The 288358-nt window shown below is 47.7% G+C and overlaps 2 protein-coding genes across 2 annotated transcripts; both read left to right on the forward strand.

The window, feature by feature from the left end:
- The first annotated feature begins 71916 nt into the window (after positions 1-71916).
- IGSF21 (immunoglobin superfamily member 21) lies at positions 71917-215917 on the forward strand. Its single transcript, XM_084822353.1, has 9 exons — positions 71917-72042; positions 124594-124715; positions 157709-157827; positions 188404-188519; positions 190819-191290; positions 208090-208175; positions 213294-213486; positions 214834-214872; positions 215631-215917. The coding sequence occupies exons 1-9, from the start codon at positions 72019-72021 to the stop codon at positions 215702-215704; spliced, it is 1245 nt and encodes a 414-aa protein (XP_084678479.1). The 5' UTR covers positions 71917-72018; the 3' UTR covers positions 215705-215917.
- A 43630-nt stretch (positions 215918-259547) lies between these two features.
- KLHDC7A (kelch domain containing 7A) lies at positions 259548-263423 on the forward strand. The gene has a single exon (XM_084822183.1). The coding sequence runs from the start codon at positions 260542-260544 to the stop codon at positions 263203-263205; it is 2664 nt and encodes an 887-aa protein (XP_084678309.1). The 5' UTR covers positions 259548-260541; the 3' UTR covers positions 263206-263423.
- Positions 263424-288358: the final 24935 nt, after the last annotated feature.

A 288358-nucleotide genomic window follows, 5' to 3' on the forward strand; every position in this document is an offset into this window, starting at 1 on the left:
ATGTATAGTTGCACTTTGCTGTATTGAATGTGGTGGTGCAGAAGTGGAATTAAAGTGCTGTTTGAGTTTGAGGATGCGCAGATCCTTGCCACACAGCAGCAAAACACCAGCAACACCTAACACATTGATTGTACGAACAGACATACCAGATTCTGACCATGTTCTTTCCTCTGTTGAGGATGGTATGAACTAGGGATTTCAGATGAAGCCTGAGCAGAATCAAGACACTTTGGTCCATATCTACTGCTTCCTGAGTTGAACTGGGTTCCCCCAGTGTACACTTGCTTGTTTTCTTGTTATTGTAAAACCTCTCAAAGGGAATCCCCAGCAGCTTCTTCTCTCCCAGGGTCCAATTCCTAGAGTAGGATGTGAATTGAAACTGTGAGGTCCACTTACGACTGCTGGTTGCCACCTATGAAATGGGAGCATTCAAGTTGCTTCCCTAGGAGGTCCCTTGCATGGGTGTCCATCCAAGATGGCACCACCCACACAGGGGACTTTCTTTGGAACCACTTGACTGCTTCATGCCCTTGTGGATATCTGCCAGATAAGTAGAGCTGCCATCTTGAATGTGCATCCCAGAAGAGGGTAGTCCTTCTAGCTAGCAAATCAGCTGCTCCCTACTTGCAAAGGATGAAATTATTTGCGAGTGTTCATGTTAGGAAGGGAGCAGTCCCATGGCCGCCTAGAACATCTCCTGTTTGTGCTTGCATCCATGAGGGTGGCTGTCTTGCAGCAGACCTTAAAAAGAGCCATTTTCAGTGTTCTCTGCCTGAGTGGAATGCAGTTATCCAGCAGAATTCAGTTAGATCTGTGAAAATGTGAAATGGCTTCATACATAGGAATGCTTCTTTCCCCCCTCTCTGCTCGGTCATGTCCCCCTCCAATGTTAGCACATGAACCAGGGAATATTCAGAGGCTGCTGTAGTGATTTTTGTGACTGCAGCATTTGGCAGAAAGTACATCTACAATCATGGAAAATGGTTGTTGATCATCTCCTTGTCATGTCCGCTTGTCAAAATGTTCACCTCCTGTAGTAGTGAATGTTTGAGAGGTTCTCAGACAACACATATTGAGGGGAGGCCAGGAGTTTGAATCCTCGTGTAATCTCTCTCTCTCTCTCTCTCTCCCCCCGCCCCGGGTGTGTGTGTGTGTGTGTGTGTGTGTGTGATGCATCCTTCACCTACATTTTCTCCCAAACAATAGATTTACGATGCAAATAAATGAAGGTTGAATTGATCGATCAGTCTGCTAAATGTCATGCAATTAATGGACTTGAAATGAGCAGCACAGGAGTATCAGATAAGTCTTGCAAGAACTTTTGGATCTACTCGCAGCAAGCATTATGTTGTAATGATGAGGGATGGTTTAAGGGTTGACCTTTGCATCCCTTTTTACTGCTTGAAGGGATGTCTGTCTCCATGTGTGCTTACCCAGCAGTACATTAAGATCTTCTGCAAGGGGACATCTGTGAGTGCTCCTGCAATCTGAGTCAAAGTGGTTCTCTAAAAGGGAAAGTGCCTTCTCAGTGGTGGCCCCCAGTCGATCAAATGCTTTCTCCAGAGGGGTCTGCCTGGCACCTTATTATCATTTCAGCAGGAGGCAAATACCTTTTCTCCCCTCCAGGCCATTGAGAATGGATTTTACTTCTGCCAATTAGTTTTATCAGGCATATTTGATCTTGCTACCTTTTGGTCTTCAAGTGTTCTGCTTATTTCGATTTCTACTCTCGGCATTTTATCTGGGGTTATCTTGTTTGCATTTTCTTTTTTAGGTCAACCACCTATGAATTTCTAAGTATAGAAATTTCTATAATAAATCAAATGAGCAAATATATTGAGTTGAACCAAACTAGGGATGTCAGACAAATCTGAAACAGATTCAAATGGCCTCTTTTGAGCTGTACCGATCCCATGGACTTTTGCACCATTTTTTTAACCTCCTGTAACTGTTAGCTAATTTAGTCATGCAGAAATACAGAAGTTACTGGGAAATATGCTAATATATAAGCCTTAACCACCCCCCACAATGTTTTATATATTTCTGATCTCTCTTCAGCCTCCATTGTGTAGAAATGTTTTTGTGTGTGCTCTGCTCACTGACTTTACACTAAGCTAAGAAAAAAAAATGCAAAATATTATATGCCAGTGAAAGTTATTTAAATTGTGGTAGAATTTTTGCACAGTTTTCCAAAGGGGGAAGACGATCTGATTCCATCCAGGAGCAGAGAACAGAATGAAAGTTAACTGACAGTCTGCGAAACACATACAGAATGGGTTAAACAAAAGTCAAGCACCCCTAAACCAAACACTGGTGTTTTCCATCTCCCACTAAAACATGGGTGTGGGAGGGTATCACCATATTGCAGAAATGGAGTACTTGGGAATGGGTACCCGTGGTGGTTACTGCAAATCAGGCATGAGGGCTACATTTGTTCCATCCATATTTTAATGGAAACTTACCTAGTTTTATACCATCGAACCAATCCACAAACCAATATTCAGTTATCCTTTGGAAATGGCACTTCTCTGAATTAAGTTCTCTGATCAAAAACAGCTGTGCAAATTATTGGAAGGGAAAGTGAACACAAAAATGTTTTTGTTAGACAAAATAATGTGCAAAGAGGCATTATTTTCATATATAAAGAAAGAGACATTTGCTGACTTGGGTGTCATTTTCTTGGTAGAAAGCTGGGGTACAAATCAAATCACATAAATAAATATTAGGGGAAATGGCATGCAAAAAAAAAAAAGGCATAGATGAGGCAAAATGATGTGTTGTTGTTCAGTCGTTCAGTCGTGTCCGACTCTTCGTGACCCCATGGACCATAGCACGCCAGGCCTTCCTGTCCTGCACTCTCTCCCGGAGTGTGCTCAAGTCCATATTCATTGCATCCGTGATGCTATCTAGCCATCTCATTCTCTGCCGTCCCCTTCTCCTTTTGCCTTCAGTCTTTCCCAGCATCAGGGTCTTTTCCAGGGAGTTTTCTCTTCGCATTAGGTGGCCAAAATATTGGAGCTTCAGCTTCATTATCTGTCCTTCCAATGAGCACTCAGGGTTGATTTCCTTTAGGATGGACTGATTTGACCTCCTTGCAGTCCAGGGGACTCGTAAGAGTCTTCTCCAGCACCACAGTTCGAAAGCATCAATTCTTTGACGCTCAGCCTTCCTTATGGTCCAGCTCTCACAGCCATACATTACTACTGGGAAAACCATAGCTTTGATTAGACGGACCTTTGTCGGCAAGGTGATGTCTCTGCTTCTTACTATGCTGTCTAGGTTGGCCATAGCTTTCCTCCCAAGGAGCAAGCGTCTTTTAATTCCATGGCTACAGTCACCGTCTGCGGTGATCTTGGAGCCCAAGAAAGTAAAATCTGTCACTGCTTCCATTTCTTCCCCTTCGATATGCCAGGAAGTGATGGGGCCAGATGCCATGATCTTAGTTTTTTTAATGTTGAGTTTCAAACCAGCTTTTGCACTCTCCTCTTTCACCCTCAACGAGAGGCTCTTGAGATCCTCTTCGCTTTCTGCCATTAGGCTGGTATCATCTGCATATCGGAGGTTGTTGATAATTCTCCCAGCAATCTTAATTCCGACCTCTGATTCATCCAACCCGGCATTTCTCATGATGTACTCTGCATAGAAGTTAAATAAGCAGGGTGACAATATGCAGCCTTGTCGTACTCCTTTCCCAATTTGGAACCAATCGGTTGTTCCATGTCTGGTTCTTACTGTTGCTTCTTGACCCTCGTACAGGTTTCTCAGGAGACAGGTAAGGTGGTCTGGTACTCCCATCACTTTAAGAATTTGCCACAGTTTGTTGTGATCCACACAATCAAAGGCTTTAGCGTAGTCAATGAAGCAGAAATAGACGTTTTTCTGGAATTCTCTTGCTTTCTCCATGATGCAGCGAATGTTGGCGATTTGATCTCTAGTTCCTCTGCCTCTTCTAAACCCAGCTAGTACTTCTGGTAGTTCTCGGTTCGCATACTGCTGAAGCCTAGCTTGTAGGATTTTGAGCATCACCTTGCTGACATGTGAAATGAGCGCAATTGTGCTGTAGTTTGAACACTCTTTGGCGTTGCCCTTCTTTGGAATTGGAATGTAAACTGACCTTTTCCAGTCTTGCGGCCACTGTTGAGTGTTCCAGATTTGTTGGCATATTGAATGCAGCACTTTAACAGCATCATCTTTTAGGATTTTAAATAGCTCGGCTGGAATACTGTCATCTCCGCTAGCTTTGTTGTTACTAATGCTTCCTAAGGCCCACTTGACTTCACTCTCTAGGATGTCCGGCTCAAGTTCAGTGACCGCACTATCATGGCTATCAGGGACATTCAGATCTTTCCTGTATAGTTCTTCTGTGTATTCTTTCCACCTCTTCTTAATCTCATCTGCTTCTGTTAGGTCCCTGCCTTCTTTGTCCTTTATCATGCCTGTCTTTGCACAAAACGTTCCCTTGAGATCTCCAATTTTCTTGAAGAGATCTCTAGTCTTTCCCATTCTGTTGTTTTCCTCAATTTCTTTGCATTGTTCATTTAAGAAGGCCTTCTTGTCTCAGTTGGATATATCTTCCCCTTTCTCCCTTGCTTTTCGCTTCCCTTCTTTCGTGAGCTACTTGTAAAGCCTCATCAGACAGCCACTTGGCTTTCTTGCATTTCTTTTTCTTTGGGATGGATTTCGTTGCTGCCTCCTGAACAATGTTACGGACCTCCGTCCATAGTTCCTCAGGCACTCTGTCTATCAGGTCTAATCCCTGAAATCTATTCCTCACCTCCACTGTATATTCATCAGGGATATGATTGAGGTCATACCTGAACGGTTTAGTGGTTTTCCCGACGTTCTTCAATTTAAGCCAAAATTTTGCAAGAAGCAGCTCATGATCTGAGCCACAGTCAGCTCCAGGTCTTGTTTTGACTGACTGTATGGAGCTTCTCCATCTTTGGCTGCAAAGGAGATAATCAATCTGATTTCGATATTGACCATCTGGTGACGTCCATGTGTAGAGTCGCCTCTTGTGCTGTTGGAAAAGAGTGTTTGCTATGATCAGCATGTTCTCTTGGCAAAACTCTATTAGCTTTTGTCCTGCTTCATTTTGTACACCAAGGCCATGCCTGCCTGTTATCCCGGTGATTTCTTGACTTCCTACTTTAGCATTCCAATCCCCTATGATGAAGAGGACATCTTTTTTTGGTGTTAGTTCTAGAAGGTGTTGTAGGTCTTCATAGAACCGATCAACCTCAGCTTCTTCGGCCTCAGTGGTTGGGGCATAGACTTGAATTACTGTGATGCTGAATGGTTTGCCTTGGATTCGTACTGAGATCATTCTATCATTTTTAAGATTGTACCCCAGTACTGCTTTTCCCACCCTTTTGTTGACTATGAGTGCTACTCCATTTCTTCTAAGGGATTCTTGCCCACAATAGTAGATATGATGGTCACCTGAATTAAATTCGCCCACGCCTGTCCATTTTAGTTCGCTGATTCCCAAGATGTCGATGTTCAATCTTGCCATCTCATGTTTGACCACCTCCAACTTACCGTGATTCATTGATCTGACATTCCAGGTTCCTAAACAATATTGTTCTTTACAGCATCAGATTTTCTTTTCACCACCAGACACATCCACAGCTGAGTGTCCTTTCGGCTTTGGCCCAGCCGCTTCACTCTTTCTGGCGCTACTTGGAAATACCCTCTGCTCTTCCCCAGTAGCATATTGGACACCTTCCGACCTGAGGGGCTCATCTTCCGGTGTCATCTCTTTTAGCCTTGTGTTACGTTCCATGGGGTTTTCTTGGCAAGAATACTGGAGTGGGTTGCCATTTCCTTCTCCAGTGGACCACATTTTGTCAGAACTCTCTGCCATGACCTGTCCGTCTTGGGTGGCCCTGCACGGCATAGCTTATGGCTTCACTGAGTTACGCAAGCCCCTTCGCCACAACAAGGCAGTGAGAAATGTGCATAAGAATGTATATTATTTTTCATGTTAACATGAAAAAAAAAAGAAGCCAAAATGGGACAAACCAAATTTGGAATTGAAAAAATAAGTAACGGAGAGAAATGGAAATGCCCAGATTCATCATTAGAAGAGCTCAGTCTCTAAAAATTGGCTGGGGGCACTTGTGACCCTCCAGATGTTATTGCATGCCAAATTCCATCAGCCCCAGACAGCATGGCCAGGGATGATGGGATTTGTAGTCCAACAACATCCAGAGTACCACAGATCTCCCCCTTCTCTAAAAAGGTAGGTAGCATTTTCTTGTCTCTCCCCAATATAGCACGCTGTTTGTGCACTTTTGCCAACAGCTTGCAAGCTTGCACATTTATTGTGGAGTGTGGTGATCGTGGTGGATTTTTTTTCCCCGCAGGAAGCTTTATTTCTCTTCTGTTCTTCCACCTCCCTCCTCCATACCATCTCCTCTCTCTCTCTCTCTCCCCCCCCCCCGCCCCAGTTGAAAGCTTCCTGCAGAGGGAAAAATAACCCAACTCTTTAAACATTTAAAGGGCTTATTTAAACAATGTTATCTCCCTCGGAAAAAGAAGAAGGAAGCATATTTAATGGTTATATTTAGCACATCGTGTAGAACAAAGCAGATGCGGCAGGATTTCAGACACAGGGACACAGGGAATATTAATTGCTTACACCTTCCTTTTCTCTGGGATGTGGAGAGCCATAAGTGTAATAAAACTCCAGGAGTGCAGGGTGGGTGGGGGATTTGGGAAAAGATTAGCGTACAGTTTGGGGGCTGCTATATAATCTGGATACTATATTCTGCAATTCCAAAGCAATGCTGGATGCAGATTTCAGCAGACAGAGAATCTTTCATTCCTTGTTTAAAAAGGAAAGAGGTTTCTAGTCCTTAAGCTTACAAAGAGAAGCTTGGCCCTGTGGGGGTGGCAATGCCTGCCAAAATCTAAGAAGTCTGAGGAGGAGATGAGCCAGCGGCTTGCGGAGTTATCAAAATAAATTATGTGAGATTTCTCCCTCTCTCTTTGGATTGCAGCACCCCACTTCCTCAACACAGGGTTTGTTTTACCTTTGGGGCAGAAAGTCAATGTTCAGAGGAATGGCCCCAAGCTTAGCCTTAATACTTTGCAAGCTTAGCATTAATTAGCAAATCCCCGCTCATCTCGCTGGGTGACTTCTTTGGCCCAGTCTCTCTCACTCAGGTGCCTTGGGGCTGTGAGTCATCATTCTCTGTCTACACTGGGCTGTTTTTAGATCTCTTCCCCCACCCCTTAGGGTTCCCCCCTAAATATTTTTTTCTACTCCTACAAACAGTCAGGGGGTTCCTCAAATTCTGATACCTCCCTGTTGTGCACAGGTGGCGCTGTTTGACGATGCAAGGATCGGCACTCACCCCTGAACTTTGGAACTAGAAGGAATGATTGTGGCAGATAGGAGAGGGACTGAGACTCGGTCTCATTCAGTTTCTTAGGCTCACTGTATCCATGCAGGGTACAAAGCCCTTAAAAATGCCTGCTGGAAAACCAGTAAAAGAAATTCCTAAAGGTGATAAAAGTACTTCCGATGGTGATGATTGCACTGCGGGAAAGAGAAAGGGGTGAGGCCAGATTTGAGGTCAGTCCATTCATCATCATAATTATCACTACTACTACTATGATTATTAGGTTGGATCCAGGATCTGCCTTCCATGAGAGGAAGGGACTCTCCATGAGAGAAACAGTTCCACTCATGGAAGCTGCTTCTCCGAGATGTTTTGGGATACCCCATTTTCCCCATACTACAGCTCACCCCATCCAACAAGGTCTCTGGACTCTCCGTGTAGCATTTCCAGGGGGCCGGAGAGGCTACTGAGGAAAGGAAGGGGCAGGGAAGTTCACTTCCATTAGTGCAGTTGATCCACTGTAAATCCAGATCCTATTACTGTTAATATTAATAATAATAACAACAATAATGAGCATAATACTTTTAATTTTGCTAAAACTAACAGCATGTTTCTCTCAAGAGAAAAGAGCGGAGTTGATGGGGAAGCGAGTACTGCCCCCTACAGAGCCTTCTGGAAGACTTCACCCTTAAAACACACGCACACACTTCTCACGCAGCAAACAACCTTCTCCATCTTTCCCAGCCAAAACGGCTGAGTGCATTACGAAAGCTGCTATTACCCTTCCTCACGGGAGCACTGAATTAAAGGAAATATTTTACGATGCCACGCTTCATTATGTTTTATTAAAAGCAGTGTGTCAGCTTTCCCCTGCCACATTCATCAGATGGGTTGGCTCCCCCCTCCCCTGCATCCCCCTTGGCATGGTTTTTAAAGCAGCAGTGGTTTGCAAGCACTTGCTTTGAGGTGGGGCCAAGGTAGGGATGTCAAATCCATTCTGCCAGTGTTTTGCAGATTGCTAGGTATCTTTTGTTCCATCATCCACTCATTCACAGAATCCTCTCTCTTTTTTTTTTTTAAGGGATGTATGGGATTTTGTTCCATTCGCACAGGTGTGCATTTGTGCAACTGCACATTAGCACCAGTGTGAATTTCCACAATCTCCCCCCGCCCCGAATACAAAACTGGTCTCCAAGTCTGCAGAATGTGTGCAACTCAGAAAAAGCTGGTCTACTGCAGAATCCACAGGTCAGTTTCATAGAAATCTGACCTCATTTGAATCCATTCCAGACTTCGCCAACATCGGTAGGCCAAGCCCCAGACTTTGAGCTGAGTGCCCAGGGTTCAAGCCTGCAATTCCTGAACATCTTCATGATCACCACCACCGTCATCATATCATGATGGTGGTTATGAAGATGGTGGTTAGGAAGAATGACGCTCACCACTCAGTCACTCAGATTGAACTCTGGCATCTGCTCCGAACCGTTCAGACCAACATGCCTCCCAGAAACATCAGTCCTCAGACCACCCTGCCAACCAGGAATAGAGATGTATGAGAATTTTGTTCCTCTCCACAAATCCCGCAAACATTAGGGATGGCAGAGAATTCCGCCACGGATCTCGGTGAGGCCAAATGCCAGTGCATTCGACCCCCCGAAATCTGTGTCGGAATGGCCTGCCCCCCCCCCGCCCCCCCGTGGATCCCCCCCTGGGAGGAGACTTACCTGGGGTGGACCTTCCGGGCGGTGGCGACTCCGGCGGCGGTGGCTGGTCTTCTGACTGGCTGCCGCCACCGCCATTTCCAGTCTTGGTAAAAAAAAAAAAAAAGATGTGATAGGCTACGTAAAGATTTACGTAATCTATCATGGCTGAGTGGGTTTAAAAAAACCCAAAAAGACATGATAGGCTACGTAAATCTTTACGTAGCCTATCATGGCTGGGTGGGTTTAAAAAAAACCCCAAAAACCCGCGTACGCAAACGTAGCCGCCGCCGCCATTTACGTTCCTTCTTTTTGGCCGTCTTAGTCTACGTAAATATTTACGTAGACTATGACGGCGAAAATAAAGGGGAACGCAAATAGCGTAGCGGGCGCTATTTGCGTCCCCTTTTGATTCGCCGTTTTAGCCTACATAAAGATTTACGTAGGCTAAAACAGTGAATCAAAAAGGGACGCAAATAGTGCCCTCTACGCTATTTGTGTTCCCCTTTATTTTCGCTGTCATAGTCTACGTAAATATTTACGTCGACTAAGACTGCCAAAAAGAAGGAACGCAAATGGCGGCGGCCGTAGCCGCTGCGATTTGGGTACATGTTTCCCCCCCCCCTCCAGAGCCCTCTGCGGCCGGAAATCCGGCTGCGGACGGCTCTGGCCTGGCCGGCTGCTCCGCGGAGCTGCGGCGGAGCACAGCTGGCCGTTCGAGGATTCTGGGGGGGAGGAACGGAGCACCTCCCACCCCTGTTGAGGATTCCGGGGGGAGGGACAGAATGCCTCCCCCCCCATAAACATAATCCGCGAACAGGTAAGTCACTTTCGTACATCCCTAGCAAACATGTCCTGTTTGCAACCCCAAATGCAAATGTGAGCAGGAATGCAATTCTTGGGAAATATCCACCTATTCCTGAACTTGCATTCGCCTTCCAAAGTGCCCATTTTCCCAAGTGCATTCTTCTGAAAATATGCGTCCGTGCACTTGTGCATTTGCAAGTATGCACAACCCCCCAAATCTGTATTTTCATGATTTAGCTGATGGACATTTTTTCCAATTGGAGGAAAAAAGTGCATTCCTGATCAAAATGTGCATTTTCTTGATTGAGAAAAGAAAAAGTAAAAGAAAAGACAAAAAAAGGTTTGAGGGAGAGTTCAGAGAACCTCAAGAAGCTCAAATCCCATGTTCACTAATCTCTGTCCAGGAATCCCCTGCTCCCTTCTCTAATCCAATGTCTTGCTGAAGGATCCTAACATCCTATACTCTTACCTGGAAATTTTTCAAATTTCAAAGGCAGGGGACCAGAAACAAAGAGAACACCCCCCCCCAGACCCATTTCCAGGGCATCCTAGGAAACACCACCATCATGGGTTCCATTGTCGTATTGCTCCAACAGTCAGGAAGTTTTTCCTGATGTTCAGCCGGAATCTGGCTTCCTGTCACTTGAGCCCATGATTCCGTGTCCTGCACTCTGGGAGGATCGAGAAGAGATCCCGGCCTTCCTCTCTGTGACAACCTTTCAAGGACTTGAAGAGCGCTATCAGATCTCCCCTCAGTCTTCTCAAGGCTAAATATGCCCAGTTCTTTCAGTCTCTCTTCATAGGGCTTTGTTTCCAGTCTCCTGATCATCTTTGTTGCCCTCCTCTGAACCCTCTCCAGTTTGTCTGCATCCTTCTTAGAGTGTGGTGCCCAGAACTGGACACAGTACTCCAGATGAGGCCTAACCAGTGCTGAGTAGAGGGCAACTAACTAGTACTTCCCGGGATTTGGAAGCGATGCTTCTCTTAATGCAGCCCAAAAGAGCATTGGCCTTTTTTGCAGCCACATCCCATTGTTGGTTCATATTGAGCTTGTGATCAACAACAGTTCCAAGATCCTTCTCGCTTGTCGTGTCGTTGAGCCATGTATCCCCCATCTTGTAACTGTGCATTTGGTTTCTTTTTCCTAGGTGCAGAACTTGGCATTAATCCCTATTAAATGCCATTCTGTTGTTTTCTGCCCAGCGCTCCAGCCTATCAAGATCACTTTAAATTTTGTTTCTGTCTTCCAAGGTATTAGCTATTCCACCCCGTTTTGTGTCATCTGCAAATTTGATCAGCATTCCCTGCACCTCAAGTCATTAATAACAATGTTGAAGAGCACTGGGCCCAGGACTGAGCCCTGCGGTTCCCCGCTTGTTACCTCTCCCCAGTTTGAGAAGGTCCCATTGATAAGCACTCTTTGAGCCCGATTCTGTAGCCAACTGTGGATCCACCGGATCGTTATTTCATCTGGCTCCCAAGTCCATGGCGGAATGGACCATCCTCCCCCACCACCCCACGAACTTCGTCCTGGACGGACCCTACCTGGTGCTGGCTGGGTCCATCTGCTGAGTCCTTGCATCTACTGCTGGTATGCGGATGCAAATGGTGTCCTTAGTAGCGTCCCTCATCTTTTCGTGATAGCAAATCTTTACATAGCCCATCACAGCAATGAGCAGGGACGCAAATGGCATAGTGGATACTACGCAAACGGCATAGTCCGGCTGCAGATTGGCCTGGCCGGTGGCTCTGCGGACTTGCCATGAAGTGGAGCCGGCCAGGGAGGATTCTGGGGGGTGGAACGGTTCACCTCCCCCACTCGTGGACCCCCCAGGAGGATCGGTGAGTGGGATGCATAGACCCCTAATAACTTGTTCAAAATGAGCAGGAGGAACAGAAAGGGAGGTGGGGTTGCACTATATTCTATCTATCTATCTATCTATCTATCTATCTATCTATCTATCTATCTATCTATCTATCTATAACTATATATCTGCACAGAAATACAGGAGGATGAGCTTGGTAGCCCCATTGAGAGCATCTTGGTTAAAATAAACAGAGCAAAGAATAAAAGGAACCTGGTGGTCGGAGTCTACTACCGGCCACCCAATCAAGGAGAAGACGAGGATGAAACTTTTGAAAAGCAAATAGCCAGTGTTTCAAGGAAACATGATGTAGTAGTAATGGGGGACTTCAATTTCCCTGATATTTTTTGGGAGACAAATTCTGCAAAACATGGCCCCTCCAGGAAATTCCTGACTTGTGTGGCGGATAACTTCCTCCTACAGAAAGTAGAGGAAGGAACTAGAGCATCGGCTATCCTTGACTTGATCCTAACCAACAGAGATGACTCAGTGGATCAAGTAGCAGTCACAGGAACTCTGGGGGAAAGCGACCATGTTGCACTTGAGTTCTTGGTTCTAAGGGAAGCAAAAGCTGAGTGTAGTCAAACGTGTACCCTGGATTTTAGGAAAGCTGATTTTAATAAACTCAGAACAATGATCAGTAAGGTCCCATGGCAAGTGACGCTAACGAGAAAAGGAGTCCAAGAAGGGTGGGAGCGTTTAAAAAAGGAAATTCTCAAGGCACAATCACAAACAATTCCAACAAGAAGAAAAGGAGGAAGACAACAGAAGAAGCCATTGTGGCTTCTAGGGGTGTACGAAACCCCACTTACCTGGCTCTGCTGGGGTCCGCAGGTGGGGGGAGGCGATCCTTTCCTCCCCGGAATCCTCGATGGGGGGGGAGGCGATCCAGTCCTCCCCCCCAGAATCCTGCCTGGCCGGCTCCGCTCCATGGCCAGTCCACAGAGCTGCCAGCTGGGTCAACCCACAGCAGGGCCTCCACCCGCTGCCAGGCTGCTGTGGACGCAAATGGCATCCTGCGTAGGGGACACCATTTGTGTCCCTACTCTTGCCCATGATAGACTATGTAAATATTTACGTAGCCTATCACGGGCCAGCGTAGGGATGCAAATGGCGTCCCCTACGCAGGATGCCATTTGCGTCCACAGCAGCCTGGCAGCAGCTGGAGGCCCCGCTTTGGGTTGGCCACAGAGCGGAGCCGGCCGGGCAGGATTCCGGGGGGAGGAACGGATCACCTCCCCCCCAGTTGAGGATTCCGGGGGAGGAATGGATCGCCTCCGCCCACCTGTGGACCCCAGTGGAGCCAGGTAAGCGGGGTTTCGTACACTCCTACCCATCCCTTGCCAACAGTCCATCTTCCAGGAAGCATAGCCCGTGGTCCCAGAATCCAAATCTCTCATGCCAGCACCACCTTCATAGCCCATCATTCACCCGGAGTATTTTTCGTTCACTTTCTATCCCTCTTCTAACTACTGGAAGGATGGATGAGAAAACTATCTGGGCCCCAAAGTTCTTGAGTTTCCTTCCCAAAGCTTCAAAGTCTGACATCATTTCTTCGTAGCTCCGCTTGGCAGTATCATTTGTTCCCACATGGATGAGAGAAGTAGGGATGTCAGAGAATTCTGCCACGGATTCCAGGGAGGCTGGATTCGAAAGATTCTTTAGAAACCAGCCCCCCAGAATCTGTGGCGGAATGGCCTCCCAACCCCCGCCACCCCACGGAATCCCCCCCGGGGATGGAACTTACCTGGGGAGGATGCGGCGGAGGCGGCTCTGGCTGGTTTCCCAGCTGGCTGCGGCCGGGCTGCTGCGGCCACCATTTGCGTTCTTGCAGCCGTGATAGCTCCGGGAGAGAGCGCAGGACAGGAAGGCCTGGCGTGCTATGGTCCATGGGGTCATGAAGAGTCGGACACGACTGAACGACTGAACAACAACAACAACAAGCTGTGATAGGCTACGTAAGTATTTACATAGCCTATCATGGTAAAGGCAGCCACGCAAATGGAGTAGTGCGGAGCTGCGATGGAGCAGAGCTGGCTGGGGAGGATTCTGGGGGGAGGGATGGAGCGCCTCCCCCCCACCGCGGATGCCCCGGCATGGAGCCAGGTAAGGGATTTGTACATCCCTAATGAGAAGAAAAGGATACCTGTCAGTGGGCTTTATGAGTGCAGGCAACCCTTCAGTCACATCTCTAATCCATCCTCCCAGGAGACAGCATGCTTGGTGAGTCCACGGGTCTTCGCAACATACTTGGGTCTCGATCCCACGCAGCAAGGAGTCTCCCAATTCTCTTCTTGTTGTTGTAGGCCTGGGTTTCATCGCCTCTGCTTGACCGACCTTCAGCCCCTTGCTCGCTCTCATGCAGGTTCCCCTGTGATTCTCCCTCTGCAAGCTGCCCTCCAGTCTCATCCTCAGGTACCTGGAACCGGTTCCATAGTTCCATTTGTGCCACTGGTGCAGAGTGGCTTCTAGTTCTTCGGCTCCTAACTGTCACCCCTTTCCAAGGAGTGTCCTCTACTTCATTGCTTCTTGCCTCAGCATTTCCCTCTTCGGCCTCAGCTTGCTGTTGCTCTTCAGGCTTCTGGTCTTCACTTTGCTGCTGCAGTTCCACCGTTCTGTCCAAGAACTCTTCTTCTTCTCTTATTCCCCGGAGGGTCAACAGTCGCTGCTCCAGTCCTCTTACATTTTCTTCCAGCAGCGTGATCAGCTTGCACTCACTGCAGGCGTAGCCTCTACCATCCAGAGAGCCACCATGACCAACAGCCATTGCTAGACCGAGGGATGTGCGAATCAGCAAAACTCGAGCTTGTCAAAGTTCTCCAAATTCCATCTTGAAGGTCATTCTGACTCGCGCCCATATCAGATTGTGAGCTTTGTTATTTTCTTTTCGCATGAAAATCTGTGTAGTCATCCAAATGCCATTGCCATTACTTTCAGTGGGAGGCTCATGGGGGGGGGGGGCTGAGTCATATTTCAGTAATGAGGAGCGCTTCCTGAGGTTCTCTTCCGCCCCCAAACCTAACCCCAGTTTTATAATATATTTGTTTTCCAACTGGTGCAAACAATTGCCAGGAGGGGCCCCATTTCATGGCAGTGAAATGTTCTCAAACCACCACCACACTACCTATTTTGGCTTAGAATCATAGAATCATAGAATAGTAGGGTTGGAAGGGGTTCAACAAGGCCATCGAGTCCAACCCTCTGCTCAGTGCAGGAATCCAAGTCAGAGCATCCCTGACAGATGGCTGAACCAGCCTCGTCTTGAGGCTGAACCCTCTCCAGTTTATCTGCATCCTTCTTAAAGTGTGGTGCCCAGAGCTGGACACAGTACTCCAGATGAGGCCTAACCAGTGCTGAGTAGAGGGGAACTAGTACTTCATGGGATTTGGAAGCTATGCTTCTCTTAATGCAGCCCAAAAGAGCATTTGCCTTTTTTGCAGCCACATCACATTGTTGGCTCATATTCAGCTTGTAATCGACAACAATTCCAAGATCCTTCTCACTTGTAGTGTTGTTGAGCCATGTATCCCCCATCTAGTAACTGTGCATTTTGTTTCTTTTTCCTAGGTGCAGAATCTGGAATTTATCCCTATTAAATGTCATTCTGTTTTTTTCTGCCCAGCACTCTAGTTAGGGATGTCAGAGAATTCCGGCACGGATCTCGGTGAGGCCGAATGCCAGTGCATTCGGCCCCCCGAACTCCGTGGCAGAATGGCCTGCCACCCCCCCGCCCCCCTTCAGATCCCCCCCGGGACAAGACTTACCTGTGGTGGATCTTCCGGGTGGCGGCGGTGGCTCCGGTGGTGGCTTCGGTGGCGGTGGCTGCGGCAGCTGGTCTTCTGACCAGCTGCCGCCGCCATTTCCAGGCTTGTAAAACAAACAAACAAACAAAAAACCACGACGTGATAGGCTAAATAAAGATTTACGTAGCCTATCATGGCTGGGTGGGCCGTGCCATTTGCAAAACAAAACAAACAAACAAACAAACAGTGTACACAAATGGCGGCAGCTATGGCCGCTGCCATTTGCGTTCCTTATTTTTGCCGTCTTAATCTACGTAAATATTTACGTAGACTATGAAGGCGAAAATAAAGGGGAATGCAAATAGCATAGCGGGTGCTATTTGCGTCCCTTTTTGATTCACCGTTTTAGCCTACATACATATTAACGTAGGCTAAAACGGCGAATCAAAAAGGGACGCAAATAGCACCCGCTACGCTATTTGCATTCCCCTTTATTTTCACCGTCATAGTCTATGTAAATATTTACGTTGACTAAGACGGCAAAAATAAGGAACACAAATGGCGGCAGCCGAAGCTGCCGCCATTTGTGTATGCATTTTTTTTTACCCAGAGCCCTCTGCGGCCGGAAATCTGGCTGCAGTCGGCTCTGGCCTGGCTGGGCCTGGCCGGCTGCTCCGCAGAGCTGCCGCAGAGCACAGCCGGGCGCGGAGGATTCCGGGGGGGAGGGATGGAACGCCTCCCCCCCCCATCAACATAATCTGAGGAAAGATAAGTGTCTTTTGTACATCCCTAACTCCAGTCTATCAGGATCACTTTGAATTGTGTTTCTGTCTTCCAAAGTATTAGCTATCCCGCCCAATTTTGTGTCATCTGCAAATTTGATCAGCATTCCCTGCACCTCCTCCTCCAAGTCATTCATAAAAATGTTGAAGAGCACTGGGCCCAACATAAAAATGTTGAAGTGGACTGAACCCTGCAGTACCCCACTCGTTACCTCTCCCCAGTTTGAGAAGTTCCCATTGATAAGCACTCTTTGAGTCCGATTCTGTAGCCAGCTGTGGATCCACCGGATCGTTGTTTCATCTAGCCCATTTTGAGCTAGTTTGCTGATCAGGATATCATGGGGCACTTTGTCGAAAGCTTTGCTGAAGTCAAGATATATGATGTCTACAGCATTCCCACAGTCCACAAGGGAGGTGACCTGATCAAAAAATGAGATCAGATTCATCTGGCAGGACTTGTTCTTGACAAATCCATGTTGGCTTCGAGTAATCACTGCATTGTTTTCAAGGTGCTTCCAGATAGATTGCTTGATCATCTGCTCAAGCAATCTGGCAGTTAGCCCAGCGATACGGCACAGCAGTGGCGGCCAGCTGTATCGCCAGTGATGCAGACCCAGCAGCCGGCTCCACAGGATTGCCACAGAGCCAGCCCGGACGGATTCCAGGGGGAGGGACGGATCACCCAGACCAGCATGTAGGGAATCCGCCCATCCGTACTACTTACAGATTGATTGCTTTATCATCTGCTCCAGAATTTTCCCAGGGATTGATGTCAGACTGACTGGTCTGTAGTTCCCAGGTTCCTTCTTTTTACCCTTTTTGAAGATAGGGACAACATTAGCCCTCCTCCAGTCATCTGGCACTTCTCCCGTCCTCCATGATTTCTCAAAGAGAATAGACAGCGGTTCTGAGAGTTCTTCTGCCAGTTCCTTTATTACTCTAGGGTGCAGCTCATCTGACCCTGGAGATTTGAACTCATTCAAAGTAATTAGGTGTTCCTTGACCATATGCCTATCGATCTCAAGCTGCAATCCTGCCCCTTCAGCCTGGACTTCGCCTTTGCCAGGTCATTGACCCTCTTTTGGGAGAAGACTGAGCCAAAGTAGGAATTGAGCACTTCTGCCTTTTCTTTGTCATCTGTTATCATTTTGCCATCCTTATTTAGTAGTTGAACCACCATTTCTTTCCTCTGCCTTTTACTATGCACGTAGCTAAGGAAAGACTTTTTGTTGTTTTTAGCATCCCTTGCTAACCTCAGCTTGTTCTCAGCTTTAGCGTTCCTAACACCATCCCTGCAATTCTGTGCTACCTGCCTGTACTCTTCCTTTGTTGCTTGGCCTTCTTTCCACTTCCTATATGTGTCCTTTTTTGTTTTCAGGTCATCCCTAAGCTTGTTGTGAAGCCACATTGGTTTCTTCTGTTGTCTTCCATCTTTTCTTCTTGTTGGAATTGTTTGTGATTGTGCCTTGAGAATTTCCTCTTTTAAATAGGGATGGCGGAGAATTTCTTCACGAATCTCCAGGAGGCTGAATGCCAACGCATTTGGCCCCCCGAAATTGGTGGAGAAATTCTCCGACACCCCCTGCTCCCCCCGGAATGGGACTTACCTTTGGCGAATGTCCCTGGTGCTGGCGGCTCCTGGCGGCGGTTCAGCGGCACTGGTGGCGGCGGCCGGTCTTCTGACTGGCTGCTGCTGCCGCCATTTCCCAGTAAAAAAAAAAACAACAACCAACGTGATAGGCTACGTAAAGATTTACGTAGCCTATCACGGCTAAATTTTCAAAAAACACCATGATAGGCTACGTAAATCCTTATGTAGCCTATCACGGCTGACTTTTGGGGGGAAAAAAAAAGCGCGTACATAAATGGCGGCGCCAATGGGCACCACCATTTGTGTTCCTTATTTGGGCACGTGTAGTCTATGTAAACATTTACGTAGACTACGGCGAAAATAAGGGCAGTGTAAATAGCGTTGCCCTTATTTTCGCCATAGTCTACGTAAATGTTTACATAGACTACACGTGCCCAAATAAGGAACGCAAATGGCGGCGCCCATGGGCGCCCACATTTGCGTACATGCTTCCCCCCCGCAAAGTCAGCCGTGATAGGCTACGTAAGGATTTACATAGCCTATTACGCGGCTGACTGCAGGGATGAAAACGGCAGCGGCTATGGCTGCCGCCATTTGCAGCACAGCCGGCCAGGAGGATTCGCGGCCGGAGGGACGGGGTGCCTCCCCCCAGCCAGAATTTCGGCCAGAGGGACGGGGCACCTCCCCCCCGGCCAGAATTTCGGCAGGGAGGAACAGAGTGCCTCCCCCCCACCACGAAGCAAGCTGCGGGACCAGGTAAGTGACTTTCGTCCATCCCTACTTTTAAAAGCTCCCACCCATCTTGGACTCCTTTTCTTGTTAGTGTCACTAGCCATGGGACCTTATTGATCATTGTTCTGAGTTTAGTAAAATCAGCTTTCCTAAAATCCAGGGTACACGTTTGACTACACTCGGCTTTTGCTTCCCTTAGAACCAAGTACAACATGGTCGCTTTCCCCCAGAGTTCCTGTAACTGCTACTTTATCCACTAAGTCATCTCTGTTGGTTAGGATCAAGTCAAGGATAGCCGATCCTCTAGTTCCTTCCTCTACTTTCTGTAGGAGGAAGTTATCCACCACACAAGTCAGGAATTTCCTGGAGGGGCCATGTTTTGCAGAATTTGTCTCCCAACAAATATTGCGGAAATTGAACTCCCCCATTACTACTACATCATGCTTCCTTAAAACATTGGCTCTTTGCTTTTCAAAAGTTTCATCCTCATTTTCTCCTTGACTGGGTGGCCGGTAGTAGACTCCGACCACCAGGTTCCTTTTATTCTTTGCTCCATTTATTTTGATCCACATGCTCTCGATGGGGCTACCAAGCTCATCCTCCTGTATTTCTAGGGTTGGCGGAGAATTTCTCCCCGAAACTTCGGGGCGCTGAGCGCCAACGTGTTCGGCCCCCCGAACAAGTTTCGGGGAGAAATTCTCCGCACCCCCCCGCCCCCCGCACCCCCCCTGGGACGGGACTTACCTTTGGCGAATGTCCCTCCCGGTGGCGGGTCCAGCCGGCGGTTCGGCGGGTGTTCGCCCGGGGCGGGAGCGGCAGCCGGTCTTTTGACCGGCTGCCGCCGCCGCCATTCCAATCAAAGAAAAAAAACAAAAACGCCCCCGTGATAGGCTACGTGACGATTAATGTAGCCTATCACGGCTAGATTTGCAAAGTCAGCCGTGATAGGCTACGTAAATCATCACGTAGCCTATCACGGGTGACTTAAAAAAAAAAAAAGCGCGTATGGATAATGGCAGCCCCCATAGGGAGCTGCCATTCCTGTTCCTTATTTGGTCGCTGTAGTCTACGTAAAGATTTACGTAGACTACGGTGACCAAATAAAGAACACGAATGGTGGCTCCCTATGGGGGCCGCCATTAGCGTACACGCTTTTTTTTTTTTAAAGTCACCCGTGATAGGCTACGTGACGATTTATGTAGCCTATCATGGCTAGGGATGGTGGAGAATTTCTCCCCGAAACTTCGGGGGGCCAAGCGCCAACGTGTTCGGCCCCCCGAACAAGTTTCGGGGAGAAATCCTCCACCCCCCCCGCCCCCCGCCCCCCCCCCCGGGACGGGACTTACCTTCCCTGAATGTCCCTCCCGGCGGCGGGTCCGGCTGGCGGTTCGTCCGGTGTTCGTGCGGGGCGGGAGCGGCAGCCGGTCTTTCGACCGGCTGCCGCCCCCGCCATTGCAATGAAAGAAAAAAAAAAATACGTCCCCTGATAGGCTACGTGACGATTCACGTAGCCTATCACGGCAAGATTTGCAAAGTCAGCCGTGATAGGCTACGTGAATCGTCACGTAGCCTATCACGGGTGACTTTAAAAAAAAAAAAAAAGCGCGTACGCGAATGGCGGCCCCCATAGGGAGCCGCCATTCACGTTCCTTATTTAGTTGCTGTAGTCTACGTCAATGTTTACATAGACTACGGCGAAAATAAGGGCAACGCTATTTGCGTTGCCCTTATTTTCGCCGTAGTCTACGTAAACATTGACGTAGACTACAGCAACTAAATAAGGAACGCGAATGGCGGCTCCCTATGGGGGCCGCCATTCGCGTACGCGCTTTTTTTTTTTTTTAAAGTCACTCGTGATAGGCTACGTGACGATTCACGTAGCCTATCACGGCTGACTTTCCAGATCTAGCCGTGATAGGCTACGTGAATCGTCACGTAGCCTATCAGGGGACTTTTTTTTTTTACTTCCGTGTTTGCGGCCGGGCGAAGCGGGAAGCCTCCTCCCCGGCCTGAATTTCGGCCGGGCGAGGCGGGAAGCCTCCCCCCCCCAGCCTGAACTTCGCGGGGGGAGCAGCGAAGCGCCTCCCCCCCACCGCGAACAAGCTTCGAGGATAGGTAAGTGACTTTCGCCCATCCCTATGTATTTCTGTGCAGAGATATGTATTTTTCACATACAGTGCAACCCCACCTCCCTTTCTGTTCCTCCTGTTCTTTTTGAACAAGTTATATCCTTCAATCGCTGTATTCCAGTCATGAGAGTCATCCCACCAAGTCTCAGTTATGCCTATCAAGTCATAATTTCCCTCTTGTATTAAGAGTTCAACTTCATTCTGTTTGTTTTCCATACTCTGGGCATTAGTGTATAGACATTGAAGACCATGTGCTTCATAGTTTGGCTTTCTTCCTACATGTGTCTGAAGACTATTATTGGGTGCTATCACAGCTGTTCTCTCTGTTGCAGTGCGTGCGCCTACGTCCATTGTTACCCCCAACATTACATCTCCCTTCGCCGTAGGATTCAGTTTAAAGCCCTCCTGATGAAGTTCTTCATGCTGTGGCCAAACACATTCTTCCCATCCTTTATGAGGTGCAACCCGTCCCTTGCCAACAGCCCATCTTCCAGGAAGTATAGGCCGTGGTCCCAGAATCCAAATCTCTCTCGTCGGCACCACCTTTGTAGCCAGTCATTCACCCGGAGTATTTTTCATTCCCTTTCTATCCCTCTTCTAATTACTGGAAGGATGGATGAAAAAACTATCTGGGCCCCAAAGTTCTTGAGTTTCCTTCCCAGAGCTTCAAAGTCTGACGTGATTTCTTCGTAGCTCCGCTTGGCGGTATCATTTGTTCCCACATGGATGAGAAGAAAGGGATACCTGTCAGTGGGCTTTATCCTCCCGGGAGACAACATACCTGGCGAGTCCACAGGTCTTTGCGACATACTTGGGTCTCGATCCCACGCAGCAAGGAGTCTCCCAATTCTCTTCTTGTTGTTGTAGGCCTGGGTTTCATCGCCTCTGCTTGACCGACCTTCAGCCTCTTGCTTACTCTCATGCAGGTTCCCCTGTGATTCTTCCTCTGCAGGCTGTCCTCCAGTCTCATCTGCAAGTACCTGGAATCGGTTCCACAGCTCCACTGCTTCCACTGGTGCAGAGTGGCATCTAGCTCTTCTTCTCCTAACTGTCACCCTTTTCCAAGGAGTATCCTCTACTCCATTTTTCTTCACCTCAGCATTTCCCACTGCCTCATCTTGCTGTTGCTCTTCAAGCTTCTGGTCTTCCCTTTGCTGCTGTAGTTCCCCCATTCTGTCCAAGAACTCTTCGTGTTCTCTTATTTCCTGGAGGGTCAACAGTCGCCGCTCCAGTCCACTTACTTTTTCTTCCAGCAGTGTGATCAATTTGCACTTGTTGCAGGTGTAGGCCATGTTGCTCTCAGGCAAGAAAGCAAACATGGCACAAACGTTGCACATCACCACCACTGGAGAGTCTTGTCCTTCCATAGCCTCTTTTCCCTTTTTGTGTCTAGCTCTGTGATTGTTCTAGACTAGCCTGTGCCTGCTCCTCTACTCATTAGAGGCTAAAAGTTGAGTCCCACTGGTGTGGAAGTGTGTGTTACAAGAGAAATGAATGAAAAAAAGAAGTTAGTTAAAGAAGAAGAGGAGAAAAAAAAAGCCAGGGGCCTCCCCCCTGACCTCCCCTGCTGAACTCCCCCGACCAACTCCTGCCCGCTCCCCCGTCTGTTCGCTCGCTCTCTGGGAGCCTGCCTGTCTCCGCAGTCCCTGGACCAGCTGGAGCAGCTTGCCCTGCTCCACTCTGCTCAGCTGGGAGGTGGGAAACAGACCGAAGCCTCCTGCCCACTCAGCCGCTGGGAGTACTCAGCCCCCCCCCAATTCAGTCAGAGCTCTCAGAAGCACCTGGTGAGCTCACAGCCACTCAGAAGGATAAAGGGAAGCCCCCTGGGCTTCCCGCAGCCTACTTACCTCTTAGCCTCTGTCTCCTTTGTCTCCTTTGTCTCTTCTACCACTGCAACTCCCCTGGTCAACTCCTGTTTAAGAAGGCTTATTGCTATCACGTGTTTTGTTTCCTCTCAACCCCTCTTTTATGTCTTGGCAGTCCTTTAGACCCAGAGCCGGCATCAAGGGTAGGCATGGTTGGGCACATGCTGAGGGCCCACCCCCCTGCAGGGGCCCACTGACCAGAGCCCCCTGGACCTGCTCTTCCTCTCCCTATTGCAACCTGCTTGTTCACCTGCCTCTCGCTCTGGCCCAGGCAATGGTGGTGGTGAGAAGGAGGAGCAGGAGATGCTGCGGCCCACTTGCTCCCCTGCTTTCTACTTGCCAAGCAAGAAAGTGGTAGCAATGATGAGAAGGACGATGAGGAGAAGCTGCTGACAATGGTGGTGAGAAGGTGGACTCACTGAGGGAGGGGCCATGGGGGGTGTCTTGCTCTGAGGACCCCCCCAACCTGGATCTGATATTGTTTATACCCCTGTTCCATCAAAGGGAAGGAATAAGCCATCCATTGCTCAGCGCTTTACAGAGAATATTGGTAACAAACAGGGCAAAGAGACAAAGCATCAGCTGCAAAAGGTAGCAGCCAATGGATATTTGATAGGCATTTGTATCTTGGCAAAACTGGGAGGCAGAAAGGTATTAATTAGCTGTTATTCCTCTGCGGCTTGGATGAGGATTAAGGTAGCAGGTTCATCTCATCTGTTTCTATAGTGGCTGAGAAGTAACAGTAAATCAGCATTATGGATCAGTGCTGCATGAGAGAGATATGTTTTAATCTTATTAGTGGCCCAGCATTAAGGAGCAAAGGGATTATTAATCACAGGGAGAAAATCTATTTGGGAGGGGGGAGAAGGCAGGGAGGAGAGGAAGAGGGGGAAAGGGAAGAGGGGGCTTCAAATTAGCAAGTGTGCATACTGTAGGTCAAACTGGTGAGAGTGCTATTGGATGGAGGCAGGAGATGGGTGGAAGAAAGGGAACAGATGACAGCAAAAGCATGTTGCACTGGAAAGGGATGAATGAATCAAAACATCTGCATCAGGTTTCCCAAGTTGGTTCCATCCAGGTAAGTTGGACTGCAACTCCCATCACTCTGGGGTAGGAGGCATGGGATTTGTAGTCCAACACATATGGAGCATGCCAGGTTTGGGAAGGGTGGCATAGATGAACATATGGATTAACCTTATCTTGAGCTGGACTGTTCCTTTCAAGCTGGTCCATGGAGTCTACCTAGGGAAGTATGAGAAATACTTTTATGATCAGGATGTTACCCACTTTGCATCTCCCAGACTGAAGATGGACTCAGATGCAATCTGCAATCGAAATCCATACATTTCCGAGCTTGCAAGAGACTAAAAGCCCTGAGTTTGATAGCATGTGGACCTCTGAAAAACACACATGAAAAAATGTGTACTTTTGAAAAATACACACAAATATGCTGCCATCAATGGGATGCATACATCTCAAAGATGCCAACAATTGATGCATACATGTGGGAAAATGCACACAAAAACACACACAGATTTTCATGAGAGAAAAAAATAACAAAGCTCACAATCTGATATGGGCTCGAGTCAGAATGAGCTTCGAGATGGAATTTGGAGAACTTTGGCAAGCTCGAGTTTCGCTGATTTGCACATCCCTCAGTCTAGCAGCAATGGCTGTTGATCATGGTGGCTCTCTGGATGGTAGAGGCGGAGAAAGAGCCATGAATTAATACCTCTCTGTCGCCTAGTTTTGCCTCGAGAGGGCTGCCGCCTTTGGCCCTTGCTTGCGTGCTTCCTCAAAACATCTGGTTGGCCAGGAAGCTGGGTGGGATGGAAGTTTCCTTTGATCCAGCCCATCTCCTCTTACGTTCTACCTTGACCAGCCTGGGCTGGATAGACAGATGGTCCAAACTGGTATAAGGCATCTTTTAATGTTTCTAAGGAGCTTTCTCTGACCCAACACCCTCCAGATGATTTTGCCAACTCCCAGCCCTCCTAACCATGGGCCAAGTTGGCCAAGCTGGCTGTTAATGATGGGAATTGAAGTCCAACACTTATGGAGGTCATCAGTTGGGGGAGGGCAGTTCTTGGCCATTGTTCCATCTTGCCCTGATACCTTTCACTCTGACAGGGTCTTCAGTTTGGTCTTCTTTCCCAGCCCTGCTCCTTGTGATGATTAAAATGAAGATGCCAAAGACTGAATCTGGGATGTGCTGTATGCAGAGCAGATGCTCTTTCACTGAGCTGTGGGTTGTTATCCTTGGTTCTTATACTGAGTCAGATCATCACTCCATCTGGATCAGGATTATCTCCCCTGACTGGCATCAGATCTTGGTTAGAGAGAGATATTTCTCTGAGACCCATAATCCTTTTGGATGGAGATGTCAGGGATTGAACTTGGGACCTTCTCCATCATGGGTGGGGAACCTGCAGCCTTCCAGCTTTTCTGGGACTCCATTGCCCATCAGACCCAGCTAGCATAGTTGATGTACATCAATGATGCAAGGTGGAGTCCAAGAATAGGTTTTCCACCCCTATCCTACATGCAAAGCAAATGCTCTGCCACCAAGCTATGGCAACAGTCTCCATCTATGATGATCACAAGAAGGATCAATAACATAAAATAGATTAGGTGAGCTGGGTCTTGTTCTCACATCTCTGTCCATCATAATGATTTCAGAGTCAAGTGCTAACTTTTAGGTTTGAATAGAATGTCCAATGCCTGTTACCACCTGGAAAGCTGGTAATCCAGAACCAGCCCTACCATGAAGCAAAGTGAGGTGGCAGCCTCAGGCAGCAGATGGGGGTGGCAGCAGCAAGATTCTGGAAGAGGGAACTGTCTGCCAGTGGTCTGCCTGGAGCCCCCAATGTTGGTGTGTTGCCATTAGGGATGGGCAAATGAGTGAGTCTCCAAACATAATCTCACAGCTTGTCTTGTACACGATTCCTGTTAGGGTTTGCGATAGCTACCTGTGCTGTGCAAATGTGAAAACTGCACCAATTGAACAGCGATCAATGAAATTTGCACAAATTTCCCCAGATTTCCATTAGGAGTGGTGGAAGATGCTGTCCCAATGTTGGTGTAGAAGAAGATTCAACTGCTGGTCCAGTCAGCTTTTGCACTTGGAAGGGGGCTCCGTAGCAAAACCTCTTGGGCCCATCCTGTGGTCATCTGGTTGTAATACTAAGCGGGAGGATAATTTTATTACACTTTCCAGCATGTCTAGAAATCTCTGGGTATCCAAGTGAGTGGGTTAAAGGTGAAATTCTCCTCTTTCCTTGGCAGGAGAATCATATACAGATTAGTGGCTGGAGAGCTGGTTGAGCGATAGAGAGGCAACCCATACTGTTTCCTGCTTCACCAACTGCTGAAAGATGTTATTTTATTCCCGAAGTTCTGTCGGTATGAAGCAGCACCAGCTGGAGTGTGCGAGCAAGAAATTTCCAAGTTTAATAAACTAAGTCTCTTTTGTTTGGCAAACCCATGGACAGCTGTTCCCCCCCCCCCCCGCTTTCATGCAAATTTGTCCGGGAAATGTTTCCATTTTTGGATGATTAAATAGAAGGTTTAGGATTTTTAAGTTTGGCTTTGAGTGCCAGAGCATGTACATGCAGGGTGGTTGAGGTTTGGTTGAAATGACCAGATCTTTCCGAGTTCTTTATTTCCTTTAATTAATCCACTTTTAATGGGATGGATTTTCTTCCGAGAAGATTGGCTTGTGTATACTTCTGTAAGTGGTTTAAAAAAAGAAAAAAAAGAAAAAAAGGAGAAAGGACTGGAGGCCGATCCATCCATTTCTGGCTGTGGGGCTGCTGAATCGATGTCAAGGCCAAGCATTAAATATAATGGTATCAAGAGAAAAGAAGGATCAATAGTTCCAAATGAGATGGATCCCATAAAAATGCTGCGATAATTGGATTTCCTAAAAATTCATCAGCTGGAGCAAAAGTACACACTTCAGTCTTCCACACCTTCCCTGCCATGGCCCTCTTTGTTTCCTTGGCACACTTGTCGATTTTATGTTCTTGGCTGTGAAATGGAAAACTGGCAACTGTGGCAGGTACTTAAAAAAAAGCAAAACATCTTGCCAAATGGCAGGTGTAATTGTACGGTGATGTAATTGTGTGGTAGAGTAAGCTGCGCATTGTCATGCTCTCTGCTGTCCCAGGTATTAGCGGGAGCTGAAACTGACAGCCTTGGTGGATTATTATACTGGGATTTTGCCTGCTGACCTTCTTGGGACTACGTGGGCCCCAGTGCCCTCTTCAGGCACAGAAAATTATGCACTGTTGACTCCTGCGACTGGCTGGCAGTATAGCGTTTCTGGATTGGCCAGGCCTGATACAGATACCATGGTGTTGAGAAAGTGGATGAGGGGAGGTTTTTCCTCCCTTCCTCCCATAGCACCATCAATATGTATGACACTTACAGAGTAACAACAAAGAGACAGGGCCTTGTCCCAAGGAGGTTACAATGTGAAAGTCGGCAGTGGGGCAGGTGAGGATATATACAGGATGAGGATACAGTCAGTTCTATTTCCTCCAGTTGTCATGGACTACAACTCCCATCAGTCCCAACTAGCATGGACAATGGTGAGGGAGGATGGGAGATGTCATGTAAGAAGTTCAACAGTTTGCCTAAGGCACGCTGAAACATACTGTTTTTACCATAGAACTGACTCAAGCAGAAAATGTTAATGCTCCTTTAATTAAGTATTTAAAAAGTAAAAAAGGGCTCAGCTGCTCACTGATTCCACAGAGTTATTATTTGATGATTTTAGGAATCATAAGCAATAAGCTCAGGTGAGTCTCTATGTTTTCTTCAAAATGTAACAGTTTTTAATTGGCATATAGTGCCATGATACATTTTTGCTCATTTCTGAACCATTTTCTATAATGGTCCAGATCGACTCCGCCAAACAGGGGGCGGAGCTCATTGGAGCTTCTAGAGGGTTGTGTTTTTTAGGTTGACTGCTACAGTAGAAATGCCATAAAGTATTGCAAATTCTCCTGAACTATTGCATAAGCTAGCTAGGCTGCAAAAAGAAGTAAAGAATGCTTTCCAAGCTTCAACATAGCAAGTAATGCTAAAGTCCCAAGAGTAGTTCAAAACATCTGGAAGGCACCAAATAGGGAGAGGCTGCTTTTAAATAGGGGTGGGCAGAAAGCAGATCTCCAGATGTGTTGGATTTCAACTCCCAGCATTCCTGACCTCTGGCCAAGCTGGGGGGCTTCTGAGAGTTGAGGTCCCAAACATGTGGAGATCTACCTGCTGCACTGCATAAATTTCAGAGGAAATGCCATTCGAAAATGTGCAATTTGAAAAACAATGCGCAATTTCATGCTTTGGTCTATGGGGGAAAGTTGTGCAACTTATAAACATACTCTAATTTTTGTGCAATTTTCTCATTTGTTCATGCTCGATTTGCACCATTCCCCCATTTGAGAAAATTGAACAGTGGTTGCAAGTGCTTGTGGAAATCAAAGGAGAGATGAGCATCAACTTCAGAGAACTTGAGCGAGTGCGAACATTGCTTGCTCACCCATCCTTAGGTCTAGAGAAGACTGGAATAGGAAAATGTCCCACACAGGAGTGTTAATTCTTCCAGGGGTGGCGGCCAAGCAACTCAGGAATTTACCCTCCCAACATGGAAAGAGCACACACTGTACCCTACCAAACAGCAGTATCTAATTTTTGCAGATTGTAGAGCTGGGGTGTTTATATAATTAGCAGGAATGAGTTGCATGTGTACTGTGAAGGGAGAGTGCGCCCAGATGAACAGTCTGGGCGTAGGTTAGGTAATCAGAGAACGGCAAGCAATCTAAGCCTCTTGATTAAATCTACTATGTATGTGTGTGGAACATTAACAGTTGCAAAACACCCCCCGCCCAATCAAACCTAAAAGTGTAGAGATAAGGATCGTATGGCACAGCAGAGATCTTTAGCTGTATGTCACCTTTTCCCCAGAGGTTTGAACACAGCCCCACGGTACAGGCTGGGCTGAACTGGTTTCAGGAGAGCTGAAATGAATGTAGTGGTGAAAACTTGGAATAGGTTGCATCCTCTCCTAGCTAAGGATGGGTGAACATGTGATGTTAAGGTTCTCTGAATTCCTCCCAAAATCTCAGCTTACCTAATTTGCATTCCTGTATGCAATTTATTTTATTTATTAAATTTGTTAATCGCCCATCTGGCTGGTCACCCAGCCACTCTGGGCGATGTACACCATGTAATAAAACAGTTTAAAACAATAAAATTTCACAATAAAAACATTTTCTAAAATACCCTAACCCGCCCCAAATGCCTTTGGGGTATGCAAGTGTCTTAAAAAAAGAAAAGAAAAAAGGAACAATGCACAGTTTTAAATGTGCACACTCCATACACACTTCCTTCCTATAGGCTATAGCATGAAATGTTGGAGGGTTTGGGGGGTTGGGAGTGTGCACTTGCACAATTGTGGAAGTACGCAGTTCCAAACTCAAATGTATGTTCAGACAATGGAGGTTTTTTCCCAAGAATTGTTCTCCTGCTCATTTAAGTTTGAGATTGCAAAGAGGACATATTCACAGCACGGTCACTTCTGATGAGGCAAGGTCTCATCCAGTAAAGTAAGGCTAGGTTAGGCAATGCAGGTTCCCAACAGGCAAGGCAAGGCAAGGCAAGGCATGTCAGGTAGGGATGTCAGAGAATTCCGCGACGGATCTCGGTGAGGCCGAATGCCAGTGCATTCGGCCCCCCAAAATCCATTGCGGAACGAAGCCCCTGCCCCCCCACCCCATGAAAGGCGTGCGGGATGAAGTCCCCACTGCCCCCACCCCACGAAAGGTGCGCGAAACAGAGCACTTACCTGCTCCCGTCCACGCTGCTTTGCGAATGGCAGCCGTCCTGCGACCGCCATTCGCTTCCTCCTCTTCATAGCCGTGATAGGCTAAGTAAATACTTACATAGCCTATCACGGCCTCCACAGGGATGCCATTTGCGTCCCTGCAGAGGCCATGATAGGCTACGTAAGTATTTACATAGCCTATCACGGTGGGGGGAAAAAACCCCAGCGTACGCAAATGGCGGCGGCTACCACCATTTGCGTACGCTGGGGTTTTTCCCCCCACCGTGATAGGCTATGTAAATATTTACATGGCTCAGTACAGGGACGCAAATGGCGGCGGCTACGACAGCCGCCATTTGTGTCCCTGCAGGGCTGCCCAGCAGAGCTGGCCAGGCAGGATTCCGGCAGGAGGGACGGAGCCAGGCGTGGAGCCAGGTAGGTGTTTCATACATCCCTAGTGTCAGGACCCTGGATAGTTCACCAGCTGAAACTCACCCAAGAAGAGCTGTTGTTTCAGCAAGTTGCAGAGGCCTGCTGAAGGCTGGTAGATCTGGATCTGCTGTCAACTTGAACCCCTCTGAGGAGCCATCTACTTTTTAAAGGGCCATTGTCTGATCCTGCATCCACTGGCTCGTATGGTACAGAGGTGGTAAGGACTGCACTGGATGGCCTGGAAGGTCCTATAGTAGCAGAGGATGGGTTACTGGATGAGGTCTCCTCCTGCTCTGAGTCCTCCACTGAGTCAGGGGGAGCAGCTTGAGGCTTGAGAACATGACAGGTTATGGCAAGTTATCAAGGGTTAGTGTCATTATTAGGCATTGGGTCTAAACTGAAGCTGAATCCTGGCAAGACAGAAGCCCTGGGCGTGAGTGGTTCCCCCATCGAGGAGGTTCATTGCCTCTTCTGGATGGAGTTGCACTTCCTTTGAGAGATTAGGTTCAGAGTCTAGAGGTATCCCTAGATCCATCACTATTGCTGGAGGCCCAAGTGGCCATGGTGGCTCAGAGTGCCTTTTACCAGCTTTGACTGATTCACCAGCTACAGCCTCTCCTGGACAGGGATAGCTTGGCCACAATGGTACCTGCACTAGTAAACTCAGGACTGGATTACTGCAATACACTTTATGTGGGGCTGCACTTAAGGGTGGTCAGTGCAGAATGCAGCCACTTGGCTGTTGCCAGGAGCTGCCCCTTTTCAGTATGCAATTCTTTTGCTGAGGGAACTGCAGTGACTATCTATTTGCTACCAGGCCAGGTTTAAGATTTTGCTAGTAGCATATAAATCTAGGGATGGATGGGTGCCCCCAAAGTCCGGGTTCTTCAGGCTCCCACCCACTCCATGCCCCTGCTTGTGCACATAGAGTTACATGCAAAATAGAGCTGTTAATCACCCATATATGCAATGTGTGAACAGAATGCCTAGGGATCTCAAAGGAGTCCATTTGGAAGGTGGAGCTCAATGGTTTTTCATTGGTTCAGCCTGCCAGGCTTCAGTCTATTTTTCACTAACTGGCCTGTCTCAGTCTGCCGTGTGTCAGGCCAGTTAGCAGATGTTCTGTGTTTTTTTATTTGCGGAAATTATGGCTGAATTTTGTGCACGTTTGCGTAATTTGTACAAATTGCACAAAGTAAGGCTGCAATTTGTGCAAACCACACAAATTCTGGCCATGATTTGTGCAAATCTCTATTTGTGCAAATTGCAGCCGGCATTATAAAAAATGCAAAAAATCCCCAGGGTCCAGGGGAAATCTGCAGCTCAGCTCGCCAATGCAAGCTGGGTTAGGCATGCCATGGAACTCTGTCAAGCCCCCAAAGGGTCGGATTTCAAAGTAAGAGACATCCCTAAGAATGTTGAGCTCAAGTAGGGATGTAGAAATTAGCAAAACCCAAACTCACTGAAGTTTTCCAAATTCCATCTTGGAGCCCATTCCAACTTGAGTCCATATCCGATCGTGAGCTTTGTTTGTTTCTTTTCACATACAAATTTCTTTTCACATTTCATTTTGGTCCATGAATCACATCACATTGCAAGCTCGGAAAGGTAAGGACTTCAGGTTGGGTCCAAGTCTGTGTTTGGTCCAGAAAGTGCAAACCATGTGAATCTTGATAAAAAACAAAGTGAAATCAATTTCTCATACATCCCGGGACTAGAGAAACCTTTGGTCTGATCCAGCATGGCTGCTCTTGTGTTCCTTTTAGCTGCAAAGGGTTATGATTTGCATCAGAGGTGGCAGAACCTGATTCACATATATGTAAATAGGGAGCACATTCCCTTTTTCGTTCCAGGGGGTCATCCAGGGGGCCCTGGCTTGACCCGTTTGCATGGCTGGCATTAATGGAGGAGACAGCTGGATATGCAGATGAGGCAGGAGGAGTGTTGGGAGTGCAGCAGCTGCAGAGGCTTTGGTAGTGCCTCGAATTAACGACGTTACTTCACAGACTGCTGGCCACATGAGCTGAAAGCCCAGAAAACTCTGCCATTTGCATACAATTCCCAAAGTTCTCAGCAGCGGCTGAGTGGCAACAAGCACAGCCAGTTGCCATAAGCCCCTTAGCCATTTCCAATTCTGCTGAAATCCCATCCAGCCACCCAGAAAAAAGGTAATTCTGCACACAGCCTGCCCAGTATCATATGGCACCTGTCTTCCATTTGGCTGTTGTTAGGGATGGACAAACAAGTTAAACTATGGAATTTGCTCCCGCAAGATGTAGTGATGGCCACCAATTTGGATGGCTTTAAAAGGGGCTTGGACAAATTCCTGGAGGAAAAGGCTGTCAATGGCTACTAGTCTTGATGGCTCTGTGCTACCTCCAGTACCAGAGGCAGTGAGCCTATGCACACCAGTTGCTGGGGAACATGGGCAGAAGGGTGCTGTTGCACTCATGCCCTGCTTGTGGTTCCTGGTTGACAGCTGGTTGGCCACTGTGTGAACTGAATGGTGGACTAGATGGACCCTTGGCCTGATACAGCAGGGCTCTTCTGATGTCCTTATGGGGATGTCTTACCCGAAGGCCCTAAAGAGCATAGAGAGACCATGGCCTCCTTGCCTCCTGGCTCTCTGCCTGTCAAGCACACAAGTGGGAGCGAGGAGGAGGAAGAGGAGGAGGAGCAAGAACAGCTCGTGACGGTGGTGGCGAGGAGGTAGACTTAGTGAGGGAGGGGACCCACTGAGGATGTCTTCCCCAAGGGCCAGGGCGGACACTTAAGGCCCTCTTGATGTTTTGGCCTACAACTCCCATCAGCTGCAGCTTATGTTGACGGACACTGGGAGTTGTAAGCCAATACATCTAGAGGGCATAAGTTACCCATCCATAGTGTATACTTCTGAGTTTCTCAGGACTCATAACCACAAAGAATCTGAGGATATGTAAGAGAGGAAGCTGAGTTGCACATGATTTTGAGGCTGAACCAGACCAAAGTTTCATCTACTTCAGCATCCTCTTGCTTTCAGTGGCCAATTGGATATATATCTGGGAAGTCCACAAGCAAAGCCCTCTGGCATTTTCTCCCCAGCATCTGGTATGCTTCCTCTGAACATAGAATCATAGAATAGTAGGGTTGGAAGGGGCCTACAAGGCCATCGAGCCCATCCCCCAAACATGGACTGAACATGGGGGTTTCATTTCACTGTCATGTCCCACACATTTCCTCATCTGGTGCATATAACTTCAGCCACAGACAGGAGCTTTATCTCCTTCAAAACATGACCTCTTCAGCAAGGAAACGATGCCCCCATCTCTGTTTTTGCCATGTGCCCTTGTGCCATGAACACAGCAACGAGTCCTCTCCTGGCTTCATAGCTCTCTTCTTGGCATGCTGGCGGAAAGGACAAGGGGTATTTATAAATTAAAACAAAACATTCTGCAGTGGAGTAAATGCTGCTAAACATTCCTCACAACTGTGCAGTGGCGAGAGATAAATATTGAATCTATAATTTATGGAGATGGCTTCCCAGCTCTTATGGAGGAGGCCAGCACTGGCTAATAAAATACAATATATCAAGACAGCTTATCTCGCCCACTGACAGGGCACCCTTAATAATTTGCATGAGGATTGGTGGCAGATTTGCTGCTTTACCTGCCGCTAAATATGTCCAAGGGTCGCCTCGGAGAGGCTGTTTGCTTTCTCTGTATTGATTTGTGTCTCTCTCCTTTCTCTCTGTGTGTTTTTCCCCTTTAAAGTTTGGGGTCATGTTTGGAGAGTGGATTCATTATTGCCGTCTGGTGTATGCCTATCATCCCTCTCTCTTGGCATATGCCAATCCAGCAATCCATCAAGGCGTGTTAAGCTTCTTAAAAAAAAGCAGCAAATAGTTTTCCCCCTTTGGGATATTAACCTCAGTTGGCTACATTCCCACCTTAGCCAGAATTGCTCTGTACGGAGTAAGGCTGCTGGGCTGCTGGCTATGCGGTTCAGTCAACAGGTGCCAAAGGAACATTTGGAAGCAGGGCATGACGTTGTCCTCAGGGATTCATGCACGTGTGGCTATGATCAACTAACGCTGAACAGAAAGCTCACAAATAACCATTTTTGGCTTGAAAAGGGAAGGGGTGCATATTCAGGGCCTTGCCAAGTGGGGGCAATTTGGATAAAGAAGGGTAGGATCCAATGTTAGTCCTACATAGACTAGACTAGTGGTGTATGAGAAATTCAGTTCAGTTCATTTTTGATCAGGAATTACCATGTCCTCCCCTTCGGACAGAACACACACGGACTCAGACAAAATCTGCAGTCAAAGTGGGTACATTTCCGAGCTTGGAGTGTGATTTGTGGAGCAAAATAATGTGTTCTACACCATGCGTACATTTGAAAAGCGTGCAGTAAAAAGCGTACTTTTGAAAAATGTGCTGAAATATGCTTTAATCAACAGGAAAAGAATGCGTAAGTTTCAAAGATGTGCACCACTGATGCATACATTTGGAGAACTAGTACATTAGTGCTGGTGTACAAAGCCCAAGCCTGATCTTGGGGGAACTGGGGGTGGCGACGGCCGACAGGAAGCTCCGGCGTGGGCTGGTCCATGAAGTCACGAAAAGTTGGAAGCGACAGACCGGATAAACAACAACGATAACGAAGCCCTAAACAACTTGGGACCAAGATCCCTGAGAGAGTGCCTTCTCCCTTGCCAACCTGCCTGGTGGTCACTGAGGTCATTGGAGGGCTTGCTCCTGGTGGTTCCACATTGACCTATGGCCTGACTTTATATAGAGGTCATCGCAACCTCCCGTGCTGTTGAGTTCCAGAAGCAGTGGTATAGTGCAGCCAAGGCGTGCTGAGACGGAGCACCTGGACTTTTCGATTAGCGGGGAAGCTGATGACTTCTGCAACCCCGCTCGGACCTCCCTGCTCCCTCTGAGCTTAGCTGCAGTCCTCACAGCAGTTGAGGGGAAATGGATTTTCCCAGCGACAACATATGGTTCCCTGTTGTCGTGCAAAGTCTTTTGGGGTGGGATGGTTTTGAAGGAACAATGAAGACCCATTCTCTTTACCAAAGACCTGCCTCTCATGGAGATGAAAACTGCTAAAATGGGCTTGTTGATATGGATCAGGCAGGATATTTTGGACTCTTCTTGGGGATGTGGCCAGGGGGCTCTCATCATGAGCACCTTGAAATTTATCTCTGCACCATTGTCCAAAAGCAGGCAATGCGGACAATCATTCAGCCTGGCAAATCCTCTCTTGAGGGCTTTATCCCTCTGCACCACTGGTTTCCAACTTGGCTGTTGCCTGCCAGGAAGCTGGTTTTTTTCTTAATGCCAAGCTGTCCATAGGAACATCGGAAGCTGCCTTCTACTGAGTCAGACCCTTGGTCCATCTAGCCCAGTGTTGTTGACAGTGTCTGGCAGGAACGGCTTTCCAGGATTCAGGCAGGAGTTTTCCTGCCCTACTTGGACATGCCAGGGATCGAACCCAGGACCCTCTGCTCTCAAAGCAGGGCCTCTGTCACTGAGCTCCAGCCACAATGAAGCAGCCTCGAGCTCAGAGCTCGCCTGTGTCCGCCCTTCCTTCCTCACCATTTTTTCTCGCTGGCCTGTTGCGCCATTCTGGCACTCCTATAAATCACATCCCAATTATGACACCAAATAGTGACCAATAAAAAGGATGTAAGCACCTGCTTTTTATCTGGCCTATTACGCTCGCCCGGCAGCCGCTAATGAAAAACAGATCCGCCACAGATAGAATCATCCATAACGCTTACGTGGCTGGTGCCCAGACAGAGACAACGAAAGCCCTTGTTAATGTCTTCATTTCTCCCTTCAGAAGCCCCTGATCATCACAAGGCCACTGCACTGTCCCAGCTCGCTGGAGCACAAGATCAGAAATGCCTCTCTTTTTGGCGTACCGGCGGTGCCTTCTCCTGTCAAGCCACTTCTTTCATGAGATCACAACACTGCCCCTATTTTGTGCCACTTCAGATCACAGGTGTGTGTGTGTGTGTGTGTGTGTGAGAGAGAGAGAGAGAGAGAGAGCTTCAATGCTCCTCCATTCAAAAACACCCAAAGACAAATCCATCCCTGAATGCAGGAAACAAGCTTTTGAGGGCCCTCCCATCCTAGTTTTCCATAGGTGGCGTGGGGTGTTTTTCTCCCTTGCATGGAAGCATTCAACCATGCAATTTCCACCACTGCAGTCAGACATGGTCGGGTCTAGACAAGGGGAGCAGAATTTCTTTCAACCTGAGCGCCAAATTCCATTTCAAAGAAACTCTCGGGGGCATGTTGCAGTGTTGGATAGCAAATAAAGCAAACAAACAAACAAACAAACAGCATTTTTCAGCTTCCTGCCAGTAACTGAGCCTTAGGGGAGGTATTTCAGCCTTTCAGGGTGGGGGAAAAACTGCACAAAAGCTGGGAGGCCACAAAATGAGTGGTGGCCATGGCAAAGATTTGGCCCCAGGGTACCTGAAGTTCTGCACTCCTTGTCTCGACAAGCCTTTCCCACCTGAACTGCTGTTTGCAAGAACAAGGCCTTATGTTTTATTGTTTTTGGTTTATTTAGGACCATTCCTAATATCCCACGTTTCAGTATAGAAATCCTTCCAAGGCAGCTTGCAAAGCGAGATAAAGATGTGTTAATAACGTCACTATAATGAACAATATTAGACAATGAGAACTCATAAGGATGAGTTCCACAGGGCAGTAATGGGCCTGCATGGGAGGGCCAGTCCAGCTGGAGGTGGTCTTTGCCTGCCTGCATCCCTCTCTCTTCTCAAGGCCTCCAGCTTTGGAGCTGCAGATACCTCCTCTGGGCTGTGTGTGCTTTTTCAGACCGCCACATTATTTTCAGAGGGAGGGCAGGAAGCAATGTCCTCTCTCAGAATAGACAGAGAATAGCCCTCTCTCAGAATAGACAGAGAATAGCCCTCTCTCAGAATAGACAGAGAATAGCCCTCTCTCAGAATAGACAGAATAGCTCTCTCTCAGAATAGACTTCTTGATGACATTCCCAGTTAGAGATGGCGATGTGATGATGTCACAAAGCCCAATCAGGTAGCTGCATGCTCACATGCTGCTTCATTGGCCCCTTTGAACCATCCCCCCAAGAGGCAGAGTGCATGAAGTTTTTTCCCTAAGCTGCCCCACCTCTCCCTCCATTTTGATTTAGCCTAATTACCTTGCTTTTTAGGTCTTTGGCTTTCCCTGAACGACACTTGGCAAACCTTCCGGGCCTAGGGATGTATGTACAGGAAAAACCTGAGTTCATCGAAGTTCTCCAAATTCCGCCTTGAAGCTCCTTCCAGCTCATCCATATCAAATTGCAATCTTTGTTTTTGTTTTTCTTTCTGCATGAAAATTCTGGTGTCTTTTTGTACACATTTACAAAAAAATCCATGTGCCAATTGTGCACATCTTTGAAATCTGCACATTCCTCTCCCATTGAGCAAAGCTCGTTCGAGCGCAGTTTTCTAAACTGCCCATGTTTTGCTGCACATTTTTCAAATGTACACATGCTGTCCAACGCCATTTTCTTGGGCCACAATCACTGTGCAAGTTCAGAAATGTATGGACGTTGATCGCAGATTGAGTTCAGTCTGGAAGGTGCGAACTAGATAAATCTTGAACTGAAATGAACTGAAATTAATTTCTCATACATCTGTATCTGGGTCTTGCTGCATTTCCCAGCCAAATCTTATCCCCACCTTGGCCATCCAGGGCCCCAGTAAAATGCCCGTAAAGTATAATTAAAGGTGCAATTGCTAAGTGTTTCTTGTACATTCCTAGCCATCAGTGAGGTAAGAGGCATATAATTAAATGTTTGTACTTTAATACGTGGCAGTGTGAAGGAAGATGAATTTTAATTATCAGCTCTTAATTGTTTGGTTGGCCTGCTTAATATCCTATTTACACAGTATTAGTGCAATACTCTGCTCACCAGCCGGGCTTCATTCTCCTGGAGATAATGAAGATCCCTGCCTTCCCCCACTGTCCTATTGAAATGCTCTGCATGCCACGTAGGATCTTGTCAAGAGTGCTTAACTCAGGAGAAGGCCTTTCTGGAGAGAGAATTAGCACACCAAGGTGCTAGGCCTTATAGCAACATGGAGCCAGGGGGGCAGGGGTAGTACCAATTCCTGTCAGAAACTCTTCCCATGGTCGGTACTGATTTAGAACCTAGAGATGTGGAAGTCAGCAAAACCCAAACTTTTGAGGTTGTCTAAATTCCATCTAAAAGCTGAGAGAACAAGAAGAGCCATGGTGGATCAGAGACGTTGTTGTTGACACAGTGGCTAAACCAGCTGCCTGTGTGAAACCCACAAGTGGGGCATGAATGCAACGTTACCCTTCTGGTTGTGTTTACCAGCAATCGGTGTACATAGACATGCAGTCTCTGACACTGGAGGTAGCATATAGCCATCATGACCAGTAGCCAGCTATTTGGACTAGTAGCAAATTCCATAATTTTGCTCTCTGTGAAGAAGTCCTTCCTTTTATCCGTCCTGAATCTCCCACCAGTCAACTTTATGGGATGATCCAACTGGGGTTCTAGTATTAGGAGAGCGGGAGAAAAATATCTGATTCATGTTCATATCAGATTGTCGCCTTTTCCCTTTTCTGTTTACGTGAAACTCATGAAGTACTTGAGTTATGTAGTTGGGTGTGCATTCAAAAGTGTGCAAACTTGTCCCATTGATTAAAGAGTGATTCTGCACACTTCTAAAGAAATACGCATTTGTCATGCTAAAACTGGTTTGTTGATATGGATCAACGCAGCTGCTTGTTTTTTTGGAATGTCTTTGGGGGTGTGGTTATTGGGGGTGTGGTTATTGGGACTGTCATGATGAGTGCCTGTATGTCAAACTTTACTGCTACACCACTGATGGGCAGTGTTTCTGTTCTAGTGTCTGGAGAGATTCAGAAGAACCGTGTTCAGGTTCTGCATTTGCTGTGTTCCATTGGGCATATTGTGGTCTCCATCCCAGTGCCTCATCTGTAAAACTGGACTAAGAGTAGCCTAGCTCACAGGGTAGTTGCGAAGCTGTAAAGCACAAGTTACAGAGGACCCATAACTTTGCCAAATGGCTGTCTGAGTTGCTTAATATTTATGAGCATGATTTGCATATATTTCCCTCCAAACCAAGTCTGAGAAAGTGAAAGCACACACATTTTCCTCCCTCCCTCCCTTCCTCCCTCTCTCTTGCTTCTGCATGAAACGGCTGGTTTTAGAAGTGTGAAGACAACTTCTCTCTCCAGATCTGACTTTCTTCTCTCCCTTTTACATCATTTAACACATACTAAAATATGCACTTCCCACAATGCGCTCTGATGGCAATGTGGAAAGATTATGGATGTACTGAATAGTATTGAGTTGAGAGGAGGGGATAAATATAAAGATGGAGTGGGACTGCTAATCTCTTGAAAAATATTATGTGCAAATAGTCACCTTTTGGCATCATTGCTTTTCCTAGGGATGTCAGAGAATTTCTCCACGAATCTTGGGGAGGCCAAATGCCAGCGCATTCGGCCCCCCGAAATTGGTGGAGAAACGGTCTGCCCCCCCCGCCCCTCCCGGGACGGGACTTACCTTGCTCGAATGTCCCTGGTGGCGGCAGCTCTGGCGGCGGTTCGGTGGTGATTCGGCGGCGGCGGCGGGTCTTCTGACCGGCTGCCGCTGCCACCATTTCCAAGTAAAACAAACAAACAAACAAACGTGATAGGCTACGTAAAGATTTACGTAGCCTATCACGGCTAGATTTTTAAAAAATACAGTGATAGGCTACGTAAATGTTTACGTAGCCTATCATGGCTGACTTTGGGGGGGGGGGAAAAGCGCGTACGCAAATGGCAGCGCCCATGGGCGCCACCATTTACGTTCCTTATTTTGGCATGTGTAGCCTACGTAAACATTTATGTAGACTATGGCGAAAATAAGGGCAACGCAAATAGCGTTGCCCTTATTTTTGCCGTAGTCTACGTAAATGTTTACGTAGACTACACGTGCCAAAATAAGGAACGCAAATGACGGCGCCCATGGGCGCCGCCATTTGCGTACGCGCGGTTCTTTTTTCCCGCAAAGTCAGCCGTGATAGGCTACGTAAACATTTACGTAGCCTATCATGGCTGACTGCAGGGACGCAAACGGCGGCGGCTACGGATGAATATCCGGCGGATGATGAGGTTTCGCGGCCGGAGAGACGGGGAGCCTCCCCCCCGGCCAGAATTTCGGCAGGGAGGGGCGGGGCGCCTCCCCCCCGGCCAGAATTTCGGTGGGTAGGGACGGGGTGCCTCCCCCCCAGCCAGAATTTTGGGGGGAGGGACAGAGCACCTCCCCCCACCGCGAAGCAAGCATCGGGATCAGGTAAGGGACTTTTGTCCATCCCTAGCTTTTCCCAGTTGCTGCTGCTTTATCTTCTTGGATTTATCCCAACCCATCAGGGATTACATATTGACTAGGATGAGGCATGGCAGTATATTTGGATACATGATATCATTGAGAGCAAACAAAGGCAAAGGAGAGTAAGGGCAATGCTTCCTTTATTTGTCCTGCTGGTGATCCTAGACAATCAGGGACCCTGAAGTAACCAGGATGGTATCAGTATGTCCTGTAGCAATGGAATTGGTGGGACCCACTCCTTGTACAACATAATCTGTGGGGTGCAAGAGAATCAGTGGGAGCATAAGCACCCTATTGGATTATGTCCTTTGTGTACATTGTTTTCACTAATATGCACACACTTTCCCCTATTATATTTATCTTTGTACATATACAAGAAGAAATGCATTGCAACATTCATAGATATGCGAAGACCGAAGGATAGCTGTGTTTCAGTTTATGTGTTGGTTCAGGAAGTGTGAATTAGGTAGCTCTGCAGCTGGTGACAATGGCTGTGAAAAGAGAGAGTCATTGAGGGAAGAGGCCCATTGATGGTGCCTTGTCCAAGGGCCCTCAAAAACCTGGAGCTGGCACTGCAAACAGCCCTCCCCCCCCAAATCTGTAGGAATTGGGGATTTTCTCTGCATCTCCTCTCTCTCTTTCACTCTTCTTTCTGGTGAAGAGAGAGCAGGAGTACTCCATCTTAACTGAAAATTGCCTGTAAGATTATAGACCACATATTTGTGAGAAGGTAGCAGTAACCTGGAAAGGAGATATGCTTCTTAGCTGCACTGGCAGGAGAGAGGACAATTGTTGGCCTGAATGTTTCATGAAGAGGCTGCTGAAAACTGCTGGTTGTTGACACATGTTTCATTTAATGGGACCAGCGTTTGCACTTCACAGCATTTGTGTGAAGTGATGCGCTGGGTGTTCTCTCTGTCTTGCCAAATTCCTGGAGGAGAACACTATCAATGGCTACTAGTCCTGATGGCTATGTGCTACCTTCAGAACCAGAGGCTGTGAGCCTATGTACACCAGTTGCTGGGGAACATGGGCAGAGGATTGCTGTTGTGCTCCTGCCCTGCTTGTGGGTTCCTGGTTGACAGCTGGTTGGCCACTGTGTGAACTGAATGCTGTACGAGATGGACCCTTAGTCTGATCCAGCAGGGCTCTTCTTTCGTTGTTATGTTCTTATGTTCTCTAGCTACAACTAGAGATGTCCACAACCAATTCAAAGTAGTTCAGATTTCTATGACTCTGACCTGCATATTCCACACCTGGTGAGCTTCTCCCAAGTTGTGCAGAATCTGTGGACTTGTGGAGTGTTGTTGTTTTTTTTTTAACTTTTTGGAGGGATTTGCACAAATTTGCACTTGTGCTAATGCACTAATTTGCATGAGTGCTAATGTGCATTTAGGCATTTTACTAATAACCCAGCATGCTGAGACCATTCTCTCCTTTTGGGGTTCTAATGTGCATTAGCAAAAGTGCATTAATGCCAGTGCACATTAGTGCAAGTATGCACATGTGCAGGTGGAACAAAATTCTTGTACATCCCTAAAAAAGTTATTGTACATCCAATTCCATTAATGAGTGGACAATGGAACGAAAGACGCCTGACAATCGGTGAAACACGGATGGAATGGATTTCACAGAATCTGTACATCCCTAGCTACAACATAGGCTAGTGAGTTCAAGTCCCACATTCTGGATTCTACATTATCAGGGCTGGGTGTCTTTCTGAACTTTGTAAGGCGTCTCAACAAGCCTAAGAGATTTCTTTACCAATATGTGTACCATCTGTTGATGCCTGCAGCACTAAGTAACACTGCATGTGTGAATTGACCACCCAGGTCCAAATAGGGATGGACAGGCACCCCCCCCCCCATATCCAGGTGCTCTGGGCACCTGCCTAGCCCCTGCCCCCACTCACTGGTCCCCGGACTGCGCTTGAGCCTCTCCCATGCTCAGTGAGTGGCCTGCAACTTACTCACACCCTTCCACCTCCGCTGCGATCATCATGTTTTCAAAAAACATGGCCATCGGAAATCTGTATCCATAGACTTATATGCAAAAAGTGCCATGAACCTTGCGTATATGGGCAATTCACGGCACTGTTTGCATATAAGTCTATGGACACAGACGTCCAATCGCCATGTTTTTTAAAAACATGGTGACTGCCGTGGAGGCAGATGGGTCCGGGTAAGATGCAGGCTGCTCGCCAAGCACAGGAGGGGCTTGAGCCAGGGGTAGGTCTCGGCGGGCGTAGCCTGGTGGATGTGGATAGTCTGGCGGACTTGCAGACCGAAACAGGCTCCGGCGGCATCCCCACTTCCAAACAATGCAATGTTACTTTCAAGATTCTTGGACCCAGCCATCCCCAACCTGGTGCTCCAGATCTTTTGAGCAACTTTCAGTGTTCCTGACCGTCGGTCCGGCTGACCAGGGATGAGGGGAAGTGAAGTCCCAAATGTGCGGAGGGCAGCAGGTCGCGGGTGCATATTTTAACCCTGTGTCCTCTGCTGTGCTCCCAAACCCTCCCCCCACATGCCTGCGATTTTCACTGCCAAAAAGTGTATGGGGGAGGGGGGTTTAAAGCTCCCCTCTCCCCAAAGAGAAAAAAAATGTGGCTGCTACATGTCATGATGTCGCTCGACCCTTAGATTATGGCGAGGGATGAAAGCCAGATGAAGACGCCAGTTGCAATGGGGAAGAGGAGGAGGAGCAAGTCCAGAGGGCTCTTGTCAGTGGGCCCCTGCTGGGCTGTGGGTCCTCAGCTGGTGCCTGACCATGCCAACCCTTGGCGCCGGCCCTGATGACCTTGGGTCTATGTGGCGCCCTTTAGGGACAGGCGGAGGAGCGCTGTCCCAGATTGCCATGATTCATCCTACCACTTGTCTTGCGCCCGGTTCCGGTTCGCGTGTGTGATTGCGAACGGCAGAGTTGCGCACGTCTCCTCAAATTTCTGCAACGTTCCTCCCTAGACTAAAGCAGTTCTGATTCCATCCAGGGAGGAAATTTGCATGCGTTGAACCATGGATTGGGAACGAGGCAACGGAGCACGTGTTTGGCCATTTGCGACTATTTTTGCGGGACACGTGCTCGTGCTCAGGGTGGGCACGCTCGCCTATTTTGCGAGCCAAAATGAAACTCTCCTCCGTGCTGCGCACCCTCTCCCACCTCCCGCTGCCCTTGCCCCTCCCGAAAAGAATAGCAGTCCCTGAAGGACGAGGGCTGCATGTGATGAACGGCGGCTCGCACAGGCTGCCACCGCCAGAGCTGGCGGGAGAGACGGAAGCCTTTAAACGGAACAAAACTGAATAATGCATGAAGTTTTGTTAATCATGTACTGATTAAAATGATGATGTGTTAATATTATCTCTGTCACCTCGGGAGAGAGGAGACAGAGTAGAGGCACCTGGGGGCGGGGGAGGAAGGGGATGTAACATATAGAGAGATCAGCGGCCAGAGCACAGGGACAGCCCCCTGAACCCAAGGGATTTAAAAGCCCCTTGTTGTGACGCTGGAGTCCGAACAGACCTCCAATGCCAGGACACCTCATGGACGGATGGCAGCCAGTCACCTAGTGAGCCTGTTTGGAGCATGTTTGTTCAAGGCCCAGTACTCTCTTTAGGCACCGAAGGGAACAGGGGTGTGTAACATCAGCTCCTGTGGTAGATGTAAGAGCCATTACTTATGTCTACCAGAGGACATTTGTGTGTAATGCCTTCACTTGTCTGTAAGGAAATTCATTTAAAAACAGAGAAGGAGTCCAAGATGCTTTTAGGTTACATAAATAGCTCTGCAGCCTCTGGACCCCTGTGAGGCAGAGGGGTAAAGCCACTCTTTCTCTCCCTGCCATGGTCTGAACAAAAATCACCTCTCTGAGCTGCTATTTGGATTTTAAAATTTTATTTTTACAATTATAGTCTGCTTCCCCCCCCCCTTGCAAGGAAACCTAACATGGCCCTCCTCCTCTCCATTTTATCCTCACAACAACCCTGTGAGGTAGGTGAGGCTGCGAGTCAGTGACTGGCCCAAAGTCTCCCAGTGAGCCTCATGGCTGGAGTGGGGAATAGGACTCGGGTCTCCCCACTCCCAGTCCAACGCCCTAACCACCACGCCACACAGGGCTCTCTTGAAAGGTAAGAGGCATAAGAACTTCAGAAGAGCCCTGCTGGATTAGGCCAAGGGTCCATCTAGTCCCACATTCTGTTCACACAGTGGCCAACCAATATGGGAAACCCACAAGCAGGACAGGAGTACGACAGCACCCTCCCACCCATGTTCCTCAGCAACTGGGAGTTGGAGGCATACTGCCTCTGATACTGGAGGTAGCGTAGAGCTGTTAGGACTAGTAGCCATTGGTAGCCTTCTCCTCCATGAATTTGTTGAATCCCCTTTTTTATGCCGTCCAAGTTGGTGGTACTTTGTGGTAGCAAATTCCATAGATGAACTATGTACTGTATAAACAGGAAGTGCTGGTATGAACTTACAAAGCCCCAAACAGCCAGGACAACTGAAGGATCATCATCTCCATCCATATATACCTGCCCAGACCCTAAGATCGTTCCCAGAGGGCCTTCCCTGGGTGCCGCTACCCAGTGAGGGGAGGCTGGTGGCTACTAAGGAGAGATAGGGCCTTTTCAGTGGTGGCAACCAGGTTGTGGAATCCCCTCCCCAGAGAGGCTCATCTGGCATCTACATTGTGGTCTTTTCAGCATGAGGCTAAGACATCCCCCCCCAGCTTTTCAGCCCTTCTTTAAAAAAAAAATTGTCTTAGTGCATTTTTAGATCTTTGCACTGTGCTGTTTTTAAAAAAATCTTGGTTGCTACTTGGGTTTTATTCTTGGTTTCTAGACTATGCTTTACTATGTTATTGGATGTTATGGTTTTATGCCTTGTCTTGTTAACTGCCCAGACAGATTTGGCCAATGGGTGGTATAGAAGTGTGATAAATAAATAAGCCCTTGGACTGGGCAGACTTCGTCTAAATACTGAGAAACTGGCTTTCTGCCTTTCCTGGTCTGTAGGGCAAAGCCTTCTTGCTTACTGAACGTCAGGCTCCACCTTGGGGCCAACCCCAGGAGGCAGTGAGGTCACACATTTCGCTGCCGCTCTCACTTCCCTTTTTCATATTAGGGATATCGCAGATATCTGGGAAGAGGGTGGAGTCCGGTGGACTCTCCTGTGGGTTGGCCTCCTGAACTCCAGTCTGCGGACTGCCACGCTTGCCCGACTCAGCCCACGCCCAGTCAGGCAAGTACAGTGGTCCCCGCTGGTCCACCAAGCTGCCATTTTGCAAAAAATGGTGCATCTTTTTTTCATAAATGTAAGGTGGCGTAAATGGCCCCTTTGCTGCCACCATTCATGCAACATTACAGTTACGGAAAAACTGAGCCACTTTTTTTTTGCGGGGGGAAATGGCAGTTTGGCAAGGGATCGGGCAGCTGCGCATGGCTTGCCAGATGCCTGTGGATAGCGCAGCGGCTTGTGCACTGTGGCGAACAGGGGCGGCTGGCCAATGGGGGATCGGTGAGTGGTGCATAACACGGAGGGAGGTGAGTCCATCCATCCCTATCCCATAATCGGAGTAAGGACAGGAAGCATAGCTGAGTGGCAACATGATCCCCGTTTGGCTGGCTCATAAGATAGCAGATAGGGAAGTCTGAGAAACTCGTTTCAGTTCATTTTTGATCAGGATCTTACCACTTTGCACCTTCTGGACCAAACACGGACTCGGACCCAATCTGTGGTCAAACTCTGTACATTTCTGAGCTAGCAATGTAATATGTACTCATCTGGAGTACTGTGTCCAGTTCTGGGCACCACACTTTAAGAAGGATGCAGACAAGCTGGAGAGGGTTCAAAGGAGGGCAACAAAGATGATCAGGGGACTGGAAACAAAGCCCTATGAAGAGAGACTGAAAGAACTGGGCATGTTTAGCCTTGAGAAGAGAAGACTGAGGGGAGATATGATAGCACTCTTCAAGTACTTGAAAGGTTGTCACAGAGAAGAAGGCCAGGATCTCTTCTTGATCATCCCAGAGTGCAGGACACGGAATAATGGGCTCAAGTTACAGGAAGCCAGATTCCGGCTGAACATCAGGAAAAACTTCCTGAGTGTCAGAGCAATACGGCAATGGAACCAATTACCTGGGGAGGTGGTGGGCTCTCCCACACTGGAGGCCTTTAAGACGAGGCTGGACAGCCATTTGTCAGGGATGCTCTGACTTGGATTCCTGCATTGAGCAGGGGGTTGGACTCGATGGCCTTGTAGGCCCCTTCCAACCCTACTATTCTATGATTCTATGATTCTATGTGCCCCCCCATGCATTTGACAGCATGCATACGTTTGAAAATTGTACATGAAAAAAATGCGTACATTACATTCAAAATATCTATTTATATATTTTGTTTCTATACCGCCCAACAGTCGAAGCTCTTTGTGCACAAATAAGCTTTCATCAATGGGAGAAGAATGAGTACATTTCAAAGATGTGCAGAATGTATGCGTACATTTGGGAAAATATGCTTGAAAATATGCATGGATTTTCATTCAAGAAGAAACAAACAAATCTCGCAATCTGATGTGGAGTCAAGTTTGAAAGAGCTTCAAGATGGAATTCACAGAACTTTGGAGAGCTTGAGTTTTGCTGATTTGCACAACCCTAACAGCAGTTCTGAACCTCTTTGCTGGTCCATTTCATTGCATAAGCCTGATCTCTAGCACTGTGTGTGAAAGGGAGCCGAGCCTTTCTCTGCCATGTACATAATAATCTTTCATGACTCTGCCTGTGGCTTCTTCTTCCAGGTGTGTGGGGCCCTGAGTGAAAGTTGACAGATTTGAGGGTGTGCGTTAGCTAGCTGCATCACCTGTGGACAATTAGCGCCTGGGGTGAGGGGGCTTCTGACAGTCGAGGCATCATGAGGAAGTCAGTGAGTGAGCCAGAGCATCAAATATTAATATTAGATTAACACATTGCATTAGCCATAAACATCAGCAGGCGTACAAACCCAGACCACAACTGCTTCAGGGGAATTTATTATCCTGCCTGCAATGGGGCTTCAGGGACCTACATCTGTCAGCTCATCTGTCAACATCTTATCCAGGCTCATTCTGACTGGCACCCTTCCTTTTCACACTGTCAATCAAATTCTGTAAGAATTGGAAGACGGGGAGAGCGAGAGCAAGAGAGAGAGAGGGAGAGCATGTTTTGGGAGATGCATGCCAGTGCCAAAGAGATACTTCAGTCTCTTTTCATCTGTCGGTGAGTTTTTTGTCTCCTCTTGTTCCGATAAAAGTACTGAAGCTAAGCTGGTGTGTGAGTGAGAGAGAATGATAGGTATCCAGCAGTGATGAGCATGCCTCCCTCAAAGCACCACATGCAGCCATACCTGCAAGCCATAGCATGAGCTGAGAATGTTCCTCATCTGCCTAGGCCACTTCCCTGGTGTTCTTTCTGGGCAGGTCCCATGGGCCACCCAAACTGGGCAGGTCCAGAGACTTCTATAGGAAATGGAGACTTCAGCTGAAATTCCACTTGCAGTAAAATTTGAGACCATCCCTAAGGGCTGGCATCAAAGGAAGGCAAGATTGGGTGCTTGGTGTGGGACCACACCCCAGCAGGGGCCCACTGACAAGAGTCCCCTGGAGTTGCTCCTCCTTTTCCCCATTGCAACCTCCTCCTTCCCCTCTCGCTCTGGCCCAGACAACACTGGTGGTGAGGAGAAGGAGGAGAAGGAAGAGCAGGAGATGCTGCGGCCTCCTTGCTCACTGACTCTCTGCCTGTCCAGCAAGGAAGTGGTAGCAGTCAGGGGCATTGTCAAAGGTATCATAGAATCATAGAATAGTAGGGTTGGAAGGGGCCTACAAGACTACTGAGTCCAACCCCCTGCTCAGTGCAGGAATCCAGGTCAGAGCATCCCCGACAGATGGCTGTCCAGCCTCGTCTTGAATGCCTCCAGCGTGGGAGAGCCCACTGCCTCCCCAGGGAATTGGTTCCATTGTTGTATTGCTCTGACAGTCAGTTTTTCCTGATGTTCAGCCGGAATCTGGCTTCCTGTAACTTGAGCCCATGATTCCGTGTCCTGAACTTTGGGATGATCAAGAAGAGATGCTGGCCTTCCTCTCTGTGACAGCCTTTCAAATACTTGAAGAGCACTATCATATCTCCCCTCAGTCTTCTCTTCTCAAGGCTAAACAGGCCCAGATCTTCCAGTCTCTCTTCATAGGGCTTTGTTTCCAGTCCCCTGATCATCTTTGTTGCCCTCCTCTGAACCTTCTCCAGCTTGTCTGCATCCTTCTTAAAGTGTGGTGCCCAGAACTGGACACAGTACTCCAGATGAGGCCTAACCAGTGCCGAGTAGAGGGGAACTAGTACTTCCCGGGATTTGGAAGCGATGCTTCTGTTAATGCGGCCCAAAAGAGCATTGGCCTGTTTTGCCACCACATCCCATGGTTGGGTAGGCACGGCTGGCACCCGCTGAGGGCCCACACCCCAGCAGGAGCCAACTAGTCTTGCTCTTCTCTTTGCCATGGCAGCTTGTCCACCTGCCTCTCGCTCTGCCCAGACAACCGTGGTAGTGAGAAGGAGGAGCAGGAGATGCCACGGCACTCTGCCTACCAACTTGCTCACTGGCTGCCAAACTGTGGTTGGCCATGATGAAGAAGAGGAGGAGGAGCAAGTGAAGCTGGTGAAAATGGCGGTGAGAAAAGAGACTCACTGGGGGAGGGGGGCCATGGAGGGTGTCTTGCCCAAGGGCCCCCCAAAACCTGGATCCGGCACTGCATCTCTGTATGCACTGAGACACGCACACCTCTCTTCCTCCCCGCATCCCCCAGGGGTGGCCCAAGACATTTTGCCCTCTGAGGCAGTGTAGCGAATGGTGTTGGCAGGAGCGCCCTAGCGGCCTCTTTCAGTACACTCCAATAGCCAACTCAAGACACAGATGAAAGGATTCTTTTCAAGGCTTTAATCCTTTTACAACTTAATGACTCTTTCAGATGCTAATCACTAGTGACTAAGCAAGGAACAGCAGAGTAGCCTATGCTCCGGGTAGGCAGTTGCTCCCCATTTGAAGGAGAGTCACTTGAAGACCCTGAACTTATGGGCTAGGGAGAGATCCTCCCTCTTTCCCTTGGGTCCACGGGAGGCGGCCGTTGCTTGCGCGCCAAACGGGCACTACGCCTCCTTTCCACGCCCTCCATCGCTTGTCACTCCCTGCATCTGCGTCGAGCGTCTAGCAAGCCCCCCTCCCGCACTCTCTCACTGCCAGGGTCACTATCTCTCCCAGGAATGCCGGCAGGAGGAATCTCTGCCAGCTGCTGTGCCTGTGAGGGATGAGCCGGTTCCTCTCCCACGGATTGCTGATCCTCCTCAGAATCAGAACTGCTCTGGGGTTCTATTGGCTCAGTTTCCACCCTGACAGGTGTCCCTTCTCCTAGCCTTGGTGCAGAGTCGGAATGGAGGAATCTGTCAGTTCTGTTTTTCCCAAAACTGATACAGACATGAAAACTTTACCCAGTTTCAGTATGTTTAAATGTTTTTTCTCTCTTAAAAAAGGAATAATTTCAGAAGACTTTATATACAAGTGATTTTCAAGTGAGACAACAGAACATGTCACAAACATTAAAAAAAGAAGTAAAGATGTCTGTCCTGATTGAAAAGGACAAATTATATTTATCTCTCTGTGTGTGGCTGTGTTTGGAAATGGGCACTGATAGAACTACCTCTGTTCGCTATCGGGAAAATATTCATATTCTGCCAGACTGCCATCTAATCAGAGCAGTTATAATTCCCGGTTGGTAATCTAATCAGAAGGATGCATTTGAGATACAACATTGGAGAGGAGGAGACACAGTTTCTAAATAAAGAACGCATCATGAGGGTGGGGTTGGGGAGAGGGGTGGAATTCCACCAGCAGTGGGACTGTGGTGCTCACAGCCAGAATAATCTCATCTAGCAGTTGAAATGAGGCGGTCCTTTAAAGCAGAGGGGTCCAAATCTGTCCCTCCTGAGGTCTCAGGCTGGCCCTCCAAGGTTCCCCAGATGGGCCTGCCCATTTCCTCTGGCCCCACCCCCTTTCCCTCGGCCATGCCCCCTTTCCCCCAGCCACCAATCATGTGAAGGTATCCTGGCTTTTGCACAGTTTCCCCCCATTCTAAAAGGTTGAAATGCCTCTCCTACATTACTGGCAGGAAGTTCTTTCAGCTACAATCCATTGTTTGTATTTTTGTCCCCACCCCTTTTCCCTTGGCCCCACCTCCTTTTCCTTAGGCCCCACCCACAACTGGAATGTGGCCCCACGGAGCTTCTCCAAAATTGAATTTGATGCTCAAGCTGAGATTCTCCGTCTCTGGTTTAGGGTGCAATATTATGAGTTGTGCTCCCGAGAGGTGGAGGGCAGTGAACTCACCCTGCTAAAGTGCCGGGGGGGGGGGGGCGAGAGGAGGATGGAGGCAATTTCTCCTCTGTTCCTCCATTTAAAATGCAAAAAGCAGCTAGACAGGTCTCTGAGCCTGTCTAGCTGACTTTCCTTTCAGTGGGTGAGCAGGGGACTGGAAACCCCATAGGTGTCACGTTCCTTCGTCCTCTCCCTTCACAATCAAAACAAGGCTTCAGGCCAACATGCCTTCATTAGTAAACGACTAGCTTCTTTACAAATGCAAATTCAAGGAAACTCTCAGACTGCATAGAACCAGCTGACCCACACATCTAGGAATATCAATGGAGGAGATGAAGTGGAAGTTAGAGAAGCTGCCGGCAGACTGGGCATGACCTTCTCAGCCAGACTCACTCCGCAGGGATGCCCCTCCCTTAGCGTGGCTCCCTCCTATGTTGGCTTCCATCAGTGGCCAACTGGGCGGAGTGTCTGAGCCCCACCCCTAGCTTTTCCCACTTCACTCTGTGACAGACCCTACCGTCCCTCGAGTCACGCCCCTCGCCCTCCTCCTCCTCTCCCTCCGAAACTTAAGTTCTCATGGTGGAGGAAGGGGGGAGCCGTTCAGGCTGGGCCAACTGTGTGCCAAGGTCTTGGGAAGAAGTCTCGCCGTATCTGGGCTCACTAGGGAGGGTGCCTCCCTCTGTTCTGGCTGTTCCCATTCTGATTCCAAACCTGAGCTGCCAGACATCTCCACAAGCTCAGATTCATTTCTGACAATAGGATATTGCATATCATCATCATGACCCCTTTTCTCCCCTCTGCACCCACCAGGATGTCCCCTTTTCTTCCCCTCTGACTTGTCACAGTTGCGACCTCATAACTGAAGCTTTCCTCTGCAGCTGAGGGGTGAGACTGAGAGGGTAAATCCACAGTCAGATCTCCTCTGTGCTCATTGCTTTGTCTGTGGGCATGGAAGAGGTGCTCTGCAGCTAGGGATGTATGAGAAACTTGTTTCAGTTTATTTTTTATCAGGATTTTACCCCGTTCACACCTTCTGCAGAGAACATGGACTTGGACGGAGACTGCGGTCGAAGTCCAGCCATTTCTGAGCTTGTATTGTGATTTGCGGACACTCAAAAATGCATTCTACAGCATGCGTACATTTGACAAATGTGCATGAAAACGTGCATACTTCAGAAAAATGTGCACAAATATACTTCAATCAATGGAAGAAGAATGCATACATTTCAAAGATGGGGACAATGGATGAGTACATTTGGAAAAATATGCATGAAGTTGTGCATGGATTTTTGTGCGAGAAGAAAGAAAACCAAAGCTCGCAATCTGATACAGACTCAAGTCAGAATGAGGGTCGATATGGAATTTTGAGAACTTCAGCAAGCTTGAGTTTTGCTCATTCAGACATCCCAAACTGCATCTTTCTATGCTGCCCCAGATGTTGTCTAGGGGCTACAGGATTGCTCTCTGAAAGTGCAATCCTATGCATATTCAGACAGAAATAAGTCCTACAATTCCCAGCATCCCCCAGCCAGCCATGCTGGCAGAGGAATGCTGGGAGTTGTTGGCCTTTTTCCTGTCTAAACCCACATAAGATGCACCCTTAAAGTCTTAAAAATAGCAGTATCCTAAGGATCCACCCTGTACCCTCAAAGCCTTCCTTTGAAGGTTCAAGATCCACCTCATCCCAGTGCCCTACAAGTCATGGCTAGCTCCATCAGGATGTGCACACCACACACTTGCACAGAAACATGATGTGCTCCCGTAAATCTAGACATAATTTGGGCTGTAAGAGTGAAGTGTTGTGTGCCATCCAGTTTTGAATTGGAGAAACCTATCATCCATCAGATATTTGGGAAATACTGGAAGGCTGTGTCTTATTCCTGACCATGCGAAGGAGTCTCAGGGGTCATCTCTCCGAAAGAGCAGGGCTGTGAGACCCATGGCCCACCCACCATGCGATCCACCAGCCACGTAATGCGGCCTGCCAAGAGCTTGGCGTGACAACGGCCATGTTTTGCGGTCCTCGACGAGCATCCAAAGCGGGAGGCTTCCTGAGTCCCCGGTGGGATGCTGGATGTGGCTGGTGGGCCATGTTCAGCTTGAGCTGCACTGAACCAGAGTCCCTACTTGAAGGTTTTGTTGACTTACAGTGACATACCTAAAATCAGCAACAGATGTGGCTCCAGTCTCGCAGCTGCGGAAGGCAACAGACTCCCTTGTGGGTTTTGCTGTAGGTCTGTTGCTTTGCAAACTCTCTCTCTCTCTCTCTCTCTGCAGTGGCATCAATAAAATTGGATTGTCGTCTCAGAGTGTAAACATCTCTCTCTCTGTGTGTAAGTGCAGGGAGAGGTGCAAACTGTTTATTTTCAAGTTGCCTCCTGCACCTATTGACAAACTGAGCCACAGACGGTGTCTTTGGGGAGATGGCAGATCCAGGCATGCAAATAAGTCACTGAGAAGGGGGAGAGGAAAGACACCAAAAGTCACCAAGAAGGTGGGGAAGAAGCCACAAAGTCAATATGACTAGGCACTCTTGCAAATAATTACTTTTGTGAACATGGGGTGTGTGCGTGCGTGTTAGCCCATCCTTAGCTCCGCTCAATTCCATGGCTCTCAGTGATGGGCCTACATTTGATATGTGGTTATGTGTTGGCCAATGTTTCCCCAAGTCTGTCGTCAATGCATAGCTAACATATAGAGGGCAGTGCCCAGTGGTGTCACTCCACAAACTCAAATAGCACTAGTAGAGCTCTCCTGAACCTTTCCGTCGTGCCCATTATGCTTCACAGCCAGATGTGCTAGCGGTTGCACAGTGGGTTGCGCAACAGGTTGTGCAAGCATAATGGGCTGCCACTTGCACAACAGGCTGCACAATGGGTTGTATTCACAAGAGTTATGCACAATCTGCTGTGTTTGCACTAAGGTCACCTTAGTTGGACCCTCCTCTTGCGCACGGTTCGGAACCTGGTTTCCGTCGGCGCAAGGGCATTTGTGCTGACAGAATGATACAGTTGGATACTGCCCAGAATGCTCTTCCGCAGGATGTGCGGGTGGCTATTGGCCTACAGCAGGGGTAGGCGATGTGGTAGCCACAGGCACCAGTGCACCCCCAAACACGTTCCTTGGCACCTGCCAGATTGCTCTATCTTCCTCCTCCTCCTCCTCCTCCTCCTTTAATAGCGAATTTTCTGAGATTGGTGTTGACAGCTCAAAGGAATTGTTTAGTGTGTTGCGGCTCAGACCCCACTTCTGCCTTGTATGCAGTCTTTTGGGCAGGTGACTCATCCTTTGCCATGGACATGGTAGCCATCTTGTGCTGGTGCCCAGGAGAGCTTATCAAATTGCCAAATGTGCCATCCCCAAGAAGGTTGCCTACCCTTAAGAAGGGAGTTGGATCTAGAAGGGGGTACCATGTATTTCTCTCAAGCCTGAAGGACTGCAAGCCCCATCATCGCTGGCTATTTTGACTGGGGCTTACGGGAGTTGTAGTCCAAAACATCTGGAGGGAACCAGGGTTCTCTACCCCTGGCTCAAGGGATGTTCATATTGGGGAGGTGAGTTCTAGCTCAGTGGCAGAGCACATGATGTATTTGCAGCGGGGCCCTGATTTGATTTGACACATTTTCCATTAAAAGGGTCTCTGGGAAGCTAGGCTGGGGAAGAACCTCTTTTGCCTAAGACCCTAGGGAGCTATGGATAGTCAAGAGATAGTCACCAGTCTTCCTGAACCTGGCACGCTCCAGAAGTTTTGGACCAAATCTCCCATCATCCCCAGCCAGCCAATGATCCTGGATGATGGGAGCTGTAGACCATGGCAACTGGAGGGCACCAGGGGTCGCGGAAGTCTTGAGTAGACACCTATGGGCTAGATGTACCAATGGTGTGAGCAGATATAAGGGGGTATGATGTGCTCAGAAATAAAAGGTGATGACAGGGCTTGATCCAGGTGAAGAGGAAGGCACATAGCTCAGTGGGACGTGAGGCCATCTGCATGCAGAACAGATACTCTAAGAACTAAGCCACAGCCTCACCCATCGATGTCCCTCTCATGCTACACTAAGTGTCCTTTTGGCACACAGTTCGAGATATGCAGGTGACCGAGTTTAATATTAGTTCTCCACCTTTCAGCCAAGGGCATCTGTAATGCACAGAGAAGCCTCCTGCTCCAACCAATAGGAAGCACCACCAATTGCTGCCTCCCCTTGGGATCGGGGAGAGACGTTTAGCGGAGATGGTGCCGAAACCGAGAGTCACGCCGCTGTGTCTCCCTGGCAGGGACGAGTCTCGGATCCTCCGAAGGCTCCGAGTGGCGCCTTCGCAATGCGAAGTCCGTCGCACGGGTGACCTTGGTGTGGGCAAGGGAGAGAAATCTTTGCAGTCCTAACACACGCCTCCTGCCAAGCTGAAGCCAGGCCCGGGAACACAGGGTGATTTGTATGCTCGGAGCACGTCACTGCCTTTTCAGGAGGGGAGAGGCAGCTTGAGAAGTCATTTTTCAATGTTTGACACAAAGTCTCTTTCGCTCTTGCGCCAAGCCAGATAGCTATCAGCAGCTGGAGAGATTAGAAAAATATATACATTGTATGGGGAAGGAAGTAGGGAGGAAAGGAGGGGGTGGAGAAGGAAGACGGAGAGCGTCAGCCTCTGATCCTGCTGGAGAAGAGAGAGAATGTTATAGGAATGCCGAATCTTTAAATGAGGAATGTGGAGGCCTGGGCAGCAGAGCTGAATCTGTGGAAGGGGAGATGGGATGCACTGTGCAACCTCAGAGGTTTTGGAAACACATTTGTAATATGACAAACGTCCTTTTTGTTTGCTTTGTAAGACTTGTTTTTAGAATAGGATCATTTCTTGCTAAACTGAATGCTAGAAAACAGCTCAATACCATGCATGTCTGCTGAGAATAGGGAGGAGCAGACATTTTGTTTTGGTTCACTTTTTGATAAGATTTTAGCAAACATTCTCAGGTAAACAGGATGGGGGGGGAAACCTTGAGACTTTTTTTTTTAAAGTGGAAGTGGGGAAAAGTGAAATGGACAGAATCATCCATCCCCACTCAGAAATAAATTGTACTGGGTTCAATAGGGCTTATTCCCAAGTGAATCCTAGATCTACTTACCTGGGAGTAAGCCCTACTCAACTCAACAGGAATTACTTCTTGGTATATGTGAATGTATGGCTGTGAGAGCTGGACTATAAGGAAGGCTGAGCGCCGAAGAATTGATGCTTTCGAACTGTGGTGCTGGAGAAGACTCTTACGAGTCCCCTGGACTGCAAGGAGGTCAAATCAGTCCATCCTAAAGGAAATCAACCCTGACTACTCACTGGAAGGACAGATGCTGAAGCTGAAGCTCAAATATTTTGGCCACCTAATGCGAAGAGAAAACTCTCTGGAAAAGGCCCTGATGCTGGGAAAGACTGAAGGCAAAAGGAGAAGGGGACGGCAGAGGCTGAGATGGCTAGACAGCATCACTGATGCAATGAATATGGACTTGAGCACGCTCCGGGAGAGAGCGCAGGACAGGAAGGCCTGGCGTGCTATGGCCCATGGGGTCACGAAGAGTCGGACACGACTGAACGACTGAACAACAACAACATATGTGAATAGGATTGTGCTGAAAATCAGTGTCAATTTGTGCCCTCCCTCTCAGAAAATGGTAGTGCTTCAAACTCCACACACACGACTGAACCATATTAGGGCATTGTTTGTCCCCGTCCCCCCCAACTCGTCTCTCATAAGTAATCCTCCACAAAAAAAATCCCCTTTAGCTACAATGATTGTAAGCATGCTAGGGGACACTTTAAAGGACGTCCTTATTGATTAAGGAAAGTGCTCATTCTAAGTGAGCGAAAGATTCTGAACTTGAAACATAGCTGTTCTTAGTGTTTTGTGTTGGTGTTTCTGATTTGAAGCCACACATTTTTAGACCTGAAAATGTGCATAAGCTGGGCTGGGTGAGAGGGTTTTCTTTCTGCAGCTTTATAATGTGTGCATGTTGTGTTTTCTGTGTTTTCTGTTTTTGGTTTTATGGAATGCACCACAGGCTCAGAAATGTATGGATTTCTGACCACAAGTTGTGTCTGGATTCGCATTCAGGTCTGGGGGTTGCAAATTGGATAAATCCATTTTTAAAAACTTGATGTAATGAATTTCTCAAACATCTCTAGTGGAATTGTTGCCAAGAAATACTTTAGTTGTGGAAATATTCTCCACTTCTAGCCCTGTTCAGTACTATTTTGCCCCTAATTTCTGCTGCTGCTTTTGTGCCATTTTCCCCTGGAGAACACAACCAGTCAGGGAGCACATAGTGAATATCATGGCTAGTAAAGATGGGCAAATCTGACACTTTCCCTTTCTCCCACTTTTTAAAAAAGTCTCAAGTTCTTTCCATCCTGATACAGAGAAATTTGTGAATTTTGATTGATCCTTATACAAATGAACTGAAATGAACTTTTCACCCGTCTGCACCATTGAAATTCAATAGGTGCCACTTTTTCTAGCACGGAGAGCATGACATTATACCTGCCTGACACATAGCTGTTAAGGATGAGAAACCTGATGGAAAAAAAGGTGACAGCCCTAACTCAGTATTACTAACATGGGTGAGTGCACAGGGATTCAAAGCCATATTTCTAAGGGCTAAACACCCAAGGCGGTGGACCTGGATGGAAATATCTGTCACTTTCACTTCCTCCCACTTTCATTTTTTTTTAAATCTCAATTTTTTCCCATCCTCAGTATGACAAAATTTGCCCAATTTGGTAAATTCTTCTCAACACTGAAGTGAACCAAAATTCTCTCACGCATCCGTAATCATGATCTCAGCCAATCAGGCATCACATAATGGACTTGGTATTGTGACACTAGGGCTGTGCGCTGACTGACATCACTGAGATCAACATCAGAGTGAGGGTGCGGCGTTTTGAATGGCCAAGCCCTTTTGAAGCAATCATGGAAGCATCACTAACAGGAGGCACTTTCTTTCAATCCTTCCAAATATTCCAGAGGGAAACCTGAGGGTTTTCAGGCCTACCTCTAGAAATGACTATTATCTTTCCGTTCCTGAGGTTTGTCTGACACTGTGAGGAACCCAAGCACAGCACTTCCGAGTCAGAAACAGATTTATTTGTATGTATTTTACTGTTCAAGCCAGAAACACAATCAGTGTTTTATCTTTGGGGTGGGGTCAAACTGGCAATTTCACCTCGACTGTATCCTTTCTTCCAATCGCTGCCATTTATCTGCAACAAAAATAGATGGAGCCTTTACCCATTCAGAACCCATCATTTTGTTAACAAACATGTACATTTTTTAAACAACAACAACAACAACACACAAATACCAGCACCGCTTAGCCCTCTGTAGGCCTCTCTTCGGTCAAATAAAGCTCCATCAGTTCAGCTGTTTCATTCTGGATCCGAGTTACTGCACTGGATAAAATCCCTGCATTCCAATTCTCATTCTGTCAGTTTGTCAGCAGCAAAACACCCCATGATTGTTGAAGTTTGTAAGTTGGAAGCTTAGCCACAATCTGTATATGAGCATGGTCTGTCTGTCTGTCTGTCTGTCCTGCCTGAATCTCTCTCTTCTCTGGGGCCCAAATATTGCTATTAGTACTGCTACTGTATGATTATTTACTACCAATAGCGTGATGGGCGCCATGCAGAGCAAAGATGTGTCAAGGTAACACCAGTTGCCTTGGATGGAAAGGGTGGACCGTGAGATTAATTGGGGCTCAGTGAAATTTTCATGGTCACCATTTTTGGGTCAAAATGAGTTTCAAAGCCCCTAAAATGTTCTCCAAAAACCCCTGCTTCTCAACTTTTGTTGCTCCTGTTCACTGCTTCTCTTGGTAGCTGCTTTGCTGAGTATTTATTTATTTATTTATTTATTTATAGAGGGTGGCTATTTTTTATTATTCATAATACTTCAATACCATTTATTTAATATATTAAAAACCCCACTATGCTGCCTACATTAAAAATAGGAATCCAACCAATGAGGGGTCATGCAGTTAGTGAGCCAGTGTGGTGTAGTGGTTCGAGTCTTGGACTGGGTGTCGGGAGATCAGGGCCCTAGTCCCCACTCAGCCATGGAAGCTCACTGGGGGACTTCAGGCCAGTCACTGACTCTCAGCCTAACCTACCTCACAGGGTTGTTGTTCTGAAGATAAAATGGAGAGGAGGAGGATTATGTATGCCACTTTGGGTTATTTGGAGGGGGAAAAAGGCAGAATATAAATGCAACTAATAAATAAATAGCATGGCAATGATGTAGCACCATATAGCCCGTCAAGATGTCCAGCTCCATCATTGAAGAAGGCTTTGCACTGGAGTTTGAATCTCTAGGCAAGCTGCTGCTTCAGCAAGGATGCCATTCGAACTGAGGGCTCCCATAGGAGCTGGGGGCTCCTTCCCCTTCCTGGTTCTCAGCCAGGCCCTGATCCAGGCAGGTGCTCCTCCAGAGCAGGCTGATGATGAAGCTTTGCTGGTGGCCTCCTACCTGGCAGGGCTTCTCTGGTCCTGCAGTTCTGGGGGTCCAAAAGGCTTCTCATGGTTTTGGGGGGTGCAGGGCTTGGCTAGTAGGTGTCCTTCTCCCCCTGTACATTCTCAGAGGCCTCCATTTCCAGCTCTGGGCATGGTTGAACTAGGAATGTCAGAGGATTCCGGGTCAGGGGTGGAGCTTGACAAGCTTTCCTTGGCTCGGCCCCCCAGACTCCGTTCTGTCTTCCTCTAGCTGGCCTGACTCATCCTGCAGCGAGTCAGGCCCTAGGTTGAACCTTGGCACCAGTTTTGCCTCCATGGTGATCACAAAGCCAAATAAGGGTGAGGGCGATACTTCCTGCCCTCACTCTGAATGGGACATTTTCACCACATTGCACAGCCTCTCCCCGAAATTATTACCACAATGTGGGGGAGGTTCTCCCACCTGCAAATTGTCCCCTCCCTAGTGAAACTAAGCCTATATGCACGGAATTCAAATGTATGCATATTTTTCACTTCTGCCTCCATCTAACTCCCATTCTTCTGTGATCTCTGCTATGTTTCAGTTTTAGATTGTAAAACCTTCAGGGCAAAGAGGGACTGGTCATCTTGCACACTGTAAAATGCAGCACTCATTGGCTGGTGCTATGTAAATACTAATGCATAAGCAAGGGCATGCTGGGAATAGAGTAATGATAAGAATATAAAAATGTCCTTACTGGATCAGACCAAAGATTGATTGAGGTGAATTTGGAGGATAAAACACTTGTAGGGATAAGACAGCAGCCTGGTTGGACACAGAAATATCCATCTAGCATCCTTTCCCAACAGAGAAAAGTTTGGCAACACAGGCTGGGCTTGAGGGTGATGCTAGCATTTGATACCTGCAAAAGCTAGTCACTTATACCAGTAACTAGTATTGCAGGTAGGGATGTAGGATTTTGTTAAATGTGTTCTCTCTGTGTTTCACAGATTGGCAGGCGCCTTTTGTGCCGTTGTCCGCTCATTAGCAGAAATGGAGTTTTTTTAGCAATGTATGAGAATTTAATTCCACTTCTGCAAATGCACACTTGCACTAATGTGCATGAGTTGTAAGCACATTTGTGCTGTTGCTCATTAGTGCAAGTGTGAATTTGCACACACATCCCCAAAGTAAACACCCCCCCCCCCGCAAAAAACAAATTGCCTGCAGGTCTGCAGAATCCACACAGCTCTGAAAAAGCCACTGCAGAATCCTCAGGTCAGTTTCATAGAAATCAAAACTTATTTCAATCCGTTGTGGATTTCTCTGACATCCGTATTTGCAGTTAGACTGCCTTTTCACATGGAGGATCTATTTAGCTATCATGGCTAATAACAGTTTGATAGCCCAATGCTCCATGGTCTGTTTCCAGGCCCAAATCAAAGTGCTGCTATTACATAAGTGCTGCTATTACTATCACATAACTTATGTGAGATAAGTTAGGCTGCTTGGACCCCACCAAATGAAGTGAGGCAGGTGGCTGCCAAGGAGAGGGCCTTTTCAAAGCCCTAAAGGACTTGGGGCCAGGTTACCTGAAGGATCATCTATTCCTATATACACCTGCTTGGACCCCCACCAAATGAAGTGAGGCAGGTGGCTGCCAAGGAGAGGGCCTTTTCAGTGGTGGCACTCTGGTTGTGGAATCCCCTCCCCAGAGAGTCTTTTTGGCACCAGGTGAAGACCATTTTATTCTCCCAAGCATTTTGGTCCTTCAGTCTTTGTTGTTCTGAAATGTGTTTTATTTTGAGATCTTTACACCGGTGCCAGATTTTACTTTGGTTTTATCCTGTAGTTTTCCACCTTTAGAAGTTTTATATTTTTCTTTATCACCTTGCTGGATTTGATGGTTCTAACTTCTGTGCACAGCCCAGAAAGCTTTGGCTATTAGGCAGTATAGAAGTCTAATAATTAAATAATAAAAAAGGTCCAATTCACCTTCTGAATCAGGAAGAAATTGTTTTCCAGGGACTGTTGAAATATATTATTAATTATTACTATTTTTTTACTTTTTTTATTTCATTTCTATACGACCCAATAGCTGAAGCTCTCTGGGCGGTTCACAAAAATTAAAACCAAAAAGCACAGGATAAAACCACAATATGACAGTACAACCAGAACAAAACCTAGCAGCAATGCAGAGATTACAGATTTAAAACACCAAAGTTAAAAGACTAGCAAGCTAAAATGCTGGGAGAATAAAAAAGGTCTTCTCTTGGCACCTGAAGGAATACAATGTAGGTGCCAGGCCAACATCTCTAGGGAGCTCATTCCACCGCCAGGGTGCCACAGCAGAAAAGGCCACAGCAGAAAATTATATGTATATCCCACCTATTTCCCTCTTGCAAGAAAGCCAAGGTGGCATACATAGTCCTCCTCCTCTCCATTTATGTGAGATAAGTTAGGCTGAGAACTAGCGACAGGCCCAAAGTCACCCAGCGAGCTCGATGGCTGAGCGAGGACTAGGATCTGGATCTCCTGAGTCACAATGCAACACTCTAACCATTAGTCCACACTGGCTCGGATGAAGAGGGGGGAAGAAGAGAGAAGAGGGCAGTAAAATAATAATATTTGCACCCAGAAGTGGGGGAAATAAGAGTTGACAGGCATCCTTTTGTCCCCAAGAACTTTTCCCCCCTGGTCTACTTTGTCTTGAAGACAACAGTTGAGCTGCCAATTCAGTTCATAAGCAATTTGTTCCAGACCCCCTCGGGCATCTTGGCTCCATCTCAGGTGAAGAGAATGGAGAGGAGAAATAAGCAAAAGCTGCTGTTTGCATCCACCACAATCAGCCAAAGCTAAACACAACTCTCCAAGCGCAGCTGCACAGGGGTGTGAAATCGAGATTAGAACCGATGAGATTCATTTTCCAACTGCCTCGACAGCCACAGCTTTGCTGTAAAATTCCACGAGTGTGGGAAAAGTCCTAGCACTGGTGTTCTTGCTTCCTTTCAGGGTTGTTGTTTGCGTGCTACGAATAGGGATGCATGAGAATTTCATTTTTCCTCGCAAAACTTGCAAGCATGCCCCATTCGAACCCATGTCTGCCAAACATATTTGTAAATTGCGAAAGACGTGCTTGCGTTCATCTCGTTCCCAATTCCCAGTTCAGTTTGCACAATTTGCCTCCATAGACTGAATCAGGCCTGCTTTAGTCTAGGGAGGACAGTTATGCAAATTAGGGAGAAACCTGTGCAAATATCCTGTTTGATCGGTGCTTGATTTGTGCAAGTTTCCCATTTACTGCAGATCGAGTAGCAGTTACAAACATGAATGGGAATTGGGCACAAGATGAGCGGTAGGATGATTTTCAGAAAATCCTGGTGATCTTGAACAGCACTCATTTGCCCAGCTCTAGTTTGGAATGGACGGGGCAGGAACTGAGAGGTGAACAGGAAATTATGTAGTTCATCTCCTGGTAGCAACTTTTTTTGTGTCAGTCTGAGGCCACCTTATATTTCTTCTGATGTGTTGCCATTTTTCACAGACAGTGTTTCTACCATATCCCTGGTACTGTGTTGAACTTGGCTTCCATGGCTAAGGACTTTGAAAGTCTTTCCTGATTGGCTGGTTTATATGCCAACCCATCAGGGATCCCAGGCTTGCTGGCATTTGGTGGTGCAAGTCTGTTGGTGGAACTGGAGAAGCAACGTTATCCCAAGTGCCAGATTTTCTTAGAAGGCATGGTACAAACCTAGCCATACATTATGACATGAGGGTGTCTGGCTGGGATTCTGTGGGTGCACTGCTCTGGATGAGGGAAACCTGCAAGTATGCCTTAACCACTTGGGGAGGTTATGTGGATAGTCTTGAGTAGGGCAGAGCTGAAAGGAGGAGTCTTATTTAATGAAGTCTTCATCTGCTGTGAAGATGTCACCCTCTTTGGGAATTTTCCAGTAGGCTAGAAAAGTGATCTCTGTTAGGCTAGGATCATCATGTAATCTGTATAGGAAGCATTGCCTTTGCTCTACATAGGCTTAGTTTGCCCTTAATGACACTGGCATATAGCTAGAACTGACTGGCTATGATGTGTTATGATATCATCATGTATGGTACCTGATCTCTGATTGGCTGGGATCAGTTATGGGTGGAAGGGGGGGGTGCCAAAGCAGCAAGAAATGGCTCAAAAGTAGGTGCAAATGGTAGCAAAAAGGGTGCCCACAAAGCTCCTTTACTCACTAGTTTACTCACTAATTTACTAGTGTGAAAAGAATGCTACATTAGATAGGCCTTTGGTCTGATTCAGCTTGGCTCCTGTGTTTGAATGTACTCCTGAGCTGAAAAGCAAACCTTGGGAACATTTGTCACAATATTAGCCTTGGCTCCCTATACAATCCTTTTTGATTAGGCTTACAGATTGGTCTGAGCAGGAAGGGAACTCTGGTGCTTGTGTTCCTTGCCATTACCATACAGACACATTTCTCATTTCCATTTTCTCCACCATGCTCGGGATGTACGAAAGTCACTTGCCTTTTCGAAGGGTGACATTCGCGGTGGGGGGGAGGCGCTCTGTCCCTCCCCCTGAAATTCTGGCTTGGGGGGAGGCACTCCATCCCTCCTACCTGAAATTCTGGCCGGGGGGGAGGTGCTCCGTCCCTCCCCCCAAAATTCTGGCCGGGGGGGAGGCGCTCCGCCCCTCCCCCCCCCAAATCCTGGCCGGCCGGCTCCGCAAATGGCGGCAGCTGTAGCCGCCGCCATTTGTGCCCCTGCAGTCAGCTGTGATAGGCTACGTAAATGTTTACATAGCCTATCACAGCTGATTTAAAAGGAAAAAAAAACGCGCGTACGCAAATGGCGGCGCCCATGGGCGCCACCATTTGCGTTCCCTATTTTGACACGTCTTAGTCTACGTAAACATTTACGTAGACTAAGACAGCGAAAATAAGGGGAACGCAAATAGCGTAGACGCTACGCTATTTGCGTTCCCCTTATTTTCGCTGTCTTAGTCTACGTAAATGTTTACGTAGACTAAGACATGTCAAAATAGGGAACGCAAATGGTGGCGCCCATGGGCGCCGCCATTTGCGTACGCGTGTTTTTTTTTTCTTTTAAATCAGCCGTGATAGGCTACGTAAAGATTTACATAACCTATCATGGTATTTTTTAAAAATCTAGCCGTGATAGGCTACGTAAATCTTTACGTAGCCTATCACTTTTTTTTTTTTTTAAACTGGAAATGGCGGCGGCAGCGGCCGGTCAGAAGACTGGCTGCTGCAGCCACCGCTGCCTCACCGCCGCCGCACCGCCGCCGCACCGCCACCGAACCACCGCCGGAGCCGCCACCGCCAGGAAGATTCGCCCAAGGTAAGTCCTGTCCCGGGGGGGTCGGGGGGGCAGACCGTTCTGCCACCGATTTCGGGGGGCCAAATGCGCTGGCATTCTGCCTCCCCAAGATTCGTGGTGAAATTCTCTGACATCCCTACATGCCACACTCAGCCTTGCCTCACTTGCAGGAATGTACCCTTCCTGTCCCACCCACCCTGACTTGGTATGGACAGGATCAAGAATGGGCACCATGTGAAACTGCTGCTCAAACACAGCTGGGAAAAGGCTTCAGTCAATAGGAAGGCAGATCAAGCCAGCCTAAAGGAAGCTAAAATCATAGTTAAGGTTCTGTCACAATTCGCTGCTTGTTGGAGCAACATACAGTCAAGCTTGTCTGGCATCCAGCATCACTTTGAGCTCTCCATGGTACTGTTGTATTCCTCTTCCTGTCTTTTTAGGAAACCTGTACATCCTATAATACAGACCTCATAGTGCCCAACAAAACTAGGCCCTCCCTACAACAGGGCCAGCTGGCTGAAACACAACACAAATCGGTCTTCTCAAATCCAAGGTGAACAAACAATTTAGACTTTCTCTGTAGGTGGAGGCTCAATGAAGTACCTGTGAATATGATTATTGTGCCACAAAAGGCAGGTAACTCTCTGACCCTTTCAATTCAGCTGTCATGCTCTACAAACATGGCTATTTTAAGACTGAAGGACCTGATGCCCCTCATTTTCCCATCGTTGTGAAGAGATGTGGCCTCTTTGACAAAGAAGTACCTAACATGTGGACCCTCCCCCACTCACCTTTTTCTCCATCATGCTTCAGGTTGCCCTCTCTCCTGCTGCTCGCATCCCTGTTCCGCCCCTTCCTTCTTTGCCATGCATTACCGTGTTTTCTCTACACTTCTCTGCATGACAGTTCCATTAAGAAATTATTTACATTTCTCTGTTGCTTGCTCCAGTGTCATTTCCTCAGCATGGAGATGAAATTGGATGTGAAGAGGGATCTCTTTGAAATAAGCCCTGTTGAGGTTCCATCATGGATTATGTGGACAAGGGGTGCAATTTACCTTTCAAATAGATGATGGGGTTACCAGGGAGGTTTTTGGGTCCAAGATAACTTAGATGGAACGGTACAGGCTGGTTCCCTTCTGCACTGAGAATATATTAGCTGTGTGTTCTCTTTCCTGTCACATTTTCCATCTCTGCTTAGCATCAGGAATGAGCAAAGCCATTTGGTTCCACCTCAAGCAAGTTTTGGCAGTGCTGGGAAGAGATCAATTGAAAATCCCCCTTCCTGCAATCTCCAGAACAGATTACGGACATTCACAATCCTGGCATGCTCAGGGGATAGTGATGTGATGTCCTCCCTGCACCTTGACCCAGTTTGTAGGGTGGGGTGAAGGGAATTGGAACACACATCATTAATTTAGATGGGGAAGGAGGGAGGGATGATGTAATTTGAGGCCTGGAGAAAGTGCAGTTTTCTTGACAGAATGCATGTTTGTTATGACCATTCTGGTCATATCCATTCTGTTGCAGGTTCTGAGATGGTTTTTCCTCCTTCTTTTTATTCTGGTGTTATGCATTTAAATCCAAAGAAAGCCAATGCAGCACATGAGTAATGACATGAAAAGGCTGCAGGTCAGAGATTCTGAGAGAGGGGTCCCTTTTGATGACTTCTGCCTAGGGAGGGATGTACAGATTTTGCTCCATCTGTGTTTCATGGATTGTCAGGTGTCTTTCGTTCCATGATTTTTTTTTTTAAACTAGAATCGTGTTCTATACTTACATTAATGTCCATTACTGCTAATGCACACTTGTGCAGATGTGCTAGTGTACATTAGTTAATGCAAAGTGATGCTAATGTGCATTAGCACTAATGAAAATTAGCGCAAATCCCCACAAAAAGTGAAAAACTGGTCCTCAAGTCTGCAGGAGCTGTGTGACTGAAAAAAACAGTCTGCTGTGGAACCTGCAGGTTGTATCCATATAAATCTGAATTCATTTGTATCTCTTGCTGATTTCTCCAACATCCCTATTTCTGCCTAGCATCTTTGGTCAGGTCTACAAGATAACAATGAGGGGGGGGGGGATAGATAACCTACATGTCACACTCTCCCACCTTCCTACTGCACCATGGTTCTGCTATGCCAAGTGATGAAACCGAGAGCTTGGAGGCAGACGTGTGCAAGGGAACAAAACTCTGTGAATTTGGCAGCTAGCGATGAGTGAGACATTTGCTGTCGTGAAGTGGGTTAAAGGATTAGCCCCCATCTCTGGAGTACACTTGCTTGAATGGAAGTTGGGTTGGTCCCGGAGTTACACCCTCTCTCAAGTGGCTGGGTTCCCCATTTCTGCCCTCTTTGGATTTGCATTTCTTGGTTTCCCCATCTATCCTCAAGGCCGACGAGCTGTCCAGCAGGACAAAGGCAAGGTTCACGTCTAGGCTGCAGAGATTGTGAGGGAGCTGTCCAGCCAGCCAAGTAGCTAGAGCCAAGGCACAAGACAACAAACTGGACATGAGAGGTGGTGTCCCAGCAACTGAAGGGCTCCATAGCTGCCCCTGCAGACCACCTCTCCCTGGTGCACACATGGGGATGGTCCTAGATGCACGCAGATCAAAGGGCAGGACTGTAGCTCAGTGGGTAGAGCCCATACTTTGCATGCAGACAGTGCCAGGTTCGATCCCTGGCAGCATTTCCAGGTAGGGCTGGGGAAGAATCCTGCCTGGAACCCTGGAGACCCACTGTTGACAATACTGGGCTAGATGGTCCATGGGTCTGACTCAGTATAAGGCAGCTCCCTGTATTCGCATATTCCTATGAAGGGCCATTCCCCATAAGTGTTAGAAGCAAGACTGCCTCGTAATGCAAGGATACCCAGTTGGTGGACACCGCTTCACTCGCATTCTCTTCTCTGCTTCTAGTGCAAGAGAGTTGCTGACCTGTAGCCCACACTGATGTGGTGGAGGTGTAGAAGAAGTGCTTCCCTCCCTCCGCTGTGCATCCCCAGCCAGTTGCTGAGCAGGCCACAGGGAGCTGGAGAAGAGATGATTATGTGGTCCATAATCCATAATGCATTTCCCTCACAGTCCTTTTTCAGCAGCTGTCAAAAGTCACCCAGACAATGATGGTGCTCTGTATTTCACATGACACTTTGGCAGGGGGCTTAAATTTTTAAAGCCCTGCTACTTTTCCTCTAGCCGTTGGCCTCCCCACTTCTAGAAGCCTTGTGAGTAGTGGGATCTCTCTGAACCTTCAAAGGAATTTGGGGGATGTCGGTGTGTTTTGTTTCTGCAACACACCTTGATTTAAATATTGTAGGGCTGTGAGAGCAGCTTGAAATTGTAGTGGTGAGGCTGTCGGCATATTAAAACTGTCAATAGATGGTATGATTTTTATTTGATTAAATCTGCATAAATTTGCAAGTGAGATGACAACAGTTCTACAAGGGGGTGGCGGAATAGACTTCCATTCTTTTTCAATACTGAGTTGGACCCAGATTTAACCTGGATCAACTCTGTTTTCAGAAGTGGACTTCTCTGCCCCCTCCTTTCCACGGAGGCCTCTTGGAAATGCTGCACAGAGAGTCAGGGGACTTTGCTGATTGGGGTGATCTGTGGTGCAGGGAGGGGGCTCCCCAAAATTGGGTGGAGGGACCTTCCTCTTGTGGATAGGGATGTTCAAATCAGCAAAACTCCAGCTCACCAAAGTTCTCCAAATTCCATCTTGAAGCTCGTTCCAACTTGAGTCCGTATCGGATTGCAAACTTTGTTTATTTGGGGGTTGTTGTTGTTTTTGCATGAACATCCATAGTATTTTTGTGGATATTTCCCCCCCAAATCTACACATGAATTCTGCAATCTTTGAAATGTATGCATTCTTCTCCCATTGTATGAAGTACATTTGCCCACATTTTTCAAATGTATGCATTTTATGTGCATTTTTGAATGTACGCTTCCTGTTGAATTCACCTTTTTTTGGTCCAGGAATCATGTTGTAAGCTTGGAAATATACAGACTTTGACTACAGAGTATGTCTGAGTCCATGTTTGGTTCAGAAGGTGTGAACAGTAAATCCTGATAAAAAATGAACTGAAATGATTTTTTTTACCTTTTTTTACTTACGGAAGGCTAATCCTGGATCTGGCACATGAATTACAGGATGCTCCATCTTACAAGAGGCATCCCCTCCTTTTCAGAATACCTCTTCTAAGATGGTGTCTGTAACTGAAGGGATGGGTGGAGTCACCTGCGCCTGGCTTCCGCAGGCTCTCACACAGCCTCTGCTGCTGACCGCTCTGCCCCACCCCTCTCTCCTAGCAAGCCGCCATTGTGTGCAACAATGGCGGCTTGGGCAATTGGAGGTAGGTGAGCCCAACAGGTGCCCGATGAGTGCCCAGCAGCTGCCTGCCCCTTCGCTGAGCCACCATTTTGCGAAAAAATGGTGGCTCAGAGTTTTCCATAAAAGTAACATTGCATAAACGGCGGCCATAAAGGGGCCATTTACACAACATTACATATGTAAATGGACCATTTATACCTGTAATGTTCCATAAATGGCCCTTTACAGCCACCATTTCTGCAACGTTACTTTTAAGGAAAACTCCGCGCTGCCATTTTGTCTCAAAATGTGAGGAGATGGGTGGCTGCTGGGCACTTGTGGGACACGTGGCACTCAGTGGCAGCTGGGTAGGCATGCGACGGCTTGGTGAGTGGGGTCCAGAAGGCCGAGCGGGGGGAGGAGTCCACCAGATTCCACCCCCACTCTGACTCCTGCAACATCCCTAGTAAAAACTCAATCAAGAATAAATTTGAAACTCAACGATATCTGCAAGCCTGGGAAAACAGAGAGGCTTTTGCCAATTGTCTATATTTTGCAGTGGGGAAACCCTGGTGGATCTTTCTTAGGCAACTAATTTGCCAACCTGATTTAGAGATTTTTAAGGAAAACATGGTGTATGATACTGGATTTGGGGAATTAACTGTTGATATTGTTGCCTTAAAGAAATCCATCAACCAGACCAGTCACTTCTCAGTTAGCATTATCTGCCCTCAGAGGGACTGGTTTTGACGAAGCTTTGAGCCCCCAGTAATCTGTTCCCCAAGGGGACTTAGTTCCTCTCCTTGAATCTGATTTGTTTGGCCTCCTCTCTTGGCAACTGTTCTGCATCTGCACTATCTCCAGGCTATCATTTTGCTTAGCTTTCATAACATCCTTTGAGCACCGTAATGTGTCTTGACGAAGACAGATCTCTGGTAATAATTTCCCTGTGTGGCCATGTCTAATTCTTAAATACTGAGGGCTATTTTGCTAAATGTATCTTAATAGGTACGGTATAAGTGTTCTTGGTGAGAGAGGAGGAAGACAGATGGAGCTGTTTGGAGTAATGAAGCATCAAGTTAACGGAGGATTCGGTGTCCATGAAACAAGGAGAGGAATGATTATCAGGGGGAGCAAAGTGGGGGCCATTTTTTTGGGGGGGGAAGAAGCTGATCTGTATTTCCTCTCATTTTCTAATTTATCTCAGTGCCCTTTGCAAGATTTTGTGTGGGCTGGTACAACAGACAGGCAGGTATATACCAGAACTCAAAAGAGATGGAACTAGGGATGGGAGAACTAAAGATGCTAGAGATGACTGAAATTCTCCAACTTTTGGTTTGGCTCACACTGATCCTCATTTACATCCTGTTTTTGTTGGTTCAAATGGGAAAAGTTGTGCATTTTTCAAGTGCATATTTTGCGAACATGAATGCATGTTCAGGAAGTTGCAAACACTTTCAGAGAACACATGCTTCCATGTGTGTCCATGTTTGGGCTTGTGAACAGGGCATTTTTTTAGTGATTTGCGAACTGAAATGAAATTTTCATACATCCCTAGAACCATCATGGTACAATGTGAGGAGGACAGTATGTGTGATTGTCTTTGAGTTACGGAGATCCAGGAACAGAATTTCATCTGATTTTTCTTTACAGTTTAGGAGGGGTGAGGGGGAAAATAATACCTTTTCTATAATCTAGAACGCAGATTTCACACACACACAGACACACACCTTTTAGAAGATATCTTTTCTGCCATTAAAAAACACATCCGAAGGCAGTGGAAACATGCCGGAGCCACCTCTGTTCCCTTCTACAGGTTCTATTAGTAAAATCGAAGACTCTGAAAGGATAGGGCGGATAACTTGATGGGATTTCTCCTCTTCGCTTCCTCTTAAGTGAGTCTCTAAATGTATTACCACAGAAGCACCTGTTCTCCTCAAGCTGACAGTGTGATTGGCTGGGGAACATTCACATGACACCCCTGACATTAATCATACCATTTGTATCGGGCTGTCTGGGGACTTTGCCAAGCAGGTGTCTCCCCCCCCCCCCGCCCCCGTTCCTGGCTTGCAAACTCTTCTTTGGTGTGTGCTGTGTTTACAGCTAATAGCGGAGCATGCCTGCCAACTGTACATATTTGACTGTAATAACTTTGACTTGTGACAAGCTGTGCAACCTCCCCTCCTCACCCCCAGACTCCTGTTTTGCTGTCAATTTGGGGTTTAGGCAGAAAACCACATTAAATCAAAGGGGTGGTTGATTCCTAGCTTCCTTTAGTGATCAGACTCTTTCTTCTACTGGCTTCTTTGAAGCGGGATTCCGTAACTTTGAGCTACTAGCTGGGACTAGCCACAAGGAACGTATGTTCCTGGGGCTTAAAGCAGCTTCCTCTAATCTGGTGCTTTCTGGCTGTGTTGGGACTACAACTCCCATCATTCCCGACTGTTGACCGTGCTTGAAGTCCTAAAAATCTGGAGGGCAGCAGGTTGGGGAAAGAAGTTTTACATCGTGACACTGGTTACTGGTCTGTTTCTGGACATGATTCAAAGTACTTTTGATCACCTTTAGAGCTCTAACTTGTTTTAGGGATGGATGAACGAGTAACGTTCAAGCTTGCCAAGACTCTCTAAACATCAGCTCACTGCTTGTCCCTCTCAATACACACTCGCGTGTGCACTTGCTATTTGATTTTTGCACCAAAAGGACAATTGCACAAAACTGAACAGCCATCGAATGCAGAAGTTGCACAAGCAGTTCCCAAATTAATGGAAGAAAAATAAACCATTCCCTTTTGCAGGGAAGTCACAGAGTTTTCCATGCATTGGGGTAGTGCATGTTTGGTTTCCTAGTGCTAGTGAGAGATCACAGAGGATCACTATCCTGAGCCAGCATAGTGTCGTGGTGAGAGTGTCAGATTGGGACTCGGGAGACACGGGTTCTAGGCCCCACTCGGCCATGAAGCTCACCGGGTGACTTTCAGCCAGTCCCTGACTCTTAGCCTAACCTACCTCATAGGGTCGTGGTGAGGACAAAATGGAGAGAAGGAGGATCATGTAGTTCCTTGCAAGAGGGGAAAAAGGGTGGGATATAAATGTCACTCACTCACTCACTCACGGTATTCTCGAGTGTTTGTCTGGTTGGACATTGCTGATCTGATCCAGCAAGCCCTTTCTCGTGCTCTCATCCACATTCTCTTCCTCACCTCTGCCTCTCTCTCTTCCAGGTTACCTGACGGTCAGCATAGAGCCGCTGCCACCTGTGGTGGTTGGAGATGCCGTGACTTTGAAATGTAACTTCAAGACGGACGGCAGGATGCGGGAAATAGTTTGGTACCGGGTAAGCATGCAAATGGGACTCGGAGTCGGCCCGCTGCTCTGCTCCAAAAGTTCCCCGCACGGTTGTTTTGACGTATGATGCGAGAACATGTCCAAGTTGGGTCCCTGTGCAATACTTAAATCACTTAAATATTGTTGACCTCCAACTCCCATCAGCCCCAGAAAGCCTGTCCAATAGTCAGGGATGCTGGGAGTTGTAGTCCAACTACATCTGGAGGGCCCCAGGTTCTCCACCTCTTGCTCAGTACAAATATATCAACCTTCCCCAACCTGGTGCCCTCCAGATATTTTGGACTACAACTCTCAGCATTCCTGACCTTTGGCCATGTTGGCAGGGGCAGATGGGAGTTGATGTCTACAAGATCTGGAGTGCACCAGATTGGGGGAGGCTGAACCATATGATGATGAAAGGCAGGAGGAATGCACTCTTACACAGGGGTGCAGAGCTGTTTTGCGTGTGTGTGCCCTCACCAGGCCCTCTGCAGGGAGAGTGGTCCACAGTGCGATCCTCAATGTTATCTCTGATCTGAGGTTGGAGATAACGGCAGGGATACCTTGTGGGGCAGGAATCCATGCAACGCGGGAAACGCTGGTGCACTGCAGACTCTGCAAGTTGGATTCATAGAGATATGAACTGATTTGATTCCATTGTGGATTTCTCTGGCATCTCTATCTGAGACATGAGTTCTTCTGCTGTGTCTCACTGGCTGCAAGGGTCGCTCATTTGGATTATTGCCCTAGGAAGTTGCAGGAGCAGTAAGTTCTTCAGAGTCCTTTCAATGTTCAGAGGTGAGGGAGGCTAGCATTGGAGGAGCAGGCCCTTTTTGGTGGCAGTCCCCATTTCTAGAACATCTTCTTTTAAGAAGTGCACTTGCTCCTTTCTTTAAGTTTTAGGTCCCACATGAAGAGCTGACCAGCACTTCTTTATGAACATCAGTTTTCTTTGCTGAGCACTTGTAAATAGGCTGCACTACTTGCCGCTTTATCTGGGGGGGGGGGTGCTTCCTGCTGTTGCCTTTAAATTCTGCTTTGTTTGGGGCAGGCCAACTTTCACCTGATGTCTAAAATTGCATGTCATTTTCTTACGTGTATGCCATTACAGAAATCTGAAGATAAAACTGACATAAATAAATGAAATTCCTGCTAGCAGAAACCAGGCCTCAGAACTGTTGTGTCCAGAGTTACGCAGGAGCAAAGGAATGTGGTCTGTTCTGAAGGAGTTACTCTTTGGCAAGCTGCAATTCCGTGCATGCTTACCTGGGAGCAAGCCCCATTCAATGTAGCGGATCTTGCTTCTGCGGAACTGTGCATAGGATTGCACTGCGAGATAGGGATGTCGTGAGAGTCGGGTGTGTGTGTGGAGTCCGACAGACTCCCCCTCGCCTGCCCTCCTGGCCCCTGTGGGGCATTTGCTGACCTGATCAGCAAGCGCCCCATGGCTTGGTGAGCATGCGGCAGCTGCTCGTCCTCCCTAGCACAGTGCCGTTGTGCACAGCAATGGCAGCTTGGCGCTTCTGGGTAGGTAACGTTGCATAATCGGTGGGCATAAAGGGGCCATCTACGCAACATTGCAGGCATGAATGGAGCATCCATGCCTGTCATGTTGAGTAGCTCGCCCCTGTAAAGCTGCCAAGTACCCAAAGCAGGATCTATCCATCCTTACTGTGAGAGCACAAAACCAGGCCATTTTGGCTGGGACTGGAGCTCATCGCCCAATTTTAAAAGTATGTCCATTTCTCTCATGGCCAATTCCCATTTGCAATCACTGCTTGCTCTGCGCAAACAGGAGATTTGCACAAGTTGACCAGCAATCAGACGGGAGATCTCCAACCATATCTCAAATTTTGGGCAAATTTCCTAATTTGTGCAAATTTCCTCCGTAGGAGAAAGCGGGTCTGATCCACTCCACTGAGGAAATTTGCACAAAATAGGACACTTGTGCAAATCAAACTGGGAATCAGGAGCCAGATGAATGCAATCACACAGTCAACCATCTGTGAACATCTTTGGTGGACATGTGCTCAGGCTTGGGTTTAGGGGTTGGAATGGGGCATGCTCACATGTTCTGCAAGCAGAAATGAAATTCTCATAGATCCACCAAAGTCTGTGTCTGTGAAGTACATGTTTAGCGTAGACCCAACAGGCCAATATTTGAAATAATTAGGTATGCAACTGAGAGCTGGAGCTCTTGGGCAAACACACACACACGGTCCCTCCCTCCCCCCCCTCCCCCCCTCCCCCCCTCTCTCACCCCCCCCCAAAAAAGGCCAGTATGTGTTAGCAATCTGTGTCAAATGCCATTTAGTTCCAGGTCACCTGGACAGCTGCAAGAGCCGGAGGTCTATTTATCTCAAAACCCATTAAGTCTTTTCGGGGGAATGAAGGGAGTTTAACCCTGCCTGGGAATTTGATTGCCATCTCTTTCTGGCTGCTGCCCTCGCTGCTGCTCTAGTTCAACCCGCTCGAGGAAGATGGGAGAAAATTGTTGTTGTATATCTTATCTCTTTGCATGGTTTGCCTTTAGCAGTACTTTAAAAAAAAGCACCTGTTCTGGCCAGCATTCTGGTTTTGTATATAGTTGCTTGGGAGTTGCTGCTTCAAATCTCTAAAAATGTGCAAAAGGAACAGCTGAGCTGAATGTTGGCCAGGCCAGTCTCATGTTTCTGGACAATAGTACTTCTTTGGGGTGTGGGGGATATTTTCCCTCCAAAATAACTCACCTTGCTTTCTACCACCGTTTCCCCAATTTGCTTCTCTTGGATGTGATTTTTTAAAATGCAAACTCTCCTCTCCTTCTTCGTTTACTTATCAGATTATGAAAAGAGTATAACAGCCACCTTGCCTAACCTGGAGCCTCCAGAGAGGGCTATAGCTCAGTGGTAGAGCCCATGCCTTGCACGCAGGAGGCCCCAAGTTGATAATACTGGGCTAGATGTAGGGATGGCGGAGAATTTCTCCACGAATCTCGGGGAGGCCGAATGCCAACGCATTCGGCCCCCCGAAATTGGCAGTGAAATTCTCCCCCCCCGCCCCCCCCCCCGGGATGGGACTTACCTCCCTCGAATGTCCGTCTCGGTGGCGGGTCCCGGCGGCGTTTCGGCGGCGTTTCGGCAGGGGCGGCGGCCGGTCTTCCGACCGGCTGCCGCCGCCACCATTATGGCATCCGCCGCCACCATTACAAAGTGAATGTAAACACACACACACACACACACACACATGTGATAGGCTACGTAACGATTTACATAGCCTATCACAGCTAGATTTCCAAAGTCAGCCGTGATAGGCTACGTAAATCGTTACGTAGCCTATCCCGGGTGACTTTGAAAAAAAAAAGCGTGTATGCAAATGGCGGCGCCCATGGGCGCCGCCATTTGCATTCCTTATTTGGGCCCAGGTACTAAAGATTTACATAGACTATGGCAAAAATAAGGGCAACGCTATTTGCGTACGCGCTTCCCCCCCCCCCAAAGTCACCCGTGATAGGCTACGTAACAATTTACGTAGCCTATCACGGCTGACTTTGGAAATCTAGCCGTGATAGGCTACATCCACTTTTTTATTTCGCGGCCAGGGAGATGGGGTGCTTCTCCCTGAACTTCGGGGGGAGAACCGAAGCGCCTCCCCCCCACCGCGAAGCAAGCTGCGGGACCAGGTAAGTGACTTTTGTACATCCCTGGCTAGATGGAGCCATGGTCTGACTCAGTAGAAGGCCGCTTCTGGTGTTCCTACTGAAATCAGCTCTTTATTCAGAACAATGAGGAACACACCACAGGTGGTCTAGGAGTGGACCCAATGGGCTTCCAGGCAGGCTGGGAGGGCCCACAGCTCAGTGGTAGAGCCCCTGCTTTGCAGGCAGAAGGTGCCAGGTTCAATCCCAGCATCTCCAGGTAGCAAGATGCAGGATCACTGATAGGTTATGCTTTGGGGGGAGAAGCTGTAGAAAGATTCTTGCCTGAAACCCTGGAAAGCCATGGCTGCCAGTCAGTGTCGACAATACTGGGCTAGATGGACCCAGGGTCTGACTGTCAAGGGCTCCTTGGAGGGCTCTCTCAGTCTAATCCAGTAGCCAATTCCAGACACAGACAAAGGGATTCTTTTCAAAGCTTTATTCTTCTTTTACAACTTAATAACTCTACAGGTAGCAACTGGATCTGAGCAGCAGCATCCCTCTGCCCTAAGTTGGAACAGTTGGTCCCTGTTTGAAAAGCAATTACTGGCAGACCCCTGAATATAAGGACTAGGGAGAATCCCTCCCCCTTTCCCTTGGATCCTCTGGGCGCAACCGTTCTTTGAGCGCGAACCATTTGGCGCCGCTCTCTGCATCTGCGCTGCGCATCCCCCCCAGTCTGCTATCTGTGCTGAGTCACTCCCTGGATTGCTTTCTAAACTAGGAATGTGGGTGGGAGGAATCTCCGTCAGCTGTTGGTCCTGGGAAAAAAGGAGCGCGCTCCTCTCCCGAAGGAGCGACTGCTCTTCCTCAGCATCAGAACTACTCTGGGATTCTATGGGCTCAGTGTCCACCCTGACATCATCCCCGCTCCCATGAGGCCCTCCCTCCTGCTCCTCCCCTGGGACCCCAGGTTTGTAGGGGTACAGCTGGTGGAAGCGCCTCAGGAGCAACGGAGCATGCACATTTTTCGTGGGATCGGGTTGCAGCCCGCCGCCCTCCCGATGAAGCTAAAAGAGCGCCGCCCCCACCGTGAAGTCAGAGGCATCAGTTTGCACTACAAAAGGCTTCCTCGGGTCGGGATGTAACTGGATCAGCTCAGAACTGAAAAGCCTCTTAAGTTCATTGAAAGCCTGTTGGGCTGATGCTGTCCAATGAAAAGGAGATTTCTTGCCCTTAAGGAGGTCCGTGAGAGGAGAAGTGAGCCGAGCAAAACTGGGCAGGAACTTTCTGTAAAAATTAGCAAACCCCAGAAAACGTTGCAAGTCCTTCTTGGTGGACGGAGCCTGCCAGGAGAGGACAGCCTGGACCTTTGCAGGATCCATCCTGATACCGTCAGGTGAAATAACGTAGCCAAGAAAGTCCAAAGAGGTTAGGTCAAACGCACATTTCTCCAGCTTGGCATAAAGATGGTTCTAGTGGAGGCGCTGGAGTACAGCAGAGACATGGCGTTGATGGGCCTCGGAGCCCTCAGAAAATATAAGTAAATCATCGAGATACACAATGAGGAAAGTGTCCAAATAGTCCCTGAAGATGGCATTCATAAAACGCGAAAAAGTGGGAGGGGCGCAGGCTAACCCAAAAGACATTACTAGGTATTCATACGGTCCGTACCGGGTCCCGAAACAGGTCTTCCACTCATCCCCCTCCCGGATGCGAATGAGATTATATGCGTTATGCAGGTCCAACTTTGTGAAAATCTTGGCTCGCCCCAGGCACTCCAGCATCTCTGGTATGAGGGGGAGGGGGTACTTGTCAGGGATGGAGACGGAATTTAGGTTTCGGAAATCGTGCACCGGCCTGAGTTCTCCAGACCTTTCGGCCACAAAGAAGGTAGGGGCGCAGGTGGGGGAGGAGGAGGGGCGAATGAAACCGCGTTTGAGATTTGTGTCCAAAAACTCCCGCAGAGCTCGAAGTTCCGGCTCCGACATCTGATACAGCCGGCCAGCGGGGATGGTCGCCCCCGGAATGAGGTTAATGGCACAGTCAAAAGGGCGGTGGGGGGGAAGCCGGTCAGCCTCTTTCTTGTCAAACACATCCCGAAAAGCTGCATACTTCTCTGGGAGGATGACAGTCGCTGAAGGACTGCCAGAAACCGACGAGGAGGGAGAGGAAAGGGTTAAGGCCTGGGCTGGGACTGGCGCCTCCTCCGGGAGGCAATGCTCCCGGCAGTAGGGAGACACAAACTCCACTTGCTGAAGTCCCCAAGAAATCTGAGGGTTGTGCTTAGAAAGCCAGGAAATACCCAGCACGATTGGGCATAAGGGAACCTTGGCTAAGTGAAACTGAATCTGCTCAACGTGGGACTGGGTGCGCATAGCGAGCAGAACTGTAATCCGGGTCACCGCACCCGAAGAGAGAGGACGCCCATCAATGGTCTCCACTGCCGAGGGGGCAGGAAGGGGCAGGGTAGGAATCTTGTGGAAAAGGGTGAAGGACTCATCCATGAAACTGGTCGTCGCCCCCGAGTCCACTAAAGCCAGGGCCTCCACACACCCCCTCTGAGAGGAGCAGAGGTGAACATGCAACAGCAGATGGGAGGGTGGGGGGGTTGGGGAAAGCACCCACCCAGTGGGGAACTGACCCCCACAACTGAGGCCCCCAACAGGCTTGGGGGGCAGCCTAGTCAGGCCTGGGGACGAGGAGGAGGGGGAAGGAGAGGAGGAGGAGGAGGAGGGGGAGGGGGAGGCAGCAGAGCCGTGGATGTCACTTGGCAGGTCTTGGCGAAATGCCCCAGCTTTCCACATCGAAAACATCGGCGCTCAGCACGGGGGCGCTTAAACTCCTCTGGCGGCAGCGAGGCTCGAGTAGCTCCCAGCTGTATCGGGGTCTCCTCTGCCCCCAGTGTCGGAGCGGCGGGTGGGGGAGGAGGCAGGAAACGTGGGGGAATGGGAGGAGGGAAATACTGGCCCCTGGCTCCCCACCGGGACTGCCGGTGCCCCTCCAGTCGACTATCTATCTGAAGGCAGGTGTGGATGAGCTCCCCCAAAGTAGGCGGGCTGGGTGCATGCGCCAACTCATCCAAAATCTCGTCGTTCAAACCATCCAAAAGCTGAGCCAGTAGCGCGGCATCATTCCACTGTAAATCCTGCATCAGCAAGCGAAAGGAAGTCGCGTAGCTGGAAACTGAGTCCTTACCCTGCCAGAGGCGGCGAATCTCCCGAGAAGCCATCTGCGTGTGCAGGGGGTCACCGAAAAAACGGGCCATGGCTGTCATGAAACCTTGATAGTCCCCGAGCAGGGGGTCATTAGCGAGAAGTCCCGAAGCCCATTTAGCTGCCATGCCCGACAGCAGGTTAATGACAAAACCCACACGAACCTGTTCCGTCTGCAAATCCTCAGGTCGAAGGCGCATGTACAGCTCTGATTGGGCCCTGAAAATCTGAAAACGTTCTTTCTCACCAGAAAACTTCTCTGGCAACGCCACCGGGCATTTACGGCGTGGGGGAAGTGGAGGTGGGGGGGGGGGTTGAAACCTAGCCTGTAGATCTTGCACAGCCGCCGACAGTTGAGCCATCTGATCACGGAGCAACTGGTTCTCTTGCAGCAGAGCTTGCAGCGCTGGGTCCCCAGCACCCTCCATAAGGCAATCGGAGAGAGAGAGAGAGAGGAGAGAAAAAAAAGAGGAACGGGGACCAAGCTGTCAAGGGCTCCTTGGAGGGCCCTCACAGACTAATCTAGTAGCCAAGTCCAGACACAGACAAAGGGATTCTTTTCAAAGCTTTATTCTTCTTTTACAACTTAATAACTCTACAGGTAGCAACTAGATCTGAGCAGCAGCATCCCTCTGCCCTAAGTTGGAACAGTTGGTCCCCGTTTGAAAGGCAATTACTGGCAGACCCCTGAATATAAGGACTAGGGAGAATCCCTCCCCTTTTCCCTTGGATCCTCTGGGCGCAACCGTTCTTTGAGCGTGAACCATTTGGCGCCCCTCTCTGCGCCTGCGCCGCGCATCCCCCCCAGTCTGCTATCTGTGCTGAGTCACTCCCTGGACTGCTTTCTAAACTAGGAATGTGGGTGGGAGGAATCTCCGTCAGCTGTTGGTCCTGGGAAAAAAGGAGCGCGCTCCTCTCCCGAAGGAGCGACTGCTCTTCCTCAGCATCAGAACTACTCTGGGATTCTATGGGCTCAGTGTCCACCCTGACACTGACCTCAGGTTAAGGCACCTTCTCAGGCTCCTATTTAAATCAACCATTATTCAGAACCATGAGGACTGGAATCTTACTGTATTTAGCTCGTGCTTTGCATGCAGAAGGTCCCAGGTTCAATCCCAACATCTCAGGTAGCAAGATTAGGGATGGCGGAGAAAAAAAAAACGTAGGCTAGAATGGCGAAAAATAAAGGAACGCAAATAGCGCTACACTACGCTACGCTATTTGCGTTCCCCTTTTTTTCGCCATTTTATCTTACGTAAATATTTACGTAGGATAAATTGGCGAAAAATAGGGAACGCAAATGGTGGCCGCAGTAGCCGTCGCCATTTGCGTACGCTGCGTTTTTTTTTTTGTTTTTTTTAGGTTAGCCGTGATAGGCTATGTAAATTCTTACGTAGCCTATCATGGTTGTTTGGCTGGATGCAAATGGTGGCCGCTACAGCGGCCTCAATTTGCGTCCGCACCAGGCCGTCCGCGGCTGGAAATCCGGCTGCAGACGGCCCTGGCTGGCTGCTCCGAGGCCTGGCCGCAGAGCGGAGCTGGCCATCGAGGATTCCGGGGGGAGGACCAGATCGCCTCCCCCCCGTCAAGGATTCCGCGGGGAGGGATGGAGCAAAGGTAAGTAGGGGTGGACGAAAGTCACTTACCTGTCCTCGAAGCTTGTTCGCGGTGGGGGGGAGGCGCTTCGCTGCTCCCCCCGCGAAGTTCAGGCCGGGGGGGAGGCTTCCCACCTCGCCCGGCCGAAGTTCAGGCCGGGGGGGGAGGCTTCCCGCCTCGCCCGGCCGAAATTCAGGCCGGGGAGGAGGCGCCTCACCTCGCCCGGCCGTGAACTCCAAAGTTTTTTTTTTTAAAAAAAAAACGCCCCCGTGATAGGCTACGTGACGATTAATGTAGCCTATCACGGCTAGATCTGCAAAGTCAGCCATGATAGGCTACGTTAATCGTCACGTAGCCTATCACGGGTGACTTGGCTGGAGCAACTCTCTGAGGGAGAACTAATCGAGAATGGGAGATGGACTTAGGACTGGCATTACCTTCAGAAGGTTGGCAATGGGTTGGTGAACATATGGCAAAAAGCCTAATTGCAATGAATTTGAAACAAATTTATTTTAAAACACCATACCAATTATATTTAACACCTTGCAAAATTAAGAAGATATATGGCTTAGAACATGATACGTGATGGAGATGTGGTTCTTGTGGAGCAGATTATATGCACCTTTTTTAGGCATTGTGCTCAAATTAAATCTGTTGAATCTGGTTGTGTTTTATATTGAGCAGATAAAGGGTTCCAAAGGATCCTCTTAGGATGCTCCTTAATTATTTAAAAGATTGTGTGGAAAAGGTAGATGTGGAATTTGTCACGAATCTGTTGACAGTGGCAAAAAATCTCAATGGCTTCATTTTGGGGAAAGGGCATTTGCCTCTCGTCTCTGATTTTTTTTTAAGGGTCTGGAATGTGGCAATAGCAATGAAATCAACTTCTTATATAAGGGCTAGAGAAGAAAAAAAATGTTTGAGATAGGTTTATTGATAGGTCTTTGTCATGTTTTGGAATGATACATTTAGAGATGATGTTCCCCGTATTCATTGCTTTCCCTGATCTGATTTTTGTTGTTGAAAGATGTGTACACACTTATTGGATGAGTATTTATGTTATTTTTTATATGATTTTTTTATCAGGCAAGTAAAGGGAGACATCGTAGAAGTGTCCAGAATTATGCATGGCGTGGAGAAAGGGGAGAGGAAGACATTTTTCCCCTCTCTCACTCACAATACTAGAACGCCAATGGGGTCATCCCATAAAGCTACCTGAATGGTGGGACATTCAGGGCAGATCAAAGGAAGGTTTTCTTCACACAGCACACAGTTAAACTATGGAATTCACTACTACAAGATTCAGTGATGGCCACCAGTTTGAACAGCTTTAAAAGGGGGTTGGACAAATTCATGGAGGAGAAGGCTATCAATGGCTACTAGTCCTGATGGCTCTGTGCTACCTCCAGTATCAGAGGCAGCATGCCTGTGTACACCAGTTGCTGGGGAACATGGGCAGGAGGGTGCTGTGGCACTCGTGTCCTGCTTGTGGGCTTCCCGTGGGCTGCTGGTTGGCCACTGTGTGAATGGGATGTTGAACAACATGGACCTTGGTCTGACCCAGGACTCTTCTGATGTTCATATGCCTCTAGATCTTGACCTGTTTCCTGCTTTCAGGGAACAGGAGATCTTTGTGCATCTACGTTTGGAAGTTCTGGAGGTGCAGAGGGTCCCAGGCAGGGATGTAATGGACCATAGGAACAAAAGAAGCTGCCTTACGCTGAGTCAGACCCTGGGTCCACTTAGCCCATTATTGTCAACACTGACTGGCAGCAATGGCTCTCCAGGGTTCCAGGCAGGAATTTTTATTTATTTAATTTATTTATAATATTTCTTGAATGCCTTTCAGAGCAGGAGCAATCCCAAGTTGGTGTACACAACAACAAAACACATTATAAAAACTGATGCAGTATTAAAAATGGTAAAACACACACAAGAAAAACAGTAAAAACACAAAACAAAGAGCAACAGCGGCCAAGATTCTAAATAGCAGCAAATACCAGCATGAAATTAAACTTACAACAAACAACTGCAGCCACAACCCAGACAGATAAAAAATAACCAGGGGAAGGGCGGAGGAAAGAAGTACGTTTTCAGGGCCATCTTAAAAGCCTGTGGACCCCCGATGGCAACTTATTCCAGAGGAGTGGGGCCACTGCGGAAAAATCCCTCTCTCGTGTGGTTTCCCATCAAACTGCTCTCACAGGTGAGCAAGTGGGAAGGGCCTCTCTTGGGGATCCTAAACTGCGGGCAGGCTGATCGGGGTGAAGGTGGTTTAAGGCTGGGGATGTGTGAATCAGCAAAACTGGAGCTCACCAAAGTTCTCCAAATTCCATCTTGAAGCTTGTTCCTACTCGAGTATCAGATCTCAAGCTTTGTTTTTTGTCTTTTCGCATAAAACCCCATGCTTATTTTCATGGGTATTTTTCCAAATGTGTTCATCAGTTGAATGCATCTTTGAAATGTACGCATTCTTCTCCCATTGGTTAAAGCATGTTTGCGAGCATTTTTCAAAAGTATGCATTTTTCCATGCACATTTTCCAGTGTACGCATGCTGTTGGGTGCAGTTTGGGGGGGGGGGGTGTCCACGAATCACATTTCAAGCTTGGAAATGTACGGGTTTTGACTGTAGATTGCATCTAAGTCTATGTTCGGTCTGGAAGATGTGAAGTGGGTAACAACTCCTGATCAAAAATGACATGAAACAAATTTCTCACACATCCCTATTTAAGGCTTTAAAGGTCAAAACCATAACTTTAAATTGTGATGGGAAACGCGCTGGGAACCAGTGCATCTGGTGCACTATCGGCATTATAGGGTCGCATCACCTGGCCAACAATACTTGGGTGGCTGCATTCTGCACCAGCTGAAGTTTCTGAATTGTCCTCAAAGGCAGCCCCACATATGGCACATTACAGAAGTCCAGTCTGGATATGCGGAGGATCGCATCTGGGAGCTTCTGCAGGCAAAGTAAGTTGTGTGTCCCACCACTGAGCCGTGGCCCCCCCTAGTGAGAAACGAAGGGCTGAAAGAAAGTGGAGTGAGAAAGCCTGTGCAGCCTTCAGGGTTATCAAAGAGGGTGGGAAGCCAGTGAAGGAGAGAGAATTAAGTGATCTGGGCACTCAGCATTAGCTGAGAAATACTAATCTGAGTTGAAAATTCAAGAGGGAGGAAAATGTTTCATGCCTTTTTAAAGGGTAGGATGCGGGCGGGACGCAAAACTGGTTTGACAAATGAAATCAATATTCTAGCTCTGTCTTCTGACACCCTTCTTGATCCAACTAACCAGCTGCATCAGTAGATGTCTTCTGAACAGAAAACATGAATAAAAAAATCTCATCATTACTATTCATAACAAGAATAATAAAAATAAAAAAGCCGTAGGCTCACGCTGGTTGGAGACAGCCTCCCTGGTCCCGCTTTTCCATTCCAAACAGATTGCGATCTCAGACACCCAGGGGGATTTCAGATAAACAATAAGATGATGTGGGTGGCAAGAGTGGGGAGAGATAAATCCCTTGTCGGGTGCTTTTAATGCACGGAGACGTTTAAGATTCTCCGCGCTAACGCGCAGCAGCTCTCCTGCAGCCTGGGCTGACCCTGCTGGGGACAGAATCAGCTATGGTGGGAAGTGAAAGGTTGCAATGGTGGAGGCTGTCATCTTAGCCCGTTGTCAAGGGGTCGGAGGCTGCAGCGAGGCCTTTGTGGGGCTGTTTGCAGGTTGGGTGGGTTCTGACAGCAACTGCTGATTTCTCCCCCAATCTTACGTATTGAACTGGCTTACGTAACCAGTTCAAAAGCAAGAGAATCTGTACAGTTCTACCATTCCAAAGTTCAAGGAGGCAACTGCATCCTGTAGGTGTCCACCCACCAGGCCCATTTAAGATCAACCTGGGTCATTCGCATCACAGTTTTGCAACAAGGAACAAAGCAAAAGGAGACTGTAGTAGGACATCTGTTTCTGTTGTTGGAGGTATTTTCTTTCTTCTCTTCTCTTTTCTTTTCTTTTCCTTTCTTTTCTTTTTTTTTATACTATGGTTTTGGATTGTGTGCTGAGCAAATGCAATATTTCTTCTTATGTAAATAAGAAAGCTCGCCTTACAGCCCCACGCAGGGATGTTTCAGGAGAAAGTAAAGACTCTCACAGGAGGCCTCACTCACATGGTCCCTACAAGGAGTCTTGTTGCAAACTGGCTGGCACCCTGAACAGGAACACTCCTCTTAAGTGGAGCACCTGGAGAGTCACACATTAAACATGTGTTCAAAGAACAGAACAGCACCAGCTGCCTTTTAGCTACCAAGCCGTTTTCAAGTCGGGTTGTGCGAATGAGCGATGTTCAAGATTGCAGCAACTCTCTGAACATGGTTTTGTCACTTGTGTCATGCTCGAATCCTGTTCATGTGTGTGACCACTGCTTGCTTTGTATGAACGGGAGATTTGCATAAATCAAGCAGTGACCACATGGGAAATTTGCACAGATCTCCCAGAATGTGCGCAAATCTCCTGAACCTTCCTCCATAGACTAAAGCAAGGCTGATTTCGTATTAAAGGGCAACTCTTGTCTAAGCTCACATGGATGAATTTGTTCCTTTGTGAGTAAATAAAGAATTCACTTGCTGTATGTTTGTTCACCCATCACTTCACCACAACTGACAGCGAGGTCCTGGTTCCATCCGTAATTAATTACCTTCTACATCTATTAGGGTCAACAGCTGGACTTCCCTTGGCTCTGGGTTTCGAGTCACATTTTTGTTCATGCTTGCATCTTTGTCTCTTACATTCCCTTGGGTCTATACATCTCCTCCCCTGGCCCTCTTTTCATTGGCCTTCTGAGTTGTTTGCAATTGTATCATCTCCCCATCTTAATCTTCTCCATGTTTTTCTAATGAATAAAAACCTAATTATCCACTCCACTCCTTGTAAAACTCGCAGCCCTCCCCACCTGACATCCCACAAGACTCATTGATCATCCCAATTACCCTTGTCGGCACTTTTTTCCCTGAGGCCTTTGTTATCTTCTCGATAATACTGTTCTGTCAATATTCAACACTCCTCCAGAACGGGCCACAGAGGTCTCTTCTCATCTCAGCTCTCTCAATTAGCACATCCCCACTTTCAGAAAAGTCACAGAACATCTTCAAAACTGCATGGAGAGAGCAGGCCTCAAAGCCCCAGAATAACATTCTACTAGGGATGGGTGAACGTGTGATATTTGAGCTTGCTGAGGTTCCCTAAATACTTCCTCAACGCTCGTTTTGCAAGCGTCTTTAAAAATAAATGAATTGGAAAAGATTTTTAAAACTGTGCATTTTTCTGGTGTTTTGGGAGAAATGCTGAAGTGCATAGGGATGGACCAGTCCATCTCTGTCCGGGGTGGGGGGAGCTCGACGAGCTGCCCCCCCCCCCGCTCGCGCAGCCCGAACTTGCTCGGCCAGCTTCCCCCCGCCCCGCTACCCATGAGCTGTGTGAGCCGCCCCTCCTCTCCATGCCAAGGACTCCAGTCAAGCCCTTGCACGTTATGCACACAAGGGCTTAATTGCTGAGTCCTCAGTGCAGCCAGCCCCCAGCCTCTGACCCTGGCCTACTCTAGAGGAGATCGGGGCGAGAGCACTGGGGTGCTGCTGTCACCTTTTTTCCTCGTGCTGGTTGTCAAGGGCTGGCACTGGGAAGAAGAGGCTCAGCCCCCAGCAACCAACCTCTTGCCTTGGCAGCCATCATTGTAGTGGGGGGCAGGGGAGAAGAGGATAGGTGCCTCCTCCTTCCCTCTGCCCCCATCTGCTGCAGCAGCGGCAGCAAGGGACAAGCTGGTCGTTTTCCATAAGGCTCTTACACTTACGTAAAAGGACCAGCCTGTCCCTCGTCCCTGCCGCCATGGGGATGAGAGGGGAAGAAGGCAGCACCTCCCTCTCCTCCTTCCCCCATCCTTGCTACAGCGGCAACAGCAAGGGACAGGCTGGTCATTTTACATAAGTGTAAGAGCCTTATGGAAAACAACCAGCCTGTCCCACGCCACTGCCACTCTAGCAAGGATGGGGGAAGGAGGAGAGGCGCTGCCTTCTTCCCCTCTCAGTGAAAGAAGCTGATTCCCACGTCCCTCTTCTGGAGGACTGGTTTGGGGGGAGATAGAAAACTTGTGAGCCCTTTCCATGAGTCTCCTATTGACTCTGGAGTAGGGATGGCTGAACTCACCCCTGGCCATGCAATGCACTGCTCACCAGACCTGTGTCCGCTGCCTGACCCTGTTTGCTGTGCTTGGTGAGCTGCCTGGCGGTCCGTTGGGCACCTGGCGAACAGCACTCGGCGTCCCCCCGCTCCACCGAGTTGCCACTTTGCAGGAAACGGCAGCTTGTCTTTTTACATAAAGGTCCCTTTTGTACAAATGGTGGCTGTAAATGGGCCCATTTACACAAAATTGCAGGCAAGTCGGGCAAGCGTGGGGGTCCACGGACTGGCATCCAGGGGGCGAGAAATTGCCAACGCTCAAGCTCCAACTAGACGCCCGTGAGAGCCCTATTCTTCAGTCTCTTCTGAGGATGAGTGGTCAGAATCCTCCGAGGGTGGTGGTTTGAGGTGTGCGTGACAGTATCCTTCTTAGCAATTTATGAGGCTGACGCCCCCTAACTCACAAGATGGCAACCCAGTTTTACAAATTCTGTTCTGCTTAACTCACATCTAAATGTTTGCATGTTTGGTGCTTCTGCTTCTTCTTGCCTCACTTACCCTTGATTTGCTGTACATTGCTGGTGCACAAGCTGGATTAGAAAGGCAGCCATGCGTGCCAGAGAAATCAGGCCCGCTAGAAAAAGATTAGAAGTCCTGCCGGACTGTGTGTAGTGCAGCAAATAGTCGCCCATTAAAAGCAACAAAAAACAAACCACCCAACCCGACAGACCTATGGCTTGGCATACTAATGATGGTGCCATAATTAGGGCTTCAGTGCTTAACAGATTAATCATTTGACTTAATTGATTAAATATAGGGATGTATGAGAATTTCTTCCCGGTTTTCAAATCATTTGAACATGTCCTGTTTGCAGCCCCAAACATGTAATTCTTGGGATTTTTTTTTTTGTAATGTCCTGAGCATGTATTTGTGTTTGGTGTGGACTTGTGGAAGTGCACACTTCTGAAAATGAGCATTTGCACAAGGGCACACTTCCAAAATGCAGATAAACCCCATCCCCATGTTAATGCTTTAGCCTATGTTGGAAAAGTGTGCATTGTTCATGTTTGAAAGTGCACAAGGCCTATTCGGAAAACAAGGATGCTCACAGTGGGGAACAAAAATGAGGTGAGATGACTGTTGGGATGGAAAGTGGAGAACCTCAACAAACTCAAACTTTGCTCCTCCTCCCATTGACAATCTCCAGCTGAAGCCCGTACATTTCCGACCTCGCAATTTGATTTGCGGATGAAAAAAATGGGTTCAATGGCATGTGTACGTTTGAAAAATGTGCGAGAAAATGCGAACTTTTGAAAAGTGTGCACACACAAAAATGCTTTAAACAATGGGAGAAGAATGCATACATTTTCAAAGATGCACACACATTGGATGTGTGCATTTGGAAAAATACACATGAAAATATGCACTGATTTTCATGCGAGCCCCCCCCCCCCCCGATAAAGCTCACAATCTGATATAGATATGAGTCGAAACGAGCTTCGAGGTGGAATTTGGGGATCTTCAGTGTGCTTGAGTTTTCAACATCCCTAATTTGGTTTGACTGAAAAGGAGCCCAAAATCGGGCAGAGTTTTCAAAACCAGTGAATTGTTTTTAAAGTAAGAGTTTGCAAAACCATGGGCAGCAGCCCTCTTCTTGGAAGAAGTACGCTTTCCTTCCATTTTGCACAGAGGCAGAGAATGCCTTTCCTAAGACCGTCTCCAGAGGTGCATGCCCCCTTCTCCCTTGCTGGCTGTGGCACATGCATAGTCCTTTCCAAATTGATATGATTCTATGGTTCTACTCCCATCCCTTCTCCCACAGGTGATCATGTGCACACGTGAGTGTTTGACCCTCTCACACACCCACGCACACACTTCCTTCACTTTTCTGTCCCTTTCCCACTCCGTTGTAGCCCTGCTTAGTAATATTGGATTAACCCACTTTCCCTGAAAAGCTGATTTCGATTTGCATAATCCTTCCCCCATTTGTAAAAGTGTTGTGGTGGTCCTGTGATAAGATGAGGTAGCTGTGTATGAGTGTGTGTGTGTGTGGGGGGGGAGCAAATTGTTTCTTGATGCTGAGCAGCAACAGTGGCGAGAGGAGAGAAAAGGGGGAAGAGATTTCTATTTTTAACCTTAAAGAAGTCATTAAAAAGAAGAAAGCTTTTACTCTTTCCAAGGAATGAGTTTCACACCTGCTGTGAATTGATGCCTCCTCCTTGGAGAGAAGATTTTGGAAAAGAGCATGAAATGGCCAACCATGAATGATCCAATCCTGATGGGTGGTGCTGCCTTCATGGTGACAACCATTGCCAGTTCACAAATTATGCCTTTGTCATGTGCAGGGGAGGTGTTGCAGGACTTAACCCACAGGCTCGGTCCAGATGTGCCGTAAAGTGCTGTGTGACTGGGAACAGCTGTGGCTCAGTGTCAGAGCCCCTGCCTTGAATGCAGAAAGTCCCAGGTTTGATTCCTGGCATCTCCAGGTAGGGCTGAAAAAAACCCTGCCTGAAACTTTGGAGAGCCGCTGCTGCCAATCCGTGTTGACAATACTGGGCTAGATGGATCAAGGGTCCAACTTGGTAGGAGGCAAATTCCTATGTTCCTATCTAAATTTTTCTTCTTCTACTACTACTACTGCTACTACTACAATTATATACCGCCCCATAGCTGAAGCTGTCTGGGCATTTCACAGAAGTTAGCCTTGTATTCAGAACCATGAGGACTAGAAACTAAGGGATGGGCTATAACTCAGTGGTGGTGCGCCTGCTTTGCATGCGGAAGGTCTCCAGCATTTCCAGACTGGGCTGGGGAAAAATCCTGACTTAAAACCCCTGGAGAGCCATTTCTGCCTGTCGGTGTTGACAATACTGGACTACGAACTGACATGGTAGATGGCAGCTTCCCGTGTTCTTATCTTCAATTCAGACCACAGGAGAGGGAACTAAATGTCTGAATTCTCCCCTTTCATCCATAGAAATAGAAAACTAGTGCAATGGACAAGGGACCCAGATATGTTAGATTTTTATTTACAAGGAGGAGGTAGGGTGTGCATGTGTGTGTGTGTGTACGAGCAGTCAAAAGTGGCTTATAGGAGCACAAGCCTGCCTTACACCCCATCAGTCTTTTTCAGCAACCTGATCCTCATCCTTCCAGCTCAGATGCCTGAACACTGAGTTGCCCCCAGGGATGGGCAAATGAGTGATGCTCGATATTGCTAGGTTTCTCCAAACATCCTCTTGCCGCTCATCTTGTGTTTGATTCCTGTTCATGTCTGCAGTCCCTGCTTGCTCTGCATGGATGGGAAAACTGCACCAACCGAGCAGCAATTGAACAGGGGATTTGGCGAATCTGCCCAAATTTCCTAATTGGCCCAAATTTCCTCCATAGACCAAAGTGAGGCTGATTCAGTCTACAGAGGTCAGAGGAACTTTCGCCAATTAGGAAATTGGCTCAAATTGAACTGAGAATCAGGAACAAGACAAATGCGAACACATGAGTATGAGCCAACCATGTGATGTGGCTGCAAAAAAGGCAAATGCCATTTTGGGCTGCATTAATAGAAGCATAGCTTCCAAATCCTGGGAAGTACTAGTTCCCCTCTACTCAGCACTGGTCAGGCCTCATCTGGAGTACTGTGTCCAGTTCTGGGCACCACACTTTAAGAAGGATGCAGACAATCTGGAGAGGGTTCAGAGGAGGGCAACCAAGATGATCAGGGGACTGGAAACAAAGCCCTAAGAAGAGAGACGGAAAGAACTGGGCATGTTTAGCCTTGAGAAGAGAAGACTGAGCGGAGATAGGATAGTGCTCTTCAAGTACTTGAAAGGCTGTCACAGAGAGGAAGGCCAGGATCTCTTCTTGATCATCCCAGAGTGCAGGACACAGAATAATGGGCTCAAGTTCCAGGAAGCCAGATTCCAGCTGAACATCAGGAAAAATGTCCTGACTGTTGGAGCAATACGACAATGGAACCAATTCCCTAGGGAGGCGGTGGGCTCTCCCACACTGGAGGCATTCAAGATGAGGCTGGCTGGACAGCCACCTGTCAGGGATGCTGTGACTTGGATTCCTGCATTGAGCAGGGGGTTGGACTCGATGGCCTTGTAGGCCCCTTCCAACCCCACTGTTCTATGATTCTATGACATGGTCAATAATTTCTGAGTAGTTCTGGTGAATGCATTCGCGTGCACACATTTGGAGCTTCGAACAGGGCATGCTCGGACATTTTGGAAGCAAAAATGGAATTCTCCTACATCCCTGCTACTACCTTTCCTCAGAAGCTGCTCTAACCATTGGCCCAACTAGACTAGAATTGCCAGCTGTGGCAAAAGCTTTATGAGATTTGAGCCCAGCTATCTGAGAACCTGCATTAACCAGAGATGCTGCGGATTGAACCTGGGACTTTCTGCATGCAAGAGGTGTGGTCCGCCACTCACCTGTGGGCCCTCCTGCTTATGCAAAAAGCCGGGGATGTGTGAATCAGCAACGTTGAGCTCAACGTTCTTTGAATTCCATCTTGGAGCTCATTTTTATCTAAGTCTGGAACAGATTGCAAGCTTTGTTTCTTTCCTTTCCACATGAAAAAGAACCAGGTGTATTTTCATGTGTATTTTTTTTTAAGTATACTTCAATTGTGCACATCTTTGAAATGCACACATCCTTCTACCATTGATTCAAGCACATTTTTCCATGTGCATTTTTCAAATGTACCCATACTGTTGAACACATTATTCGGGGGGGGGGGGGATCTGTGAATCACATTGCAAACTCAGAAATGCATGGACTTCAACCACAGATTGCGTCTGAGTCTGTGTTCAATCTGGAAGGTCCAAACTGAATAAATCCTGATCAAAAATGATCTGAAACGAATTTCTCATGTCTGTCTGTCTGTCTGTCTGTCAGTCTGTCTTTTGCTGTCTATGAACATGGCACTTCACAAAACACAAGGACGCTAGTCCCTACCCCATGGAGCTTGCAATCTAAAAATTCAGCACAGAGCAGACAAGAGAGGAAGGTGAGGGAAATGCACCTAAGGGGAATCAGGGAAGAATATTCTCCTGTTATAGTTGTGCATGCTTACGCTGAATTGCACCAGGGTGTGGGGACAAGGGGGTCGTGCCAATGGCTTCTTGGGAAAGGCAGTTTTGGGGAAGGAAGAGAGAGGGGAGCCATTAGAAAGGTGTTCTGGGAGGCCGTTGCAGGCATAAAGGGCAGCAAGGGAGAAGCGACAGGATCCCTTGCAGAAACCTCCATCAGAACCATAGTGCGAGACATACACCATGGTGGGACATGGGAGAGGGCCTTCTCTGCTGTGGCACCCCAGTTGTGGGATGCCCTCCCCTCGGAGGCCCGATTGGCACAGGCATTGGTTTCATTTTGGTGCCAAGAAAAAACACAGCTTTTTACCAAAGTCTTTGAGGGCTAAATGCATTCCCTAAAGTAGCACACAGTTTCAACTGTTTTATCATTTTAAATTTTAATTGGTATTCCCTTGTTTAATGGGTTAATACATTTTAGCTGTTTAAATTATTTATTCTTTTATACTGTTCAAATTGATTTTATCTGTACGCCGCCCTGAGCTCCTAATGATATAGGGTGGGATGCAGTTGCAGATGCAGATGTTTTAAAGAAAGAAAGAAAGAAACCCACCAATCACGCTGATGCTCAGCTGAGCAGAGGGTTGGGTTTCCTATCTATTCTAAATCTCAGTTTCATCATCATCATCATCATCATTATTATATTTATTATTATTATTATTAATTTCATTTCTATACCACCCAATAGCTGAAGCTCTCTGGGCAGTTCATGACAAACGATGTGGGGTCTGCTTCCTTAAAAAAGCAAAACAAAAAAACCTTGCTGGTGCATTTTTCTTTTCTTTTATTGTTTGGTGCAATCCCAACAAATGACAACTTGTGCTGTACATTGGTTTCTTCTCTCTTCTCTCTCTCTCAGCCCACATTCTTCTCTTGGTCCCACAGGCACTTGAGATCATTTGCCGTCTCCTCCTCCACCACTTTAGAAATGAACGACTCTCTCCATTGAGCTGGTACAGAGATGCTGGGCCTGTTGAGTTATATTTATTCGATCTGTAAATGATTCTGACAGATCTTGATGGCAGGAGGTGAGGAACAGGCGTGCAAAGGAATGACAGAGCTGGTGTAGTTTTCCTTTTTTTTTCTTTGCTTCCAATGAAGGAAAGGAACCACCTAGTTCCTGTGAGCAGCCTCCACTAGGGATGTATGAGGATTACATTCCTTTTCACAAATCATGCAAGCATCCTGTTTGCGACCACGAGCAGGAATGCAGTTCTTGGGAAATGTACGTAATTTCCTGAACATGCCTTCATGCTGGAAAGTGCAAATGCACCCTTCCAAAAGCATGCATGCCATTTGCACTTGTGGAAATCCCACCAAAAATAATCCTTTCCATGTTTTAGCGGGGGTGTGTGTGTGTACATATTTGGTGAAAAATGCACATTTTAAAAAATGCATATTTTTACCATTGGGAAGAAATGCACACTTTAAAAAATGTGCATTTTCCCAATCAGAAAAAAAACGATGCTCATGTTCAGGAATGCAAACAAAGAGAAATGAACGTCAAGGAAGGATATGGAGAATCTCTGGAGAATTTGAAGGACTCAGAGAACCTCAACAAACTCCAAATTTGTATGATCATCCATCCCTAGCCTCCCCAACCAAGAACATCAAAGCATTGGAAGAGCCCTGGTGGGTCAGAACAAGGGTCCATCCAGCCCAGCATTCTGTCCCCTCAGTGGCCAACCAGATGCCCCAGTCGGAAGCCCACAAGCAGGACATGAGTGCAACAGGTCCCTCCCATCCATGTTCCCCAGCTTATTGCCTCTGATACTGGAGGTAGCATAGCCATCAGGACCAGTAGCCATTGATAGCCTCCTCCTCCATTAGTTTGTCTTTTCCCCTTTTAAAGCCATCCACATTGTTGGCCATCACTACATCCTGTGGAAGTGAATTCTGTAGCTGAACCCTGCACTGTGTGACAAAGTCTTTCCTTTGATCTGTCCTGAATCTCCCCGCAATCAGCTTCATGGGATGACCCCACTGGGTTCCAGTATTGTGACTGGAGAGAGAGAAAAATGTCTCCCTCTCCACTTCCTCCATACCATGCATCATTTTGTACACCTCTATCATGTCTCCCCTTGAGCACCATCCAGATGTGTCTGACTACAACTCCCATCACTCATAGCAAGGATTGGCCACACTGGCTGGGGAGGATGGGAATTCTAGGTGGTGGAGCCCTGAGTTGGGGGAAGGCTGCCTGAGAAGATCTACCAAGGGGATGCTTACAGGTGTCTTTGAAGCGGAGGGAGGCACTGAAGAGGCAACAGCAATGGTAGAGTTTCTAGGGCAAGGGCAAGAAGCGTATGTTGGTTAGGATGGACCTATTATCATTCAGATTTCGTTTCTTGGGAGTTCTCGTGCTTAGTCACATGAGAATCCAACACCCCAAGCCCCTTTCTGCAAAGAGAAATTATCACTTTGTTTAGGAATGTTCAGGATACTTAGCAAGACTGGAGAATGATGTTTTTCACATGATATTTATTTAATAGGAATGATGGCACATAGATATTCCCAAACTTTTGCTTCAGGGCATTTTGAAGAACTGTGGGTTGCAATAAAAAGTGGGGATATACAATTAGGGATGTGCAAATCAGCAAAAATGAACTTGCCAAAGTCCTCCAACTTCCTTCTCAAAGTCTGTTCTGAGTTGAGTCCATATCAGATTGTGAGCTTTGTTTATTCCTTTTGTATGAAAATCCATCCATAGTTTTGTGCGTATTTTTCAAAATGTGCCCATTAATTGTGTGCATCTTAGAAATGTATGCATTCTTCTCCCATTGATTAAAGTGCATTTGGGTATATTTTTCAAAAGTATGCATTCTTTTCTCATGCCCTTAAAAAAAAAGAAAAAAACATGCTGTTGAACACAATTTTGGGGGTCCACAACTCACATTGCAGGCTTGGAAATGTATGGTCTTTGAATGCAGATTGTGTCCAAGTCCGTATTTGGTCTGGAAGGTGTGAACTGCATAAATCCTGATCAAAAATGAACTTCTCATAATCCCCATATACAATTCCTCCCCTATCTATACTGAGAACGCATTGGTAGATCCTATCCTAGGGATGGCGGAGAAATCCACCACTGACTCCAATGAGTCCGTGGTGGAACGGACTGCTCCCCGCCCCACCACACCGCAAAGGCTGGTTGGGACGGACACTACCTGGCAGCGGCCAGTCCAGGTCCGTCATCTTTGTTCCGCTGCTGGGCTGCAGATGCAAATGGTGTCCAGCATAGCGGATGCCATTTGCGTCCCTGGTCTTTCCCATGATAGGCTACGTAAATATTTACATAGCCTATCACGGCCAAGGGCAGGGACGCAAAGGGTGTCTGCTATGCCGGACACCATTTGCATGGCAGCGGCTGGAAGTCCAGCTGCGGATGGGCCTGGCTGGCAGCTCTGCAGACTTGCTGTGGAGCGGAGCTGGCTGGGGAGGATTCCAGGGGGAGGAACGGATCGCCTCCCCCCCCCCCGCGGACCCCTTCAGCGGAAGGGTAAGTAGGTTTCATACACCCCTATCCTATCCTACATGAATTGCCTGATCCTGTACTGGGACTCAGGAGACCTGAGTTCTAGTCCCCATTCAGCCATGAACTTTGAGCCAGTCACTTGACTCTCAGCCTAACCTACATCACAGGGTTGTTGTGAGGATAAAATAGAGAGGAAGAGGATCATGTATGCCGCCTTGGGCTCCTTGGAGGAAAGGTGAGATATAAATCTGTGACATTTCCAGAGTTTGAGCCCAGAGATTGCAGGTTCAAGAGTTCCAAGATGTTCAGGACAATCAGGGATTGGGGCAAAAGGCAAGATCTTCAACTGTCCAGGTAACAAGGTTCCAAGGCAACACAGGGGACAAGGGGCAGGCAGGAGTAGGGTCAGAGCCCAGTCCATGTAACAGGTAGCAGGGTCCCAAGGCAACACAACAGATAAGGACCAGGCAGAATTACAGTCAGAGTTCAGTCCAGAAGCACTCACACCAGGAGGAATCAGTTCAGAATCAGGGCAAGGGAAGCTGAACTCAGAAAGGTCTGGTCAACATTGCAGCAACCATATACTGCTGTTTTTAGAGGCTGTCAGAGCCACACCTCAGGTTCAGCTCTGAGCTTTGAGTGAAGGCAGCTGGAAAAGACCTCCTTGTGAGCAAGCCCCCAACCAGGTAGAACTTTTCTCACAAGGAGGCCTCTGGCTCAGTCTTCCACTTCTTCCAAGTTCCTGCCTTTTCAGGCAGCATCTTGCCCAAGGGCTTGGGGATTTCTCTGCCGTCCACAGGTGATGCCCTCATGGGAGTTGCTTCTGAGGGCCTGGGCTCCTCCTGGCCTACTGGCAGATCATGGACATTCATGGTGGCAGGCAGTTCCTGGTCCTCCAACTCCTCCTCTGAGGAGGAGTTTTCCAGCAGGGGCAAACAAAATGTAATTAATTAATTAGTTAATTAATTAATGTTAGAGCACCATCAAAAGTGGGTGACGTTGCAGCTTCCTATGACAGCAAAATCTCATGGGTTCATTGTTTACTATAAGAAGAACTTCCTTTTGTCTATCTGGGATCTAAGGTTGGGAATGACATTTGTTCAGCATACATTTTAATCCAAACCTCTCTAATTTTGCCATTTCAAACCACCATGTAACCCAAAACTCAGTTATCCTTCAAAATTCACACTTTTCTGAATTTTTTCCGTGGAGTTGTTCTGTCAAAGAGATGCATACAGAAATGTGTATCTTAGGGAAAAGTGCATTAAAAAATGCAATGTCTTGGGAACACTGCTTGCAACAACAGCAATAAAGTATTAGGTGAAATGCACTGAAAAATGCTTGAGAATTTGCCTGGAAACTTTAAAAAAAAAATCTGAAACTTTGGGATGAACTGCATTTAAGGCTGGGGAAATGAGAAATGGAAAGAAACCACAATTGACAATTATCAGTCTCCTGCTCACCAATTTCACTGAGCGACCCTCAGTTCTAGAATTTAGTCCCCGCTCCCCTTCTCATCTTTTTCCATAGCAGGCATATTTTATAAAACTTTATTCTATCCCCCACCCACACCTCAGTGGTCTTGTTTTTGCCAGATAAGTAGTCCCGAACCATTTAGCCTATGGAAGGAGCCTTAAACCTTTGAGCATTTTGAACCTTTTCCAGCATCACTGGAAAAGGTTCGATAGGCAGGGTGGCCAGGGCTGTTTCCACTGAGAGAAAGGCCCAAAGCTCCGAGATGGTGGAAACTCGAGGTTGCCATGGAGACCTCCCCTTTCCAGCACTGACCGCTCCTTGGAAAGGTTGACTCTCCCCGCTCGCTCTTAAAAATCATCTCCCCTCCCTGCTTAAAATGTTGATTTGTTCTCAGCTGGTCTTATCAAGAGAAGCCAGAGATGAAAGGAAGGAAATAAATGGAGCTTTTGCTGCTCACGCTACAATGGCTCCCTTGGGGTGGTTCTGAGTAGCGACCAGAACAACAAAGGGAACTCGTGACTCAGGGCTATGCTGGAGGGAATGACATTTTTGACAGACGGCCGTCTGGGCCACATGGAAAAGAAGTACAGTACACGGGAAAAACAACCAGGCTGTATCTAGAGCATCTTACCACAACCAGCTGCCTCTCCAGATGTGTTGGAAGACCAGGTTGGGGAAGGCTTATCTAGAAACCTATGCTGGCCATTGCTCTGTAGTTGAGAGATTTGCTTCACTTTCACCCACTTCCAGAACTTCTTTGCAGGCAGAAGGGCCCAGGTTCGATCCCCAGCAGCATCTCCAAGTAGGGCTAGGAAAGAATCCTGCCTGAAACGCTGGCGAGCTGTTGCTGCTAGTCAGTGTTAGCAATACTAGGCTAGATGGACCAAGGATCTGACTCTGTATAAGGCAGCTTCCTATGTTCCACCATATCACTGCATCCTGGTAAAATGTGTAGCCAACATATTTCTCACCCATCCCTACCTGGAACACACTTCCACAGCCAAATCGAACATCAGCATCCTTAAATGAGTGTGCCCTTTCTCCCTCACTGTCCTTATGTCTTCAGTGTAATGAAGATGTAACATGATGATGCCTTCAGATCCCTGCTCAGAGCCCATCTTTCATGTAAACAGTTTGTTTTGCAAGTAGGGATGTATGGATTTTGTAGAATCTGTTCCATCTGTGTTTTGCAAATTGTCAGGTGCCTTTTGTTCCATCACACATTGGCAGAATCAGATTTTTCCCAATTTCAAAAAAATGTGCAAATTCACACTTGCAAAAATGAGCCAATCCCCTCCCAATGTGCAAATCCCTCACAAAATGTGCAAATTCCCTCCAAGTGTGTATTTTCATGCTTTATCCTATGGGGTAAATACACATTTTGGCTGGTTTTTTTGTTACGTATCTTACTATAATTAAATTTGCATAAAGTAAAAACAAAACAAAAACCAGTCTGCAAACCGCGGAATCCATGAGACTCAGGAAAAGCCAGTCTGCTGTGGAATCTGTGAGTCAGATTCATAGAATTCCAAACTCATATGATTCCATTGCAGACTTACAACCTCCTTCGTCCTCAACTAACAAGATGAAACTCAGCAGAGACAAATGCAAAGTCCTAGCAAAAACAAAAACAAAAAACCACACACACAAAACCCCACAGGTATAGGATGGATCTTACCTTGAGTTGGCAGCTGCACTCTGCCAGCATGCCCTGAAACTTTTGGCCAAGCAAAACAAAGCCTCTATGATTGTCTCTTTTGCCTTTTGTGTCTTGATGCAGCAAGGAGAATCATACAAGATTATTATTTTTTAGGGAGAAAAAAAAAACCTTTGTAGTCTGGCAAGTGAGACTTCATTATCACAGTCTCGCTGTCTTTCTGGAGTTTGCAGAAATACTTCCTGGCTCCCAGGAGAGTGGAGTCTATCAGTTTTTCGCATGCAGGCCCATCTAATAACTCTCTCACCTTCAGCGCAAGGGATATGGTGGCTGTATCTTCATGATACCATCTCTGCAGGAGGCACGGCTCTTCATCTCGTAGCTTCTGATTTGTGGATGGCCTGAAGACCTTCTGATGCCTTGGCCCACAGGAAATTGGGAGAGCGTTCCCTGGTGTGCTCACTGCTTCCACCTGCTCTCGCGGGCTGTAATCCCCAAAGACAGAGTGACACTTATTTGGAATATCTTTGCTGCAGATACTGTATAGATACTTCCGGCAGCGGGAAGTCGAGCATTACGTGATGCTGGTTTTTGAACGAGGAAAGGTTGATACAAGCAACGACCAAGTGTTAAGAGTAGGGGTGGGGGTGGGGGTTGGGGGCGGAAATTCATTCAGTTTTATTTCACTTGATTTTGCACTTTTGAACTGAAATTCAGTCATCCTTCAAAATTTGCAGTTCTCTGGATTTTGCGATCGACGTCTGCCATCACAAATGCACATGCATATTTTAGAGGAAAGTGCACACACAAAACATGTCTATTCATGAAAAAATGTTTAAAATTCATTATACTGGGGAAAATTGCTTGCCAAAGAAGGCGTATATTGGGAGAAATGCACAAAGATGCATCTATTCACAGAACGGTACACACATTTTCATGCACATTTTTTTTTAAAAAAAACCCCAGTAATGCCAGCAATTTTTGAAATTATTTGGGTCATTCGTCAAAACTCATGCATATGTGACATTCATCTTTGTAGCAAGCTTGAACTGCTATCTTACAATTATTAATATTATTATTATTATTATTATTATTATTATTATATCCCGCCTTTTCTCCAATACTACGACTCAAGGCGGCTTTACAATATTAAAACTTGTACTGTTAAAACCTATAAATAGAAGTATACAAAAGTTAAAATATAATTACATCATTAATAATATTAAAATTGTATTTAATAGCTTACAAATGTGTTACTGATTTTGTAGTATGTTGGAAAAGCATGAATATCTCTGGAAAGGGTTGAGAAGCAGCCACCACTGCGCGGTACAGTCCCTGCTTTGCATGTAGAAGATCCCAGGTTTGATCCCTGGCATTTCCAGATAGGACTGGGAAAGATGCCCATTTGAAGCCCTGGAGAGCTGCTGCCACCAGTCAGTGTTGACAATACTGGGCCAGATGGACCCAGGGTCTCTCTCGGTGTAAGGCAGTTCCCCATGTTCCCAAGCCCAGTTCCAAATGGAGCCGATGTTCCTTTTCTCCAGCCATGTTTGTGGAGCTGGATTGATGGGTGGCCTTCCTTGCTCAGCATGGGCGACAACAGATTTTACACCATCTCTTCTGCCGCAAGAGTCTGACAGGCAACAAATATGACTGGGGAATTTGCGTGCAATTCTGACAACAACCATTCCTTACCTTTTTTTACAAGAGATGGATGTTCACAGGTAGAAAATAAGGCCCTTTTTTCCTTTAGCTTGGCAGACAACACAGTGCTCTGAACATGCCATGCAGGGGGCAGATGAAGGGGAACAGCTGAAGTAACCAACCCATCCACAGGGTGGTGGATTATTGTGGAGTGATGTCTGTCTGCAGGAATGCTCTGCCAAGCGATGGCGTTGTGACCTGTCAAGATTGGGCCATGGGCCACAGTCCAGGGCTAACCCAGGTACCAGGAGCCATGGGACCTGTGAGTAGTCCAGACTGAACAGCGCACCTGAAACAAAGGGCATATCAGGAGGTTGGATTTCTTTCTTTCTTTCTTTCTTTCTTTCTTTCTTTCTTTCTTTCTTTCTTTTCTATACTACCCAATAACCAAAGCTCTCTGGGTGGTTCATGACAATTAAAACCATAAAATATAAAATGATAAAATGCAATATAAAAATTTATAACTACAGTATAAAAAATTAAAAAGAATAACCAAATAGAACCTAGCTGCAGAAGAAAGGTCTGAAGTATGACAACAGATTTAAAACAGAAATTGAAAACCTGACATGCCTGGGAAAATAAAAAGGTCTTCACCTGGCTCTGAAAAGAGCACAACGTAGGTGCCAGGCAAGCCTCTTTGGGAAGCTCATTCTACAACTGGGGTGCCACAGCAGAAAAGGCCCTCTTCTTAGTAGCCACCCACTGCACGTCGTTTGGTGGGGGCTCCCTGAGAAGGACCACCAGAGATGAAGTTAGGGTCTGGGCAGGTGTATATGGGAAGAGGCTATCCTTCAGGTAACCCAGGCCCAAGGTGTTTAGGATTGAAGAACAAGCCAGAAGTTGGGACTGAAGGTCAAGCAAAAGAGGCCAAAGGTCAGGAGCACTTTGTTGCTCAACCAAGGCTCAGCTGGAACCGGAAGCCTCCTTATATGCCTTCCTTGCCAGAAGGAGCCCTTGGCCAGCCTGTGTGGGCCAAGTCAGTCCAGGCCTGAAGGTGTCTCACTGAGAAGGCCACCACCTGCATTTCAATGACTCAGCACATAGGGCAGCTGTCCACAGAACGCAGCAACTCCTCACCTGATCCATCATATCCCAGGAACCCTTCAAAATGTGGGGTTGTCCTGTGCTGGCCAAGCTCTAAGCCTGCTGGAGTTGGGAACAGATCTTGCACAGAGGTCCGTCTAGCAGTGTCAAGAAAATGGTAGGTTCTGGGTAATGTGGTCCCAGATAATGGGATCAGTGATCTTTGGGCAATTTAGGTGAGCTTGAGAATTGCTCATTCTCCCATCCCCACTTAAGAGAGGAAAGTGAGAGGAGGCAAAATGGACAGATTCCTCCATCCTGACCTCAGAGTGAGTCCAGCAAAACTGGGGTTTGTTGGGGTTGATTAGGGGGGGCTATGTACAAAAGTGAGGGGGCTTTGTGAAGGCAAGAGCAAGGAGATCCATGAATCAGGACACTTGAAATGGAGAGTCCCAGTTTAGGGAAGGAGCAGAACACCCGTCTTCCATTGCAACAGTGTCTTGTAGACGGCTTCCAAGATATTCCTTCCATTGTCAACAGTGGATGGCGCATGACAATGATTTCTCAGCCCGGGGCCAAGAACTGAAGCAGCTTGAGATCCAGGTGAAGCCTGCCAAATGTCTGCTCTTCCTCTCTCTTCTCTTTCCTAGGACCCCTGGCATCCTGCTCCTTTTGGCAGCAACGGCCCTGGACCCCAGCGAGGGGCAGGGGGACTATGCCAGCAACGCAGCCTCCTTTTTCTCCTTTGAGCAGCTGCGCCGAAGGTCACCCTGGGCTCATCCGATTGCCGGTGTGCTTTGTCTGTCTTTTGGCATTCAGGAGAGGCAGGGATGGAGGAAGCCATGAGCTGCTGCCAGGTGCCTTACAATGGCAGAGATTTTGTAGGCTCCAGCACTGTGGAGGGATCCTGGCCAGTAATGGAAGGGGCAGGTTTGCGTCTCCCCTGGGATTCCAGGTGCTGTATGGCCTCGGTTTCCATGACATGACCTTCACTTCTTGTCTCTCTAGCGCTTTTACTTATTTCAAGTTTTGTTTAACCCCACAGATGCCAGGGTCTGGTGTCTGCTGAGGGAGAGCAAGGGAGAAAGGAAGGCAGGCAGGCAGGCAGGCAGGCTTTCAGGATATTGATGTTTAGCATGCAGGTTTTGAATGGATAACCGCATTGCAAAATTTGGAGAAAATTTGGAGAAATTAGTTTAATTCGCTTTAAACTAATTTCTTCCCCATCCCTAGCCACCCTTCAGCCTTGTTGTATTAGCGGGGGTGGGGGCTTCTCAGTCAGAACAGACTGAGCACACAGTCTTTTCACAGGAGAGGTGCGTACGAAATGCATTTCAGTTTGTTTTTGATCAGGATTTACTTAGTTCTCACCTTCCGGATTGAGCACAGAGTTGGACAAAATCGGCAGTCGAAATCAGTCCATTTCCGAGCTTGCAAAATGATTTGTGGACCCACAAATATATGTTTGGCAGCATTTGAAAAATGCACATTGAAACGTGTACTTTTGAAAAATGCTACACAAATACGTTTTGATCAATGGGAGAAGGATGTGCACATTTCAAAGATGCACACAATTGATGTATACTTTGGGGGGAAATGTATGAAAATACACACAGATTTTCATGCGAAAAGGAAGAAAAACTTGCAATCTGATACAGATTCAAGTCAGAACAAGCTGCGAGGTGGAATTTGGAGAATCATAGAGTCATAGAATGTCAACAAACACAAATTTGCTCATTCACATATCCCTGTATCACAAAAAAGTCTGCCCCCAGTTACCCCAAGCATTTTTCCTTTTATCAGCCTGATTAAGGTGGAAAAAGTCATTCTGTCTTTGCTGCTATTGTTAAATGAATGGGAGCTGGAAACCTTTGCTGATCCACACTGCAAATTACGCAGAGGTTTACCAGTTAAGCCAATCTACTTTCTGCTCATTTATAATGTATACAGCTCATTCAGCTGTTGAGAAGGGTGGACTGGAGGGAACCACTCTAACTAGGAGTGATAGTCTTTAAAACAATATTATCACCCCCTCCCTTACAAAGTGAATAGCATCACTTTTTCTCATCAAGCAGCTGCAAAATACCTAAATTTATGCTGATTCCACAGGTTGTGATCCAATGGAGATGAGTGTGATGTAGTTCAGTCTCTCCTGTGAAATTAACAGGTACTAAGCCATTTGCTCTTAGCCTCATGCCTTCCTCCCTTTCCCCACCCCCAATGCTCAATCTAGGTTTGCTGTAATCCTTACACATACACATGATAATGTATGTATGTATGTATGTGTTTGTTTGTTTGTTTGATTGATTGATTTATTAGCTGCCCATCTGGCCGGCTACCCAGCCACTCTAGTAATAGATGTGTCTAGCTTTGAACAGGACAACAAGCTGTATAAATTCTTAGTAGTATTACCAACCAAATATCAAACTGTTTCTCTCCAGCTAAGAACATGTGTGTGATTGCTGGTCCCCACCAGCTATCAAAATCCATTGAGTAAACATGGGGAATTTGCACAAATAGAGCAGTGATCAAACATGAGATTTGCGCAACTTCCCCTACTCGTTTTGTGCAAATTTCCCAAATTTACACAAATGTCCTAATGTTTCAGGCTGATTCAGTCTACAGCGGAGAGTTACACAACTTCTGCATTTTGTGTAAATTTGGGAAATTTGCACGAATTTGCATACATTTGGGAAATTTGCACGAACTGAATATGAGCACATGTTTGGCAATTTACCTTACCAACATTTTCGATGGACACATGCTCGTGTTTCAAGTTGTGAAGAGGGCATGCTTGCATGTTTTAAGAGCAGAACCAAAATTCTCACACATCCCTGTTGAGGAAACAGCTTTATCTTATAACTGAAGAAAAAAACAAACCCAGAAAGGTAATCTGCTCACATGGACTGTATATTCTGATGGCTTTTCATACATTAGGACATCCTGCCCTTCTGTATGGTTTTGCCACATTTATCTCAGACTTTAGTTCAACATCGGTGACTCTCTGTCGAGTTTGCAGCGTCTTGTCCAAAAACACAAAGCTGCTGAGCCCTGAGTTGGCTTCAGGTGCCAGTTGGACTGGGAGTTGTGCCCAAGACCTCGCCAATTCATGGTAAGAGAGAAAATTATTCTTTTGCTGTGCCAGAAAAGCAAAATGCGGCACCCCTGTCCCCTTTGTGCTTTGGCCTCCCTGAAATTCTGCAGACATGCTGATACGGAGCAGGCTGGGGGCTTGGCTTGGCTGTGTACTTGGCATCATGAAGCCAAGATGGGGATTGCAGGAAAGGAAGACATTGCGAATCTCAGCTTCACGGTGTGTGTGTGTGTGCATGTGTGGGGGAAGCATAGGAAGAGCTCTTTGGCAGAGAGACTGTGGCAGAAGGCAATGTTTGTATTTCACAGCCCCCCTGCCATGCTTTTAAAAGGGATCCATTTGGTGAAAGGAAATCAGACAAGGAGCAGACTTTTCTTCACAGCTGAGAACTTGTTTTGAAGGGCCGTTTGCAGGGGGCTGGGGGGTGAAGCGTGACCAACAAGGCAATTGTGACTGAATGCAAGGCAGCCATCTTGCTTTTCACTATAGACAGGGTCCTAGAATTGGGGAACGGCCACGGGTGTTGTCTGTCCCACCTGAATCCAAAGGAGTGATGAGCAGCGAAGCGATCCCTCGGCACGATTCGGAATGAGCTCAGTATTCTACAGTTCTGGCCATTGTGCCTAAAAAAGGATATCGCAGAGTTGGAGAAAGCGTAGAGAAGGGCAGCTAAAAGGATCAAGATGCTGGAGCGAGTCCCTGATGAGGAAAGGGTACTATATCTGCTGTTTAGCTTAGAAAAGAGGCGAGCGAGGAGAGACATAGCAGAGGTGAACAAAATGATGCAGGGCGTGGAGGAAGTGGATAGGGAGACATTTATCTCCCTCTCCAGTCATAGTACTGGAATCCAGCAAGGTTATCCCATGAAGGGGATTGGTGGGAGTTTCAGGACACATTTAAAGAAGTCCTTCTTCACACAGCACACAGTTAAACTATGGAATTCACTTCCACAAGATGTAGTGATGGTTCCCAATTTGCATGGCTTTAAAGGGGGGTTAGACAAATTCCTCGAGGAGAAGGCTATCAGTGGCTACTAGTCCTGATGGCTCTGTGCTCCCTCCAGTCTCCAAGACAGTGAGCCCACGTACAGCAGTTGCTGGGGAACATGGGTGGGAGAGTGCTGTTGCACTCAGGTCCTGCTTGTGGGTTTCCCATTGGGGCAGCCGGTTGGCCACTGTGTGAGCAGAATGCTGGACTAGATGGATCCTGGGTCTGATCCAGAACAGCTCTTCTGATCTTCTGATGACTAGTTTTCTTGGGAAGTATTCATGTCTGAATTCCAAGAGCATATCAAGAGACCCCTACCCAAGCTTTTGCTCATTCGGGTTTAGGAGCTTCTCCAGGTTTGGTCAGACAAGCTCATGGACTGCACTGCAGGGATACACATGCCGGTCATTTCAGTTCACAGATCACTGGAACTAGCTCTGTTCACAACCCCTGATGCAAACAGGAGCTCATTTTTTGAAAACTCCCACCCATCGAAAAATACATACTTCCACCCTTTAGACAATGGGAGGAAAGGCCACATTTTTGAAAAATGCACATTTTGTCCTGTTCAAAATTCACACTTCCCCCCATTTGAATGAAAAGAAAAAGATCAGGTTGCAAATGAGACAGGGAGCAAGACGAACTGAGCACTGTGGGGTGTGGAGAATCTCGCTGAACTCGAGCATCCCAGGTTCCCCCATCTCCCTCCTCTTTGCTAAGTCCCTGGGAATGTTTGGGCATTTGGGGACAGTAGCTGTGCATTTTCTTGTGCTCTGAAGCAGCATCGCACACAGTTGTGCTCCCTCTAGGTATATGGAAACCGCCGTCAATGCAGAGAGGAGTACACCGTTCCTGCTGGATTCGCGAGGATGCCTTGAAGAAGCCATGTTGGATATCTTTTGCTCCCCCAAGCCCAACTTCCTGAGCATCCTGTGTGTGCTTGCAAGGCAGGGAGATGAAATCTTGTGGACTAATTAACAGCCATCCCTGATGGCAACGATGCGCTTTCCACCACTGTGGTTCTCAGCCTGGTCCTCATGCAGGGGAAACAGCTCTGCTCCAATGAACGAAAAAGACCCCATCAGACAAGATGAACTGGGGTTGAGGAATTACAGATGCTTGCCAAACTCTCCGAGCCTTCCTGATCAACTCTGACAAGCTGGAATTCCTGCAGGGGGCCTGTCTGTCATTGCCCATTAAGAAAATGAGACGTTAAAAGCCTACCCAGTGACGTACCGAGATGTTCAGAGACTAGGAAACTGGGGGGAGGGCAGTAGGGGGACAGTCACACCAAGTTTTGGTAGAGTGGGAACCCTACCACTGCATCTCCTTGTCCTAGATGGCAAGGCAACTGGGAGGGGAATGACGGAAGCCCCCAATCTTGAGGTCACTTAGTTGAAGCCAAGAAACAATTGGTAGCCAGGCCAACTGGCTTCAAGAGACAGTGTGGAGTAGTAGATACAGCAGCCTTTCCCAACCTGGTGTTGGAACTAAGGATGTTAGAGAAATGGGTGGCGTTCAATGAGTTTTCCTAGGCTCCCCTGCCCCAATTTCGTTTTGTTTCCCACTGTAGTGCCCAACTCAGTCTTCAGAAAGTCGAGCCAGTTCATGGATTTTCCAGGAATGTTTCACATTTTTGGAAGGTTTTAGAATTTGTGCAAATTTCTCACCAAATGACTGCTGATTTTGTGCAATTTATGGCCAAATATGCACAAGTTATGCAAATTGGAGCCGCAATTTGTGCAAATTTGTATTTATGAAAATTTTAAAAAGCAAAGAAGTTCCCGGATTTGGGGGGAAACCCATAGCCTGGCTCACAAATGCAAGCTGAGTTGAGAGTGCAGCAGAATCCGGGGAGCCCCCAAAAGCCTGGATTTCCCAGAGATGAACATCCCTATCTGAAGCAGCACTGTGCCCACAGACACCTTCCTTGGTGCCCAGCAAGACACCTATTTTTTATTTAAATAATATATTTTGTATATTTTCTTACTGGCAGCTGGGGTTGCTTCAAAGTGAAGAGGGGGTCTCTGGCTGCTGCTGCTATCTTAATTTCTCATTAATGACCCTGGATAGGTTACTTGTCCCTTGTGAGTAGCGATGACAGTTGTGTTATTATGGCTGTGTGATCAAAGGCAGTTCCTGAAATTTCCAAATGTCCCCAAGGGTTGCCTACTCCTGTTTGATTGATTGGGTTTTCATTACATTTATTTCATTTACATACCACCCAATAGCCAAAGCTCATATTCGAGGCTGCAAACAGGGCATGGCCGAGTCTTTTGTGAGCGCAAACGAAATTCTCGTACATTCCTAGAATTTACCCAGTTTGCACCTCCTAGAACCAAACACAGACCCTAGTGCAACCTGCAGTTGAGATCCATACCTTCTCCAAGGTTGCTGTGTTTCACAGAAGAAGAAGAAAACATGTTTGAAAATGCATGTGTTCAAAAAATGCACATAAAAAAACCCATACTTTTGAAAAATCCGCACAAACATGCTTTACCCCACGGGAGAAAAAATGTGTACAAGGGATGTGCACATTTGGAGAAATGCACATTAAAATGCACTTGCATTTTTGTGTGGGAAGAAGAAGAAGAAGAAGAAGAGGAGGAGGAGGAGGAGGAGGAGGGGAGGGGGAGGGGGAGAGGTTGCAATCTATTATGGACACAACTTGGAATAAACTTTGAGGTGGGAATGGAAGAACCTTGATTAGCTTGGGTCTTGCTGATACGCACATCCTGAATTAGGCCTAGTCCTGTCTTTTGGGGCAGCAAAGATCTTTCTCCTGTGGGACCGACTTGAAGAGGGATATCTCCCCCCCCCCGCCCCCGGTCTCCATTTCACACAGACACACATGCACACGCATACAATACAATAGAGGGAATTGTAGGAGGGTGGCAGGGCATGAAACCAGCAGCAGCCGTGTCTTTTCGATGGTATTCACCTTCCCTTCTGCAGCAGGGACTGTCAGTGAGTGGAAAGGTAGGAGCTGCGTTCATCCCTTAATTATTTCTGCGGCTGATATGGAAACAGCTTGCTTCTGGAAAAAACAAATCGAATGCTCTATTTGTTCCTAGGCCGTGCGTACATCTGTTTGCCAGTGCTAATGGGGAGGTAAAGAAGACTCTCTCTCTCTCCCACTCCCTCCTCTTGCCCTCTTTCCTGCATTTTTCCATCTCTGTTTGCAGCTGAGATCTCTCTCTTTCTCTGGCCATTTTTGTCAAGGTAAAGAAGCCTGGAGGAGGCCTGCCTGTCCTGCAATGGGACTGGGGGATTTTTCAACATGGCTTTGCAGAGTTTTGGTTTAAAACTGCTCTTGGCGGTTTTAAGGGGAAGTTCAAGAGAAGTATTTTGAGAGGGGATGGCACTAAAAGTACTGATTTTTTACAGCTGGATGCATTCTGCATTTCTGGCCCTAGAGTCCAAGTGACTGATCATCTTAACCAGAGGTGGGCAACTTTTGGCCAGATGTTTTGGCCTACAACTCTAAAGGCACATCTCCTCCTGCATATACCTGCTCAGACCCTTAGGTCATCTTCAGAGGCCTTCTTCCAGGTATCCCCACCAAAGGAAACTAGGCGGGTGGCTACAAGAGAGAGGGTCTTCTCTGTGGTGGCACCCCACTCATGGAATGAACTCCCCAAAGAGGTTTTCCTGGAATCTCCATTGTTATCTTTTCAGCACCAGGCAACAACTTTTCTTATCCCCCAGGCATTTTAGAGACCTAATTCTAGGTCATGATGGCTGTTTATTGTTTTGCATTGCATTGCATTGTATTCTTTTAAATATTTGTATTCTTGGTTAAGACGCTGAACTGCAGACTGGAAGGTCGGCAGGTCAGCAGTTCGAGACCCGAGTGCCGCGTGACGGAGTGAGCTCCTGTCTTCAGCCCCAGCTTCTGCCAATTCAGCAGTTCGAAAGCAAGAAATTGCAAGTAGATAAATAGGTACCGCCTCGGTGGGAAAGGTAACAGCGTTCCGTGCACCTCGGTGTTCAGTCATGCCGGCCACATGACCACGGAAGCGTCTTCGGACAGCACTGGCTCTTCGGCTTAGAAACGGGGATGAGCACCGCACCCTAGAGCCGGACACGACTGGTTGGGGACACCTTTACCTTTACCTTTATTCTTTTTTCTATTTTTAACTGTGTTTTCAAATAGCTTTTTATTTTGTGTGTGTTTTTTTAACTGGTTGTAATCCACCCAGAGAACATTAGCTATTGAGCAGATTACAAATGTACAGACTAAATAAGTAAATAAATACAACTTTCATCAGCCCTAGCCGGTGTAGCCAGTGGTCAAGAATCATCAGATTTTGTGAGCCAAAACATCTGGAGGGACACAAGTTGCCCATCCCTGATCTTCCTTCTTGCTAAGTATATTTAATTAATTAATTAATTAATAAACATGCAATCCTATGCATGTTTAGACAGAGAAAAGGCCTACAACTCCCAGCATGCCCCAGCCAGCATTGTTCTTGTTTTGTTTAGTTGATTATATCGATTTGTTATTAGTATTGTACACCGCCTAGAGTGGCCAGGTAGCCTGCCAGATGAGCGGCTAATAAATCAAATCAAATCAAATCAATAAATAATCCCCTAGGTGTAAGGCACATTCATATGCTCAGAAGCAGAATATGTCATGAAATGCAAACTAAAAAAAGAAAAGAAACAGAGATGGATTTCTAAGGCACTGGGACTGCTTAAAATAGCCAAATCAACATATTATGTTCATTGTTTTTGCAAACCACTGCCAAAATGTTTAGATTATGGGAAAGTATGGATTCAGAGTGATGGTTTAAGAAGAAAAAATGATAGAGGGATTTTTGGACCATCCAACTTAGTTCATTGACTGAATAGTGGCCAAATAATTTTGTTTTATTTTTGGCTATCATTACTTCTATCTGTGGAATGTTTGATTTCATGGACAGGGAAGCAGTTGTAGTGTAGCTCAGTGGTGGAGCCCCCGCTTTGCATGCAGAAGGCCCCGGGTTCGATCCCTGGCGGCATCTCCAGCCAGGGCTGAGAAAAAGACTCCTGTCCTGCCTGAAACCCTGGAGAGCTGCTGCTGCCAGTCAGTGTTGACAAAACTGGGCTAGATGGACCCAGGGTCTGACATAGTATAACCCAGTTTTCAATGTGTCATTTTAAATTCGCCCTTTATTCAGAACTATGCGGACTGGACTCTTTGTTTTTAGGGGTTGAGCACACGTTCCACATGCAGAAACACTCAGGTTCAATCCCAGCATCTCAAGGTGGGGCTGGGAATGTTCCTGCCTGAAACTCAAGAGAGCCCCTGCCGGACATTGCTGGCAACACTAGGCTAGATGGATTGATGTTCTGACCCAGCATAAGGCAGCTTTCAACGTTCCTATGTTGCTAACTTGGACAAAATGGGGTGTGCCAACCATGCATTCTCTCCTGTTTTGTTTCTGAACTTTTGGGGTGCCCTGTGCAAAGAGAATGAGATGCTGTTGGGATGATGGGGGCCCCTATTGGTGGACCAGGGCCTTGTCAACTTCCCGCCTCTCCCCTCTCTGGAACAAGCCCTGATGGAGTGTTGGGCTGGCAGGCACGCCACTCCAAAATTGGCTGGTAATTGGCCATGATGAGAAGGGAAGTTGGGTGACAGCCTGTGTCAGCTTCATAGTTTGCTTAAGGATGATCTATTTCCTGATGGCACTCGGTTGTGGCGGGGGGCTATTCAAGCCAATGTTAAGGAAACGGGATGGGAAATGGATCGTACGGTGCTCTGTCCTGCTCCATCACTGACGCCTTTGGGTTGGAACGGAGGCATTTTGGCTGCCTGGTCTTCTCGCAGAGAAGGGACTTCCACCGCAGCAGCAAGCATTGCCACAGGCACCGTCTGTTTGCATCCAGGCTTTTATTTCCATAGCTCGGGTTACACAGGTCCACAGGTCCACATCCCAAGGTCTGGGAAATAACTTGCTGCTTGAGAGGTACGGATTCCATAAAATCTGTCCTGTCTGTGTTTTGTGGATTGTTAGGGGCCTTCTGCTCTGTCATCCACTCATGGGTGGAATGGAATTTCCTCCCCAATTTTCCAAGTTTGATCACATGTCTGAAAATTCGCACTTGTGAAAATGCATGAACCCCACCCCTTAAATGTGCAAATCCCTCCCTGTGCATTTTCATGTTTTAGCCTATAGGGGAAATCTGCATTTTCAGCTGGTGGTTTGTTTTTGTTTTTTTACATATTTTTCTACAACTAAATTTGTGTAACATTCCAGAAAGTAAAGAAAAATAGTCTGAAAGTCTGTCAAAACCTGGGTCCATCTAGCTCAGTATTGTCGACACCGACTGGCAGCAGCGGCTCTCCAGGGTTTCAGGTAGGAATTCCCGCTGTGGTGCCTGATTTGATCTGTGGCGAGTTCGGCCAGTTCACAGATTTTCTGGGCATTTTGCACATTTCATTTTTGCAGGTTTCACGATTTGTGCACATTTCCAAGCGATTTGTCTGAATTTCTGAGCAATGTGTCCAAATTTCTGAGCAACTTGTGCAAATTTCTGAGCAATTTGCATAAATTTGGCCATGATTTGTGCCACTTCCTCAGAAATGTGTGCAAATTGTGAAACCTGTGGGGGGAAATGCACAAAACCAGTTCCCGGAGTTTGTGGGAAAGCCCACAGTTCTGCTTGCAAACACAAACTGAGCTGTATATGCCACAGAACAATGTCAAGTAAAAAAAGAACTGGATTTCCCAGTGACAGACATCCCTACCTCCTCCCAGCCCTAAGCTGGAACACCCAGTCAGCTCACTGACGTAAAATGAGAATAACAACAAACATAGCAGCAATAACAAGAACGCTTTTCAAATACAATATCCATACTCGGTTCTTCTGTGGAGGCGATGAGATCCATAGAACACAATTGAAACGGTCCGAGTGAAACCGCTGTGAGTTGTTTTTCGCTTCCCAGCCGCTATTACCCATCCTTGCAGTGGTGGCGGCATTGGGTCATAAGTGGGATTTCAAGTTTATTACAGCTATTTCCAGTCTGTAATTGGTTTTGTAGAACATGGCAAACGGTGGGGGATGGGGGGGCGGAGAATGTGCCAAGAGAGACAGCTTTGATCTGTTCTGCTTGCACCGCCAAGTGGAAATCGCTATCCCATTCCCAAGCTGTGCTAAGATGGTCGAGTGGAAGCCGCTGGGGATATCTTTCTCTGAGCTGTGAATGGAACACTGAAAAGGAGACATGAAGCCAGGGGGGCTTCTTTCCTCCCCCCCGCCCCCCTGGAATGTATTTCTCCCAGGCTGCACACAAAACATACTAGTATGGCCCGATCAAAGCTCCGAATGCCAAAAATATTCGTAAATTGGCAAACACGAACTCATGTTTGTGTCCTTCCCGATTCCCAGTTCGATTGGCGCAAATTTCCTAATTTCTGCACACTTCCTTCATCGACTGAATCAGCCTCGCTTTAGTCTGTGGAGGAAAGTTGCAGAAATTAGGAATTTTGCCCCAATTTGGGGAAAGGTGTGCAAATCTCCCATTCGATCGCCGCTTGATTTATGCTAGTTTCCTGTTGGAGTGGCGTGAGCAGCAATTGCAAACGCGGACGAGAATCAGGCACGAGATGAGCTGTGAGGCCATGTTTTTAGAATCCCGGGAATCTAAAACATCGCTTGTTCACCCACCCCTAGGCTGACCTGTATTTGTTTGATGTTTGTCAAAAGTCAGAGCTACATTTTGGAGCTGGATACAGGCTGGTGGGGGGGGGGCTTTGGGCAAGACACCCTCAATGAACCCCCTGCCTTGCTGAGTCTGCCTTCTCACTGCCAGGGTCACCAGCTGCTCTTCCTCACTCCCACTTGCTTGCTTGGCAGTCAGGGAGCCAGGGAGCAGGGAGGCTGTAGCATCTCCTGCTCCTCCTCTCCACCACCATTGCCTGTGAAGAGGAGGAGGAGGAGGAAATCCAGGGTGCTCTTGTCAGTGGGCCCCTACTGGGGTGTAGGCCCTTGGCAGGTGTCTGAGCATGCCTACCTTTGACGCCATCCCTGGTAAGTCTGGTCCAAATCATCACCATAATTTGGCTTGAGAACCTTAAAAATTTAAGCAGTTGCCTACTGAGTCAGAACTTTGGTCCATCTAGTATTGTCCACAATGTCTAGAAGTGCCTCTTCAGGGTCTCAGGTAGGGGTGTATGGAACCCCACTTACCTGGCTCTGCTGGGTTCCGCTGGGGGGGGAGGTGCTCCGTCCCTCCCCCTGGAATCCTCAATGGGGGGGAGGCGCTCCGTCCCTTCCCCCAGGAATCCTCGCTGGCTGGCTCCGCTCCACAGGGATTCTGTGGAGCCGCCAGCCGGCTCTGCCAGCAGCCGGACATCCGGCTGCTGGCTAGCAGGGACGCAAATGGCGGTTGCTGCAGCTGCTGCTGTTTGCATCCCTGTATTCAGCCGTGATAGGCTACGTAAAGACTTACGTAGCTTATCGCGTCTGGGTTAAAAAAAAAACAAATGTGTACGCAAATGGCGGCTGCTATGGCTGCCACCATTTGCGTTCCTTATTTTTGGCTGTCTTGGTCTACATAAATATTTACGTAGACTAAGACGGTGAAAATAAGGGGGAACGTAAATAGCATAGTGGGTGCTATTTGCGTTCCCCTTTATTTTCACCGTTTTAGTCTACGTAAATATTTACGTAGACTAAGACAGCCAAAAATAAGGAACGCAAATGGCGGCGGCCGTAGCAGCCGTATTTGCGTACGCAGTTTTGTTTTTTTAAATGCATACATGATAGGCTATGTAAGTCTTTATGTAGCCTATCACATCTATGTAAAAAAAAAGAAGATAAGACTGCAAATGGCGGCGGCGGCGGCAGGCTGGCAGCTGGTCGGAAGACCAGCCACCGCCGCCTCTGCCGAAGCCGCCGCTGGAGCTGCCGCCGTCCGGAACATCCGCCCCAGGTAAGTCTTGTCCCGGGGGGGATCCGCGGGGGGTGGGGGGTGGCAGGCCATTCCACCATGGATTTCGGGGGGCCAAATGCACTGAGATCCGTGGTGGAATTCTCTGACATCCCTAGTCTCAGGTGGAGAACTTTCCAAGCTCTACCTGGAAATGCCAAAGATTGAACCTGGGAGTCTGGGACCTTTTCCATGCAAAACAGGTGCTCAACTACTACTGCACTATGTCCTCTACAAGATTCCATGTAGCTATTCTGGTAATGACCCTGGATGGATAAGAATCTAAGTACTGCTTTACTCTATGCGTGCGTGTGTGCATGCGTGCGTCCGCGCACACGTGTGTACATATGCACATGCACATTGGGGAAACTTCTCAAAATAAATTCATCTTCACTGACACTTTGAGATGGCTTCCTCTTATTTCATCTTGGCCTTTATGGACCACCCTGTGTTTTTGGAGTTTGGGTTGCATCCAAATGTAGTCCTGCTTCAAGTACATCCACTTTAATCAATGGGCCTTAAGTGAGTTTTTGACCCAACATAAGTCTCATCAGTTCAATCAGTCTACCTTAAGTAGGATTAAACCTAGAACCAACCCTTGGAGTTTTTCCATTCAGGATTTATTCTTAAGGGCACAATTATGGCCACTTGTTTGAAGTGTCTCAGTCGTGTGTGTGTGTGTGTGTGTGTGTGTAACACTGTAGAGGAATCTGAAACATTTAAAAGGCTCTGCCATATAAGTGAGGTTGGTCAAGGATGGAAAGATAATTTGTCTGTGTGTGAAATCCATTTTCAAGGTTGCAGCTTCCCACATGGGCTTTGCCAAAAAAGAGATGTTCAGCAGTTGTACTCCTTTCTCCCCCACCCCATATATATATATATATATATATATATATATATATATACACACACACACACATATATATATTGACAGGAATGTCAGTTTCACTGCTAGCGTATGTCAGTTGTACTGCTGTGCCAGGAGTGGGCAACTATGGAGACTGACAGAGCCCCTCGGTCTCTATCCACTGAATGCCTATATGACGTTCATTGTGGACTGACTAAGATCTGATGGACAGATCCTCTCTTGATTCTGAACAATGATGGATAATCTGTCCCTGCTTAAAATGAAATGCTGCTGTCTAAATCTAACCATTGAGATAACAGTTGGTTGCTACAAGAAGATGTGTCTGTAATTTTGGAGGGTTTCAATGACCGTATTTCACATTCCCCCAAATTCTGACTCCTTGGGTTGTATGAGCATGAGAATTCCATTTTTGCTTGCAAAATATGCCAATTCCAATTCAATTTTATTGCATTGACAACCAGTCATTTGCAAAGCAATGAACCAGGCCGTACAGCTAAACATATTTAAATTAAAACAACCAAAAAAAAAAAACAACAACCAATGGTTTCCTCTGGAAATTCAACATGCAAAATATGCAAACCTGCCCTGTTTGAAGCTCTGAATGTGGGCGTGAGCACATATCTGCCAAAGATATTTGCAAATCTCAAACTTGTGCTCACATTCGTCTCATTCCTGATTCCCAGTTTGATTTGCGCAAATGTTTTAACTTGTGCAAATTTCCTCAGTGGACTGCATCACCCTCATTTTGCCTATGGTTGAAATTTGCACAAATTTGGGGAGATTTGTGAAAATCTCCTGTTTGATTGTGGTTCGATTTGTGCATGTTTCCTGTATAATGGGTCTATTCTAAGTAGGACATACATTGGATTTTACCCATTGCCTTTACTCTGAATTAGCTTTGTGGTGGTGTATCATAACCAGCTCAGATTGACTATGTGGCATTGTGGCAACATTATACCAATTACAGAATCCCTGATTGGCTGGGATCACTCAAAAAGAGAAGGGAAAGGGGAGAAAACAGCTGTAAATAGCTGTGATCAGTAGACCATCCCATACAAAACGGCTGTCCAGGATCTGATGGACAGATTGGGATGACTCTCATGACTGGAATACAGCAATTGAAGGATATAACTTGTTCAAAAAGAACAGGAGGAACAGAAAGGGAGGTGGGGTTGCACTGTATGTGAAAAATATGTATCTCTGCACAGAAATACAGGAGGATGAGCTTGGTAGCCCCATTGAGAGCATCTGGATCAAAATAAATGGAGGAAAGAATAAAAGGAACCTGATGGTCAGAGTCTACTACCGGCGGCCACCCAACCAAGGAGAAGACAAGGATGAAACTTTTGAAAAGCAAATAGCCAATGTTTTAAGGAAGCATGATGTAGTAGTAATGGGGGACTTCAATTTCCCCGATATCTGTTGGGAGACAAATTCTGCAAAACATGGCCCCTCCAGGAAATTCCTGACTTGTGTGGTGGATAACTTCCTCCTACAGAAAGTAGAGGAAGGAACTAGAGGATTGGCTCTCCTTGACTTGATCCTAACCAACAGAGATGACTTAGTGGATAAAGTAGCAGTTACAGGAACTCTGGGGGAAAGCGACCATGTTGTACTTGAGTTCTTGGTTCTAAGGGAAGCAAAAGCCGAGTGTAGTCAAACGCGTACCCTGGATTTTAGGAAAGCTGATTTTAATAAACTCTGAACAATGATCAGTAAGGTCCCATGGCAAGCGACACTAACGAGAACAGGAGTCCAAGAAGGGTGGGAGCGTTTAAAAAAGGAAATTCTCAAGGCACAATTACAAAGAATTCCAACAAGAAGAAAAGGTGGAAGACAAGAGAAGAAGCCAATGTGGCTTCACAAAAAGCTTAGGGATGACCTGAAAACAAAAAAAGGACACATATAGGAAGTGGAAAGAAGGCCAAGTAACAAAGGAAGAGTACAGGCAGGTGGCACAGAATTGCAGGGATGGCATCAGGAAGGCTAAAGCTGAGAACAAGCTGAGGTTAGCAAGGGATGCTAAAAACAACAAAAAGTCTTTCCTCAGCTATGTGCATAGTAAAAGGCAGAGGAAAGAAATGGTGGTTCAGCTATTAAATAAGGATGGCAAAACGATAACAGATGACAAAGAAAAGGCAGAGGTGCTCAATTCCTACTTTGGCTCAGTCTTCTCCCAAAAGAGGGTCTATGAGCCCCCTGGCAAAGGAAAAGTACAGGCTGAAGGGGCAGGATTGCAGCTTGAGATCGATAGGCATATGGTCAAGAAACACCTAATTACTTTGAATGAGTTCAAATCTCCAGGGCCAGATGAACTGCATCCTAGAGTAATAAAGGAACTGACAGAAGAGCTCTCAGAACTGCTGCCTATTCTCTTTGAGAAATCATGGAGGACGGGGGAAGTGCCAGATGACTGGAGGAGGGCTAACGTTGTCCCTATCTTCAAAAAGGGTAAAAAGGAGGAACCTGGGAACTACAGACCAGTCAGTCTGACATCAATCCCTGGGAAAATTCTGGAGCAGATGATCAAGCAATCCATCTGGAAGCACCTTGACAACAATGCCGTGATTACTCGAAGCCAACATGGATTTGTCAAAAACAAGTCCTGCCAGACAAATCTGATCTCATTTTTTGATCAAGTCACCTCCCTTGTGGACCGTGGGAATGCTGTAGACATCATATACCTCGACTTCAGCAAAGCTTTCGACAAAGTGCCCCATGATATCCTGATTAGCAGACCAGCTCCAAGTGGGCTAGATGAAACAACGATCCGGTGGATCCACAGCTGGCTACAGAATCGGACTCAAAGAATGCTTATCAATGGGACCTTCTCAAGCTGGGGAGAGGTAACGAGTGGGGTACTGCAGGGCTCAGTCCTGGGCCCAGTGCTCTTCCACATTTGTTTAGTGACTTGGAGGAGGAGGTACAGGGAATGCTGATCAGATTTGCAGATGACACAAAATTGGGCGGGATAGCTAATACTTTGGAAGACAGAAACACAATTCAAAGTGATCTGGATAGACTGGAGCGCTGGGCAGAAAACAACAGAATGACATTTAATGGGGAGAAATGCCAAGTGGATTTCTCTGACATCCCTAGGAAAAAAACACATCTACCTGAAACCCTGGAGAGCCGCTGCTGCCAGTCAGTGTTAACAGTACTGGGCTAGATGGACCAAGGGTCCGACTCAGGATAAGGCTGCTTTCTACAGGCATTTTTTGAACACATTTTCCCTAATATACAAATTTCAGCCTCCAATTTGTACACATTTTGTTCCCCTTTTCCCTAATATACAATTTTCAGCCTCCTAATCTAATGCATTTTTAATGTGATATGCATTTCCGTATGAACATTTTGCCTGTAGAACTCCACTACAACATTCAGAGATGTGCGAATTTCAAAAGGTAGATGAGTTTCGGTTCACATAGTGGTTTGAAAGTGTGAAATTAGGTATGTTTGCATTACAATGTGAACTGAACACATTTCCCCCCATCTTTAGTTGTTCTTGGGGATAACTTCGCAAAAAACCCATTCTCCTTTATACATCGATAAAGCCTTTGGGCCAAAGACACCAGTCATGTGCTCTGTCTAGGCTTATGAAGGAGATTGCAGTAGTAGTAGTAGTAGCAGTAGTAGTAATACCACCATGACTACCACTGAAATTGGAGATGTCCTTGAAAACTTCCACTGTACGTCTCTCCAAACGCAAGAGATTTACGGCCTGCATAATTCTCTCCGGGGTTCTTTATCTTGTGTGTGAGAGAGTATGTATTTTCTTTGTAATAAAACCTCAGCTTAGGCAAATAAATTTGAGGAGACAGTTTTACTGACAGCTCCCCTCCCCCCTTTCCCCCCCCTTTCAGTTCCTGTGTAATAAAAAAAAATGGAATGAAATTTCAGCTCCGAGGGACAACGCAGGGTGCATTTTAAGAGCCAGATGAAGGGCTCTTGCTGAGTGGAGAGAGTCAGCAAAAGCGCTTGGGAGGATTGGACCTTGTAGCTTTGATCTCGCCGTTCCGGGTCTTCCAGGCTGTGATCCAAGGAAGGAGAAAAATTATAAGGTGACTCCAGAGCTCTAGTCAATGGTTATTGCCAAAAGACATAGCTTGAAAGATCCTCCTCCTTCTTTTTGAAAAGACGGATGGTTCTTCAAAGTGCTTCCTAAAAAAAGAAGGGGGAGTGGTGGTTTCTCTGTTATTCTCCTGAATGCAAAGATAGACAGTCAGGAAGGAAAAAATCATTGCTTACCATCATTGTCGCCCATTTCTTTGTATGCTCCTTTAGCACAAGCTTGGACCTAGAGTGGCTCACGACATATCGGACAGACAGCAATAAACATAGCAATTCCAAAAATGCAGTAGGCACAATTGCATGTAACTGTAGTTTCAATGGGCACAAAATACATAATAAAAATATCTATCAGTGCAGCATGGAATAAAACCATACCAATACACTGACCTATTCCAACAGCTGAGAAGTAAACTGGAGAGAGAATAAGAAGATGAATGCACAAATAGGGACGTACGATAAATAAATTTGTTTCAGTTTGTTTTTGATCAGGATTTACCCAGTTTGCACCTTCCAGACCAAACACAGACTGGGATGCAACCTGTGGTCGAAGTCCAAACATTCTGAGCTTACAATGTGATTTGGGGAACCCCCACAATGTGTCTGACAACATGTGTACATTTCAGAAATGTGCACGAAAGAAAGCGTACTTTTGAAAAATGCACACAATTATGCTTTAATCAATGGGGAAAAATATGTACATTTCAAAGAAGTGCACAATTGATGCATACTTTTTGAAAAATACTCATGGAAGTATGGATGGATTTTCATGTGAAAAGGAAAAGGAAAAAAAACACAGCTCGCAATGTGGATTTGAGTCAGAACGAGTTTTGCGATGGAATTCATGAATATTTTCATGTGCATTTTCTACTTTTTTGAACTGCATGCCTTTTTCAAATGCATTTTTTTTAACGGGAATCATGCTGCAAGCTCAGACATGTACAGACTTCAACCATGGATTGCATTTGAGTCTGCATTCAGGTCCAGGAAACTGGCTAAATTATGGTCAAAAGTGAACTGAAACAAACTTCTTATACATCCCTATGCTCCAGATGTTGTTGTATTGCAACTCCTACCAGCCCCAGCTGGGGAGATGAAGATTGCCCATCCTAAAGTTTACCACAAGCCCTCACAGTTCTGACATTACTCGGTCCAGGCATGGGGAACATGGGGCCCTCCTCGTGTTGCTGGACTATAGTTCCCATCTTCTGTGAATATTGCCCATACTGGCTGGGGTTGATGGAACTGCAGTCCAACAATGTCTGAAGGACCACAGATCCTATTTTCCTGGCCCAGACATCCTCCTGGAAGTGTGTCTCTGGCCAAAGTTGAATGAAAACCCGATTATTTTTTTTTCTGAATGGGCTTTTGTCTAATGCAACATAGTTCACCTTACATGTCTTATGACCTTCACCATTTGTTGTCATTTGCTGCCTTGGCTCCATTTCCAGAAACAAACTTCTTTGGCCTTTTGAAGGCAAATCCCTTTTAGCAAAGTTGAAGTTCTCTGAATTCCCCCTTGAAGCTCTCTTCAACTTGTTCACCTTCCTGAATGCGAGCATATTTTTCAGTTGGGAAAAAGGCACCTTTTTCAAAGTGCACACCAGAAATGAACGTTTCCCCCTGAACTCACTAAGCAATGAAAAATGCATACTTATAAAATTTGCACATTCTTTGAACAGGCTCACAAGTTTGGAAACGTGCAAACATTTTCCCTGAAAATGTGTGCACATTCGCATTCGCAACATGAACGGGGCTCACTCAACAGTTTTGCAAACACAGACAAAATTCTTATCCATCCTGACACAAAAGATGGCAAGGCGTATCCAAACCCTGGCCAGGAGCTTCCCCATTTCCCTTTCTTCCTCTCCTGCCACGTGTCAATGAGACACCATCTCCCCACGAGTTTATTTATTTGTTCCCCAGATACCGGCTTCTGGAGTTTATTAGCACCATCTGCGTTTTCACATTTCCTGTGGAACAGACATTCTGACACTGCCCGCAGGTGCGTTATTTCATTAACAGATTCACGCCTTGTCGTGTATTATCTTGAAGATGTGCTGCCGCTTGGACGCAGAGCAGCCGTGGTGGAGAAGAGCAGAGCTTTTGATCTGCTTTCCCATAGAAGACAGATATTTCTTTCTCTCTCTTCCCTCTCTCTCTTTTCAGGGGAACTTAGGACATCACAAGAAAGCCACAGAGAGCAATCCCCCAACACACACATACACTTCTACCAGTCCTGAGTGGGACAGGCTCATGGGCTGGGATGTCCGGGAATTTCAGGTCACTTCCAAAAAGAGCCAGACATGCTCTACTCACAGCTGGGGATGCTGGAGAAATCCGAGACGGGCTAAAATGAGTTCGGCTTTCTAAGGATCCAACATGTTCCTCTGGCTGCGTGGAGTTTGCAGGACTTCAGGGGTTTAATTTTTTTTTACTTTCCTGAAATGTACCCAAATTTATTCATAGGAAAATACACACGCTTCTGCTGAGACTGGTAAATATACATGGGGAAAAGTTGAAAAGAATGCGGGATAATACGTTAAATGTTATGGACTAACATATTTTACGTAAATTGCTGCGAACGCTCTTACAGAATTATTTGCGGATTTTTCCACATATTGAGGGGTGAGTCAAATGACACTGCACACCCCACAAAACACATTTGGGATGGATTTCACAAAATCTGGACATCCCTACTCAAGGACATTAGGTGTGCTACCAGCCTCTGACCAGATGAGCTCTGTCTTTGCTACTGGGGTCCTGGGGGTGATCTTGGTAGGCCTGGAGCAGAGGGGCAGGACCAGTCTGGGTGGTTTGGTTCTTCTAAAGCCATGACCTCCTCGAGTGGGGCATTGCTTCTGGTGGTGGTCTCAGGGGGCTATCGACACCCTCTCAGTTCCCCTGACCCTTGTAACCACTAGGACAAGCAACAGGTTCACCCTCTGAGGTCTGCTCCAGTTCCAGGATTGTCCTGCCACAAAGGTTGTGGAATATGACACCAGCAAACAGAATGAAAAGGGTGGCAAGGTTTGGGCATTCCTGCTGGACCTCAGGAGCTGAGGCAGAGATGGTATGTGGAGTGCTGAATACCAGAACTGGAGCTGCAGAACTAATTTGGAGCTACAACCCTACTTGGAAGGAGGAGGCTGAAAGTCATACATGATCTGGATCAGGGCCTCCTGTTTCTCCAGGATGGAGTGGGGCAGCAGGTTCCTCAGATACTATCTGGCAGTTGCTGGTGCAAGATCTCCTTAAGGACAGCTCCTTAGTCCAGCTCCTTATCCGGACAGCCCTCCTTTTCATTCAGGTTATCTTGCTTATTATCTGCTTTTGCCATGCTGGGTAGCTCTCTAGCATCACTCATATGTTTGGATATGGACCCAACCCAACCCATTCAGGTTAGTGGAAATGGAACAGGATGGCTGTTAATCCAGTTTACCCTATAGCATAGCTATGTCCTCAGAATCCATCACAAGGTTATGCTCTCTCTCTCTCGCTCTGTGTGTGTGTGCGTGTGCGTGTGTGTTTCACTGGGGAATGCACAGTGATAGGAGTGGAAAAATGCAATTCTGCAAAGTGTGTATATGTGTGAGAGATAAATAACTGAAAGAGATCTGAAGCCTCTGTGCCCCCCTGATGCTTGCTAAGTCTTTAAAAGCTTCTGGTCTGTTCTTCAGAGCTCCACGGTGGCATAGACCAATTCCCTTGTCTTCTCCCAGCCCCTCCAGCAGTTTTTCCGCATTCATCTCCCTGCTGCAGGTCTTTGAATGGAGCCCTGCTGAAGTTTGCGGATCAAAGCAGGTTACTTCTTTCACATTTACTTATATATTAGAAGATGAAGAAAATGCTTATCCTCCCCTCCACCCCCCCCCTTGGGTTATTCTTTTTCTCTCTCACAACATTTGTACTAAACTAATTTATTTTTAAACATGCCTTAACAGCAACTGAGCAGAAGGAAAAGGTTGGGAGAAAGAGTGGTGGTAGTGAATGTGGAAAGGAGAGAATGTTTTCTAATCTTCTGGCTGGGGTGGTGGGGATATAACATTCCAGATATTACATTCATGTTTCAGGTTTATTTTTTAAAAAGAGAGTTAAATGTGTCTGAGAAAGTGGAAGTGTGGCCTGTGTGTGTTATTGTTTCCGATGGAGACTATCTGAAGACAACTACTTTAGCATCAAACTACACATTAAGTTAAAGACGTAGCTAGTGTCTTCTTCTTCTTCTTCTTCTTCTTCTTCTTCTTCTTCTTCTTCTTCTTCTTCTTCTTCTTCTGTTGCGGGGGTCTGATTTGTATTGAATCCTCCCCCCCACACACACCAGATTTTATCAATAATCACTGCCTGTGCAGCTACAGAGCTTAGAGGAAAAAGTCACCTTTGACACCAACTCCCATCAGCCCTAGCCTGCCTAGCCAGTAGTGAGGGATGATGGAAGGTGTGGGCCAACATCTAGAGGGACACAGATTCCCCATCCCTGATTGAAACACTTCTGATGTTGGAAATCAGAACATGGGCAGCACATCCCTGTGACAATACGCTTACAAAACTTACGTGTGCATCATGTGCAACAGACACACACGTGCCATTTAGAGATAGCCACGGCTGTTGGTGGCCATCCGAGGCAAGCCAGGAGCTGTGGGACAAAGCCAGTAGTCACAATGGTAGAGCAAGTCAGCACCGAAGGGCAAACTCAGAGTTGGGATCGAGGTACAAGCCGGAAGTAGGACCAAAGAACAAGCAAGGATGCAGGACAACAGGAAACCCAGGATGTCCTTGTTGCTCAAGCAAGGCTACAATCCTCTAGTGCTCCTTCCTGTCCAAGAGGATCCAATGGTCCAAACAGGAACAAAATTCTCATACATCCCTGGTTTGGGCTGTGTGTGCTTCTGCAATTGATCCTTAGTTACTACTGGGAGATACCCAGGTCAGTTCAGTTCTTGCCATCTCAGTTCTATTCCTCTCTGCTTTATCTGTGGGTTTGAAGCGGCCCAGATATCTCTATCAGCTTGCACTAGCTGGTGCTTAAAATGCGGAAAGGAAAGTTGTGGGTCCTACTTTGGTTTTGACCAAAGGAGTGGTTGCTGTGCACGGAATGTAATTCAATTTTAATGTCAATGTAACTTTCACCTGATGCCTAACCAACGTGCTCAGTTGCTGTGCTCATCAGGAGATACCTTCCTGGTGGTACCAAGGTTTCAGAAGATTGGTCCATCATGACTTGGAATAGGGCTTTCAGTGTCATCACGTCCCCTCTCTGGAACTCCCAACCACTACAAATTAGGCCGGTGCCCCTGGCAACCTTTCTGGAATTCTGATCCTTACTTAAAAACATCCTTTTTTCCAGCAGGCATTCCCACAGAAGTAATCTTGTCCTCTGTGCGTCACTTATACATTTCTTTGATATATGCAATTCAGAAATATCATTAAATAAGTAATAAACAAATAAACCGGGAGGCATCCTCCCTGTTTTTGCAGATTTTACACCTTTTCCATTTTTTTCTGTGACCAAGCATTCTGCGAAATGTGTTAGCTGTCTGGCATACTCCAGAAAATAAATTTGCTCTGACTTACCCTGTCTCTTTTCCATTTCACTTGGCAGGTAACAGATGGTGGAACCATCAAGCAGAAGATTTTTACCTTCGATGCCATGTTCTCCACCAACCAGTCACACATGGAGAATTATCGGAAGAGGGAAGATCTGGTATATCAGTCCACTGTGCGGTAAGTCGTGCCATCTCCTGGAAAAAGTCAGTCTGCTGGATTTTTATGAATTCATAAAACTCCAAACTCATTTGAATTTGTTGCAGATTTCTCTGACATGCCTAAAGGAGGGAGCACATTTTGAAAATTTCTTTACTATTTACTAATTTATTTATTTTGGTGAACTCCAGCATCCAATCCCTACCACAAACATCTTTTTAGTCACTGTTGGATGCTGGACCAGATGAGTCTGTGGTGTGAACCCCTCTGCCTCTTGAGTAAATCTATTCTGTCTAGAGGACCTATACTAGATGGAGCCATTTCCTGGTGCATTGGGGCTCTTTGCATGTTGAAAATCATCAGGGAAGCAGCCATAGAAATGGCTCTCTAAGCAATTTGTGTGTTTTACATGATAGGCTACACAAATACTTGCATAGCCTATCGCGTGAATGAAAAGTATCGCTGGCTGAAGGGACTGACTGCGGACGCAAATGGCATCCAGGACACCATTTGCAGCCGTAAAGGTCTTAGTTTAAGCTAAATGCAGCCATTTACAGTTGCATTTACCTTAAACTAAGGCCTTTATGGCCGCAAATGGCATCCTGGATGCCATTTGCGTCCGCAGTCAGTCCCTTCAGCCAGCGATACGGCATGGCGGCCATATCGCTGGCAATCCGGAGCCAGAGGATCCAGGCGAAGAGGATTCTGTGGGGAGGTGGAGGTAAGTGTTTTGTTCCACCACAGACTCTGGGGGGCCGGATTCTAAAGAATCCATGGCAGATTCATTGGAGTCCGTGGTGGAATTCTCCACCATCCCTGTCCAAGTCACACAGATTCCACAGACTTCTAAGCTGGTTTTATTTTTACTTTCGCCAATTGTTCATACAAAAATACAGAAAAAACATTGATCAAAAATGTGCATCCCCCCCATAGACTAAAGCATGAAAATGAGGATTTGGTGGGGGTCTGCACATTTGCACAAATGCACATTTTCAGAAGTGCACATTTGTGCAAGTGCACACTTTTCAATGTGAATGCAAGTTTGGGAAATTGAGAGAAATCCGATTCCATCTATGAGTGGACGACGGAATGAAAGATGCCTCACAATCACGAAACACAAATGGAATGGATTTAACAAAGTCCGTACCTCCCTACCCCCAATACATCCCATGCAAATAGGGTGGCAAATCAGGGGAAGGCCTTTTGCCACCCAGAGCCTGAGGTTGACGTCATGCATAACTGTTGCTCTGTGGACTTTGGGGAAGGTACAGAGCTCAGTGGGAGAACGTTTATTTGGCGTGTAGGAGGCCCCCAGTTCCTTCCAAGGTAACAGGATCAGGTAGCATGTGACAGGAAAGATGAACTGCCCGACAACTTGATGAGTCACAGCCAGATTCCTGGGCCTTGTGTTCATTTCTCTATCAAATCCTTGTCCACCTCCACACTTGGGTTCTGCTTCACTTGGCTTCTTCACTTCTCACCTCGTAGCTCCGACGCTGCACCACCTGCTCTTCATCGAAACGGGAGAGGGCTTCTGCTTTTGGAAATGAAGATGTCAAAATGCTTCGTAATGCCGCAATGATTATATTTCACACACGATGCAGTCTGGGGAGAGGAGAGGGAAAGGAAACATTCGAAATAAGAATTAATGGGAAGGAAAAGGAGGCAGAGAGGAAAGGACAATAGTACTGGGGTGGCGGGGAGGGATTCATCAGCGCAACAAGCCAAAACATTGCATGAAGGGAACCAAAGTTTGATGCAGAAGCGGCTCCTGCTGCTCCCTGATTGGTCGAGGAGACTTCAGGGATAAGAAACCCACATTTACATATAAATGAAGATATTTACAAATTAATGCATTTTGAGCAAGAGGAAGTCCCGGCACCACAGCTGTCAAAGCGACGGCCGTCTTGTTGTGGGAAAGCGGAGCTGAGGCGAGGAAGATTTACTGGGGAGCGAGATGCGGTGCGTCTCTCCCCACCCCAATAAAAATGGGCAAACACTTTATACTCGGGTCTGCTTTATAGGTTCACACAGGAAGTCAGTCAGCCAAACAGCCCCTCAGAATGCTTTTCACGAAGCCGGGGAGGTTAGGGTGTCCAGGGCACCTCATGGTTTCAGCTTGGGATGTTGCCCATGGCTGAATGGTAGAGCACACATGCTTGGTTCAGCCCCTGGCATATCCAGTTAAGCATAGGGATGTGCAACTCAGCAAAACTCCAGCTTGCCAAAGTTCTCCAAATTCCGTCTTAAAGCTTGTTCCGACTTGAGTCGGTATCCCATTGCAAGCTTCGGTTTGTTTGTTTTTTCTTTTTTGCATGAAAATCCATGCATATTTCCATGTGCATTTTTCCAACCGTACACATCAATTGTGTGCATTTTTGAAATGTACACATTCTTCTCTGACTATTGAAGTGTATTTGTGCACATTTTTGAACTGTGCTCATTTTGAAATGTATGCATTTGTCGAAATGTATGCATGCTGTCGAACGCTCTTTTTATCTTGGTCTGCATATCACACTGAATGCTTGGAAATGGACGGACCTAGACTGCAGAATGTGCCGGAGAGAGTCCATGTTCAGCGCAAAAAGTGTGAACTGGGAAAAACCCTGATCAAAACTAAACTGAAACGAATTTCCCATAATCCCAAGTTGATTTTTTTTTTTTTAGGGCAGAATCCTTAGCTTAGAGCAATCTTCCCCTCTGGCACTCTCCAGATGTGTTGGAGTTTAATGCCCAACATCCCCAGCCAGCATGGACAATGAGGATGATGGGAATTGTACTCCATTGTAGAGCCCATGCCTTGCATTATTTATTTATAACATTATTTATTATTACATTTATATCCTGCCTTTTTTCCTCTTTAAGGAACCCAAGGCAGCGTACATAATCCTCCTTCCATTTTCGCCTCACAATGACAACCCTGTGAGGTAGGTTGGGCTGAGTCTGTGACTGGCTCAAAGTCACCCAGGGAGCTTCCATGGCTGAGTGGGGACGGATCTCCCAACACTCTAGCCACTACACCACACTGGCATACAGAAGGTTCCCGTGGTAACCCCTGCCAGAGTACACTGCCCCGTGCTAGATGGAACAAGAGCCTGTCTTGGTGGAAGACACCTCCATATGGAACCAACGAAGCCTCGCCAGCCACCGTTGAGGGTGTGCGCGCCACACAGCCCCTCTAGTGCCCTGTTCAGCTGCAGTCGGGAATGCAGGGATCCATCCAGCCGTGTCCCTTGTGACTGGCAGATGACATGGAGTCTTTGGATCGGCCAGGGTTGGCATAAACACCCTGAGCTATTAGGGAAGTGAGGGAAGTGAGCTTTTAGTGCAGGAACAGCAGAGCCAAGCCAAGAGGCAGTCAAGATGCTGCTGAGGTCCAAGGAGCTCTATGGTTTTTCCCCACAATGGTGCAGGTCGGTGATGTGAGTCTCCTGCGACCCAGATCAGTACTGGCACCACATGATTTCACAAACTAGGGGTGTCTGTTGTGTGGGAATCCAACCCTTTTAGGGCCCATCAGATTCCTGTGATCCCCTTCGCTCAGTTGGCCCTTGCGAGCCAAATCCAGCCCAAAATCCAGGAACTTCCCCGTGGTTTTCTCCCCCCGCCCCCGCAACCCAGAATGTGCACACATTGCAGTTTAGGGGACCCCACCCCTGAGTTCCTGCTGCCATGGCCGCTGCCGCTACAGTGCAGTATCCCCCCCACTCTTCTGCCCCCATGGTGGTGCACAACCTTTGCCCCCCCCCTCTCTGCTGGGGCCAATCACAGCAGAGAGACAAGGGTTGTGTGGCGGCAGCGGCGGGAGGGTGAGGGTAGTGCCATTGGCCATGGTGCACCTGTCCCACCCTCTGCCGCTGCTGCTGCTGCGCAAAGGCAGGAAATCTACCAGGACACCCCTCTAGGAAAACCCTGGGCATGGCAAATTTGGTGCCTGCTCCCCTAACTTGGATGAGATGGGGCAGCCCTCTTAGATGGCATCTGGTCTTCTCCAATACTGTGTGCAAGCAGGAAATGTTAGCACTGTAAGTACAACCTCGGGACCATCTGCTAGTCTTGGGAACCTGCTGTCCCCTGGAGTTGTCCGGACCCAAACACCCAGAGATCTGCCCACAGTCTCCTGTTGAAGGCCTCCCCTCCACTTGCTGTGTTTCTCATTCTGTGGGACTGCCAATCCACTGAGACCAGAGTGGCATGTCATTTCGAAATTAGAAGCTTCCCTTTTCATTTCTGAGCCTTTCTCTGTGGGGCCAGGAGTGCCCCCTCCTTCCTCCTAGAGGGGCTGGGAAGCATTAGGCAGATGAGACGCCGCAAGCTATCTGATTGCTTGGGAGATGCCGTTAGGAACTGAAATCACCTCATTTCTCCATTCAGCGCTAAAAGGAGTTTATCCCTTTTCCACACTCCTCTCTCCTTTTCTCTCTGACTTTGGAGAACAATGCCATTCCTTCCCTCTGGCGCACATGTTTCTTGATAGGGCCTGTGCCCGATTCTTTCAGTGGGTGTCCCTCCACCCCACTGGAAACAGAGCATCAGAAACATGGTGGTACTTCCCCCAAACTGCATTCCCATTAGAGCTAGATGTGTTTACCTTTCAAAGAAACAAGCTCATGAAGGAACCATTTCATTGATTACATTTTTATACCACCCCAATGGCCAAAGCACTCTGGGCAATTTACAAAGATTAAACACCTTAAAAAAGCAATAATGTGCGTAATATAAAAGCCATTGACATACAAACATATAAACAGACAACAGATCACACACACACACACTCATACGCACACACACACGTGTGTGTGTGTGTGTGTGTGTGAGTGTGTATAAACAGTCAACAGTAAGAAATCCCAGGACCCAATCAAAAACCTAATTGTATGCTGCCAAACATTTAATTTAATTTATTACATTTCTATACCATCCAATAGGCACATTATGATAACATTATTTTTGAGGTGGGGGGTGCCGGCAGGGCTCTTTCTGGAAATATTCCCATAATCAATCATCATAATTTTCATGGTAAAGATAATATGCAGAAAATTTAAAGTATGCTTCACTTTCTGATCTACCCAGCATTTTAATTCCCTTTTAACTTGTTTTGCTCATTCTGTCCCATATATCAGGGGCCCACAACATTTTTGGTCCCAACGGCCACACATATGAATGGGATAGAAATGTGTTTGGTTCACATTCTAATGCCGACTTCCCTAATTTTGCACTTCTGAACTACTATGCAAAGTGAAACTCAGTTGCCCGCAAAAATTGCACTTCTCCGCATTTTGCAGTGGAGTCCTCCAATGAAAAAATGCATACAACATTGCGTATGATATGGGGAAGGGCACACAAAAATGTGTATATCAGTGAAAATAACATTTGTAATATATTATATTAGAAAATCTGCTTTGCAAATAATGCATATATGAGGCAAAATGTGTTCAAAAATGCAAGTATTAGGATAAACGTGGACAAAAAAACCTTATGAATTTTCATGCAAACTTTAAGAAAACAAATTCTCAAATGCTGGGATGAACCCAATTTAAGACTGGGAAAACCAGAAATTGAGAAAAACCAAAATGATCAGTTTGTCCATCCTTAAATAAGTCTGTATTACCAGCTGCCCATTTGCTACCTAGGGAGGTATAAAAATGTTGTTGCTAGTAGATAAAGCCTAATCAGCTTGGGCCCTGGTTTCCTGAACAGCTCCTTCTCCTTCATAGATGGATCTGTGAGATCATCTGGTGACGATGTCCACCTGGAGATGCCACATACTCCTGTTCTGAGTTCCACTTCCCAGTCATTCAGAGCAGGGCCTTCGGGGTGCTGCCCCCCCCCTGTGTTAAATGCACTTCAGCCTGAGATTAGAAATGGAGTGACAATTCCTTCGATTTTCTTGAAGACATGTCTGTTCATGGAAGCCTTCCCGGTGTGGCTTAGCCTACCATGTATTTTTATGCTTTTATGTTTGTTAGGGCACAATCCTATGGCTGCTAGACGGCAGCTAGATGGCCATAGGATTGCTCGGTTCTCGGAGAACTGCCTCACCACCCCTCCCCCACCCCCTCGTAGGCAGTGTGGATTGTCCTCATGCTTAGGAGAGCAGCACAGAGCAGGGGAAAGAGGGGGTTCCAGGAGTGGGTGGGGTGTTCGGAAGTGCCAGTACAACACTTCCTATGTGTCATCCGGCCTCCCCACCCTGCAGTCTGATGTCCCGTGGCTGCACAGTCGAAATCAGCCATCTAGGCACAAATGCAGGGTGACTGGGGTGTGGAGGAGACGATCCCCTCTGCGCTCCTCCCGCCCTGCATTGGAGAGGCGGTCACCTCCAAGTTCGGAGGCGGCCGTCGATCCCCATAGGATTGCTCCCTTATTAACCATTTACTAAATTTCCCTCCATTTTCCAATACAATACAAACAGTAAACCCTGAAGGAGGGGGACCCACTGAGCACGTCTTGCCCAAAGGCCCCCCAAACCTGGAGCCAGCACTGCTGGGTTGATGGATAATATGTACTGAAGATTTATACGTATAAAATTTATGTTCACCACTCTAGATCTGTAGATAAAGATGGTCTAAATACCAGTAAGTAAGTAAAAAACAAAGAAAAACAAAAAACAAATGGGGGGCCCAAGGAAGGATAATTTAGCCTGCTGGGGGGGACTTCACTTCCTGAGCTCTCTTGTGTAAGAATTGTGCCTGGGAGTTCTCTAGGGACTAGGGAGATCTGGGTAATCATGAGGAATAAAATGTGGTGTGAACATTCAGGAAGGTTGGCAGCCCCCATCCCCTCTAGATGGCTTGCGCCTTCCCTTCCCTTCCCTTCCCTTCCCTTCCCTTCCCTTCCCTTCCCTTCCCTTCCCTGTCTTTCCCTTTCCCTCCCTCCCATGTTCGGCTGACGGCTTCCCCCTCCCGCCTGCCAGTCCTGCTAATTAATTGCATCCTTCCTGCCACGTCGCCTATTTTTAAAACCTGCTGGCCGCTCCCTCATCAGCACCCCGTTCAATGTATTCCTGCAACTTGGCTTGAGTGCCGCCTGGGGCACTGGGGCGTTAGGGGCAAGACATGCAGCCCCCCCGAGCCCCCCCAGCCCCGGACACGCGGCAGGCTGCTTCCCTCCCAGGCCAGCGTCAGCTCCGGCAGGGATTGGATGGACCCCCTCCGGTGGTGGAGAGGTGCGATTGCCAGCCCTGGGTGCGTTCAGCATGTCTCTCATCCGTCACTGCCTCTTGGGACCATGTCAAGGGGAACGCCACTGACACGGGGCCGTGTGCTTCTAGCTTGTGATGGCACCAGCCATCCGGGCTGCATCTTCTGTTTAGTATGTGTTAGCAGCAGTGCTGTGCTAGGGGCTGGACAAAGTGATGTGGATTCAACTTGGGGGACGGGGAGGATTCTTATGGTTGGATTCAAGATCTGACTTCTGTGAGAGGAAGGCTGTGCTCTCCTCATTGTCCTGACTCCCTGTGTAGAATTTTCAGGAGCTGGAGTGGCTGCTGTGGGGATGTTCACTCCCACCAGGAGCAGTTGATCCAACTTAAATCAGGATAACCCCATAGTCGCTGCCATTTTTTTCTAGGGCGGTGTGAATTTTGTTCACACTGTTCCATCTGCATTTCATGGATTGTCAGGTCTTTTGTTCTGTCAACCACTCATTGATGGAATTGGCTTTTTCTAACCTGTGTTTTTTGTTCTCCTTGTGCTACTTTGCATGAGCGCTAATTTGCATCAGCGCAAGTGCATCATTGGGCAAATGCTCTGAGGCACAAATGCACGGATGCGCATTAATTAACGTGAAATAGTGCTAATGCACATTAGTGCTACTGCGAATGAGTGCAGATTCCACCCCAAAATGAAAAACCAGTCTGCAAGTCCACAGAATCCACATGAGTCATGACTCAGAAAAAAATCCAGTCGACTGTGGAGTCCACAGTTCATAGAAATCCAAACCCATTTCAATCTGTTGCTCTGAAATCCCTGAACTTTACTGAATAATATAAAGATGGGCCTCTGACTGGTGGTGCTTACAATCTATGTTTGGATGGTGGGGAGAATACAGGGAGCTGAGGTAGTGGGAGGATGCAGTAGATGGACCGGTTTTGCTCTCTGTTGCTTCAGGGTGCAGGACTAGAACCAAGGGGTGGAACTTGCAGGGAAGCTGATAGTTATCAGCCTTGCCCAACCTGATGCTACAGATCAGGTTCAACTACAATCCCCATCATCCCTGGCTCACATGGCCAATGTTGATTGGGGATTATTGGAGTCATAATACAATACCTCTGGGGGACACCAGATAGGGATGTGTGGCTCAGCAAAAGGTGAGCTTGCTGAAGTTAGTTCTCTGAATTCCATCTCAAAGCTTGTTCTGACTGAAGTCTGTATCAGATTGCGAGCTTTGTTTTCTTTTGCTTTTGGCATGAAACTGCGCGTGCATTTTGGTATGTATTTTTTCCAAATGTATGCATCAATTGTGCACAAGTTTGAAATGTACACCTTCTTCTCCCATAGATCAAAGTGTATTTGTGCACATTTTTCAAAATAGACATTTGTGCAGATTACAGCCATGGTATGCAGATTTGCACAGATCTCAGATGCAGTCCTCTATTTCCCCAAATAAAAAAAAAATACAGAAAAAGTTTCCAGATTTCAAGAAAAACTCATGTCTTGGCTTGTAAATGCAAGCCGAATGAGGTGCACCACGGAACTCTGGTGACCCCCCAAAGGTCCAGACTTCCTGGTGATGGACATCCCTAGATGGGAGACAGAATCTAACACACCCATAGGACACCAGCTTGTGGGAGGTCATAGTGGCTGGGAATGATGGGAGTTGCACTCCAACACATCTGGAAGGCACCCACATGGAGAAACTTGCTGTAGCACATGGCTAAGCTCATTTGCTAGAGTGACCTAGACACACATTCTATGAGCACCTCTCCTGAACCACATCTTTCCATTTGCCCAGATTTCACCAGCTTGATATGTTTGCAACGGATGGTTCGGCCATTTCAGCAGAGGGTGGAATGAAACCTGCTGGCCCTTTGGTTCTCTTCCAACTCCCTTTTCTGTGATCTCTTGCAACCAATGCTAGCCAGATGCTAGGGGAACACACAGTCCTGCTTGCCTGACAATCCGCAATGACAGGCTTAGCCACTTTCTTGGAAGCCGTGTCTATTGTGCCACCAGGGGATGGAGCTGTGGGGAGACAGATTGACATAAATCCAGACAAAAATAGAAAATGGAATCCAGACACACCCAGGAAATAAATAAATAACTGCCCCCTCCCTTCTCTCTCCCTCCTCCCTCCTCCACAGCAAGAAATCACTCATCGCAGTGTTGACTTTATTACTAATTATGCCGTTGGCTTTATGGCCAGGCTTATAAAACCCAAATGGGTGTATAAAAAAAAAGTTAAAGAGAGACTTAATTTAAAGAGAAAGGCTGGGATATTGCATCTCATTTTGGGGTCCTATTTCCTCATAATTGGCCTGAACATATTTCAGTGCTTGTTTTTCTGAGGACTGGAGACTATAAAACTTGAGTATGATCCACAGTGCACCAATACCCCTGTTCCCTACTCTCCAGTTTGGCTTCCTTGTAACATTGGAATCTTCTCTAGCGATGGGCAAACTTACTCTGAGTGAATTAATTATTTATTCTGAAAGTAATGAACTCATCCACGTGAGCTCACATGAAAGTTCTCCGTTATGAAGAAATCTCACTCTGTGTATTCGAGTTTTTGCCCATGTGTAATATCAAGGTGCATCTTGGAAGCTGCTGTTCAGAATTCCTCAGAGCTGGGGAATTCTTCGGAGCTGAGGAATTCCAAGCAACATCTCCCAAGATTCATCTTGATATTATGCAGTCATTCCAGATTCAGAGTACTTCAAGGGCCTTTGAGGTGATAGGTGATAGGATGACTGAAATTATAGGGGGGGGAGGTCTGTGCACTACTGTCCTGCACATGCTCTGAAGCTCGCCATTCTAGACTTAATCGTGAGTTGATAATACATGGATCCAGGCTTGCGACAAAGGTGAGTAACATTGGAGGGTACCAGGTTGGGACAGGCTGCCCTGCCTCCTTTGCATTAATTGGGGAGGGCCCATAGTTCAGTGACAAAGCCCCTGCTTTGCATTCAAAAGATCCCAGGTTCAGTTGCTGGCATCCCCATATAGGGCTGGGAAAGTTCCCTGCTCTGAACCCTGGAAAATTGTTCCCAGTCACTGTAAGCAACATGGAGCTAGATGGACCAATGTTCTGACTCAATATGAGGCAGCTGTCTGTGTTCCTATTTAAATCAGCTCTTTATTCAGAACCATGAGGACTAGAATCCTATTCTACCTTTAGGGGAAGTATCATGGCTCAATGACACAGAGCACATGCTTTGCATGCAGAAGCAACCAGGTTCAATCTGGGGGCCAGCGTGGTGTAGTGGCTAGAGTGTTGGACTGGGAGTCAGGAGATCCGGGTTCTAGTCCCCACTCGGCCATGGAAGCTCACTGGGTGACTCTGGGCCAGTCACACACTCTCAGCCCAACCTGCCTCACAGGGTTGTTGTTGTGAGGATAGAATGGAGAAGAGGAGGATAATGTAAGCCGCCTTGTGTTCCTTGAGGAGGAAAAAAAGGTGGGATATAAATGTAATCAATCAATCAATCCTAGATAGAGTCAAACCATTGGAGCATCTGGCTTTGTGTGATCTGTCCTGATCGGCAGGAGCTTTCGAGAGTTTGCGAAAGGAGATCTGTCTTTCCTCAGCCCTTTCTGGATATGCTGTGCATCAAACAAACACTGCTTCCTTTTGCCTGTCCTGAACTTGGTTCCACTCAGTTTCATTGATCTGGCTTAATCTAAAACGCAGGACATTCTGTTCCCCTGCTGTTGTTGTGCAATTAGAGTGAAGTGTGATGAGCTTTGCAAGAGGGGAAATGTTAGATTAAGCTGGATCTCCATGCCAGAGATTGTGATGGTGTGTCATTACTATTTTACCACTTGAGAAGAAGAACCAGTGATTTTTGAGTGCCCCTGAATTCTATGAAAAGCATTTCAAGTTCATTTCAGCTCACCCCCTGTTTCATTTCCACCTTGTTTTTTGGCTCACTCCAACACAAAAAGTGCACATTTCAAATGGGGAAAGTGCATGTTTCTGTGCATATTTTCCCAAACAGCACACTTTCCACCCCATTGACTAAAGTGTAAAAACACATTAAAAACAAACAACAAACAAAAAAACTCCTATGCATTTCAAAGTGTTTTGAATGCATTTTTCAAATGCGAACGCAAATGCGGCTATTTGCCAACATTTCTCAAGAACAAAAAAAGTGCTCCCACTCATGTCTGGGACATGTTTTCATGATTTGAGAACAGAAACAAAATTCTTATGCATCCCTGTTTTTGTTGTTCAGTCATTAAGTCATGTCCGACTCTTCATGACCCCATGGACCATGGCATGAGAGGCCTTCCTGTCCTGCGCTCTCTCCCGGAGTGTGCTCAAGTCCATATTCATTGCATCGCTGATGCTATCTAGCCATCTCATCCTCTGCTGTCCCCTTCTCCTCTTGCCTTCAATCTTTCCCAGCATCAGGGTCTTTTCCAGGGAGTTTTCTCTTCGCATTAGGTGGCCAAAATATTTGAGCTTCAGTTCAGTATCTGTCCTTCCAATGAGCAGTCAGGGTTGATTTCCTTTAGGATGGACTGATTTGACCTCCTTGCAGTCCAGGGGACTCGTAAGAGTCTTCTCCAGCACCACAGGTCGAAGGCATCAATTCTTCAGTGCTCAGCCTTCCTTATAGTCCAGCTTTCACAGCCATACATTACTACTGGGAAAACCATAGCTTTGATTAGACGGACTTTTGTCAGCAAGGTGATGTCTCTGCTTCTTACTATGCTGTCTAGGTTTGCCATAGCTTTCCTCCCAAGGAGCAAGCGTCTTTTCATCTCATGGCTACAGTCACCCTCTGCGGTGACCTTGGAGCCCAAGAAAATAAAGTCTGTCACTGCTTCCATTTCTTCCCCTTCTATATGCCAGGAAGTGATGGGGCCAGATGCCATGATCTTCGTTTTTTTAATGTTGAGTTTCAAACCAGCTTTTGCCCCCTCCACTTTCACCCTCAACAAGAGTCTCTTGAGATCCTCCTTGCTTTCTGCCACTAGGGTGGTATCGTCTGCGTATCTGAGGTTGTTGATAATTCTCCTGGCAATCTTAATTCCGACCTGTGATTCATCCAACCTGGCGTTTCTCATGATGTACTCTGCATACGTTAAATAAGCAGGGTGACAATATGCAGCCTTGTCGTACTCCTTTCCCAATTTGGAACCAATCGGTTGTTCCATGTCCGGTTCTTACTGTTGCTTCTTGACCCTCGTACAGGTTTCTCAGGAGACAGGTAAGGTGGTCTGGTACTCCCATCTCTTTCAGAATTTGCCACAGTTTGTTGTGATCCACACAATCAAAGGCTTTAGCGTAGTCAATGAAGCAGAAATAGATGTTTTCTGGAGTTCTCTTGCATTCTCCATGATCCAGCAAATGTTGGCGATTTGATCTCTAGTTCCCCTGCCACTTCAAAATCCAGCTTGTACTTCTGGTAGTTGCATCCCTGTTTACCACCAGATTATTCTTTAATACTCATCTCATAGCAAAGATTCACAGATTGGCCCAGTCTGGAGAACAGTTTTTGTGGGTATATTGTTGCCAGGAGAATCTAATTTTGGGTTGAAAGTGGCAGCTTTATGTGTAGCATAATGTCAAAGTTTCCCCATCATGACTTTAAGATTTGTCAGATGTTGACAGATAGGAAGCATGCATGTGGGTGTGGGGGCTGTGCACATGTTCTTCCATGATGCTCGCTGGCAAGAGTGATCCATGGAGAAATGGATCAGAACATCTCTTTTGCTCCCCCATAATCCTCGCTTTGTTTCCAAGGCAGCCCTGTTCTGCTCTGCCACCAGTTTAATTGTTGTGGAATTTTCTGACATGACTAATTATTGTTTTGCAAGTATTTCTGGGGCTTTACTAATTGATTACATATTCCCTGACTTGACAATTTTCTTCTCCTTTTGAAATGGGAAATGTACTCCCTCTTCCCCCCCTTCCTTGTAATAATATTGTGTTTTTCCCCCTTTATTGACTTTGTTCTCTCTTGATATTATATAAAGTGCATTTTTCTCACAGCAAGGGAATGCACAGAGGGGATTGTATTGGGACTTTGAGTTTCTTCCTTTGATTTTGACCTCAAAACTTGTTTCTGTGTTAAACTTAGAAAGAGTAAACTCTGTATGTATTAGAGAGAACCCACAAATTGTCTGAATATGTGCAGACCCATAGCAAGGAAACAGCTCCAATGATCTGCACTAAATGGAACCCACATAAACAGAAGCAGTATATGTTTTGTGAGAAACTAAAGAAGACCATTGGTTTGCTTGTGACCCCTGTTGTTGTAGTCACCTAACAAAAATAATGGGTTCTAGATTAAAGACAAGCAAAAGAAAACACTCCACACAATGCTTAGTTATCTGAGGCGGTTGTCATGACCCCTAGCCCACAGGTCTTCCTGTGCCCAGCAGATGAGGCACAGGCTACTTCCTTGGGGGTAGGACATGCAGTGCCTTCCCAGAGAGAGGACACAGCCCTGCCATCATCCTCTAGATCAGTCCGCAGCAGAACCTCCATCTCCCCAGCATCACAGAAATCTCAGTCTACAAAACCAGGTGAGGGCCCATTAACGGTCCATACTGCTCCTCCAGAAGGAGCAGAATTAACCATAGTACAGGTTTTGGCAGCCTACATAAGACTTCAGTTGGCTTTAGCTCTCTGCCGTGACAACATCCACCCAATGGAATTCCCAGTGTCACACTTTCCACCTCATGGGGGTGGCATGCCCCATGCAAAACCAGATGCCATGGTCACTAATGTCCTGTGACTTGTGGAGGGCTTGGTATGGGGGGGGATCCCCCCCTAATATAGTTTGCATGACTGCCTCATCCTCTTGGATTAGGTGTTATCCTATATGTTGTGGGAGGCAGTTTCCTTGCTCTGGACAACAGGAACTCAGCTCATGCCCTGGGAAGCAATTTCTCCCCTTTTATTCCAGTCTTTTAGAGCACAGAGAGTGAGCCAGATGCCTGTGTGAATTCCAAGCCACCAATTACCAAAAAAGGAGGAAAGAGGTGCCACATCTTACCCTGGAGGCATCCCTGCGTTGGAATACATTACATTACAAGCCAGCAATTATGTAGAGCCCATGTGGGCCACACTGGTGTGAGCTGGTGGTTGCCATCTCAGTGTCCATTCTTTTAGGGATGTACTAGAATTTCATTTGTGTTCCAAAATTGTGTGAACATGTCCCATTCGCAATCCTGCATGTGAGCGCATTCTACACCATCTCACCACAGTAGAGATGAGAAGAGCCCAGTGCTCTTCAAAATTTTTATGAATGACTTGGAGGAGGAGGTGCAGGGAATGCTGATCAGATTTGCAGATGACACAAAATTGGGCGGGATAGCTAATACTTTGGAAGACAGAAACAAAATTCAAAGTGATCTTGATAGGCTGGAGCGCTGGGCAGAAAGCAACAGAATTACATTTAATAGGGATAAATGCCAAGTTCTGCACCTAGGAAAAAGAAACCAAATGCACAGTTACAAGATGGGGGATATGTGGCTCAACCACACTACAAGCGAGAAGGATCTTGGAATTGCCCTCAGAGGAGGGCAACAAAGATGATCAGGGGACTGGAAACAAAGCCCTATGAAGAGAGACTGAAAGAACTGGGCATGTTGAGCCTTGAGAATAGAAGACTGAGGGGAGACATGATAGCGCTCTTCAAGTACTTGAGAGGTTGTCGCAGAGAGGAAGGCCAGGATCTCTTCTCGATCATCCCAGAGTGCAGGACACGGAATCATGGGCTCAAGTTACAGGAAGCCAGGTTCCAACTGAACATCAGGAGAAACTTCCTGACTGTGAGAGCAATACGACAATGAAACCCATGACCTAGGGAGGTGGTGGGCTCTCCCACACTGGAAGCATTCAAAACGAGGCTGGACAGCCATCTGTCAGAGATGCTCTGACTTGGATTCCTGCATTGAGCAGGGGGTTGGACTCGATGGCCTTGTAGGCCCCTTCCAACCCTACTATTCTATGATTCTGTGTGCCTCCTGTTCAATCCATTCCATCTGTTTCACAGCTTGTCAGATGTTTCTCATTCCATCATTTGCCCATTGACAGAACTGGATTTTTTTTAAGGATGTATGAGAATTTTGTTCCTCTTTGCAAAAGTGCATTTGTGCTAATCCACCCTAGAAGTAAAAAAAACAAAAATGGTGCACAAGCCCTCAGCTTCCACATGACTTGGTCCACTGTGGAATCTGTGGGTCAGATTCATAGAAATCTGCTCATTTGAACCCATTGCAGATTTCTCCGACAGAAAATTTCTGGCTCACAGAATCAATTAAAATGGATTAAAACAATACATTAAAAATGAAGGATGCCTTCAAATAGAGCGCTATCCTCTGTAAAATAGGACATATAGGGCAGTATCCAATGGTTGAGCTCGCTCCGGGAGGGAGCGCAGGACAGGAAGGCCTGGTGTGCAATGGTACATGGGGTCACGAAGAGTCGGACATGACTGAATGACTGAACAACAACAAATCCAGTGGTTGTCCTACTTAGATTAGGCCCATTCACTTCAATGGGTCTATTCTGTGTAGGAGTACCATTGGCTCCTACCCATGAGCACCCGACTTTAGGCAGAGCTGTTTTAGCCATGTTCTGATAATATAAGCTTACTCTTAGTGAGAATGGAGCAAAAATGTGTCCAGAGCTCCTACAATGGAAATGCCGGTCTTTTTAGACAGAGGGCTCCAGTAACCAAGGGATGTGGCCGGTTTTTTTGACCCTGAAATCAGGTCTCACTTCAATAGAGCTTTAGTCTTGGCAGATCTCTCCCCAGCCCCAAAATAAACTCTGCTGGGTGGGAGGAAGGAGCTGTTTGTACTTCTCTGCTGATGCACATCTCCAAATCCAAACCCTCCAAGCTGTCAGTGGGGCCCTTCTCTCCTCCAGAAGCTCAGCTGCCTCCCCCCCGATCTCTCTCTCTCTCTCTTGTGTTGTAGAACTAACACAATTTACAGGCAGAACCACTTTTGCCAGCCCAGCGCTGAGCACTTAAAAGCCTCAGTAATTGTCAGCTGGGCTTGCACAAATTGTCTGAATTACCATGCTGTGGAGTATGTTTTCAGTAGAGGAGTATTTTCACATTCACCTTCTTCTTCTTTTTGTAACACAGCAAAACAGCAATCTGCTATTGTTGCTTTAACAACAACAACACACATAAACAGATGGGCTTATCTGTAAGATAGAAAAGGAGGCATTTGTTTCTGAATCATTGGTTTCTGGACATTGTTCTCAATGGTAAAACATTCCTGTGTATTTGCTTGCCACTGAGACATGTTGCACAAAGTTGTTTATTTGCAGTTGGATTGGAAGGTCAGGGGTTGGAGACTAGTCCCTCATCCTAGATTACCAGACACAGAATAATGGAGACATCTGAAACCTTGTGGGTCCAGTTTAACTGACCAGTAGAAGGAGGAATAATTATAATCCCATGCTTCCCCTGAACAGCTCACAATATAGCTGGTCCCTGGTTTATCTTCACAGCAACCCTGCAAGGTAGGCATCAGGAGCTGTTGGGGCTAGAACCAGAAACCCTGGGCTTTGTGCAGAGATGTCCTATGAGGTGAACCACCAAGGCTGTAAGCTGGAACATCTTTGTGGGTAGGGAAAAGTTCCCGGGTACTGGAATGGCTCCACCCACCCAGATTGGCTCTCTTCAACAGGAAGTTGTTAAGAAATATTTTCCTGTTGGGACTGGGACTGGGACTTTGCTTGGGCAATGACAGCCTTTTCTGCCTCTGCCTCTTGACTTGTTCCTAGGCTCCTGACACTCCCCACTCCCACTCAATGGCTACCTATGGCTGAACCCTGACAGGAAGTGTCATGAGCTCAGGAGCTCAAATCATTTGAAAATGCCCCATTCACTATTTTGGAAATTAGTGCAATTTTGGAAATTTGTCCAAATGCGCTTGCACAACTTTCACATTTGATAGCTGTTCGTTTTGTGCAATTTTCCCATTCAGGCAAAACAAACATCCATCGCAAATGCAAGCACAAATCAAGAGAGACGAGCAGCAAGCTGCTGCCTGCATCCTCATGCTCAGAGGATGACCCCCCCAGCAGCTTCTCCTGTCCCTCGACCACGTAGGAGCAAGTGGCTAAGGAAATAACAATGCTCCCTTTACAGGCTACTACTAGCATCTAGTCATGGATGGAGCCTCTAACATCTCCAGCCCCGCCAGTGCCATCCTTCTTAAGGACTCAGTTGCCTGCAGCTCCTTGCTGAGACAGTTGCCCCTCAGAAGAAACACGCCTGTCCGTAGCCCCTACAGGGTGTGCTGTCCAGGGTCCTGAGCATTCTGGACCTGGCTGTGGCTCTCCTCTCCTGGGTCCGACAATCCTTTATGGGGCGTGACCCTGCTTCAGCTGATGTGCCCCCTCTCAACCTGACAGTGAGCTATTTACGAGTGCACATGCTATAGGCTCTTTCCCCTGGGCATACAGCCCAGGGAAATTAGGACAAGCGATGGTGACTAGACCAAGGTAACCCTGTGCACTTCCTGGCTGATTTGAATCTGGGTCTCCTTGCTCTAAATATAACACCCTAACTACTACATTGCAGTGGCTTACGCCAGTATGACATCACAGCACTACATAGCCAATCAGCTTTGGTTACACAGTGAAGGCAAGCGATCATCACTTGGCTTCCTCCTTGCCAGTCACGAGAGCTGTCTGTGCAACCTTCTCCTTCTCCTGTTTGTCTCCAAAAACAATGCTTTCTCTCTCTCTGTCTCTCTCTGTCTCTCTCTCTCTGCTTTGTCTCACATCATCATCCCTTTGTTTCAGAACATGACAGCTAGCAAGTGAGGAAAAAGGAAACAAGAACTCCTAGGGACAGGCGTGCCTTTTGTACTGATGCTGACCAATGCATTGCTGAGAAATACCTGGGCACAGCTAGGGTGTGAGGCTGAAATTGATAGCGTGAATCCAGAAGCCTGTGAGAATTCTTCCTTCTACTCCATGTTACAGTCACCTGGTCACACCTGGTTATGCCAAAGTGTATTGGTTATTTATTTATTTACAGCATTTTTACCCCACTCTTCAGCCAAAAAAAGATTCCCAGAGCAGCTTACGAAGACTAACAGTAAGACACACCCTGCCGTCAAACCAACAATCTAAAAGACATGACACAAAAGGAAAGGGGATTGGAAGGCAGGAGGGGAATAAAAAGTGAAACTCAGGCACCAGTTGAAAATACAAAAGAGTAGTGATGGATGAATCTGCCAGTACTGCATTCTCCCTCCCACATTTGAATTTTTAATGTCTCAAGTTCTTTTAATCCTGTTGATGAAATTTGGAAATTTCATCAACATGACATTTGCAAACTGTGCGAAAATTTCATCAACAAGGAATTTATTTCATCAACAGGACATTTCATCAACAGGAAATTTCATGAACAGGGCATTCGCAAAATTTGCAAAAAAATCATCAACAAGAAATTTCATCAACAGGAAATTTCATCAACAGGGCATTCACAAAATTTTCATTTTTTTCAAATTTTGGTAAGTTCTGACACAAAAAATGGACTGAACAAAATTCACACCCATTCCTACCTCAAAGAGATGAAGTGTTCAAGAAATGCATGTAGATTTCAAAACAGCAAGATGGATTCCTTGTTCAGAAGAACAATGGGGGGAGAGAGAGAGAGAGAGAATGACTTGAAAGCATCTTGGATGTGCAGAGGCTGTTGTGTCCCCAAACTCTGACATCTGGGGAGGAAGGAGCATCCTCTTTCATAAAACAAGGGCCTTGACCCCTATTAGGAGGACATCTGGTAAAACAGCTGGATTCCATTTCAGAGAAGCTCTCAGGGGCCGCATTCTAGTGGTGGGTGGGACCGGAGGGAAACCACAAAACAATTGGTAGTCGAGGGCAAAGTGGTGGGGCCATATTGGGAGCATGGCCCTCTGGGAAACCCCAGATAATTACCCCCCTCCCATCCCCATTCCTTTTTCCTTATGTGTTGTGTCTTTCTAGATAGCAGCTCTGCCGGCAGGGACTCTCTTGTTTAATTGACTGTAGGCAAGCTACCTCAGGAGTCTTCTTGGCTGAGGAGAAGCATAAAATACTTCAAAAATAAATTCATCATCATTTAATTTCTATACTGCCCAATAGCCAAAGCTGTCTGGGCAGTTCATGACAATTCACAAAAAAAAATTGAACAACAACATTATACAGCATTACAGATTACAACATTATGATAAAACATAAGTCTAAAAAAATTAACATACAAAATTCTAAAAACAGCCCCACTGTTTTCAGCCTCACTCACTGGCAAGCAGTGCTCTCAGAGCTTGACCATGGCCGAAGAGTGCCATTCTACCGGTGGTGCCAAACGCCTCCCACTTGGGGAGGACAAGGCATTCTTGTGTCTTCTTGGGTGACATTGAAAGTGAACAGTGCGCTTCCAAGCTCTTTGGTAAGAGCAGGCTTCAGAGAGACTGCCGGCAACAAGGCTGCTAGGAGCTGACATTGCTTCTACTCCAGATGACGGTGGGGTTTGCACCCCATCAAATCACCCGGTGGTGAGTGCAGGCACCCTGGGGAGACTCTGTTCCCATGCAGGTGTCCATCCCACTATAATGGGCTGGTGCTCAATTGTTTGGTTTTGTTTCCAAAATGGCACTGGCAGAAAGGAAGAAAAGGGTCCAAAATCTTGCAGAGGCTTGCAAGACATCGATTTGTGAACTGGCTAACTAGCCGCCCACAGCCCTTGCAGTTCTACTGAACACTGATGAAGAATCGGGAGCAGAGAACAGGGGCAGGATGCGGCGGGGGAGTGCCCATCATGGCAAATGAGTCTTTGTGCTGGTTTGTCCCTCTTTTTCTTCCCTTCAGAATGGCTACTGACTTCTTTCAGAGTCACCCTGCTGAAGTCCGGATTGGTACAAAGGGGCCCTGAAACCCATGTTGCTGGATTTGAACCTCCAAACTCTCCACCTCTTCACCTCTAAATAGGGAGGGGGAGGATCCTGTTCTGTTCACATTTGGACAAGAATGCAGCAACTTTCCAAACAAACCGACAGACCACAATGCAGGCAATCCACTGAAAGCCAGTGTGGTGTCATCATTAAGAGTGCTGGACTGGGCAGGGGAGATCCAGGTTCAAGTCCCCCCTCAGACATGAAGCTCACTGGGTGACCTTGGGCCAGTTCCTGACTCTCAGCCTCACCTACCTTGCAGCATTGTCATGAGGATAAAATGGAGAGACATGGAAGGATCATGTAAGCTTCCCTAGGCTCCTTGGAGGAAAAGGCAAAATATAAATGTAGTAATCAAATGTGAATATTTATATGTGAATCATTTAGAGTTTTTATTATATTAATCAGTATGTAAGCATTACTACTAAATAAATAAATATTTTGTGATGCAGTTCTCCAAACTAAAAAAGTGCATACAAAAATGCATATGCTAGGGAACGCTCATACCAAAATCCGCATGTTAGGGGAAATGCACAGAATATTAGTGCAAAGCATGCACAAAACCCTCACCATCCCAGTAAGAACGACCGCTACCAAAAATATATATGCGTATTAGGCAAATGGGTGTACAAAAGGTTTAGACTGGGCTATCTTGCATACAAAAATCTGTATGTAACTATATATTTGCAGACCTCTGGAACACCTGTAGGCATTGCAAGAGCTCATATGGGGCCTTAATTCTCTCCTCACCCTCATCTCTTCTTCCCTCCTCAAGACCAGGCGGCCGCCTCCTTTATCTCCCTTTTCTCTTTGCATCATGATCCTTTGCTTCTTTCTGCTCTTTGCCCCCATTCCGATGCAATGGTGGATTATTTCCACCTTCCTTTGTGAATGTTCAGGTAATTAAGGGTGGGAACAGATGGCGGAAGCTTAGCTTAAAAGTGGAGTGCCCATTAAAATAAGCTGCCAGTCGACAGTTTCCTTTAAGGGTGCCAGGAGGGGTGAGTGCAGTGGGGGGCACTGATTTGAATGAACTGCTGGTGAGAGCAACAACCCGGATGATCGCATGGAAGCACCAGCGGCTTTTCCTGTGTCCAGTGGTGTAGTGCAGGTGTTCATCGTTTCAGTCCCCATAGCCATGCCTCCCCAAGGAGGGATCAAAATTCTCAGCAGCTGTGTTTATCCCGATCAGCAAACCAGATCTCAGGAGACTTCATGGGCTAGGAGCTGGGCTTTTGTAAAGCTAGGGGGTCTTAGTTGCCCATTCCAGGCCAAGCCGATGTCCTGCTATGGCTAGATCAGGCTCAGTGTTAGGTTAAACTAAGGGGCAGTCCAAAAGCAAGTCAATAAACGGGCCATGGTTAAAGGCACAGTTTAGCCAGGGAGAGTTCCAAGAGAGTGGTCTGAAGAGCAGCCAAGGTCAGAACAGAGATATGCAGTAAGATGCAACACACAGTCCAAGGAGCAGAGTCAAGCAGAAGTCCAAGGCCAGTACCATAAAGGTTCACTGATGGAGAGAGGTCAGAGGAATAAGGGTAGATAGTACTGGAGCTGGTAGAAGACATTGTTTCCAGCAATGGTGAGACTGATACTGCACAGGTATATTCCCAGAGCTTCCTAAGCCCCACCTGGACTCAGCTGCAGTTTGTTACAGGCCTTGCTCCTGAAGAGTCCCTTCCTCTAGAGGAGTCCTTCTTTTTATTCAGGCACATCTCCTTACAGGAGCCCTACTGTCCTGCCTCTTGAGACAATGATGTTCTCGGGGACTAGATGGTCACCCACCCTCTACCGTAGAAGCAGAACCTTCCTCCTCCTGTGGGGATGGAACCACAGTCATCTCCCCTGAGGGCCCATGTTCCCACAGGTCTCCTGCTAAGGGTGGTTCCTTGGTTTTGGCCGTCTTTGGGATATCTAGCTCCTCCTTGGAGGCAGGCCAGTAGGCCTCTGTCAGGAGAAGTGCCCAAATAGACAGAAGGACTCCCCTAGGGGAGGCAGGATTCTTTCCCAGCCCTACCTGGAGATGCTGAGCATTGAATCTGGGACCTTCTGCATGCAAAGCAGGTGCACTATCACTGAGCTGTGGCCTCTCCCTAGTGCAACCCTCAACCTGGCGCCTCCCAGATATGTGTGTGGACTACACCTTCCAGCATCCCAGCCAGCACAGCCAAAGTTGAGGAAAGCTGGGCTAGGCAAAGCCAGTTTAGGTGGCGATCGGCACAAGGCTGTTTCATGTGGTCAGTGGGAGAAAGGCTGTAATTTGGCTGTAAGTCCGACACATCTGAAGGGCACCGGATTGGCAAAATCTGCATTAGTGTCTCTCTCCAGCCTGCTGGAAGTGATCCTGTTGCATTAGGATTCAAGGCATCAGCAGAGCCATTTCCGATTTCCCCTGCAAAAGACTTGGCACTGAATAGGGGTTCGCTCTGTGGTGACCTCTAGCTACTCTCGGAGTATGAGACGCACAGGGCGATCAGTCCTTCATGCAATTAATTCTCGCCGGCCTACTTCTGGAAGAGAAGACCTCACTGGGAGACCTTCAGAATGCCTGCTATTCTGGAGCATAGTGGAACAATACAGCTTGTGCTCTTGGTGTCCACCAGCACGTCCAGTGTAGCACTGCAGGGTTCACCTGCCATCAGCCAGACTCTCAAAGAACCGGCCAAGTGCACATTTGTGTGTGCGTTTTCCAGATGAACACATGCTGTCGAATGCATTTTTTTTGGTCCACAAACCACATTGCAAGCTCAGAACCAAGGAAAGGTTACAACAGCTGGAATTGTTTCGCTTAGAAGAAAGGTGAGCGAGGGGAGACATGAGAGAGGTGTACAAAATGATGCATGATGTGGAGAAAGTGGATAGAGAGTCATTTTTCCCCTCTCTCATAATACTAGAACCCAGTGGGGTCATCCCAAGAAGCTGATTGGTGGGAGAGTCAGGAAAGGTTGAAGGAAGTCCTCCATCACATAAGGATTGTTAAACTATGGAATTTACTTCGCAAGATGCAGCGATGACCCACCAGTTTGGATGGCTTTAAAGGGGGATTGGACAAATTCCTGGAGGAGAAGGCTATCAATGGCTACTAGTCCTGATGGCTACCTCCAGTACCAGAGGCAGTGTGTACCAGTTGCTGGGGAACATGGGTGGGAGGGTGCTGTTGCAGGTTCCCCATGGGCAGCTGGTTGGCCACAGTGTGAACACAATGCTGGACTAGATGGCCCCTTGGTCTGAGCCAGCATGGCTCTTCTTATGTTCTTATGCGCATATGAGGCAGCAATGATCTCTTAAGCAGGAAGCCTTATGTTACTTGCTGTGGGAGGAAGGGAAGCATACCTCAGCTACCTAAGAGGAAGCTCTAAACACAGATTGTTTTGGGGGGATTTATGTACCCACACCGAGGAGCCTCAATCTCTCTCTCTCTCTGTCTCTCTGTCTCTCTCTCTCCCCCCCCCTCTCAATTTCTCATTCTCTCTCCCCCTCTTTCTCTCCCTCCCTCCCTTTATTCCTCGGCATGCTGTGTTGATAACTTATGCATCCAGACCTCATTAAGCACATTTGTCTCTCGGCTTCTCTTGGCACCGCCCCCCCCCGGCGCAAGTTGTACGGAGCATCTCAAGCCCCCTTGGCACCGTTGAGATAAACAGCACTTGGCTCTTCTCTAGCACAGCAGCAGCAGCAGAAAAATTGTAGCTCTGGGCAGCTTCCTTTGCTGTGGCTGTTTTTTTAAATGTTATTTTTATTTCGAAACAAATCAAGTTGCAAGGGACTGTGTGTGTGTGTGCATGCAAGAGAGAGACTCTGCTGGGTTTGCTCCAAATGTTGGTCCATAAGATGAGGAAATGGGTGGGGTGGGACACTGGAGATATGCAGCACATCCAAGCAGCTGTAACATACGTTTATGTTGCATAGGAGAGATAGGCAGTGCTGCAGTGATGAATAAGTGCTAGAAGTTTAGGGCACAACCAGAGGAGGTCAACCATCAACCAGGAGGGTGATGGGTCTGGACACCAAGAGTAGTATTTCGTGTTAGTCCTACATAGAACGGACCTAGGGATCTCAGAGAAATCCACACTGGAATCCAATAAGTTTGGGTTTCTATGAATCCAACCCAAGGATTCTGCAGTAGACCAGCTTTCCCAAGTGGACAGATTCTAAGGACTTGCTGACCATTTTTTTTTTTTTGGTACTTTCCAGAATTTTATGCAAATTTACTTATAGAAAAATGCATTTTTAAAAAGCTGAAAGGCGCATTTCCCCCATAGGCTAAAGCATGAAAATGCACATGGGGGGAGATTTGTGCATTTGCACATGTGCAAATTTGCACAAATGCGGGAAATTTGGGGGGAAAAAAAACAATTCTGCCAAGGGGTGGGTGATGGAAAGAGAAGCACACAGCAATCAGTGAAACGCATATGGAACGGATTTTACAAAATCTGTACATCCCCAAGTAGACCCATAGAAGTCCCATTCATTTCCATGGGCCTATTCCACATAGGACTAGCATTGGATACTACCCCAAGTCCTATGTGGAACAGTTGAAAGAGCTGGGTAGGTTTAGCCTGGAGAAGAGGAGCTTCAGGGGAGAGATGATAGTGGTCTTCAAATATCTGAAAGGCTGTCATAGAGAATCATAGAATCATAGACTAGTAGGGTTGGAAGGGGCCTAGAAGACCCTCGAGTCCAACCCCCTGCTCAGTGCAGGAATCCAAGTCAGAACATCCCTGGCAGATGGCTGTCCAGCCTCGTCTTGAACGCCTCCAGTGTGGGAGAGCCCACCGCCTCCCTAGGGAATGGGTTCCATTGTCGTCTTGCTCCAACAGTCAGGAAGTTTTTCCTGTGTTCAGCCGGAATCTGGCTTCCTGTCACTTAAGCCCATGATTCCGTGTCTTGCACTCTGGGATGATCGAGAAGAGATCCCGGCCTTCCTTTCTGGGACAACCTTTCAAGGACTTGAAGAGCACCATCTTCTCTCCCCTCGGTCTTCTCTTCTCAAGGCTAAAGAGGCCCAGTTCCTTCAGTCCCTCCTCATAGGGCTGTGTCTCCAGTCCCCTGATCATCTTTGTTGCCCTGTCTGAACTCTGAACCCTCTCCAGAAGATCGAGCAGACCTAGACTCTGTGGCAACCAAGGGCAGGACTAGAACCAACAGATGGAAATGGCAGAGAAACAGATTTTGGCCAAACGTTAGGGGACACTGACGGTGGAACAGACTCCCTCAGGCCGTAGGGCTGCCTCAGGAGTGCTCCTGTGATGTCTTCCAGGGGCGCCTGTGGGTCAGTTCTGGTGTTTGAGCCTTGGCAGCCCCTGTAGAATTGGGAGCAGCAACCCTTGGAGGAGCCTCTGCTATCTTCTTGCTTCTGTGTGTGCTGAATTAAAGAGCAGTGGCGCCGGAGGCCTGCTGATCCTACAGTCATTCCTGCTACGGATACAACAGCTCCCCCTGAGTTGTCCTTCCTCCTCCCTGCTGTCGCTCTTGTCTTCCCTCTTTGGGCTCGATCCACACTGCCCCCCCCCCCGAGGCTGAGGGCAGGGGGAGCGGTGACTGCCGCTCCTTCCTGGCCCCCCACTGCTCACTTGCTTCATGGGAACGAGTGAGCAGATGCCCATGCTGCACGGGGAAGGCACAGCGGCGGTGGCAGCAGAGGGCCCTGAGCCCCCTACTGGGTCATGACCCCCAGCAGCTGCCCCTTTGCACTGATCCCTGGCACCAGCCCTGCTCTGTCTGTGCTGAAAACACACCCCGGAGAGATGACCCGCAGCCCACACCACACGGTGGGGCGAGAAGTGCGTGATGCAGCACGGCTGACTGCCCCCCCATTCAGTGCAGATGCAGGGGGAAACTGCTCCTCTTCCCAGAGGGTCACTGCAGCTCTGCCACTGGTGCAACGAGGGGTTAGTGATGAAAGGTGGTGCAGCTGATTAGAACGGCATTAGCTCAGAAGAGCGGTAATTGCCAATCAGAAGTGCCGTCGCGTTTGAGATTGGAGGGGTGGGTAAAAGCTATATGCGACTCCATGTATACAGCACAGAAATGTTTTGGTCCAAGGCAGAGGTGGCCTTTGCTGCCGTCTTCCCACCTCACCCCCAAATTGCAAAAGAAAGAAAAAAGCCCACTTCCATCGCATTTCGGATTTGAGCAGTTCATCCCATTCTCCCTGCTTCTTCTGAAAGCAATCCTTTCTGTTGATCCCCGGCTCTGGATGCGTTCAACCCACGGAATGATTTTATGATTGCAGCAGTTTGAAAACTGAGAGGAGATGGTGGGGAGGATGTGGCGGTGGGGTGGGGGAGTTGTTAATGGGTTTTTAAAGGCTTTGGAGGGAGAGTTCAACACCCACTAAAAGGAGCAATAAAACCCGCTCGACGCGGCGCTGCAGCACGCCACGCTCCGATTCCACCGGCGTTGCTCCCCTCCCCATTCCTCCCCAAGCTTCCCATCTCCACGTTAGTCTGGCGGATTAATTGGCCATGCTCAGAGATGCCTGGATCAACCAAACATATTTAAATCAGGCACACTGGCTGCTTTGCATCCCATGGAGCTGGGAGCAGCCACTGAAGAAACGCCAGCTGTTGAAGTCGCAAGACCTCGCACAGAGACGAGCCGGGAAGGGAGGTGGCATTGTTCCTGTGGAAAGCCAGAACCGGCGATGGCTCATGGGCCTGCCCAGCCATTGGCTGAGCCATCATGATGTCACGGAATGCACTCATGTGCATTCGTTATGCCCTTAGAGGGAGAGAACGCCAGCAACAGGGTGTTGAGAAATGACAGCTTCATGCAGGGAAATGACTTGGAATGCTTTACATCTGGGGTATTGAACCTCAGGCCCATAGGCATTCGGGGAGGGGGGGATAGCATGTGCAACTGCACACACTCCTAGGGGCAAAGCTAGGAGTGAGCTTGGGTAATTAGAGCCTGGGCAGATCTGGTAGATCAGAATATGGGGTCAGCGAGGGGCAAGGGATGAGAACATGAGAAAATAAGAACACAAGAAGAGCCATGCTGGATCAGATCGAGGTCCATCTACTCCAGCATTCTGTTCACACAGTGACAAACAAGATGCCCCAATGGGAAACCCACAAGTAGACAGGAGTGCAACAGCACCCTCCCACCCATGTTCCCTAGCAACTGGTGTACATGGGCTTAGTGCCTCTGGTTCTGGAGGTAGCACAGAGCCATCAGGACCAGTAGCCGCTGGTAGCCTCCTCCTGCAGTCCCCTTTTATAGCCACCCAAGTTGGTGGCCATCACTACATCTTGTAGAAGTGAATTCCATCGTTTCACTATGCACTGTGTGAAGAAGTCCTTTCTGTCCTGAATCTCCCACCAGTCAGCTTTATGGGATGACCCCATTGGGTTCTAGCATTATGAGAGATGGAGGAAAATGTCTCCCTATCCACTTTCTCCACACCATGCATATACACACCTAGATTAAAATGTTTGGTTTATTGAGTAAAATATCTGGCACTGAACCAGGGGCAAACATACTTCTCCCTTAATAAAAACAACGTGCGACTTGATGGGTTGGTGACCAACCAAAAAGGGTTTGGGACAGCAGGTGATGAGGTTACAGAACATGGATGCTTGAGGTATGGTGGCTGAAGGGAATGCTTGCCATGTTTGTCTTCTAGCCACATCTGTTAGAGTGCATGTTTAGCCAAGTATCATGTGACACAGCTTAGGGTCATGCATGCATGCATCAGAAGCTCTGTCTTTGTTCAAGGCTAAGAGGATGATGCAGATGGCTGTGTTAATGCTTCACTTTAGGACTGTCACAGAGCTCCACATGGGACTTGAACTTAGCCGCTGTCCGTGTGTGTAGATCCCCTTCTCTGTTCCTACTGTGGCTTTTCTCCCCGCCTCTCCCCGTTCGTCCTCCACCTTGCAATAACACAATTACTTCCACTTCTGGGGAGCTGTCAGTGTTGGTAAACTCCAGCTGCTAAACTGCATTACACTGATCTCTCCTTAAAACCTTCTGCAGTTTATTAATAGTTTATTGATCCCAAAGCCCCGTCGCCAGTGAAAAAGAAGCGCTGTTCCAGCCCTCTCCACCATCAGCCCCGGTTATCTGAATACTGACTACTAACCAGACAGCCGATCGATGGTACTCAATTCCCAGAGAAAAAATGTTCTCCTGCCTACTTAATCCACTTAAAGGGGAGGCGGCTCTGCAGGGAAGTTAGATTACATGGGAGAAAATAGTGTCAAATGAAGTCTGGTGAATTTGTGATTCTAGTCATCAATGGAAACCCCACCAAAAAGTGGCAGAGTGCTGTTCTTTGGGGTACAGCTCCAGGAACACCCTGTATCTCCTTAAAAATGTAAGTAGAGCCTAACAGATAAGACCAAAGATCTTTCTGGATCAGCATCCACAGGCTGGCCCTCTCCTCTCCTCTCCTCTCCTCTCCTCTCCTCTCCTCTCCTCTCCTCTCCTCTCCTCTCCTCTCCTCTCCTCTCCTCTCCTCTCCTCTCCTCTCCTCTCCTCTCCTCTCCTCCCTCCCTCCCTCTCTTTCTTTCTTTCTTTCTTTCTTTCTTTCTTTCTTTCTTTCTTTCTTTCTTTCTTGTAACTACCACAACAAAGTGTGAGCAGTCCTGAAATGTATATTATGGCAGGGTGGGGAAGAACAGCCCTGCTGGATTAGACAAAATGTCCATCTTGTCTTGTATCAATGTTGGCCAACCAGATGCTTCTGGGAAACTCACATGGGCAGCTTTTGATATGGCTTTCCCTGTTGTCGTTCCCCAGCAAATGTACCATCTACATTCAGATGGCAGAACGTAACAATAGAAAATCCATGCTGAATCAGACCAAGGTCCTTCCTAGCTAGTCCCACATCCTATTTCCATAGTGGCCAACCAGATGTCCCAGATGTCACAAGCAGGAGAGAAATGCAACAGCACCCTCCCAAGCATGTTCCACTCCAGGTTAAGATCTACTGCACTGGAGGGAATATATAGCCATCATGACTAGTAGCCTTATCCTCCATGAATGTGTCATTTTAAAGTCCAAGTTGGTGCCCATCACTACCTCATATGTCGGCAAATTCCAAAGTTTAACAGTGCACTGTGAAGAAGGACTTCCTTTTATCTGTCCTGAATTTCCATCATTCAGCTTAATTGGATGACTCCAGGTTGTAGCATCCACCCCATGGATAGCTTTATACACCTCTATCATGTGTCTCCTTATTCACCTTCTTCCTATGCCAGGAATGGATGAACAAGCAATGTTTGACTTCCCTGAGGTGCTCTGAACATCACCTCCCTGTTTGTCCCTCCTTGATTTGCACCTCCCCCAATTTGCACAGATTTCCCATATACACTAAAGAGTGGGTGATTTAAAAATGTGCACAGTTGAAATTCAAGCAAAACGTGTGCAAACGCATGTTTGAGAATTTGTGAACATTTTTGGCAGGGGCATTGTCCTGCTCACACTCATGTTTGGGGCTGCGACCAGGGCATGCTCACATGTTTTGCGCTCAGAAATGAAATTCTCATACATCCCTATTCTAAGCTAAGCAATCCCAGATGCTGTAACCTTTCCTCATTGGGGAGTTGCTGCAGCCCCTTTTGTTTGTGCTTTTCTACACCTTTTCAAAGTCTACAATATCCTTTCTGAGGTGTGCCAACCAGAGCTCTACACAGTAATCCAAGTTTGGTTGCAATATAGATTTGTATAAAGGCATTATCATGTATAATAGCAGCAACTGTAATTTCAATTCCTTTCCTAATGATCCCCAGCATGGAATTGGTCTTTTTCACAGTAGATGCTCACTGGGTCAACATTTTCACTGAGCTGTGTCCACACACAGCCCAGAGTTCCCTTTCCCAATCAGTCAGTGCCTGCCCAGGCACCATCAGCATATATGTGAAGTTACCCCACCTCCCATGTGCATCACTTAACACTTGCTTACACTGAACCACATCTTCCATTGTAATGCCATTTCCCCAGTTTGGAGACATCCTTTTGGAACTCTTCATAATCCCTTTTTGTTTCAACCACACTAAATGATTTGGCGTCTTCAGCAAATGTGTCCATCTCACTGCTCGCACCTCATTCGAGATGATTTATGAACAAGTTAAATAACGCCAGTCGCAGTACAGATCCTTCGGGGACGCCACCATTTACACCCCTACATTGCAAGAACTGACCATTTACTGGGATAGGTGGACATGCAATGTTTCAGTACACTGAGGTTCTCTGAATTCTTCCTTGAAGCTTTTCCCCTTTGCCTTATTTGCATTCCTAAATGTGAATGTGAATTGGGAAAAATGCACATTCTTTGTTTGCTTGTTTTCAAATATGCATTTTTCCTAACCAAAAATGTGAATTTCCCCCCACAGGCTAAAGCATGAAAATGTGGACGGGGGGCGGGGCAGGGATTTGCACAAGTCTGTTCTTGCACAAGTGCACATATATGCAAGTGAACACTTGCAAAGGCACATTTGGGAAATTGGAAAAACTTCCCAAGAGTTGTGTTCCTGCTTGCATTCACATTCAAGGGTTGTGAGCAGGACATGTTCACATGATTTTCAAAGAGGGACAACATTCTCATACAGCCCTAACCATTTACTCCTATTCTCTGCATTCTGTTCTTCAGTTATCCAGTGATAAGAGGACCTCTCTTCTTATCCCAAGACTGCTAAATTTGTTCAGGAATCTGTGGTGAGGGGATTTGTCAAAAGCATTTCAAAAGTCCAAGTGAATGAGGTCTACTGGATCACCCCTATCCACGTGCTTGTTGATGTTCTCAAAGCAAGTTAGGTTAGAAAGACAGGACTTACCTTTGCTAAAGCTGTCCTGATTCCCCTTCAGCAAGACTTGTCCTTCTATATGCTTGGTCATTTACTCATTTTATCTGTAGTAATGCTTCCCACACATTTACCAGGAACAGACATTAAGCTATCCAGCCTGCAATTTCCTGGATTCCTTCCTTGGCAATTGTCTACTTACATATGTGATTAATTTGATAGGACTGTGGTCATTATTACCAATCAGTTCAACAGCATTTATATCTTGAATCAGATCCTGGGCATCAGCTCTTCTGTCCTTCAGACAGATAGTGAAACATGTGACACTGTGTGCAATACACTGCATAGCCCCCAAAGACGTGCTGGCTTTCTACCTTCTAGATGTTTTTCTTTATTGCGTTTGTTTACTCCAAGTAAGAAGGAAGTGTTGACTGCTGTAGCCTCCTTACCCTGTTGCTAACTCATAGATGTGCTTAACTTACCTGTCTGCTTAAGTTCCTGTTACCTTGATGCTTTGTCCCTGAGGTCGAGATGCTTTCCTGGGGGCTCCCCCTTGTGTTTATAGGCCACCTCTGAGCATGCAAGTTCTGTTTGACTTTACTGACTAAGAGCTGTTGGCAGACATAACCATCATAAATATTTTTGATCCTCTTTTAAGGCCAACTAAGGCAATTGTTTTGTGTTCCCAGCTACTCCTGACAATCCATAGGGGGCGGTATAATGTTCCATGTCAAGGTCCTAGTCCTCACTTTTCAAGACTGTCTCCTCTCCACCCCAGACTGAATCTCTTCCCTCCTCTTCTTTCTTCCCAGCTAGTCCTGACCATCCATTTGAGATGGTATAAGCCTTGGTGTAAAGGTTCTAGTCCTCACCTTTCAAGATCACCTCCTCTCCAACCCAGAATGAATCTCTTCCCTCTTCATCCTTCCAACTTCATTCTACTTTTTTGGCAGGTGCTTCATCTCCTTTACTGGCTCTGAATCCATTCCAAGGTGCTTTTTGAGCAGAGAAAATAATTCATATCCTGTCTTTTGGGGGTCACTTCTTGTGAGGCAGCCGTTGGCCTGGGTGTAATTGGAGTTCTCCATTTGCCCTCCCCAAACTTCAGCTCTCTGGGATGCCGGTTTCCTTTGATTAACTCACACAACTTCAAGCCCCACCAAGCAGGTTCCATCAATCTGTCCTTTTCTGCCAAGGAGCCTTCGTCATCGCTCTCTGCCGAGACTCATTTTTAGTTCCCGTTCCAAATTGGACTCCACGATATGGTAGGGACACTTTGATTTTTTGTTGCTTTCCCGCCCCCGGTGGCCTTATCCATTCACTCTCCCTTCCCCTGTTCTTAAACCTGTTTTTAATTTAAAGTTATGTCACTCGATGAATTTAATACCAGAGCAGAGAAATGTCAGGACCAAGCACAAGGTGAGGAGAGATCAATGCATCCCTCAGCTTAACCCTCACTGCCAACTTCCACAGAGACTTCTCTCTCAACCAAGAGTTTGGCTTATTTTTTTCCCTCTCTCTCCCTCTCGTCTGCTTCCATTCCTATACCTCCAATAGTTCCCATCTTAAAGAAATGTTACTTGGTGAAATCATGGTTGGAAGTGAAGGAATCTACCAATGTTTCCAACATTGCCAACATTGAAAAATCAATGTTTTTCCAGTATGTGTCACTGTTGCATGTGTTCAAACTGCATCTATTAGAGGCTGTAGTTTAGTGGCATAGCCCCTGCTTTGAATATGGAAGGTCCCAGGTTCGATCCCCAGCAGCATCCCCAGGTAGGGCAGGAAAAACTCCTGCCTGAAACCCTGGAGAGCTGTTGATGCTCAGTGTCAACCATGCTGTCTAATGCTCCATTGCACAAAGGGACACTGTGTGAAGATCTGTGAAACAAAGGAACAGAGCATTTTTATAGTTTGCAGCCAGACTACCAAAGATCTCTTTTTTCCAGGTTTGGTCTCTAAAACCTGAATTCTGGGTTGCATAGAAACTGTTTCTATTTTTCTCTCAGTTGTTTATGGCATCAGATAATTGGCTTAATATGATAGCAACATAGAGACCATAACAGTGGGAAGATGTCTCTTGTCATATGTTCCTAAGACCTTTTGTAACCAAATTAACTGGAAATTCCCACTGTTTTCTCACAGCATTGTCTCCCCCACCCCCACTTTTTTTTTTTTTTTGTATTTCTAGGCTCCCTGAAGTCCGGATCTCAGACAATGGCCCGTACGAGTGCCATGTGGGAATCTATGACAGAGCAACCCGTGAAAAGGTGGTGTTAGCTTCTGGAAACATCTTTCTCAATGTGATGTGTAAGTGTACACTGAAAGGCTGCACTCTGACATAGGGGTAGGCAACCTTTTTGGGCTGTGGGCACATTTGCCGATTTGAGAATCTGTCCTGGGCACCACCACAAAATGGCTGCTATGGGAGGCATGGCAAGTCATCAGCTCGAAAGACTGAATACGAGTAGGGATGTCAGCGAAATCTACAATGCATTCAGATGAATTTAGATTTCCCTGAATCTGACCAGCGGGTACTGAAATGGACCAGCTTTCTCTGAGTCAAGTGCATCCATAAACTTGAGGACCGTTTTTTTGCTTTGGGGAAAGTTTTGCACAAATGTTCACTTGTGTGAATGTGCATTAACTAATGCATATTTGTGCATGTGTGCATTAGTGCTGATGAAAATTAGTGCAAGCAGAACAAAATTCATCAGCGCTAATGCAAAGTAGCGCTAATGCAAATTACTGCAAGCAGAACAAAATTCATCAGCGCTAATGCAAAGTAGCGCTAATGCAAATTACTGCAAGTAGAATGGCATTCTGGTAATAAAAAAAAAAATCTGATTCAGTCAAATGAGCCAGCGATTGAACAAAAGATGCTTGACAATCCATGAAACAAGGATGGAATGGATTTAACAAAATCTGTACATCACTAAGTACAACTCAAAGGTGGGATCTGAGCCCCAACACACTGAACAACCCCTTTGAACCCACAGGTCTCAGCACCAACTGAAACCCATTTCACAGCAATCCCAGCTGCCTGTAAGAAAATGTGTGTGTGTGAAGTGGGAGGTGTAGGGCACCTTGGCAGGTATCAAAAGGGCGACCAGGCACACATTGGTGTCCATGGGCACCACATCGTCTACCCCTGCTCTGACCACTATACCACGCCAGTGGAGGCTAGTGGCTCCTATGTCAATGGGGCAGTGAATCCACTCTGGGTTTCACCCAGAACTCTCAAGGAGTTATCACAAGTGCTGGACCCTATCACCCAAATGGGGTCAGCACCTTGGATAGCTCCTTTAGAGTTCTGGCTGGTTTTGACTGAAATCTAGAGTGGATTCACCGCTCCACTGCCACGGGAGCCACCAGCCTCCACTCCACCATACCCTCTCCCAATGAGTAACTTGCCATGTATGTGTGTCAGCACGTGTCCGTAAGCAGTTGTCTGTATTGTTCTGCCAAGAGGTGGTGGAGGAGTTCCCACGCCACTTCCTCCCTCGATGTCTGAACAGGTGGGAAATTGTGGCTGGATTTTCCCAGCCACTATGATGAAATGTAGTGAGTGGCTGGCCAGCTTCTCAAGTGGTTACAAACCCCGTGGCAAGCCACTTGGTAATGGGTTGTTTGCATATGGAGCCAAGGCCACAAAATAAAACACAATGCTTTTGGACTGCAACTCCCACTAGTCCAACCATTAAGCATGTTGAATGGGGCTGATGGGAGTTGTAGTCCAAAACATCTGGGGGACCATGTTGGGGAAGGCTGGGTGCCCTGCCCACTCTGGAGGACTCCCCTTTAAAGGATGACTTAGGGCTCCTGTGATGAAGACCTTGAGACAGAGGATCAGGGGGATCTTGGGCCCCTGGGAAAGACAGCCATCATACGTTTCCCTGAAGACACACTTAGCCCCTGTTAGACCTGGGGGCAGATGCAGAGGAGGCCGCCTTGCCCCAGGGAGCTGAGGCACTTAAAGTGTTCAGAACTGGCTGGCTACCAGACACAGACCCACCCACCTGAAGAATACAGACTCCTTGTGAGTAAAGGTATACTCATGATCAAGGCTTTACTGATGAGTAGGCCTTTCCTGAAGTGTCACTGATGGCCTGCAGCTGTGCTCTGGGTGGGGCTCTGAAGGCTCAGGCTTAAAAGCCTTTAGGTCCAGGCACAAAGTGGTGGACGGGTATTTGTGTGGTGGGTGGCTGGTTGGCCCCTAGTTGCACACTTTCCTGGTTCTCCCTGTGTTGGAACAACAGAGAAAAGAAAATGGAGAAATCCCAGAAATTGTGTATAGGTTAAAATTAGTCATGAAATTCATATAAATTTATAGTATTTTTATTTTAGAAGTGTTTTGGATGTTTTTATATGTTCTGGAGTAACATGAAGTAGCTAAGATGATATATGCATATATTTTTATGGTAGCCCCTGAAGAAGGAAAGCAGTGTTTTGGAAATGTGTCAGGCCAATATAAAAGAATCATACCAAACCTTTTTCTACAGTCAGGCATCTGGGATTTCTGCATGTTCTTTTCCCTATTGCTTTTTGTTGCACATGTGCCTCCCCCCCTCTTTTTATTCTCCCTGTGCTTGGACTTTGCACTGCCTGTTGACCTGGCCTTTGCTTCCCTGTGGACTTCTCTGGGTTTGGGCGTGGAGCCGCCTATGGGCCTTGCCTTTGGGACTAAGCCTGTTCCATCCTTGGAGCCCTGTCCACATGCCCCTGTGAGGAGGATGCTGGCCTGCAGGATCAGCATCCTTGCTAATGGCACCAGCACACTGTGCCACTGGCCCAAATGTCTATTCAGAATATAAATACCAGAGTAGTGGAAGCACAAGCAGGATTATAAACACCAGCTGTCCCTCACCCTCGCAATCCAGACGTGAGACGAGAGGGAGGCAGCTGGATGGCGACTGCGTCAGTGGGCTCTGCCTGTCATAGCCAAGAGGCCAGGCCTCCATCTTTGTTGTTTTTGTAGAGAGAGTGCCATGTCAGGGCCAGCCGTGCCAAGGAGCAGCACGGAACAGATGTTGCGATTTATATTTACTGAGCTGCTTCCTTTGCTGTGGAGGAACCTGGAGTTGACAAATGAGCTTCCCTGCTGGTGGGGGGGGGGAGGAAGGGGGCTGCTTCAGCACCAGCTGCTACCGTGTTTCGTGCAGTTGGCGGCATCCTGGCATTTTCACGGGGCCTGAGCAGTGCAGCAGGCTCGCCTCCCTCGCTGGCTCAGGAGCGGCTGGGATATGTGGGTGGCTGCCCTGTGTGGTGACCCACTGAATGGCAGGTGGCAGCGTCCTCCATAAAGCACCTCCCTGCTCCGGGCTGGCTCCACCCTTCCAGCACTGGATCCTCCTGGGCCAGAAGGAGCATGAAAGCACTTCCTGTTCCAGCTGAGCCTTGCTTGAGCAATAATGTCCCTCCGACCTCTGGTCCTGCATCCCGGGTGAGTCTCCTTTCCCGACTTCTGGCTTGGTCCTTGACCCTGCCTTCTGGTTTGCCCTTCCACCCTGCTTGATTCTTCTTCCGACTACTGGCTTGTCCCAGGGACCCCTGCTTTCTGGCTCGTGCACTCTACTGCCTTCAAACCCAGCCTTGGCTCCCTCCCTCCCCTCCCCACCTTACAACCTAAAACTTTGTACACAAGGAGAAATCAAGGACTTCAATCAGGCCAGGAAATTATGAGTTCTGGCCCCTATTACAGGCTCTGTTGCAACAGAGGTGGGGCTATCTGTGGGGTTTTGTGCCTGTCTTGGTGGATTTGTGGCCCTTGTCCCTCGGCCATGATTTGTTATTTATTTATTTATTTATTTATTTATTTATTTATTTATTTATATGACTTATAGACTGCTTGATAGCCTAAGCCATTTGCATTTAAAAACATCTGCCCACTGTAATCTGCCCAGAGTACATTAGTTATTGGACAGATTAGAAATGTAATAAATAAAATAAATATATTAACATTAAAAAAAACTCAACAACAAGGCAATATAAAAACCAATGTCAAAATAATATAAAATAAAAGATGCATTAAAAATGTTACAAGAACAGCAGAATGGAGCAGTGTGATCACAAGTCAAGGAAAGCCGGAGTAAACAGATACATCTCAAAGAGGAGTCTAAAGCTTGCCACAGTTTCTGCCTTTTGGACCACATGTGGGAGAGAGTTCCAGAGGCTGGTTGCCACTACTGAGAAGGCCCTGGTTATGCGCCTTTACCTGACTACACACAACTTTGGTTGTGGAAGACCTATGGGGTCGATTGGGCGTGTATAGGGTTAGATGTGTGGCTAGGTATCCTGAGTTGTTTCAGACTTTGAATGTCGGCCACAAAACCTTGAACGTGGCTCAGTAGCTAAAAGCAGCCAGTGCCATTCTCCGCAATGAGCCTTGTGTGGGGTGAGTAGGTTTGAGGGGATGAGGACTAGCAGATAGATTTCTCCCCCCACCCCTCCATCCAGCCTCATGCCTATGTGGAATACCTACATAGCCCCAAGCTTACAAATCTGAGTTCAGTTTTTATAGAGTGTTTTGTGCTGCGCGGATGACCCTTCACTTTCTCTAGCTCTTTGAGAAAAGCCCTGGAATGCTCTGTGGTCTCCATGGCAACCAGCCGCAGGATTCAACCTCGCTTCTCTTTCCTTCCCCTGTCCCCCAGATCCCCCTTGTTTTCTTCCTTGCCACTGTGGTAATAAACTCAGGTTGGAGTCTTCCAGTTGCTTGTTACTAGCTAGGTAATATTGGTGTCTCTCACAGGTCATTCCTTTCTGGATCCTGTGTCTGAATTTTTGCATTTCCTGTAGGAGCATTTAAGGAATTGGCATCACAGATGATGCCCCCCCCAAGCGAAGACTCTTACAGGCGTGGTCTCCATGCTTCACACCCATTCCTTGGTTTTGGTGGGTTGCAGGGCTGGATCCAGATCATATGAAGCCAAAGAGAATTATGAATTGGAATGTCCTGCCTCTTCCAGGTTAGGGGTGCCCGCTGATGGTGCTGTGGTTGAGGGCCCTGCAAATCCTGGAACCAGCACTAGTGGTTGCCCACTCCATTCCCCTGAGGGGGGACGACCTCACGGCAGGAGGCGGGGGCAACGCTGCCTCTCAGCCCCCTGATCTCCAGTGCCTTCAAGCTGCGTGGACTGCAAATCTCTGTGCTGGTTAGGGACGTCTTCCCCCTAGTGGCTGCAAAGGTTACTGTAGACTTCAACCACACAGACATATTTAAATTAAAGTTCATTAATGCATTTTAAAAACAAAGTAATCCTGTAGTGCAAACCCGCAGGATTCCCTTAGTAAGCATGCCATGTTTCAGGTGTCTAGGTTTCACAGTCTTGGCGCAATGATGCAGATTGACAGACACACACAAACACACATCCTCTTCTATTGCTATATATGATTGCCGATTAATAGTTATTGCTTTAATTTATCTATCACTTTTTCACATGAACAAGTGCCCAGAGCATTTCATGAGCCTGGCAGTATGATAACAAGCATAGATATCTGAACTTCAGATTAGTGATTGGTTCTGGTTAGGAGAGAACTCTCCCACCGTCTTAAAAATCATGCCAGTTTTCCTGCAACATAGAGGAGGGAGGGGCTTGTTTCACCTTTAAACTAATTCATTGCAGCATAAGCTTTCATGGGCCAGAGCATCTTTCATCAGATGCATTCAAAATAATAATTATCAGTGGGGCCAAGAGGCTATGAAATGCAGGCGCTCCAGCCTGTAACATTTCCTGCGTGATGCTCAAACATATACAGAAGCCTGCGTTTTACAAGATTAGGTTATCTCTAATTGCTGCTGTGGTGATGGGTCAGGGTGCTTATCTTGTATACATTTGAGCTTTGCAGATAAATTCCACAAACTGTGCCTGCTGCGATTCATGGTCTTTTGGTCCCAGTGTTTATAGGTTTTTCTTCTATATATACATATGTGTGTGAGCGTTTCCCAACCTGATGCTGTCCAGATGTCTAGGACTTCAACTCCCAGTAGCCTCAGCCACTGTGGCCAATGGTCAAGAATGCTGGGAGTTGTAGTCCCAAGGCACCAGTTTGGGGAAGGCTGGTGTGTGTGTGTGTGTGTGTGTTTACACACACAAACACACTAGCCTTCCCCAAACTGATGTCTTTGGATATATATTATATATATTTTGAGAGACAGGGAAACCTGTAAGAATTCTTGCAGAACTTCATCTTTGTGCATTCTGAGATGAACTAAGGATGTACGGATTTTGTAAGATCAATTCCATCTGCATTCGTAGATTGTCGGGCGCTTTTTGTTCCATCGTCCATTTGTTGTCAGAATCAGGTTTTCCCCACTTTCCTGAATTTGCACAAATTGTACTCATGAATGTGCACACGTCCTCCCCACAATGTACAAATCCCCCCAAAATGTGCATTTTTATGCTTTTGCCTATGGGGGACATGCAGACTTTTGACTGGTGTATTATTATTATTACTGTTGTATTTCTCTTTGACTAAATTTGCCTAAAAATCTGGAAATCTGGTCAGATTCACAGATATCTGGACTCATTTGATTCCTTTGCAGATTTCTCCAACATCCCCTATATGAAGTAACCTGGTCTAACCAATGTGCAAAATGAAGAGTGGAGTGAAACAGATGTTGACAGATTGGTCCATGCCCGCCAGAATGGTGTCAGAACATTTGGGAAGTGTGTTCACCAGTGGAAAATGAGCCATTGACAATAAGTGTGACTGGATTTTTTAAAGAGTTCTCGTTCTGTTTGGCCACTGTGCGCTGCTAGATTCCTGTGAGGTGTGCAGGTCATGCTATAGCGGCACCCAGGGATGGAAAATGAGCATTACAAGGCGGCAGCATTGTTCCATTTCTGCTGCCACAGCTCCGTGGCTAGAATTCCCCACCTTGCCAGCAAGGCTGGGGAGCTGTCCAGCAGGACAAGCAGGAGGTGTGAAGCAAGGTTGCTGAAGCAGCACGGGAGCTGTCCAGCGAAGGCTCACAGCTAGCATGCATGAGCAAGACGTGTACAGAATCCAATGTTGTACCAGCAGCAGACAGGCAGCAAGCAAAGGGTCTTGCAGTTGGCCTGAACCCCGTCCGCTCCCCTGCTTCCTGGGGTATCAGAGGGGCCTTGGTCCAGGGTACACTTTAGTTAGTGGCTCCTTCTCCAAAGGAAGGATCTTAGATGAAGGCCTTAGTGCATCTAGAAGTCAATTTAGCCTTCTGGTTTGGTCTTCAGCTCAGATTCATCACTGCTTCTGGGGTCCTGGAAAATGTGGAAGGTCTGGAGGGTGTGTGTATGTATGTGTTTGAGAGAGAGAGAGACTAGGAATGTACAGATTTTGTTAAATCTGTTCCATCTGTTTTTCATGGATTGTCAGGTGCCTTTTGTCCCATCGTCTACTCGTTGACAGAATCAGATTTTTTGCAAGGGAACTTGCTTCATTTGCAGTTGTGCATTTGTGCACATGCATCAAATGCACGGGATATCAGTCAAGTCAGAGTCCAAAAGGCAACATCACACAGAAGTCCAAAGACCAATAACACAGAAGTCAAAACAGTACACATGACTGGAGCTGAAGAAACACCATTGTTTTCAACAAAATCTAGATGGATAATGCAGGCTTATATAATCAGAGCCTCCTGAGCCCCAGGCAGGGCTCAGCTGCATTACATTACAAGCCTTGATCCTTCTTTGGAGTTGGGTATTTCTTCTTAAAGGAGCCCTACTGATCTGCCTTTTAAGGCGGTAATGCTTTCTGGGACAGGGGTGGGGTGGGGTTGCTCAGTCTCTTTCTCTGAAGATAAACTCCCTTTGTCCTGTGGGAATGGATCTGTGATCCTCTCCCCTGAGGGCCCAGACTCCCCCAGCCCCTGACAGGGTTGGCTCCATGGCAACATCTGTCTTAGGTAATTCTAGCTCCTCAGAGAAGGTGGAGGACCCCTCCAGTGGGGGCATGACACTGGACAGGAAGGATATAAGAGGGCTTCCTCTTCCTTTTCTTTCCAGTTGAGCCTTGCTGGATCAGCAAGGTCTTCCTGAGCTGCGTTCCTTGATCCACTCACTTGCTTTGTTCTGAGTTCCTCTTTGGGTTCTGGCTGTTGACAACATCCCCCAGCACTGCCCTGGCAGCTGTGTCAGTAGCTGCACTGCCCCCTCCTGGCGAGCTACAGTGGTGGTGCCGCAACATGGCTGGCATCAAACAAACCATCAGTTCCCTTCTCTGATATTCTTCTATGGCAGGGCAGAGAGGAAGGCAGTGTTCTTGGATCCCCACCACTCCAGTCCCCCACTCCCCCATTTGCAGTCCAAAGTGGTGCAGTCTAGGACAAAAAGAATGAGAAGCATCTGATTCTGCTGCATATATAGGTCAGGTCAGCACATAGGGTGAGGTATATGGATAAAGAGGAACTGTGGCTAATATTTCAATTCTGAAGACGTGTTAATGGAAGCAGTCATTCCACAAGTCAGGAAGCAGCCTTTTCCTTGGGCCCCCAGGTAGTGTTAGCGTTCACAGCCATTCCCTCTGTGAGATCTCATCCTTCAAGCGTCAAATCTCTCTCTCATCATCTCAATTGCCCTCTGGTTTTAACATGAGGCCAATGACCCTCCTCCCACCCCCCACCCCCAAATCGGATCTTGTAAGCCATGGTGGCAGGAGAAGAATAATTCATTTCCTAATAGAAAAGCCAGGTCTGAATCAAAGGATGTAATTAACTGTGAAGCTCCTGGGAGAGACTTTTCCATCTCAAAATGTCCTCATAAATAGAGCTGACCCACCCAAAGGGGTTACTGAACTCCTGTAGTGAAGACCTCGTTGTGTCCTTCCGGAGCACTCCCCTGTTTGGGCTTCAGAAGAAGCAGGAAAGAAGCAGAGTGGGGGAGGAGGAGGTGGGGGGGGGACTGGGCCTTGCTGGTGGAGCTGGTACCAAAATTTTACCTAAAGCTAAATCAGAAACTATTTGGAGGTGCCTCCTAGCTTTCAATGTCTCATGAAAATTATGCATGTGTGAGTATCTGTGTGCATGAGGAAGGATGGGATAGGAAGGTGGTGTGAGCCAACCTGAAGTGAGGTAGGAACCGAAGGCCATGGGACAAACCAGTAGTCAGGACCAAAGGAGAAGCCAGGAGGCAAGATCCATGAGTGATCCAGGTGTGGGGATGTTGGAGGAATCTGTCCAGGAGGTCAAGCCCCCTGCCGACCTTTTGGTGGCTCAGCCCCTCGAACTCCAGCATGATCTGGCCGATTCGACCTGCACTGAGTCGGGCCAGCTTGTGAACATCTGCCACTGCCATCATCATTGCTGGACACTCTGGATAACTCTCTTGCTTAAGAGAGTTGTGCAGAGAGGCCAGCACCCAGTGGGCAAGAGCGGCAGTGGCAATGACAGTGGGGGGCAATCCAGCACCAGATGTTCAGGGGAAAAGCCTCCATTCTCCCTGCCAGTGCCCCAGCCGGGATAAAGGAGGCTTGAACACATGTCCAATACTGTGTACTGTGTCCGGTTCTGGGCACTGCACTTTCAGAAGGATGCAGACAAACTGGAGAGGTTCAGAGGAGGGCAACAAAGATGATCAGGGGACTGGAAACAAAGCCCTATGAAGAGAGATGGAAAGAACTGGGCATGATGAGCCTTGAGAAGAGAAGACTGAGGGGAGATAGGATAGCGCTCTTCAAGTCCTTGAAAGGTTGTCCCAGAGAGGAAGGCCACGATCTCTTCTCGATCATCCCAGAGTGCAGGACATGGAATCATGGGCTCAAGTGACAGGAAGCCAGATTCCGGCTGAACAGCAGGAAAAACTTCCTGACTGTAGGGATGTACGAAAGTTCCGCCACGGATCTCGGGGAGGCCGAATGCCAGTGCATTCGGCCCCCCGAAATCGGTGGCGGAATGGCCTGCCCCCCTGCGCCCCCCCCGGGACGGGACTTACCTGGGGTGGATCTTCCTGGTGGCAGCGGTGCGGCAGCGGCAGCCGGTCTTCCAACTAGCTGCCGCCGCCGCCATTTCCAAGTTTTTAAAAAAACGTGATAGGCTACGTAAACATTTACGTAGCCTATCATGGCTGATTAAAAAAAAAATGTGCGTACACAAATGGCAGCGCCCATGGGCACCTCCATTTGCGTTCCTTATTTTGGCACGTCTAGTCAATGTAAACATTTACATAGACTACGGTGAAAATAAGGGGAACGCAAATAGCGTAGCGTCTATGCTATTTGCGTTCCCCTTATTTTTGCCATAGTCTACGGAAATGTTTACGTAGACTAGATGTGCCAAAATAAGGAATGCAAATGGCACTGCCCATGGGTGCCGCCATTTGCGTACGCGAGTGGTTTTTTTTTTTTAATCAGCCGTGATAGGCTACGTAAACATTTACGTAGCCTATCACGGCTGACTGCAGGGACGCAAACGGCGGCGGCTATGGCCACCGTCATTTGCGGTCTGCTAGCCAGCGACCGGATGTCCGGCCGCTGGCGGAGCCGGCCGGCAGCTCCGCAGAATTACTGCAGAGCGGAGCCGGCCGGCCAGGATTCGGGGGGGGGAGGTACGGAGCGCCTCCCCCCCCGGCCAGAATTTCGGGGGGAGGGACAGAGCGCCTCCCCCCCAGCATCAGCATAGTCTGTGAACAGGTAAGTGACTTTCGTACATCCCTACCTGACTGTCAGAGCAATACGACAATGGAACCAATTATCTAGGGAGGTGGTGGGTTCTCCAACACTGGAGGCATACAAGATGAGGCTGGACAGCCATCTGTCAGGGATGCTCTGTATTCTATGAGTCTATGACCAGAAAGTCCACGAGTTCTGGTGATGAGCCCATGGCTCAGCTCACGAATGCAAGCTGAGCCAGGAGCTCCTGGGAAGTCCACTGAGCCCCAAGAGGGCAGGATTTCCCCAGGACAGACATCCCTACCCAGGAGCAAGGACTGAAGGGGAAACCATCTCCTAAGGCCGAGTTGCTGGCAGGAAGAGCTTTGACAGGTTGATGATGTTGATATTCTGCCCCAGTGGAATATGACCCTCGAAAATGTCTCCAAAATGGAATTCAGCCCTCAGGGTGAAAGAGCTTTGGCAGCCGTGGTCTACTCTGACCAGCGGCAGACCGCCAAAATCTCTAGTCTGCGTCTTCTGAGTGCTCGCTCCCTCCAGTTTCTCTGGCCCTGCTGATGCCCGAAGGCGTCATTCCTCCTTGCCACTCATTGTCCTCCCTCTAGTGCCTAACCAGCACCTCTATGGGCTCCCTCCAGTTTGGACATCAAGGTTCCCCCACCCCCACCCCGGAGCAGCTCAGGCTTATATTCGGCTTCCTTGTAGCTCCCTCTCCTTCCATCCCTCCCTCTCCTCCTTACTCTCCCCTGCTTTGTTAATCCATTTCTCCACTCCTCCTGCGCTCGGCCCCGGAACCTACATTAAATCACCCGGAGAGAAGGGAAGCTGCTCTGCCTACAGATTAGCCTGAGAGCCCCTATTAAAATAGACAAACCTCCCAGGCACTGCCTCTTGTTCAATCTTTGCAGCTTTAAACTTACACGTCTCTTGGTAATGAGACAGGGGGCCCTGCTGGGGAAAGTATCCCCAGAGAAATGGGGACTCCGGAAGAGCTGTGCTGCCAAGGAGCTGGGAAAGAACCTGCACGGGGCTTCTTATTTTTCCACAGCATGCTTAGATTTGTCAGGGCTGGCTGTGGCGAAGGATCGGGGCCTGGAGCTAGGGATGCACGTCACTGGGAAATCTGGTTCTTTTTTGGCTTGATGGGGTTCTGTGGCGTGTACGACTTGCATCGCATCTGCAAGCCAAGCAGCAGGCACTTTCCCTAACTCCAGGAACTGTTCTGCACATTTTTTGCAGGTTCTGCCATTTGCTCAGCTATTTGTGCAAATTCAGCAGTAATTTGCACAAATTTCTGAGCAATTTGTGCAAGTTGCTCAGAAATGTGCACAAATGACACCTGAATTTCCACAAATTGCACAACCTCCGGGGGGGGGGGGAATTGTGCAAAATGCCCCGAAATCCCTGAACTGGCCCAACTCATTGCAGACCGAGCAATGAATTGCAGCAAGAACCAGAATGAAGTCCAGGGGGCTGAACCTAGGAACAACTGTTGAACTCCACATACACACACACCATGTGGATTTCTCTGACACCCCTAGTGGATACACACCAATGGCATCAGATAGCTCTGCTGGATATGAGGTTCAAGGAGCTTGCATCGAAGTTGCAGATAGATAGGAACATGGGAGACTGACGTATACTGAGTCAGATACTTGGTCCACCCAGCCCAAGATTATTGACACTGACTAGCAACATCTCCCACTCCAGGGTTTCAAGGCAAGAGTTTTTCCAGCCTTACCTTGAGATGCCAGGGATTGAACAGGGGACTTTCTGTATGGAAAGCGGGTGCTCAGCCATTGAGCTAGTGCAGGTTTAGGGTGAAACAACCCTGTTTTTAACCATGGCCAGTGTAGGGAGCTTCCAAGAGCTGGAGTTAGAACTAAAGCAAGGTGGGACCAGGTTAAGTCAGGAAGGAGGACTGGCATTGAACACAATGGCCTGTGGGTAAATATGTATGGATTTTGTTTAACCCACTCTGTTCCGTGGATTGTCAGGCATCCTTAGTTCCGCCATTCGCTCATTGATGGAATCAGGGGGGGGGGGTCCCCTCTTTTCAGGAATGTCTGCAAAAACGTCTGCCACAATTTACATAACTTCCATTGGCACATAACATTTTGTGTGTTTTTCTTTGCTCAGCTCACAATCAATAAGCAGAATGCATACGCATACACACTGCTGAAGAGAGATCAGAGATGTATAAGGTGTTGGAACTGGGTTTTTGTTTTGTTTTTTAAGTATATATTAGCATATTTTCCAGTAACTTTTGTATTGTCAGACAACTAAATTTGCATACAATTCTGAAAAGTAAAACAAAAACGCAAACAGCCTGCAAGTCCATGGAATCTGAGGAACTTAGAAGATGCCACTCCACTGTAGAATCCAAGGGTCAAATTCATAGAAATCCAAAGTCATTTGAATCTGTTTGGATTTCTCTGAGATCTCTACATGTGAGAATTCCAAGCTGGAACCAGGCAGGAAAGGCCAGGGGCTTGTCTGAGAGACTGGAAAATCAGAGGAGATAACAAGCCATCTTATGGCAAATATACCCTGCATGAGGCCAGCCTAAGTCAATAGGGCAGCACCAAGGGTCGGTATGGTCAGGCACCTGTTGAGGGCCCACTCCCCAGCAGGGGCCCACCGCCCAGAGCCCCCTGCACTTGCTCTTCCCCTTCCCCATTGCACTCTGCTTGCTCCCCTGCCTCTCGCTCTGGCCCAGGCGACGGTGGTGGTGAGGAGGAGGAGAGGGAGATGCCGCGGCCTCCTTGCTCCCTGGCTCCCTGCCTGCCAAGCAAGCAAGTGGGAGCCATGATGAGGAAGAGGAGGAGAAGAAGCAAGAGCAGCTGGTGACAATGGTGGAGAGAAGGCAGACGCACTGAGGGAGGGGGCTCATTGGTGGTACCTTGCCCAAGGGCCCTCCAAAACCTGGAGCTGGCACTAGTCAACATAAAGTAACAAAAAACCTTAACCTATATCTGCCATGTTTTAAGGTTCTTTCATGTCAATTTGTTTTTTTAATACAGAGATGAGATCTGGGGTATCGCATGGGGTGGGTGGGGTTGGTTCCACCACCCTCTCCCCCATGGCTATAGCATTGCTCCACAAATGCAACTATGACAGTGTTTTCTTCACCAAACATGTATAGTTTGGATGTTGTACGCATGGGTTGATAGTTTGGATGTTGTACACATGGGTTAAATCTATGGAATATGGGAGAATGTTGTTGGGTTGGCATTTTTGAGCAATTTCGCACTTCTTGGACAAATATTCCAGTCAGGACACAGTTATGTTTCAGATCGTGCAGCTCTCTGAATTTTGCAATGAAGACCTTGGTTCAAAAATCAGTGTACAAAAAACACCCACACACACACACACACACACACACACCAGTTTCTGTTTCTCTCAGGTTTTCCTATTTCCATTCTGAACTTCAGTTCATCCTGAACTTTGAGAATTTGTCCAGTCTTATGTTCAGTTCATCCTAAACTTCTTTATTTTTTTAAAAAAGAGGTTGCTCAAAATTCACACATATTTGTGTGTGCATTTTTCCTAATACATGCATTTTTGTACACGATTTTGCCTAATATGTCTTCTTCATTTTGCAAGACATTTCCTTGGTTGCAAAATTCTGAGAAATGCGTATTTTCAAGGATAACTGAGATCTGGGTGTGGCAAAGGTGCAAAAGTTTCCATTAAAATGTGAATGCAAGAAATTGGCCCCCCTAGCCGTAGTCTCTGCCTCCCCCATCAGAGAATGCTGGACAATCCAATGTGTTACTTATAACTCTCTCACACACACCTTTCTGCTGTTGCTTAACTGTAAAAAATGTTCAGGTCTCTCCCAGTCGATATTACGGGAGATCTTTACATTTGGAAGCTGTTAGGGGAACTAATGCTTTGTTTAGTCAAGCGGTGGGGGGGGGGGGCGGCTGCAGAGGAGGTCATTGCTCCCGACTTCCGAAAATGGTCTGTGGGTGATTTTATGCCTGCTAATAACATTTGTAGCTATGCAAGCTTGGACATTAAGGCCAATCAAATCTTATGCTTCAGGGCATAAAACCATCACCCACTGGGAACTTTCCCCCCTTCGCTTCCTTCTCCATGCAACCTCGCACTGTTTCATTTAGTGTGCCGCAGTTTTAATTTTCCTTCCTTGGCCGCATCGGGCCCCTTCCCCTTACGAATGCTGTGCTACGGGGGCAGAGGCCTGATTGCATCTTAATCAAGCTGGTCGGCTGGGTTCCTTGAATCTAGGCAGGGTCTCTGTGAAAGTAACACTCAGAAGGACTGATGCGGCTCTTACCGGCCATGCTGAGATTCAGAGAGGGCAAAAGCTTTGCTTGTTGGATATCTTCAGGCAGGCATATAAAGGCTCAGCAATTCTGCCTATTAAAGCCAGGCAAGTTTGGAAGTGCAGGAAATCCATTTCCCAAATCACAGACATGTTGGCTTGATGGCACTTCCATCCTCGGGGACAAGAGACCCGTTGCTGAGGGCAAACAACAGAGGGCCCTGTTTGCCACCCTCTTGGAAGCATCTGGCTGTCCACTGTTGAAAACAGGAAGCTGGGCTAGGGGGAGCTCTGGTCTGGTCCAGCAGGGAAGGATGCTTGCCAAAATTTGAGCTTGCCAAATTTCTCCAAAATTCACTTTGAAGCTCATTTCAGCTCACTTCCATTTTCGTTTTTGATTTGGTGTATGGCTCATTCAAATGAGAAAAGGGCGCATTTTGAATGGGGGAAGAAATCACATTCCTGCATGTCTTTCTCCAAACTGTGCACTTTTGCCCATTGACTAAAGCATGAGAATGCATGTTATTGTTGTTTAAAAACTGTGATTTCAAAGTGTGCTTTTTAAAATGCATTTTTCTAATGCAATCGCAAATTTGGGAGTTTGTGAACATTTCTCAAAAAACCCACACCTGCTCCTGCTCATGTTCAGGGTTGGGAAAGGGATCATGTTTACATGAGTTTTGAACAGAAACCAAATTCCTGTGCATCCCTACCCGCAGGGCTCTTATATTCTCCAAGTTGCTCAAATGAGGATGGACAGGATGCTTCTTGAGAGCTTGAGTGAATCTCTCCTAAATGTACAGCAAAGGTTAGTCCTTTTCCATGGGGGCAGCAAAGATCAGGAGAGAACAGACCTCTTTTTCTCCATGTACAAGTAAAGTACATTGTTCCTGGGGATGAACGACCCCCCCGCCCCGGCCAATCGCCCTAGAGGGGCCTGATTACTTCTGAAAGTTACAAGGGAGCACTCACGAAGGGCGAAGGCCTCCCAGTATTCACTTCAAGTGCTCACAAGCTGCTTACTTCCTTTGCCACCTCCTTTTCTTCTCCCAAGTATTCCACCCCCACTCAAACCCAAAGCCTTACTTTAGACAGGAGGAAGTCAGTGGCACACCAGTCTCCAATAGAGCATCTTCTTCCACTGGGACTGGACTGGAGACAAAGTCCCACTGGGCAGGACAGTGCCCTCTGGCACTAAGATGTACTCCACAGACCTTCTTCTCTGTGTCCCTAGTACACAAAACATAACTTTTAGGGATGTATGATAATTTTTTCCCTGTTTGCAAATCATGCAAACACGTCCCATTTGCAACACAAACAGGAATGCGATTCTTGGAAAACTGAAAACGGCCAAATGTGCATTTGCACACTCCTGAAAATGCACACCTGTGCAAATGCAATTTCACCCCCAAATTTTCATGCTTTAGCACATGGGGGAGGGAGGGAAAGTGCATTTTTTCTGAAAGACCCCCAGCATACTCACACTTGGGAATAAGGACAGGAGAACCAGTAATGCTCAAGCTTGCTGAAATTCTCTGAGTTCTGAAATTCAGAGCTTGGTTCCGCTCACTGCCATTCTCATTTGCAACTGGGTTTTGGTTCTCTCAAATGAGAAAAGTTGAGCATTTGTGAGAAAGTGGCACATTTTTCAGAAGTGGCACATTTTTCAAGTGTACGTGTTGTGGATGCAAGTGCAAATTTGAGCATTTGCAAACATTTTCGGAGAACATGCACTCCCTTTTGCGTTCGCATCCAGGGTTGCGAAATGAACTGAAATGAACCTTTCATCCATCCCTAGCCAGGGAAGTGACCAAGACAAAACAAGCTTTGAGGAAGAATTTGGAGAAGCTCAACAAACTTGAACATCACATGTTCACCCATTCCTAGTCACTTTCCCTCGAGGATGCTGGGACTAGGTCCAGCACAGTCTCTGGCAGGAGAAGATGGCCTGTGTGCCATGGAAAGCACGCTCCACCATTCCTGCCTCTGCCATCTGTGTTTTTCCCCTGCCTGGGGCCAGTTATTCAAGGAAATCCCGTGGCTCAAGAGATGGGAGTGTTGGTGTTAGAGGAACAGTGGTGTACTCAGAGCTCACAGGGAGGAAGTGCTGAGACTCTTTGATTAGCAGGCCTATGACATCTCTGCCACCACCACCCCACAGTGTTTCAGGGTGGCTTGGTCTTGGAACGGTCAGTTCAGTAGGGATGTATGAGAATTTCAGTTTTGCTTGCAGAACATGCGAGCATACCCTGTTCGGAGCTCCGAACAGGAGCATGAGCATGTATCAACCGAAAATATTAGTAAATTGTCGAGCACGTGCTCACATTCATCTTGTTCCCAATTCCCAGGTTGACTTGTGCAAATTTCCTAATTTGCAGAAATTTCCTCTGTGGATTGAATCAGCCCCGCAGCAGCCTAGGGATGTACGAAAGTCACTTACCTTTCTGCGGATTATGTTGATGGGGGGGGAGGCGTTCCATCCCTCCCCCTGGAATCCTCGACGGGGGGAGGTGATCCGTTCCTCCCCCCCGGAATCCTCCATGGCCGGCTGTGCTCTGCGGCAGCCCAGGCCAGAGCCATCCGCAGCCGGATTTCTGGCCGCGGAGGGCTCTGGGGGAAAAAAACCCCCAAAACCTGCGTATGCAAATGGCGGTGGCTACTGCCACCACCATTTGCATTCCTTATTTTTGGCCGTCTTAGTCTACATAAATATTTACGTAGACTATGATGGTGAAAATAAAGGGGAACGCAAATAGCATAGCGGGCGCTACTTGCGTCCCTTTTTGATTCACCATTTTAGCCTATGTAAATATTTACGTAGGCTAAAACGACGAATCAAAAAGGGATGCAAATGGCACCCGCTATGCTATTTGCATTCCCCTTTATTTTCGCCGTCATAGTCTACGTAAATATTTATGTAGACTAAGACGGCCAAAAATAAGGAACGCAAATGGCAGCAGCCATAGCCGCCTCCATTTGCATACACTTTTTTTTTTTTTACCCAGCCATGATAGGCTACGTAAATCTTTACATAGCCTACCACGTCTTGTAAAAAAATAAAAAACCCCACAAGACTGCAAATGGCAGTGGCGGCAGCTGGTCGGAAGACCAGCCGCAGCCACCGCTGCCCGGAACATCCGCCCCAGGTAAGTCTCGTCCCGGGGGGATCCGCGGGGGGGCAGGGGAGTGGCAGGCCGTTCCACCATGGAGTTTGGGGGGGCAAATGCACTGACATTCGGCCTCACTGAGAACCGTGGCAGAATTCTCTGACATCCCTACAGCAGCCTATGGAAAAAAATTGCAAAGATCAGGAAATTTGCATATCCTTGGGGAAACTCCCATTCAATTGATGCTTGTCATAGGGATGTACGAAAGTCACTTACCTTTTAGCGAAATTGATTCGAGGGGAGGGAGGCACTCCGTCCCTCCCCCCAAAATTCTGGCCGGGGGGAGGCGCTCCGTCCCTCCCCCCTGAAATTCTGGCTGGCCAGCTCCGCTCCGCAGGGATTCTGCGGAGCCGCCACCTGGCTCCGCCAGCGGCCGGACATCCGGCTGCTGGCTAGCAGGGACGCAAATGGCGGCGGCCGTAGCCACTGCCGTTTGCATCCCTGCAGTCAGCCGTGATAGGCTACGTAAATGTTTACGTAGCCTATCACAGCTGATTTGAAAGAAAAAAAAACACGCGTACGCAAATGGCGGCGCCCATGGGCGCCGCCATTTACTTTCCTTATTTTGGCACGTCTTAGTCTACGTAAACATTTACGTAGACTAAGACGGCAAAAATAAGGGGAATGCAAATAGCGTAGCGTCTACACTATTTGCGTTCCCCTTATTTTCGCCGTCTTAGTCTACATAAATGTTTACGTAGACTAAGACGTGCCCAAATAAGGAACGCAAATGGCAGCGCCCATGGGCGCCGCCATTTGCCTACGCGCGTTTTTTTTTCTTTCAAATCAGCCGTGATAGGCTACGTAAACATTTACGTAGGCTATCACGGTGTTTTTTAAAATTTAGCCATGATAGGCAACGTAAATCTTTACGTAGCCTATCACTTTTTTTGTTTTGTTTTTTTAAAAACTTGGAAATGGCGGCGGTGGCAGCCGGTCGGAAGACCGGCCGCCACAGCAGCCACCACCGAACCGCCGCCGCTGGAGCTGCCGCCGCCAGGAAGATCTGCCCCAGGTAAGTCCCGTCCCATCCCAGGGGGGGCGGGGGGCCCCCCAAATGCCAGCGCATTCGGCCTCCCTGAGATCCGTGGCGGAACTTTCGTACATCCCTAAGCAGCACTCACAAATGCCCATGGGAATTGGGGATGAGAGGAGCAGCAAGATGGCATTTGGAAAATCCTAGCCATCTCTAATGTGGCTCATTCACCTGTCCCTACAATTCAGATCCATCAGCTTCACAGAAGCCCTTCTCCTGGTGGAGATGAAAACTGCTAGGGCTGGTTTTCTGATATGGATCAACAAAGCTGCTTGAATTGTGGGACTCTCCTTGGGGGTGTGGCTCTGGGGAGTGAGTGTCACAGTGAGTGCCTGCACTATACCACTATACCCCTGTGGAGGAGGTTTAAAGTCTCGGGCTAACACAGTCCTGATTCACTTCCTTGCAGGATGGTATGATCAGGGTTATGTTCAGTCCAGTCCTCTTCCATACTCAATCAAGGCACATGCATTTGCATGCTCATGACATCCCTAAATGTTCCACTTGTACTGGGCATAAGTAATTTGATATTTCCTGTGAAACCAGAACATTCTTAGCAGACTCAACCTGCCTCCTCTCTATGAACACAGAGAGGAGCCTGTTAAATCCAATGGCTTCATTTCCCACGAAAGAAAAATGAGTCTTTTTAAAGTCTGAACCACAGATGGTAATTTCCAGATTTCTTGCACGTCTTATCATAGTAAAAAAGTAAAATAAAGAAAAAGAGTAAGAAGACCCAGCTTGTCCTCACAAATGCCTGTGACAGAACAACCAAAGATAGCTCTTGATGAAACTCCATTTGCTCTTCAGGGCCCCATTGTATGATTGGAGATGAGATTGGTGGTGTAATGGAATCATGCATAGATTCTGAAATGGGATGAATTTCCCGAGCAGATAATCAGAAACAGAATGTGTGTGTGTGTGTGGTAGGGTAATGGTCTCCTAATCTTGTGGGGGAACTCATACACCCCACAACAAATTCTAATAGCAAAAATCCAGAACAGACTTGTTCACTGACTTGTTGAAAGTTGTACTGAGCAGGGATGGCCAGTATTTAGTCTTGTGGTTCCTCCCTCCCTCCCTCTTTCTTTCTTTCTTTCTTTCTTTCTTTCTTTCTTTCTGTTTTGCTAGAACCTCAAAGTCCATCAATTGGACCCTGGTGCAAAAGACATCAGATTAAAGAATTCTGAGTCCAGGAATTTGTTTTTTGAGACCTGGAGAGCTAAACAGAGCTCACACTCCCTCCACATAAAAACCCACTCCTGTTTACCCCAAGCTTTTTTCTGTCTCTCTCTCTCTTCATTTAAAGTGGTGTGGGAGGCAGTGGAGGCTGGTGGGGGCTGTGAAGCTCTTCTGGGTTTCAGTCAGAACTCGAAAGGAGCTGTCCAAGGTACTGACCTCTATCCTCAAAATGGGTTGAGCAGCAGGGATAGCTCCTTTAGCATTCTGACTGGTTCTGACTGAAACCCAGAGCAGATTCACAGCCCCACTGACATTAGAGCCACCAGCCTCCACTGGTGGGAGGGTAGAGACAATTTGCTGTTGCAGTTAAACAACTGGGAGTCAGAGAAATCCTTACTGATCTATGGCAACTCACCCAGCGACCTCCAGCAGATACAGATCTGCTCACCCCTGGCCTATAGCACCCATGAGCCATTTGCCAGGATAGACTGAACGTACAACTCCCCTTACAACTGAAATATTGCAGGGCAGGGCTCCTAACACAGCACACCAGAATTAACCAGCCCAGCTGCCCACAGACCTATGGTCGGAAGCACCCAATGGATGCATATGTGTTATAGATGCAGAACACTGAGGCAGAGCGTTAAGCAATTAGCACAAAGGCAAGCATGGCAGAGTAATTTTGCATGCTATTGTTTGTTTATTTCAAGTATTTTTATCCCATTCCTCAGGCAAAAAGGTTCCCGTGGAGGCTTATGTATACTTAGCAAAAGAAAGAAAACAAGACAGAGAGCCAGTGTGGTGTAGCGGTGAGAGTTTTGGGTGGAATTTGGGAGGCTTGGATCCTAGTTCCCACTCAGCCATGAAGGTCACTGGGGGACTTTAGGTCAGTCACTGACTCTCAGCCTAGCCTACCTCGCAGGGTTGTTGTTAGGTTAAAATGGAGAGGAGGAGGATCATGCAAGCCACTTTGGGTTCCTTGCAAGAGGGAAAATGGCAGGATATAAATGTAATAAATAAACAAGGAAAATGAATCTCTGCTTGGACCTTGGCTGCACCTCAGACCTCTCTGTTGGAATTCTCCCACTTGCATTGTAAAACTGTGCCTTTAACCGTTCCCTGTTTTTCGGCTTGCATTTCAATATTTTAGAACGGGAAAAACTGCACAAAAGCCAAGAAACCTTCAAATGATTGGTAGTTGAGGAAAGGGGGCATGGCCAAAGGAAGGGGGCATGGCCAGGTGGGAAACCCTGGAGAGAGTCAGATTTGGCCCACAGGCTTGGGGTTCAACACTCCTACCTAGAAGATAAATCCTCAACTACGGATGTATGGGTTTCATTAAATCCATTCCATCTGTGTTTCCCAGACTGCCAGGTATCTTTCTTTCCATCATCCTCTCATTGATGAAACTGGATTTCCCCCCCTCTCAGAATTTTGTTTATTTGCACTAATTTGCATTAATGTTAATGTGCACTTGTGCAAATGCACAAATGTGTGCTAACTAATGCAAATCAGCACAGATGTGCTTTCACTAATGCACAGTAGTGCAAGTGCACATTAGCGCTGCGCAGATGTGCGCTAATGCATGCTAGCGCTATTGCAAAATAGCACAAATCCCCCCCAAAGTGAAATCCCAGGCTGCATGTCCGTAAGATCTACATGACTAGGGATGTGTGAAAGTCACTTACCTTTTCGCGGATGTGATTCATGGTGGGGGGAGACACTCTGTCCCTCCCCCTAGAATCCTCGATGTGGGGGAGGCGATCCGGTCCTCCCCCCTGGAATCCTGCCCGGCCGGCTCCACTCCGCGGCGGCTCCACGGAGCAGCCAGCCAGGGCCATCCGCAGCTGGAGATCCAGCCACGGATGGGCTGCTGCGGACGCAAATGGCGGCTGCCATTTGCGTCCAGGCAGGCTGCCGTGATAGGCTACGTAAGTATTCACATAGCCTATCACAGCAAGCAAAAAAAACCCCAGCGTATTCAAATGGCAGCAGCTACAGCGGCCGCCATTTGCGTTCCATATTTTTTGCCGTTTTATCCTATGTAAATTTTCGTAGGCTATTACGGCGAAAAAAAGGGGAACGCAAATAGCGTAGCGGGCACTATTTGCATTCCTTTTTCCCTCCCACCGTAATAGCTTACATAAATATTTAAATAGGCAAAATGGCGAAAACAAAAGGAACGCAAATGGCACCCACTACACTATTTGCATTCCCCTTTTTTTCGCCATAATAGCCTACGTGAATATTTACGTAGGCTAAAACAGCAAAAAAAGGGAATGCAAATGGCGACCACTGTAGCCGCCACCATTTGCATACGTGATTTTTTTTTGGGGGGGGCTTGCCATGATAGGCTACGTAAATACTTATGTAGCCTATCACAGCAAACAGCAGGACACAAATGGCGGCCGCGGCAGCCGGTTGAAAGACCAGCCGCCGGAGCCGCTGCCGGAGCCGCCGCCAACGGAACATCCGCCCCAGGTAAGCTTTGTCCCGGGGGGGATTCCGTGGGGCAGGTGGGGGGTGGGAGGCCATTCTGCCACGGGTCTCGGGGGGCCGAATGCCGGTGCATTCGGCCTTACTGAAATCCATGGTGGAATTCTCCGCCATCCCTATGCATGACTCGGAAAATAGCTGGTCCGCTGTGGAATCTGCAGGTCAGATTCATAGAAATCCAAACTCATTTGAATCTGTTGCAAATTCCTCTGACATCCCTATTCACAACCCATTGGTGGAGCACAAACTTCTGTGGATTTTTTCCCCAGGCATGAGATTCTGCACCTGTGATCTAGAACTTCAACTGATTCAGGAGGAGACAGTTCCATGTGGCAGCTCTTTCTGAAGCAAACTACCACCACCAAAATAAATATAAACAATATGTAGATCAAAAGAAAGGAGGTAGAGCTTATGAACTGGAAACTGGAAACTTTGTATGTATGAGTTAAACTCCCTTACAGAGTCAAGAAAGGACACTCCAAGTATTCACGTCCTTTACATCTGTTGACACCAGAGGAGGTTTGGTTGTTCTTGAGGATGGAAAGAAATGGAACATCTCAAGACTTAAGGCCCAACAAACAGCAAATTAAGAAGATAGTGGTCTCTGTTTTGGATTAGAAAGCCAAGATGATATCGATAAGGAAGACAGATAGGACAGGATTCCAGAGGGCTTTCAGCCCTCCAGGTCTTCAGCTGTTTCTCCAAACATGAGAAGAAGTACAAGACCAAAGAAACTGCCTAGAAGATTTGAAGATTCTGTAACTCATTTTTGACCCCAGCTCTTACTGAGTGTACCTTTATTTTGAAGGAGAGAGAAAGGTGAGGAAGGAGGATGTGAGGGGGAAAGGAGAGAGAGAAATTTAGGGTTTAAAAATAAAGTGAAATTCTGTTTACATCCAAACTTTGTTTCTGGATCCTCCTTACCGAGAAGAAAATACAAAACAATCTGTATCCACCATGTTTTCCCAAGTGTACCCCTTCAGGAAGGGAAGCAGTGCTAGAGAGGATCCATGGAAAGCATAAACTGTGAGGTTGAGGTCTGGATGCTGCTGCAAACATTCTGAGCAGTGTTCATTGGCACAGGGAGACATGGGAAGTGTACTTTCCCATGCTTCCCGATATGAATGGATGCTCCTGTGAGCATACATCACAGCCTCTCCTGCATTGCTTTCTTCAAAAACCTTGTAGTTGAAAATGTTACATTAAAATTGGCACTAGGCGATAGATGTGGGGGGAAAGAATACTCCACTTGATAGACAGGACTGACTTTTCTTGTCTGCTGACTTTCTCCTTCGCCCTCCCTGGAATCGGTGCTGGGGAAAAATCTCACAGCTACATAATTAGATTCTGACATCTCCTGGGTCAGGCAGGGATGGTTTACACCTCCCCTGTTGGTTGCTTCTAAATTTAGCCGTCTCGGCATTAGGTAAAGTTTCCTTTCTCCAGACGGCACCTTTAATTGGTCATGATGTGTGACTTCATGGTCCAGAGAGCCCGGGTGTGCTTGAGGGATGATTTAAGGGAGCGGCGAAGGTTACCGGCATGATAGAAGAACTGGAGACATGGCAGGGCAATAAAGGGATGGGGAAGATGCAGAGTCCAGACAGAAGGACTTGTATAATAACTGTCTTGGGCTAACATGACACACTGTCAGTCCCTTATGTATGGTGTCAATGGCTGATGAGGAGCTAAACAGAATGTCACTTTGCTTGTTAGCATCTGCCTGGAATACATAAAGACCCTGGAAGCTAGAGACATAGAGGGGAGACAAATCTTTAGCTGATAGTAAAAGAAGCTTAAGAGTGATTCCTCTGCTGCTGGACTTATCATCATTCTTTCTGAAACTTACCTTGGCATGATGGTGGAATACCAGATTCATGGCAATCTTAGCCCTCAAGATGAAGTCCTGGACACTGCTACAGTTATGCTCTGCAGTGATCACAGGAATAGGGAAGCATGGGGAATGTAGCTTTCTATGGTTCCCAGTGTCAAAGGATGCTACTGCTAGGGATGGGTGAATGAGTGATTTTGAGCTCTCCAAGATATCTTGAACATCAATGCACTACTCATCTCATGCCCAATTTACATCTGCGTTTGTGATCGCTGCTGATTTTGCGCACATGGGAAAATTGCACAAAACAGTGACTGACCATGAAAGTTGCACAAAAATCCACAATCTGCACACATTTCCCCCAGCTCGACTAAAGTGGGACTGATTTAGAAATGTGTGCAACTTTGGAAGTCTCCACAAATTGAACAGGGAAAATTGCTCAAATTAAAGGCCAGAGCACTGTTTGGCAAACTGCAAAAACTTGAGCTCACCAAAGCTCTCTGAATTCCATCCTGAGCTCATTCCATCTTAAATCCATATCAGATTGCAAGCTTTGTTTCGTTTCTTTCGCATGAAAATTTGTGCGTACTTTTGTGCATATTTTTCCAAATGTACACATCAGTGGTACGCATTGAAATGTATGCATTCTTCTCCCAATGATTAAAGCATATTGTGCACATTTTTCAAAGGTGCACATTTTTCATGTGCATTTTTCAAATGCGCACATGCTGTTAAACACATTTCTTTTTGGTCCACAAATTACACTATAAACTGGGAAATGTACGGACTTTGACAGCAGATTGCATCGGAGCCTGTTTTCAGTTCGGTTGCTGGCTGATAACTGGGTAACTCCTGACGAACTAAAATGAATTTCTCATGCATCCCTGATGGAAAGCGTATAGTCCTTCTCCACATAATGCATCATCAATTTCTGAATTTCACCACCACAAGATGTGGTGATGGTCATGGGCTTAGTGGGATTTTAAAAGGGAAGGGATTAGACAAATTCATGAAGGAGAGGACTTGATTGTAAGAGCAGTCTGGCAATGGAACCAGTGACTGAAAGGGGTAATGGGCTCTCTGTTGCTGGAAATATTCAAGCAGACTGGGTGGCCATTTATTGGGGTGGACTAGATGCCCTAAGAGACCCCCTGTCAATTCTATGAATCCATGACACATTTGCTAGGTAGATTATATGTGCTTCCCAACCCTCCCTGTTTCTCCTGAAGCAAGAATGCATAAAACACCATCCCAGCCATGACAGGAACCCAAATCTTCCACGGGGCCCAGCTATTGCGTCTCACCATGAAACAGTTATTTAAACATCTAGCCAGCCTTCTCTGCATTGGCATCCATATTTTTTGCTGCCTCACCATAACTCCCCTTTTCTCCATTTATCTATCTCCTGCATCCCTCCTGCAAATGCTCTCTGGGATGATTTCTCTTCCCTTCTCTTCCAGTCCATCTTTCTTGCCGCCATGACGCAGATATACGGCCTCACATTTTGGGACTTGCCTCCTGTTTTTACAGGGAGGAAGTGGAGGAAGTGAAATATATTCTCACAGTGCCTTTGGAGGAGATATATGACCTGACAAAGCACCGTGTTTCAGGCTGTGAGCTGGTCTTGGTATCTCTTATTGGAGTCAGAGCAATTGGTTAAAACTCTACATGGACCCAGAAATATTCCGAGAAATGTGCAGTTGAGCCTGTAAGGCAATCAGCCCATGATATTCCCATGAAAGCATTGTACACTGGGGGCATCCTGGATTTTTGAGCCTGGCAAGTGGAGCAAAACAAAAAAACAAATTACACCACCTTCTCCAAAGTGATGTACAGCAGCAACATGGCTTGTGCAAACGTCAACACTTGCCCAATGGTGAGTGCTTCGGTGTTGTTTGAGCCAAGTCTTTCAAGTGTTTTCAGATACAATTGAAAATACAATTGTTATTTTTTGACGTCTGTAGGGAGATGGCCAGGTGCAGCCATGTTTTGGGGCCTGAGTTTGTTCATAAGTTTGGAGAAGGAAGCAGCATAAAGCTCCCCCACGCCCTCCCCCTCCAACTGAAGGCTCTATTTACCAGGCGGTACAGTTGCAACTCAGGAAATCCCGCTGGAGTTCTGAAGGATGGAATGGAGTTCACAGACTGTCGCTTGGCATAAATCAACCAAGCTCTCTTAATTTCAGTGTAACGGCTGTGGCATTTACCAGCTGGGGCTCCCAACCTGCAGAGCTGACCTGGTTTCAATGCTGGCTCCAGGTTTTTGAGGGCACTCAGGCAAGGCCTCCTCCCTCAGTGAGTCTACCTTCTCACTGCCACGGTCTCCAGGTGCCGCTGCTCCTCATCCTGTATTTCATCACTGCTGCCACTTGCTTGCTTGGCAAGCAGTAAGCAAGGAGGTCATGGCATCTCCTGCACCTCCTTCTCACCACCACTGTCATGTGGGCCAGAGCGAGAGGCAGGTGAACAAGCAGGTTGCAATGGTAAAGTAGAGGAGTGACTTCAGGGGCTGTTATCAGTGGGCCCTGCCGGATGTGGGCCCTTGGCAGGTACCCAACCATGCCTACCCTTGACGATGGGCCGATTGCTACCATTTGCTTGCTTGACAGGCAGAGAGCCAGTGAGCAAGGAGGCCATGGCACCTGCTCCTCCTCCTCTCACCACCACCGTTGTCTGGACCAGAGCGAGAGGCCGGTGGACAAGCAGACTGCAATGAGGAAGAGGAGGAGCAACTCCAGGGGGTGCCTGACCATGCCTACCCTTGATGCCAGCCCTGCCTGGTTTCCATTGGGAAGGGCACATCTTCAGTCCAAACTGGCAAATTTGAACTTTTTCTGGGGGCTTTGTGAAATGGGCTGCAGCCTTTCCTGGACTTCCCTGGGCACAAACAACTTGGTAATGTCAGCCCTTGGTCATATATATCTAAGCATACGACGGGTCAGTTCCAAAGGGAGTTGTACTTGAGCATATGCTGTCATGGGACTCAGGAAAACCCTTTCCCTCCTCTCTCCCAATGGGTCTGCCATTTTTCACTTTGGACTGACCACCCAAGAAGGCGCTCAGGATTAGTGTGAGAGCTTTCAGCATTGGGACGTGTCACATCTCTTCCAAACCGAGGAGGGCTACTGAAGTTGGTTTGAATCTGGCACTGCTATGAACAACCTCAAAAATTATGATTCTCAGGGGAAGTTGGGGAGAAGCAAAGAACGCCTAACGGCTTTGCAACACAATTTAAATTTGTAGTGTAGATATTCCCAAGCTTCCCTCCACCATTGGTAGTCATTGACCTGGTTCACACAAGATGACAAGACAGAGTACAGGTTGCGTATAGATTGAGAATGGGTTAATGTTGAACCGTGGGTTATTGCTGAACCATGGGTTGCTGTGTTGTGTGAACCCAGCCATGCTAACCCACGGTTTGTTAACCACAAATAAGCCACAGTTCACAACCCAACAAAAAACCATGGCTTCTCTTTGTGGGTTGTTCATGGTTAACAAATCATGGGGTTTTTTTAGCACAGCTGGGTTCATACAAGACAACAACCCACAATTCAACAACAATCCACAGTTCAATAACAAGCCTTACTCAGCCCATACTCTGGCTTGTCGTGTTGTGTGAACCAGGTCTTCATTACACACTCTCTCAGCATAGGCTGCTTAATAGCTGTTGATAGACCATAAATGGGTCTCACTGTCTTTAAAAGCCATCTCAATTTGTCGCCATTTTTTCAGCTCAGAGTTCCAGAAGTTAACTGTACATTCTGTGACAAAGAACTCCCTTTTACCAGTCCCAAAGATGCCTTCTAAGGAGTCAGACCATTGATAGATCGTATCTGCTCTGATGGGAGGTAGTTCCCCACGTTCTCAAGCAAAGAGCGCGGTCTTTCACAGCCCTGTTTCCTAATCTGCTGTCCACTGGAGATTTGGGGAACTGAACCTGGGACCTTCCGCATGCAAAGCAGGTGCTCTGCCTCCTGAGCTACGGCCCAGGCCAATAGTACAGTATGGATTTACCCCTGTATACGTACCAGAGTCAACACTGTACCAGGAAAATCAATATCATCAGGAAAGTGTCCTTGCACACACACTCACACACATTGTGGAAATAACCATTTATCAGCTGCTGATTTTGTTTCTCCAGGAAATTGTCCAATTTGCTGTATGTAATCTTTTCTTCTTCTTCTTCTTCTTCTTCTTCTTCTTCTTCTTCTTCTTCTTCTTCTTCTTCTTCTTCTTTTCCTTTTCTTTTAATTTAATTTCTCCTTTCCTTTTTTCTTTCTCTTGCACTCTTTCTTCCTTTCCCTTACTCTCCTTCCTTCCTTCCTTCCTTCCTTCCTTCCTTCCTTCCTTCCTGAGTCAGCCACTTCTGTGAGCTGACAAAAAAGCTCTTTCTGCTCTCTATATATCTCTCTCCATCAGTTTTTGTTTTCCTTATTTAAAAAAAGAAATCATTAGGGTTTTTGCAGTGATAACCACAGGGGACAAGAGGCCTTGCTGTGGAGAAAGCACTCCCAAACTTGATTTATGCTTGCTTGATAGATCTACATTTCTTGGCTCATACAAAGGCACCAGTTAAAGGGAAACGGTCCATCTGGGACAACTAAAATAACAAGGCAGACTGGGAGTTCCCATGGGGCAGGAAGGTGTTTGAAGTGTGTGTGTTTTCTCACTGCCTGCCCTCATACTCAACAGCCTGGGAATTAACTAGATGTTATGAGGGGCATGCAGCTGTCATCAGCCCATGTTTCTCCAGTGGTGGCGGCTTTTTTTTCCCCAAGATGGTGTGACTTCATTATTCAGAATCGTAGAATGTTAGAACTGTAAGGGACCATAGAGATCATCTAGTCCAACCGCCTGCTCAGTGCAGGATCTGCAGTGCAGAATACAAATACAGCAACCCTGACAGAAGGCTGTCCAGTCTCTCTTTAAACTCCTCCAGCAAAGGAAAGCCCACTACCTCCCAAGACAGTCTGCTGCATGGTCAGCTCTTAATGTTAGGCTAATGCTCAGTCAAAATCAGCTTCCCTGCAATTTCCACCCCTTCCTTCCTAGTCCTGCCCTCTGGAGCAACAGAGAACAAATCTGTTCCACCTTCTGCATGGCTGACCTTCAGATACTGGAAGCCCACCACCATGTCTCCCCCTAATCTTCACTTCTCCAGGCAAAGGACACCCAGATCTTTCAACCAGACCTCACATGACTTGTTTTCTAGGCCTCTCACCATCCTGGTTACCCTCCTTTAGTCATGCTCCAGTTTGACTCCATCAAGAGTGGTGGCCCTGTGGCCCTGCAGAAGTTGTTGGACCTGTCATCCCTGACTATTGGCCATGCTGTCTGGGGCTGATGGGAGTTGGAGCCCAACAACATCTAGAAGGCCACAAGTTGGTCTACATCTTTCTCAAACTGTGGCCCCTGGAACTGGACAGAGATGCAGTCTAACTAGCACAGAGTAGAGTTATTTATAGGTAGACAGATAACAGATTTCTGCCACATTTCTTCCATGGTGTGGAGCTCAAAGAGGTGTGTGTGTGTGGTTCCAAGGTGGTCTCCCATCCGGACACTTAGCAAATGCAAGCCTGCTCAGTTTCAGCAAGATTGTTGTGTCATGTAACTCTGGGCCATGCACTGGGGTGAATTCTTCTACTAAAAGAATACACATTCCTTCTACTTACGATGCATTGAAATAACAAGGGTAAGAAGAACAAGCTAAAAACAGCTTTTAATCTAGCATGGATGGGTTGATTGGGAAGGATTGTTTTCCATTACACATTGGAATGGTCGGAGGAAAACTCCTTTGGTGGCCTTAATGAGTTAATCAATTCAAGTAATTGTTGGTGGGGCTGGGTGAACAAGCAATGTTCGCGATTCTAGGATTCTCTGAACATCTTCTCACCATTCATCTCATCCCCGATTCCCATGAGCGTTTGTGATGACAGCTCACTTTGTGGGAATTAAAGGGAAGCTGTGCAAATCAAGCGGCGATCCAATGGGAGATTATCTCTACTTTCCCCAAAGATATGCCAGCTTCCTAATTTGCACAACTTTCCTCCACAAGCTAAAGTGAGGCTGATTCAGTCTACAGAGGAAATGTGTGCAAATGAGGAAATCAGCACAAGTTGAATGAGGGATCATGAATGAGAGGAATGCGAGCATGTGTCTGATGGTTTGGAAATGTTTTGGCAGGCAGGTGCTCGTGCTGGCTATGGGCGCTTCAAACGGGGCATGCTCACCTGTTTTGCGAGCAAAAGCGGAGTTCTCATGCATCCCTGACTGTTGGCTCTTCTGCTTTCCTCCATTAGCTCCTCCTATATCTATCTCGGTCATCGCTGCAGATACGCCGGCCCCCTTCAGCCGCTACCAGGCCCAGAACTTCACTTTGGTCTGCATTGTCTCTGGTGGGAAGCCTGCCCCCATGGTGAGTTTTGATAAGGGTCACAGTGTCGGAGGGAGGGGGGAGGCATGTAAAACTGTCTTAATGTGAGGTGTGAGGGGAGTCATACTCTTTGGCATCAGATCTGCTCCACCTCACTTTCATTGACGCTTCCACCTCATCATAGCTCTCAGCATTTTGGATGTTACAATGAGGACTAGTTGCATGATTCTTCCACTCCTGCCTGGGATTGTGTCTCCAGTTGTTGGTTTACTTCTATCCCTAGAGCATGAATAGGGTGTATTTGAAGTAGGGATGTCAGTGGTGGGTGGGGCCAAAGCCAAAGGGGAAGGGCCATCCCTGTCCCTGTCTCTCTCTCTCTCTTTCTTTCTCTCTTCTACCCCCTTCTCTCTCTCATTGGGCAGATTTCAGCCTTACTTTGCACAAATGTCTATTTATGCAAATAATCATTAAAAGACAAAACCAAAAAAGTTCCCAGATTTCTGGGAAAACCTGTGGCTGAGCTCGCAATGCAAGCCAAGTTGGGAACACCGCAGAAATCCAGCAAGTCCAAAAAGGGCCAGATTTCCCGGAGACAGACATCCCTAATTATGACTGTACAGATCTATATGGCTTGGGACCGAGCCACTTGAAAGACCGCCTTCTCCCATACAAGCCTGCCCAGCTCTTAAGATCTTCTGGTGAGGCCCTTCTTTCAAAACCCCCACCTTCAGAGGCATGTTGGTGGTGACCTGAGAGAGGGCCTTTTTGGTGGTCACTCCCCAGGCTGTGGAACACCCTCCCAAGGGAGGCTAGGTTCACTCCCTCTCTGTTGTCCTTCCCCTGGCAGGCAAAGACCACTTCATTCAAGAAGACCTTTGGCAGTAAGCGGGCCTGTTGGGCTGGGTGCTTTTTTATCCTGTAATTATTATGTTGTTGTTGTATTTTAATGTGTTGTATTGTTTTAATCAACTTTAATTAAGCTTGTAAGCTTCCACGAGTGCCATTCTTTTAGTAGAAAGGTGGGGTACAAATAAAATAAAATAAATCAATAAACTGTCATAATGCCCAGCCAACATGGCCCATGGGAATGATGGGTGTTGTAGTCCAACACATCTGGAGGGTGACAGGTTGAGAAAGTCTGCTTTACATCCTGTGAAATGGACTTTTGGAATAATAAGTTCCTGTACAATCCAAGATACCGGGGATGTTCTATCTTGTCTGGAGATATCTAGAGTTTTTTCCGTTCTTGTTTCATTTCCCTTCCAGGGCTGTGCCTCTCTAAATCATGTTCTCCCTAGTGGATATTCTTTATGCAAACACACACACACAGGAGACTAAGGTGATGTGGGGGGGAGGAAGGGGGAGTTTGAGGTTCTAAGGATCCAGTGAATTATTTCTGCTTATTCCTTCAGATGTTCGAAGCATTTACTTTTTTTTTTTCAAAGGCAAAGAGGAGGAAGGAAGAGTTTTGCATTTTTTTAACTTAAAACCCCCCACACTTATCTGCAAACATTCCCAAGGCCATTTCATTACACCGTGACATTCTAGGCTTGAAAGGAGCTTTTGGAAATGGAATACAATCTTCTCTTTAGAGAGACATTTAAAAAGGTTTTAACAAGCATTGTGTCTGCAGAGCAATCATCCTCCAAGCTATGCAAACACACAGACACATGCCCCCTCTGTGTACTAGAATCTGCTTTGTGTGCACACCTGTGTGATCATATAGCTGTACACCAGCCTTCCCTAGCCATAAGATATTTCAGGTTCCCTGATCCGAGATCGGAGACAGCACTCCAACCTTGGAGGGGGGAAATGGAGCTCCAACCCCTGCTCCCTCACACAGCTGGCTTGGAAAGAACAGCACCAGTTGCTCTCCAAGGTCGGGGACTCTACCTCAGAGAAGGGGAGAAGGAGGTGTTTTGGTGGGCGGGGAGGGGAGGAGACTTGAGATGCCAGGATCCTGAGGCCTCTCCAGCCTCCTTCTCTCCTCTGCTGAAGCTCCCCAGCTAGATGGGCAAAAAAAGCTAGTGAAAAATTCAGGCTGGGAAGATGGGGAGGCAAAGATCACCTCTGCTGCTCCTCCTGCCCTGCATAGGATGCTCGTATATCTCGGGGTTCAGGGGCTTAAAATCTTCAAGGGTACAATGCATGGCATTTTTCCCTAATAAATTTAAAGCAACAGAAATCGAAAACCAAAAATGCCCAGGCACATAAGAAGGTCTTCACCTGGTCTTCATAAGAAGGGACTTGAACTCTGAGGTTCACTGCATCCCTCACCATGCTGTATTTCTGCTCCAGGGAAGGTATAATCTGCCATCTTTTCTTGGATTTCCCTCTCCAGGTGTACTTTAAGAGAGATGGGGAGCTAATTGAGGTAGTGCCCCTGACAGAGCCCCCAGTCAATGCTGCCGGGTTGCAAGATGGCCGGGCCTCTCGGAACCTGTTCCACCGTGACCTGGATGACACCAAGATGCAGAAGTCACTCTCCCTTCTGGATGTGGAGGACCGGGGCGGGAAGCCCTTCACAGAGGACCCCTTTAAGGGCCTCACCCCTGAAAAGGGACTTTTGTTCAGCCCAGCCACGGAGGCCATACCAGAGACTGTGGTGAGCCGGGAGTTCCCACGGTGGATCCAGAACGTGGAGCCCATCTACTACTTCCACCACACCCACATCCCCATCAGCGATGGCACTGTGGAGGTGCGGGCCATGCTCATGTGGACGCTTAACCCTCAGATAGACAATGATGCACTCTTCAGTTGTGAGGTCAAGCACCCCGCCCTCTCTATGCCCATGCAATCCGAAGTAACGCTAGGTAAGATGGGACAGCTTGGTCGCCACGGCTCTTGGGAGGACAGGGGATGGGCAACCAGTGGGGGGATCCATGTAGAGGTGGATTGGTCATAGCTAATCCATGTGCGTTCTGCAAGCGAACCCTGTCCTTCCAATCACCCTGAAAACATGTGCATTAATAAGGATGCTTCTGGGTGCTGGGCCATGTGTGTGTGTTTCATTCCAGATGGTGGTCACACTCATGTCATATGGGGTTTCTGCTCAAGCAAGAGGGTCTAGGTAAGGGTTTGGATTCCAGCCAGGCAAGCAAAGTAAGGCAACGTTCAGTCTTCAGGAAGGCAGAGAAAAGCAAGTCTTGGGCGGTGTGTGTGTGTGTGTGTGCGTGTGTTTGCGTGCACATAGCTCAGTTGTAGAATGCATGCTTTGCATGCAGAAAGTCCCAGGTTCAATCATTAGCATCTCCTGATAGGGCTAGGAAGGAATCTTGCCTGAAACCCTGCAGAGCTGCTGCCAGTCAGTGTCAACAATAGTGGGCTAGATGGACCCAGGGTCTGACTCAGTATGAGGCAGCTTTCTATGTTCCTATGTAAGGCACAATCTGGTTTCCAGTAAGGCAAAGCAAGGCAAAGACCAGTCTCTAGTAAGACAGAAAAAAGCAAGTCCATCCTCCACTAAAGCAGAGCAAAGCAGGGCAAAGTTCAAAGTAAGGCAAAAGCAAGGCAAAGTCCAGTCTCCAGTTATGCCACAAAAAGGAAGATAAAGTTCAAGTTTCAATAAGGCAAGGCAAAGCAAGGCAAGGCAAAGCAAAAACCAGCCTGCAGTGAGAGAGAATAAATCAAGACATAGTCCATTCTCCAGTAAGGCAGAGTACAGCAAGGCAAAATTCAAGTTCCAGTGTGGCAAAGCAAGGCAATATCTCCAGTAAGGCAGAATAAAGCAAGACCAAGTCAAGTTTCCAGCAAGGCAAAGCCAGGCCAGGCCAGGCCAGGCAACATTCAGTTTCCAGCTGGATAGCTCGGAGCGAAGCTCAGGCTGGAAACTCACACAAGCAGGCTCAAATGTTTCCCAGGCAGGAGGGGAAAACCATTCCTGCCAACAAGGAAAAGAAACTGGAATTACCTTCTAGAACAAGACTAAGAGGCAAGGCATATTGAAATGGCAACGATGCAGATGTACACACCACACCTTACAAAAGCTTCTCTACAATGGGAAGAAACTGTACGGTCACTTTCCCAGGACCGTGATTGTAGAAGCCCTTTCTTTAGAAGGGCTCTTTGGCCGCAGGCTACCATGGCTCGATTGAAGCCACTGTTCATGACTAGGAGCCAGTAGACCAGGAGTTGGGCCACTGTGCCAAAAGTGTCAGTCGTTTGAAAAAGCCCTACATCAGCCTGGCAGGGGCAGGGGACCAGGTGTCCGGATTGGGTGTGCGAGACTATTCACCTAAGGGTAGAATGACATGATAGGAGCGTTCCCTTGCAATGTTCATGCAGGTGTGAGCGGCAACTACAAGGAGTTTGTGTGTGGGGGGGGGCAACACTCCTTGTAAATGCCTCCCTTGGCCATTTCTTCCCAATGGGCATCGATACCCATGGCTGCAAGGGAATGTATGTGGGGGGACATTTGATCGATGGGAGATAATTGTCAGATATCAGAGGGGTTAACTGCATCTCTTTGACCCCTAGGATATGTCAATCCCATCTGCATTTCACAGATTATCAGACATCTTTCATCCTGTCATCCGGTCATTGATGGAAACAGATTCTATGTACAAGAATGTCATTCCTGTTTGCCAACACACATTAGCGCCAATGTCTTCTTCCCCAAATCCCCCGCCCAAGTAAAAAACCAGTCTGGAACTCTGCAGAATCCGCATGACCCAGAAAAAGCCAGTCCACTGTGGAATCCGCTGGTTGTATTCATAGAAATTCAAACTCATTTGAATCCATTGCATATTTCTCTGACATCCCTGCTGCCCCTAAATCCATTTCTTTATACATTTCCTGAACTAATACTAGTGATGTATGGATTTTGTTAAATCCATGCCATCTGTCTTTCACAGATTGCCAGGGGTCTTCTGTTCCATTGTGCTCTCATTGACAGAATCAGTGTTTTTTACAAGGATTTTGTTCATTTGCAAATGCACTCCTGTGCTAATGCACATTTGTGCAAATGTGCCGTCGCCACCCCCAGCTCCCCCAAGCTCGAGCCCGTCACCTCCAGAATATCATCCATCCACCTTGCCCTTGGTTGACCCCTCTTCCTTTTGCCTTCCACTTTCCCTAGCATCAGCATCTTCTCCAGGGTATCCTGTCTTCCCCAAACGTTTTAAAAAAATATGTCTGCAAATCCACAGAATCCACACAACTTGGTAAAAGCCAGTCCACTGTGGAATCTGCAGGTCAGATTCCACAGAAATCCAAACTCATTTTAGTCCATTACGGATTCCCCCCACCCCCAATCCATTACTTTAAATTCATTTAAAAACTTTTATACCCCACCATTCTTCCTGGGAGCTCAAGAAAGCTAACCATGAAACTCATCAACTGAACAATTAAAAACATTGCTTCCAATTTAAAACCAAAGCCCCTGAACTTTAAAACACACAAAAAACAACAGCAGGTGATCGAATGACAACAGCCGTTGAAAGGTTTAAAACTATTCAAAGGACAGAGAGAGATTAAAACAGCACGTTTAAAATGACTGATTAAATTGCAACTTCTGAAAAAAGGAGGATCTTTGCCAGCTTCTGAAAGGTCACTAATGAGGAAGTGAGATGCTTCTCCATCAGAAGTGATTCCCAAGTGTTCACATTATCTTGTTTCCAGCTTGAAGGCACCTGCCTTGAAGTCAGGGTGATATGCACTTTTTTAAAAATTATTTTCATTTAGTCAGGTAATTAAAATGTAGGTGATCAAGTAGAAACTTTTCCCCAACCTGTTGCCCTCCAGAAGTGCTGGATGATAACTCCCATTCAACACACTGGCTGTGGATGATGGGAGTTATAGTCCATCTAGGGATATATGCGAATTTCACTTTTGCTTGTAAAACATGGTGCCATGTCCCTTTTGAAGCTCAAACATGATTGGAAACATGTATCTACTGAAAATATTAATAGATTGTTGAACGTGTACTCACGTTTTCCATGTTCCCGAATCCCAGTTCAGTTTGCTCACATTTCATAAGTTGTGCAAATTTCCTCCGTAGTCTGCATCAGCCCCACTTTGGTCTGTGGAGGAAATTGGGGCAAATTTGGGGAGATTTGCACAAATCTCCTTTTCGATCATTGCTCGATTTGCGCAAGTTTCCAGTTCATTCAAAATGAGCAGCAATCGCAAATGCAAACTGGAATCGAGCATGAATCAAGTAGCAAGATGATGTTTGTAGAATCCTCATGATCTTGAACGTGTTCACCCGTCCCTAAGTCCAACACCTCCAGAGGGCACCAGGTTGGAGAAAGCTGCTTTAATCCTTTGACAGACCTCCTACAGGAGCAGCCAGAGTTGCATGATGCTGACATGACCTTTCTCTCCCTGGTTAGCAACATTAATAATAACTCATTTGCTCATCATTAGAACTACTTTCCTAGATCAGGCCAAAGGTCCATCTTGTCCAACGTCCTCTTCCTAACAGTGACCAATCAGATGCCTTCCAGAAGCCCATGACGAGCAGGGTGTGAAGGCAAAAGACCTCCCCTGCTGTAGGCTTCTTCTGACCATGGAGGTTCAATTTATTTAAAATGACTGGTCCCTGCGGATAGCCTGATCCTTCCTGGATTTCTCCAAGGCGCATTCTCCAGGGTTGTGGATAGGGATGTGCAAATCAGCAAAACTTGAGTTTGCCAAAATTCTCCAAATTTCATCTCAAAGCTTGTTCCAACTTGAGTCTGGATCCAATTGTGATCTTTGTTTTATTCTTTTCACTGGAAAATCAGTGAGTATTTTGGTCCATAGAGTTCCAAATGTACACATCAATTGTGTGCATCTTTGAAATGTACACATCCTTCTCCCATAGATTAAAGTGGATTTGTGCACATTTTTCAAAAGTACGCATGTTTTCATGCACATCTTTTAAATCTGTGCATGCTGTTGAATGCTGGGCGTGGGGGTGGTCCACGAATCATATTACATTGCTTGGAAATAGATGGCTTTTGACTGCAGATTGCAGCCAAGTCCGTATTTGATTCAGGAGATGTGAACTGGGTAAATCCTGATCAAATGTGAACAGAAATGAATTTCTCATACATCCCATGGAGTCCCTGTGGTTTGTTTGTGTTTTTGTGGGTTTGTTTAAATTTACGTGCAAGGTTTCTGAGGAAAGCAAATTGGTGCAGGTCCAGGAAGGAATCCCATGGAAAATCTTCTTCTAAGCATCCAATCCAGGATCTCTCTCTCTCTCAAATAGATGAACTTACCTGTCTCTCTCATTCGTACTCTCTCTTCAGCTCTGCCTGCTTGTATTTTCATTATGGCTAATGGGCTCTCCAGGCCATTACCACCAGCTACATGAACACAGAGCTACCCCCTCCAGCTGAGGTCTGCTGTCAGACTTAAATGATGGCTCTTCCTCCCTTCTTACGTATTTGTTTCTCTGTTTATTTTGTTCTCTCATTCCCACTTGCTCATTAATTGAAAGCACTCTTCCTTTTTTTCCAGTGGTAGTTTTTGGGAGCATATTTGCCCCGGATCTCTCAGCCCACCTCCTTTTCTTCTTGCCATCGTTAGCAACCAGTGTTCAAGCTAACAAGGCTTGGCGGGCTCCAACCCATGCAAAATGAAATGAAATTGGGGATTTCTCCTGACCCCCCCTCCCATGAAGTGGCTTAGCTCTGCCAGGGGAGGCTTGGCAAAACAGGGCTGGAGCAAAATGGAGGTCCTCAAATTTGCTGCCTCAATTGCAGGCAGTACATTTGGGAGGGCTGTTTTGGCTCTCCAAAGGCATAGTGGCTGGTAGTAAGAGCTTTCAGCTACAATACACTGGTAGTTGGGGGTATTTGGCCCTGCCCCTTTGGCTCCACCCCTTTGGGCTTTGGCCACACCCACCACTGGGATGTGGGCCCTGACAGCTTCTCCAAAGCTGAATTCAGCCCCTGGTTTAAAAGAAGTAGACAGGAATTCCATTTTGGAGAAACTCCTGGGGGCCCCATTCCAGTAGTGGGTGGAGGTGAAGGCAACAAGGGTGGGGCCAAATGCGGAAACAGGGAGCAAAAGACCACCCTGTTTTAGCTGAAACCCTCCCTGCCAGTCACTAAGCCATCAGAGAGGCATTTCAGCCTCTTAGAATGGGCCGGAAAACTGCACAAAAGCTGAGAAACCATCAAATGAACTCCTTTGCTGAGGGAACTGCACTGGTTGCCTGTTCGCTACCAGGCCAGGTTTAAAGTTTGTACAAACAAAGCCCTAAACAACTTGGGGCCAGGATACTCGAGAGAGCGCCTCCTTCTTTACCAACCTGCCCAGTCACTGAGGTCATCAGAGGGCATGCTCCCAGTGGTTCCACATGGACCTATGGCCCAGTAGGAGTCCACCTGGAGAAGAGCCTTCAGTGTGGTGGCCCCCTTCCTGTGGAACTCCCTGCCTTTGGAGGTCAGGCAGGCACCAACGTTGTGTTCCTTCCGGCACCTCCTGAAGACATTGTTATTTAGAGAGGCGTTCCTGCATGACCAGCTGCGGTTTATTAAATTCAACCATATTGGAATTTGTCCTTTAAAAAATGTTTTCACTGTTTTAACCTGGTGTTTTATTCTTTTATCTTTCTTATTTACTGCTCCAAAATCTTCTGATGTGGAACAGTATAGAAATATTGTAAATAAATAAATCATTAGTGGTTGAGGGGAAAGAACGCAGGTCCAGGGGGAGGGACCACGGCCAACTGGAGACCCTAGGAGGGCTGGATTTGAGCTAGATCTGTCCCTTGGCCCTGTGGTTCTCCAGCCCTGCCTTAGACCATGAGGAGAGCATGAGTTCTATATGCAGAATTTTCCAGCCGCCACATCTGCAGCTGAAAGAAGTAGCAGTCCTCAGACGCTCAGAGCAGTCATTACTTGACTAGCTGGACCGATGATCTGACTAGGGATGGATGGCTCTATCACTTTTGCTTTCTCCTTCAATCAATCCATCAAGAACTGGGCATGTTTAGGCTTGAGAAGAGAAGACTGAGGGGAGATATGATAGCGCTCTTCAAGAACTTGAAAGGTTGTCACAGAGAGGAAGGCCGGGATCTCTTCTCGATCATCCCAGAGTGCAGGACATGGAATTGTGGGCTCAAGTGAAAGGAAGCTAGATTCTGGCTGAACATCAGGAAAAACTTCCTGACTATCAGAGCAATATGACAATGGAACCAATTCCCTAGGGAGGCGGTGGGCTCTCCCACACTGGAAGCATACAAGACAAGGCTGGACAGCCATCTGTCAGGGATGCTCTGACTTGGATTCCTGCATTGAGCAGCAGGTAGGACTCAATGGCCTTGTAGGCCCCTTCCAACCCGACTGTTCTTTGATTCTATGATTCTAAGTTCTTTCTGTCCCAAATATGAAGACATTTGTGAATGTTGGTAAATCGAACACGGACTCAAAATGAAACCCTCACCCATCTGTGCTCGCAAAATTAAGGTATAGTGGTTCCTAGCATGGAGAGGGCCATGATGTACCTGCCTGCTGTGTCATTGATAAAGATGAGGAGGCTGTTATGCAAAAGAGGAAGCAACCCTGATTCAGCACCGACATGGTGGAAGACACAGGGATTCTACCCCAGAATTTTCAGAGCTAAGGACTCAAAGCCCTGGGCCTGGATGGATGAATGTATTGTTTTCTACCATATACAGTTTTTTTAGATATATATCTTAAGTTCTTCCCATCCTGTTTATGAAGAAAGTCAAAAGAGCCCTTAATCACTTAAGAGAAGTCATTAAGACTTCCTTTTCTTGATCCAACTCTGCTGTTGGCCCATCCCTCCTCTCGCAGGCTGCGGGGAGATTAGCTGATGCTCTATAAGGAGCTAATCCTGAGAAGCGTGTCCTGATCAAACACTTCATTGAGTTGTGTCTTCGCAATGTGCTTCTCTCTTCCTGTCAAACCCAGCATTTACATATTAAAGACAAAATACCTTTTATGTTAATCCCCAGCAGAAAAGCTGCCTTCGGCTGAGAGAAGACATAAATCTTACACATCCCAGATAATGGAACTCGGTCAAAGAGACCCTGCACTAGGTTCCTGAGAGATCTGAATCTTGCTCCATCCATTTTAGGATTGGATGCCTATTTAGCACCATGCTCTTCTCGAGTGCTTGGCAGTGATTGGCCAGCTTCATGTGTGTGTTTTTCAAACCTTCTGCTTGCTTAAACGCAGAGTTATTCAAATGTTTGTGAATATTTGGGGTGGGGCTGAGACTACACACACACACACACACACACACACACACACTAATATTCTAGTTCCCTTTGTTCACGGCATCCAGCTCCGACTATTCCTCCAGTTCCATTGCAATATTTTCCCCTATCCATGTTAGAGCTGCAGATGTGCGCATTGATAAAACCCAGCAAAAACAGGGGGTATCAGTCTTGAATAATTTGGACCATTTGGGCATTTGGACCATTTGGGTATTTCACTTTTCCAAACTTAAGTTCAGTTCATCCCAAACTTTGAGTTTCATTGTTTTTTCAAAAGATGCACATGAAAATCGATATGCATTTTTGTGTACATTTCTTCTAACACATGCATTTTTATATGCATTTTTTTCTAATATGCACATTTTTCCAGCAGTTGTCTTAGTATGACAGTTTTGTGTGCACTTTTCCACAGTGCAGATTATTATTATTATTATTATTATTATTATTATTATTATTATTGTAGAACTCCATTGCAATTTGGAGAAGTGTGGTTTTGGAATGATGCATGAGTTTCGGTTTGTGTCTTGATTTCAAAAGTGAAGAATTAAATATGTTGGCACTAAAATGCAAATTTCTTTCTCATCCTTAGTCTTGATGTGGTTGCATTTATGATTGCATTGGGATTATTTTGGCCAACTGTTTTACCCATGTGCTTCTGCTAGGTATGCTCTTCATGGGTGCCCAGTATAAATCCTGAGAGGCTCAAGTCGCTCGACCTTTTTTCTTTGTTGGGCCATTAGACCAGGATTTCCTTCTGATCCTGCAACAGGCCCAGCTAAAGCGGAATTCTCTAGCTTTAGCTAGTGTTTCTTTTGGTGAGGTATGTGCTCTGGGTAGCAGAAGACCCATTCTGAATGTAGATTTTGGTATGGCTGATGAGATAGTATGGGTCTGTCCATGGCTATTAATAATGAGTAGCAATATGCAGATTTTGTTAAATCCATTCTGTTGGTGTTTCACTGGTTGTTGGAAGACTTTTGTTCCACCATTCACTCATTGATAGAATCAGATTTTTGTAACCAGAATTTCATTTGACTTGCGCTAATTCACATGAGTGCTAATGCACACTTACACTAATGTGCTACTGTGTTAGTTAATAAGAAATATTACAAATCTCCCCCACAAGTGAAAAACTAGTCCACCAGTCTCTAGTTACCTTCACGTACTCTTCTGTCCTTGACACTAACCCCCCTCACAAAATCTTCAAGTCAGTAAAGGTAGCACCACTTAAAGGAAGGTGTGATGGCTTTTTTCCACTGCCACCCCTGACATGTGGCCCAACAGATGTTTCAGCCTACACTAGGGATGGTGGAGAAATCCGCTGAGGACTCAAATCAAGCCGGATTCTCAGAGCAGGGAAGAAAGGTCATGATGCAGCCAGAGCCCAGTGCTCTCACCTTGGCCTCCTCTCCAGGAGACCAGGGAGAGAGCACTGGGGTGCTGTTGAGGCCTTTCTTTCCCATGCCAGCTGTGAAGAGCTTCCTTAACAGGCAGCATGGGGAACAGGGTCACGGCATGGCCAGGAGGAGAGCCACCCCACGAAATCTGGCAGACATGGCAAGGCTCAAGGGAAATCCATGGGGCCCAAAGCAGCCCGGATTTCCCCACTGTGGACCCCACCTGGACTGGAAGTTGCAGGGTTCGTACACCCCTAGCCTACACCTGTGGCCTCTGTAGGAGGGGCTGTGGCTCAGTGGTAGAGCTGCTGCTTTGCAAGGGGAAGGTTCCAGGCTTGATCTCCAGCATTTCCAAGCAGGGCTGGAAAAAACCCTGCCCGAGATCCCTGCCATTTCTACAGGCAGTGTCAACAATACTGGACTAAACCAAGGGTCTGACTCAGTCTAAGGTAGCTAACCAACTCCCATGATCTCTCACCACTGGCTATGCCAGCTAGGGCTGATGGGAGTTGTAGGCCAAAACATGGAATGGCCCACCCCAGTCTACATCAACTGTTGCTACTTCCATCTTAAAACACGCACACGCACACACACACACACACACACACACACACACCAGGGAGGAGAAAGGAGAAGTATTGGGTATCCTCTCTTTTCCCTGCCCAATAAAATAATTAAAAATAGCCATTTCTCCTCAGCCCTATCCCGACATGAAAACACCTCGTGGCATGCAGAGGCTGCCCCCTCTAGATCAAATCCCAGCTGCCTGGGGACTTGTTTCACTCCTTCGTCCATTATTTATAAGTGTCTCAAAAGCCTCTCTGTGTTTCTCACTGGTTAGCTTAGCCGCAGGCTGACAGGGCAGTGCTGGATAGATAGTGATGGATACTACTGGTACCAGAAGAGAGCCTTGCATAGGGAAGGGTGGATTTGTCTGTTTTGCTTTCTACACATTTTTTTCAAGCCAGAGTTTGTTGTGTTCCATTACTGGGTCAGTTCATGATTTTAAAAAAAATCTGCATGAACGTTCATAGGCATTTGTGTGTGCGCGAAAATGCACAGGTCTTTTTGTACACCTTTTCCCCAATAGACACATTTCTCGCAAGCACTTTACCCAAATGCATGCCTTTTTCATATGTAGTTTTTTCCTCATGTTAGGGATGTCTGAGAATTTCAGTTTTGCTCACAAAACATGCAAACATGCCCTAGCTGAAGCCCAGAACGTGATCGCGAGTGTGAGCATGTGTCCACTGAAAATGTTCACAATTGCTGGACATGTGCTTGCATTCAATTTGCGCAACTTTCCCAGTTGTGCAAATTTCCCAATCTGCTCAAATTTCCCCATGCAGAATGAAAGCCCCACTGTAGTTTATGAAGGAAAGTTGCGCAAATTAAGAATGTCATGCAAATTTGGGGCCATTTGCAACCCCCCCCCCAAAAAAATTGACCGTTGCTCCATTTGTACAATTATCTCATTCACACAGAGCATGCAGCGACCGCAAACTTGAACAGGAATCAGGCACAATATGAGTAACAAGAGAATTTTCAGAGAATCCTAGGGATCTCAAACTTTGCTCAATCGACCATCCCTACCTCATGTACACATTTTTCTGAACATTACTTTGATTGGAGAAATGCATCACAGGATTCAGAGAGGTGTGAAAAGTGGAAGGATAATTGCTTTCTGGCTCAGGTATTAGTTACGGATGTCAGAGAAAACTGAAACTGATTCAACTGAATTTCGATTTCTGTGAATCTGATCTGCAGATTCCATAGTGAACCAGCCTTTTCCAGGCTGAGTGTATTTCATGGACTGGCAGACCATGTTTTTTTTGTTTGTGTGTTTTACTTGGGGGGGGGGATTTGAACAAATGCATACTTGTGCAACTGTGCATCAGCACAACTGTGCATTTGAACAAATGAACAAAATACTTGTACAAAAAATTCAGTTCCATCCATGAGTGGACGATGGAACGAAAGACACCTGACAATCTGTGAAACACAAATAGGATGGGTTTAACAAAATCCATACATCCCTAGTATTAGTTCAGAAGTAAGCCAAACAAATGTTTCTCTTCACCCCTTCTGAAAAAAAGAGATTCCTCTCATTTTGCCCCTTGCAGATAGGTTAGTGACATGCTCGCCTGCAGAAATGTTCCGCCATACAAGAAAAAAAAAAAGATGTGTGTAGAAAACTTGGCAGAAAACTTCTAGCCAAGCCTAGGACCCAAAGGGTTCATCTAATGAAGCGGATTGGTGGGAGATTCAGGACAGGTCAAAGGCAGGACTTCTTCACACAGCGCAGAGTCGAACTATGGAATTTGCTACCATAGGATGTAGCGATGGCCACCAGTTTGGATGGCTTTAAGAGGAGGTTGGACAAATTCCTGGAGGAGGAGAAGGCTATCAATGGCTACTAGTCTTGATGGCTCTGTGCTACCTCCAGCACCAGAGGCAGTGAGCCTATGTACACCAGTTGCTGGGGAACATGGGCGGGAAGGTGCTGTTGTACTCATGTCCTGCTTGTGGGTTTCCTATTGGGTTTCCCATCTAGTTGACCACTGTCAGGAACAGGATGCAGAACTAGATGGTCTGATCCAGCAGAGCTTTTCTGGTGTTCTTATATGCTCCCATGAAATTCTAGATTACTATGTGTAGGGATCTTTATTATTTTTCATGGCCCAGCCTAAGACCACCTCATCCATGGTTGTCTAAATGGTGCTCTACCAGCCTTCTCCAACCTGGTTCCCTGAAAATGTGATTAGAAGCGAACACCCAGTAGTCCCACCAGCATGACCAATGGACAGTCCAAAGCCAAAACATCTGGACAGCACCAGGCTGGCAGAAGCTCGCTGATAGTTCCTGGTGTTGCAGCATGTGGAGGGAGGGCCCTCAAACCCTCTGGTCCCCTCCATCAGGCTTACACCCCTGAAGCATGAACACTGATCATCTCCTTTGTTAACAGGCATTACTGCCAGATGGGTGTTGATTCATGGTCGTAAAAATTAGTCAGCTCCTTGCAACAACAAAACGAGGAGGAGGAGGAGGAGGAGGAGAGGCCCAAGCCTTGGATGGGACTCTAGAGATTTCCCCTGCTAGATGGATCTGGGCTTCACCGAGAAACTTCTCTGTTTTATTTGCCGGTGGTTAATTTCACTGACTTGGCCTCTGTTCTTGTATTAAGGAACAAGGAGTGAAGAAGAGGAAAGTGGGAGGGACAGCAAACAGCCAGGGCCTTTGCAATGTTATTCTATCCATTCAAAATCTCTGGGTGAATGGTGGTGGAGACTTATGTTGAGGTCTCCCCAGAGGCATCTGGCTGGTCACTGCAGAAAAAGGTGATGCTGTACAGGTAGAGTTTGGTCTCATCCAACAAGGCGATTCCTGTGCTCTTATATTTGCCATTTCATGCCACCCCTGCCTTCTCCAGTTCTGAAATTTGGCATACCACCTGCCAGGACTGGTGTCAAGGGTAGGCATGGTTGGGCACCTGCCTGGCACCCACACCCCAGCAGGAGCCCACAAGACCCCCCTGGACGTGCTCTTCCTCCTCCTCTCCCCCCTTGCAACCGGCTTGTTCCCCTGCCTCTCGCTCTGGCCCAGGCAACAGTGGTGGAGAGGAGGAGGAGTGGGAAACGCCACAGCTCCTTGCCTGCCCAGCAAGCAAGTGGGAGCCGTGAGGAGGAGGAGGAGCAAGAACAGCTGGTGACCAGGGGGGTGAGAAGGTGGACTTCCTGGGGGGGGGCACGGAGGGGGTCTTGCCCAAGGGCCCCGAGAAACCTGGGGTTGGCACTGCCACCCGACAGGCCTCCACCTCTGCTTCATGTTTTGCATGAGAATATAAGTGTCTTATATGAATATGAGAATATAATGCTGGGAAAGACTGAGGGCAAAAGGAGAAGGGGACGGCAGAGCGTGAGATGGCTGGATAGCATCACCGATGCAATGCACATGGACTTGAGCTCGCTCCGGGAGAGGGCGCAGGACAGGAAGGCCTGGCGTGCTGTGGTCCGTGGGGTCGCGAAGAGTCGGACACGCCTGAACGACTCAACAACAACATAAGCGTCACATTGGTGGATCAGACCATTCTTCTAATGGATCTGCTCCATCTAATCCACCTCTAAAAAAGCAAGCAAACAACAACAGTAGTTCTGCAACCATTAGCCCGACACCCCCAAACAGGGGCCCTCTTTGTGGTCACCTGGAAAAAGCAGATGGGGGTTGTAGTCCAACACATCAGGAGAGGACCAGATTGTGTGGGGATGTCTGAGGATTCATTTCTTCATGAAGGGTCATTTTTGCCTTGGGTAAACTGTTGCTGTGGAAGACGGCAAAAGCATACTCCCACAATGACAGCACAGAGTCATTGGAGCACTGGATTAGATCCCCTCCCTCACCAGCTATTTCCCCATGAAAACGTAGGGTGTCAACTGGGAAATGGTCTTTGGCTCAGATTTTAATTCCTCCTTTGAGATGATCATTTCTGAGCCCCTAAAGTTCATTCGCCAGCCGGTACCTGGTGAATCTTGTTCTCATGTGCCCCAAAACAAGCACCGGCAAGTAGGGATGTGTGGATTTTGTTAAATACCTTCTCTCTGTGTTTCACAGACTGTCAGATCAGACATCTTTTGTTTCATCATCTGCTCACGGACAGAATCAGATTTTTTAATGGATGTACAATAATTTCATTCCACTTGCACAAGTGTGCATTAGCGCAAGTGTGCATTAGCGCTAATACATATTAATGCAAGTGAGCACTTGCACAAATCTCCCTCCAAAAGTATCTGCATGACTTGAAAAAAGCTGGTTCAGTGTGGAATCCGCAGGTTGGTTCATAGAAATCCAAATTCATTGGAAACCATTGCGGATTTCTCTGACACCACTACCGCCTGGCAAGTCTAGGTGGCAAATCAGTGGAAAGAACCAGGCCAGTGTGAGGTCATCAGTGATAAGATGTGGCTTATTATGGTCTTCTCCTTCCATTGGCCACCCTTGTGACATGAACATGTTGACACCAAGTGGAAGTCAGGTGGTTCTTCTCAGACAAAACACCCTGAGAGACTCACATACTTTCCCCACCCTCCGAAAAGTCACTCCAGGCCTGCCTGCAGAAGCTGAGGGAATTTTGTTCCTTCGTTGCGAAGGTAACCTCTCCCATCTTATCCAATTGGCTTGGACCCTTACCAGTTCCAGCACATCTTCTTTCGCCCTTTGAAAGTCACTAATTTAGGTACAGGGCTTTTGATTGCTTGATCTCTGTGAAAATCGCAATTTGGGTGTAGGTTTCTTCTTCCCCCTGCGTATGACTTTGAGTACATGGGGATTTATTTTAATGACTGGCACAAATCATTATTCCCCCCTGCCAATTTGCTCTCAAGAAGGTACAAAAGTGGAGCGGAGGACGAAAACAGAGGACAAAAGTGGAGGCTAAAAAATACGGGTGAACCCAGGAAAGCCGGAGTTCAGTCAAGGTACTTTGTCTTCTGAAAGCACCCTCATGGAACTACAGTGCCTAGAGTGCTTTGCGGGAAGCCACGAGTGCTTTCAAACCAGTTCACATGGGTTCTTTTGGGGTCCCAGAACCACTTTTCAGTCACAGAAACAAGGAATAGAAAGAAGAAAAAGCCCCTGAGCATATGGAGAGTTTTGTAGTTCAGTAACGGCACACTAGACGTTACAGCGAATGGCTTCCCCAGAAAATAACAGCTGGCCTCCCCAGTTCTGTTATTGTTCTTCTAGTTCTATGTGACCCACAATCTTCTCTGAGTTCTGATTTATCTCGGAGAGTTTCTACAAATCCTCCAGTGTGAGATTGAGAACAGGGGAACCGAGGGCCTGTGGCCAAATCTGACCCACCCGCACCTCCGGTCTGGGCCTCTGGGGTTCTCCAGAGGACCATGCCCCCTTCCCCGGCCCCACCCTCTTTCTCCCAACCACCAATCATTTTGTGGTTTCCCAGCTTCATGCAGTCCCCCCTCCCCCATTCCCCATTCTTAAAGAGCTTCAAACTACAAAACGCTGGTGTGTTTGACCCCATTTCTTTGTTCTTCGACTTCACCCCTGAGAGCATCTCTGAGATAGAATTTTGGCCCTCAGGCTGAAAAAGGTGCTGCACCCATGATCTAGAAGGCTTGCTCGTCTCACATGCAAAGTACATGGAAGGCAGTGAGGCTACAGCTGCCAGCAGTAACAGCCGTCCTGCAATGCAGGAGACGAGCACAGCCAGTAACAATAATTCCGACAACTCTGGAAGAGGAGGCCTGTTGTCACCCCGCCCCTTCATTTAACAGTGGCTTGGCCCCTAGCTCCAAGAATTGGTGTGGCTTACTCTGAACAGCCAGGGGAGGGGGCCTGGAATGGGAAGTGGGAAGATCCAGCAGAAACTAGGGATGCATGAAGCCCTGCGCTCACTGGGGGTTCTCCAAATGCCACCTTGAAGCTCGTTCTGACTCATGCCCATATCAGAGTGCAAGCTCTCTCTTCTTTTAACGTATGCATAATTTGTGCATGATTTGTAGGGGTGTCTGGTGCAGAGAAATCCAGCTCTCTTGGGGCTTGACGGATTTCTCCTGCGGCGTCAGCTTGCATTACTGCCAGAACTCACGGACTCCCAGCCATGGTGGGTCGCTGTGGGTCTTTCCTTCTCCCTGCTGCGGTGCGTGAGGGCAGAGGAAAGATGTGTGCACACTGCCTGGAAGCAGAGACACTGTGCGCAAGTCTCTCCTTCTCTGTCCCAGGCCCTGGGAGAAGGAGACATTTGTGCATAGCACTGGGGTTGCTCTGCACGAGTCTCGTCTTCTCCCTCCCAGGACCTAGGAGAGAGAAGGAAAGACTTGTGCACAGTGATTGGCAATGGCGATCTGGGGCTCCTGCCGCCACCATCTGCCACCCTCCACTGCCACCGTCCGCAAACCCCTCACACTCTCCTTGCCGGCGTTGGCCCAGACGGATTCCTCCACCACCCCTAGTATTTTGGTGCACATTTTTCCAGATGTGCACATGGATCGTACACATTTTTTAATGCACACATTTTTCTCCCAGTGATTAAAGCATGCTTGTGCGCATTTTTCAAATGTACTCATTTTTTCATGCCCATTTTTCAAATGTATGCATGTTGTCGAAGTTGTGTGTGTGTGTGTGTGTGTTGTCTGCAAATCACATTCCAACCTCGGAAATGTACCGGCTTCCACCACAGATTGTGTTTGGGTCCAGGAGGTGTGAATTGGGTGGATTATGATCAAAAACTAACTGAAACCAATTTCTTATATATCCCTAGTAGCAACCAGATAGGAGATACTAGATATAGCAGTACCACATCTAGTTGTGAACCTGCAGGCCGGGACTGTTTTTTCATACAAAATCTGTACAGCACTGAGAAAATATAAAGTCTTTTGTAAGTGTGGGGGGGGGGGAGAGGAGGAGGAGAGGAGGATACATGTGTGGGGTGGGGGGTTGCTTCGTTCTACTTGGAAATGAGATCAGGCCATTAACAGGAGCTTAGACATCTTGGTAATTGTCCCAGCATTTGGATCTCAGAGACTGCATCTCAAAAGGGCAAGATTGGGGGTTGGAATTGGATCATGCAAGGCCAGGAGCGCTGGAGTATAATGTGAGGTTACCAACTGATGGGCAAAAGAAGCCCCTTTGATGCTCCTGTGCCTTTAAGAAAACATTGGCATCAGCAAAGTGGAGATGTTCATTGCTTTGCCGATGGCACTGATATCCAAGCTTTCTTCCAAGGAGCTCAAGTTGGTATTCGTCGTTCTCCTCTCCCTCATTTTAACCTCGCAACAGCCCTGTGAGGTAGGGTTAGAGATTGTGATTGGGCCACGGTTACTGGGTGAGCGTCACTGGCTCTTGTGGCCTGGGCCTACACAGGTCCCCCTGCTCACGCCAGCAGATCTAGAGGCTATTACTGGCAGAGGAGCAGGGACGGGTTCAGAAGCTGGCACCCCCAGTGATGGCGTTGGGAAACAGGGAGGCCAAGGATGGGGCAAGCACAGCTGTTGGGGCACCAACCCGCTTTCTTTCCCTGCAGTGGCTCCCAAAGGCCCCAAGATCATGATGACGCCGACAAGAGCCCGCGTCGGAGACACAATCCGGATCCTGGTGCAGGGGTTTCAGGTGCGTGCGAGTCTCGCCAGCATCCGAACAGATCAAAGGCTGCCAGTTGCTATCGCTGTCCCATTTGGGTGTGGGTTTGTTTGCTTGTTGTCTTTTTGCTTTTATCTTGTAGGTCACTTTTGTGAGTAATTTAATGGGGGGCAGGGGATGACAAATAAATAAACAGAGACAACTACCTACAGAAGACCAAGTGAGGGTGAAAGGAATACCAAGATTAATTTGTTAGCTCTAATTGGTCTTACAGAAACACAGAGATGAGAAAAGGGCGGGGGGAGAGAGAGAGAGAGAGAGAGAGAGAGAGAGAGAGTAGCAAGAGCCTTCAGGGATCTGAGCCCAGAAGCAAACGCTTTGCAACAGATCTGTCCAAATCTATGCAACAAATGAGCAGCAGAGCCTTCAGTCTTTAAGGTGCCATGAGACAGAGAGAGAGATCTTTTCTGTATTTGCTGCAAAAGCGACCCCTTCAATCTTACGGACTGGCTAAAGAATTCCTTGACAACAGACGAAGCGCTGAAAGGTTATTCGGGGTGTGTGAGGAGCTTGAAAGTGTTGCTTCTTTGCATCAGAATGAACAGAGCAACCCTGCATGCGCTAGGAGATCTCGAGAGCACACAGATCGGTGCACAAAGGTGACAAGGAACAGGGGCCACAGCACAGTGGCAAAACGCACATGTTGCATGCCAAACGCCTCCTAACATCTCCCCATGGTTTAGCAGAAAAAAGTATGTATGTATGTACGTATGTATGTACATATGTATGTATGTATTTATTTTATATCCCTCCTTTCCTGCAAAGAGCCAGACATGGCGTATGTAATCCTCTTCCTCCTCTCCATTTTATCCTCACGACAACCCTGTGAGGTAGGTTAGGCTGAGAACAGGGATGTCAGAGAATTCTGCCACGGATCTCGGTGAGGCCGAATGCCAGTGCATTCTGCCCCACAAAATCTGTGGAGAAACAAAGGCCCCCACCCACCCACCCCGCGAAATGGGCCCCAAATGGAGCACCTAAATGGAGCTGCCGTCCGCGCTGCATTGCGAATGGCAGCCACGTCTGCGGCCGCCATTCGCTTCTTCCATATAGCCGTGATAGGCTACGTAAATACTTACATAGCCTATCACAGCTAATGCAGGGACGCCATTTGCGTCCCTGCGGAAGCCGTGATAGGCTATGTAAGTATTTATGTAGCCTATCATGGCAAAACTAAGGAACACAAACGGCGGCGGCTACCATTTGCGTTCCCTTGTTTTTGCCGTGTGATAGGCTACATAAATATTTACGTAGCCTATTATGACAAAAGAGAGGGGCGCAAATGGCGTAGTGGCCGCCATTTGCATTCCCTTTTTTTTTTGCCATAATAGGCTATGTAAATATTTACGTAGCCTATCACGGCAAAAAAAAAAAAAAAGGAACGCAAATGGCAGCCGCCGTAGCCGCCGCCATTTGCGTTTGCTGTTTGTTTTTGGTTTTTTGCCGTGATAGGCTACGGAAATATTTACATAGCCTATCACGGCAAAATACAGGGATGCAAATGGCGGCAGCTACGGCAGCCGCCATTTGCATCCCTGCAGGCTGCCCAGCAGCCGGATGTCCGGCTGCGGGATGTCCGGCTGCGGGCGGCCCCAGCCAGCGGCTCCACGGAATCTCGGCAGAGCGGAGCCAGCCGGAGAGAATTTCGGGGGGAGGGACGGAGCGCCTCCCCCCCACCGCGAATGTCACCCTTCGAAAAGGTAAGTGACTTTTGTACATCCCTAGTTGAGAATCAGTGACTGGCCCCAGAGTCACCCAATGAGCTTTGTGGCCAAGTGGGGACTCTCCTGAGTCCCAGTCCAACACTCAGACCACTACACCACACTTGGAAAGGCCTAAATGAGCACTGCTAGGGAAGCCCAGAGGCATCTTCTTATGGGACTGGGCCGTTCCTCAGCAGCAGAGGGCCCACGTTGTGCATCAGAGGTGCTCGGTTCAGCCCTCAGCATCTCTGGTTGACGGAGCTCCCGTGACTTGGTCTGGGAAAGGCCTCAAAGCGCCATTCCAGTTTGGATTAGACAACCCTGAACTCAACTTCTTTAATACAGGGTTTGTAAGCAGCCCTGACAAGCAGATGTGACAGGCTGAAATTAACAAACCAAAACGCACCCGAGAGGAAGCGTCATTTTCCCTGTGCGTTTTGCACCCACTTTGCAAGATGGAAGCAGTGGGATTCGACCCGTCCCATGTTGTTTTCTCTTGCCCTGTTAACCCTGAGTGCCTCGTCGAGGATTTGCGAGCTCCTCTATTGCCTCCCCGTTGGTGCCCCTGATTTTTTGTTGTCATCCTTACAAGGCAGTTGCAAGAGCGTGGGTGGGAAGGAGGGCCAAGTGCCACACTAATCTAAGCAACACGTGGAAGGTGGTAAAGCGCCACGCGACATGCATGAGGCTTTTCGGCAAGGGAGGCGGCGGCGAGCCGTTCTTCTCACACCTGCACATAGATTCTGAGGAGGAGGCGGGGAGCAGACAGGCAAAGAATCGCTCAGCAGCAGAAGGAGAAGTGGGTTTGGCTTGGTGGCAGAACACATGCTTTGCGCAGAGAAGAGCCCAGGTTGGACCTTGCGTAGGCCTGGGGGAGGACTCTCTGTGCTCGGAGACCTTGGGGAGCAGATGCCAACTGGATAGACTGCCAACACGCTGCCAACACGCAGCCCTGGGCCTACTTTCAAAGGCTGCCTGCAAATGCTCAGAGCTCTGGCAACAGTGATCTGTCCCTTTCCCAGCACCCCACTCAATGGGGAGGAAGAGGAAGGAAGGAAGGAAGGAAGGAAGGAAGGAAGGAAGGAAGGAAGGAAGGATGAAGCTGTGTGTGAGAGAAAGACAATTCAGGTGGTCCCATTCACCTTTAGCTTTGGCCCTGCCCACCTCCGGCTTTGGCCCTGCCCACTCCTGGCTTGAGCCTTGCTCACCATGGGCATTTGACACCCCCCCAACAGATTCCGCATGTAATGCAGCCTTCAACAGAAAAAAAAATGTTGTCCACCCTTGGATCAGATGATACCGAGCTAGATCTTTATGACGCTTAAGAAATCAGTTCACGCTGGATTGGCTGGGAAAACAAGCCAAGCCATTTAAAAAAAGAAAAAAGAAAAAAGAATGATCTCTGCTTATCTTCTTAGCCAATCCAACTTCCGAAATCATCCACCCACCTGGCCCCCAATTTCTCCCAACCCCTCTCTCTTCTTCCCTTTAAATAGCCCTTATCCTAGATCTGAGTGCAAATGGCCTCTCTTGAAATGCGTCTCCCCATTTGAGGGGGGAGAAATTGCAGGGAAGGGAATGATTTCACTGAATTTCTCCAGGGGAGGAGAAATTCCCTAGCTCTTTGAGATAGGACTCACCATGAGCAGAGGCAGGAGCAGAGCTTCAAAACCACAACAACCAGGTTGGCCCATCCTCCACACTGGCCCAGAACTCACCATAACATGGGAATATTTGAAGAAAATCCTGGTCTTCTTTTTCGGGGGGGGGGGGTGAGAAAAAGACAACTCTCCAGATTTTCCTCAGGAAAATGTCTTCAGAGAAATTTCAGCCCAGCTCTTAACTTATCCAGCTGGGACAGCAGCAATGGCAGTGGCCCTGGGAAATTTAGTTTCCCCAAAGGCTACTCCCTTTGCTTTGCATTTCAATTGTTCTTATGCTTCTTGTAAATTGTCCATACAAATGTGGCAGACAGACAGACAGACAGACAGATAGACAGACAGACAGATCAATCCAAGGTGAGAATTCTTCTCTGGCTCAGTTATTAATTCCATATCTGGGCTTGTAATGCTTTTCCTCTGAGATGAACCACTGTGAACCTTCAAAGGGTAGGGGCCATAGCTCAGTGGTAGACCACGTACTTTTCATGCAGAAGGTCTCAGGTTCAATCCCTGGCACCTCCTGGTAGGGCTAGGAAAGACCCCTGAAACCCTGGAGAGCTGCTGCTGCCAGTCAGTGTCAGCAATATTGGGCCAGATAGACCAAAGGTCTGACTCCATATAAGGCATCTTCCCATGTCCCGCAATGTGCAAAGCTGAGAGTTGCAACAGCACGATCTGCATTTAAAGAAATGAAAACAAACACATAGAACGACTGCTACAATTACATTTCTAACAGCCAGAGAACATGTTACTCTGCAGCTCTTTGAAGGAAACTGAATTTCCCGGGGTTGTGGGCTTCAATCCAGAAAAGCAGATAGCTTAGTCCATCTCAGCGTGCTGCCAATTAAGAAGTGAAAGGGTTTGATTAGACTAGCACGAGGAGCTGTTTGTTTCAGGCACATTACTCACGGTGGCTCATTGCCTGGGCTAATCCTTCTCCTCCTATGCATTACAAGTGTGGTGTCAGTTAACATTTGGATGCAACAGCTGGCTGGCTACTTGCCACATGCATTAAGCAGACTCTAGCACAGCGACAAAGAAGCCGGTACCCTCTAGATGTTTTGGACTACAACTCCCATCATGCCCTGCAAGCATGGCCAATGGGTCAGGAACGGTGAGAGTTGTGATCCAAAACGTATGGCGGGTGCTAGGATGGGGGAGGCTGCTCTAACCAGTACCCCATGCTGCCTTTTTGAGGGAGGGGCTGTAGCTCAGTGGTGGAGCCCCTCCTTTGCATGCAGAAGGTTCCCGGTTTGATCCCCGGCAGCATCTCCAGGTAGGGCTGGAAAAATTCCTGCCTGAAACCCTGGAGAGCCTTTGCTGCCAGTCAGTGTCGACAATACTGGGCTAGATAGAGCCAGGGTCTCATTCAGTAGAAGGCAGCTTCCGATGTTCCTACTTAAATCAGCTCTTTATTCAGAACAATGAGGAACACCCCACAGGCAGTCTAGGACTGGACCCAACAGGCTTCCAGACAGGTTAGGCAGGCCTGTGACCCAGTGGTAGAGCCCCTGCTTTGCATGCAGAAGTTCCCAGGTTCAGTCCTTGGCAGCCTCTCCAGGTAGGGCCGGGAAAGAATCCTGCCTGCAACCCTGGAGAGCCGCTTCTGCCAGTCAGTGTTGGCAATATTGGCCGAGATGTTCCGATGCTCCTACACGGGCATGGTTGTGGGCAATTAGACCTGTGGCACTGATAAAGTCTACCATCTGGGGCTTGACTTACAGAACGAAGTCTTCCCCGAACCCATGTTCACTTGGACCCGCGTTGGGAGCAGGCTCCTGGACGGCAGCACCGAACACGATGGGAAAGAGCTCGTCTTGGAACGAGTGCCGGCAGAACTGAATGGCTCCATGTACCGCTGCACAGCACAAAACCCTCTGGGCTCCACAGACACCCACACCAGGCTGATAGTGTTTGGTATGGAGGGGAGTTCATTTTCTTCCATTGCAGCTCCTGGTCTCTCCGGGGTGGGGGAACTCTTTCAGAGAGAGGGCAGAACTCCATTTTGGAGAAGCTCTCAGGGTGTCAGGAGCGCCCTGGCGGCTTCTCCCAGTAGATTCCAATAGCCAACTCAAGACACAGACGAAAGGATTTCTTTTCAAAGCTTTAATCCTTTTACAACTTAATGACTCTTTCAGATGCTAATCACCAGCGACTAAAGCAAGGAACAGCAGGGTGGCCTAAGCTGCAAGTAGTCAGTTGATCCCCATTTGAAAGGGAGTCACTTGAAGACCCAGAACTTATGGGCTAGGGAGAGATCCTCCCTCTTTCCCTTGGGTCCATGGGAGGCGGCCGTTGCTTGCGCGCCAAATGGGCGCTACGCCTCCTTTCCGCGCCCTCCATCGCTCGTCGCTCTTTGCGTCTGCTTTGAGCGTCTAAGAAGCCCCCCTCCCACATTCCCTCACTACCTGGGTCACTATCTATCTCTGGAATGCCGGCAGGAGGAATCTCTGCCAGGTGCTGAGCCTGTGAGGGATGAGCTGGCCCCTCTCCCATGGATAGCTGTTCCTCCTCAGAATCCGAACTGCTCTGAGGTTCTCTGGGCTCAGTTTCCACCCTGACACAGGGGCTGCAGCCTGGGGGCGGGTGAGGCCAAAGCAAAAGGGTGGAGCCAAAGGGGGAAAGGGTCAGGTGAAATGCATGCCAGCATATTGTAGCTTAAAGCTCTTAAAGCCAATAACTAACCCTTAGGAGAGGCACTTCAGCCTTGGCACAAAACGCAGGAAACCACTCAGTGATTACTGGTTGGAGGAAAGGGGTGGGGCTAGGAGAAGGGAAAGTGGCCATTTGGTGAACCCCAGAGGGCTGGATTTGGCCCTCGGGGTCTCGGTTCCCCACCCCTGCACTAGGGCTTGGCTCTCCATATATCATCCCCTGGCTAACACCATCATTTCCCCAGCTTGTTTCTCCCTGCTCTGAGAAGCTGCTGCTGCTCCCAGACATCACATCTTTTGATAACCTGTTGAGTGTCCATGCGCTCATGCGCCAGGTCATGATGGTGGCAGCTGGCATTGCAACGGCAGGCTGAGGGGCGCCACAAGCAGGGAATGTGGCGGGAGAGGCAATGCCCCTCCCGGCCATCCCGAGCTGATGTCCATAGTTTAACTATCATGGGGCGCTTACGATTTCTCGTTCTGCTTTCATTCCTGTGCCAGGTGTCCTGGTCCTCAACATTCTGGTAACATCTGGTAGCTGCATGATGTTCTCCCATGTGAAATCACTATCTAATTATTTTCTTTCCATTCCCGCCCTTTTTCTCCTTAGAAAACCCAAATATTCCAAGAGGAACAGAAGACTCAAATGGTAAGGCACAGCTTTTAATGATGGATTCTGCAAGGCTCGAGCTCCTGCCCTTGTTTCCCTTGCTCCATATGCTGTTCCCCTAGATCGCTATGTTCTATCTCCCCTGCTGCCCCTTATGCCTGGTGCTCCCCGCTCCAGAGCTCCATAAATGACTCTGCCCTTTCTCCCTTGCTGCCCCTTATGCCTGGAGCTCCTCCCCCCCCCCGCACTGAGCTCCAGAAATAATTCCACCCTTTCTCCCTTGCTGCCCCTTATGAGTGGAGCTTCTCTCCCTGCCCCGAGCTCCATAAATGACTCTGCCCTTTCTCCCTTGCTGCCCCTTATGCCTGGAACTTCCTCCCAGACCCCCATAGATCTCCAGCCTTAAGTGAATCATCCAGGTTTTGTTTGCTAAGAAATACATATATGAATGAAAATAGTGCTCAAAAATGCATGATATTAGGAAAATCACTTATAGAAATGTGTATATTAGGCAAAATTGCGTACAAAGATGCACAGACTAGGAGAAAGTTGCACAAAAATAGGCACTCAATTTCATGCAACTAAAAAAAAAATCTCAAAGTTTGGGATGAACTGAATTTAACAGTGGAAAATCCTCAAAATTCAGGACGAATAGAATTTAAGATTAGAAAAATGTGCAACTGAGAGAAACCGAAACTGACAAATTCGTCAATCCCTAACAAAAGGCAGAATCTCTGCTTGAGGTAGTAGAAAATCAACAGCCTCTCAAAAGGTATTTTTGTTTCTCCTCTATGTAGGTTCACCAACCACCTGCAGCAACATCAGACTTGTGCTGGCCATTATCTTAACAGTTACCTTGGAACTGACGTGAAACACTTCTCCTTGGACACCCTCCTTCTCTTCCCTCAAACGGCTCCGTCCAGCATCCACACCTCCGTCGATCGGTTTTCTATTCTTTTTCTTTTCTTTTCTTTTCCTTTCCATTTCTTTTCTTTTCTTTCTTTTTTTCTCCCCTCTAAACTATTTACGGTCTTGTTATCGGTCTCTTTCTGTCTGTGTCTTGGCTTTGTTATCCAATTTAATTAAAAACAAAACCATGAAAGAAAAAGAGAGAAACAAACCCACTGCCACCACAAGGATATCTTGTGTATACAGCTAATGCAAATGATTTTCCTTATGCACTGTAGGCAGGAAATAGAAGAAGAAGAAGAAGAAGAAGAAGAAGAAGAAGAAGAAGAAGAAGACTGGCAAGGATCTCTGAGTCCACATGGAACAACAATAATAAGAATACATGAAAGAGTTTTCAAAGAATGGGTTCATGAAAATACTTTTGCGGTGGTAACCTTGGCATTCAGTTTGCCATCTGGCACTCCAGCATAGTGGATCTGGGATACAAATATATTCTATTCTGTGTGTAGTTGTGCATGCTCATGGGGGAGGACCACCCACAGAACTGTGACACAGAATTCAGCTTCCTGAGAATTGCGTTTTTTGATTTTTAAAAGAAAATGCTCAAGTTTCTAGCCCTTAAGTTTTGTTTCATTTATTACATTTTTATACTGCCCAATAGCCAAAGCTGTCTGGGCAGTTTACAAAAAGGAAAACCCTAAAGCTACAATATAATAATATAATATAAAACCAATGCACAATAATATAATAATTTTAAACAGTTTTGAAATTAATGAAAATATGCTTGAAAGCCAATGGAAGGCAGGCCTCAAGTGAAATCTCAAGTGTTCCTAGGTTGTTTCGGGACATGCGAGCCCCTAAACTATGGTTAAACAACCCAGAATTAGCCCAACAATTGCCCATGGTTTGTTGTTGGGTTAACTCTGGATTGTTTAACCCATAAACAACCTAGAGTTTCTGGGTTTGCACATCACAGAACATCCCAGAAACAACCCAGTTCCGAGGTTGTTAATTGAAATCAGAAATGGGTTCTGCACTATGCTTGTCCCCGGCAATTTGTGGGTTAAAAATCCAAGGAATTGCCACCATTGTGGGCAAACCCAATCAATGTGTTTCTTTGTTTGGCTCAATACAGTCCACAAAACCCCCAATCACACTGCTTGCCTGCAAGGCCCTGCCACGGTGGAACAGACTGGAAGTCCGCACATCTGTCAAGGCCGGATATTAACATGGAAAACAGCCCGCCCGCAGTGCTTTCCAAGGGGGACCAAGGAAACCAAGGGCCGCCGTTCTCTCCCTTCCCACCACAGCCGCCACCGCCAGCTTGTTTTAATAAGCAAACCAAATGCCTCAATTAGGCTTCCGCATCGTTTATTCATGCCGCCTCCTTCGGCCCAGCAGTACGGGCGCATGCTGATTACGGTTCTCGTTCCTTATTCTGACCCCTGTGAGTTTTCAGGGAGGTGGGCTGTGGTGGGGGGAGAAATTGGGGAGGGGACCTCATGTTCCCACTGAGCTGGGAGGGGACCTCATGTTCCCACTGAGGTGTCCTGCTGTCCCGGAGTGCGTGTTTCGCTGCTGCTTCTCCACTGATAATTCCGTTCGGAGATGGGATGGATTCGAACACAACAGCCAGCGTGTGGTGGTGTGGGGTCCTAAGACCCAGGAGACTTGGAAGGATCTCAGTACTTCTTCTGTCACAGAATGAACATGCACAAGAGCAGATGCTTGCAGACAATACAAGCCAGTTTAGCATCCTCTGTTAAAGCTGTATATCATGGCCAGGGCTGGCTCCAGAGCTGGCCTCAGCAAGACACCCTCCATGGGCCCCCTCCATCAGTGAGTCCACCTTCTCATTGCCACAGTCACCAGCTGCTTTTGCTCCTCCTCCTCTTCCTCCTCCTCCTCACAGCTCCCACTTGCTTGCTTGAGAGACAGAGAGCCGGCGAATAACTTGGCCGTGGCTTCTCCCGCTCCTCCTCCTCACCACCACCATCGTCTGGGCCAGTGCGAGAGGCAGGTGAACAAGCGGGTTGCAACGGTGAAGAGGAGGAGCAAGTCCAGGGGGGTCTTGCCAGTGGGACCGTGCTGGGGTATGGGCCCTTGGCAGGTGCCCGACCATGCCAACCCTTCATTCTGGTCCTGGTCCTCTGAAATCAGGTAGTTCCTACTCAGAGTGTGAAAAGATCACCTTTGTGGGAACAGGACTGGGTTAAAAAAAAAAAAAATGGACAGGACCGTGTGTTTGAGGTTTAGGAAACAGTGGTCTAAAAGCAAACGAGCCCATCAACACTTCCCAGCCCCCCACCTCCACATTTTAATGACATGCTTTATGGAGAGTCGGGCCTCAGAGGCGCAAGAGCGTGGGAGGAATGGGCCCATCTGAAGCTGCCTCTTTCTGGCCATCTATCAGAAGCCCCCTGAACGCTGGCTGCTAAATCACCCCTCTCGATGGATCCCCCGCGAGCGCTCGTGACACGCGGCGTCCTGCGGAGCCTCTCGTTTGTCACCCGGAGCCGAGACGGCGCCAATGGCTTTGTCAGGAGAAAGAGCCTTCCCGGGGCCATTGCTCATGGCTGGCACAACGGTTTTCCGCTCCAAGGGGCCGCCGGGGGATAGCAAAGCTCCCTTATTTATGGACGTCGGGGCCTCTGGGCCGTGCCTTTAGAAGGCAGCGTGTTTCGAAGGCGGCTCTCCAAAGGCTGTTGAGTTGATTGATGTGGGGAGGTAACCGTGGCGACGGCGGGACACACAGGGCAGGAACGAAAGGGCAAAGCAGGCGGGGGATAAGAGGTGTCAAGGTGGTGATGATCAACTGAGGGAGCATCGACTCCCCAGAGTCCTTATCTTCTGATTCTGGAGCTTACCTTGGCCTTTGGTGGATGCCCTGGTACAATGCTGGTAGGGGGATCTCAGACTGGGGGACAGATCCAGCTCTCCTGGGGTCCCAATCCAACCCTCTTGATTTCCCCAGAAGGCCACACCCCTTTCCCTTCGCCCCACCCAGTTTTCTCCAACCACCAATCATTTAGTGGCTTCCAGACCTTTTCCCAGCCCCCCCCCCCTTTCAAAGCAGCTGAAATACCTCTCCAAAGGTTTAGTTCCTGGCAGGAAAATCCTTAAGCTAAAATATGCCGGTAGTATTTGTATTTTTGGGTCCCCCACATTTTGCTTTGGGTCCCACCCCCTTTGCCTTTGTTCCCACCCACCACTGGAAGGCAGCCCCTGAAAGCTTCTCTGAAATGAAATGTGGCCTGGAGGCCAAAATAAGTTCTGCAGCCCTGTTATAAAGACTGTCAGAGCTTGGTTGGGGGGGGGGTTCCCTTCATGGCCAGGGGTGAGCAACGTCAAACAACATAAACCATGATGCAGCGAAACCCAAGCAAAACTTCAGTGTGTGACCACTTCAAATGGAGAACGTCAGCCTTCCCCAACCTGGTGCCCTTCAGAGGTTTTGGCCAACAACTCCCATCAGACCTAGAATGCATCGCCAATTCTGAGAGAGCATGGAAATAGCCATGTTCTCCAAATTCCATCTTGAAGCTCATTCCAAGGCCATATCAGATTGCAAGCTGCTTTTTTAAAAAAAAAATTGCTTGAACAGCTGTGCCTATTTTCATGCACATTTTTCCAAACGTACGCATCAATTCTGCGCATCTTTGAAATGTATGCATTCTTCCCCCACTGATTAAAGCATATGTGTGCACATTTTTGAGAAGTATGCATCCTTTCATGTGCATTTTTTCAAATGTATGCATGCTCTTGAACACATTTGGGGGTGGGGTGGGGCCTGTGAATCACATTGCAAGTTCGGAAATGTATGGACATCGACCACAGACTGCATCCAAGTCCATGTTCAGTCTGGAAGGTGCAAACTGGGTAAATCCTGATCCAGTTGAAATGAATTTCTCATACATCCCTCGATGGGAATTGTAGGCCAAAACATCTGGAGGGCAGCATGTTCTAGGCAAAGACCAGAGTACTATTTTTTTTTCCCCTCAAGGGAGTAAATGAAAACATGTTTATGGCAGAAAAAAAATGGTAGGGCCTAGAAACTGAAAATACCAAGAAGAGGGGCAAAGAAAGGAAGAAACACGCACACGCATGCACACACCCCGAAGGAGAAAAGCACTTGACAAAACAAAACAAAACCCAGCCATGTGGACTGCTTGTCAGAAGGTACTTAAAGCTATTAATCAGCAGTGTTCAGACAGCAGCTGACCCTCAGGGGCAGAGGGAAAACTCAGTGTGGTGTGTGACAGGTGGCAAAACCCCCCAAAGGTGTCAAGCACTTTGCTTTTGTTGCAAGGAGAGAAATTGCTGCTGACAGAACAATCCCACCAGCTCCAACCCCAAAATGTCAACACAGGCGCACAAGCAAGCTCACTCCCCCACCCCCAGGACGCTTTCCGCCAGCTGGTCTTGACCTTGGGGACTTTCTCCCTAGAGCAGACATTAAAATGACGACAGCGGCTTTTGAACTAAATGCCCTTTTCGCTCAGCCATTCGACGGCTTCTCCCACCGAGTAACATGCTTCTGTTGTCTGGAATTCTTTTCCTCAGACTCAAGGAGCGTTTGCAAGGATCACCACGGAGCTGCCTTCCTCAACCTGGCCCGGATGTGCTGGACCCATGAGGTCTATGGTCTCAGAATCTTCATCTGAGGAGGAGACATCCTGTCCTGGGTTTCGGTCAGGCATAAGAGCTATATAGGATGGTTATATATCCCCTCCAGGATGTGAGACAGTACCTCAGTACAAATCCATGGTGTGTTGGAATACTGTGTACAGCTCTGGCCTCTGCACCTCAAAATGGCTATTCTAGAGCTGGAAATGGTGCTGAAAGGGCAACCAAAAATGATCAAAGAACTGGCACTGCTCTGCTATGAGGAAATGTTACAACTGGAACTGTCATGTGTCCCAACATTCCATCATGTCTCCCAATATCTGGGAAGGGAGACATGACAGAAGTGTACAAAATTCCCCATGATGTGGAGAAAGTGAGACATTTTTCTCCCTCTTTCTCAATAGTAGAACTCCAACAGGGTCATCCCATCCCAAAAGGGTCACCCCATCCCAAACCCTTGGTAGGAGATTCAGGACAGATCAAAGGAAGGACTTCTTCACACAGTGCATAGTTAAACTCTGGAATTGGCTACCCCAAGATGTAGTGATGGCCACCAATTTGGATGGCTTTAAAAGGGGATTGGAGCAATTCAGGGAAAAGACTATCAATGGCTACTAGTCCTGATGGCTATATGCTACCTCCAGTATCAGAAGCAGTATGCCTATGTACTGCAGTTGTTAGGGAACATGGGTGGGAGGGTGCTACTGCACTCATGTCCTGCTGTTTGGGGGCTTCCCCCCAAAAAAAAATCTGGGTTATTTCCCCTAAATATTTATCTGCACTTCTGGAAACCTTCACCTTTCCCCAAACTTCTTGAGGATACCCTCCCTCTGATGTTTATATGGTGCCCTTTTGGCTACAGAAGCATCCACACTCCGAGAACCGTGTTCACTAGTAGTCTATGCCAGGGATGGGCAACTTGTGGCCCACCAATTGTTTGGGCCTCCAACTCCCATCAGCCCCATCCAGCGTAGCCAATGATGAGGGATGTGGGGGGTTATAGGCCAAAACATCTGGAGGGCCACAAGTTGCTCGGTTCTGGTGTATAGGAAAGACTGGTTCTCCGTGAACTTGTCTCAATCTATTGGCACAGCATTTCGACTGAGTTTGTTTAACATCCTCCCCCACATTCTTCATCTGAAATATAAATTTCATATGTTTAAAAACCACCTTCACCTTGAACTCATTCATCTCCTGCGTATATATATATATATATATATATTCACACACACACACACACACACACACACACACCTTACTTGTTCTCCAGGGGCTATTAACTACGAATAATTTATCCTGGAAATTTGTTATGTTAGAATTACCAATTAGATATGATTATAACTTACCGCGGCTAACGCTGTGCCGCTGTTGAAAAATCTGAATCCTATTAAAATCAAATTAGCATATATTAGGAGAAAGATGGGTTTTACCGCACCGCACTAGGGCTTTTTATAGCAAAAGTGGAGTCGCTCGTGCAACCCCAAGGAGCTGGCCGCTTGCAAGAAGTCCCAAGGAGCTGAATAATGCGGCTCCAGCTCGGCCTATGGACACACATGCCGGAAGCCGTAGCCAAAAGAAACCACACCCAAATCGATTCAGAACTGGGATGTCACTGAGCCTCTCATATTTCTGGGCTCAGGGATACAAATCTGAGAACACCCACAATGCTAGCCCCACAAAGGAGCCAGTCGCGAGCCCTAAATTCTTTCCCAACTCATGTTTCATCCAAGTTGAAAATGATTCTCTTCCTTTCCCCCCTCCCAACAACTAACCCCAGCCCAAACCCCCTCCTAGCCACCCATCCTCCAGGTGGCCCAAAGCCTCTCTCGCCTTCCGCTTACCCATATTCTTTGCTTCTGGTATCGCTCCAGGAATGTCAGTAAACCTTTGGGAAACTATATTTCCCAGGGGCTGCTTGCCCCCACTTTCCACTGCCAGCCCCTATACATCCTCCATGCCACCCCTCCACCAATCTCCCCTTCCCTCCCACCCCATACCCCTTCATGCTGCTGGTGATCCAGGGCTATCAGCAACGCTTAGGAAAACTGTATTTCCCAGGGGCTACTTCACTCCCTCTTCCTTCCTCCCACTTGCTACTGCCAGCCCTAACTCCCCCTCTATGCCACCCCTCCACCAATCTTCCCAACTCCTTCTCCCCTACCCTTCCACCCCATACCCCTTGCTGCTGATGGTGCTTCAGAGATGTCAGCACCCCTTAGGAAAACAATATTTCCCAGGGGCTACTTGACCCTTCCTTCCTTCCTTCCTTCCTTCCTTCCTTCCTTCCTTCCTTCCTTCCACTGTCACTGGAGCACAATGACCAATAGTCACATAAGTGAAGTGGGAGAAAAGGTGGGAAGGGATTCTGGGGATCCATGTGTGCTTAAGAGGAAAGAGAGTTGAGACATAAAGAAGGGGTCTTGGGAACTCCTGGATAGGTGTCAGGTTGGTCTATCAAATTGGATTGGCCCCAAAATAAGGAGAGCTATTTCCCAATTGTCTATTTATGGACTGAGAAACACCTTGGTGTTTCTGAGCTGAACAAACTGGAGTTTATAAAGAAGGTTTCTGCAGACAGTTTGCCCAGAAGCAAACTTCCAAGCAACTCTGAATTTCTTCCAGAGGCAAAACATCAACATTTTGAGGGAGCAGCAGAGATTTCTGAGAATCATAGAATCATAGAACAGTAGGGTTGGAAGGGCCTACAAGGCCCATGAGTCCAACCCCCTGCTCAATGCAGGAATCCAAGTCAGAGCATCCCCGACAGGTGGCTGTCCAGCCTTGTCTTGAACGCCTCCAGTGTGGGAGAGCCCACCACCTCCCTAGGTCATGGGTTCCATTGTCGTATTGCTCTAACAGTCAGGAGGTTTCTCCTGATGTTCAGCCGGAATCTGGCTTCCTTTCACTTGAGCCCATGATTCCATGTCCTACACTCTGGGATGATCGAGAAGAGATCCTGGCCTTCCTCTCTGTAACAACCTTTCAAGTACTTGAAGAGCGCTATCATATCTCCCCTCAGTCTTCTCTTCTCAAGGCTAAACATGCCCAGTTCTTTCAGTCTCTCTTCATAGGGCTTTGTTTCCAGGCCCCTGATCATCTTTGTTGCCCTCCTCTGAACCCTCTCCAGCTTCTCTGCATCCTTCTTAAAGTGCGGTGCCCAAAACTGGACAAGGTACTCCAGATGAGGCCTAACCAGTGCTGACTAGAGGGGAACTAGTACTTCCCGGGATTTGGAAGCTATGCTTCTCTTAATGCAGCCCAAAAGAGCATTGGCCTTTTTTGCAGCCACATCCCATTGTTGGCTCATATTCCGCTTGTGATCTACAACAATTCCAAGATCCTTCTTGTTTGTCGTGTTGTTGAGCCAAGTACCACCCATCTTGTAACTGTGCATTTGGTTTCTTTTTCCTAGGTGCAGAACTTGACATTTATCCCTATTAAATGTCATTCTGTTGTTTTCTGCCCAGCGCTCCAGTCTATCCAGATCACTTTGAATTTTGTTTCTATCTTCCAAAGTATTAGCTATCCCACCCAATTTTGTGTCATCAGCAGATTTGATCAGCATTCCCTGCACCTCCTCCTCCAAGTCATTAATAAAACTGTGGAAGAGCACTGGGCCCAGGACTGAGCCCTGCGGTACCCCACCCGTTACCTCTCCCCAGTTTGAGAAGGTCCCATTGATAAGCACCCTTTGAGTCCGATTCTGTAGCCAACTGTGGATCCACCGGATCGTTGTTTCATCTAGCCCACTTCGAGCTAGTTTGCTGATCAGAATATCATGGGGCACTTTGTCGAAAGCCTTGCTGAAGTCGAGGGATATGATGTCTACAGCACTCCCACGGTCCACAACGGAGGTTACTTGATCAAAAAATGAGATCAGATTCATCTGGCAGGATTTGTTTTTGACAAATCCATGTTGGCTTCGAGTAATCATTGCATTGTTTTCAAGGTGCTTACAGACTGATTGCTTTATGATCTGCTCCAGAATTTTCCCAGGGATTGATGTCAGACTGACTGGTCTGTAGTTCCCAGGTTCCTCCTTTTTACCCTTTTTGAAGATAGGGACAACGTTAGCCCTCCTCCAGTCATCTGGCACTTCCCCCGTCCTCCATGATTTCTCAAAGAGAATAGACAGCGGTTCTGAGAGCTCTTCTGCCAGTTCCTTTATTATTCTAGGATGCAGTTCATCTGGCCCTGGAGATTTGAACTCATTCAAAGTAATGAGGTGTTCCTTGACCATATGCCTGTCGATCTCAAGCTGCAATCCTGCCCCTTCAGCCTGTACTTTTCCTTTGCCAGGGCTGTCATAGACCCTCTTTTGGGAGAAGACTGAGCCAAAGTAGGAATTGAGCACCTCTGCCTCTTCTTTGTCATCTGTTATCATTTTTCCATCCTTATTTAATAGCTGAACCACCATTTCTTTCCTCTGCCTTTTACTATGCATGTAGCTGAAGAAAGTTTTTTTGTTGCTTTTAGCATCCCTCGCTAACCTCAGCTCATTCTCAGCTTTAGTCTTCCTGACACCATCCCTGCAATTCTGTGCTACCTGCCTGTACTCTTCCTTTGTTGCTTGGTCTTCTTTCCACTTCCTATATGTGTCCTTTTTTGTTTTCAGGTCATCCCTAAGCTTTTTGTGAAGCCACATTGGCTTCTTCTGTTGTCTTCCACCTTTTCTTCTTGTTGGAATTGTTTGTGATTGTGCCTGGAGAATTTCCTTTTTTAAACGCTCCCACCCATCTTGGACTCCTTTTCTCGTTAGCGTCGCTTGCCATGGGACCTTACTGATCATTGTTCTGAGTTTATTAAAATCAGCTTTCCTAAAATCCAGGGTACACGTTTGGCTACACTCAGCTTTTGCTTCCCTTAGAACCAAGAACTCAAGTACAACATGGTCGCTTTCCCCCAGAGTTCTTGTAACTGCTACTTTATCCACTAAGTCATCTCTGTTGGTTAGGATCAAGTCAAGGATAGCCGATCCTCTAGTTCCTTCCTCCACTTTCTGTAGGAGGAAGTTATCCACAACACAAGTCAGGAATCTCTTGGAGGGGCCATGTTTTGCAGGTTTTGTCTTCCAACAAATATCGGGGAAATTGAAGTCCCCCATTACTACTACATCATGCTTCCTTGAAACATTGGCTATTTGCTTTTCAAAAGTTTCATCCTCATCTTCTCCTTGATTGAGAGAAGATTAGTGAAATATCCGGTGGAGGACAAAGGGAGGAGAAGGAAGTACTGACACCCCTATTTTTTTTTTTAAAAAAATCCCCCCTTGCAATCACCAAGGTTCATTTCAAATCTTCCTCACCTGAATTCTTCATTGTTGTTGTGCACCATTGATGCAACCAACACTTGGGAGAGAAATAAAAGCAAACAGACAGGCCCTTGGACCCAAGGAGCTTGCAATAGAAATTCTGACCAAGGAGAAGAGAGGCAAGGGTAACAGAGGAAGGAGAGGAGAACAACATGCAGGTATGCCTACTCAGAACCCAGAAGGCTTCGCAGGCCAGATGCGGAACCTCCATGAGCCAGATTAGCCCTGCAGGCTGGAGTTTCTGCATCCATGTTCTAAATGATCTTCAAAGACAACTCATGTAAGGCCCATCAATAACAATCAATAACAATAATAATCTGAACAAGATCAAGAAGTGTGTGGCAGGAGTAAGGTCATCATTAATGATCTGCAGTAAATTGGGGGCAGGGGATTGTTTGAGGGTATTTCTCCACCAAATTCCTAGAGCAAATGGCCACCCAAGCACGTGACCATTATTCAGCTCGGAAAGGTCTTCTGAGCGATGCGCGTTGACGGCACTGCCTCCTCATTACTGACGACGAGCAGTCCGGGGCCTTTGAGGAAACCTCTGCCACTTAATTCTAACGCCGGCGTCTTCTCGAACGCAGCAGCGGCACAGTGCAGATGTGCCATAAAAATTTTATGCCCTTCATAAAATGCCTTGCCATTTATTTCCAGATGATACATCAGAAAGTGAATAAAACCACATTTTAAATATTAAAAGACCATCCTTACTTTTCCCCCCGGAATGCAAAGAAAAGGGAAGAAAGTTTCTCGCACCAACTAGGAAAGGAACAGCGTGCCATTCTGTCAAGGACAGAGCTATAGAGCAGGTGGGCGTTTTAATGCGTTCAAGACTCTCCTATATTCTCTGAAGGTAAAATGAGGTGGTTGGTTGGTGGCTGTGTGCGTGCATGCGTGCGTGAAGGGAGATGGTTACACCTAGCCGAGGGTAACTCTTGCAGGATCTAAAGGAATTTACAGTTGTGATCCCCAAATTCTGGGCTGGGATGTACTAGCCACTTTGAGTGTCATTTTTCTGGATAGAAAAGTGGGGTACAAATCAAATAAATAGCATGTCATGATAAAGTCTGTATTTAATTCAGTGGCAAAGAACCTGTCACCCCCAGCTCCCATCAGACCCAGCTAGCATGGACCATGACCAGGGTTGATGATAATCCAAACATCTGGAGGGACCAGTTTGAAAAGGGTTGATCGAGATCAGGGATGGGGAACCTGTGGTCTTCCAGATGTTGTCAGACTATAACTCCCATCAGCCCCAGCCAGCATGGAAACAGGCTCCCTGCCCCTTGATTTAGTTATTCAGTTATTCAGTTATCCTTTATTGCAGTTTTTCCCATTCTAAAAGGTTGAAATGCTTCTCCCCAGGTTTAGTTACTAGCAGTAGAAGCTTTCAGTCCCAGTCCCTTTTGCCTTTTGCTTCTCCCACCAATGGAATCCAGCCCACCCGAGAGCTTCTCTGAAACTGAATTTTGCCCTCAGTCTGATGGAGATTTGACATGCCGTGTTCTGACACACAGAGAGTTAATATGCTCGCCAGATGAGATCAGATGGCACGGATGCCAGACAAGGCATAGGCTTTACTGAAGGCCTGCTGATGGCCTTCAACCATCTGGAACCCCACGAGGATTCATCCCGCCACCTATGTGGGCAGTAAAACCTCCTCCACCTCCTCCCCAGTTACAGAAATATTGTCTGCAGCTGAGATGAAAACAGAACATTGGGATTCCCAATGCGTTTGATGGAGATTGCTACCCAAACATTGACAAAAGCGAATGGTAGGAGCATAGAAGCAGTGAGGCCTACTGCCCCAGTTGCAATGGTATCCCAGGCGAGCTGGCTGGCATCTGCTGTGATACCATCAAATATTTATCGGGGATCATCTTGTCTTTCACAGCACTCGCAAACTCTTCAGTGAGCTGAAAATACGTTGTGCTTAGTCCAAGGAGACTCAGCAATATTGGATGAGAAGATAAAACTCTCACACAGAGAGAGATGGTTGGGCATGGCAGTGAAAATCTCTCTCCAAAGTTGATGGCTGATCTAGTTATACTTCCAAGTTAACCAAGCAAACTGCATCAACTCAGAATGTATTAATTGTGTGCCATATATATATATACATATATATATATATATATATACATATACATACATACATACACACACACACACACAGAAAAAGGTAAAGGTGTCCCCAACCAGTCGTGTCCGACTCTAGGGTGCGGTGCTCATCCCCGTTTCTAAGCCGAAGAGCCAGCGCTGTCCGAAGACGCTTCTGTGGTCATGTGGCCGGCATGACTGAACACCGAGGTGCACGGAACGCTGTTACCTTTCCCGCCGAGGCGGCACCTATTTATCTACTTGCAATTTCTTGCTTTCGAACTGCTAGGTTGGCAGAAGCTGGGACTGAAGACAGGAGCTCACTCCATCACGCAGCACTCGGGTCTCGAACTGCTGACCTGCCAACCTTCCAGTCTGCAGTTCAGCATCTTAACCACTAAGCCACCACGGTCTCCTGAGTCCAAGGAGACTCAGCAATATTGGATGAGAAGATAAAACTCTCACACACAGAGAGATGGTTGGGCATGGCAGTGAAAATCTCTCTCCAAAGTTGATGGCTGATCTAGTTACACTTCCAAGTTAACCAAGCAAACTGCATCAACTCAGAATGTATTAATTGTGTACCATATATATATATATATATATATATATATATATATATACACACACACACACACGCATACATACATACACACACATACATACATACATATATGATACACAGCTGCATTTCAATTCTCCCAATCTAGTTCATTCAAAGTTTTTGGTACATGCCTGCCAACATCTCCCTGCTGGGAGATGCATGCTTTGCTTTCTGCTTCCTTCCTTGGGGCCTTACTCGGCTGCTTGTTTGCATACATTTGCATATGCAAATATTTGCTGGAAATAGCCCATTGCTTTGCATTTTTCCTCCCACTCTGGTTAGTAAAAACAAAAACAAAATGAACAAGCAAAAAGCATCCCAACCATAAAAACTGCAAGCTGGCTGAAAAAGAGAAACACCATTCCAGGATAGTGAGATGAAGAATTGCCAAAGGTTCTTGACTGAGAACATGGGTTTGAGAGATTAGCCAGGCCTTCCCCAACCTGATGCTCGACAGATGTTTTGTACTTCAAATCCCATCAGCCCCAGACAGCACAGCCAATGCTCAGGAAAAATGGGAGTTATAGTCCAAAGCTTAGGGCAATCTGGCCTAGACAAAGGGAGACTTGAAAGTACTCCTTTATCCTTTGGAAGCACATGAAGCAAGTGTGCATTAATGCAGCTGTGCATTTGCAAACAGGAATGAGATTCTTGTGCATCAGCCCCACAAAACCCCCCAGTGCTGTCAATGAGCTAACGATGGAACGGAAGATGACTGACAATCAGTGAAACACAGACAGAATGGATTTCACGAAATCTGTATATCCATAAGGGATGGACAGAAATTTCAGTTTGGTTTTAAGAATTTACCAAAATTGCAACATTCCCCATATTCAGGACAAAAAGAACTTGAGATTAAACGACCAAACAAAAAAATTGTAGGAGAAACTGAAACAGACTGTTTTGTCCATCCCGGCCCGCGGCTCTGAGTGTTTTGCCCTTAGAAGTCTGGCTTTGAATCCCTTTGTTTCCAACCATGTTAGTGTTAAATTAGGTTAACACTTCCTTTTTTCAGAGAGGTTCCTCATCTTTCACAGCTACATGGCAGGCAGGTACATCAGGTCCTCTCCAGGCTGGGAGCTGCACCCATTGCATTTGGCCAGTGCAGATGGGCAAGAATTTTATTTCAGTTCATTTCTGCTCTGAATTGACCAATGTTTGCCAAGATCTTCATATTCGGGACAGAGAAAACTTGAGGTTTAAAAAATAAAATGCAATGGGGGAGAAAGCAAAACTGGCAGATTTCCCTGTTCCTACCACACGCATGCCCTTAAAGTGCTGCTTGGGAATGTGGGAAGTCCTAATTGCTCCTGGGAGGCACCCGCTCCAAGCATACTATGTTCCTCCCCTGTTAAAGGAAACAACATCTGAGCAGGATGGATATGGCCTGTGTTTGGCTGCTTAGTTGGCCATGAACCCTGCACAGGCACATACACACAGGAGAGACAGAGAGGGGGAGGGGGAGAGAGAGAGTTATAATAAATCTTGCTTTAATTACAAACATATTAAGTATTTCAGTCCATCAGTGTCAGGGCTTGTTACATATACAAGAATTACAAGCAGATACATGCCATAGCGCTGGCAAGCTAATTGCAAGCAGGCTAGATTCATAGGATGGACCGTCTGATTTTGGCTTTGATTTTGGCCAGCATCACTAATTACAACCAACTGAGTCTAGTCAATAATAAGAGAGTTTTCACCTGTCCTCTAGAAGCAATCAGCGTCGTTGGAGCCAGGTTTTATTTTGGTTCTACTTTTATATAGGGATGTGAAGGGATCCGTTTGGGAGGTGGAGTTTGATGACATTTCCGTCTTCCGTCAGCTGGCCCGACTCAGTCTGCAGCGCATCGGGCCTGCTGGCGGATTCGCCACATTTTTCTTTAATTTGCAGAGATAGATATTTGCGCAAATTGCTAGTGCAGTTTGTTCAGCCTGAGCACAACTTTCTGCAGCCATTTGCACAAATAAAAAACATTAGAAGTCTACAGGGTTTGGGGAAGACGCGTGGCTCAGCTCTTGAATGCAAGCCAACTCAAGCGTGCTGCAGAAGTCCGGTGAGCCCCCAAAGGGCCGGATTTCCCAGTGACAGACATCCCTACTTTTATGCTATAGTTTTAAACTTCTACATTTTATGTTGTATCTTATGCTGGGTTTTGAAGTTTTAATTATTGTGAACTGCCCAGCTATTGGGGATATAGAAATGTAATAATTAATTAATTAACTAATTAATGGTGGGGAAGGTGTTCCATCCACATGAGATGACCTGTCGGGGCCTGCTAGGTCTGCATGCGGCTGCCCTGTGTGGTTGACCTGTTGGGAGCTGTTCCGCAGTGGTGAAATGGGGGTCACAGGGTTGAAGCACCGGGATGTTTTTATTAGCAGAGACGATAACATTATCAGCCACCCACCGCCGGCCTCCCTGTCCCCTCTGAACCTATCAGCAATCCTCACAGTCACTGGTGCGGAAATGGATTTTCCCAGCCCTATCCCTATTGTAATGCAAAGTATTTTGGGGTGGCTTGGTCTTGAATGGGTAATTAAGACCCATTCACTTTAAAAACAACAACAACAACAACAACCTGCATTTCTGGACTCTACTTGGGGGCATAGCTATGGGGACTGCCATCACCTGCATTTCATGCTCCCACTGGAGGAATCCTCTTGAGAGGATGAGCCAGAGCTCCCAGAGTCAAAGAACACCACCAAACAGCCCATACCAGAAAACCAGGAGATCCTGGGCCCTCGGGGGAGGGGGGGGATGGCTGCAGGTCCATCCCAGCAACAAGAGGGGAACTCTGCCTCTGAAACAGAAGCTGAACAACCTCATAACTCCTGGGAGCAGCGGCATCTCAAGAGGCAGGCCGGAAGCACCCATGTGAAGAGGAGTGCCCATTTACAAAGGGAGGCTCCTCATGAGTAAATGATTCCTCATGAGTAGGGCCTTCCTCACCAGGATTAATTCTTTCAGAAGCCTCTGATGTGCTGCAGCTGAGTCCTGGGTGGGGTTCGTGGGGCTCTGGGATTTCTGGCTTACAAGCCTTCAGTTGACAGCTCCTAGCTGCTGGAACAACACCTCACCTCAGCACCTAGTTGTTGTGAACTGCCTGACAACTGGGCAGTATAGAAATGTAATAAATATGTACATACATTGAAAGTTTGCTTCCTTTGACCTTGCTATTCCTTGGACTGATATCTCAGGCTGCTGACTAGGGGTGTACGTCTGTTCCGGTGGGGAATCCGTAGCAGGGAGGCAATCCGTTCCTCCCCCCCCCCCGGGATCTTCTGGAGCAGCTCCGCTCCGGAGCCATAGGCTTATATGCAAGATTCACGGCTCTATTTTGCATATACGTCTATGGGCACATCCTGCCTATCGCCATTTTTTATTTTTTTAAAAAAGAAAAGACAAGGAGATCGGCAGGGACAGGGAGGAGGTGGATGGCTCTGGCTGGCAAGAAGCAGCCAAGTGCCGTTCCGCCTCCAGTCCTCCTGGAGCAGAGGTAAGTGGTCCCGATCCAGATTCCAAGGAATCCGGCCTCATTTGAATCCGCAGCGGATTTCTCTGACATCCCTACTGCTGACTCCTGGACACTTATCAGTGACCTTGGACTGCCTTTGGCCACTCTGCTTGCCAAATCCTTGTCTGTCACTGTGCTCTGAGGACTTGCTGGCTTTGACCTTGGATGCACTGGACCTTGCTAATTGCCTGCTCCTTGACCAACCTGGACTATGTGGACTTTTTTTTGCTGGGGGAGCGCTGCACTTCAACATTTACCACTACACCACTGCTTGTCAGTGATGTACCTCCAGGCCCTGGACTGACTCCACCCATCCAGGTTGTATTTTGGGTTCTCCTACACAGGAAGTCATACAAGTTGACGTCTTGTTCCTCTTCAGCAACTGGAGACATGCTGAGCATGAGGCTGTGGGTTGGATGCTTGCACATTTTTCACTGAAAGAAAGAGACAGGAAAATACTCTGGAACAAACATGCCACCAAACGTTTGATGAATTCTGTTTGATTTGCTGAGTGATATTTAACCCACCTGAGGTTCGCCAGTGGAGCTCTTGGCCGAAAGAGCAAGGCAACGAAAGATTACACTCCATCGGAGCCATAATTAATACCGAGTATTTGCGTGTGAGAGATTTATTGCTCCAAAGCTCTGTGCAAACAGACTCTATGGGATCAAAGCCCCCAGTGGGAGGATCATAGAATAGTAGGGTTGGAAGGGGCCTATAAGACCATCAAGTCCAACCCCGAAGGTGTCAATGAGCATGGCCAAGACATGCGCGTTGGTGTGTTTGCACACCCGAGTTGGCAGTGATTGACTGCATGCGATCAAGGAAGGTGTTGGGGGCTTGGGGCAGGAGGGGGATCCTGAGGCTTGAACCAGGAACCTAACCACCTAAGGCTGGGGCTTTGCTAAGAGAACTTCTAGGAATGGTGTATACTCCCTCCTTGGCATCTTCTTCAGGCAGAAGGGAACTGGGGTGTGCAACCTTGGCCTTTGAAATTGGTTGATGGTATGAAGCCTGTAGACTGGCATTAATACTGGGATCCTGAGCGTCTGTCTTTGTCTGGTCAACAGAGCAGGGCCTTCTTCAGGGCCAGCTCCAATTTTTGGAAGGCCCTTGGGCACAACACCCTCAGTGGGTCCCCTTCCTCACTGACTCTAACTTCTCACCAGCATGGTCACCAGCTGCCCTTGCTCTTCAGCCTCTTTCTCATCATTGCTACCCCTTCCTTGCTTGACAGGCAGAGAGCCAGGGAGCAAGGGGGCCATGGCCTCTCCTGCTCCTCCTCCTCACCATCACCGTTGCCTGGGCCAGAGCAAGAGACAGGTGGACAAGCTGGTTGCAATGGTCAAGAGGAAGAGCAAGTCCGGGGGTCTCTTGACAGTGGGCCCCTGCTGGGGTGTGGACCCTTGGCAGATGCCCGACCAGGCCTACCCTTGATGCTAAGTGCTTTTACTTACTCAGTGTTACAGCAGAGAAAGAGATGTCGAACTGTGGTGACTGGCAGCAGTCATGCACCTTTTCCAACATCAAGCTCCAATCAAAGTTGACATTCAAAGCCTGCATCCCAAGAGATCCCCCAGGGCCAAAAAGTGGCAGCCTTTTTTAAAATCTCCATTGCTCACCTCAGTTGAGCCTGGGGGAACTGAGCCGAGCCTGTTACGAGATGAATTCTCTCTTTCTCTCTTGCTCTCTCTGTTACAGACATACACACCGACGCCCTGAGATGCATTTCCCTCACACTCATCTTTTCTGGATTGATGCTCTGAGGGGGTCTCATCCCAACGTGATTAAGCCCCCATTATGCCCACTCACGAAGAAAATGGAGATTTACAGACTCCCAGACCTCCATTTAAATGCAAATGTGGCCATTTTCGCCTGGAACCATGGAAATGAGGAACATTAAGGCGGCGGTGTGGCATTCACAAACCGTCTCCGGTGTCTCTGGTGAGGCCTCAGAGATGGGGTTTAATCTTGGCCTGCTAAGGTACAAAGTGGCCCGACAAGGGGGTTCCCAAAAGAGTCTTGCTGATCAGCTCAGAATGCTACTCAGCTCACCCCCTTTCCTCTGGGGAGGGCTGAGTGTTGTTTAACCAGAAGGAGAATGAAATATATAAAGGTGATTGATTCTTCTACATCAGGACACCAGTCTGTCAAGCCCAGAGTTGTCTCTTCTTCTGACTGCAGGGAGCTTTTCACAGAGGGGAACATTCCCCAGAACGTGATCTTCCACTGCCCAGTTTGAAATGACACAGCCCATTCTCCCGGTGCAGGTTGCCACCGTTTCATTCATTCTCCTGCTGCGTGCGCAGCTGCGGCAACAGAGACAGACGCGCTCGGCTCGCCGTAGATCATAAATCAGGTAGCCAATTGCCTTCACTCCCCTTTCTCCCATATGACTCTCGCCGGGTAATTTCAAAGGATGTCAATTAAAGTTCTCCTGCCCAGCCCAATGTTTGAAGCCCTAGAATTGAATAATGCAGAAGACGGGCTAGGGAGGAGGGACGCTTTAGGGACTTCTGCGATTGTTTCATTATTGATGGGAGCTGACAGGTCCTCCGCTGACAATCTGCCTAAGAGAGATGATTAGCTTGTAAAAAATTAATCGTCGCTCTTTAGAAAGATGTGGATGAAACACACACACACACGCACACGCACACATGAATACAACCATGTGACCCCAAAGACTGGCATCACCGTTGCTCTTATTTCAAGGGAGTTTGAAAAGGGTTTAGTGAAACGTCAAGCAGACAATTTAACTCAATTAGGATCTCAAGCGCCAAAATGTCACTGCAAGAATGGGAAGGCGGAGAGAGAGAACGGGGAGGTGGCGACACGGATCTGAACCAGGCAAGAGAAGGCCAGAGATGCCTTGCCATACAATACCTCATATGGATGTTTCTGGGCAAGGGCACTTCTGAAATAACCATCCCCCTGGATCCAAATTTCTCGTCCAATTTTGGATTCTTGAACTATGTAGCATTGTTTAGTGAGCAGCATGGATGTGTTAGGAACTCATGTCCTGCTTGTAGGTTCCCATTCAACAGCTGGTCTGCCACTGTGTGAACAGAATGCTGGATGGACCTAGGGATGTCAGAGAATTCTGCCACGGACTGAAATGGGATCGAATTCCCTTCAGTCTGTGCCACGGAATCCTCTGCGGAACGGCACCACGAGGTCCTGCGGAGCCAGCAGTCATGCGGCTTTTTTTGGTCATCCGCACAGAGTCGTGAAATTTTCATAAATAAAAATGCAAGGTAGTATATTCCAGTAATAAATACGTAGGTTTTTGTGTGTGTTTTTAAAGAATTGTGCTCACCGTCTTGCTTGTGGGTGTTCTTTTTCAATTGAAATCCTCCGTCTCTGTTTACTTTCAGCCAAAACGCTTCCTCCTCCTCGGGGCTTCCCAAAACAAGGCTGCCCCAGGTGTGCCTGAGCGATGCACTCTTGGTTTAAAGCAACGCTGTTGAAAGAAAGAAAGAAAGAAAGAAAGAAAGAAAGAAAGAAAGAAAGAACCTTTTAAAATGACCGTGCCGGTCTGGAGCCCTGCACGAGTATTATTCCCCCTGCTAGGCTTTCTGTTTCCACATCCAGCCTTGTTGGTGACATGGTGAGGCTAAAATGGAGAGGAGAACCAACTGTGTGCATGTCTACTCAGAAGTAAGTCTTACTAAGTTCAATGCAACTTACTCCTACACATGTCAGCACCCCACTTGCCCCCAGCTCAGCTTTGTATTTCCATATCCAGTTCATTATCAGACCTCCTGTTAGTTATCTCAGAAGACCCTTGGGTGAATGGGGTTTTTTTTCCCCAGGGAACAGCTGGATTGAGGGAGATCCCCACCCCCACCCACACACACACACAATGGAAGAATATAGTTCTTCATATTCCCTGGTATGTTTATTCCTCATTTTGTCCATTCTCTGAGCATGTTCAGAGCGTGCTTTTTATTCAAACAAAGAGAAGGTTGCTGACCTTTCTTTCATGCTGCATTTGTACAAGTGAAGTGTGACTGCTTCAGAAAGAACTTTCCATTATACTGTCTCTTTTTCTTCATGAGTTTCATAACAGAAGTATGATCTAGTGGTTAGAGTCCAGCCCAAAGTCACCCAGTGAGATAATTAACAGGAGGCTTGCTAATGAGCTGGATGTAGAAATACAAAGCTGAGCTGGGGGCAAGTGGGGTGCTGACATGTGTAGGAGTAAGTTGCATTGAACTTAGTAGGACTTACTTCTGAGTAGACATGCACAGAGTTGGTTCTCCTCTCCATTTTAGCCTCACCATGTCACCAACAAAGCTGGATGTGGAAATAGAAAGCCTAGCAGGGGGAATAATACTTGTGCAGGGCTCCAGACCGGCATGGTCATTTTAAAAGGTCCTTCCTTCCTTCCTTCCTTCCTTCCTTTCTTTCTTTCTTTCTTTCTTTCTTTCTTTCTTTCTTTCTTTCTTTCTTTCCAACAGCGTTGCTTTAAACCAAGAGTGCATCGCTCAGTCACACCTGGGGCAGCCTTGTTTTGGGAAGCCTGGAGGAGGAGGAAGTGTTTTGGCTGAAAGTAATTACTGCACGTCTCAGGGCAGGGGAAAAAATAAGTAAATATCTACGAAAAATAGCCTTTCTTATGGAAGTTATGCAGAATTATGGCTGTCGGTACAGATTTATCTTCGTAATTTTCGGAGTGGAAAAAAAAGAGGAGAATTCCGGGGGCTTGCGAACGACGGTGCGGAGCACCGGCCGCAAACTGCAGAAGTCAAGCGGCACGGAAGGTACACAATTCGTACATCCCTGGATGGACCTTTGGTCTGATCCAGCAGGGCTCTTCTTCTTAACTCGCTATTGCTCCAGTGTGATGTAGTGGTTAGAGTGTTGGACTGGGACTCAGGAGATCCAGGTTCTAATCCCCCATCAGCCATGGAGCTCGCTGGGTGGACTTGGGGCCAGTCACAGATTCTCAGCCCAACCTACCTCACAGGGTTGTTGTTGTAAGGATAAAATGGAGAGGAGAAGGATTATGTAAGCCACCTTGGATTCCTTGCAAGAGGAAAAAAGGCAGGATATAAACATAATAAATAAACCAAGAAACTAAATCTTTTTTAATTCCATTGTTTGTACTAGGGATGGGCAAACGAGCGCTATTCGGGATCACTAGAATTTTCCAAACATCATCTCAAAGCTCATCTCATGCCTGATCCTCATTCACTAGGGATGTACGAAATCCTTACCTGGCTCCGTGAAGGTCAATACACGGTGGGCAGGAGGCGCTCCATCCCTCCCCCTGGAATCCTCCTCGGCCGGCTCCGCTCTAGAGTTCTGGCCACTGCCGGGCTACTGCGGCTGCAAATGGCAGCCATCATAGCGGCCACCATTTGCGTCCTTGCAGTAAGCCGTGATAGGCTACATAAGTATTTGCGTAGCCTATCACGGCAAAAGGCAGCCACACAAATGGCGGCTGCTAAGCCTTTTGCGTGGCTGCCTTTTGCCGTGATAGGCTACGTAAATACTTACGTAGCCTATCACGGCTTACTGCAAGGACACAAATGGCATAGCGGCCACCATTTGCGCCCCTGCTCTTACTGCAAGGACTCAAATGGCAGCCGCTATGATGGCCGCCATTTGCAGCTGCAGCAGCCTGGCAGTGGGCGGAAGACCAGCCGGATCCGCATCCACCGCATCCACCGCATCCACCGCCAGAGCCGCAGGATCCGCAGCCAAGTACGTTCCGTCCTGGGGGGATTCCGCGGAGTGGCGGGGTGGGGGAGGCCATTCCGCCACTGGAGTCCGTGGCGGAATTCTCTGACATCCCTATCATTCACATTTCAGATCGCCACTCGCTCTGCACAAATGGGAAAATTGCACAAGTCAAGCTGCAATCAATTGTGGAATTTGCGCCAATTTCCCCAAATGTGTGCAAATTTCCTAATTGGTGCAACTTCACTCCACAGACTAAAGTGAGGATGTTTTGATCTATAGAGAAAGTTTGAGCAAATTAGGAAAGCTGCGCAAATCAAACTGGGAAAATTGTGCAAATCGAATGCAAGCACATGTTTAGCAATGTATGGATACTTTCAGCGGACATGTGCTTGTGCTTGCAACCATATCTGGGGCTTTGAACAGGGCATGGCCACATGTACAGAGTGCAACAGTTGGCCATAGTCATGAGTTTCTTCAGTTTACATGTGTCCTTTTCCTCCCATCAAAATGATGGAGAGACAGCAGCAAGGTTAAAACAAACAACGTACATTAAAATCCCTGGGCAAACAGAAAAGTTTTAACCTGGTGCTAGAAGGACTGTAACGTTAGTGTCAGATGTGGAATCCTTGACACCGCCAGGTAGAGCCGGTGTCAAGGGCTCCTTGGAGGCCTCTCTCAGTCTAATCCAGTAGCCAAGTCCAGACACAGACAAAGGAATTCCTTTCAAAGCTTTATTCTTCTTTTACAACTTAACAACTATACCGATTACAACTAGATCTGAGCAGCACAGTACCTATGCCCTAAGTTGGAACAGTTGGTCCCTGTTTGAAAGGGAATTACTGGCGGACCCCTGAACTTAAGGACTAGGGATAGTCCCTCCCCTTTTCCCTTGGATCCTCTGGGTGCAGCCGTTGTTTGCGCGCCAACCTGGCATTACGCCTCCTTTCCGCGCCCTCCATCTGGCGCCGCTCTCTGCGTCTGCGTCGCGCATCCACTAAGTCTGCTATCTGTGCTTGGTCACTCCCTGGACTGCTAACTAAACTAGGAATGCTGGTGGGAGGAATCTCCGTCAGCTGTTGGTCCTGGGAAAGAGGAGCGCGCTCCTCTCCCAGGAGCGACTGCTCTTCCTCAGAATCAGAACTACTCTGGGATTCTATGGGCTCAGTGTCCACCCTGACAGCTGGGAAACACCCCGTATAAATCCTTTGAGAGCCATTGCCAAATAGACTAAGCCATGCTGGCTGGGGCTGATGGGAGCTATAGTCCAAAGCACATGGAGGCACCAGGTTTCCTACCCCTGGACTAAATATGCATCACTAAGTTGTATCACTAAGATGGTGGCATCACTATGTCCACCACTAACATGGTCGCACGGGGCGTAAATGAGCTGAAGGAGCCGAAAGCAGCCACAAATGGAGCATGATCCAATCCCGAAATGAATTTTAGACATTATCAAGGTTATGTCAGAACTAGGGATGCAGGGATGATGTAACATCTGTCCCATCTACCTTCTGCGGATTGTCAGGCACCTTTTGTTCCGTCATCGGCTCATCGACAGAATCGGATTTTTTTTTTCATTTCCAAATTTGTGCAAATCCATGCAAATTAGCACTTGAACTTGGGAAAATGCGCAACCCCCCATGTGCAAATCTCCCAAAATTAGCATTTTCACGCTTTAGCCTATGGGGGAAATGTGCATTTTTGGCCATCTTGTTTTTTAAATTTTGCATATTTTTCCATTACTAAATGTGTGCAAAAACTAGGCATCCAACTAGGCAAACAAGAAAGGAACTGAATAGGGGAAATCTGTTCATCTTTAATTCTGGTTTCCAATAAACCAATGCAACCTCGAGTGTGTCTGGCTTCAAATCTGGCTCTCTGGGGTTCCTTAAATGGCCACACCCCCTTCCCCTTTCCCCAACTGCCATTCATTTGCTGGTTTGCTGACTTGTCCACACTTTCCCCCTACTCTAAAAGGTTGCAATGTCTTACTGGCGGTAAGAGCTTGAAGCTACAAGATGCTCATAGATGTTTGTATTTTGGGCCCCGCCCCTTTTGCCTTCAGCACTGCCCACCACTGGAATGTGGCCCCTGAGAGCTTCTTCAAAATGGAATGTGGCCCTCAGGCTGAAAGAGGTTCAACACCCCTGCAATAAATGCTTCCCCAACAGAGAAGTCTTGCATTGTGGTTGATTTCCATTCATTAATATATGTGGTGCTTTCCAGAAGAACATTGAGCAGACAGAGAGAGAGAGAGAGAGTTTCCTACCATGAGGAGCCTACGATCATCTCTAGTAGATGCTCAAGCTTGAGTTTTGGAGGAGACTTCTGGACTGCCTCTTTCCACTCTATTGTTCTTCAAACTGAGATGACAGATCTGAGAAGTTGGATTCTGACTTTGACACCATAATGGGACCGTTCCTGCAAGGACTTGGCCATCTGCAATTGGTATTTCTCTTGCTTGGCAGTATATTTTCGATGCTCCAGAAACTTCTGCCCTCCCCACTGCCTTGACGATCCCATGCTATGTCTGGAGAAAGCGTTTCTCTCTCCCCTCTCAGTCTCCTATGGAGTTGGACCATTTCTCTTTCAAGTCAGTGCAATTCCACTGGGAGATGAACGGCCTCTTTCTAGAGACATTGGGGATGCAACAAGGTCAGGATCTATCCTTTGAATTTTGTCAATGATCACATACCATACCTCATTGCCTTTCAACCAGCTGTCCCTCCTTTCTTTCCACAGGAAGGTGCATGGAAAGGAGACATGGAGAAGCACTCTTACGACTTGGCACATGGCCAAGTAATAATTCAAAAAGTAACATGGAGAGGATGTTGCCAGACCCTTGGGGGACACCACTGGCTGTCTTCTCTGACGACCTTGGCGAAGCTGATGTAAGCACAGAGACCTCAAATCGAAAGACACACAAGAACCTCAGGAACATTGTTAAAACAGTCCTTCCAAAGACATTATGAACTCCCCAGCTAGGACTAGAAACTGTGGGAATCATTTTGGCTACTGAAGGTCAGTGAGAAGAAGAACACATTGATTTATTATTTATTTCTGGCATTTATAGCCTGCCTTCTTTCCTGCAAGGAGCCGAAGTTGGCTTGTATGATCCACCTCCTCTCCATTTTATCCTCACAACAACATAGGTGAGGCTGAGAGTCATTGACTGGCTGAAAATCACCCAGTGAGTTTCATGGCTGAGGGGGGACTAGAACCCAGTTCGGGTCCAACACTCTAACCATTATGCTATACTACAGCACACACAGTAGCACCAGACGTGGAGAAACACATCACTGTTTCGTCATTTTATCTGATAGGGATGTGGGAAGAAATTTGTTCAGTCCACATTTTAATGTGAACCTACCTAATTTCATACTTTCAAACTGAAGAAGACACGATCTGAAACTCAGTTATCCTCCTAAATTCACAATTCTCCAAATGTTGCGATGGCAGTCTCCCATTTTTTAAACAATAAAACGCACATGGAAAGGTGTATATTAAGGGAAGTAACATTTAAAGTGAATTTACATGAGGAGAGTGGCTTGCACAGAATGTGTATATTAGGCAAAATTGTGCACAATGTTGCATGTATTTGGACAAATATGCACACAAATGTGTACAAGGGAAGGCAGAGGAAGAGCAAAATGCTCTCAGATGGAGCCTGCAGGAGTGAGCAGAGGTAACAGCCAGTTTCCTCTAGCTGCCTCCCCCTCAAGCCCCCAGTAGCCTCCAGGGAAGGGGGTGGGGCCCATGGACAGAGCCTAAGCTTCTGTGGGTCATGTGGGCGTCACATCCCCACCCCTGGTTCATCTATGCACACAACTGTCTCAGCAAATGTAGCAGGAGAAGGAGAGATGGGTGAACTGAAAAGAGAAAAACTTGGCCAAGTGTGCATTCCAGGTCTTTCTTTTATGGAACAATGGAGGATTATTAATGCATTAGTTCCTCTTTGGAGGGATGGCAAAGAACAGAGAACTCCATGATCTAGGTTGAACTTGGGATGGGGGGAATTTTGGAAGTGACCCTCCTGGCTACATATATTTTACTCTCCAGTCCTCTTGATTTAATATTTATGATTGTATTCCCTAATCCCCCCACAGAAAGGGATTGGAGAAGAAAGGGCAAGTCTCGGACTCCCTTCTAGCACTCATCTTTTAAAAGCTAACAGCACACCTGTCTGCATGGGAGTTTTACAGGAACGTAAGAATAGTTGCACTGGATCTGACCAAAGGTATCTCTAGTCCATAATATTTTACCCACAATGGCCATCCAGATACCCAATGGGAAGGTGACAAGTAGGGATGTCATGGGTGTCTGACTGGGGCTCGAAGCCTGGCAACAAATCTCCAGCTCGGTCCCCTGGACACCATTCCACAGATCTCCACACTTGCCGGATTCAGCGTGTGCCAAGTCAGGCAAGTGTGGGTTAATGTTGCATAAACGGCCACTCTATGGCAGCCATTTGCATAAAATTGGCCCTTCATCATTTTCATGCAAAATGGTGGTTTGTTAAGGGATTGGGCCGCCGCATGGCGATTTGGCACTCATGGACCATCCGGCAATCCACTGCATGTGGATGACTGAAAACCTAGGGGTGATCTGTGTACTCCTTTACTGCACATGCTCTGAAGCCCACAATTACTACTTCCAAAGATAGTATCAAATTCGTGATGCATCAATCCAGGCTTCCTACATAGGTGAGCCTTAAGAACAGACGATCTTCGATCAATGAGTCAGCGAATTCCAAAACTCGGCAGCATCCCTGATCAGGCAGCATCCTGCCTCTGATGCTGGAGGCAGCATAGCCACCATGACTAGTAGCCACTGATGGCCTAATCCTCCGTGGATTTGTCCCATCCCCTTGTCAAGCCACCCAAGCTGGCCATCAGCAAAACCTGTGGAAGCACAAGCCATCATTGTAGCCACGCACTTTGTGAACTTCTACTTGAAATTTCAAGAGCAGGAAGAGGGTGCGTTTGTTGCGTTTGGGTGCGTTTGAGGGTGCGTTTGTTTGTTCGCTGGCTGTTCTTCCCCTACCTTCTTCATGCAGTTATGAAGAGCAGCAAACTCCCAGGCTAGGTGCACAAGGCCACTAACAATTGGATGCATAATTCATCGTTTCCCAAGTGGGAGACGCTTTCGAGCTAGGTCCGCGTGCTGCTGATTCTCTTAAAAATAATCATCATAATAAAGGCCACAGGAAAATACTCGGGAGACATTTTGTGGGGGGGGGAGGGAAAAGGGAGGGGGGAGGAAGGCCCAACTTCTCCAGCTGAGCCGAGCCAATTAGCGGGGTCCCAAAATGCATGACATTTGAACCAGAGACCCCAACAAGCAGCCACAGTCAGCTCTGCCTTTCTGGGGAGAATTGCTTTCATCTAGAGCTGAAGCCAATCTTTCCCAAAATGTCAAATTTGGCCCTTCAACTTTTGAATGTGGAGCTGTGGACCTAACTGTCATAATTTGTGTATGAAACTCTTCCTCGGTGTTCACATGTTTGAGACTTGTTGGCATCTTTTGCTTATCTTGATGGTGGCGAGAAGATGTCAACTATCCAATACAAAATGCCATTGCATGTCAGTATGTACATTCAGCTACAGCTATCAGATACTAACACTGCAATCCTATGCATGTCTGCTCAGAAGGAAGACCTATTGTGTTCAAGCTAAGGATCTATAGCAACCTTTCCCAACTTGGTACCTCCAGATGTTTTGAACTACAACTCCCTTGATTCCTGACCATTGACCATGCTGGCTCAGGCTGATGGGAGTCGAAGTCTAAAACATCTGAAGGGCACCAGTTTGGGGAAGGCTGGTGGATAGGATTGCAGCCCAGTGCCATTGTATGTCAGCTGTCAAATACTTCTGCTACAGCTATCAAATATGAATTCCATGGCTGGTCAGCTATGACATATGACAACATGAAACACAGGTATAGCACAGGAGAGTAAGAAACACTGTCAGCTGCAACTATTAGAGTTTAATGCCATTGCAGGTCATCTAATAAATGCTGTCAGAAGCTAAATACCATTGCATGTCAGCTATGAAATGTCAGCAGTCAAACCCATATTCAGCTTTCAAATATTCATTGAATAGCTGGTGGCTCTTTGACATCCAAATTTGCCAAGGAGTTTTGGTGTTTGTTCTTTTCTTAAAAAGAGAATTTCAGAAACATGTTTTCCCCAGCGCTCTCAGCAATTCTGAACTGCATCTCATCCTTGGTTGTCAGTTTGAACAGAGGGAGCATTTGGCATTGCACCAGTGACAGGGTCAGAAGTGGAGGAACCATGGCAAGTACTCCTGGGCATGTGCAGACAGCACGGTTACAACTTGGAATGAGGCCAGGCATTTCAGCGTTGACTGCTAGGGAGATGGTAGTCCTAGCAGGTCTCCATTTAGAAATTACTAACATTCCCCTCTTCTGCCATCACCACCGTTCTCCTCCTTTAAAGCCCTGTTGTTTTATTCACGCCCAGCCTGACAGCCCCACGTCACCCAAACCTGCTCAGAGCCGGCCACAAACGTTTCCGATTTCTCCTTCATTTAGTGGAACTCTTGTCAGCCAAAGCAAAACTAATCCTTCCCCTTCCTTCAAAGCTGCCCAGCCTGGCCCTCTCCACCACCGAGAGACACCCGTGAAAAGCATCCCTTGCTCCTTTGATGCCATCTCCGCTTTCAAGTCTCCAAGGAGCAGCTTTGACTTCTAAAAACGCGGGAGACAGTTTCTTTTCTGAGGAGGCGGGCGCCTTCTTCCTCAGCACCTTCCTCTGTGTCCCTTCAGAACTTGCCGGGGTGAACGGCGGCCTCCCTTAGCAGCCATTCCCAAGGGACCTGCGCTCTTAAGCATCCAGAGAACAGACTGCCGCAGAGACCTTGGCCAATCCAAGAGGCTGCAGGTGCCCCTCAGGGGAGGAATTACAGAAGATTCTGCAGCCCCCATGGCTTCCCATCATGGGCGCCACATCGGCCACTTCAGAGCCCTTATGCAAAAAGTCACATAATTTTATTTATTTATTCATTTCATTTCTATACCGCCCAATAGCCAAAGCTCTCTGGGTGGGTAGCAAAAATTAAAACCAAAAAGCACACAGAAAAACAATATAAAATATAAAAAACATTAAAACCACAATATAATACTACAACCAGAGTAAAACCAGAGTAAAACCTAGCAGCAATGCAGAGATTTAAAATACAGGTTTCAAACAGCGCAACTAAAAGTCTAGAAAGCTAAAACGCTAAAATGCCTGGGAAAATAAAAAGGCCTTCACCTGGAGCCAGAAGGAATACAGTGTAGGTGCCAGGCGAACCTCACTGGGGAGCTCATTCCACAGCCGGGGTGCCACAGCAGAAAAGGCCCTCCTCCTGGTAGCCACCCACCTATATAAGGATGTTGTGTGTGAGACAAGGGTCACACAATTGCCCACCAGCAGCAGACAAGGGAAAGATTGCCAGGAGGGAGGCTATGATTCCGCAGGGCCTGCCACAGCTTGGAGCCTTCTAGCCAAAGATGGCTTCCCTGTTCAAAGCCAGTCTTCCTCTGAATAGCTGTCCTGAGGGAGATGAGAGCGAGAAGTAAGGCTATTCCAGCAGCCAGTGGAAGCTGGTGGCTGCCATGTCATGGGCTGGTGAATCCACTCCGTGTTTCAGGCAGAACCCTAAAGGTGCTATCCAAGTGCTGAACCCTATCCCCCAAATAGGCTCAGTACCTTGGATAGCTCCTGTAGGGTCCTGGCTGGTTGTTACTGAAACCCAGGGCGGATTCACCTCCCCACTGACATCAGGGCCACTGGCCGCCACTACCACCAGCCCTGCCTACTGAAGACCACCCCCATGAAGGCTCCTTGCCCCTCACATGTCAGCAGGCATTCCTGCAGGCTTTAAGAGAGGGAGATGAGAGGGGGAAGCAGGGCCATTCCACCCTCCCTGCGGAAAGACTCACTTTGTTTTTCCTCTGCCCTCCCTATCCCTTTTTCCTCGTGTGTTGAATCTATTTAGACTGAAACTCTGCAGGCTGGGACTGTTTTTGCTGATTGATTGCAAGCTGATGCAGTGGCTGGGGGGGGGGCTGAGGAGTGGGATAAAAAAAGGAAAGGAAGGAATAAATTTGCCTCTTCACCACCCCACACGTCCTGGCTTTTCTGGGCTCTATTCCTGCCCAAACGTCCTTCCATTCCCTGATCCTTCTCTGCCTCTCATTCCCATTAAGCCCACCCCTGAACATTAGGCCGACCTGGTTCATCCTTTAGCTCTGTTCCCCCACCTATAAAATGGCGGGGGGCGGGAATCAGCCTACCTCAGTGGGTTGTTGCATGGGCAAATATGGTCAGCATCAGCAAGCCCTCTCCAAACATAAAGTGCTACATAAAAGATGAAGCTCTCATGGCTTGCAAATGTACCTGATTTTCGTTTACGGCACAGGGGTCCCAATCTGAATTGATGATGGCAGAGACTAAGAGTGCCTACTTGGGTTCTTTACTTTGTTTGTTTTCACATATTGGGGGGGGGGGCAAACAGCCACCCCACCAGCAAGCCAGAACTGCTTTGTCTGCAGCTTGCATCAAAGGCGTGTTGCATTTCTGCCTCTCTTTTTAAAACAACAGAGATCTTCTCTGAGAGAGTTCTGGTGGCGAAGAAGGACGCAAAGGAAATAATAAAATAAAGAATATTGCTGACTTTTTGCATGGGGCTTTCGGGGAGGAGCAAGCAAGCATGAGACATCAAAGGCAGTTTGTACCTCGAGAAACAAACAAACAAACAAAAATAGTGTTGGATGTGCGAGAGGTAGCTGCATGGTGCCCGTTTTGCTTCTTTTGCAAAAGCAGAAGGGTTGGGGAGGGGGTACAAGTAGCATTCTAGTTAAAGAAATGAAAGGAGACATACAGAGAGAGAGAGAGAGAGAGAGAAGGAGAGAAGAATCCATGGATACAGCTGGGAGGCCTGATATATCTTATGAGGATAAGATATATCGTTTTCCCGCCTCCCAGCTGAGCAGAGCAGAGCAGAGCAAGCTGCTCCAGCTGGTCCAGGGACTACAGAAGCAGGCAAGCTCCCAGAGAGCGAGCGAACAGAGCGAGCGAACAGGGGGAGCAAACAGGAGTTGGCCAGGGGAGTTGCAGTGGTTGAAGAGACAAAGGAGACAAAGGAGACAGAGGCTAAGAGGTAAGTGGGTTGCAGGAAGCCCAGGGCGCTGCCCTTTATCCTTCTGACTGGCTGTGAGCTCACCAGGAGCTTCTGAGAGCTCCAACTGAATTGGAGGGGTGTGGCCTGAGTACTCCCAGCAGCTGACTGGGCGGGAAGCTTCAGTCTGTTTCCCGCCTCCCAGCTGAGCAGAGCAGAGCAGAGCAAGCTGCTCCAGCTGGTCCAGGGACTACAGAAGCAAGCAAGCAAGCACCCAGAGAGTGAGCAACCAGAGCGAGTTTACAGGGGGAGCAAACAGGAGTTGGCCAGGGGAGTTCGGCAGGGGAGGTCAAGGGGGAGGCCCCTAACATTTTTTTTTTATTATTTTTTTTTACTAACTTTTTTTCATTTATTTGTCTTGTAACACACACTTCCACACCAGTGGGACTCTGCTTTTAACCTCTACTGAGTAGAGGAGCAGGCACAGGCTAGTCTAGAACAATCACAAAGCTAGACACAAAAAGGGAAAAGAGGCTATGGAAGGACAAGACTCTCCAGTGGTGGTGACCTGCAAGGTGTGTGCAATGTTTGTTTTCTTGCCTGAGAACAACTTGGCCTACACCTGCAACAAGTGCAAGTTGATCACGCTGCTGGAGGAAAAAGTAAGTGGACTGGAGCGGCGACTGTCAACCCTCCGCGGAATAAGAGAACACGAAGAGTTCTTGGACAGAATGGGGGAACTACAGCAGCAAAGGGCAGACCAGAAGCTTGAAGAGCAACAGCAAGATGAGGCAGTGGGAAATGCTGAGGTGAAGAAAAATGGAGTAGAGGATACTCCTTGGAAAACAGTGACAGTTAGGAGAAGAAGAACTAGACGCCACTCTGCACCAGTGGAAGCGGTGGAGCTGTGGAACCGATTCCAGGTACTTGCAGATGAGACTGGAGGACAGCCTGCAGAGGAAGAATCACAGGGGAACCTGCATGAGAGTGAGCAAGAGGCTAAAGGTCAGTCAAACAGAGGCGATGAAACCCAGGCCTACAAGAAGAAGAAGAGAAGAGTGGTAGTAGTGGGAGACTCCTTGCTGCGTGGGATCGAGACCCAAGTATGTCGCGAAGACCCGTGGACTCGCCAGGTATGTTGTCTCCCGGGAGGACAGATTAGAGACGTGACTGAAAGGTTGCCTGCACTCATAAAGCCCACTGACAGGTATCCCTTTCTTCTCATCCATGTGGGAACAAATGATACCGCCAAGCGGAGCTATGAAGAGATCACGTCAGACTTTGAAGCTTTGGGAAGGAAACTCAAGAACTTTGGGGCCCAGATAGTTTTCTCATCCATCCTTCCAGTAGTTAGAAGAGGGATAGAAAGGGAACGAAAAATACTCCGGGTGAATGACTGGCTACGAAGGTGGTGCCGACGAGAGAGATTTGGATTCTGGGACCACGGGCTATACTTCCTGGAAGATGGGCTGTTGGCTAGGGATGGGTTGCACCTCACAAAGGCTGGGAAGAATGTGTTTGGCCACAGCATGAAGAACTTCATCAGGAGGGCTTTAAACTGAATCCTACGGGGAAGGGAGATGTAATGTTGGGGGTAACAATGGACGTAGGTGCATGCACTGCAATGGAGAGAACAGCTTTGATAGCGCCCAATAATAGTCTTCAGACACAGGTAGGAAGAAAGCCAGACTATGAAGCACATGGTCTTCGATGTCTATATACTAATGCCCAGAGTATGGGAAACAAACAGAACGAACTTGAACTCTTAATACAGGAGGGAAATTATGACTTGATAGGTATAACTGAGACTTGGTGGGATGACTCTCATGACTGGAATACAGCAGTTGAAGGATATAACTTGTTCAAAAAGAACAGGAGGAACAGAAAGGGAGGCGGGGTTGCACTGTATGTGAAAAATACATATCTCTGCACAGAAATACAGGAGGAGGAGCTTGGTAGCCCCATCGAGAGCATCTGGGTTGAAATAAATGGAGCAAAGAATAAAAGGAACCTGGTGGTCGGAGTCTACTACCGGCCACCCAATCAAGGAGAAGACAAGGATGAAACTTTTGAAAAGCAAATAGCCAATGTTTTAAGGAAGCATGATGTAGTAGTAATGGGGGACTTCAATTTCCCCGATATTTGTTGGGAGACAAATTCTGCAAAACATGGCCCCTCCAGGAAATTCCTGACTTGTGTGGCGGATAACTTCCTCCTACAGAAAGTAGAGGAAGGAACTAGAGGATCGGCTATCCTTGACTTGATCCTAACCAACAGAGATGACTTAGTAGATAAAGTAGCAGTTACAGGAACTCTGGGGGAAAGCGACCATGTTGTACTTGAGTTCTTGGTTCTAAGGGAAGCAAAAGCCGAGTGTACTCAAACGCGTACCCTGGATTTTAGGAAAGCTGATTTTAATAAACTCAGAACAATGATCAGTAAGGTCCCATGGCAAGCAATGCTAGCGAGAAAAGGATGGGAACTTTTAAAAAAGGAAATTCTCAAGGCACAATCACAAACAATTCCAACAAGAAGAAAAGGTGGAAGACAACAGAAGAAGCCAATGTGGCTTCACAAAAAGCTTAGGGATGACCTGAAAACAAAAAAGGACACATATAGGAAGTGGAAAGAAGGCCAAGTAACAAAGGAAGAGTACAGGCAGGTAGCACAGAATTGCAGGGATGGCGTCAGGAAGGCTAAAGCGGAGAACGAGGTGAGGTTAGTGAGGGATGCTAAAAACAACAAAAAGGCTTTCTTCAGCTACGTGCATAGTAAAAGGCAGAGGAAAGAAATGGTTGTTCAGCTATTAAATAAGGATGGCAAAATGATAACAGAGGACAAAGAAAAGGCAGAGGTGCTCAATTCCTACTTTGGCTCAGTCTTCTCCCAAAAGAGGGTCTATGACCCCCCTGGCAAAGGCGAAGTACAGGCTGAAGGGGCAGGATTGCAGCTTGAGATCGACAGGCATATGGTCAAGGAACACCTCATTACTTTGAATGAGTTCAAATCTCCAGGGCCAGATGAACTGCATCCTAGAGTCATAAAGGAACTGGCAGAAGAGCTCTCAGAACCGCTGTCTATTCTCTTTGAGAAATCATGGAGGACCGGGGAAGTGCCAGATGACTGGAGGAGGGCTAACGTTGTCCCTATCTTCAAAAAGGGTAAAAAGGAGGAACCTGGGAACTACAGACCAGTCAGTCTGACATCAATCCCTGGGAAAATTCTGGAGCAGATCATAAAGCAATCCATCTGGAAGCACCTTGACAACAATGCCGTGATTACTCGAAGCCAACATGGATTTGTCAAAAACAAGTCCTGCCAGACAAATCTGATCTCATTTTTTGATCAAGTCACCTCCCTTGTAGACCGTGGGAATGCTGTAGACATCATATACCTCGACTTCAGCAAAGCTTTCGACAAAGTGCCCCATGATATCCTGATGAGCAAACTAGCTCGAAGTGGGCTAGATGAAACAACGATCCGGTGGATCCACAGTTGGCTACAGAATCGGACTCAAAGAGTGCTTATCAATGGGACCTTCTCAAGCTGGGGAGAGGTAACGAGGGGGGTACCGCAGGGCTCAGTCCTGGGCCCAGTGCTCTTCAATATTTTTATTAATGACTTGGAGGAGGAGGTGCAGGGAATGCTGATCAAATTTGCAGATGACACAAAATTGGGAGGGATAGCTAATACTTTGGAAGACAGAAACAAAATTCAAAGTGATCTGGATAGACTGGAGCGCTGGGCAGAAAACAACAGAATGACATTTAATAGGGACAAATGCCAAGTTCTGCACCTAGGAAAAAGAAACCAAATGCACAGTTACAAGATGGGGGATACGTGGCTCAACCACACTACGAGCGAGAAGGATCTTGGAATTGTCGTCGATCACAAGCTGAATATGAGCCAACAATGTGATGTGGCTGCAAAAAAGGCAAATGCTATTTTGGGCTGCATTCATAGAAGCATCGCTTCCAAATCCCGGGAAGTACTAGTTCCCCTCTACTCAGCACTGGTTAGGCCTCATCTGGAGTACTGTGTCCAGTTCTGGGCACCACACTTTAAGAAGGATGCAGACAAGCTGGAGAGGGTTCAAAGGAGGGCAACAAAGATGATCAGGGGACTGGAAACAAAGCCCTATGAAGAGAGACTGGAAGAACTGGGCATGTTTAGCCTTGAGAAGAGAAGACTGAGGGGAGATATGATAGCACTCTTCAAGTACTTGAAAGGTTGTCACAGAGAAGAAGGCCAGGATCTCTTCTTGATCATCCCAGAGTGCAGGACACGGAATAATGGGCTCAAGTTACAGGAAGCCAGATTCCGACTGAACATCAGGAAAAACTTCCTGAGTGTCAGAGCAATACGGCAATGGAACCAATTACCTGGGGAGGTGGTGGGCTCTCCCACACTGGAGGCCTTCAAGACGAGGCTGGACAGCCATTTGTCAGGGATGCTCTGACTTGGATTCCTGCATTGAGCAGGGGGTTGGACTCGATGGCCTTGTAGGCCCCTTCCAACCCTACTATTCTATGATTCTATGATTCTAGGAGTTTCACTGTAACAGTGGCACCATCAGGGTAAGAATTTTGGGCAGATGCCTGGGGGCCCACACTGCAGAATTAGAGGGTGGGAGGAGGCAACAGGACTGGCTTGCCATGTTCTGAAGGAAGCGGAGCAATACACATTACCCTCTAAAGAGTGAGGGGCCCAAAAGATTGTAAGTCCAGTTAAAATTATCTACCCGCACCCCCACGCTGTAACTGGAGTTGACCAGATCTCTGCAGCGCCAGCGGAGTCCTTTCTAAAATTACAAGGGACCCAGTAGAGAGCCCGTGTTGACTTCATCCCTTTTCAACACTCCTCCCTCTGCCCTGAGCCTCAACAGAGGTGCCCTTTGGCTCCCGGTTTGAATCTTGGTCCTACTCACTCACACTCAGCCCTGGTCTTTCCATCTGTAATATGGGGGAAAGAATTCTTGCTTTACCTTGCCAGGTTGTTACAGGACCACAGAACAAATCCAACCCCATCATTTAAATATGCTGGTGTTTTCGGTATTTGGACCCTGCATGTAATGTGTGTTGAGAATTTGGGGCACTCTATGTTGCTATAAATCATCATAATCACAACAACTATTGTTGTTAATGACAAAAGCTCACTCTTTGTGAGCAGGACAAGCCAACTTTTCCATTTTATTTCCCATTCAGTCTCCACTGCATTCTAGCCCGCCACAAAAAAAGCAGGGGGGGGGGGATACCACATAGACCCACTGATTGCAATGGGCCCCATCAGTTAAACAACTAAATGTGCAATCATGTCTACTCAGAAGTAAATCCCATTTCGGTCAATGGGGCTTACTCCCAGGTAAGCAGGTATAGGATTGCTGCCTAAAGCATCAGTTGATTAACCTACCAGTTTAAACTGATGCACGCTCCCTCGATTATCATCACTGATGATATGATAATGATGATATGGGGGGGTTGGACTCGATGGTCTTATAGGCCCCTTCCAACCCTACTATTCTATGGTTCTATGATAATATTGATTATCATCATTTACCAAAACAAACTTTCCCTCTGTTTTTATCCTCCCAGCGACCCTGCTGTGTAGGCCAAGGCTCAGAACGAGCCCGCCTGGAACATGTTTCTGTATGCATCAAGCTACAATGTATTGATTTCTTGTCAACCCAAATTCCCAGCCCTGAAGCACTCCCAGAGAATCTGAGAAAGTTCCTTTCCCAACTCAGAACTTCGTCTGACTAACGCGCTGCTGCAAGGTTGATCAATTTGACCTTAATGGGCACATTGCATGCGCCAGATCTCCTGCAGGGCTGTGTTTTCAGATTTGGTGTACGCGCAGCCCATGATTCTTTACTGGGACAAGATTTTTTTAAAAAAATTAAAAATCATTTGCCTTTGGTGCTGCGCAAGCAGGATCCTATGGGGACATGTGAGACAGAATGTACATGTTTACTTGTGGTTTATCAGAACCCGTTTTTCTAGCTACTGTGCAGAGTATAAGATTACAGTAAACAGTTCATCCTCTCCCCACACCTCCCACTGAGATAAGCAGGAGTTTTGCTTCTGAGATGCATAACTGGAGGCCGGCTTTGTGTGATATATTCCTTCAGTGGAGACCAAAGAAAGCCCCTTCCCCTAGGGCAGCTGAGTGGCCTCTTTGACAGAGGGCAATCCTCTATTTGAAGGTATCCTCTATTTTATGGGTCGTCCTGTTCCAGTTTAAAGATCGTGGGCCGTACCCAGTGGTGTTGCTCCACAGACTCAGATAGCACTAGCACGCAGTTCTGTTGTGCAATCAGTTGCACATAGCATGGACCTGAACACAACCTGGGGTCAAAGTCCATGCATTTTCAAGCTTGTGATGTGATTCGCGCAAGAAAAGCAAATGCGTTTGAAAAAGGCGTACAGTTCAAAAATGCACATCAAAAGGTGAACTGTTGAGAGCTGTGCACAAACAGGCTTTCATCAATGGGAGAAAAAAAGCACACATTTCAAAAACATGTACAATCCATGCGCACATTTGGGGAAATGGACCCCAAAATACACACAGATTTTCATGCGAAAATAAAATAAAAATAGACCTTGCCATCTGATACGGTCACAAGGAGTAATGAGAGTCAGGGCAGAGATCACAGACCCTCTATGAGTTTGGGTTACTTTTGCTGATTCTCACATCTCTAACTTTGACCTGACCCAGGAAAGTGATCTCTTATGTTCTGACTTTAAAAAGAAAAAGAAAAAAAGATGCATCTTTCAAAAGGCAGCAAAGACAGCAACCTCAGTTTGGTGCAGTGCCCCATACACACACACACACACACACACACACACACACCCCCTCTCCTCCTTTGCTCCACATGGGCCTCCCGAATCTGCATTTCCAGCAGATACAACATCATTATTCTCAGCACACTCTCTCCATCCTTTTTTGCCTCGAAAATCTCTCACACACGCTCCTTCCCGAGACCAAAAGTTCCCGTTCTCTAAGTTGCTAGTTAGGAGAGTCCTCCAGGAGCAAAGGAGGATGAAGCAGTCTTACAACTATCAATGAGAAGCTAATCCCATGTCAAGATGGGCTCTAGTCTCCCCCTCTCCTGGTTTGTTTGCACTTCACTTATTTGCCTGCATTTTTTTTTATCTCCCCCACCCCCCCGTGAGCAAACTCCTGAGCTCCCCCAGCTCTCCTCCCGACGTGCTCAGATTGGCAGCCCGCTTCCCCTCATGGCAGGCAATACAGACTTCCAATTATCTTTCAGATTCCACTCCTGCCTTTGCTTGTTTATTTCGCTTTGTCCTGGAGGCCCCCCTCATCCCACCACTTCAATATATTTTTGTTAAGCCCGTTTTTAATTTGCGGCAAATTGGCCCAGATGGCTCCAGAGAGCTAGCTGAGCCTCCGAGGTGGAGCGGGGGCTTTTTTCTGTAGATTCGGTACCATTACTGAGTTAGAGCCGAGAACAGACTGGCAGCCAGAGATGCCATAGGGAAGGGGTGTCAAGATGCACAGCGTCTGTGGGGGTGCAGAAGACGGGTGCAGAAGACGGCCATCTCCCAGGGTTGTTGTTATTGCATCCTGCACTTTAGGTCCTGCATTGAGCAGGGGCTGGACTAGAGGAACTCTAAGGTACCTTCTGATTCTAAAATCCTATCACTGAGCTTCAGTACAGGTAGCCTATGACAGGAATGCAGAACCTCAGGTGCAGGGTCAAATCCAGTCCTCTGTAGGTCTCAAGCTGGCCTTCCAAGGTTTCCCAGAAGGCCATGCCCCTACCTCTGGCCCCACAACCTTTCCCCAGTGGAAGCTGGTGGCTCTGATGTCATGAAGCAGTCAAACTGCTCTGGGTTTCAGTCACAACCAGTTAGAACTCTAAAGGAGCTAACCAAGGTGCTGAAGCCTATTCCCCACACACACATACTTCGTTTCAGTTCCCACTGCGGTGCCCAACTTGATCTGCAGTAAGTCAGGCCAGTTTGTGGATTTTCCAGGCATTTTGCACATTTTCCCCGCACAGGTTTTGCTATTTGTGCAACCCGCTGAGAAATTTGCACAAATTCAGCCATAATTTGCACAGATTCGGCTGAAATTTGCACAAATTCAGCTGTGGCTTGGGCAAATTTGGCCATAATTTGCACGAATTGCCCAGAGATTTGTGTAAATTGCTCAGAGATTTGTGCAAAATGTGGAACCTGCGAAAAGCAAATGCACAAGAAAGTTCTCAGAGTTCAAGGAAAAGCCTGCAGCTCAGCTCACAAACACAAATTGAGCCATACCCATCATGGAACTCCACTGAGGACTGGATTTCCCTTAAAAAGACTGGATTTCCCAGCGACAGACATCCCCCCACACACTCCAGTATCAGAATTAATTCCAGAAATTCTCCTAATTAAAATGGACCCCAGGGCAGAATCAATCACAAGAAAGTGGGGGTGGTTCAAGTAGGGTTTGTTATCTGAATACCTTTTTGAACTACTGCAAACTTTGGGGATCCACCAAGCCTGGTGATATCCCCTTCTCAAGCCTGGATAGTGCTGTTTTGGCTACATAAACATCGGCACTCACAGCCTGAAAGTGGAAATGAAAGGAATGCTACGCACTGACAAACTTAAATATGTCATAAGCTGCCCTGAGAACTAGGATCAAAAGGTAGTATTAAACATGTAAAAATAGGCATGGGCAGCTACCAAAGACTGAGACAGCCCATTGGTCCATCTAGTTTAGTTTCAAAAGTATAGTTTCAAAATCACAGGAAGTAATAGTTCCACTCTGCTCTGAGCTGGTCAGACCTCACCTCGAATATTGTGTCCAATTCTGGACATTCCGCTTTAAGAGGGATTCAGATAAATCAGAACAAGTTCAGAGAAGGGCAACAAAGATGACCAGAGGGCTAGAAACTACGTCGTGTGAAACAAGATTGGAGGAACTGGGTGTGTTCAGTCTTGAAAAGAGATGACTGAGGGGTGATGCAAGAGCACTTTTCAAGTCCCTAAAGTGTCATCACACAAAAGAGGGCCATCACTTGTTCTTCATCATCCAAGACTGTAGGACACTAAATAATGGGTTTAATTTACAGGACGGCAGATTTCGGTTGAACATCAGGGAAAACTTCCTACCTGTCAGAGAATGGAACCAACCAACTAGGGAGGTGGTGGGCTCTCCGTTCTTGAGGGTATTTAAGCAGAGTCTGGATGGCCATCTCTCAGGGATGCTTTAAACTGGACTCCTGCACTGACTGGGGATGGAGGGACTCTCTTGATGGCCAAACTGGCCACTTCCAATTCTAGGATTCTAGCTCCGTGTTGTCTACAATGACTGGCAACATCTCTCCGGGGATTCAGTCTTTCCCAGTCCTAACTGGAGATGCCGGGGATTGAACCAGGGACCTCCTGCATGCAAAGTGTGTAAGCTCTACCACCAAACAGCAGCCCTTTGTATCATAAACCCACCATGATGCAGTGTGTGAGTGGCAACGTTCATGCACGAAAGCATCCAGGGCCTTTAACCCAAGACAATCTATAAGAGTTCAGGCAGCAATAGCAGCCAGCTGAATTTCAGGCGGGGCGGGGCTCTGGGCTCACTTCTTACACTCAGAGGCAAGAAAGTGAAAGCCAAAAAACCCGGAGTCCAGCAGTCTGAAGGTTAAGACTGGGAAACCCTTTTCCTATCCAGGTCCATATTACCTCGGCTGAAACCTGTCCGGGTCCACATTCCAGAACCAAAGTCTGCATACTTGTGGATAGGGATGGGCAAAAATGTTGTTTCAGTTCATTTTCAATTTACCAATATTTATACATTTCTTCAGATGGAAAGAACTTGAGTTTTGTTTCTGTTTTTTTATAAATCGAATCTGGGAACAACTGAAAGTGACAGATTTGTCCATCCAGGGCAGTGCTTAACTCTTAAAAGTCTGGATTGAAAATATCTGTGCTTTCAACCCTGCTTGCAGTGCTGATTTAGGGTTGACGCTTCTTCTTTTTCCTGACAGGCTTTACCAGTGACATGGCAGGTGGTGGCTACAACATGGGCATCTCCGTGCTGGGAATCCCCATACCTATTGAATTGGGCCTGTGCAGATGGGTGCGACGCCTTGCTTATTTAACTTATATGCAGAGTACATCATGAGAAACGCCGGGTTGGATGAATCAGAGGTCGGAATTAAGATTGCCGGGAGAATTATCAACAACCTCAGATATGCAGACGATACCACCCTAATGGCAGAAAGTGAAGAGGATCTAAAGAGCCTCTTGTTGAGGGTGAAAGGGGAGAGTGCAAAAGCTGGTTTGAAACTCAACATTAAAAAAACAAAGATCATGGCATCTGGCCCCATCACTTCCTGGCATATAGAAGGGGAAGAAATGGAAGCAGTGGCAGATTTTACTTTCTTGGGCTCCAAGATCACCGCAGACGGTGACTGTAGCCATGAAATTAAAAGACGCTTGCTCCTTGGGAGGAAAGCTATGGCAAACCTAGACAGCATAGTAAGAAGCAGAGACATCACCTTGCCGACAAAGGTCCATCTAATCAAAGCTATGGTTTTCCCAGTAGTAACATATGGCTGTGAGAGCTGGACTATAAGGAAGGCTGAGCGCTGAAGAATTGATGCTTTCGAACTGTGGTGCTGGAGAAGACTCTTATGAGTCCCCTGGACTGCAAGGAGGTCAAATCAGTCAACCCTAAAGGAAATCAATCCTGAGTGCTCATCGGAAGGACAGATACTGAAGCTGAAGCTCAAATATTTTGGCCACCTAATGCGAAGAGAAAACTCCCTGGAAAAGACCCTGATGCTGGGAAAGATTGAAGGCAAAAGGAGAAGGGGACGGCAGAGGCTGAGATGGCTAGATAGCATCACTGATGCAATGAATATGGACTTGAGCACGCTCCGGGAGAGAGCGCAGGACAGGAAGGCCTGGCATGCTATGGTCCATGAGGTCACGAAGAGTCGGACATGACTGAACGACTGAACAACAACAAGATGGGTGGGAATTTCGTTTCAGCTCAATTTCAGTACAGATTTATCCAAACAGGCAAATTTATTCATTTTGGGGATGGAAAGAACTTGAGGGTTTAAAAAAAAAACATGAATGTGGGAGAAAGTGAAATTTACAGCTTTGTCCATCCAAGGGGTGTTGAAACTTGGATGAACCAAATCCACAGGTGAAATCTGCCCCATGGCATCCAAATTTGGCCTTCTGGGGTCCATCCCTAGCCATGGATGTAAGTTATCTTTGTTCAGTAGCCAACGGGTGAAGAGGGCATTTGCATCCAGGTTTTCTACTTTCCCAGTCTATGCAAGTTTTCCACCAGTGTTTGCTTTGTAGATGGGGCCAAAATAGAAAGGAGTAAATAATACCTATAAGCCAGAGCGAAGGGGCATGGCCTGGGGGCCTGGACAGAGAGGCATTTGGCCCGTGGGCCAGAGGTTCCCCGCTCCTGGTTTAAATCATGCCTCATCTCCACCCGTGTCTATGCAGGAACATTCATGGGACTGCCCCATGCTGCTCAAGCTCTGTTTGTGGAGACTTCATTACGGCCAGCGTGTTGCATTTTTAGAGTGTTGGGCTAGGACTCCAAGGACCCGGGTTCAAGACCTGGGTCAACCCTAAAACTCGGTGCTGGCTCATTTTTTGCGCAAGACCCCCTCCGTGGGCCCCCTTCCTCAGCAAATTCACCTTCTCACCACCATGGTCACCAGCTGCTCCTCCTCTTTCTCCTCATTTCCACCACTTGCTTGCTTGGCAAACAGAGACAGGGAGCAAGGAGGCCACGGCGTCTCCTGCTCCTGTTCCTCACCTCTGCGACCTGGGCCAGAGGGAGGGGTTGCGATGATGGCCAGGAGGAGCACCTCCAGGGGGCTCTTGGAAGAGGGCTCCTACTGGCATGGGGGCCCTCAGCAAGTGCCTGAGCATGGCGACCCTTGATGCCGGCCCTGTGTAAGGACCAAGGGGTAGGGAGGAAAGAATCAGCCAGCCTGCTTACTATCAGCCTCCCCAGATCACTGAAAACTCATAGGGCAATGCTTGAGCTGTCCAAGTGCGTGATGGGTATTCCTTTGGCTGTGGGGTGGATGGGCTGTCCTGTATTTATATTACTTAGGAGATCTTAGGAGATCCTGCTGAGTGTGGGCCCTCACCAAGTGCCTGACCAGGCCCACCCTTGATGCCAACCCTGCTAAAGCTTGCTGAGCCAACTTGGGCCAAGTCATGCTCTCTCAGCCTAGCCTACCTCAAAGGGTTTTTCATAAGAATAATGTGGAGGACATGACTGCATATGCTACTTAAGAACATAAGAACATACAGTAAGAAGAGGCCTGCTGGATCAGACCAAGGGTCCCCCAGCATCTGGTGTACCTAGGCTCACTGCCTCTGGTACTGAGGGCAGCACAGAGCCATCAAAACTAGTAGCCATCAATAGCCTTTTCCTCCAGGAATTTGTCCAACCCCCTCTTAAAGCCATTCAAATTGGTGGCCATCACTACATCTCAGGGTAGCAAATTCCATAGTTTAACTATGCCCTGTGTGAAGAAGGACTTCCTTTTATATGTCCTGAATCTCCCACCACTCAACTTCATAGGATGATCCCAGGTTCTAGTATTTTGAGGGAGGGAGAAAAATGTCTCCCTATCCACATTCTCCACACCATGCATCATTTTGTACACCTCTCTCATGCCTCCCTTTACCCTCTTCTTTTCTAAGCTAAACAATCCCAGCTGTTGTAACTTGTATCCTTCTCTCATAGGGGAGATGCTCCAGCCCCTTGAACATTTTAGTTGCCCTTTTCGGCACTTTTTCCAGCTCTAGAATATCTTTTTCTTTCTTTTTTTTAGGTGTGGTAACCAGAACTGGACACAGTATTTCAAGTGTGGCTGCACCACAGATTTGTATAGGGGCAATATGATGTTGGCAGTTTTATTCTCAATCCCTTTTCTAATTATGCCTAACATGGAGTTTGCCTTTTTTACAGCAGCCACACACTGGGTTGACCTCTTCATTGAGCTGTCCACCACAACCCCAAGATCTCTTTCCTGGAAAGAGCTGCTTGGGGGGAAAAAGGCCAGATGGAATGAACAAATGGCCTGCAAATTTCAAAGCCAGACAGGAGTTCAAAGCAATCAGAAATGCCACAAACCGGCACATAAAAGACCTTGTTGTTCTGGAGTGACACAGAGGCATAACTGAAGATGTGGGATTTTAAATATAATTCAGTGACAGATAACTTCAACTGCAATGCTAAGCACATGCACCCAGGAGTAAAGCCCTATTGGATACCGTGGGATGTAACGCCCAGGGAACATTCAGAAAATTGCACCTTTAATGGCAGTGTCTGAAAAGTGAGCCAGGATGAGGGGTGGGGTGGGGTGGGGGGATAAATCCATCATGGGACAAGCTACCTCATAACAGCTTTAGGAAATCTATTTTTAGACCCACACACCCATTTGCTCTTTCTACTTCCTTATACTCTTCCAAAGCTGCTCTTGTTTATCAAAGGTTAATAAAATAACACACACACACACACAAATGCATTCACAGAGAGGAACTCTGGCTTGTCTTCCTGGCTGACTGACTTTTTTTTCCCCTCACCTGTGTTCAGCCCAGCCCACCTTGCTCAAATATGCAAACCTCCTACGGTAAGCAGACACCTGGCAAGCCAAGATACCAGCCAGGAAGCATACAGTGTTCTCTTTTTACCTGTCGACAGGTAAAAGTCACCTTCCAGAGAGGGGAGGGAGGGAGAAGCGGTCTTATCTGCTTGGAGCTGGCCCCTGCTTGGCAATTATTAATCCCGGATTTTTCGCATTCCTGAGCCCCGGCATGATATGGAAGAATGCTCTCCAGCGTCGAGGTAAGCGGGGACCATCCACCTTCAATGCAGCTGGCCGGGCGGCTGGCTCTTTCAGCCACCGCACTCCTCTTGCTGACTTTGGCGTACAGGTATTATAAGTCTCGGGTGTCAGCCAGCAGCACCCAGGGAGGTGGCCATGGAAGAGCTGATGCTGGCCAGGGTACGGGGCAAAACGAGCTCCAGGTTTGTGCTGGGACGGAGAGGGAGGAACCAGTGGTGGAACTGAGGCACAGACACATCAGTAGGAAGGGGACAGAGCCAAATGGCAGAGCAGCCGGCCCACCTGTGCAGCTGGGTGGGCCTGCCGCCGTGGGGAAGTCTAGGCTGCGAGGCACACCTGTTGGCACAGAGCTGAGTGAGAAAAAAGAGGAGGAGGAGGAGGAAGAACAGAAGATGGAGGCAATGAGTCATCCAGAGATTGGATTGCAGTCAGATGGTAAATGCTCGGCACCAGAGGAGAAGGGAAAAGGCGCTTCACAAGCTGACCTCAGCGACAGAGACAGTATGAGGACCACAGATGGCACTGTTGCGGTGGAGTCAGGGAGTAGGCCGCCTTCTCCGGGTCTGCTCAGCCGCAGCCGAGGGGAGGACTGCTGTGGTTCCGACAGCAGCCAGAAGGGGGTGAGCTGGGCTGCTGAGTGTGCCCCGGCCGCTGAATCTTGCCTTGCCGCCCATGACGAGCAAGCAGGGAGAGACCCTCGCCATGGAAGCAAGAACAGATTCGCCTTAGAAAGAGGGGAAAGCCGACCTCCAGGAGGAGAAGACACAAGTGGACGTTTAGCCCAGAGGCAAGAAACCCAAACCGGGCAGGAGAGGATCCAGTCCTTCCATGCCACGTCCAACATGGGTGTAGTGATGAGCCAAAGCAGCAGGAGATCCTACGCCATGTGCACGTTCTCCTCTGTCGCCCAAGTTCAGGTGGAGGAGAACTTGGTTCAAGAGAAGAGGTCCAGGGATGGGCAACTTGAGTCCCCGGCCATCAGCCTGAGAGGCAAAGTCTATGACTACTACGTTCAATCCATCTCCCAGTCAGTCACGAAGGGAAATCCCTCGTATGCCAGCCCGGCCACTCAACCACCCTGCAAACTCTTTGCAGGTGGCATGCCCAACAACAGCTCTGAGTCGTTGGGTCAAGAGCCATCCCACACACCAGCCACAGGAAATGAGAATAGAACAGCCCATATGAAGGTCCCAGCTCCATCTTCTGAAGCTCTCCTTCATCTTACACAGGATGATTCCAAACCTGTGGAAATGGAAGACCGGAACAAGGCTGCTGCTGGAGGACATCAGGCCCAGAAGCCTCCAGGAGCACCATATGGCTTCAGCCGGAAGGAGAGCTTCCACAAAATCGCTGAAAACCCAGAACTTCAGATGTTGATGGAAGGATTCGCTTCTCCAGCAACTGGATCAGCAAGCAGCAACACTCAGGCTCTCAGCCCCCTCCATTCCAGCTCTGTTTCTTCACTGGTGGCATCTAGGCAAAGCCTCCCAAATGACACCAGCGAGGAACCCACAGTGGAGCTCGTGGCTGGGGCCAAATTCTTCCACATCCCGCTGAGCCCAGCATCGTCCATCAACATCCACTTAGATCTGGGAAACTGCTATGAGGCCTTGTGCGCAGCCAAGAAGCAGAAACTGGTGGGCCTTCGTGAGGCAGCCTACAAGGTCATGAGTGACAACTATCTCCAGGTGCTCAGGACCCATTCCATCTACGGTCGCCTCAATGCTATGGAGAGAGACCTGATCCTGCAAAGGAGGATGCGGGGAAGGAAGTATGTGACCGTGGTGGATGTCACCTCACAGATTCACACCCCTCCTGCGAGCAGAGTCTGCTACTATGATGACAAAAAGGATACTTGGCGCCCCTTGATGCATTTGCCCCTCGAAGCTGTCTCCAGGGGTTCGGCCGTCTGCAGCATGTTTAATTACCTCTTTGTGGTGGCTGGATGTGAAGGGCGAGGGAAGGACCAGAGACCTTCCAACCGGGTCTTCTGCTACAACCCCTTGACCAACATTTGGCAGGAGATCTGTCCGTTGAACCAAGCAAGACCCCACTGTAAGTTGGTCACCTTGGACGGCTGCCTCTATGCCATCGGTGGGGAGTGCCTGTTCACGGTTGAACGCTACGACCCGCGACTGGACCGCTGGACCTTTGCTGCCCCTCTTCCCAACGACACCTTTGCCGTGGCCCATACTGCCACCGTGTGCGACGGGGAGATCTACGTCACCGGTGGCACCTTGCGCTACATCCTGTTGAGGTATGTCAGCCGGTCGGATGCCTGGAAGGTCAGCCTCACTGGAGGAAGCAAAGACAGGACAACCGAGATGGTGACCGCCAACGGTTTCATCTACCGCTTTGACCTGAACCGGTCCATGGGAATCAGCGTCTATCGCTGCAGTGCTCGGGCCAAGCTTTGGTACGAATGCGCCACCCACCCCATTCCCTTCCCGGCTTGCTTCCAATGTGCTGTCGTGGACAATCTTGTCTATTGCATCAGTCGGCAGTTCAACTTCTGCTTCCTGGCAGACTACGTCTCGCCACGCTTCGGGACCAAGGAGCTGCAAAACTTCCCTTCCCCGAGAGGAACCCTTTTCCCTGTTACCCTCATGCTGCCTGACAGGGAAGCAGTTCAGACAAGGGTCTGATGCGACTGCAGGCAGCACAGCCTTTCGGGGGCCCGGGGAGGCAACGCTGCTTATTTCCACTGGTTCACCAATGACGGTCTCCTCCTGCTCGCCAAATTCCACACATCTGTCAAGGGAGAAGGAACAACAAGCTGGTTGGCAGGATCTGTTTATTTTAAGATAGTTAAATCCTTGTAAATTTGCATGCAAATTAAACACAGCCATTGGGATCTTGGACGGTGGCCAAGGCAGGCCTCGCTAAGTGCAAATTTTGGCATATGCCACAGAATGGGGAGGGCATGATCCTGCCCGTGCATGGTCATTGTCTGCAATGTTTTAAAGTAGTGGTGGGGAAGCTCTTTGAGTCTGAGGGCTAAATTCCATTCTGGGGAAGCTCTCGGGGGCCACATTCCAGTGGTGGGTGGGGCTGAGCCAAAATTACAAACAATACCAACAATACCAGGACATTGTAGCCTAAAAGAACAATCCTATGCATGTTTAGACAGAAAAAAAGTCCTACAAATCCCATGCTAGCTGGGGAATGCTGGGAGTTGTAGGACTGTTTTCTGTCTAAACATGCATAGGATGGTGCCTTAAAGCTCTCACTGCCAGTAACAAAAACCTTGGGAGAGGCACCTCAGCCTTTTAGAATGGGGGAAAACCTGCCCAAATCTGGGAAACCAGCAAATGATTGGCAGATGGGGGAAGGGGGTGTGGCCACAGGAGGGGGTGTAGCCATCTGGGTAACCTGAGTTTCTGCAACCCTGCTTTAGAGGCTCAACCTATGGTTGAGTAATTCCCTTCCCTCCTGTATGGAACTAATCTTCCGATGATTAATGTGTTGCACATTTTTCAGTGGGGGGCGGGGGGGGGGAGATGTAAGGACATAGGATAGAGCCCTGCAGGATCAGACCAAAGGCCTATCTAGAGGGCAACCAGATCTTTTTGGGAAGCTGAAAAGCAGGGCGTAATATATAATATAATAATATAATAATAAATAAAATATAAAATAGCACTCCCCGCCCCTTGTTGCACCCAAGCAATTAGTAGTGAGAGACAGGCTGTGTCTGAACCGGGAGGTTCTTTTGAGAAGTGAGGAGTTATGGCCACTGCTAGACCTCTTCCCCTGCATGAGTTGGTTGAATCCCCCTTTCAAGCTGTCTACTTTATTGGCCGTCCCTGACTCTCTTGTCGCAGCAAATTCTATACATTAATTATGTTCTGTGAGTAAACAAAACAAGAGTAGTGGATCTGCTGCCAATCAATTTAATTGGATGGCCCTGAGTTCTTGTGTCATAGGAGAAGGAGGAAAACAACATCTCCTTCCATCCACAAGGAGTTCCAGTGGGAATTAATAGGCCCAGCACCAAGGGTAGGAATGGCTGGGCACATACCAAGGGCCCACACTCCACTGAAGAGGACCTGCTGGAGCCACTCTTCCTCTTCCCCACTGCAACTGGCTTGTTCCCCTGCCTCTCAGACAACGGTGCTGGTGAGAAGGAGGAGTGGGAGACGGCGCGGCCTCCTTGCTCTCTGCCGCTCAAGCAAGCAAGGAGGAGGAAAAGGAGGAGGAGCAAGAGCTGCTGGGGACCATGGTGGTGAGAAAGCAGGCTCACCGAGAGAGGGGGGACATGGAGGGTGTCTTGCTCAAAACATGGAGCTGGCATTCGGAATAAGCCTTCTGGTTCTGGACTATGCAGGGAGGTTTGTTTGGGGGTTCTGTGTAAATGCAGGGGCACGTAGGGATGAACGAACCCATTCCTTTAAGCTTTCTCAGTGTCTCGTTTTTCCAGCCTTAAGCTCATGTTGTCCTGCTTCCACATCAATCTGTGTATTCTTTTGAAACCCCCACAAAACGTCGCACACATTTTAGGAGTGCACCCCTCCTCGTGAATGCAGTTTCATACAGAATTTTCCCTCATACATGCATTTTCTGCAGAATCGCATTCCTTAATATAATGGGCTTTTGCGCATTGCTCTGCAGCATCACCCCTTCCGGATTCAAACACAAACTCTGTCATGGCCTCCTTGGAAATGATGGGCTCAATTAATTAATGCTTGTTAAATCACAGATTCTCTTGTAAACACCTGGCTGGAAGATGGATTGAATCAAAGCTCTGTTTTTGCTGTCAATAATAAAGTTGCAAGCTTAACGAGGGAGGTGCTACCCCTTGAGTTGCACAGTCTTCCAGCCTTCCATACCCTTTTCTACTTTTCCCCAGATCAGTTTGTCCCTTGGCAATGAGTGAGGATTTCTTTTCCCATGCCCCCACTGAACAAGAAATAACAACTCTCTCGCTTCCCTCAGAGAACCCTGCAGTGTTTGTCCATATTCCACTGCTAACAGTTTCCCCTCCCAAGCAGGTGGGAATATTATTATTTTTTTTATGAACGTTCCATGATGTCACAGAAACTCAGCCAATAGCAGTGGTGGTAGTAACTGCAGATGACAAGCAGCAGCAGTTCTGCAGCCTTTTAATGACTATATTTAATTAAATGGTCATGGGTGTTTGTTTGTTTGTTCCTGAGGGCTTGCATATGCAAATAAAATAAAAATAAACAGCAACAAAAAGGGCCCTTTAAAACCCTGTACTGCATGCCGCAATCTACATTTTTGCTGCATACCCTCATGCCCCTGGTTCTTCCATTACTATAAGTGACTGAAATTGGATAATTAAGATCCATAACCTGCCATAATCATTCATGCACTTTACATCCTAGTGTCTCAGAATGGATTTTCATCAAAGTGCCACCAATTACTCATCCAGAGTACTGATTTCAAATGGCTGCTGTTTTTAAGCTATAGAGGGGTCCAGGATGCTCCTGAAGACACCTGACTTTGCTTCTCTAAAGAAGATCAGCTCAAAGGTCCAGCTATACTAGGGATGCAGGAGAAATTGTTTCAGTTGAGTTTTGATCAGGGTTTACCCAGTTCTCACCTTCCAGACCGAACATAGACTCAGATGCAATCTGCAGCAGAGGTCTGCACATTTCCAAGCTTGCAACATAATTTGTGGACATTTGAAAAATGCACATAGAAAGATGTGTGCTTTTCGAAGATGTGCACAAATACGCTTCAGTTGATGGGAGAAGAATGGGTATGTTTCAAAGATGTGCATAATTGATGTGCACATTTGGAAAAAGTATGCATGAAAATATGCGTGCAGAAAGAGGAAAACAAAGATTACATCCTGATACAGACCCGAGATGGAATGGGCTTGGAGGTGGAATGTGGAGAACTTTGATGAACTCAAGTTTTGCTTGTATGCACATACTTAATCTAAACAAACATCAAGCACCCCTTTTCTTACAGACAGCTCAGTGGTGCCATCGAGGTAGGACTATTGGGGCAGAAAACTAGGCCCCTAGTCAGTGGAATGAGCAGGAGGGATCCTCAAACGCAGTAGGTTTGGCTTTCCATATCTTGAAATAAGTGAAGTAATACCAGGAATGTTCAGCATGGGGAAATCCGGCCCTCTTGGGGCTCAATGGATTTCTCCACAGCCCCCTGCTCAGCTTGTGTTCAGGAGCCAAGCTGCAAGCTCCCCACTGGGGCTTACAGACTCCCAGCTGCAGCACTGGTTGCATGGACTGAAGCAGCTATGTGCTGGGTAAAAGCTCCTCCGATTCCATGTATTCAGATCAAGATGGCCCTCTGTTTTCTGGCCACGCATTCTCCACTAATTTGTTTCCTGCTGTGGAGGTCACCTTGCCCACAGGCTACAATGATCTAAAACACCTCCCCACAAAATGGGTGCTCTCTGGGTGTGTTGAACTAAAGTGTCCATCGTCCCCAGCCAACATTGGCTGGTAATGATGGGGTCTGTAGTCCAACAGACCTGGAGAGCAACCAGGTTGAGGGAAGCTTATCTAAAAGGTGACCCACTAACCCTTCCAGCTTCACACAACAGTTTAACATCCTAATGAAATCCCGTTACCTGACTCTTATGGTGTGTGTGTGTACTCAGCATGCCCAAACAAGTTCAAAACAAGAATAAATAGGGAAATCATACAGGAATACGGCTGTGCTAAGTGAGCCGCTCCCATTAAAATGTCAAGCCAATTACGGCAGGAATATCAAAGCGCCTGCTCCCACAGCGCCCAGGCAAACACAACATGTTTGGGAAGGATTTCCACTTCAATAACATGGTGTAATTGTAATTCACAGGCAGTCTGTCTGTCAAAGATGGTGGCAGTTCGTTGTGGGAAAGACAGGCCCAAGGTGGTTCGCTATTTTTTTTTTCTCCCACCATCCCTTCCCTTCCGCATTCCGCAATCCGCATTCTTTTTCTGCCGAATTAATTTATGAAATTTCCCCTAGTTTTCAGGAGGTAGTGGAACACTATGACAGAGGAAGCCAGGGAAATAATAAGAACAGAGGATGATAGAGAATAACAGCCTATTTTATTTAGGTACCAGCCAACAGTAACTAGTACCAGCCAACTAGCCAGGCTGCACACAGATTGGAATAGCCCTTAGTTCGATACAGCAGAGCCTTCAAGAAAATGTACAAATCTGTCAGACTTGGACACATTGTGCTCACCCTATCTGAGTGAAGCCATGCCTGCTGGCACCCCTGGGCACAGCCCGTGCCATGGCTCACCCCTATAACCCTCTGAGGGAGGGGTCTGTCCACTCAATTCCCCTGGCGGGGACTGCCCTACAGTAGATGGGAGGGAGAAGCCTTAAACCTCTGTCTTTCAGCCTCCTATTCTCCCCTGGCTTCAAACTCTACGGACTGCAAAACTATGTGCTGGTTAGGGAAGTCTGTCACCTAGTGACTGAAGGTGTTGCTGCAGGCTTCAGATACATGGTCAGGGCAAAATATTTTTTTAAAAGCCTACTTTTTATATTTGTTTGCTTGTTATATTTAATTAACAAACCAATTAATGCATTTTAAAAACAGCATATCCCTCAGATGCACATCTGTAAGGTCCCTTGGGTATGCATGCCAGGTTTCAGGTGTCTAGGTTTCGTGGTCTTGGTTCTATGGTGCTGATGGACAGACAGACAGACAGACAGACAGACAGACACAAGTCCTCTTTCATTATTAGAGCTTTATTTACCTGAAAATGTACATCCAAAAGATACAGATGCAGCAGACGAAACAGAGACATTTGATAAAAATGTATCTGATCAAACAGACAGCTGCCTGGAACGTTTTTGCCATATGGCAAAACACCGTACTGGAGGGGAGCAACTGGGCATTACATGACCAAGAATTTCACAATTTAGGGGAAGCCACAGAGAAGGCCCTTCCCCTCCCCCCATCAGCCAAGCTTCCACCATAGCTGGGACTTAGAGATGGAACCAGATCTCCAGGCACAGGCTTGCTGGTGTGCTCCTGTTGTTGGAAAGAGCAGGACACTTTACTTTGTTGTGCATCACTCTGGAGATTTTTTTTTGAATAGTGCTACTGCCAGCAAAAACCTTGTAGTAACAACATAGTAGCAATGTAACATTGACCAAATGTCTAGGATCTCCAGCCCTGGAGCCGATTCCTTGGTGCAAGTGAAAGAAATCCAGCAGTCCAGCACCATTTTGTGCTTAGCTAGAACCCTGGCCCTCCAGACGACTGACTGGTTTAGTCACCACCAGTCCCCACCCCAACCCTCCCCACTGGATCTCTGGTGGCTGGTACCATAAATGCCACCCGCGAGAATGGAGAGCCTTCCAGCATGAAGGAAATACTTTGAGAATGTCAGCCAGCACCTTGCAAGCGCGGCGAGGTCAGTGTTAATGAAAAGATGCTATCGGGGAGGTTGGCGTGCCTCCAGGCAAACATAATTAGCGGTATTTGCAGAAGATGAACCTTGGCAAACCGCAGGGAGGGAGCGTGGATGCTGAATCATGGGGGGGCGGGAGAAGATGGTGGGGGAGAGGGAACATGTCCCCCTTGTGACGCTTTTGGAACAAACACCACCATTTGGAAAGCGTCCAAGGCAGAGTAACAACCCAGCGAATGACGATTTAATTAAAATCTGCCCAACGCTGGGACGGAAAGTGAATAAGCACGGCGGTAAAATATGCGCAGGATCTGGTGCAAGCGCTCCTCTTTATGCTCCGGCTCCTGGCTGACCTGCTCTAGAGAGTTGCCAATGGCACTTGATTCACTGGCTATCGTTAAGGAGAAAGAGCACTTTCTCTCTGATGCTATTTCACCTCTTGTCTTCCCGGGGGTTATAGCAACACCATAGTTTAAGGCACGCGGGTGTCAGAAATACAATCAGCCAGGTCATTAAAGCACAGTCCTGGCCCGCTGTTTGTTTATTATTTGGGCCAAGGACTCTGGACCAGGTGCGGTGATTTTTTATTCTGTGCTTTTCTTTTTTTCTTGTCTTTTCTCTTTTTTGCTCCCTTGGTTCCCTTGGTTTGGAATCAAGGTCATTTTGGGATGAATGGGAAGCGCACCAGAACTAGACACGTTTTGAGTGCTACTCAGTGGGTTGGAGCCCGGATTGGCCTTCCACAAAAGGAAGTCTCTGCTTGCGGAAGGGTCTTCCACCCAATTGGGGGGGATCCCCACACATGCAAACCACTATTCATCCTATTCAGCAGGGGCCCCTGGCTCTTTGGGTCCCCGTTTCAGGTACTGGAGGGGCTTCTGTGGGAAGAAGAGGGTGTGGAGTCCTCTTCCGCCAGCGCAGTTTATCCTGCTTAAATCTGAATCAATCCAACCCTGTTTTTAATGGAAAGGGATGGGTTTTATTTCAAGTCTTGCGGGGGGAGGATTTGCTCAGATCAGAAGCCCTGCAGATCAGGGACTCGCTTTATGCATCCGCTTGGGTCTATGTACAGAGAAAGGAGGGATACATACTTGTATTTTATTTATTATTACATTTACATCCCGCCTTTTTTCCCCTTGAATATGTGACTAATAGCTAATACAAGTTGGACTCTGCAACAAAAAGGTTGCAGCGTATCTCTACTACTGTTTAGACATCCAGGCAGTCTGGAATGGGAGTCTTGGAGCCAAGATCACAGATGGGTAACATGGGGCAAAACACAGACTTCGGTCCCCTTCTTCTGCATCTCCCCGCCAAAAAAGAAATGCTGTCAGTAGATAACATAAGATGCTTAACTACGTGGAATACAGACATAATGAATGTAGTTTATAGTTTAGTGTGAAGTACTTAATGAAGATCAATTCATTAATAACCAGGCATGGTGATTCACTTGATAGGGAAACCATTTGCCTTTCAAGTGAATTGGCGTTTGTGGTTATTAATGAATGCGTCAACTTTATCTAACCGACTTTAATGGGATGCAAAGGGAATCATCTTAGCAGATTACGGATCATTGCAGCATCTATAAACGTTGTTTACAATTACTAAAATGAAGAGCAGAAATGACCCAATGATTCAAAGAGAAAGTCCATTACTGCAATAATTAACGGATTGCCTGATTCTTTAACAGGTGGCCTCCTTGAATGGCTTGGCTCACAGGGCTTCAAACACAGGAAAACTGTGGGGGGGGGGTTGCATTGGATTGGAGAGGAAGGTTTGTTTTATATATCTACTGGGGGCAGCATCCAACGGTGTCATTCCACTAGTGCCAATGATGTTGTGCTGGCAGAAACTAAGTTCCAAAAGACGCACAAGGATCCAACTGTGCTATGGATGAACCAGACTCCACAGTGAAGGAAATTATGGGGCAGTCTAGAAGGTAAGGCAACAAAGCATGCAATGGTCATGAACAACAGTTCCAGGACAGGACAGGAACAGGCAAAGGCAGGAGTGATCCAAATACTTGCAAAGGTCAAAGCTAGGGATGACGTGGGTGCCTGATTATATCCAGGAATCCGGTGGAACCCCCTGCCCGCACCCCCAAGCCCCGCTCGCTGAGCCCCTGCCCCTGCTCGGCGAGTGGCCCACACTCACCCCAACAGCCTCACCAAGCTCCACGGTCGCCACCTTTTGAAAAAATAAAATGGTGATGGCAAAGATGTGCATATTTGCGTACGTGTGAAAATGCACGTTTTTGTGAATGCGCATGTTTGTGTATGCGTGAAAATGTGCAGTTTCATTTTCACGCATATGCAAATGTGCGCGTTTCTGAGATCGCCATTTTATGGAAACCGCACAGCTCGACAAGGCTGCCAGGGTGAGTACGGGCTGCTTGCCGAGCACAGGAGGGGCTCGAGTGCGGTCTGGGGACCCTGAGCAGGGGGAGAGGCTGGGTGGACACCTGGAGAACCCAGACGGTGCTGGGTTCACACATCCCTAGTCAAAGCACAGCTAAGTAGTAAGTTACCATTCACAGTCCAGAAGCAGAGTCAAAAAGGAGTCCAAGGATCAGTAGCACAGAAGGTCAACCACAGACTCCTAAAGACTTCTAAAGATGCTGCTTTCACTTATTCTTATTCCCTACCCTCCTGCTGCCCATATTTCCTAGGGGGAGTCTCTACTTTCCTTCCTCTGTCCCTGGTATGTGTTACTGGCCATGTCAGGAAGTTATATATAGAAAAGGGTTGGGGAACCTGTGGTCCTCTTGATATTGTTGGTCTTCAACTCCCATCAGCCCCAGCAGGTATGGCCAATGGTCAGGGCTCATGAGCACCGGAGTCCAACAACATCTGCAGGGTCACAAGTCCCCCAACCTTGGTGGCAAAGCAGCAAATGCGCCAGCTGTTACTCCATGATGCAAGCTGGCCCCTGAGTCCCTGAAGGAGCAGATATTTCAACAACATTAATATTAACCCGCTCTGTGACAGAAATCATCCAAGATCTCCAATGATAACTCCAGAATTTGCAGTCTCAGCAGAAGCCCCAAGATTTTTACAGTTCAATCTTCTCTTGGCTGCTTAAATGAATAATCTTGTCATATTTCTTGTTGTCACCGAGGAGTCTGTCTGAAATCCATTCCCCTCTCATCTCATCCCAGCCTCTCTCGTGTGGATATGCTGATAAAGAAGTGTGTGGGTGTATAAAACTGCTGGAAAGACGGCGGGCACCCCGAGACACCCATCTCAATGTAAAAGCAAGTGTGCAGATGTCGTGACAGCAGCAATATTCCACCTTGGGGGAAAAGATGGCTCTGAGAACTGGAGATAAACTGGTTGAATGGAATGGAACCTCCACATTCAGGAGTACCAAGTGCTGCAGGGAAATGATGGAGATGGCTGTACCCACATCCTGATTGTGGGTGTCCTGCAGGCATCTGACTGACCACAGCTGGGAGCAAGAATGTGGGCTAGATAGACCGTATTTTGCAGCAATTGGAGTTTTTGAGCTAGCCTCAAAGGAACCCCAATGTAAAACAAAGGAAGTGAGGGGTCTCTCCCTCTGAACCTCTCTCCCCAGCCAGCTGCTGACACTCCATCAGTTTGACTGGCCCTGGGTGCCCTGCTTGCCCCACCCAAAAAGAGAAATCAGGAACGGGGGGACATCCCATACCTGTAGACTGGCTGAATGTTGGAGAATTCAGAAAAGATTTGGGGCATGGGCCTTATGTGCCCACTTGTAGCAACACCCATGGCAATGGAGCACCTGCCGTGTGTGCAGAAGGTTCCAAGTTCCTGGCAACTCCAAATCAAAAAGTGGAATCTGCAACAAAATGTTGCAGTGCAGAGTTCAGGATTCCAGCCATTCCATTCCCTCCTCCTCCCCTTGAAGTTCTCCATCCACCCCCTCCTCCACCAATAATCAGTCAACACTCTGTAACCATTGAACATATTTGATATACTCATTTCTCACTGGGCTGTTTTTGTCCCTGCACCCCCGCAAACCTTGAGGTTCCCTTCAGCCTGCTGATACCTCCTTCTTTGTGCAGGGATGGTCCTGTTTTGGCTACATAAGGAACGGCACTAACCACCTGAACATCCGCAATAGCGGGAATGATGAAGAATTCCTAACACACTGGCTCCACTTTTAAATTCAGAACTCCAAAATTCAAATGAGAATTTCAGAACAATCCCTAGTGAAACCTTTCTTTCCCCCTGCCCTGCCATCAAACCCCCACTCCTGGCATTTTTGTGACCCTTATCAAAACACACTTAGCTTCCCTCAACAATCCTCAAGCATCGCACCCAAATGACCGATTCCGATATTGCAAAATCCCATGTCAACTCTCTGCAGGACAAAATCCCTCCAGCCGCTTTCCTAGCAAGACCGGACTCTTGTCCCTGTGCTCTGCAGACTCTTAACTAAGCAGTGGCACATCTGTTAATTGAGTATGGCCTGGATATTCATGGGTGGAACAGGATGGGGCACTTCAGGGCCAGGGCCCATCTTGATTGATGGGGAAGGGGGAGGAGAGGGCTGGGAGAGGCCAAGAGGCCTCTTCTTCTGGCCGTCTTTCCTGATTCCGAGATGATTCTTTCAGTCTGCTGCAATGCAATATAAAATGAGCAGGGGGAAATTGCCGCTGCTGTGGCAGCCACAGCGAGGCTAAGGGGAGCATTTTGTAGCCTAAACAGGCTCACCTTCATCATCCGTCTGGCAGGATGGGGGCAATGAAACCCTCCCCTTCCTGCTGACTCTGGAAGCCCCGGCATTAACATTTCAGAACAAGAGCGGCCGCGACCATCAGCAGCCTAAATGGGCTCCCGGGAGACCTGCTTGCGTCAGAGTTGAGGTGTTTTGATTTCCCTCCCAGCCACGCTCCAAACCGCAGTGGCACAGAAGCCGTGGCAGGCCATTCCATTTTGTCAGTGGCCATCAGGAGGAGCCTGGGAATGGTGGGGCGTAAATGGCAGTGGGCAGATGAGGAGGAAAAGCCACTGCTTCGGGCCAGGGGGCCCTTTGTGGCATTCTGCCTCCAAGGTGTTGAGTCAGCTATCATTAAGGGGGGAAGAGAGGTGATGTGGCGGGATCTGCGAGCACAGAAGGGACGTTTGAGAGCTCCCCCCACTGTTCTGGTAGAACGGAAATCAGACACAGAGAGCAGCCCTGCTGGACCAAGCCAAAGGTCCATGCTGCCCAGTGCTCTGTCTCCAGTGCTGGAGAGATGAGAATAATTCCTAGATGAATGGTCATAGAATCATGAGGTTGGAAGGGATCTCGTTGATCATCTAGTCTAACCCCCTGATCAGTGCAGGTTCTGCACAGCAGGGTGCAGTTACAGCATCCCTGACAGATGGGTGTCCAGCCTCTGCTTACATGCCTCCAGCAAAGGGGAACCCACCACACCCCTAGGTAACCTGTTCCACTGTCGAACAGCTCGCAGTGTTAGGTTGTTTCTCCAAACGTTTAGCCAAAATCTGCTCTGCTGCAATTCCACCCAACAGTTCTAGTCCTGCCCTCTGGAGCCACAGAGACCAAGTCTGCTCCATCTTCTCCACCACAGCATTTCAGGGATTTGGACAATGGGATCACATCTCCCCTCCGTCTTCTGGTAGGGATGTACGAAAGGGACTTACCTTGTCCCGCAGCTTTTTTCGCGGTGGGGGGGAGGCGCTTCGCTTCTCCCCCTGAAGTTCATGCGAGGGGGGGAGGCTTCCCGCCTCGCCCGGCTGAAATTCAGGCCAGGCGGGAGGCGCCCCATCCCTCGCCGGCAAAAGTCAGGCCGGGTAGAAGCGCCCCGTCTACCCGGCCGTGAAAAAACAAACAAACAAAACCACCCCCGTGATAGGCTACGTAATGTAGCCTATCACGGCTAGATTTGCAAAGTCAGCCGTGATAGGCTATGTTAATCGTCACGTAGCCTATCACGGGTGACTTGGGGGAAAAAAAAAAAAAGCACGTACGCAAATGGCAGCCCCCATAGGGAGCCGCCATTTGCGTTCCTTATTTGGTCCCTGTAGTCTACGTAAAGATTTACGTAGACTACGGCGAAAATAAGGGCAATGCCATTTGCGTACGCCCCTTTTTTTTTTTTTTCAAAGTCACCCGTGATAGGCTACATGACGATTAACGTAGCCTATCACGGCTGACTTTGCAAATCTAGCCGTGATAGGCCACGTTAATCGTTACGTAGCCTATCACAGGGGTGTTTTTTTTTTTTAACTTTCCTTGTAATGGCAGCGGCGGCAGCCGGTCAAAGGACCGGCTGCCGCCCCTGCCCCTGACAAAGACCTGACGAACCGCCGCTGGAACCCGCTGCCGGGAGGGACATTTGTGAAAGGTAAGTCCCATCTCGGGGGGGTGGCGGAGAATTTCACCGCCGATTTCGGGGGGCCGAATGCGTTGGCGCTCGGCCCCCCGAAGTTTCGGGGAAAAATTCTCCCCCATCCCTACTTCTGTGGGCGAAACCTACCCAGCTCCTTCAGCTGTTTCCAGGACTTGGTGTCCAGGTTGATCCTAACTAAATGGAGCCCCCACAGTTAGGGAAAGCGAAGTGGTCGGGTTGGTCTCATCTGGTTCAGGCTCCATCTCTGGGCTGATCCTCACAACACCAACACCTGTCCATCAGAGATGCCCTGCGGTGCTGGCGTCAAGGGTAAGCATGGCTGGGCACTGGCCAAGGGCCCACACCCCAGAAGGGGCCCACTGATAAGAGTCCCCTGGACTTGCTCCTCCTCTTCTGCCTTGCACCCTGCTTGTTTCCCTGCCTCTCTCTCTGGCCCAGGCGACAGTGCTGGTGAGGAGGAGGAGTGGGAGAGGCCGCACCCTGCTTGCTGCCTGGCTCCCTGCCTGTCCAGCAAGCAAGAGGCAACAATGGTGAGAGAGAGGATGAGGAGTAAGGGCAGCTGGTGACCATGGCAGTGAGAAGGTAGGCTCATGGAGGCAGGAGGCCCACCGGGGGTGCTTTGCCAAAGGGCCTTGAACAACCCTGAGCCAGCACAGATACACTGCCCCTAAACGTGAAGGTTCCACGTAGCTCTCAAGCATCCATCACTAGAGAGAGCAGTGGGGAAAGGGTGTAAAGAAGAGTGGGGAACATGGTCCCCCTAGGAAGAGGGCACGAGGGCAAGCGGAGCTTCCTAGAGAGCCTTGCTGCGTGTTGTGTGCAATGGGAATGCGCTGGAATGCGTTGCCGTGCGGTGCACTTCCTGAAGCCCCCTGGCCGGAGCCAAGTCTCACTGACTGACCATTGGCCGCAGGGCTCAGTTCCCAGGATATATCCATGGGCTGGCCGTGTGTCCTCTTTTACACAGGACAGTCCTGCATCTGAAAGGCTTCCAGAGGACTGGCTGCTATTTTGAAGATGCCCTTTAGTTGAAGGGCGGTCCAGTCCCAGACTCCCAGGCCAGCTGAAAGCTAAGGGACCCCCGGAAGGAAGAGCTGAAGGGCCTGGAAGCTGCCCACATATAGCTAGCGCCGGGACAGCGGACTGAGCAGGCAGGCGCATGGTTCAGCTGCCTCACCTGGCCACAGTCTTCCAGGATAGGGCCACTGACTGTCTCTCCATTCACAGTATGGTATTTATGTCTTAATTTGCACCTATGCATAGAAATGAGCATGTGCACTTTTTATGCAAAGCTTTATTTGTATTATCACCTTTATATCCTGCCTTTTTCCTTCTTGCAAAGAACGCAAGGCTCCTTACATGGCCCTCCTCCTCCCCATTTTATCCTCACGACAACCCTGCGAGGTAGGCGAGGCTGAAATTCAGGAATGGCCCAAAGTCACTCAGAGGCTTCATGGCTGGGGGGGGGGTTAGAACCCGGATCTCCTGAGTCCCAGTCCAACACTCTAATCGCTGCACCACACCGGCCCTCCAGTGCGGTGAGAGATCAGAGATAAGTGATTCATTCATTCATAACGATAATACCCATTGGTGGTATCACCATCATCATTGCATTGTTATTAATAGTATTATAACACTTACATCCGATCTTTTTTCCTCTTGCAAGGAACCCAAGGCAGCTTCCATGCTCCTCCTCCTCTCCATGTTATCCTCACAACAACCCTGTGAGGTAGGCGAGGCTGAGAGACACTGACTGGCTGAAAGTCACCCAGTGAACTTCATGGCCAGGGGGAGACTAGAACCCGGATCTCCCGCATCCCAGTCCAGCGCTCTAACCACTGCACCACTCTGGGCCTCTACCAGTGGCCTCTGTTGTCTTCTTCCGGGGTGATTCGTAACTGGTCAACCTATCCTTGCTGCACCTGAGGAATTGGATTAGGAGTCCCAACGGGACATGATCAGTTGCTCAGGGAAGGACCAGAAAGAATCCCGGGACATGTTTGATTTCAAGGGAGAAGATGGACCAGGGAAGGGGATGTGGGGAGGGATGGGAAGGAGGGAGCTTTTGTTAGTCTCTTGCACAGGCCAAAGTATGCCATTAACCTCCTATGAACAATCTGAGTCAGACTGGAAACCGGCCGTGGAAGATTAAAGGCATCACCTCGGTAGCACAAGGGTTGTTATTTTCCATTACAAACTCATTAACCGCCTTGCCAAAAGGGTAAGGCTTCCAGGAACAGCCCCCGGGTGGACATTTACCTGCGTGTCAGTCACCGCGCCAGGCCAATCTGCTTCACGGACGATTACCATCGATGGCTTACTTTCCGCAGTCATGCATCTTCACTACCGCTGCGGTGAGCCCTGAGGCTTTCCTGCCGCGGCAAGAGCCAATGGGAAAAAGAGCCAGGCACAGAGATGCTCTGAGTCTTTAGTGAGCCATGCTCCCAAAAACAGTTATCAAGGTTCTAGTCCTCATTTGTAAAGCTCTGTCTTTCTTCCACAAATATACTGACTTCCTGGACTGCCCTATACCCTGTTTCACTCAGTGATGCTGCCAAATGTTGTAAATAGGCAATTCAGTGGTTGAAACTTCAGTGTTTATAGTACTCAGCTTTGTGGTGAACTATGGTATTTCTGTGCATGAACTATGTTGGATTAATCCCGATCAATCTTCTGTCTTCACCACCGTGGTTATGGCCACACAAGGAGGTCTTGGTGGCATTTGTCTCTCCTCCATACTGAACTCGTTGGCGACAGCAAGTAAACATTAGGGACCCTGCTCCGCTTCTGATGCTGCTTTGGATCTTCCAAAGCAGCCCTGCTCCACTTCGGACTAGGGATGTCAGAGAATTCCGCACGAATTTTAAATGGGATCAAATTCTGACAAACCTGGGCCGTGGAATCCTCCTCAGAATGAAGTGGCCTGGTCGACCCGGAACGGAGCTCACACAGACCCGCCCCTTTTTTTTGTCAGCCAAATGGCAGACTTTACGAAAATAATTACGAAAATAAATCCGTAAATCGGAAATGGAGGAAGAAAAACGCGAACGGCTTTACCCTTTTTACGAGGCATTTTCCCTGTCACCCAAGGCTTTCTTTTGCTGGGGCTGAGTCTTGAAGTCCACGGAAATCCTCCATCTTTTCTGTTTATTGTCTGTGGAGGTGAGGTCAGGTCTGGTGAGGTCCGGTGAGGTGAGGTCAGGTCCGGTGAGGTTAGGTCTGGTGAGGTCAAGTGAGGTGAGGTCAGGTGACCGGAAGTTACGTGGGGAATTCCCACGAAGGGCTTTACCCTTTTTACAAAAATAAATAGGCATTTTCCCTATGACCCAAGGCTTATGGAGACCGATGGCGGGCGCACGGAAAGGATTTTTTGGCAGTACTTACAGAATTAATTACGTAAGTTTGAGGAGCTGGGGGAAAAAACCAGGGGAATCCAGGGCATGCGGATGGCGGAACGGGGTGGCCCTCAGCTCTGCAGAATCCTCACAGAGAGGAACCACTCCTCGCAGATTCCAGGGGGGAGGAATGGATCGCCTCCCCACCCCCCGCGGATTCCCCACCAGAATGGATGGTGGGGAATCCATACATCCGTACTTCAGACCAATTCAGACCCCCTCCACTTCAACTTGGATCTGGAACCGAAGCGAGATTCGGATGTCCAGATCACTCGTTTGGGGCATTTCCCCATCGACTTGCATGGGAAAACACAAATGGCCATAAATTTATCAGTTTTTATGCAACATATATGAAATCTGGGAAACTCTCAGTCCCCCTGGAGGGGAAGCCACCTGCCAAATTTTAGACAGTGGTTTTTGTGCTAGGCAGAGTTAAAATTTGATTGTTTTCCACAGAAACTCTCAAAGCAAAGAGCTATAACTTGTCACTGTTTCCACAGAAGTGCTTGAAGTCTCGGCCCCTCTCAGCCCCCCTAGAGGGCATCTGACCTGCCAAAGTTCAGGCAGTTTGGCCCACTCAGTTTTGTGCTAGGTGCAGGTAAAATTTTATTTTCCCCACAAAAACGCTCAAAACCCCCTCCCTGACACCCTGGAGGATCTCCTCCTCTTTGCCCTCCACCACGCTGAGGACATCAGACACCTCTGACCTAATGCCCATCACTAGGCTCCCCTCTTCCACTGTGGAAGGAGATGTTCCTCCTCCTTGGGCCAGAGTGCTGCTGCCGCTGCCTTCACCAGCCTCCTCAAACAGGGACCTCCAGCCCTGCCATGGCCTCCGTGTGCTGCTGCCCCACTGTACCAGGATGCGCTGTCTGGACTAGGAGGGAGCCAGCCGGCCTGACGGTGCGGCTTGTGACAGCAGCATGTCGCCCACCTCTGCCCCCACCCAGGCCCTGGAGATGCCTCACATGTAGGGATGGAAGAAAGGGACTTACCTGGTCCTGCAGCTTGCTTCGCAGTGGGGGGGAGGCGCTTCGGTTCTCCCCCCGAAGTTCAGGCGAGGTGGGGAGGCGCCCCGCCTCGCCCAGCCGAAATTCAGGCTGGGGGGGAGGCGCCCCATCCCTCACTGCCGAAATTCAGGCTGGGGAGGAGCACCCCGTCTACCCGGCTGCGAAAAAAAAAAGGAAAGTAAAAAAACAACACACACCCGTGATAGGCTACGTGACAATTTACGTAGCCTATCACGGCTAGATTTCCAAAGTTAGCCGTGATAGGCTATGTAAATCGTCACGTAGCCTATCACGGGTGACTTTGGAAAAAAAAAAGTGTGTACGCAAATGGCGGTGCCCATGGGGCGCCGCCATTTGCATTCCTTAGTTTGGCATGTCTAGTCTACGTAATGATTTACGTAGACTACGGCAAAAATAAGGGAACGCTATTTGCGTTGCCCTTATTTTCGCCATAGTCTACGTAAATCTTTACGTAAACTAGACGTGCCAAACTAAGGAATGCAAATGGCGGCGCCCCATGGGCACCGCCATTTGCGTACACACTTTTTTTTTTTCCAAAGTCACCCATGATAGGCTACGTGACAATTTACGTAACCTATCATGGCTGACTTTGGAAATCTAGCTGTGATAGGCTACGTAAATCATTACATAGCCTATCACGGGTGTGGTTTGTGGTTTTTTTTACTTTCCTTTTTTATTTTGCAATGGTGGCAGCGGTGGCAGCCGGTCAGAAGACCGGCAGCCGCCGCCGCCCCCACCGAAACGCCGCCGGGACCCGCCGCCGAGAGGAACATTCGCACGAGGTAAGTCCCATCCTGGGGGGGGGCGGGGGGCCAGTGGAGAATTTCACCACCAATTTCAGGGGGCCACATGCATTGGCATTCGGCCTCCCGGAGATTCGTGGAGAAATTCTCCGCCATCCCTACTCACATGGGGCTGGCTTCTTTTGACACACAGTGGAGTATTCCTGGAATAATAAGATGATATAAATGATGTGTGTGTAGTGATTTGCCCACGCTATTGCAATGTGGATGTATTGCTTTGCTTGACCACAACACAAGCACACACACATACAGACACGCGCGCACATGAGCAAAGGAAAAGTAAATACAGATCTACCTACAAGCAAAGAAAAGGACTTTATTGTGTGTGTGTGGTAAATGTTTGTTTTTAAAAATCTAGAAAAGACAGCGTTGAATGGAGAAGGATTGGGAGGAAGGAAGAAGAAGCTGCAGTGAGTGCACAGACACCCCCCACAGTCCTAACCAAACTTTAAAAATAAACACAGCCCTCTCCCCAACCAACCACCTCGCACAGTGAACAACGGTATGGTGGGGCAGGGAGGAAACAAAGGAACAAGCCAGGAAGACGCTAACTAGTAAATGGTTTTTGAAAAATAGTCTAGAAAAGACAGATTTGAATGGAGACGGAAGGAATATAAGAATAAGCTGCAATTAATGTACACACACACCCCAGATCTAACCAAACAAACACAGCCCTCTCCCAACCGACCACCTCACGCAATGAACAAATGCAGCCTTTCGCTAAACTATATATATACCCCACTCCTCCATCACTGTCTCTGATTGGAGACTGCTGGCTTAGGTTCAGCCGTAGAGCTCCCATTTGCCAAAGCACACTCCCTCCTCCTCTTACCTTCCCCCTCCTCCCCCTTGTCCTCTTGCCTTCCCCCCTCCCTCCTCCTTCTCCTCCTGCCCCTCCACGTGATCCTTCAGAAGTTGATACATTTTGGAGACAGCTTGTCTGGGCTGCTCAGGAGGCATAGGAAGAGCAACGAATCTCCGAGGCAGGCGAGGCACTTCATGGAGGAGTCACTTCTCTTCAGGGCACCTCAGTGCTGGTCTGATCCGAATCATGACAAGGCACCTCCGAATCAGCCCGCTTCACCTCGTTACTCAGGCTTTGTACCGAAGCAGTGCACAGGCCTAGCAAACATTAGATAGACTGGGCTTGTGAAAGCAACCTATCAGGGAGGGGTACATAACGTGGTGACACCTGACATCACAACGCATGATGTAATTCTAAACTACAGTGCCCAAGATACAATTTAATGTTGTGCATGCGCAAAAACTCAGATATAATGAGATCTCAGATTAAAGGAGAACTCTCATCCAAGATTACATGGATGAATTTGTTACTTTCTGAGGAAATGAACTCATTTGGGGTAAGTTCACCCATCATTAGTTTCACTCCCTCTGACTGGAACAGACTATCCATAGACTTCCTTTAGCGCTGAGGTGGGGGTGAGCAAAACAGGACTCTGTCCCCTTGGAAATTTTTCAGGGGGATTCTTTTAAGTTTTCATGGCTGCAATTAATGCCCGACAGCGTTAACCATTTAGTGGTTGGTTGATTGGTTTTTTAATCCAACCGCTTGGAAGTTTGGACTCAAAGGAAGAAGTCCATGTGTAAGGTATCAGGGGCCTGTAAGAATTAACACTGGGTAGGGGGTCATTACAGATCCTGAAATCCTGCATAGTTTTACTCCTGCACTAGAAACACTCATTTTTAAAAGGCTTTCATAATTTTTTAAATTGGGGTCATTCTCGAACACAGCTCATTTATCAGGCTTGAGTACATTGGGGTCTCATGGATCTTGCTACCTGATGAATAAAGAATTGTTGTTTTATCTACAAATATGAGATCATAGAATCACAGAATCATAGAATAGTAGGGTTGGAAGGGGCCTACAAGGCCCTTGAGTCCAACCCCCTGCTCAATGCAGGAATCCAAGTCAGAGCATCCCCGACAGATGGCTGTCCAGCCTCGTCTTGAACGCCTCCAGGGTGGGAGAGCCCACCGCCTCCCTGGGTAAGCAGGAAGTCAGCCGGAGTAATAACGGACATATATAGCAGGGGCTGTGGATAGGTTTCAAGATTTCAAACTCAGCAGTTTCACTTAGTGCTGGCTTGAGGTTTCTGAGGGTAAGACCCCGCCGAATGCCCCTCCCTCAGTGAATCTACCTTCTCACAATCATTCTCACCAGCTGCTCTTGCTCCTTCTCCTCTTTCTCATCTTTGCTACCACTTGATAAGGGGGAAGCCAGTGAGCACGGAGGTTGTGGCATTTGCTGCAGGTGGACAAGCAGGGTGCGATGGGGGAGAGGAGGAGCAGCTCCAGGGGGCCCTTGTCCGTGGGCCCCTCCTGGGGTGTGGGCCCTTGGCAGGTGCCCAACCATGCCGACCCTTCACACCAACCCTGGTTTTGCTGTCACCTTCAAGGCTCCATTTCCAGACATCCTTCTTACGCAACGCTTTCTAAGGCAGCTTCATTGGGACTTAGAAGGGTGGGAGGGGGGAATCTGATTTCCCCCTTTGCATAATCTGCAAAAGAAAAATTGTCAATCCAATCAGGAAGCAAAACAGACAAGCCGTCTAGATCTGCCAGCAAGTGGGAGGCTTTCAAAAAAGCTCTTGGACTGGCCACCGCTGATAACAGGCTCAGGAATGGCGCCAACAGCCATGGAAGCCTGGAGAGGAACGCCGGGAGGTGGTGGAACTGGATCCAACCCAGCATGAGGACTCAGCCTGCCTCGTGCCAGAGAGTCAAACACATCCACTGATGATCAGCATCTTGGGATGGAGAGAGAATTGGCAGCAGCCTTGTCCCACAGTGCTCCTGAAGCCCCCTGCCCCCACATAACAGACATGCCGCCCACGCAGCCAACATTGCTGGTGGCCCTGATGAAATGTGGCTGCCAAGGGACCGTGCCAGTCTTTGCGACAGGAGCCTGAGCAACACTGCCAGCTTGAAGGGCCTCTCCAGACTTCCTTGAGCGACCTCTGCATCACCTCCCTCCTGAGTAGGGCTGCCAGCTGAGGAGGAGAAGAAGCCACCCACAACTCTGGATTGCTCTTGGGCCTTTTACGGCTGCTTCATATGTGGGAGAAGCTTTTCGGAGCACAGAGGGAAGCGTTCACTGCTTGCCAACACTGGCACAACAAAGGGCCAGGAAGGGCCACAGGCTGGCAGGGAGTAAAGGAATTGGCAACCCAGCCCCTGAGCCTGAACTTCTACCTGCACCACATCAATACTGGCATGACAGCCTACTGCTCAGAAGACTTCTTGTCCATGCACTTGTAGGCCTGCCGTCGCTCCTGAAAGCTCTGTGGGAAATGGCCGTGTCCGACGGATATTGGCTGGTCCCCCTGATGTCAGGGGCCAGCATCATGCATGATTAAGGCAGCCCTCCTGATGTGTTGGACTACAACTCCTATTAACCCGCGCTGACAGGCCAGGTTGCAGGAGGTTTGGTGTCATCCTGTCAAGGATTTCTTTAGTTCTTAAGCAAGAGTGCAGACTCAGGATTGCTGAACTCGGATGACTCACGCCATTACTGAGGAGACATCCTGATCTGATGCATCAAATGTTTTGCAAAGTGGAAAGAACATGGCTGGTGTCAGAGCTCAGCCAAGGGATGGGCCAGGAATCTGGAATAGAGCCAGGAACACGGAGTGAACCAGAAGTAGGGATGTGCGAATCAGGAAAACTCAAGCTCACCAAAGTTCTCCGAATTCCATCTCCAAGTTCATTCCGACTGAAGTCTGTATCAGCAAGCTTTGTGTGTGGGGGAGGGGGTCCTTTTCACATGAAAATCTGTGCATAATTTCACAGGTATTTTTCCAAATGTACGCATCAATTGTGCGTATCTTTGAAATGTACGCATTCTTCTCCCATCCATTAAGGCATCTTTGTGCACATTCTTCAGAAAGAAGAATTTTTTCATGAGCATTTTTCAAATGCCCGCATGCTGTCAAATGCATTTGGGGGAGCATTGCAAGCTCGGAAATATACAGACTTCGACTGCAGATTGCATCTGAGTTCATGAGTCTGGAAGGTGCAAACCGGAAAAATCCTGATCAAAAATGGACTGAAATGGATTTCTCATACATTCCTAGCCAGAAGTCAGAACAGAAGGACAACTGGTAATGCAAGAACACACCAGAGCTCAGGAAGCCTTGTTACTCAAGGAAGGCTCTGCTGACACAGGAAGCCTTTTTATGCTCCTTCCTGTCCAGGAGGATCCAGTACCCAGCCTGGGTGGGTGGAGTCAGTCAAAGGTGAGGGCTCCAAGAAGGCTGCCACCTGCAGTTCAGTGGGTCACCACATGGGGCAGCTGTCCACAGATGGGATGGACAGGTGGACCAGAGATTTGCTTCAAAGGTAGGCAGCGCAAGGTTGGAGGAGACCCACTGCTTTAGTGGGGGTGAGGAGGACTGCAAAGAAAGTGTTCAGATGATCAGGGAGGGCCAAAGAGAGTTTGTGGCCTGAGGCAACGAACAAGATGGCGCCCCCGTCTCCCGTTCCATGTACAAAAGCCAAGAGTACAGTACCTGCCACCAGAGGAAACTGCTTCCTGACAAAAGGGCCAGCCCCACGCATCACCCTCCCATCCTTACAGCTGCCGCCTTTTCAGGAAACGGAGAGAGGACCAACTCCCCGCCTCGGCATGGCAGCCGAGTGGTATTTATGGCCATGCAAATTCCAAAGCAGCAGCGGCAGCTGCTGTCCCCAAGCTGGAGCCAACGACACTCCGTCACTGTCCGGGAAACCACTCTGATGCTTGGGCAGCCGAGGATGGATGGCGACGTTGTGAAGAGTTAAACGAGAACATGGCAAGCGCCGAGCCCGAAACAAATGGGGCGGGACGACTGGAAGCTGCCAACGCTTCGCCTCTGGGGGTGATCATCAGGGGCGCTGGGCTGAGCGATGGGCAAGAGTCAGCCCCGTGCTGTTCCACCTTCTGTTCACAGTTTGTTCGGTGCTGCCTGCATCTTCAGTGAAAAGGGAAGATAAGGCAGAGATCCCTCAACCTGCACTCAGGTTACAGCCTCATCTGCCCAACAGTGCGATTGTTTCAATGTGTTCGTTTCTTGCGGGAACGAGGACAAGTTACCATTAGAGTTGGAAAAGGCTCATAAAAAAATAGAGCTTACTGAAACCTCACCTGATCACTGTTAACTAGGGCAGCACGGTTTTTCTAAAATCTGTTCTGTCTGCATTTCACGGATTGTTAGATGCCTTTCATTCTATCATCCACTCATTGACAGAATCAATTTTTTCCCGATTGCCCGAATTTGCTCAAATTTGCATTTGTGAAAATGTGCAAATGTTCCCACTCCCCATGCACATTTTCATGCTTTAGCCTATGGGGAAAATTCACAGTTTTAGCCAGTGTTTTCTTTTTAATTTTACATATTTTTTGACAATTATATGTGCACAAAATTCCAGAAAGCTAAAAAAAAATGGTCTGCAAGTCTTGCAGAATCTGTGTGAAAAGAAAAAAGAAACGAGGTCTGATTGAATACTGAATCTGAAGATAGGATTCCCAGCTGTAAGCTGCTTTAGACCTAGTCAGATGTAACATTGCTCCATCCTGCTTGGTATTGTCTACTCCAGGAGTGCCAGACCTCAGGCCTGCAGGGCAATTCCAGCCAACCTGGCTTTGCAACCTGAGTCTCCTGGTTCCCCAGGCGGCCATGCCCCTTTCCCTGGCCCCTCCCCATTTCCCAGTAGCTTGGCTTTTGAGCAATCCCCCCACACACACCATTCAAAAAGGTAGAAATGCCTCTCCTATGTGTTTAGTGCCTGCCAGGAAGAGCTTTAAGCTCAAATATCCTGGTGCTTTGCATATTTTTGGTCCAACCCTTTTTTTTTTGGCCTCCCCCCCCCCCCGAATGCAGCCCCTGAGAGCCTCTCTAAAATAGAATTCAGCCCTCGGGATGAAAGAAGCTCAACACCCCTGGTCTACTCAGACAGGCAGTGCTTCTTGGGCACCCCAGGCAGAGAAGGAAATATCCCAGCCCTCCTACCTGGACAGAAGATGCCATGAGATTAGGTGTCTGGGGTATTTGTTCCAAACCCTTATGCCTTTGACCCTGCCCACCACTGAAATGTGACCCTCCTCCCTGAGCCTCCCCAAGAAAGCTGCCATATTCAGAGTCAGATCAATGGTGCATTTAGCTCAGTATCCAGGTTTTTTCCAGGGGGTCCTAGACAAAGTCCCCCTTATGAACATCCTCCTCTCAAAGTTGCCACTGCTGCCCATTCACTTTCCCTCTCATAAGAATGTAAGTACATAAGAAGAGCCCTGCTGGATCAGACCAAAGGTCTATTTGGTCCAACATTCTCTTCCCACAGTGGCCAACCAGATGCCCACAGGAAACCTGCAAGCAGGACATGATTGCAACAGCACCATCCTGCCCAAGTTCCCCAGCAACTGGTGTACATAGGTATACTGCCTCTGCTCTGATACTGGAGGGAGCCCAAAGCTATCAAGACTATCAATAGCCTTTTCCTCCAGGAATTTGTCCAACCCCCTCTTAAAGCCATCCAAACTGGTGGCCATCACTACATCCTGTGGTAGCGAATTCCACAGTTTAACTCTGCGCTGTGTGAAGAAGTCCTAACTTTGATCTGTCCTGAATCTCCCACCAACCAGCTTCATGGGATGACTCTATTGGGTTCTAGCATTTTGAGAGAGGGAGAAAAATGTCTTCCTATCCACATTCTTCACACCAGGCATCATTCTGTGGACCTCTATCTTGTCTCCCCTGGCCCGCTTCTTTTCCAAGCTAAACAATCCCAGCTGTTGTAACCTTCCCTCATAGGGGAGATGCTCCAGCCCCTCGATCATTTCAGTTGCCCTTTTCTGCACCTTTTCCACCTCTACAATATCTTTTTTTTAGGTGTGGTGACCAGAACTGTGCATAGCATGCCAAGTGTGGTCGCACCATAGATTTGTATCAGTATGATGCTGGCAGTTCTATTCTCAATCCCTTTCCTAATTATGCCTAACATGGAGCTTGCCTTTTTCACAGCAGCTGCACACTGGGTTGACACACCTTCACTGAGCTGTCCACGACAACCCCCGGATCTCTTTCCTGGCCAGTCAACATTAGCTTGGATCCCATCAGGCTGTACTTGAAGCTGGGATTCTTTGCCACCTTGCCCACTCCACGCAACTGCCCAGAGGGAGAGAGCACAAGGGAACTGGAGGGCCCTGCTCCAGCGCCTCACTCTCAGCATCACTCACACGCTTGGACAGGGCAGGTAAAGAGGCAGCAACAGAAAGCAGGGAGCAGGACAAGGAGGCTCCAGAAAGTGGCCATGGCCCCCTGCAGGGGTGTGGGCCTCAGCAACTGCCCAGCAATGCTTACCCTTGATCCGCGGAGGCAGGTGGCTCCGATTTCGGTGGGGCTGTGAATCCACTCTAGATTTCAGTCAGAACCAGCCAGAACTCTAAGGGAGTGATCCAAGGGGCTGAGCCTATTTTGGGGATAAGGTTCAGCACCTTGGATAGCTCCTGTAGATTTCTGGCTGGTTCTGACTGAAACCCAGGATAGGTGCATGACCCCACAAAAATCAGAGTCACCAGCCTCCACTGGCTACAGACCTCCCCTGAAGACATGAGACCAGAGAAACCTCTCCTAGACCGAGTTCGAGCACTGCTCCCTCTAGCTCAGTGCTGCCTACACCAGGGGTAGGCAACCCGGTCCCTTCCAGATGTTTTGGACTACAACTCTTATAATCTCTGCCCATTGGGACTGATGGGAGTTGAAGTCTGAAACACCGGGGGGGGGGGCATAGAATCATAGAATAGTAGGGTTGGAAGGGGCCTGCAAGACTCTCGAGTCCAGCCCCCTGCTCAATGCAGGAATCCAAGTCAGAGCATCCCCGA

Source organism: Heloderma suspectum, chromosome 15 (assembly GCF_057233095.1).
Source record: "Heloderma suspectum isolate Gila_16-S chromosome 15, 16-S_ref, whole genome shotgun sequence".
NCBI classification, from domain to species: Eukaryota; Metazoa; Chordata; class Lepidosauria; order Squamata; family Helodermatidae; genus Heloderma; species Heloderma suspectum.

Bases quoted from the DNA above. Each gene is read 5' to 3' on its own strand.
- IGSF21 (XM_084822353.1), top strand. From the start codon at position 72,019: ATGCGGGAAATAGTTTGGTACCGG. The intron at 72,043-124,593 runs GTAAGCATGCAA...TTCACTTGGCAG, and splicing joins GGGAAATAGTTTGGTACCGG to GTAACAGATGGTGGAACCAT. The intron at 157,828-188,403 runs GTAAGTGTACAC...TTCCTCCATTAG, and splicing joins CATCTTTCTCAATGTGATGT to CTCCTCCTATATCTATCTCG.
- KLHDC7A (XM_084822183.1), top strand. From the start codon at position 260,542: ATGCTCTCCAGCGTCGAGGTAAGCGGGGACCATCCACCTTCAATGCAG.